General features: G+C 43.2%; 1 protein-coding gene and 1 long non-coding RNA gene across 3 annotated transcripts; one reads left to right on the top strand and one right to left on the bottom strand.

Annotated features, from left to right (window-relative positions):
- The first annotated feature begins 45,492 nt into the window (after positions 1 to 45,492).
- Positions 45,493 to 228,469, top strand: EBF2 (EBF transcription factor 2). Of its 2 annotated transcripts, none has more exons than XM_074940036.1 (17): positions 45,493 to 45,523; positions 50,234 to 50,395; positions 52,899 to 53,055; positions 54,085 to 54,148; positions 54,494 to 54,549; positions 54,888 to 54,961; positions 61,477 to 61,545; positions 175,800 to 175,881; positions 191,607 to 191,724; positions 193,468 to 193,598; positions 194,234 to 194,360; positions 203,511 to 203,599; positions 204,823 to 204,888; positions 204,989 to 205,166; positions 207,293 to 207,478; positions 210,712 to 210,879; positions 224,068 to 228,469. In XM_074940036.1, exons 2-17 carry the CDS (start codon positions 50,265 to 50,267, stop codon positions 224,097 to 224,099), a joined length of 1,728 nt encoding a protein of 575 aa, XP_074796137.1. In that variant the 5' UTR covers positions 45,493 to 45,523; positions 50,234 to 50,264; the 3' UTR covers positions 224,100 to 228,469. The 2 variants fall into 2 exon arrangements, with proteins under 2 accessions (XP_074796137.1, XP_074796136.1); XM_074940035.1 differs by lacking the exon at positions 45,493 to 45,523 and adding an exon at positions 49,785 to 49,956.
- On the bottom strand, positions 210,672 to 217,266 carry LOC141978157 (uncharacterized). The gene is made up of 4 exons (XR_012636343.1): positions 217,195 to 217,266; positions 214,569 to 214,686; positions 212,123 to 212,201; positions 210,672 to 210,786 (listed from the first exon to the last, which is right to left on the bottom strand). It is a non-coding gene; the product is annotated as an uncharacterized LOC141978157 (long non-coding RNA).
- Positions 228,470 to 235,618: the final 7,149 nt, after the last annotated feature.

Genomic DNA, 235,618 nt, shown 5'->3' with positions numbered 1-235,618 from the left:
CCTGCTGTGTTCACACCTCTGGCTAGCACATGCCATCTGTGCCACTGCACCCATAACACAACCTGCTGGATAAATGGTTCTGGTTTGGGCCCCCACAGATTCATGTCACAAATTGACATGGCACTTTGAAGAATTAGCCACGTTCCAATCCCCCAAAGGACCTGGTTACAAATCATCTTGGGGAGGCTGTGTGTTTTATTTCTGAAGTTAGATTTATCACATTGAAAAGGTACGTCTGCGTCAGATCAAGCTGCCTTCTCGGGGCACCTATTATTTCTGACCTGTGCTATTTTTCAGCCCCATTCCTTATTTCAACCATGCATTGAGTCTTCCCTGTTCCTTTTCACACTCTTGCTGTCCTCCGATGACATTCCTCATTAGACGTATGCAGCATTTCCTCTGTTCTGGCCACAGACCCTGTTTGAGTGCACATTTCCCCCCCTTGGATGGTTTCCACAATGTCCTTTGCCTTTTAGTTCATATTTTACTTGATAATCCTTCTCCATTCTCATTGCTATTACCTGCATATACCCAGCCATGCTCCTGAGCCATTTTTAGCCTACATCTACCTTCATCCTGACAGCCTGTAAGATCTACAAAGAAAGACTTCCAGCCGAGACCAGCCTGGCACAGCTCCTGCTGGCTTGAAAAGGACGAAGGCTCCCTTTTAGCTCGCTAGGTGCCAGCTCAAGTCTTCAGCTGCAATTAACATGTAGCACTCAGATAAATGACTCCATCCAATCCAGTTAGGACCTTGCAGAATTCATCAGGTTTGCTTTAGAGAGATTTGTGTAAATGTTTCCTTTGCTTTCAGTCAGTGTGGAGTTCACGTACCTCAACTTTCACTTTGAAATTCCCATTTGAACAGGTCTAAAAATTCAATGATTTTACAAGGATTTAAATGGGAAACCACAAATCAGCCCCAGATAAGAAAGTGGGCTGGAATTCAGGAGCTCTTATTGTATTCCCAGCTCTACCAGAGACTCGCTGTGTGAGTTGCAAGTTGCTTAAGGGTTAGGGTTGCTTAAGACAAAATTTTCATTGATTTGGTGTTTCTGGCTTGAAATATCTAGGGCCTGATTTTGTTCATGGAGATCCCACACAATTCTCACATATAACCAGAAGGTTGTGTCCTTCATAGCTTCTGTAGGCCAAGCTCACCGCACTCACCAAGGGCTCCTTGCATTCCTCCATTCCACCTGTGGGCAATCCTCCAATCTTCTATTTCAGGGACTCTTTGCAACTCCCCAAATCCTCTCCCTCATGCCTGGGACTGTGCGCCCCTTATACCAGGGCCTCTGTGTGTGGGCCCCCCCCCCATTCCAGGGTCCCATAGTCTCCTCCCCTCGTGCCAGCAGCTCTGTATACACCCTTATTCCCTCTTCCCCCATAAGCCTCTCCATTCTTCCTTCTCCCCCACTCTTAATTCCCCTTATGCCCTCCAGTCTCTGAAAAATCAGGCCTCAAGATGTCTCATATTAGTCACCCAGAAACTGAGCTGCCAAAAATCACAGGCCATTTCTGAAAATTTAAGCCTTGGTCGCTGAGCCTCCATGAGATTATAAAATACTTGTCTACCTCACAGGGTTCCTAAAAGGATAGATTCATATTCTGATTGCATGGTACTGGGGGCTGCATTCAACCCTATAAATAAATCAAATAACTAAAATTTTTCACTCACGGCTGGTTCCAGATTCACTTGAAAGTGGAGATAGCACAAAGTTTAGCTCCCTAGCCACACTTCTGCTACATTTGGGAGTGTTTGGATACAGATCTTTTGTTTGGTCCCTTACAGAATTTAGAGCAAGTCACAAAGCCCAGAGCCAAACTTGCCCAAAGTCTGAGGATGGTCATTACCCAGTGGTGTTTGTTTGACTCACTATAGCGTTCAGGGCCAGCCGGAAAAACAAGGTCCAAAAACTTTCCCAAACCTCAGGGGCGTTCTGACCATCTCTACTCACTAGGTCTATAAACCTTTGGGCAAACCTGGACTGAGTATCAAAATTTGCCATGAAACCTGGTCAGTTGTTTCAGGATTCCTTGATAGCAATGCTGCATAAGCTCTGAGCAAAAATATCTGGCCACCCCTTAGCAAGCAAGTCTGCCTTGCATTATGGGCTTCAGGTCATTCATTGATTCCGATGGAGTTACTCCAGAAATGGATTTAGCCCATAGTTTACAGCACACATTAGTTCAAAAACTTCTTCAGAGACATTGTTTCAGAAACACCCGTTAGCTCTGTAATGTAATAGAGATTCCTTAATTCACTCTATAATTAGCGCAAACTCAAGTCAGTCTCCTTCCTACCCTTTAGCAAACATTGAATATCATGATGCCAAAGTATTATAATACCACATAATACAAAGACCACTGGTTTTTTTTTCTTTCATACAAACTCAACTACAGACTATAATAGTGAAGTGTTAGAATAATATAAACAAATAATAGCTCGCCTTTCCTGATCGCTGTTGTTACAGTCTGTATGCTAACACCCATTGTTTCATGTTCTCTGTGTATATAAAATCTCCCCACTTTATTTTCCACTGCATGCAGCCGATGAACTGAGCTATAGCTCACGAAAGCTTACGCTCAAATAAATTGGTTAGTCTCTAAGGTGCCACAAGTACTCCTTTTCTTTTCGCGGATACAGACTAACACGGCTGCTACTCTGAAACTTATAAATAACATTACAGTTGTGATCACAAGTGAAACATCTTGGGATGCATGAGGTTTGCTTGTGTGTATGTTCACTCACTTATTAATTCATGGCATCCGGTCATTTACACCGGTTTAGTGATTAGTGCAAATGAGCAATGTTTACCTTATGGCCCTGGTTCAGCTAAATTCTTAAGCGAATGCTTATTTCCCATTGACTTTAATGGGATTTAAACATGTGCATAATAGCTTTGCTGAATCAGGGCCTTTAACAGCAATATGCTACATTTATACAATACTCTTCACAAGAAGTCCCCGTGTGATTTACATAGCACAAAATATTCTTCAACACACGCCCTGTTCAATTGTGGTTTAAAAATTGATTCATGTTTGCACATATGAAAAGGTAATACAAACTCCACATGCACATTGCATAAGTTAGACTCAGGTAAAGTCCAGAGTGACAACTAACTTAAAATTATATTTAGTACAATCAACAGATATTAATCTTAAGAAAACCAAGAAACATACGATAAGAAGTCTGTCATGGACACCTATAGGACTTCACTGTTTTCATTTTTGTTTTTGTTTATTATTTGTATTGTGGTAAAAATGCCTATCATGGCCCAGGACCACATTGTGCGAGGTGCTGTACAAACACTAACTGAAAGGTCGTCCTTGCCCTAAAAAGCTTACAATCAAAGGTCATTAGGCAGCACATAATGGCCATGCAGAATTTCACAGCAGCTGCAAGTTTAGAACCCATAACCTTGTGTTTCAAAACCATATCCTTGCCACTTAACTAAAGGAGAATCGACATTAGCTGAGAACAATATAGGGACTGAGACACATAGCAAAGCAGTTCTGATCCAGCTTATTAGAGGGCAGTGGTAAAAACACATACACAAATCAGTTAACGCAAATCAAGTGAAATCTGACGGGTAACTAATGAAAATACATCAACACTAAGGCAATGATCAAACAGTCTAGACACAGAAAGAACTCTAACAGCCGCATACTCAGCGTCTGCCGCAGTTTCTTAATAATATGATCAGTTAGACAAGAGGATAATGAATTATAACAACCAATTCCAGAAATAACAAAGGCATTAATTATAATGGAACACAGAAGTTAGTGATAGAACCGACCTATTAGGTCACATCTAGTCTATCCGGCATCAGTGCAGAATGGTTTCCTACAGCATATTCTCCTGCATTTCATCCAGTCTAGTTTTAATACATTTCAAACACAGAGGCTTCCATCACTGTCTTCGGGAAATCACTGCAGAGGCTAAAAGATTGTTAATATTTGGCAAAGTTTCCCAGTTAGGGTGACCAGACAGCAAGTGTGAAAAATCGGGATGGGGGGAAGGGAGGGAAATAGGAGCCTATATAAGAAAAAGACCCAAAAATCGGGACTGTCCCTATAAAATCGGGACATCTGGTCACCCTATTCCCAATAGCTTAAATTCTCCAATTCTTAATTTCATATCAATGTTCCTAGCTATACAGCCATTTAATTAATACCTTCCAACAAATTGACAACTCATTGTTTTAGTATTTTTGTACTATTGTCAGCTGGAAACTCCTGCTTAACAAAACTGTCAAATAGCCCTGACCTTTGTGAGCTTTGTGCAGGCGTACTCACATGTTACGTTACTAGTGTAAGCCCCAGTTTACATCATTGCAGCACGTCTGCCTTGGGAGTTTACACCGATACAAATATTCTCAGAATAGCCAGGGCCCTACCTGGAATGGCAATTGTCACATTCTGATGCATTAAGCATATGGGGATTTCATTCTCCTTGCTGTCAGTCGGTTCACTTGTCCCGAGTTCACTTGGGACAGGAGGCTCTATAAAGCCCTGAAAATCCCTGTTCTCAGGGAATCATCCCAGCTATAACTCTGTTTAAACAAAGCTAAGAACTAGCACATTTCCAGTCCTATCATCAGCCTGACCCTGAATACCATTTATGTAAATCCTTAACTTGATTCCCAGGCGTTCTCCCATTGAAGTCAATGGTTCTATTCACCTGCTCAACATGCTTGTAAGTGTTTGTAAGATTGGGGCCATTGGCAGAGCCTATTAGAGCTTCTAGACGCTGAAGGCATTATAATAGCTTGGTTATTAAAACTGATTTTCTTTTATTTAATGCTCCCTCTTTGGAAAGGTATAAAATTAAAATTGCTAGCAGCTTTGCGCACGGTCCACTAAAAGCAGCACAACTTAATGAGCACTGGGAATTAATCTCTCCATTTGCAGACACTGAAGATCTTAGGTAAAATTGGACAGAGATGACACATACCTTGCAGATCACTTTGTAACAGTCATCTAAAGAGCTGTTTAAGCAAAATAACACGGCAATAAAGTCTAGTGGCTCTGTAACTGAGTGCCCTAAGCTGTTCCTCACTGAACAAAGCCCTGCAAAGAAAGCTGAGGAATTGGGGTATACAAGCAGCTTAACTGTCATTTAAAAAGTATAAAGCTCATTGGATTAAATAGCTGTACAGGAGGAAGCCTCAATGGAGTTTGGTATTGGAAATCCCTATAGGTATTCTCCTATACTAGGGCTGTTCCAGGCTCTTTAGCCCTGCCTTTGCTAGCACAAAAGCTAATTGATTTGGGAAAGATTTCACAACTGTGTTAAGGGAAATAGTTTACGAGACAAGTTTAAGTCCATTCTCACAGTCGGTTTGTTAAAGATGAGTAATTGCACGAAGCCACATGTGAGACCAGAGCCTGCAAAAAGTTACCAGTTTGATGCACTTTTTTTTTTTTTTTAAACTTTAGTTCAGTTGCATGGGGTTTATTTGAAAAGTAAATCTCAAATAAATGAAAAAAAAAATCACAGGAAAGCTCAGGCAAAACTGCTGAGCCTCTAAAACAGGTGAAGCAAACAGGCTGGAATACAAGTATTTTTTGGAATTCAAAAGGAGAATAGAGAAATGGATTGGGAAGTTCACATGAGCCTATTAAACCTAGGGCTATAGCTAGAGCACAACACTAGCAATTATGAGACCTGGGTTTTATTCCTGTCACTTACTCGCTGTATGACGTGGCACAAAACACTTAGTTCAATGTTTTCTGGAGTGATCTCTGATTTGGGGTGCTTCCGTTTTGTCATACTCCATTCAAGAAATCTCTGGGCTGATTTTCAGAGGTGCTCAGATCCTACAGCCTTATTTTCAGTTCAGTATCTCTAAAAATCAGGGTCACGTAGTCGCATTATGAACCCCCCCAGAATTGACATACCTCTGTAAATATTGGCTTAACTTCTCCAGGCTTAAATGTTCCCATCTGTAAAACGAGGAGGATTAGGCTTGCACACTCTCACGCAGTGTTTTGAGACCTATGGATTAAGAGCTCTAGGTAACTGTATTTTGGCAGGGGGGAAACAACATAGTTTAAAATAAACTTACTTGAGATACTGTGATGCATCTCTGAGGAGCAGGAAGTGACTTATAGATGAAGGCGGCCCTAATCACCATGACTTTTATGAGGGACAACTGCCAGGCCAGCCTAGCAGGAAGAGGAGGAGCTAGGATATACAGCTGAAAGAACATTAAGTTTGCTTCAAAAAAAAAACATTCCTGGGCTATTCACAGGGCCTATTTCTGGGATAGGGTGGAATAGTTACTGAAATCTGTAAAATGGGAATCTGGTCGCACCAATCAGCTGTCCACAAAAGTGAAAACTGGGACTAAGGAAGCTATATACAAGTAGCTTACTTGCTAAGAGCAGGAAGCTATAAGTGAATTTGCAGTTAATCATTAAGCCCCATCTTTTATAAGTATAATTTATCTAATGTTGCTTGGGGGCTATGGTTCCTTTCATCTGAGGATCTCCAAGTGCTTTATAAGCATTAGTTAATTAATGAGCTACCACCCTGTCCTGTGAGGTAGGTAAATTATATCTGTACAGAGGGTTTTTTTTTCTTCTTCAAAGGGTAAACTCAAGTATAGAAGGCACAACGCGGGGGACTTACCCCCAAGTGATATAGTCATTCTCTGTGCAATACTGAAGCTAGTGTTAATAAAGAAGTAATTCCAGCTACTTCAGTTGTAGCCCAGTTAAAGGGGAGTATAAACTCCTGATTCTGCAATGAGCTGCAAAGGAGGAGGCCTTCTATGGCTGTAAGGAGGCCTATTTACTTAATTGGGTGGGTTAAGCAGGGAGAGTAATCTGCTTGTACAGAGCTCATTGCAGATTTGTGATCTATTTGTTAATATTATGTAGCATGAACCTATCCGTCCTGGTGGTCAAACTTTTTTCTGAAGAAACACTTCTTTTTAAGTTAGTTGTACAGCGTAGGTTGGAGTATGGTGGAGATTGCTGGAGTCAGACATAGAACCCTGCATTGCTTAACATAGAGCAGCCCAGTGTTGCCAGCTCTCCCGATGTTAAATGTGGAGCCCCAACTCCTGGAATCAGGAATATGTGAGAATCTGTTCATTTTATTTTATTTTTCATGGACGTTTCTAGCTCTTGTGGTTGTTGGGAAAAGCTTGAAAAAGTGACCCTCTAAAGGCTCAAAATCCAACAAGCAAATAACCCCCCCCCCCCCACACACACAAATTATTCTTTTAAAATCTCATGATTTTTAAGCCAGTCTTGCGATTTTAGGGGACCTGTCTTTGAATGCATGGGGTTAGCAATACCGGTATCCGAACAACCTTTTTAGAGAACCTTAAAAAGGGGGGCAGGAGTTATTTTTAGTGTTAGGTAGTTAAGTGGTGTGATTATTATTGGTTTATCATTTGCTGTTTTATAATAATTGGATTTATGGTCTGTGTTTTTAGTTTCAATCCTCTATTGGTAATTAATAGTATTTAGTTCTTCTAGGACATCTTCACAGTGTTTTGCAAACATTAGTTAATGCAGCAATTAAAAAGTACTTGTGCATTGCAGCTCAAGCTGTTCTGAGACGGTCTTTGCGTACTTGCCTTTGTCTTGGAATAACAACTGACTCTTCTGGTTGTGCGACTGAGGGAGTCTGAAAGTAATGCCAGGAATGAACTGGGAAGGGAAGGAAGGAGGCCAGAATTTCAAAGTGGATTGTTCCATTTACATAGCTTTTCTGGTGGGGAATAAGTTAATGCTATAAACAGGAGAAAGGTGTGGTCTGTGTATTAGACAGGAAATCCTTCATTCCAATGCTTGCTCTGTTGCTGATTCTAAAACTCAGGCTCCCGTGTGGTTTAAGAAAGGTATCCCAAATTACAGGCCCGGTTTACATGCCAGTGGAGGTGTTGTTCTGAATTCAGCCGGGGACAATTGTCTGCTCTTAAACAGACGGTTTATATTTTCTTCTTCTTCTACCTGAGCCCTATTTTCCTCTCAGGTCAGAACAATTGATGTGCAAGAACATTATGAGTAAAAAAAAAAAATCCTCTCTTAATGAATCACTTCAGTGGCACTCTTGATGTCATAAATTTACTAGATTTCCAATTAACCATGGTTTGCAAGACCTGAATTTCTAATATTCCGCCATTTCTTCCCCCTCACCCCATTTAACCCTCCCAAGAGCTTGAAAGGCCTTTATCTAACATAGAAAAGCAAAAAAGTGCCTTACAAGCCCAATCATTTCCCTTCTGCTTTGTGATAGGATTGAAAAAACAAAGACCCCAATCCTGCCAGTTATTCTACCTGGAGAGTACGGGCTTGAAGAACCCCATTGACGCCTATGGAACTTTCAAGATCAGGACCCAGATCTCTGAATTACACCCTCTACGGAGTTATTCACAGCTTGCGTAATGAGAAGTCATTTACGAGAAAGCGATGAAAGAGAATGGACAGTTGGAGCTAAGCCTGTGAATAAGCCTGGGGACTATTGCTGCAGGCAGCTGCTTCCTTTCCAGGAGGAAAATGTGTCACTTCCTTCAGAGGTCCCAGAACTATGGTGCATTCAAGTTCAGCAGCAGGAGATGCAAAGCCTTAAAGGCAAGGCAGTTTTTGAAGTTCCTGTAGAGGGGGAACTCCTGAGACCTATTTAAAGGGTGATACAGGCTAGCGGTGGCACAGAAATGGCCCTCACTTGATGCGGTTTAAAAATGTTAAGCCATTCTCTATCCTAACCTGTTTTGATTCTTGACCTTCTGTTCCTCTCTGCCTGTAGACTGAGAGAGCACTCTGCAGCGTTCTCTAAGCAAAGAACTTTTTTTTTCCCAAGCAAAATTTTCTTAGTGGGAGCCCCCCGCCCCCCCAAGTGGGAGAGGGGTAGGGGAAGGAAAGAAATAAGAAACTCACTTATTGATACTTGTGTATCAACTCACTTAAACTACCCAAACACCCCCCCCCCCACACACACACACACACCCCACCCCCCGCAAACCCATTCTGTTCAATCTAGGCCCAGGATAGTTTGTCTTGGATCAGAGGAGGAAAGTATTAGAATTCCCTGTTTCTGAGGCATCAGATGGAGTTACCCTCTTTCGTTATTTAAATCCTGCATCTGCAACACTATTTTGGTTAGATCTGGCACAAATTTATTCTGAAAAGAATACGTTAGGCATAGTGTCAGCGTGTTAATTGTTCTGGTTAGTGGTTTATTCCCTCCTCGTAATACTCCAAACCGCATGATCCTGATGTCTATACCCTTGGCAGTAACTTGGAATCTAGTCTTTCCAGGTGTTAAAGCAACCAATCAGGTGAGCGGAAGGAAAAAGTGGAATTAACCATTTCGCTTCCATAAGCTGCTGACGCCTTCTTTAGCTGCACTGAAACCCTTCTGCTTGTTTGCGACATGCCCCACGTAATGCTCGTGGTACCCCAGCTGTACATATACTACACATACGTGCTGCACACCCTCTTTCAAGTCAACCCTCAGAGCCCTGTTGATGATAACCCCTTGGGGCATCTCTGTCTTTTGTGATCTATTCTTATCATGCCAGGGTCAAACATTGATTTCAAAGTCCAGGGGGAGAGCAAAGCTTACTTCCGCACAAGCACTGATTGGGTCAGATGAGACCAGAAGAAGACCCCCTTTGATGCATAGGGGCCTCTGTGATAGTATCCATTTACATAGGAATGCTCACTAGAGCTGCAAGCGGAGCTGCATAGATTGAATAGAAAATGTCACAGTTTAGGTACTGAACGCTGCAAACAATAATCAGAGTAATCCATATTGATGGTGTGCCTTTTGCCCACAGCACTAGAAACCCGATGCCATCTCACTGATGTCAGTAGAAAGACTGCCATTGATTTCACTGGCGCTTGGATTAGTCCCTGCATATAGACCTCCATAGTGAAGGCAGATCTCAGTTGGTAACCATCGCATTACACTGCAGTGTGAAAAGGAAAAGTCTTGGTCAAAGACATGGGGTGGAATCTCCTAGTCTTCTGATAAGAACCAGGGATCTTTCATATTCATATGGTATTTATATCTAAAGGTGAGAAGTACTTTAGATAGATAGACAGAGGATGTAGGGCCTCGGGCCTTAAGTTCTCATCTGAAAGATCCATGAACATAAATGGCATGGAACTTAGCTTATTTACGCTGGAAGGAAGAAAGGTTTACTCAGGCCAGTTGGGATATGAATCTGTGATTTCAGGGCCTGATCTGTTGAAGTCAATGGAAAGACTCTCATTTAACTTCAGTGGGTTTTGGATCATGTCTTCAGTGAGTTTGGGCCTTTCCAGTGCTCAAACTGGGGTGTGTGACAGTGTACATGACAATGCCATATCACAAATTCTCACGGTTTCTGGTTGAATAGAAGAGGACAAGTGTTTGAAGTGAAGACAGTTGACCCGATCATAATTTTTTGGGAGGTGTGAGAAGAAGCTGAAAAGGATATTTTTGTTCTGGGGAGTAAATTATCATTTTGGGAGACACATCATTGCTGCTACCAACCCCAGTTGGCTTTTTCACATCACTCAGCCAATCCACAGGGTGAAGTGGACTTTCTGAGATTTAGTTGCTTTCTTTGGTTATGTTTTTCAGGTCAGTGAAGAGCAAACCAACCTGCTCCACCCTCAGAACCCACCTCCCTGATCTGATTTTTAGCTTCTGCTCTGGGTGGCGTCCCGGTTGGCCCTCTGTTGGTGACATCAAATCCAATCACTGAAAAGCTTTGGAGTCTCGAACCATAAACTTAGGGTAAGTCCAGTGTGTATGCAATATTGCACATTTTAATGGTTCTTTTAAAAAAAAACATTATTTATTCATATCTTATAAGAAAAACATAATTTTAAGGCACGTACACACCGATTCTTCTGCTGGTTTAGAAGTAATTGGAGAAAACCAGAACCACAAAATTATGCATGTTCTAGAAGTTCGTACAATCAATACAATGAACACAATAGTTAAGTAAGTGAGTTTATTCAAGGACATTGTTGTTGAGCATATTGTTACTGGAAACAAATGTCATTACAATCTAATCAATCAAAGAACGGAAATGGCATCCATAACGTATGAAAATCTGATCCAAGAAAGAAAGCAGGATCAAGTATTTTCCTCTCCTGTTAAATCTTATCGGACTTCTCCTTAATAATATTAGAATATTTAGTTCTTACGTAGCACTTTTTGCCCACAGGTGACAAAGCATTTTACAAAGGAGGTCGGTAACATTACCCCCAGTTTACGGAAGGGGAAACTGAGCAGGGAAATGACTTGCTCAAGGTTATCCAGCAGATCATCAGTAGTAGAGTGAGGACTATAACCCAGGTCTCCTGAGTCCTAGTCTGGTGCTCTATCCACTAGATCAAGGGTGACAAACCTGAGCCTGAGTAGGAGCCAGTATTTACCAATGTACATTGACAAAGAGCCACAGTAATACATCAGCAGCCCCCCATCAGCTCCCCCCTGCTCCCAGGGCCTCCCACCCACCGATCAGCGCCTCCCCATCCCTCCCCGCACCTCCCGATCAACTGTTCCGTGGCATGCAGGAGGCTCTGGGGGGATGATGGGGGAGGAGCAGCGAGGGCACGGCAGGCTCGGGGAGGGGGCGGGAAGGGGTGGAGTTGGGGCAGGGCCTGTGACCGAGCCAGGGGTTGAGCAGTGAGCACCCCCCCGGCACATGGGAAAGTTGGCACCTGTAGCTCCAGCCCCGGAGTCGGTGCCTAGACGAGGCGCCGCATGTTAACTTCTGAAGAGCCGCATGGGGCTCTGGAGCCCCAGGTTGGCCACCCCTGCCCTCGATCATATAGAAACCGAAGCTCATAGGTCTGAAGATGAGCCTGGTTTTCAGAGGAACTGAGCACTCAGCCACTGCCACGGAAGTCAGTTAAGCTACTGGCTGCTCTTGAGCGTTGTGGAAAATCTCTCTCTTTTGTAGGTGCCTGGATGGGAGCTGAGCGCTTCTGAAAGTCTGGCCCTATGTGATCCACTCAAGGTCACCTCATGAGTTAGTGGCAGAGCCAGGAACAGATCATAGATGTCTTTCCTCCTCCAGTCCCTTTCTGTCCTTTCTACATCCCGGTGACTCTGCTTCCTTGCTCAGAGAGAGAGGATTTTACTTCTAAACGCCTTGATTTACCAGCTGTCATTTTCCTCTTTACTAATCTCCCAGCTGTGTTTTTGCTAAATGTTCCTTTTCCCCTTCATATTATACTGCCTGTAACACTTAGACAATCATTTTCTTGACCTGCAGTCTATATAGTCTTTTTATTGCACAATAATAAGCGCAGGCTGATTGGACTTTGAAAGTGCAGTTAGAAATCAGAGCTGTCATCATAATAATGCAGCACTTTGATGTTAACGTTCAGACGCATTTTCTGTAGCCGCTCGAAACAAATTGCCACTGCTCGTTGCTGCTTGATACTTTGCTCCTTCATTTCGTGCCAGGATCAGAGCAACCGGAGTTGAGGCAGGAGATCAACAGAACTGACTTACGCAGGGCCAGTTCAGCTTGTGCTGCCAAACCTGCAGCGGTGTGGAGCTTCCTGAGTCATGTGGGGCCACCGATGCTGGTTTTGTGTTTGCTGCCATCCTGATCATGAGTACTTTCCACCGACAGCTCTGTGGTGAAACAAGATGAGACCACTTGGGAGCATTGGGGCTGGAACTGGGGGTGATACTGCACCCCCTGGCTTGAAGTGGTTTCCATTCTATACAGGGTTTACAGCGTGGTCCAGTGGCTCTCAGCACCCCCACTATACAAACTGTTCCAGCGCCCCTGCTTGGGAGTCAGGACTTGTCCTTTACTGTGACCCTGGTGGGCATATTGTTCAACAGGAAAGCTCCCGCCACTGTCCCCTTAACTGTTTTCAAAACCATACCAGTTCTGAACATCACCAACGCCTTCCCATGCTCGTGTGGCACAGTGGTTTAGAGGGAGAGGGCTGGGAAAGGGTTTCACAGTGAATTGGGTCATTGCATCTGAAGAGCCCAGTTGGAGAGCCCTAACGTTGCTTGATCCAGCCTAATGTTTAACCAGTGCTACTCTCTCTGCATGTTGGAAAGTGGTTTTGGCCATGAGACACTCTGCCGTCAACTTCCAGCCCCTTTTGCACATCTGGTGAAAACAATAATAAACCCTCAGGGCTTTGCCTTCATGGCGTATGATGTTTCCAGGATCCCTGAAAGGGTTTAAATCCATATGCCCAGTTGAGTGTTGTTGTTCCTTACTTTGAGCTGACGCATGCCAACAAAACTAAAATAACCAGGATTAGCTGTAGCATATGCAGCTCATCAGAAACCACTGTTTGCAATTATGGCATCATAGCAGTGTGTAGTGGTCTGGAACCGAGCTTTATTTCCTAATTGTCCATCGCAGTAATAATATTTATATATTTTAAATTGAGTGCACATCAAGTTCTTTACGTGTTCCAGGCATATTCAGAAATTGCGTCACCTATCACTGAAATGTAGCCATTTCTGGGATGGAAGTTGGCAGCTGTTTAGCAGTACACAACAACTCCACACAATAGTTAGGTCTTTTGATTAAAGGCATTGAATGGGGACTTGGGAGATCTAGGGTCAATTCCCAGCTCTGCCACAGAGTCACTGTGTGACCTTGGGCAAGTTACCCAATCTCTCTCTTCCTCATTTGTAAAAATGGGGATAGTGATCCTACCTTTTTTCACCCTTTGACTTTCTTGTCTGCTTCCCTTACAAGCTCTTCAGAGCAGGGACTTTGTCGTATTATGTTCATATACCACACCTGGCACAATGGGCCCATTTTCAGTTGGTACCTCTTGAAACTACCGTAATGCTGCTACTGCTTAATAATGCAGAGTTGACAGAGAATTCAGATGAAGTTATGTATATAGACCGTCTGCTGGATCTGACTTACAGTGAAGGACCTTGTCCAGACAAAACTGCAGGGAAGATCAAAGGGGAGAACCTAATTATCCAAAGGGGAGTTGAGCCAAGACACTTAAACTAATGCTCTTAACAGTCTTTGCTTCGATATACAGGAGACGTAGGCACCTTAGGCAGAGAGGAAAAAAGTCAAGACATCTTTAAATGAATACAAGTGGTCAGGGCCTTGGTTTTATTTTATCTTCTGCATGGCGAGGGGATAGAATTTCCATGACTGTGCCAAACACTAGGACATGAAGCTGGCTGGCTCAAAACAGAATGGACAGTCCCTTGGCTATTTTTGGACACGTGAGTACTTGAGTCAATAACACAAGTGCTATAACTGTAACAAAGAGAGGCTGCCTGACCTGTCTTGTGGTGGGTACAGTACATCAATGAGAGGGGGCGAACCCAGAGCACATTTTATTAGCAACAGTGTTAATTCATAATATGAGAGTTAACTAAGCTCAGTCTGCAGAATATAAGGAACAATTAATTAAGGGCTCGTTGATTGTAAATTTGTTTTGAGAAAATACAAATCAATCCATCTTCATCATCTCTTGAATTTTCCCCGGCTCACAGAGCACTGAACAAATCGATGTGACACAAACGAGCTGTGTTTTTTATTAATGGGTTATGCTACAAACAATTCCTGCACTATAAGTGGAGACGGTGTAGGTGTGGACTGGGAAAGTGTGTTAAAATACAAACATAAATTCCTTTCAGGTCACTTTTAAAGGAGAGGGAGCCGTTGTGTCTGGAGGTTGGAGCAGGATGGGGGCTGAAGGTCAGGACTCCTGGGTTCTATTCCACACTTTGGGAGGAGGAGGAGAGCAGCTTCGTTTAGTGGCTGAACCAGTGGGAGTGGGGGACAGTGAGTCAGCTCTTCTGGATTTCGTTTCTGATTTTGTAGGGGGAATGTGGCCTAATGGGTAGAAGAGGGGGAAATGGGAATCAGACCTAGACCAGATCTAAGTTTTCATTCAAAACTTTTTTTAACAACAAATTGCTTTCTGCCCCCCCCCCCCCACACCCATCAAAATGGAAATTTCCATGGCAAGTGTCTGTCTGTGATTAAATTTTATCAATTTTGGGGGGGGAAACAAAATTTCTGCTATAAATCAGTTTTCAGCTGAGAGCTTTTGGTGGCTGAGAACTGTTCAATTATGGGAATTTTGTTTTTTTGACAAAATCCTCAAGACCTTTGAATAAAAATTTGGGTGAAAACAAAAAAGCGTTTGTTTTCATTTTGTTTGCAGTGTTGTAGCCGTGTTGGTCCTAGGATATTAGAGGGAAAAGGTGGGTGAGGTAATATCTTTTTGTTGGACTAACTTCTGTCAGTGAGAAAGACACGGTTTTGAGCTATGCAGAGCTCTTCTTGCCCAGACTTGAAGAAGAGCCCTGTGTAGCTCAAAAGAGTGTCTCTCTCACCAACAGAAGTTGATCCGATCAAATATATTACCTCACCCATCTTGTCTCTTTGTTTTCACTGATTTTTTTTTTTCCCATGGGCACAAAAAACATTTCCCAGCTCAAGTCAGCTCTCTTGGGCTCTTTCCATGTGTTTGTAAGGGTATGTGGCCTAGTGGTTAGAGCTGGACGTTCCTCCTCAGTTCTTCAGTGCAACTCAGTGTCTTTATCCTTGGTGTGTCTAGGGTTAGCATTTGATGTGAAGGTCCCAGATGGCGTGTTAGCCAACAGCTAGTCTGGCCACCAAATAGGGCAGCTTGGTGGCCAGGTTAATTTCTTCTCTGGGGATTAGCTGCTGATTGGTGGGGCCATTGCAGCTTTCTTTCTTGTGGGACGGAGTCTGGTTTCTCCTCGTATCTGCCAAGCGAACCCAGTGCATGTTCCCACATTTTTGCTTGGTTCTTTGGATGAAACAACACTGGGACAAGCAACAGCATCGTCGAATCAGAAAGAAAAGGAGGACTTGTGGCACCTTAGAGACTAACCAATTTATTTGAGCATAAGCTTTCGTGAGCTACAGCTCACTTCATCGGATGCATACTGTGGAAAATACAGAAGATGTATGTATTTATACACACAAACCATGAAAAAATGGGTGTTGATCACTACAAAAGGTTTTCTCTCCCCCCACCCCACTCTCCTGCTGCTAATAGTAATAATAATAATAATAATAATACCTCCATCCTGGCCACTATGGATGTAGAAGCCCTCTACACCAACATTCCACACAAAGATGGACTATAAGCCGTCAGGAACACTATCCCCGATAATGTCACGGCAAACCTGGTGGCTGAACTTTGTGACTTTGTCCTTACCCATAACTATTTTACACTTGGGGACAATGTATACCTTCAGATCAGCGGCACTGCCGGTATGCCAACATTTTTATGGCTGACTTAGAACAATGCTTCCTCAGCTCTCGTCCCCTAACGCCCCTACTCTACTTGCGCTACATTGATGACATCTTCATCCTCTGGACCCATGGAAAAGAAGCCCTTGAGGAATTCCACCATGATTTCAACAATTTCCATCCCACCATCAACCTCAGCCTGGTCCAGTCCACACAAGAGATCCACTTCCTGGACACTACGGTGCTAATAAACGATGGTCACATAAACACCACCCTATACCGGAAACCTACTGACCGCTATTCCTACCTACATGCCTCCAGCTTTCACCCTGACCACACCACACGATCCATCGTCTACAGCCAAGCTCTGCGATACAACCGCATTTGCTCCAACCCCTCAGACAGAGACAAACACCGTCAAGATCTCTATCAAGCGTTCTTACAACTACAATACCCACCTGCGGAAGTGAAGAAACAGATTGATAGAGCCAGAATAGTTCCCAGAAGTCACCTACTACAGGACAGGCCTAACAAAGAAAATAACAGAACACCACTAGCTGTCACCTTCAGCCCCCAACTAAAACCCCTCCAACGCATTATCAAGGATCTACAACCTATCCTGAAGGATGACCCAACACTCTCACAAATCTTGGGAGACAGGCCAGTCCTTGCCTACAGACAGCCCCCCAACCTGAAGCGAATACTCACCAGCAACCACATACCACACAACAGAACCACTAACCCAGGAACCTATCTTTGCAACAAAGCCCGTTGCCAACTGTGCCCACATATCTATTCAGGGGACACCATCACAGGGCCTAATAACATCAGCCACAAATCAGATGTCAAGAATTATAACATTCATAAACCAGTCGGAGAAGACTTCAATCTCTCTGGTCACGCAATTACAGACAGGAAAGTTGCGATGTTACAACAGAAAAACTTCAAAACCAGACTCCAGCGAGAGACTGCTGAATTGGAATTCATTTGCAAATTGGATACAGTTAACTTAGGCTTGCATAGAGACTGGGAGCGGCTAAGTCATTATGCAAGGTAACCTATTTCCCCTTGTTTTTTCCTCCCCTCCCCCCCCCCCCCCTCCTCAGACGTTCTTGTTAAACCCTGGATTTGTGCTGGAAATGGCCCACCTTGATTATCACACACATTGGAAGGAGAGTGATCACTTTAGATAAGCTATTACCAACAGGAGAGTGGGTTTGTTGGGGAGGGTGGGGAGAAAACCTGGATTTGTGCTGGAAATGGTCCACCTTGATTATCACACACATTGTAAGGAGAGTGATCACTTTAGATAAGCTATTACCAGCAGGAGAGTGGGGTGGGGGGAGAGAAAACCTTTTGTAGTGATAAACACCCATTTTTTCATGGTTTGTGTGTATAAAAACAAACATCTTCTGTATTTTCCACAGTATGCATCCGACGAAGTGAGCTGTAGCTCACGAAAGCTTATGCTCAGATAAATTGGTTAGTCTCTAAGGTGCCACAAGTACTCCTTTTCTTTTTGCGAATACAGAGTAACACGGCTGTTACTCTGAAATCAGAAAGAGGAAGCAGAGCAGGCGATGCAGAAGGAGATGTGCAGAAGGACAGATTATAGGAAGCTTGCCTGGGGAATTTTATTTTTTTTCTGACCAGTATGCTAAATATAAGATGTGCAAGGATAAGCAGGACTTCCAAGTCGCATGTATAAGTAGGCAGGACACTCATCCTGTTTTAAACAGGAAAGTCCCCCACCTCTGGTACTGAGACAAAACCGAATGTGGTTTTGTCCAGTATTGGATGGGAGGGGGATGCCATAAGGAAGAGTGCCCTGCTCTGCCCCTGCCAGCGTGACTGTGCGAGGTCACCCTGGCAGGCGTGGGGTGGCACACTCTTTAGTATGGTGTCCCCTTATTCAAGGTCATCCCAGTTGGGGCAGGGTCATGCAAGTGCAGGCAGGGTCCCACCATTCCCAGAAGTATCAAAATATTTGGTGTTCTGGGAATGCACTATTAGTCACTCCGTGTGGAAGGAGTAGCTTAAGCAGGGGGCTGCGTAGCTCAGGAATAATGTGTTATGGAGCCCTATTATTATTATTTGTCTTATGGTAAGGCCTAAACTATACCAGCATAGCTATAGCAGGAAACCCACACTCATGTATATGCAGTTATGCTGGTATAACTTATTCTCGTGTGACCCTGCAAAATAAGCAAGATTGATATAATGTGCTTTGTACCAATATAACTACACCTGTACTAGGACTTACTCTGGAATTGCTTCTCCCCGCTTTGGTCTTAACTACCTCCGATTTGGTGACCACCTGGGCAGGCTGCAAAAGGCACCTCCTTTGAGAGGGTTTTGGAGAAGACTAAGGCCTGGTCTTCACTTAAAACTTAGGTTGACATAGCTGAGCTCAGGGGTGTGAAAAATCCACACCCCAGAATCCCATCGCTATGGCAACCTAGCCCATAGTGTATACGCAGTTGGGTCAACAGAAGAAAGCTTCCGTTGCACGAGCTACTGTGTCTTCGGAAGGTGGAGTTCCTACAGTGATGGAAAATGCCCTTCCATCACTGTAATCTATGACTATACTGCAGGGTTACGAAGACGTAGCTGTGGTGTCATATCTATGCCATTAAAACGCCTGTAGTGTAGACATGGCCCGAGAGGATGCTTTCTAAATGATGAAGGGGAGGAAAGGAGTTTTTTGTCAGTGTATGGCTGACTGGCTGAGTTCTTGTTTGAAATTGTTGCACAATAAAATCCCAGCACCATTAGAATGAGGGCACCGAGAGCCCTGGATAGTCGTATTTTATTCTCGGGAAATAAAAATAAATAAAATACACACCAGGGCATAGAAGATGGAGAGATGAGAGAGGTGATGGGCTGGGAGGATGAGGTAATAAGCTGAACAAAGTTGACTAGAAAGAAGTTGTTGCGGATCGTTGCTTGCCTAACCAAACTTGCTTTCATCTAATTTATATGCTGAGGTCCCTAGTGTGTATCAAGCCCAGTTTGAAGTGACTGGGGCCTATGTGAAATGTGGTTTCGCTCCATTTCCTACTGGATGCTGGCCTCCTTGTTCACAGTCTCAGCGAGTGGGCCTGGAGACTGATTTATCCTCTTGGCCCTCATATTTAAAGCTGAAGGCTGACACCACATTGGTGAGATGGGGGAAATGTGGGCCTTGTCTACATTACGGTTGCATCTAGACCAGGAAACCGGTTCCAGCACAGTGTCCAGTAACCCAGTTACAGCTGTGTTGCCCAATTTATGGTATAGGCTGGAAGATAATCGGGTCAAACCCTTAGTCTTGGTCTGATCTGGTTGATCTTGGTTACAGAGCGAAGTTACGTCTATGACATAAACGTGAATGATGTTTGTCACCAGGATAGGGGATGCCCTGTTCATAGCCGGTTTTCCAGACATAGAATCGTAGAACTGGAAGGGACCTTGACAGGTCATCGAGTCCAGTCCCGTGCACTTGTGCCAAAACCCTAATAAAAATGGTTCTTGTTTCCACTGCGGCTTGTGCCAGGGATAACTGTTCCATGATGCTGTGGAAAAGGTCCAGGTCAGAGGTTCTGACCTGTCTGGGAAATTCCTACATGGGCCGATCGTATTGGCTTTCTTTAGGTAGCAGGAAAATGTCTTGGGAAGGTGAGCTACAGAGAGGCCACAGAAAATGTGTCTGGTGATCTTTTTACTCTTAACAGGCGTTTGTAGTAGGAGTTCTATTTTAATAACTAAAATGAGCAAGATTCATGGCTCAGCTGTCATTTTATTGCTGCTGCCTTGGCTCTTGGGAGGGAATCATCCGTGGGAAGCTGTATTATGTCAGTTCAGTATAGGTTTGCAGCTGGGAAAAGGCATATATCCTGCTTTGCTCCCCCACATCCCTCATGGTCTTCCAACCCATAAAAATGATAATGTCATCTGTACGTTCCCATTAGAAATATTATCCGCTGTGTGATTTCGTTCCGGCAGCTAAAATATTATGGCGTAAATGACATACCTCCCCCTCCCACAGAGAGCCTCGTCTTAAAAGTGACAGTCAGTGGTACTGTGGGGATTAGTAATGGACTATCTAACCTTTCACCTCTAGGTTGCTGGTTCAAATCCAACCCAGGTTGGATGTGACTAAGTTGTTGCCATCCGATGGCTGATCAGTGGCCTTGTGTGTAATGAGTTTGGTTGGTCTCAGGCCTGGGGTACCCTTAAAATTTAGGTCGACGTGGCGATGTCGTGGAGGAGTGAGAGAAATCCACACCTAACCCCCAGAGTAGATGCAGATAGGTTGACTGCTTCCACCGCCCTAGCTAGCATCACTCGAGGAAGCGGTGTTCCTACTCTGATGGAAAAACCTCTTCTCTTGGTGCCATAGCTATGCCGATATAGTTCCTGTAGTGTAGACGGGGCCTTAATCCGCTTCCCAAAGGCTAGGTTTCCATGTGACTAAAAACCATCACACGAGCTGGTGCTAATTGTCTCCCTGCTGGCAGTGGGCAAGGCATGAATGAGCCTCAGAGACTGAGCTTGCTTCTCCTCCTGAGAGACCGTTCTGTGCGGCAGAGTTTGAGGCACCTTGGCAGTGCATTGCGGGGAAGCTTACCCTGCAGTTGAATGTGCTGTGGATACAAGCAGAGAAGTTTGGCCACCTGAGCTGATGATCCAACATTTCGCATGGGCACATTTGCTGATGGCTCTTAATTATTTCTTGACAGGTTTGTGCAAAATTACTTAGTCTATAGAATGCAATAGAGAATCACAAAATAGGGACACAGAAATTGCCAGACTGGAACAGACCCAAAGTCCATATAGTCCAATCTCCTGTCTCTGTCATTAGCTAGAAACAGATGCTTCGGAGGAAGGTGTAAGAAACCCCCAAGTAGGCAGATGTGGGGTAATCTGTCTCCCATGAATCCTTAATAGTTAGAGATTGTCGTAAACCCAGAACTATAAAGTCGTATCTCATTCTCAGTTCTCTTTTGTTAACTATTATAACTCTTAAGGTTCTTGCTATCTGTACAAATATCCAGTTCCTCTTTGAATCTGGCTAAGGGTTTATTTTCACGGGGCAGTTATTGCACAATAGGATAGGGTGCGGATGTAAGCGCAGTAACTATTCTGCACGAGCTTCCTGTGTTGATGCTCTTATTCCACACCAAGTGCCTTTTTGTGGTGTAGTTTAATCCACTTCCAAAGTGGACTACATGATACTTGACCAAGGCACTTTCAGTGCAGAATAAAAGTGCCCACGTGGGAAGTCGGTGTGGAATAGCTATTCTGCACTATTTCCCCGTGTAGAGACACGATAAGATTCAATTGTAACCTTTTTGGTAGGGTGGGTTTCTTTTCTTTTGTCCCATCCTATAGAACTGTATCGCTCTGTATATTTGTATAGGATGGTTTAAAATCCTGTAAGAAAGCTATTCATTTCTGTAACGCTTTCTCAAAAAAAGGTGGTTTCCATTGTTCAGGCAACCGTACTGCTTTCGTGTAGCCCCTTCACCTCAAAACTGCACCGATGCTGCCACCTATGGAAAGTTGGAGGGAGATGCTGTATAGGCTGCTACTCGATGTCTCTTCAGCTGTGAAAAGAGGGGTTTTTGAACGCATCCTACTGATACGCAGATGTGCCTTCACGGTTTTTGGCAGTACCCTGGCCCTGACCATTTGATTTACCAGGTGTTAACTTATAGGTGAGGTGGCTGAAACTTGCTTATTTTCATCATCATCTTTACAAATCCAGAAAATCACTAGTGAAGATATTGTAATAGCACCTACAAGCCCCAGTGTGCAAGGAGCTGTACTAATGTGTTTTCCCTGCCCTGAAGAGTTTACAGTCTGAATAGACAAGGCAGACGGAGAGGTGGGAGAAAGGAAGTTTCATGGTCACCATTTTACGAACAGGGAACTGGGGCATGGAGCAGATTGCGCACCCCTCGCTGCTACAGGAGGGCAGTTACTTGCTTAAATACACATGTGAATAACGGCTCATCAGAGAGAGCCGGGTGTTCACAGCCTGGTTCTAAGGGGCCTGCATTTACCTGTGTGGAGTGATTAAAAGTACAGTGATTGTGGGGTGATGATAGGTCTGCTGCCTGCAGTGTTAAGCATGGTCTGCACCTAAAAGTTAGGTCAACCCTGGGAGTGAAAAATTCGCACCCCCGAGACACATAGTTAAATCAATCTAATGCCCGGTTTAGACACCCCTAGGTCGACAGAAGAATTCTTCTGTCAAACTAGCTACTGCTTCTCAAGGGGTGGATTTACAACAGCAATGGAAAAACCTCTTGAGTCACCGTAGCACAGACACTTGCTTTACCAGCGTAGCTGCAGCACCACGGTAGCCAGAGGGGCCGACTTCCCCAGTCCCCGGGGGGTGCTTGAGCCTGCTCTGCCCCAAGCCTTCACCCCCACCCCGCCTCTTCCCACCTCTGCCAGGCTTTTGCCACCCCTGCTCTGCCCCCTCCCTGCTCCTCCCCTGCCTCTTCCTGCCCCTGCTCTTCTCCTTCCCCCACAGTGCCTCCTGCATGCAATGGGTGGGAGGCTCTGGGATGGAGGGGAAAGAGCTGTAAGACCCATGGCTGAGCACCCACTATATTTTACCATGGGTGCTCCAGCTCCAGAGCACCCATGGAGTCAGCACCTATGATTGTAGCACTCGTAATAGAGACATGAGACCCCCAGTAAAAGCCCTGTAGCTTTAAGAGCTGGGAGCAGGGGCTGGTTCATGTGATCTTAGCTCCTGATGAAGAAAGGGCAGCTTTTCCTCAGCTGTCTTCACTTCAGTGCTCGTTGCAGAGTGGAGAGAGCCCAGGGGGGGAATAGTGTGGGCAGAACCTTGCAGGATTTGTGAAAGGCAGAACAGAGAAGCCTAGTTGTGTGTGCAGGATTCATCTCCTGCGCTGCCCCTGGGGCCCAGAGCCAGCCACGTTTCCTGTTTGTCCCGGTAGGCTGAATTGTTTGTTTTAGTTTATTATGAGTTTTTGTAGAGCAGTTTCATAGGAGGGAGGACACTGTGTGGTTTTAAAAACTCACTCAGCTCCCCTGATCTATTCCAGGAAGGTGCTACTGGAAAACTCACAAGCCCCCTGGCTGTATTTTCCTCATACAGCCATTTTTGTTCAGCTCCAGGAAGCTGAACAGTGTCTTCTGCGTTGTCTACTACCGTACTTTGTGGCTGGGGCCCTGCTGTGGTCGGCGCTGGACAATCGTGGTTGGTCTCTAGGCACTATCATACGAAACAGGATTAATAGTAAAAGGGGACTCCAGATTTAGGCCATAGGTGTAACAGAATTGCTGGAAAAAAAAATCTTAGGGTAGATAGCAACTGCATTAGTGGAAGTCCTTTTTTACACCGTACCTATGCATTCGCACAGCTATCTCTGTGTAATTATATCAATGACTGAAAACCTCAGGGTAGGTTTTATTGAGGCACAGAGGCAAGTCAGAATAAAAACACAATGTAACCTCTTTAGTCTCTTCCCTTCTAGCCAATGAGAGAGTATGGTTGGGCAAATTGTTTTCAGCAAATGTATTTTTCAGGGCATTGAAATGATTTGCAAATTTGGGTCTAATTCAGCTAAGGAATTTTGGCTTAATTTTTTTTTAATAGTCAAAATAGTTTGACCGTTTTGATTTTTCATTTCAAAGCAATGTTTTGAAATTTAGCTATATTTCTTTTGTTAAATAAACCCGAAAGGGTAAAACAAACCCCCAGATAGAACTAAGAACAAAACAATCATGTTCGGTCAAATTACATGTTGTGTTTGATCTGGATCCATTTTTTGGTTTTTGGTTTTGCCAAGAGAAAACGAAAGATTTCTGGTTTAGATTTGAACAGAACCAAATTTTTAGCCCAGATTTTTCAGTTCACCCCTGGAACTGAAAAAACAATGATTCACTCAGCTCTTCCGGAGTGTGGCAAGCTAATGAAATTTCATTGTAGTTGTCTGAGGAATCCTCTTGTAACTGCTGGATCCCCACACATACATATTTCGCTTGACATTTCAAGCTTTGCCAATGCTGGGGCAGAATGTTGTTAGCTTAGACTATGCTCAGCGTGGTGGTTGCTAACAGATTTCTGGTGAAGGAAACCATACTAGTGCGGACCGGGGTTTACATGCTCTGGACAGTTGTGGTAGCCAAATGATGCTCCTTATAATGCAGTTCTCATTCTGAAAAACAGAACAAACCTGCCCACGTTGGCCAGGGACGTCTTTCTGGAGTCCTGGTAAACAACAACCATGCTTAAGCACGTAGAAGACGGTAGAATTTTGTGTGTTGGTGACAGGGAGAGGTACGAAAACAAGGTGTTCCAGCTACGGTGCATGTGCAGTGAGAAGTATTCAAAGCCCCTGCGAGAGGATGTTTATTATGGCTTCAGTCCTGCAAAGGGCTTACTGCTCCCAGGAGCTGTGGGCATGCCATAGCTTGAGCTTTTTAATGCTTAAAAAGGAGAGTACTTGGTAGGTTTCTGCAGATAGGTTCCCACTGGATTCTGAACCATACCTACTTGCATTTAGGGCTTGATCCTGCTCATTGCTAGTGTGGAGAGTTATACCTCTCAACACCAGGTGCAATGTGAGAAGCAGGAGGAGGAGCACAGGGGAACCCAATTCTGCACTAACGAGAACACTGCTGTGTGGTTGTCTGGTAGCAGGCCTGAAGCCCAGGAGGGAAGAAAGGAGCTGAGTGCTTTGTAATGACGATGCATGACCCTGTCCCTCTCTGCGTGTGCAAGCATAGCAAAGCGGTTAGGCTGACGGTCCTAGCATGTGTGGACAGAAAAATGAAACTGACCGGACTATCTGAGATGCTTTAGGATGTTCGATAGCCCCTATGATCATGGTATGTAAGCTCCGGAAAGGAAGTTCCGATCTGCAAAGCAATGTCCAAAGCAGATTTCATAGTGGAGCTAGTCGGTTGCATTTTGCTGCTCCATTGAGAGCAGAGGACTCCCATGTACCAGGCCAGAGGACTTTACAAGACGGTGTCTGGCATAAATGCTGGGCACTGCTGATTCCCGATTGAGGATCTGAAGTTCAGCTTCCAAGGGGGCCTTGTGGAGAGCATGTTGGACTGGGATTTAGGACACCTGGCTATTCCTGGCTCTGCCACTGGCCTACTGGGTGACGTCGGGCAAGTCTCTTTGCCGCTCTGTGCCTCAGTTTCCCCCTCCCCGAAATGGCGATAATGATTCTTTGTAAAGTGCGTTGAGATATACTGATGAAAGACTAGGTGGTATGATTACCATTTTAAAAACCGTTCATTTGACTAAATATCCATGTATTCAAATGTGATAATAGCCATCACAAGTCATTACTGGGGATTGAGGACCATCCCTCCAGAGCTCGTGAGCCTGAGCTTCTTTCGCAGCTAGCTGTAGTAGGCTCATATGAAAGACCCACTAGAAAGGGAGACTGTGTAGCACACACTGAACAGTGCATTACACACAGAGAACAGGGATATTGTCTTTCAAATCAATATTTCACCATTTATCATACAACATTTCAAGGGTATATGTTTATTTCAAAACAAGGATGTTTTCCCTCTAAAGATTTCTATTTTAACACAAGAAGTCATGCAGTAAATACGTCCAGGAGTTCAAGGCACGACAAGGAGATGAACAAGTAACATTTACATGCCCCTCCCCACTTTAAATAGCCAGGGTTCTCTCTTTTTCTCTACTGCTCTACCAAAAGCAATGTATTCTGTAAAGCACACATTCTGTATATGATATCCTGTAGAATTGGGTATGTTTTGTCCATAGAAGAGAAGGCTGAGAGGGGACATAACAGTCATCAAACATGTAAAATGTTATAACGAGGATGGTGAGCAATTGTTTTCCGTGTTCACTAAGAGTAGGACAAGAAGTAATTGGCTCGGTTTGCAGCAAAGGAGGGTTAGGTTAGATATTAGGAGATCCTTTCTAACTAAAAGGATAGTTAAGCACTGGAATAGGTGGGCTAGGGAGGTTGTAGAATCCCTGTCTGTGGGGGTTTTCTAAAAACGGGTTGGACAGGCACCTGTTGGGGATGGTCTAGGTATATTTTATCCTGCCTCTGTGCTGGGGGTGGACTAGATGACCTCTTGAGGTCCCTTCCAACCCAACACTTCTACAATTCTGTCTCTGCCTTGTACATGACCACGTGGGAACAATCCTCCTTGTCCAGTACACTGTCATTGAGGGCTGGGCTACACTGAAGATTTACATCAATGCTGCTAAATCTCTCAGCGGTGTCAAAAATCTACACCCCCTCAGAGATGTAGCTATGCCGACCTAACTCCTGGCGTAGACAGTAATAAGCTGACAGAAGAATTCTTCCGTTGACCTAGGTACCAGCTCTTGGGGAGGTGGATTAATTACTGCGACGGGAGAAACCCTCCCGTCGCAGTAGTGAGTGTCTACCCTGAAGGCCTATAGTAGACAGCTACAGCGTTTTAAGTGTAGACAAAGCCTGAGTGTAGCCACCCCCAGATGCTTCAGAGAAAAGCAAAATAAACCCTACGCTCGCTGTAAGCCCTGGAAAGGAAGTGCAGGGTTATAACTATTGGGGCTGAGCTGTCCTTAACTGCTGCCGGACGAGCTCATTATGTCTGAATCACAAACGTAATTCAAAGAAGGCAGTTTCCCGGTAATGTTTCACTGATACATATCAAGATATTTGAAGGAACTTATTATAGCTAGACAAGTATTCCGAAGGCTACTGCATTATTCAGAAATGTTGTGAAGGCTGATGTATGTCTCTGTTTTATTTTAAAATATAAGGGGCTCGACTCAATAAGTAGTTGCACACGCTCTTGGGGAGTTGCCGTCCAAAGCAAGGAAATCTTAATAAATGGTATTCGGCTCACCTAAAGGCTTTCTACCTCATGTTAATGATACTATGGTAGCACCGAGGAACCCCAGTCGAGAAACAGGGACTGTCGTGGGTCATAGTCACCCTGTAGCGCCCCTTGCTGTTGGAGCGTGGTGCAACCGGTGCCTCAGTTTCCCTCCCCAAGGTGGGTCTCCCTACGGTGGTGTGTGCAGGAGATGGAGCTTAGCCCTTCAGCCACATGACAAATTTAACCCCTTCTGGGGTAGCAAAAGTCCAACTAAAAAGGCCCAACAAACAAGAAGTTTCCTGTGCCCTTCAGAGCCTTTCTTTAGCACACCTTCTGGGCCCTATTCCCAGCCCCTTTCTGGGCTACCTTTGAGAGTCTCTCTCGCTGTGGGATAGAGCACTTGCCCCCTCCCCGGTCAGGCTGATTCTCCTGGAATACCATTTTCAGCCCCTTTCTGGGCTCTTTGCCATGTGTCCTTCCCTGGTCTGGTAGAGCACTGGGTCCCTGGGCTTGCTTCCCTGGAGACTCTGGCTCATGGATTTCCTCACAGAAACCTGCCCATTCCCTGTGGTTTCCCTCCAGACCGATATCACTCACTCAGCCCTGTCACCTGACCCTCCTCAGTCCCACTCCCTTAGGCTGGGAGCATTAATTAATGATGGCGCAGGCGGGGCTGGCCACATCCTCCCTTAAAGGAGCCCATCACAGGGCCCCATTTGGCTAAGTGCTGTACAGTCAAGTAACAAACGAGCCAAGCCATGCCCCAGAGAGCTTTCAACATAGTGTCAGACTGGATGCAAGAGGTGGACGAAACAATGGGGTGGAGCCAAACCATGATGACTTTAGATCTTTTGGGCAGGGACTTTTGTTGTTGTTGTTTGTACAGCATCCAGCACAGTGGGGTCCTGGTCCCTGCATGTGGCTCCTGGACATTACCGCAACACACGTGATAATCATCGATTTTTAAGGTTCGAAGAGACCATTTTGCTCACTTGGTCTGACCTCTGGCGTAGCACAAGATTTCTCCAGGGGATTCCTGCATCGGTCTGTAAATTCTGGTTGAGCTGGATCATATTTAGAGATGAGCTCAGGTGTCAGGTATTTATTAAGGGTGTGGAAAAGATGAAGCCCTTTAAACAGGGAGGCAGCATACAGAGGTGTTTCCCGGCCTTTGCTAGCCAGCCCCGGCTGCTGAGTAAGGGACATGTTTCTTCAGCTTTGCTGCTGGGAATGCCCGGGACTTTGGTGTGATGCATCCAGTTCTATCAGGTGATCTGACCTGACTCACCGGGGTGCGTGTGCTGTGTAGTACTGATTTAAAAAAAAAAAAAGAAAGAAAGAAAGAAAGAAACAAAGGGCTGGAGGCTAATTAGCGCTTTCATGGCTCTGAATCACAGACACATCTGTTTCTTTACTGAGTCAAGTGAGGCATCTTTCCAAAGGAAAGGTTTGTGTCTCCGACTCTAGCGTGGCTGACAGTGGGTTTGAACGCAGCACCCTGAGCACTAAAAGAACAAGCTTCTATTGCATGAGTGAAAGAAATAAATGCGCTAGCCAGAAGCGGTAGCTGTCTCCTAAACTTCTGTGGATAAGCCCCTGATGGGGGGACGTGAGACACAAACTGAATACAGGCATCATCAGCTGTACTTTATAAAGAAGTGCATGGTTCTTCTTAGGCCTAGAAGTAATTCCGTTGTATGTAAATCTTGCGTTCCTGCTGTTTGTCACTGAATTGGGCATTTTTTCCTAGGGTCCCCGTCTTCATATATGGTATGTGGGCTGTTGCTGTGTAGGGTTTAAACAAAACTGAAATCAATTTGAGTCCATTGCATGAAGGGGGAAAACACTGTTACCTTCAGAAGCAGAACAGGTCAAGGGATAATCCAAAAAAGGAAGAGACGATGGAAAAGCCAGGAGGCTGAAATAGCCAAAGATGCATTGCTCTGACTAGAAAGGCACTGAAGACAGGTGAAGAGGGAGCTCATCCAGACATCCCTGGGGGAAGTGAATTCCACAGATGGGGCTGGGGGAGACTGAATTGAGTAGGCTCTGTCCTTAGCCCAAGTCACTTGGAACCACGGCAGGTGAGCAAGTTTACATGGCTGACTTTAACTCACTAGGATGGATGCAGGGAAAGATGGTTGCTTGAAATGCCTTTGGCATAGATCGCTCAATATCCTATTGGTTAAAAAAAATATATATTTGGCTTATTAGCAACCAGCGTAGGTCACGATGAAGTGGCTGTTTGTGCTGTCCCAGGGAGTCACGCTCTGCAAGTGCCGCAGCCTCTGGAGCAGCTTCAAGGCAATTGAAGGACATAGGGAATGATGATCCCTAACCAGACAGGTGTGGCAAGGTGAGCAACCCACCAGTGCCGGCTGGCAAGAGACAGGCTGGTTATGATGAGCAGATATGTGCAGCACGTGCTATTCTTCTCCTCTCCGGGCTGGCTCTGCTCTTACCCTAGGCTGAATGGAGTCATTTAGCGCGGGACTTGAAAGCAGCTCCTGGTTTCTCCTGTTGAGCTTGGTAGTAAAGCCTCTCATCAAGTAGCTTGGGTTACTCTCTGATTCCATTAGGAGCTCACTGTGGTGACTTTGTGAAACCCTCTGATTCCAAAGAGAACTAGTCATTGGGTCCCACAGCCTCTGTCTGTCCAAATCCTTCGTCCAGGGCACTTCATAGTCCTGGCTCTTCTGTTTAGCTGAGCAGACAAGCAGAGGCCTAATAGGGGTGATTCAAAATAAATGATGTGCACCTGCACCTTTTGCTCACTGGCTTCTTTCATGAGGTCTCTGAAAGCTGCTCTTTGCTCAGAATGCCCTTTGAGAGGTAGACAAAGCAGTCTCCTATCCATACATTCTGGATGCTTTCAAGTAGGCTGGTACAGGGCATGGTGTTTGGAGCTGCAGAGGAGACAGACGCAAGCTGGTACAAAAGATCTGAATAGGCACCTCTGTGTTTTCTTCTTCACTAAGAGAATGTCTCGGTACTTTGTACCTATCCAGTTTATTCATGGCCTTTCCCTACAGAGGTAGCATGTCATAACCTAGCGGACTGAGTATAGTATGGAACTGGGAGTTGGAACTCCTGGGTTCGAATCATAACTCTGCCACTGACTCACTGTGTGGCTATGGGCAAGTCACTTAATCTCCCAGTGCCTCCCTTTTATCTATCTTCCCAAATAGGGAGAGGAATACCTGCTTCACTGAAGTGCTGAGGCTGAAAGCTCTGAGATCGTCCACTGAAAATCAGTACACAGTTGTGTAACTATTCAGGAAAGCAGGGCTTCATTCCTAACATGCCATTAGATTCCTTAATGAGGGTCATGTTTGCAATCTTAACTCACTCATCTTCAGCTCCTAGATACTACCATGATTGACGCGATATAAATTCCTAACATGTGCGGTAGCAAGTCACTGTCCTGTTTTTGACCTCAGGAGTCTACAGTGTTCGTCTGGCTACAGCGAGTTATGGAACAGAATAGCTTTGTATAAGGATTCTAATCTTATCATGGTCTACTGTTTTGGGACCTAATAAGGCCTGAAACTGGTATTTATGCTCCCCTTAGTTTTGTGTGAGGACAATACCTTCAGTTTTGAGACCTCTTCAGTAGGTGCCCAGGCTATTACATGCGGGTATTTCAGTGTTTGTATCGTTCATAGCTCCTTCATGTGTCTTTACAGGCATGTAAGTGGATCTAGTCTTCTGGAGATTTTTTAAGTGATCTGTAGCAACATTAGTCTTTAGAAATGTATACAACTAGCAAGAGCTCAACACACACACACAACTACTGGTGTTGAATTAGCTAAACTAATATCCCCTAAGGCTTCTATTTCTGACAGTCATTTACACCATTCATAAATGAGATTTGATCAATGTATTTTAATGACAGGTTTCAGAGTAGTAGCCGTGTTAGTCTGTATTCGCAAAAAGAAAAGGAGTGCTTGTGGCACCTTAGAGACTAACCAATTTATTTGAGCATAAGCTTTCGCGAGCTACAGCATCCGACGAAGTGAGCTGTAGCTCACGAAAGCTTATGCTCAAATAAATTTGTTCGTCTCTAAGGTGCCACAAGTCCTCCTTTTCTTTTTGTATTTTAATGGTGTCTTTTTTTCCCAAACATTAATATTATTTTTAATACAGTAGAGCCTACCAGGGGTCAGAACCCTTTTGTGCTAGGTGCTGCATAAACATTGGAAGAAATTGTGCTAGGTTAATTGACACGTTCACTTGTTGCAACTGGTCAAACACATTGGTGCATGTTGGGGAAGGGCAGGACAACAAGCTGAGATTTTCAAAGGGGCCAAAAGGAGCTGGATGCTCAAATCCCATGGTAATTCAGCCGTGGGGATTGTCTGCACAGGAAAATTGACCAGAATTGCTATTTCAGAATAAATTATTCTGGAATAGCTCCTGAGGCAGACACTGAGGCAGACTCTGGAATAAGAGTGCCTTTTTTCCTGATTTTAGCTTAATCTGCTTCAGAAAAAGGCACTCTCATTCCAGAATAAGAGTTTGCACAGCGAGTGGGGATACTGCAGAACAGCTATGGTGGAATAGCTTGTTCTGCCACAGCTGTTCTGGTCAATTTCCCCATGTAGACAGGCCCTTAATGCTAGCAGAATGGACAATGTTCCTCACCATCTCCGCTTAGTTGTTATCAACCCCTCAGGGGTCTGTAGTCATCACAGGTGAGTCTTAAGAAGGGAGACTTGAAGAAGGATAAGGGAGTGGCTTTATAAAATGTTGGGGTCAGATTGTGCTGGCAGCAAGAGGGAAAGCACTGAGAGATTAATCTCTCCACGCTCCCAGATCATTAGCAGACTATGGGTCAAATTCAGTAGTGTTGGTGTAAGCTCATTGAGAAAACAGGTGTAAAAGTGGCAAAGTAGCTTACCTGGCACCAATTTCCGAGTCAGTGGCTGTGCAAACAGAGTGCAATTGTGACTACTTTGAGGTGCACGCTGAACGAGGGTATTCTCGTTAGGCCACATGTCCACTTCTTGGAAGGTTTATTATTCGCCGTAATGTTCCTCGAACAGAGTTCTGCATCAGTCGTTGCAGGATAAATTACTGCACAGAGCTTGCCTTTGCTAATATCCTGGAAAGCAGCCCAGGTTTATATCCTGCAGGATGTCTTATAACAAATACAGTTTCCGCCCCCCCCCCCCACACACACATCTGTTCTCTGCAACCTTTTCTACTTGGAGTAATGCTGAGCATAGCAATTGCCACTCAGTGTCCTCCAACAGCACCAAATGCAAGGAGTTATCTCAAAGTAATATTGCTGCTATTTTGGACTCGTATTTCACCTTTCATCTGGGGATGTTAAATCACATTTCTGGGGTGCATTAGCCCCATTTCACAGATGGGGAAAACTGAGGCCCAGAATGACTGACATGGCCCAGGTCACACAGCAGTTGAATGGCAAAGCCAGCAATAGAACCCAGGTGTCCTGATCCTCTGTCCCCCATTCTAACCACCGATAGCATTTCTTAGTGCCCGTATAGGAGCAATCCAGCCATCCCATTAATGCTGTAACCTATTCATTTTCCCTTTGAAAACTACTTTACAGTATGTGATGCAAAGGCACATTACTCCCGGTGCTGAGGCATGTTCCGAGTAGAAACTGATGCAAATAATCTTAGCTTTAAAGCATTCACCGTGGCAATAACTGTCGCACCAAAGGATGTCTTCTAAAACCAACAAGGCTAGGCTGACGTTAGAAACCTAACTATTGCTTGAGAATGTCAACATGTGGCGATGACTGTGACTTGCTATTAATTTTAAAGTCAGGACGCAGCTCAAAATGCTTTCAGTGTGCAGTTGCTGACCGACTGACAGTTGGTGGTGCTAATACTCTGCATGGCTTGCAATGCCTGCTGGAAGCCGTGCGGCTTTCAGTTTGCCGCAGGTTCATTATTACAGTGCAGGTCATAAGTGATAGGGGGATCAGGGGAAATAACTCTGCGTAGGGCACAAACAGAAACCCTTCCCTGTAACTGCCAGTTCTGTGAAGCAGAACGCAGTTGTTCTCATTCATTAAAGATTAAATATTGCTAAGAATTATTTATATTACACTAGGGCCTAGGAATGCTCAGCTAAAACAAGTCCCCGTTGTTCTTTCTGCTGTGACATAGTAAGAGACAGTCCCTGCCCTGAGAGCTTACAAGCTCAAGGGAAGGGTTATTATCCCCATTTTACTAGTGAGGAGTGGAGGCACATAGAGATCAGGTGATTTGCCCAAGGTCTTGCAGGGAGTCTTTCGCAGAGCTAGGAATGGAATCCCGATCCCCTGAGTCCCAATCTAGTGCCTTAACAACTTCTCTATTTCCTTATATGGTGTGTAGTTTCTCCTACGCATCTGAACAGAGAACAAAGAGTTCACACAGGAGTCTGGCCACTTGGTAATATTCACTACACTAAGTGCAATAGCCAAGGGCAAGTCAAGCCCTGTATCCATCTCGGGGATGCCAGACAAAGTAACGTTGAAGGCAAAACAGTCTTGTGCTTGGATTTGCAGTCCTGCACTGTGAACCCAAAGGCTAAGCAAACAAACCTTCCTCCCACAAGGTGTCTCCATTACTTCAGGGGCATAAAAGGTTTTGGATGACTTTATCATTCAGGCATCGACTCACATTTCCCTGAAGTGTACCAGTCCAGCAAATAAAACCCTGTAGGGGAGAGAGCCTATGGAAACATGATACAGCTCACAGGATATACAAGCGTCCTTCCTTGTCAGGGGACTGATACTGCTGGAGTCCACGTTTTGAGGGATGGGTGAGTGGGAGAGATCAAAATTTAGTCATGGCTTTTATCTGACTTGTCCTTGGAGTAAACCCGATGAAGCTGTGAGCACAGGTCTCAACTTCATGTTAATAACACAAACGGTTAAAAGTAACACATCTTTGAACTCCATCACTGTCCTTTCCAATATACACCAGGCAAGTAAGAAGCTATTCAGTTTACTCATGAATGAAATCCCTGCTAAGCTATTCCCTTTATATGAAATCGCGAAATAGCAAGTAGCCTATTTTATTACTAAAGAAGTCATTTCTTAAATTTGATGTGGTACTGTGATTACAGTGGCCACAAGGTGGTACCATTGCACAGGCAAATGGTGCGTGCAGTGCCTTGGTGGTGGTGGTTACACAAGATGTAAATTTCAGATTGAAGTATGCTAGCCAGCTCCTCTTCGGGGAGGGGAGGAGGGACGGGACGTCAAAAGTTGAATAGTTTATAGCACGACTGGCCGAGGGTGTTCAATCATATTGTATCGCCTTCTTTACATAAGTACTCTTTAAAAATTTGAGTTTCCATTGTCTTTATTTAATTACAAGTATATCCCCCCTACTGAACATAAACAGCCTCGCAAGGCTCTTGCAATTCATTAGAGGTGACTCGTGGATCAGGCGCAGGACTGGGAATCAGGAGATGTGGGTTCAGTTCGTGGCTCCGCTACAGACTCTCAGCGTGACTTTGGGCAAATCACCTAATCTCCACAGACTCAATCCCAATATGCAAAATGGGGTTATAATTCTATTCTCTTCTCCAATCCCATGTCTTGTCTACTTCGATTGTGAGCTTGTGTGTATGACACCTGGCACAGTGGGATGCCTGTCTCAGTTGTGCTGTTTGTGCATTGCCGTAATCACTTTGAAATCCTTGTCGGGAAGATGGTATAATGTTTCAAAGCTTTATTGATTGTTATTAAATAAAACGAGCCTATACAAATTAAGAGGTCAGTGGGAAGTCACTGGGGTTCCGTGCAAGCACAGGGGTTTGTCAGCAGGGATCCCATAACACAATTGGAGTCATCTCTGACTTGGCCCTCTCCCTTCACCAGGCTGGTTCCAACTCTTAATGCCTTTTTTTCCATAATGTTTCAAAGAGTTGGCCTTTTTCTGTCATCTAGACTGTTGAGGCTCTTAATCGGGCCTTCATCTCCTATCTCGACTGCTGCCATCTCCTTCTGTGGCCTTGTTGCCTGCTTCAGTGATCTCCCTTATGTCCACCTGCAGCACTGCTGCCAGGATCCTCTCCCTGGTTCCTCGCTCCCACCCCCCTCTTTACGCCTCTCCATAGCTCTGCCCCACCTCCATCGCATCAAACATAAGCTCCTTGTCTTTGCCTTTCAGGCCTTTCATGATTAGCCCTGCCCTGTCTGTCAGGTCTACTATCTTTCTGAGCCAGTGATGGCAGCCTCGATTCCACCTCTCCCTCAAGCCCCCACACTCTTTCTTCCGTGCCATCCGTATGTCTGAGGTAAACCTCGCCATCAGCGTTCATAACACTGCCTACAAATTCCTCCTTAAAACTCACCTCTGCTTTGAAGTCACTTGACGTCTTTAAATCGAGATGGGGCGTCTTTACCTAAAAGAAATGCTCTTGCCCAACCTGAAATGAGGTGCTGAGTGAGATTCTATGGCCTGTGTTATACCGGAGGTCAGGCGAGATGATCATAATGGTCCCTTCTTGTATGGCCTTCGTAATGACCTTAAGATGTATAAATATGCAAATAATGCTTCCAAATCCCTCCCATCTACCATTGGTCAGTCCAATGATGAGCAGCGACTTCTGCTTTTCTACTAAACCATATTGCATTTATTGTTACCTTGTTACCTTCCAACCTAGGCCCCATCCCATTCATCTGCTTTGTCTACCTGTCGCATCCAGTCTGACAAACAGTTTGTGAACTTCTTGGATCAGGGACAGTTTTCTTTGTCTGCACAGCACCTAGCACAACCGATTCTTGACTGAGGTTCATAGGCCCTATTGTAGGATTAATTATAAGGATGACCAGCCGTAAGGACTTGGCTAGAGACTGATCAGGGTGGTGCTCAACCTGCAAGGTGCCTCGGTCTGGATGTGCCTGGATGATGAAATACATTGTAAAGTCAGGGAGTGGAAGCCTAAGTCCTTAGCTCTCATTGAAGTCAGAGCCCAAACTTCCATAGCAGTTCTAAGACCGTAGCTCTCTATCCGCTGTACTTACACGGACAATTATACTTAAGGCCTTGTCTACACTTAAATGCTTTGCAAGTATAGCTATACAGTCTAGCTACGTCAGTAAACCTTCCTGGCAAAAGTGCTTTTTCCAGTGACGCTTCTACCAGTTCCCTGGGTTAAATAAGCTATACAAGGCAGAAGGACTCTGCTGTTGGTATAACTGCATTGACGCTAGGGCTTTTGCGGTCAGCAAAAAAACAAAAAAAACAAAACACCGTCACTAACGTTATTATGTCAGGAAAACTTTTAAGTGTAGACTTGGCCTAAGGAACTGACGGGAAAATACAAGTCTGTGCAGGCACAGAAACGCAACAAATAATAAAGTGCAGAAATGGAAATGTTTGCCTTTGAAATAGCATTGTAAAATTATATAAAATGACCCTTCTCAATATTATAAAGCTTTATCTCGAGCGGCAAATCAAATGTACATCAACATATGCACCTGTATTATCTTACGTGTACTGTACACATGATAAAACAATTGCGCATGTGTGTCAAGATTCAAAGACCAGGAACAAGATTAGAACTCGGGAGTCCTGGCTTCCACTCCTGTGCTCTGTTCACTACACAGTGCTGCCTCAAATACAGACAAGCGTGCCAGTGGGGTGCCTGCTAGATCATGAACTTTGCAAAAGGATAGCTGTTTTAAGATGTAACCGTCAACATTTGATGAGTTCCCAGTGTGACATTGTGGCCAAAAGAGCTAATGTGATCATGAGATGCATAAAAAGGGGAATCTCTGCAGGATTCTGTAATCAAGGAGGAGTAGGGAGGTTATTTTACCTCTGTATTTGGCAGTGGTGCGACCGCTGTTGGAGTCCTGTGTCGAGTTCTGGGGCCAACAATTCAAGAAGGATGTTGATAAATTGGAGCCTGGTCAGAGAAGAGCCACGAGAATCACTGAAGGATTATAAAACATACCTTAGAGTGTTTGATTCAAGGAGCTCAACCTATTTACTGTAGGTTAATAAAGAGAAGGTTAAGGGGTGACCTTGATTACAGTCTATAAGTTCCTACAAGAGGAACAAATATTTAATCATGCGCTCTTCAATCTAGCAGCGATAGATTAACACAATCCAGTGGCTGGAAGTAAAAACTAGAATAATTCAGACTGGAAATATTGTGTAAATTTTTAATGGTGAGAGTAATTAACTACTGGAACAGTTTACCAAGGGTTGTGGTGGATTCTCCATCGCTAGCAATTTTTTAAAGAAGACTCTGTTCTTCTAAACGATCTGCTGTATGAATTCTTTTGAGGAAGTTCTATGGCCTGTGTTTTACGGGAGGTCATACTGGATGATCACAATGTCCCCATCTAGCCTTGGAATACATGAACAAGGGAGGTGCAAATGGGATCCATTTAGAGCAAGACAACCTTTACCTTGCCACTATTTCCACTCAAATATTGGTTAAATATGCTCGTTTTGATTTACAGCTGTATCCAAATAGCGCCATTAAATAACAATGGAACGAAGCGAGTCCCTGATCTCACCGGGGCCGCTAAAGCTGCTGTAACCAAACAATGCAGGTAGCGAGTTAATGCCAATGTGTGACTTCCCAACCTAGACCCCGTTGTTCTGTTGTTTTATGGGACTTGTGCTTTGGTGGCTGGGAGCTAGGATTTTCTTACCTGGTTACTCTTAGGATTATATATTAAAACCCAGTGGCAGATGTACTTGAAATACAGATCTCCTTCTCTCCAGTCTTCATGTGATTCATTGAGACACAATAAGTTTTCTCTCCGCTTCTCACTGCAAACCAGTTGGGCCATGTGATTACTTAATGGACAATGATCCCGGCCACCCGTAGGAACTGCTGGGCTGGCTTTTGTAGTTGGCCAAGAGCGAAAGCAAAGCCTGAAGCTGTCTGATGCCTGCAAAGGCTTTTTATTGCCTGTAGACCCTGTCACCATTAACGTAGTAATTCGTATTCTAGAAGGGGGAGAATGAGCTGCCATAAACCATCTTGTAAAACGTGCCTCCCCTCCTCAGGCTGTGAAGTGCTCAGCTGCCAAACAGCACTGGCTTGTGGTTATTCAGGGCCCTGCCCAGTTCCAAGCCAAGGCCACTCAACACAGCAGACTGCATGTGGGCCGCTTAAAAAAGCCCTCAAATCAAGGCAAGGCCTGTCCTCTTAATTGGTGATGCCAAAAATGTATTTACCTTGACACCACTAGGAGAAAACCTAGCCTAGCAGCAGAACCCCACAGGGGTGATCCCTCGCTCATGGGCATGAATGGCAGGGGGTCACCATTGACTTCAACGGGAGCAGGACGCAGTCCTGGCTGACCAGCTATCTTTACCTGCCGTGGATTCGGGAGTGTCGAGGACTGACCGCCACTAGGCTGCAATGCCACAGGCAGTGATGCTCTCTCATATGTGTCTTGCCAGTCCAGGCCTCAGTTCACCAACTGGGGGGCGACGGGGGTGAAGCAACGGTGGGTTTAGCGCACGGGGGCCTTATGTGAGACTCTAGACCTACAGCTGTCACAGCAGCTCCAGTGAATTCTTACTCCCCACTCCCATCGACGCATGAGGGTGCAGGGGAATGGGCTCTGACCCGACCATGGGGCTGGCCCAGAGATTTGTGGAATCACAGGATTGATCCAGATCTGGGGACTTGGCTACACCATGCCTGATGCGATGCCACCGACTATGGTCACTCTCGCTGGTGCAACAGTTCTCGGTTCACTAGGCATGTTGGATGGTGACCGGCTCCCACCCTGTATCTTGGGTATTCAGAGAGTGCCATGCACCAAGTGGAGATGACGATAAATGGGGGCAAGTTTTAAAAAGAGAATTATCAAGCGCTGGCCTTTAAAAGCTAGAAAATGGTGTTTAGCGCACTGGGTCTCAACCAGGGTTCTAGTCGGTCCTAAGCAGGTTTCGGGGGGTCCACCAAGGACCGGGCTTCAGCCCCGGGCGGCGAGGCTCGGGTTTGAAGCCCAAGCCTGAGCCCCGCCACCTCCACTCCCAAGACTCACCTCAGTGAGCCACCCAGCCTTTCTGGGTTGGGGGAGCGCAACCAAAAATTGCAGCGTCGCTGCAGAAGCGAGATCTCCCCCTGCCATCAGAAGGGGGTGCCTCGCAGACTTTGACTCCACAAGCAGGCAGCAGCTAGCCAAGAAGACACACCACTGCTCTGCCCTGCTACATCAGCACTTCAGGGAGCAGGACCAAAAGGAAAGCAGACATCTGGAAGGGGGGGTGGGAAACACATGACTCCATGTGCCCCCCACGCCTGCATGTATCACCTCTGGTTGGGGTTCCACAGGTTTGTCTATTTCAGTTTAGGGGTTCTTGGGTGGAAAAAAAAAAAAAAAGGTTGAACCACTGGGCGGCTAGGACATGGGACTTGGAGTCAGGAGATCTACATTCTAACGTGCTGCTTGACCTTGGCCAAATCACTTCACCTCTCTGTGGTCCTGTTTCTCCTCCCACCCTTTGTCTGTTTTGTCCATTTCAACTGTAAGCAATTCAGGGCAACTCTTGTGTCAGGTGAGTACAGTTCCCACCACAATGGGGCTCTGATCTCAGCTGGAGCCCTGAGGTGCTGCTGTCAGACTAATGAATATTAATAAAATGATGAGTTGGATTATTGTCATTGGTGGGCTAAAGATTGGGCACACAATGATTTGAGAGCAAAGACATTGTGTTCCTTTTATGTGCCTGTCCTCCCATCTGCTTGCTTGTTTCATCCATCGAGGCCTTGCTTTCTGGAGCATAAGTTTGTGGGGCAGGTGCCGTCATTTACTGTGTGTTTGTGCAGCACCTAATACAGTGGAGGCCTCATCTGTCTGAGGTGTCTAGATGTTAATAATTATTTGTGTTGTGATTAGTGCCAAAATGGGCAAGTTGTTTCCAAACATGGCTGAAGAAACAGTCTCTGAGGTGAAGGGCTTGCATTCTAATGCATGTAAACTCTGTCCTGGTTATCCAGGTGCCATGGTGTTGGGCCTGCTAGAAAGGCAGATATAGACGGATAAATTCAGGTGAAACCAGATGTGAATATTGCCGCCTTAGCATGCTCTCCAGCCATATCTCCAGGACTGACCACGCTGGCTGGCTGCAGCCTGTGGATTATCTGTAGGGGCAGGGAAGGAAATGTATCCTACACATGATGCCATGTGCTTTGACGTATTCCGCTGTTCAGATGCTCTGATTTGAACGCAGGCTCTTTTGAAAACGGTGTAGGGGTCCAACTTCCCTGAAGCAAAGGGATACACATGGACCACAGGATCGCTCCTCTGCTCAGTGTCCTCCTTTTAAGCTCCCTGGGTCTGATTCTGCTAACCTTTTCTTGCTCCCACTGAAGTGGATGGGGGCAACCCTGGGGAGGAAGGGTTTGATGTTTGTATGTAGCTAAATTTCTTCTTCTTTAAAAAAAAAAAAAGAGAGAGAGAAAATCTTTTTCATCTCAGGCCTGCTTTGAATGGGCCAAATTCTTCTCTGTCACATGGCTGCTTTGCTCCATTCCACTGGTGCAAGGTGGGTCTAGAGCTCGCCCAGCTTGCCATGGAAGGACCACCTCAGTAGAGGGATTCGGTGAGGGCACACAGCCAATGTAGTCGCTCCTATGCCAGCCTTTTGCTTACCCCAGCACAGGGGACATGGCCAGGGAAAATGATTCTTGACTACTGTAATTGCTCATTGGGGCTGTTGGCCGCTAGCATAGTTTAGAGCAGCCTTAAGGCTGCTCTGACTTACACTGGGGGACTAGCTCATTGCATTGCCAGGCTATGATTGGGCGAACACAAAGACAGCTAAAAGCCACCTTTGCTGTGTTTTGCTCTGCAATCCTTTGCCACAGCCAAGATTCTAGCTCATTTTTTGCAGTTCTTCAGCTTTAAAGTGATGCCGTTAACTTGTGTGGGTTTTTTTTTGTTTGTTTCAACTGTCCTATAAAAACAGTTTTTGGAGAGCACCCCTTTTCTCCATAGTGTGACCTGATTTTTTAAAATTATTATTATTATTTCCTTTTTTTTTTTTTTTTAAATGGCTCCTTTACTGATGTCTTAGGAATAAGCCCAGGAACACACCACCAAGCATTCTCAGGCCCACCTCTTTCTACCCTCTCTGCGCCCCTCCCAGACATTCAGCTTTCTTGGTGCATCTGCCTCAGGAGTTTCAACTTTGCTGCCGCTGGTATTGGTCATGCAAATGCCTGGGAAGCATGCACATGTGGACTTACCCCCAGTGTTATGCACAGACAAAAATGCAAGTGACCACCAGTAAAACAGAGTGACCCTCGGTGCACAAAACGTTGCCAAATGCACAAAGCTGACAAACAGAAACATTTTTGCTTTAATCTTTCTCTTGCATAACACAAGAGTGAATGCAGCATTTTCTGTGTCCTTGACTGTGCCCATTAAAATAACAGAACTGTTGAAGTGTGTGTAAAATTTAAAGTGGCTGAGTTTTTTGCATTAAAGATCAACACTTAAGCAGAGCAATATAAAAACTGGGCAAGTGTTAAGCCCTAACTGAATATCACAAGAAGTATAAAAACCTGCCAGGTCCACCCCCCTTCCCCCCCCCCCCCCCGCCAAATAATCTGTCGGCAAAATTAGACTCTACTGAACGTAAATAGTCAATAAATAATTGAAAATACCCTCTTACAAACCAAATAGTGACTGTGCTGGGGAGCTGTAAGGGAATTCGGTACCGAAATGCCATTGCAATTCACTGGGAATCCTGAGTTTGCAAAGACTTACACACGTGCATCATGGTATGCACCGGGAATAGTCCCACTGCAGTCAATGGAGCATGAGGCAGGGACTGTCTTTTGGTTCTGTTTGTACAGCACCTAGCACAACGGGGTCCTGGTCCATGGTTAGGACTTCTAGGTGCTAGGGTAGTGCAAATAATAACCCAATGCGTAAAGTTAAGCACAGGCATAAGCTTTTTCAGGATCGGGGCCTGGGTGTCTAGTTCTCTCGAGCGCCTTTGAAAACCCCAGCCTACATAAAGCAGAACTCCACTTCGCTTCCCTTAAATTAGGCATTTTAATGGCCCTGTATAAATTTAAAACTAAAAATTGTTTTCTACAGCTTTCCTGATTGATATTATTTTCACATACTGTAGGGAGGAACTGAGAAGTGTCTTTTCCATTCTGGAAAAGCTTTTGTTACACTACATGCGGACTTTCGGCCTCCTCCTGATTACGTGGGAGTTGTGACTTAGGAACTGCCAGATTGGATCAGACCTGTGGTTCGTCTAGTCCTGTATTCTGTCTCTGACAGTGGCCAGCACCAGAGGAAGGCATTAGAATAGGCAGATATAGGATAATCTCCCCCAGCCCCCCCGCCCACCCCCCACATATTAGGTATCCTCCAAAGCGCTATTATTTATATGTATTGTGGTAGCATCTAGGAGCCTGGTCATGGACCCTGGACCGCATGGTGTTAGGTGCTGTACAAACTCAGAGCAAAAAGCAATGGTCCTTAAAAAAGCTTACTGTCTAAATCCCTAATAGTTAGAAATTGGCTTAAGCCGCGAAGCATGCGGTTTAATATCTCTTTCCCAAATGGGTTCGCCTTAACGGTTATAACTCTGAGTATTCTTGTTATCCATAGGAATGTCCAGTATAGTTGGATGTTGTACATGTGTTGGAAAAATCAGTTACATACACAGTGGGCCAGGTCCTCAGCGAGTGGAAACTGGTCTCACTCCAATGACTTCATACAACATAGGCCAGCTGAGGATTTTGCTAGTGAATGTGTTTGTGTTGCTCAGGAAGGTTTTTAGGTTGGCACAAGGCTGATGTGTATTGCACAAAGAAGAACGGTCCAGTGAGTAGAGGAAAGAGGTTTCTACGGTTAATGCGCATATTAGGTCTGAATCCTGTTCCTGGCTCGGCCACAGACTTGCTGTATGACCTTTCTATGCCTCAGTTTCCCCCCCTGTCAAATTGGGATAATAATACTTCCTGACCTAATAGGTGTGTGGTTAGAATAAGTTGAATATTTGAAGTACTCAGATACTCAAAATACCACAGAGAAGCCAATATATGAATACATAAAAATAAGCAAGGGAACGCTATCATTAAGTTTATATTGAGCCCTCCATAACTCAACATGGGTGTGATCCAAATCTCACTGAAGTCAATGGGAGTCTCTCTAGTGACTTCATGGGCTTTGAACCAAGCGGCATAACTATCTGTAAATCTCTTTTTGTACTGAACTTTTGGATTCAACCTAAGGATGGAAGTTATTGGAAAGTTTTGAGCCAGGTCCACTCATCCAGGTGACACACGAGTGAAAGTAAATACATATACATTTTTCTGCCTTGAAAAGCACAGGCATACCTGAAATGGGACTACAGACTTTTCCAGGTGGCTAGTCCTCAGTGAAAGCTGAGCTCCAGATCAATTACAAATAAAATAGTGGTGATAAATGCAACACAATTAGCATTTTTGCACAGGCATAGTGTGCAGCTACCAACAGCTTTGGACTTATAGGACTGTGAAATAACCAATGTTGTTTTATTTTACAATATTCATATTAAACTTCAATATTAATTAGTTTACACAGGTGTGTGTTTTGTGCTCCGTTTGCCTGTGGAATTTCCCGACTTAAGTTCTCAGGCTATGCTATGTAGAATTCCACAGCTACCCAAGAAACTGAGCGAGAGAGAGGTGTTTTTTTCTTGAAGAAAAGTATGTGCACTGAAAAACAAAAACTAAGGTTCCTGTTTAGTACTTAAGCATGAGCTTTAAGTGGGTGAGTTGTCTCATCTCTTCAATGATATTCTCAAGTTCTTAAAGATAGGCATTGCTGAATCAGGACCTAAATCGGCAAATAGAAATAATTCAGTTGGGAAGGTCAATATAGGCCCTGATCCAATATACACTTAAACACATGCTGACAGATGTTCTATTAACTTTAGCAGATCTATTTACCTCAAGCATGTGCATAAATGTGTTTGCAGGATCAAGGCCATAGGAAGCCTTTTGGGTGGTTGTTGGGGTTATGAATTGTATATGTTAATGCAGGATGAGTCCAATTCTGCCCTTGGGTATTTCTGCACAAATCCAGTTGGTGCAAGTTTTGTGTCTGCCAGCAAAAACTGGATCCGGTATGTGTTCAGTGTGGGTGAATGAAAGGGCTATGACAAATTTGGATTTTCTGATTTGGGGTGTTTTTAAAATGTCTTCATACAAAGATATATTGAAAAATGATCTCAACAGCCTTCTGTAAATGGGAAAATAAGAAGACCCCAGCACAAATCTACACCCACCTAAAATATTTTTCCTGAATGTGCTTGTTGCTTCAACGTTCCATGTGGTTAGAAAAAACAAACTCCAGCAACAAGACTCTTCAAATCTGCATTATAAAATAAAATAGAACATACACTCCCCATGGTAAAATATTATTCGCTAACGTGTTCCAAAAACCACGCTAGGCAAAAGGCAGTAAAAGTATCTTTAAAAAAAAAAAAAAAGGGTTGAATATAAAACCTAACAGATGTGTTTTTCTGTTTTAGTGAAAAAGCACCTACTTATTGGAATATATGGGAAACTCGAAAGAGTTTATGATGGATACAGTATTTTCTCTCTTTGGGGAAGAATGAGGTGGAGCAGAAGTTTTTACATGTTGATTTAATAGTTTGTAAGTTTCCAAACTTCTGTTGATCAGTGCTTATAAAGGTGTAAGTTGCAGTGATCGGTGGATTCTTTTAAACTTACAGGTTTTATAAATCGTGATCAGTGTGGATCTGCCTATAGTAAATAGTGCCTTTTATGATACAAGAGGGAAGGGGGAGGGAGAGAGACCAGGTATAGCTCAAGATTTTGTAGCTACAGACCCACGTTTCTGGTGATTTCGTGATGGGGGTGGGGGTGGGGGGAAGTCGAGTCAATCATTTTATACTTAGTGATGTTTTTCTCCAACAATCACATGAGTGAGCATCCTTTTAAAATAACCTTTATGGTAAATATATAAAATTATTGGTTTATAACAAGTATAATCGGAAAGGGCTTAATTTAGCTGGGTCTTGCTTTATACTTTGAATCACAGCTGCGGGCTGTATTCCTTTCCTATCTGTTAGTTGCATACAAGTGAACTGCATTAAACCCTCTGTTCTGAAATATTTTGTGTTGTTTTCTCTCCTTCCCCCCCGCCCCCATCGACCTCGTCCTTACGATTTTATTTCCGTTAAATCGAGGGTCTTTATATATCAGGAATATCGTGGCTGCATCAGCCGGAATAAATTTCTTACCCAGATCTGTGCTGAGGACTTTCAGATTGCTTTCCATACAGTTCTCATTTGAGAAGTTAAGCACAGCGCCTAGCCTGTCGGAGCTTTTCCTAGCCATCTTTCCGTCACAAACTGCAACGTGAAAGTAAACCATTTGTTTACCCTTATCTTATCTGGCTCTTGAAAGGCTTTCTTCGATTATACGCTTGAGAACCAAATGCATGGGAGTGCCGTTCTGAGCGGTGGGAACCTGCATGCATGTATAAGGTAATCATCTAGTTTCCAGGTGTTTGAAAACTTGTCTCTTTAAGCAGGTCGTAACAGCGGGTCTATTTTTATGTATTTTATTTTATTTTATTAATGAGAGACGGAAGGTGTAAGTCCAGGACGCCGCCGTTCATTTGAGCTGGAGTGACTCCGGCTTCAGACCAATGTAAACCTGGTTGAATTTGGATTTGTGCCTTTCAATGCATCAGATTGCTGAGGCGAGTCAATTTCACCCAAGGACAATGCCATCAAATAACATGTGAAAACTAAAAAGAAGGCACCATTTTAAAAACACGGCTCAGCCACAAACCATTATGATGTGACCTACAGAAAACAAAGCTGCGACTTTAATCCGCTCCGGCATTGATGATTTCAAAATCTGTAGGTCGTAAGCATTGGCTCATCTGCCCCATTGTCTTTACCTCTTCCTTAGGAACCCCTTACAAAAAGGGTTAATAGGTGGGGCAGTGTCTCTTTCCTGGTGGGTGGGCATTTGCTTTTGGTGTAGCTTAAGACAAGTTGGTCCTCATTCATTTTCCAAACTCTTGGGGAGGGGGGAAAAGGGGTAGGATAGTCTGTTTAAAGAGATCTAAAAAATCTGGGCGAATATTTAATACCGTGGACCGGAAACCTTTAACGTATCAGGTCTTTAGTCAGGAACCTATTAGTAGTCAGCGGTTAGAAGCAATGTCCTGTGTCCGTTTATAATAAAGAAGAGCACATGACAGTGACCAAGGCAAGATGTCCTCACCTGTTGTTTCGATACCGAAATGTGGGTGGAGGCGAGGTTGAGATTGCGCTTGGGGCAGAAGGAAAGAACCACAAATAGTGAGTTACGCTTTAAAAAAAAGAAAAAAAAGCGTTATCAGGAGTCAGAGCGGTTTAAAGAAGAACTCGGACTGACACCTCTTGAAAGGGCAGTTTGGACCACAGAGTAACGAAGCAACACAGAACTGGGTGCCTACAAAATCTTGGATTCTACCTCTGTCTGCTTTGGAAGGCTGAATCGGGGTAGAGTCGCTCCGGATCCTTCCTGTTGCTAAACGACACAGCTCGTTGTCTATCCTTGTATCCCTGGGGCTGCTGTTTCAAACGACTAGTTATCTGCTGTTAAGCCTCCAATTGCCAATCGTAAACGGCCCTCACCAAACTGTTTAGTTTTAAATGCTCTTTTATTTTCTTGCAGGAAGACAATAAAGAGGTTTCCTTCCACTTTCAAGGCATCCTTTAGCTAGGGTGACTAGATAGAAAGTGTGAAAAATCAGGACGGGGATGGGGAGTAATAGGTGCCTCTGTAAGAAAAAGCCCCAAATATCGGGACTGTCCTTATAAAATCGGGCCATCTGGTCACCCTACCTTTAGCAAGTCGTGTTTTTAAATGGTGCGTTCTCTTTAGTTTTGACACGTTATTTGATGGCACCGTCCTTTCACTAGTGTGTGAAATTGGCTCGCCTAAGCAAACTGATGCATTAAAAGGCACGAATCCAAATTAAACCCGGTTTACATTGGTCTGAATCCGGAGTGACTCCATCTGAAATGAACGGCGGTGTCGTGGATTTACGCCAGGGGATTTTGGCTCAAACGGTATTAAACCCAGACACTTGCTATTGGAATGGGAGCTGGAATTAACTCTTCCACAAAGTATTAAAAACCCATCGTCCTGTCCTTTTGGAAGGGGAAAAAAAAACCCCTCGGTGTAAGTAAATGATCTACGCTGTGGGGGAAGGGAGACCCTAAAATAAATGGTCCCTCTTCTAAAGCGGGGTGGAATCGGTTTGAGTCCATTTTCGCCAGTTGGCTTGGATTATCTCTCGGCGCCACCGCAAACCTGTCATGCCTCCCTGAAGAGAGCACAAAGATCTTGCATTTGAAAGTCCCTTTCCCTTCCCTCCTGCCGCCCCAAGTTGTACCCGCAGACCGACTGTTAACTTGGCATTGGAAGGGATGGGGGAAGCGTACCCTGGGTGGGCAGTTCTGGGGGAATATGGGGAGTGGAGGGGATCCTTTCATGTGTTCCTGAAGTGCCAAATTTTGGTGGCAGCTGTTGGGGGCAAAGAGGGTGCCCCTCCCCTGACCTGAGTCGGTGCCCTCTGACCCTGCTCTGAATCCTTAAAAGCCAGACTCCCCTCGGGGACTGTGGCACACGATCCCCTATTGTCCGGAAACCTGGCACGTTTACCCCTGGGTCAGCGCTCGCTCTCCCTCACACACGCAGCGAGACAAGTGAAGTTTCCACCAAGATTTTGTAACCGATTAGACTTTATTGGATAAGCATCTGAAAGGAGCCTGGTCGGACTCATTTTTAACACAGCAATCGGCGCTATCACTTGGAGCAGGGAGCTCCATAATTTGAAAGCCTTTTCTCCCGGTTAATAAGCCATCCAGGGTTAGAACAAATAGGATTTTTTCCATCCCAGCTGTGGGACTGCATTCAGGGGCAAGTTAAATTCTGTTTACAGTGCCAATGATACAAATAAAATGCAAAGAAATAGTTCTTAGCGCAGGAAATACATTTAGGATTCAATGGGCGAAGGTAATTTTCCTGTTGTGTATAGCTCACACGCTATCGCCTGTAAATCTAGTTTGAATACTCTCGATCTCTTTCTTTGATGGTTTAAGTGATCTCGCCTAATTTCAGAAACAAACGATGCTTTTCACAGCTGAGAAATTGTATCGAAAGATTCTATTATTGCACATCACAGGAATGTTTGTTGGTACAATATATTGTTGTTAACCCCAGAACATAAGCATGACCATAGTGGGTCAGACCAAAGGTCCATATAGCTCAGTCTCCTGTCAATACCAGGTGCTTCAGAGGCAATGAACAGAACTGATTGTTGCTTTTTTTTTTTTTTTTTTTTTTTTAAAGTCAGGCTTTCCTTTTGCTAAACTGACAAATCACTCGATGCATATTTATCAATGCAGGGGGAAAGAAAGGTTAGTGTGGTAAATATCTTTGAACAGAGATCGCGTGGAGATTTATAGTTCATCTAATACCATGTATGTCATGCATGTAGACAGAATAATTTAGAGTCCCCTCTTCGCGCCCCCCCCCCATCGTGTGTGTGAATTAAATATACATTTTTCGGATGAAAAGATTTAAATGCATTTTTTTTAAAAAAAATCAACTTTTATAATCATCTAACACTTCGTAGAAAGGCAAACATTTAAAATGCAACTAAAGATGGTCCCTTTTTTGACTGTAATAAACTAGGTTTGAGATTGACAAGAAATGTTTATTTCTCCTCCTAAACATAAAGCAGGTTAAAGAGGGGAGCTCTAAATAATGAGGCAAGGAAATCCATGCACTGTCCCTTTAACTATGGAACATCTGATTCCTTCATCTGGCAGATGGTCTTTGAGCACAGATTTGCATTCATTGTCTTGAAATCTGTTTTCGCGTTGGTGTTATATAGATTTCAGGGAAGATCTATGCACAGATCAGAATACAAAAGAGCCAGGAAGAAAATAACGCCAAGCCAAAAAGATTTTTTTTTGTTTTGTTTGTTTGTTTTTAAAAAAAGGAACCACTCTCTGGTTCATGGATGAATATAGCTGTGTCCTGTCAGCGGCTACATTTTTTGCCTAGATGCAACGCAATAAAAAGTTTGAAGGGACGATTTCAGAGCTCGGGTGTCGTGTGAAATTGTGGGTGCATTTTATGGATTGGATAGGTGTGGAGCTCTCTCTTTCTCCCTCGCTGACGCGCACAATCTGTCCCCAACCCCGCAAGCTTATAGAGAGCACCTTCCAGTGCCCCCAGAGCCAGATATTTGGATTAGATCCTGTTAAGTTTTCACTGATAATCTCGCTAACAGTGCTCCTAAAACAGTAGGAGTAATAAGACTTCCCAGATTTTCAAAAAAGGACGTTTGCTTTATTGTTTGTTTGTTACAAAACTCATCATCTGATGGCAGGGACACATACGACAAGGCTCCTAGAAATTTTCTCTCTCTCTTTTTTTTTTTTTTTTTTTAAGAATAAGAGGATAATACCCTAGCCTGAGTGGGTTCCATCTGAGGTTAACAAATTGAAAGCGAAGTAATTTTGGGAAGGAACTTACTCAACAATCAGAAAAGTCTGAGGACTTTTTTGCTTCTCTGCCCACTTTCCCATTGGCAATTGTTGGTAGCCCGGAGCTGGAGTTATGAGTGTGTATCCGCTTGATAATTGTCTGCACTCCTCCAATCGGGTGAGCCTATGCAAATCGAGTCCCCTAATATGGAAATCCGCCCCGCCCCCTCGCCCGTCGGTTTTCTCCCGGTGCTGTAACCCATTGATGGGGACTGGCTTGGGGAAGCATCCTGGCTCCCGCAGTTCGCTGTGTAATCAGACTCCCTCGCTCCATTTCTCCCTTTCTTTCACGATTTATCGCGATTCTTTTTTTGGATTAGGCAGCAATCCGTCCTCTTCCCCGTGTCCTTGAGAAACAGGTGATCCAGCGGCCAGTGTTTGGATGCTGTTGCCTCTCCGGCGTTTGCAGGATGATAGGACCGGGCGAGCCTGAATGAGAGCATAACTTTGCTTTGCAAGAGGGAAAACTTTTTTTTGTTTTTGTTTTTTGGGAAGGCCTTTTCAGCAGCTCACGTAGCCTTTAGAAGCAGAAGAAGTTGGTTTTTAAGCTGAACTTCAGTGGTTTTGGGATCGCTGTGGGTGTGGGTGTCAATTTCAAAGGCTTTTTTTGTTTGGTTTTTTTTTTTTTTTTTAAAGAAACTGTTGCCGGTTGGAATAGACTTCTTAAATGTTTGGGATTCAAGATACTTTAGGAAGAGGACCGATTCTGAAAGAGAAATCTCTCGCGTCTGAAATGGATCCCGTCAGGTCCTGGGTCAGAAATGTTGGGGTTGTGGATGCAAACGTAGCTGCACAAAGGTAATCGAGCCTTGTGTTTCCCCTTTTGAAACCTCCCTTTCCTCCCGCTGTTGTTCAGACTCGCGACTGAATTTACTCCCCCGCCCCAGTCAGTGAAAATCCAAGAGGGCAAAACTGTAGCGAGAGACAAACGCGCACAGCAGAGGAAGTCAGAGAGCAGAGATTGGAGGGGAGAGCGTTTTTCTTCTTTTTTGGGGGGGTAGGGGACACCCATCCATAGCAATACCACGAACAGTAACTCTTTAGACCCTTGTATGCCCGAACGTCTGAGTCGGATGTTCTTCTGGCTAAACTTAATTGCTATGCCTCTTTTGATTCAAAATCACCTTGTTATCCTTGATCTCATGCTTTATATAGCGAACGCCACCCTCCTCCCCACTCGAGCCACAGGGTTCGGCAGAAAGCGAGCCCAGCGTGGGTTTGAGTAACGAGGGAAAGGGGAAGATACCTTTACCAGGGCTTTGCAAAACTGCAGGTATCAGCGGTGCAGGAGAGAGCTGTCGTGTGAATGAGCTGAGTCGAGTCCTTGACCCCACTTACTAACTCCTTGCGTTAGTCTTGTCAACACTATGTAGATCTCAGTGCTGGCTGGAATATAAAACCCGTCCAACTGCAAACGAGGATGCCTTCTTGCTTCTGGTTGGGGGATAATCCCTCTATTCCGTAATAAATACGCCCCAGTAGTGCCGGGTTCTCTTTGGGTTATTGACCTCATCTCCCCCTTCTTTTCTCTTCTGTTGATCTTTTTATGGAGGAGAGAGGGGAACGAAACCCTCCCTAAACAAAACATGTCCCCACGTTCTGCAGGTATATCTTTAGCCAGCCTTCGGGCACACGTGTGGGAAGGGGCTGAATCGCCCCGAGAAGAAAGTTGAGGATAGAGACAACTTGACTTGAGGGACATACATCCGCGTTGCATGTACGTTGGTCTAGGAACCAATATACAAATAGAGCCCTATATGCCCTCACCACCTCCATCTGATCTCTATGGAAGATCTTTCAGGCAGCACGAGAGGAGATATCAGAAGTTGTTGGGTTTTTTTAAAATGAATATTGATGGTTTAATTTATATGCGGAGGAAAAATACCTTGATGGGGAAAGCGAAAGTAAAACAAATGTTAGATGCACGGTGAGAAATCGCCAATTGACAGCGGCTAATTGATCGGTGTTCGCATTGGGACGTCACTAATTATTCTAGATGTCTAGTAAAAATACAGTGATCAAAGTTCTTATATTCAAGATGATAAAAATCAAGCTATTAAACTGGCCCGGAAGGGGGTGGGGGAAGAAGGCAGGGGGATTGTGTGTTGCCCAGTCTCATTGTACCTGTCTAGTTGGGTTAGAAATAAAGGGGGGGGGGGGATATTTGTAGCTTTCCAAAGAGTCAAATACTTTTCTCAAGTACGTGAAGCAACAATCTTAGGTGAGTCCATTTCAGGAGTTAAATCTGGAGAAAGGCGGAAAACTTCATAGAAATGCTGTAAGTGAGAAATCCTCTCCACGTATCTGTCTTCTGTGCATTCTGTAAAAATCGACATAAAGGAAAGAGTGGAACCAATTCTGCTAAAAAACGAAATCTAAGGTTTAGAATTTCCATTGTATGAAAAGATCCCGAATCATTCAAACTCGGTAAATGCGCGGAAGAAATCACCGCATCTTCTGCAGAATGTGTGACAAACGTCAGGCAACCTGTGTTTAAATTACACGTAGTTAACCCACAAAACGGCACTGGGAAGACCCGCACGTTGATTCAAATGGATCAGTGACTAAACAATGTGAAATTAATAGAAACTTCGCTCCCGAGGAAGGTAGGCACATTGCTTGAAACCAGTTGCCTTCCAACCTCAGTACAGACTCCTAGTTGGGAAAAGATTTTAAGAGCGTTGACCTGGGCTAAAGGAAAAGTGAACTCAGTTGGAATTTTATCATTTTTCAGATCCTTTAGCATTTATATTCTACTTTTGTTGTATTCTAGACACACCCCTTATATTGTACCCAACAAATGAGTACGAAAGGGAAGAAGATGATGGATCAGAGGAGATGATAAAATATTTCTCCGGTTTTGGAATAACTTACCTTGCAATCTTTCCTTAATACTCAAGTTCTGTTAATTATTCTTCTCTACAGAGTGAGAATCAAGGCATAAGAGGGAAAATATTAATCAAGTTTCTAGACTCTGTAACATTTGGGAGAAGAAAAAGTTCTTAATTTGGCTGCCACCGAAATTCAAGCAGGCTTCACTTTTATTTCACTTAATGTTTTTAATCGGAAGTGATGTGAGTGCGCCAGGGTGGAGTGGAAAGCAGCGAGATCAAAGTCATTAGTAACAATTGACTGTTAATAACCCAGTGTGCTATAGACCAGGAGAATCCTACCCCCCTCTAGAATCCTTCTCTGTGTGTTTTTTTGATTACTTTTAATCCAAGTGCAACCTTTGAGTGCAACCTTTTAATTCATCTGTTTCTCTCCCCTCCCTCCCCGATTCCATCTGTTTCCTCCACAGCGGCGTAGCTTTGTCCAGAGCCCACTTTGAAAAGCAGCCACCTTCCAACTTGAGGAAATCCAATTTCTTTCATTTTGTCCTGGCTCTCTACGATAGGCAGGGGCAGCCGGTGGAAATAGAGAGGACCGCCTTTGTGGACTTCGTAGAAAATGATAAAGTAAGGCCTGTCTATTTTCTTGCTTGCTTGCTTGCTTTCCTCCCCAAATTTACCGTCGGCGCCCCCACCCGTTCTAGTACCTGCCCTTGTAAAGTACTGTCGTTCTCAGCCATCCTTTCCTGCTACCTAACCCCTGGTTTTGTGGTCAGGGGTTAGGTAGCGGGACGACTGCTTCCTCCCCTGTTCTCAACACTCTCTCCTTCGCTGTAATTAACAAGGCTAGTTAATTTCTGCCACCCCGGGAGATAAAATGGGAGTTTCCTACATCCACTTACAATAAAATAGAATAAAACCACACCGGGGTCCAATACCTTGTTGTATCTTTTATTAATATTATTAGTATTTTTGCATATGCCGGATCTGCCAAGTTTTATATGTACCCTGAGCGAGCTGTGATTTGTCATATTATCTGCTAAGCCTGTTCTTTTCAGACTCCAAAGTCAACGGCTGGGTGTCGGAAACGTTTGCTCTTGAGTTTTAGATCCAGGCGTTAAGCATTTAGAAACCTTCCAAATCATCTTTGGCTTTAGTTTAGTTACGGGCAAGGACTTTTAATTATGAAGGACGCCATGAATAATTGTCTTCTGATAAATTACAGTCCCAGTTCACCTGAGAAATGTCCCGGTAACATAAACCTTCAGGAAATAAATACCGATAGGACTTACTGTAAAACTATTTCATTATTTTGCACGTACAGTTTTGTTTAAAAAAAAACAAAACCCTGCCAGCGTCGATCTGCTGTATATTAGCTTGCTTAAAATTTGTGAATTCACCCGATAGGGGAAGAGCGTTTATGTTATAAAGTTGGGAGCTTTATAGCAAGTGGAAAAGTTTCTGCAAATGCCACAGGAAGGGGATGTCTGTCCTGGGTCACTCGGAAGGTTAATTTATCCCAATCAGTGGATCCACCTCACAAAGATCTTAATGAACTTTCTTGTCACATCCATTAGTGATTTGCAAGCGGGTTGCTTTTGTCCGCGAACGGCACCAAACAAATTCTGGGACGATAGTTTTAAATCTCTCTTTCAGGAACAAGGCAATGAAAAGACCAATAACGGCACACACTACAAACTTCAACTCCTTTACAGCAATGGTAAGTCACCTACAAAAGGCTGGGGGTGGGAAAGAAGGGGTTGGGAACGAAGAACCCGTGATAAAGTTTTAAGACCTTGCAGAGATCGCTTCTATAAAATACATTGAAGTCCCTTTGTCTCTCTTCTGGAAGCAAAAATCCTCACTGTGGAGAGCTGCTTCTCGGGTCTGGCCAATATGACACCCTTTGGTAAACCCATGCTTTGAAAAACAGCAGCCTTAGACTTTCAGATGATGCTTGATAGGAAGTAAAACGAAGTAGAAAAGTTACAGGATGGTTTAGATGGTTTCCCCGACCTATCTCTGTAACTGTTGGATTTCCTGTTTCTTCCCCTTCTCTCTCTAGGTGTCAGAACTGAACAGGACCTGTTTGTTAGGCTCATCGATTCAGTCACGAAACAGGTGAGCTGAGGCCGGCTTTTGTGTTGTACAATCCCCACTCTTTCATTTCCCTCTCACTCTGTGCTTTATTTTCTCCACCCCAGCGTCTGTGTTGCATACCTTAATTTCCAGTGCATTTGAAAAACAATATCTTAGCCTCTTCCTTCCCCCAGTGATCCTAAGATCTTAACAATTGTAAGTGACACTTGGTTATATGCACACTGACTACCTTGTGCAAAAAAGACTTTGAGGGTGGGAATTGCAAGCCACGGGGCTCTGCAGTTTTAAAAAACTGAATATTACAAGAAGCAAACAAACCAAAAACCTCCTCCATATACTAATTTCCCTAATTTTCATAGCCCATCACTTATGAAGGCCAGAACAAGAATCCAGAGATGTGCAGAGTTCTGCTTACTCATGAAGTCATGTGCAGGTAAGACAATTTTATTGGTGGCGTAGGATTTATTCAGTTAATAAGAGTAAGTTTGCTTCCAAAGATGCTAAAAGGGGTTTTCCATAGAAGTTTGAGATATGAGGAGTTTCGTTTTTGCGCCGGGGATGCTCTTCCAAAAGAATAATTTCTCTTTGCCCGGATACAACGTTTGGTTTGTGTTACATGCCAATTTATTCAGTACTACAGATCTGGAAATCCTGCCTAAGATCTGAACTGCACTATTTTTGTTCTGTTTTGCACTGGGTTTGGACAACAAAATAAAAGGGCCCAGAATTCCCAACTGTCTATTTCTTTAAGCTTTTCCAGTTTGCCCTTCTAAAATGATTACTGTCAATTTCCAGAACCTGCCTGAAAATTAGAAGGCACTCCTGATTTATTTTTCCCAGGTGACATATTTTAACATTATCAATTAAATGAACGTAATTAATGTTCTTTAGTTCTGTCCCCAAAATACATCTTTGCAATAATTTTTTGCTACAAGCCATGGTTACGGAACTTCTGCTTTTACATAAAATAGACAAAAAATTTAGGATGTTGAAATGATACATTAAAGGATAAAATACTGGTCAGGATGTTCTGAATCACATTTGTGGATGTCTTTAGGTACATGTATCTTATGTATGTACATCTTGCTTCCATGGTAGCTTATTCTTTTTCCTGCTCACACAATTACTGTTTTTCGATACATTTAATTATGCAAACAGGCCATGTCCTTATATTAAAATGTGCTAAGTTGTGCACAGAATGGTCTTTCACAAAATGAAAGGCAAACCCAACCTTGACCTTTATTAAACATATTTGTGATTTAGTGTAATAGGTTTTTTGAAAAGCTCTTGGATTGAATGTTGCTTGTTTTAAAAAGCACATTGTGCTAATAATTTTAAGTATTGCCTTCTCAGGGGACGATACAGTAGAAGCAATTTAATAGGATAGAATTTGTTGCTGAGGGGGAAGTATTTTTCACATTTTTCAAAAGGTAATGGAATAATTGGTGTACCTGGGAAACTGCAATGACGGTGAAGTATGCAAAAGTGTGTGTGTGTTCATGTTCATACATACACACATGCATGCAAAACTTACCTCTTATATGTCGCCCTCATTAACAGAGTAACTGTACACCATTACTTCTGAACATTGCAAATATTACTTTCATAGATGTGTGTGTTTAGATGCGTGATACACAATTTGCTTTTTGTCTTTACATAACCTACAATTTGCTCTGTATTTATGCATATATCAAAGAAGAGTGAGGCGGGGCATATTACTTTTTGGTTTCTCTAAAACTTACGTATTTATTTTAATATATATGCTATCCCTGTTTGTGAAAGGCTTGGCTTAGATAATCATTGGAGAAGCAAAATCTTTGGATTTCTATACACTAGGGTCTCGATTTTAATAACAAAATGACAGCTAGTGTAATCCATTTTTTTTCACTCCTGCTGGATGGAGCGAGAATCTATATTAAGAGTGAAAAAACCCAAAACAACCTCCTTTCTTCAAAACAAAATGATCTTTCCTTTGACAATGACCAACATTTTAAAAGTACTAAATAAACTCTCTGATAAGCTTTTGTATATTGGGCTTCCTTCGATGCCTATAAATATATTCCATGCTTGATTTAAGGTAATGTTCTACAAATGTAAACCATTATTCAGTTTGTACTAAACTCCTGCTTGATAGATTAGCCAAGGAAGAATTACAATTCAGGGCTGTCCTTTCCATGTAAGACACAGATTAGTGAACCAAATCAAAAGCTCTGTGTAACCTAATCAAGACATTTGATTTTTAAATGTCTTGTTCAGAGATATTTTTAAAACAGGATGCTGCCTATTTGGAAGAGGCATTATATTTGAATAATACCAGGGGGAATGAATGAATCCAACTCAAACTTGACATTTTTTTTTAAGCACACTAATCAAATCCTCCTTGCTCTATGCTGCTTATGTGGTAGCATCAATTTTTAAAGCCCCTACTTTGGTTTGCATTAGTAACAGTATATAAAACATTAATGTAATGTGCCCACTCTGAGGTCCAAATTGATGCTGCTTGTTATTGTTTTTTAAATTATAGGGTTTGTTTTCTTTTTCTTGTTAGTTGCAGGTAAATACCCTTTTGATCTTTTGATTTGATTTGTCATAGAAAATCACTCAGATATTCATGCTGTATACAGACAAGTGCATCCAACCCCCCCCCCCACATCTTCTAGTCAGACAGTGACAGATGTATCCTTAGCAGGAAAGTTGTCTAAATATTGATGCGGATGCAACAATCTGTCATATCAATTGAAAGTTTAAAATCTCAACTCCTTCCTCCCGCCCCTTCCCCCAATAGTGAGTGCGTTCAGTTAGAGCTTTTAATTTATTTATTTACTACAGTTCTGAAAGTTTTAGCAATAGGCTTTATGTGTTTGGGCTATTCCAGTGTAATGGGAACCGTCCATCTAGGGTGGAGGTCTCTCTTAAATATACAGTATCTTTTTCTCTCAATGGTAGGAAATCAAGGTAAACAGTCTCTTCTCATGGAGTAACTGTTGGTCGTCGTCTTGTTCTACCAATTATCAACTAAGAGGAAACTAGTTGTTATGCTTTTGCCAGGAGCCCGCGATGCCCTCAACGCTCAGAGGGTTAAAAGGTATTATAATTTGAACAGAAGTAGTCTCAGGGCCTACAGCTGGCTAATAACAGAGTCGTATTGAGTGCAAGCAAGCCCCACAGCTGTGACTTTCGCCACAAGGCTCAGACTAGACAGGAGCTCTAATCAGCTGGGCCAGGCGGCCACTGGGGCCTGTGTCTTTATCGTCCAGATGGTGTGAATTTAGACACTTTTGTTATGCAATTGCAGGGAGGAGTTGGGGAGAAGAAAACAAAACAAAGGCCACCATGCTGTGAGCTTATTTGAGTTTGAAATTAGAGACAGATTTAAAAAAAAAAAAAAAAAAGTTGAGGGCTGAATTTTAAAACCATTTTAGTCGGGCTGCTGGGGGCGGGGGGGGGGGGAGGGGATGCAATGCATAAGGCCTTTCTTTGATATGGGGCCTTATGGGGCATCTAGTTTCTAGGGCTGGCTTTGTTGTTCTTGTTGGTTGTTGCTTTTTCACCAGTACGCTTCATGTTGCAAGACTTACAGTATCCTGTGTGGATCTGATTATATGAGAAAATAACATAGCTCAAAGCGTGGTAAGGATTTATTTTTGTGACGATAATAAGTCTTAGGCCCTGATCCTACAACTTTATGCAAGTGAGTAATTCCACTGGGACCAAAGGAATGACACGTACGTTTGTGTGTGTGTGTGTGTATAAAGTTACTCAGGTGCTTAAATATTAGCAGGATCAGGGTCTTAATTTCCACTTAAACCAACGTTATGGACCCAGTACTGGAGTCACTGAGATTTTTACCACTGATTTACCTGGGAGCAGGGTCAGCCCAGTAAGGAACAACTATTATATAACAACCCAATTGGAAGATTGTCAGTATTTAAATGCCACAGTGATAGGTCATTTGAAGTACCTTGGATAGTGGGGACCTGAAGATTTGAGATGGACTTCAGCTGAAACACCTGACTGGAATATCCTCAAATTTTAGAAATAATCTGATCCACAACTAAACTTGTCATTTTGTGGAAAGGGGTGGTGCTTTCAGAATAAAATATTTCTTGTGTTCTGGGGCTCAGAAAGTACTAAGGTGAGAGGAAATTGTTTAGTTGTTTACCAAAAATATACTACACTAGAGGCAAACAGTGAGAAAATTAATATTTGCGAAGTGCTTGGACGCCTTCGGGTCAAAGGCATATTTTTAATAATACATAATGCTTCAAAGCTCATAAATGTGATAACCAAGTATGCAAACTAAATCTAACAATGAGATGGGTTTTTGCCAGGAAGCAGGTATGTTGCATCTCAAATCCGTGTAATTTAATCTAAACAACTCTACAGTGTGCTGACAAAGAGATTTGATGTGGGTACGATCGCTTTACTCCATTTTGTGTCTTGTTGTGACGTTATAATCTGATGTGTCTGTCATGAGATCGACTGTATGAGTTATATGATCTTTTGAGTATTATTGCAAAGAAAGGAACTGTGGTGTTTTGTTTTTTGTTTTTTTTGGTTAGCATTAAAAAAAAGCACACCAGTGTAAAACTCTTTCTTTAAAAAACTGAGCTAAGTTTTTTTTGTTCGACAGTGGCAAACAGTATGCTGCATTAAACCGAACAAGAGATTTGCTCCTGGTTTCATTTCCAACTGGTCATAATATTTGCTGCTTTAAAATAGAAGTCAAACCTCTACTCCTTCTAAATGACAGGTTTCAGAGTAGCAGCCGCGTTAGTCTGTATTCGCAGAAAGAAAAGGAGGACTTGTGGCACCTTAGAGACTAACCAATTTATTTGAGCATAAGCTTTCGTGAGCTACAGCTCACTTCATCGGATGCATCAAATAAATTGGTTAGTCTCTAAGGTGCCACAAGTCCTCCTTTTCTTCGAAATGAGGGGGTTCTGTTTATTTTTTCTTTAGAATAGAAAATCTGAAATCTCCGATTTTTGTTACCAAAGTATGAAACTTTGTCTAAATGGCCAACGGGTGGTGAAATTTATCCAAGGTGCACTCAAAAAGAAGTTAGACATGGGAGTGACGGGGGGAAGAGAGAGTCTCAGTGGTTGTCAATCCTTGTAGCTTCACTGAAGTCAATGGAGCTCTGACACTTTACACCAAATAAGTACCTACCTCAGGGATTCTCAAATATCTTGTGAATCCCTTATTTTTAAAGGCATGGACTCAATGGATAACTGTGGGATTGAGGCAAAGGAATACAAAAAGTGTCAAAATAGCTCACGTTAGAACTGCTAATGAAAGAGATCTGCTTGTTGCATCCCATCTTGCTGGGCCGTGTAAACTCACAAAGGGAAAGGCAAGCAGTTCCTGTCATGCTACAGCTTGCTGATTGAATGCATGTACTTAAAATGCTTAATAGCTCTGAGGTGGGAAGTTTTATGTCCATGTTTATATTTTAAGCATTGTATATCTGAGTATTATTGACTTCAAAAGAGTTAATCCTTCATATTGTATAGCCTTGGACTCATTCATGCATTTTTATCTGTTTTTCCTCTGGTCAGAGCAATTCCCTGTGGAAAGCAGCTGAATTTAGGCTAACTAGGAATTTTGAAAATGCATTCAGCCCCCTCAAAACCACTGCACATAAAACGACACAGTCTGGGCCAAATTCAGCTCTCGGTTACGTTGGTGTAAATCCAAATAACTTCACAAAAAGGCGATGGGACCAACTGCTTGGATTGATGCGGGCGTAACTGCAGCTGACCCACTGGCGGTGGGGGCAGAAGGGAATTTTGATACAGTGTGCTTAAATGTTCAGCCGTTTTGCTGATAAATATTGTTTCCCTCCGCTAACATCCTGGTTGTGTCAAATGGAGCTGTTTGATTTACCACAGCATCAGGATTCTCTTAACACGTCTGATGGGCTTGCACACCGTTGCTATGAGATGTTTTTATAATGTAGCGATAGCAAGCCCTTCCCGCCTCCTCCACCCAATGCATGTGTCAAGCGACCACCTCTTTAGTTGGCATAAATGGGTCTAGCTCCTTTGGTTTTCAAACAGAATGGGCACGTACAAAGGTCCTGAACTGGTGCCGAGGGCCCCGTCTGCACGGACAGCAATGAGAGTTGAGTGCTCCGTTACCTCCCAGACGCGGGCAGCCGCGCTCTCGCAGGATATATATGCGTGCCTGTATGTACGTACGCAAGCTTACGTGCACACACATAGTGTGCGTGTGTGTGTGTGTAAATTTTAAATAAAGTCCCTATGCCGTACTTTAATTATTGTATCCCTTTGGGGCAGGGACCTTGTTATCTTGCTTATGCTTGTAAAGCCCTAGACATACCCATGGGAGAGAGAACTTGTCTGTTGGTAAACGGGGTGCAAATTACATTGCATGCTCATCAGAGAGAGGCTGATGTGTACAATTTCTATGCCATCATATTGCTGACCACACTGTATAAACTTTATATTACATTCCCATTTATAAATAGGGTTAACAGATGTGGAGTAAATGGTCAATCAATTATTACGGCGTCCAACAAGTTAGTAGGTTGCTTATAAACATGGCTTGTCGTCGGCTATGACACCTTTTACTGGTGGGCTTATAACCGTCTAGAACACATGCTGCTCATGTCTGTTACATGCTTACAACATCTGTTAAACATTTATAAATGGAGCCTTAATATAAAATGTGACCATATTGCTTTTCCTTTGGGCTGAGATTTTTCAAAGGAGACTAAGGGGAGCCGAGTGTCTAAATCTCGTTGACGTTAAAGGGGAGTTGGGCACCTCCTTGAGACCCCCTTTGGAAATCCCAGTTAGAATTTTCTGGATACCACTTAAATGTCCACAGTGCCTTTAGTTCAGCTGAGCAAGGCTTAGAGTTCGTTGCTTTGCCGTTAATACTCACAGAAATCCTCTCATTTTGGTTTCTTCCCCGCTCCAGCCGGTGCTGTGAAAAGAAAAGTTGCGGCAACAGAAACGAGACTCCCTCGGATCCTGTGATCATCGACAGGTAGGAAATAAAGCGCTCTCTTCCACATCACCCAACAAACCAAACCAAACAGCTGGGTTTGCTTGGAGACAGCCACGGGTCTGTCTCTCTCCTGTGCTGTCTTTGCTGTACGATCCTAAAGTGCTAGCCTTAGAGCTAGTTATTTTCAGAAAAGCTGGGCTTCCCTTGGTGGAATTTTTTTATTTTAATGCTGTCCTACATCTACCAATTTAAATTTGACCAAGTATTCTGTGCATGGTAAGTCTCTGAATACTGTCTATTCACCTGGGATGGGAGCCAGCTGGATTGCTGGAATAGATACAGTTTCAAGTAACCTGGCAGTTTCATTAAAATTCCTTAACAAAATAATGATGTTGTATTTGCGGCTTTTTTGGGAAACACATGATCCAGGTTTTAAATGCATGGTTTTGGGATTACCATACGTCTTATGCAGAACATCCATTTCACATATTTCTTGGCCTTCAGTTTCTGAGGGGGGAAGTGTGTGTGTATTCAGTGAAAATGTAAGGAGGCAAATTCGAAACTGATAAAAAAGGAAATTTTTTTTGCACTGCCTGCAATTAGCCTGTGGAATTCATTGATACAAGACACCGAGGCCAAGAGCTTAGCAGGATATAAAAGGGGATAACAAGAAGTATGCAGCATTCTTTTAGTAAATGCTAAAAAATACACAACTTGAGTGCTTTATGTAGAGAGATCTTAAGACCTCATGCTTCAAGGCAAATGCTTCTGTCTCGATATCAGGGGTCAGGAAGAAACCTTTCCTTGGGACAGGTTTTTCTATAGCTATCTATTGCAGGGGTTTTTCTTCTGTGGTATTGGCCATAACTGGAGTAGATGGACCATGAGTCCAATTTCTTTGTTCCTTTGTTACGCCTATATTCAGTGTATCTATTATACATTATTAGGTTATCTACATATCATCTACATTTATACTTGGATTTAAGAATGGTCAAATTAGTTTGAATAAGGATCTATAATTCCCTTCCCTCAAATTGTTACTAGTCAATTTGATCCTAATCCTTTTTGGAGGCTCTGAATTTTTTTAGCTGTTTTTTTTTTTTCTTTGTCTTTATCTTCGCACTTTCAGCTTGTGGCTGAGACCAAAGATGGAAATGCCAAAGAACCACAGTATTCTGGCTAGAAAAAGAAGAGCTGGACATGTCATATTGAGCTTGTCTGCACAATTTCTAGCCCATATTTGGCTGACTTGAGGTCTGGTTTGAGTCTGTATCTGAGAACTATCCAACCTCAAGTCTGAACATCTTGAGGTTTGCCCATTGCAGCTGGGGAGACAACATGGTGCACTGGGTGAGGAGTCAGAAAATCTAGGTCCTATTCCTGATTCTGCCTCAGACTCTCTGTTTGATCTTGGGCAAGGTACTTTCCCTCTGTGTGCATCAGTTTCCCCATCTGTAAAACAGGAATTATGCTGCTTAAAGTGATTTGAGATCTGTGAACGTACAATGCTATGGAAGGGAAACTATTATTTTATAGACAGCCCAGGGCTTTTCTTCTGAACCCAGCCTTGGCAAGACTTAATTTCTGAGGGATCTTTGAAAATATTAAGTGTCATAAAGTCCTTTCACCACAGTCACCTTCATTGGTGAGAATTCTGCCACATGTTAATGACAACACAGGGCCCTAGCTGTAACAAAGATGATTCCCACCAGCTCCACGGGAGTATGTTCCAGATCTCTGTCGACTGTTTCATATGAAGCTCGTTCCTCTCTCTGGCAACCATGAGGGGGACCTTTTGCCAAATAGACACAAATCAGGTAGAGGGGGATTAGATGCACTACTTAGCTGAAACAGTTTGTTCTTGTCTTTTTAAAGGCCGTCCTCCAGATCAGGGCTGGAGCAGTGTTGGTGGAGGATGCCCTGCCATTAGGGGAGCAGTGTGGGCTCATGAGCAGGGCACTGGACTGAGAATCTGGGAACCTGAGTTCTTTTCCCAGCTCTGCCCCTGACCTGCAGTGTGACCTTGGGCAAATCGCTCACCTCTCTGGCATCTGTTTTCCCTCCCACCCTTTGTCTGTTTTGTCCATATGGATTACGAGCTTGCCAGGGCCAGGACAGGCTTAACCTAAGTGATACTATAATGTAAATAGAATAATACTACCTACGATACACCTATTCTGTGGACAAACAGAATTTAATTTCCAGAGTCTGGGAATCCGGCACCTTTCATAAGCACTGAAAGCCCTTTTAGGATTTTCAAACTAATCAAACAACCTGCAGCCAATGAATGATCCCCTTTGACCTCCCCACAAATGCTTGTATGTTAGAGAGTAGTATGTGTTTCTGGAATCATCTGAGAAGCTGGATTCTAAATATTTTTGGGGATTTTACATTGCTTGTTGGTAGAAAGCAAACTGCTACAACTAGCCACTCTGCACCAGGTGAAATATCGCTTCTGAAAGGCAGATCACATTCCTCCACGGTCCAACATGCTGATGGGTATTTGTGTGGGTGTGTATTTGAACAGAGGGTTTTTAATTGTTTGTCTAAATAATGATGTGTGTGTTTAATGTTGGCTTCCTGTATTGATTTATTGTTTTAACTTAAAAATATTAACTTTAAAACTCTTCTCAGAGAGAGCTCTGCCACGGGTTGAAGCAATATTGAAATATGGAGATCGAGACGTTACAATGTAACAACCATGGTGAAAAGTAACATTTATTTGTTGAGTGAATAGGATGACCAGATAGCAAGTGTGAAAAATCGGGACAGGAACTGGGGGGTAATAGGTACCTATATAAGAAAAAGCCCCCAAAATCGGGACTGTCCCTATATAATCGGGACATCTGGTCACCCTAGGAGTGAATATCACGTACTTGAAGGCAACTGTAGCTCTGGATTGAAAGCAGCTGAAGTTCCATGTACACTTAAAAAGATAAATAAATTGCAGGCATGATGACAGAGATCTTTGCTGTCAGCGGGGCGCTGACTCGTAGGGGGAACGCACTTACCACATGACATCATTCTCTTCTGCAGGGCAGGTAGGACTGATCAGTGCTTTAATATGGCCCAGAAATGTGCTGAAGTCTCTTATTTTAGCTCAATTCAGGGTCACTGGGTGAAACACAGTTTCGTTCAGTGTGCAATGCAAGATCGAACCAGGCCTGGAGCTCATCCTCTTGTCTGGGGTTTTCCAAGGAGCCTGAGGAAGTGAAGTGGGAGCTGGATGCCAACCTCTGTTAGGCTGTTCAGAAAACCCAAGCTGCGGTAACTGAATCCTCTGACACTGATGCCACGTAGATAGGCCTGGATTCTGCAGCCTTGAATATGGGCAGGGGTGCGGGGGGGAGATTGCTTTCTTTTCATAGCAGTTAATGTTAGTCTTGTCCTTGAGCCAGGACAGCAGGATCAGGCCTAGAGAGAGGATGAAACGTGGAGGAAGGAAGAGGGGACACTGAAGAAAGCTTGATGTTCAGCTGACCCATGTCCAGAATGAATCTGTGAGAGAAGTGAGAGACAGCTAGAGTCTTCCATTTAGAAGGGAAGGAAAACAGAGATCACCAAGGGACTGGCTGGATTGAATACGATGCGCTGGCATTCCCTTTCTGCCTCATTCAATCATATGCATTACTGTTGCTGCAAGGGTTTGTGAGAAAATGGTGATTGGCACTTGGGAAGGCCCATGTCCATTGTAATCCCTACCGTGGTAGGGGGCCTGATTGTAACATGGCTAAAACCGGATTCCATCTTGCAGCGTAGAAGGGACCAAAACATGCTGCTCACAGCAAAAGACTGGGAAGAAACCAAACACTTCTTAGTCCCATCTATTTATTGTTTGTATTCACAGTGCATCCACAATTAAAGACATGTTGGGGTGCCCTTTTGTCTCAAGCAGCTTCCCCAGTCATTGTGGTGGTTAGTGTAGCTAAGACTTAGACCCCAACGAAACGTAGAGGATGCTAATTGAAGAGTGCTTGGAGCAACTAGCCCAAAGTCTCTTCCCATGCCCAAGCAGGTTACGCTCTCCTATCTGACAACATATTAATCTGACCATGCACTCAGATTCAGCCAAGAGGCTGAATTCTTGGCCCCGATCTTCAGCTGGCACGAATCAGTGCAACTCTATTGGAATGACGCCAGTTTATGCCAGCTCAGGATCTGGACCCTTTGTGTTTGCTGTGAGTATTTTAGGATGTTACATCCCATCCTTTGAGCTGAAGAACGCACCTTTCACCCCTTTAATTATTTTTTGCCTTTTGCCTGCACTCGTAGCCTGGCACGTTGTAAATTCCCCCCGAGGGGTGCTGTGCAGTGACAACTGGATGACTTTTGTGGCTGAATCGTGGGCATCTTGGGTTTATATTGAAAAAGAGGGAAACAGTTCAGTGGGGGAAATAACATCGGGCAGCCCTGAACAAAGTCCAAAAATCCTTATGCTGAAAAAACCCATTTCTGCTGTAACCTTTGCTCTGGGGACTCGATTTAGATCCGAAGGACCTAGTAGTTATTTTCTTCTCAATCTTGGAAACTGATGTTTTGCTATTGGAATTGGAGCATGAATGTTGCCTTGCTTGCATTCGCCGTCCAGCCATCTCCCTGGGTAACTATCTGTAAGTTGCCTAATATGGTCCACACCCCTCCAAGCGAATGCTGATGCAGAATCCCCCTAAAGACTCATTCCAGCCTTACCAGCGGAAATCACTTAGTCAGCAAAACACTGAAGAGTTGTTGCGGTTTTGGGAGCAGGCAGGTGTGCAGAGCTGTTATTGACAGGAAGACTCTTCCCCCCCCCCTCCGCCCCCCCCAGTGCTTCCCCTAACTCATAGCTTTATGTGTTTGCTCTTTAGCACACGGATAATGTTGTCAGCAGGATGTTGGTTGGGTGAGTCTCACTTGGGCTGTGCTCTCCCAGCGGTGAAAAGTCTTCTCGCTCTCGGTTGTTGCTGTGTCATTCAGGATTTGATCCAACTGTACAGTGTCCATTTCCCGGTGTCTGGAATATTGTGTACAGGGGGAGTTTTTGGAATAAAGTCAGTACATTTCCTCTCTGAGTTTTTTTTCCCCCTCTCTCGGTGGGCCAGATTCTGATCTCACTCACCCTGGTTCCAATCTGAAGACGCTTCCTTGACTTGAATGGAAACACAACAGATTTACACCGGTGTAACTGTGATCACAATCTGACCCATAGCTATCCTTAATGCAAAATTTATACTGTACTTGTAATGAGGAATCTTGCTATCCTAAATCCTGCTATTGCAGCTTGATGTATGCAGAGTGGGTCAGATCTCCAACTAGTGTAAACAGACATAGCTCCCCTGGTTTCAGTATGTTCATGCTTTAATTCTACATCCCGACACGGTCCAGAACAGTCCCTGAATGGTTGTAGCCTCCATTGGATCCTCCCTCTTGGTTTATTTTTTAAGTTATCATCTAGGATCTTGGTAGTGTTAAGGACGCTGCAAAATTATCATGTTCTGCCAAAGCCAAGTTGGAGTCTTTCCCGTGGCTGAAATGACACTTAGTGCTGTTGCAATGTTTGGCAGCCTCTGGAATGTGGAGTGTTGCCTCCGAGACAAAGATTTTCTCATATGCTGAAGGAAATGCGGGATGACAGTAAAACGGTGCAGGAATTCTTGAGGCAGATCTCTGGAAAATTATAAAGCCTTCCTCTTGCAATTGAAACTTCGCGAGTGGCAGCGGTGGCTTGTGTGGTCTGTATCCTAGATGTCACCGAGTCTGGTTATTTTTCAGAGCCTGAAGGGTAACTGAAAAGGAAAACCGGTCTTGTAGGTCAAGCATTGGGCTGGGACTCGAGAGATCTGGGTTCTAGCCATTGCTCTACCACAGACTCCCTGTGTGACCTGGGGCAAGTCGCTCAGATCCCCCACTACAGAATAGAGATGATGATGCATTCTTTCTCCTCTCCTTGCTCTGCCTTGTCTATTAGATGTTGGGACTGTCCCTTACTACATGTACTGTTTAGTGCAGCGCCTAGCGCAATGAGGCCCTGATCTCACTTGTGTCTTCTGGGTGTACTGAACTATAAATGTTACCTGTCCTTACAGAGGGCTCTCTGTGGACCATAGAGCAGTTTGAGTCCACTACTGTCTTTGAGCTACTAAAACTAGCTCAGGCAGAGAGGGATCCTGGGTTCAATTCCCACGGTGGAAGTGGGGATTGTTCTGGAAAGCCTAATGCACAGTTTGGGCTCAATAGGGAAGCACTGATAATCCCGGGGATACAAGAGAGGAACAGGATTTGAGTGAGCGGTGAGGTGCGGAATATTAACTTGGTTTAGAGATGCACTGAACTGCTGCAAAAGAAGGAGAGCGAGATGATCCTTAACTGAGGCCAGTGGAGCTATGCTGGTTTATAGCAGTGGAGTATCTGGCACTGTAATCGCAGTCGGTGGTGCACCACAGAATTGGTCCACTGACATACACTCCAGATCTGCAGCCATTTGCCAGGCAAGTAAAAAAAAAAAAAACCCCCCAAACCATCAGCACTTGTTAGCATCTCTGCAGAGAAGCCAAAGAGACTGAATTACATTCTTTCACCCTGGAAGTGCGGGGGGTGTGTGGTTCGTCCCTTCTCAGCAGAGATGGGGGCAGTGGGGATGCAGTTTGCCTTGCTGCTACCCATGCCATCGCTGCTGCCTGGCTGCACGGAGGGCTGAAGTCTCTAGGGCTGTCTGGCACATTTCACAACCACTGCAAGTCACTTCAGGCAAGACAGTCGCTGCCAGATACAGCTATTATGAATGTGCCACTGCAGTGTCGGTGTAGCGTGTTGACGTGCTGGGTTTGATATGCCAGCGTAGGAGAGGGGTTGCGATACGCCATGTCTTGCTGCAACCCAAGTGACAGCTGTGATTCATACATGTGTTTTTTAGATTGCACGCTCTTCCGGCGGAAGAATACTCACTGGCTCGAAATATCTGGAGGCTTCCCTTTGAATTTTTCTGCTTTTAATGATGTTGATTGTTTTTCCTGCCATGTGAAGCAGAAATGGATGAGGACGCAATATGTTTTAGTAGTTAGTGGGGGATGGAAGACCTGAATGTTCCCAGTTACGCTACGCGCTTGCTGTGTAACCTTAGTCAAGTCACTTAACTATCCATGCCTCAGTTTCACTTTTGTGTAAAATGGGGTGGTAATTACCCATCTTGTGAAGTGCTTTGAGATCTTGGCATATAAATTCTATTATTTTTTTTCATACGTCTCTTCGAGCAGCAATTCTCAATACTTGGTCGATCTGGAGTTGTTCTATTTGGGCCTCTTTTAATTCTGTTCATTTCCCCCCTCCTTGTGAAGCTGCCGGGGTGACGTAAATGACTCTCTGAAGCTGCTGTTGCTGTGGAGAGAAGTTATGAGAGTAAAGCGGGGACAGCTCTCTGCTGCTCCCTGCAGTCCCCCTCCAGCTATCCCCTTCGCCCCTCCGAAGCCTGCAGTGATCTCTGCACTTGTCCTAGGCAGTCAAAGTTCTTTGTTTGCCGCTAAACGCGGCACTCCTGCAAAGAGCTGCTGTTGTGCCATCTGTCTCCTTATGAATTTTTTAGTAGACTGGATGTTTGCGAGAAATCAGTAAGTTGGAATGCACTAGCCCAGCCATTTGACAAGTGGTTTCTTTAGTCCCTTAAAAAAGCCCAACAACCCCACAAAAAAACTCCAAAAACAAGCCCAAGTTTTTTGGAACGCTTCAGCTTCTGGTTTCAGCATTTCACTTAATGAGTTTGTATGTGGCTAGACAACAGATTTGCCAGGGAGCTGAGTCAAAAGGAGCATAAGAATCTCCTTGAATGCATGTGCCAGAAAAAAAGGGAAGGATGGTCCAGTGGTTAGGGTGCAAGCCTGAGACTTGGGAGACCCAGATTCAATTCCCTGCTCCACCACCGATTTCCTGTGAGCCCCTCTGTGCCTCACTTCCCCATCTGTACAATGGGGATAATAGCACTGTCCTGCCTCACAGGGGCGGTTGTGACGATGATAAATACAGTAAAGAGTCCGAGGTCCTTGGACGCGATAGAGTTAGGAGTCAGGACTGCTGGAAACTCCCTTGAAGTGGGGGGGGCGACAGGTGCTTGAACCATGGCCTCCCTCACCCCGGCTCTGCCCCTCCCCGAGACTCCGCCCCCTCCCTCCATTGCTCACCTTTAAGGCAGGTAAAAAGTAGAAGGGCATAGCCCTCCCACTTTTAAAAGTGACAGTGTGATGCTCCTTGGTCCCCCGCCTTGTGCCGGTGCCCCTGATAGAAGGCATGTAAGTACCGAGAGAGAAGAAGAAAGGGAAGGTAGATGCACTCTCAATGTGATGTTGTCCTGCGGTAATGATTTTTGGGTCGGATGGGGTAAGAGGTAGGAAGCAGGAGTAGGAGGGGGAGATGGGTCCAGGATTATTTCTGGAGATGGTGTCAGCAAAATACAATGGGTCAGAGCCTCAACTGGTGTAAATTCACATAACTCCATTTGAGGTCAGCCAGGGGAGGTTAAAGCCCCAGAATTTCAGGCAGTCCAAGGCTGTATGCCTGTGCTAAACTTTATTTCTTCTTAAAAGTTTCCCATCAGTGCTGACAACTGCTACCACTTAAGAAAATAAATCTAATGAGAACAAGTCCCAAAGGACTTGAGCAACTGTGCGATCCGATAAGATCCAATGATGCTGCAGTACAATTTGGACAGCCAGCGTGGATGGAGTCCAACCTGGTTAGACTCTCTCTGCTCTAACCCAGATAAAGAGCATTGCTGCCTGGTTAACCCCATGTTAGATTCCTGATTGGCCCGCTCAGAGCTCTGACCGTGCGTAAGCACAGTGAGTGAGATCCTGGCCTCACTGAAGTCGATGGGAGTTTTACCATTGACTTAAATGGGCAGGAGAGGATTTCACCTAGTCTAAGCCCCAAGGCCAGTGTAAACGTCAAGGAAAGGGGTTGAATGGCCTGGGAGCAGCTAATAATAAAGGATCTCAACGGGACAAAAGGGAAGGGCTTAAGGAGACAACAGTATGACGAGCCTTTAGAACCAGTGAGTTTAGTGGGGGGCGGGGGGAATGGAAGAAGCATATGCGGGAGCCAGTTATGTGGCACAGCTGGCTTCCCACCAGGCTGCATGCATTTGGGTGTGTAATGCACTTGGGAAGTGCGGCGTGCATTCCCCTCTGTGGCTGATCCTCCCAGGGCCAGTAGTGTACTATGTCTCCCAGCATGTGGCGAGTCAAACCGTAGAGATCTGTGCTTTGGTGCTGATGGGTCCCGGTTTCAAATTCTGCTAGCTGACCCTGTGGGCATGTTTTACATGAGCACATTTGACCTGAATGCAGTTCTCCGAGGGAAACCGTTCATTACACTCTCTTGGGGTCTGTTGGTTTCATGACTCTCACTGAAACCCAGAGGGGTTGAATCTCTCCTCCCGCCATGGACACACAAACTGAAATTGGAATGGAGTTTCCCATGAGCCAAAATTCTGTGTGCGCGGGAGAGGAGGGTGGCTGTTATTTTTTGCCTAGTGGGTTTAATAATTCAGAGAGACAGTTCTGGGTATGGAGAGAACAGATGGGCCAGTAATCAAACCTACCTGGTTTCCGGCTGTGCTTTGCCAAAACGCGTATCCAACTCATTGGCCCCACCCACGCTGGAGGGGTGGGAGTTCAGCAGTGGAGGGTGGAGAGCCATGTTAGACACTCGTCCATGGTCTGACATGGCTACCCTAGAGTACGCTTCCTCTGCATATACCTGACCCTAAATGCTTCCCGGATCCTTAAAAAGAAAAGGAGTACTTGTGGCACGTTAGAGACTAACCAATTTATTTGAGCATAGGCTTTGGCGCCTTTCCATCCTCCTACCTTATCCTCTTCTAGACCCTGTTTTATGGACTTGTCCCCTCTTGTCCCACAATCTTGCTCTTCATGGCAGTCTCCTGATTCCCGTTGACACCTTTTTGTTTCTCTATAATCCCTCCCTTGGTCGTAGCATGCTTTCAACACCCGTTATTCCTGGTGGGCTCCCTTGTAATCCCCATCCCCTATACGCCCCCAATTCCTGCCCCTGTAGGCTAAGTTGGCTTCATTCCCCTTGTATGTCATTCCTGAAGGCCTCCCTTTTAACAAGTGGGGTCTGTTTCCTCCCTTTCTCTTATTCAGTGCCTGATCCAAAGTCCACTGGTTTCTAGAAGACTCTTATTGATAGACTTAGAATCAGTCTCTCATTCCCTATGTGATACTTGTACTGGCACTGAGTAGTGCAGTATCTGACTGCCTCAGAATCTGTAAAGTATTTATCCTCTGTATCCCTGTGAGGCAGGGAAGTGCTATTCTCTCAAATCTAATCTACAGATGGGAAACTGAGGAACAAAGAGACTAAGGCCCAGATCCTCAAAAGTATTTAGGCTGCTAACTTCCATTAGTTTCAGGATCTGGGCCTAAGTGACTTGCCCAAGGTCACACAGGACACCTGTGGCAGAGCATGGAATTAAACTCAGGTCACACAAAGTAATATTTTGTTGCCGGACCAATCTCCGGTGGTGAAAGAGACAAGGTTTCACACTTACGCAAATCTCTAGCTGTGTAATCTTGGAAGTTTCTCTCTTTCACCAACAGAAGCTGGTCCAATAAAAAAAAAATACCGCACCTACCTCATCTCTCTAATTTCCATTATGTCTTTCTCGTATTTCCTTTGTAACTCTAATGCGTTTCTCTCTTCCAAACCCCACTTCTTTTCCCACCCCCATCCTCTCCCTCGGTTAATTTCCTTCCCAGTTAAAGAACCCGGTGCTTATTTCTCTGTGGGCGTTCCATTTATAACTCCATGTTTGGTGGTTTTTACATCAAGTGGAGTCCATTGAGCTTGTAAATTGTATTGGATCAGTGAGCCTATAATGAGGCTTCTAAGTCCAAACAGTGCAAGTCTGCTGGGATTTTATTGTTCATAAAGCTTCTTCCCTGGGGAGTGATAGTCATTAGGTGTGTGCTGTGTTTAATATTTGGTCATGACAGGAAGCAATAATTTTCATTCTTTACTGTGGCTCTTGAGTAGTTTTTAAGTAGTTGGCTTATTTGAGTCACAGGAACCGTGAACCAATTAGGCAAAGAAGGGCTGCTGTTCTCCGTATGAATTTGTATTTCTCCTACAAATGCTATTAAATGTGGCGACTTATCGCCACGTTGTGGCTTTTAATCACAGCTTTGCCCCTCTCGTGAACTCCTTAGGTCTGTAGCACCCGCCAGGAGGTGGCAGAAAGCTGTTATCACCAGACAATGGGACTACTTTTACTGGAGGGATTGGATATTTATGCCTTCAGAACAGCGACAATCCACGCTGCTGGCTGTGCGTTGTTAACCTCGTCACTTACAAGCCGGATCCTGCCCTTGTTGAAATTGACTTCAGTAGGAGCAGGCTTATGTTCACCTATTTTTCCACCTAGAAGTTGGTGGGCAAATAATTCAGGCCAAGGTTTTTCAAAAGTGATTAAGGATTTTGCGAGCCAAAAATTAGGGAACCCACTTGAGACATCTTCAATGGGCCTAATTTTCAGAGAGCAGATACTTAGCACTAGAACTGATTGAAAATTTTTTGTTGAAATGTGGGGGGAATTTTTTTGAATTGTGGCGGGGGGGGGGGGGGGTTGTAAGAAAAGCTGTCATCTGGGGTAAAGTTTTCTGGTTTTCACATGAAAAACCAGAGGCCAAGAACCATAATATATTCGGGGGGGGGGGCGGGGTTCATTTTTGGTCAAAACAACATTTTCATGGGAATTTGGGGGAAGCATTTTTATTTCTTTTTTTCAAAATTTCCTGTGATTTTTCAAACAGTTCTCCGCAGCATTTTCTGAAAACCAGACCCTCTTTAAGGTGTCTCAAACTGGGACTCCAAAATCACTGGATCTTGACCAGTAGTTATTTTTCAAACATCCATGCCCTCTCCTGGCTCCTGAATGCCAGTGGTAGCTACAGAAAGAAGCAAACTATTAATTATAAAAAAAGAAATCTTCTGAGCTCCAGGTGGTTTTTTTTTTTTTTAAATGTGTGTTTCAGCTGGTGTGTGTGGGGTGAAACTCTCTCTCTCTCTCTTTTTCCCTCTCCCTCTCCCTCTCCCTCTCTTTCAATTTTCTTCCCAGTAGCAGCCTGACACAACCAGCATGAAGAGGACAAATTTCACTTTAGCTTCTTCTGCTTTCTGGTAGAAAGTTTTCTTTTGACTCTGGGAAGTGGTAACTTAAGTCATTCATAAACACTCCCTCCACTCTTGCATTGCACACAGAGAGGCAAAACTGGGGCAGCAGAGAACTGTACAGGGTGGCAGAGGGTAGGGGTGACAATGCAAACCGAGGCCTGCCACAGTCAATGCGGTTCATTGCTGCTGTGCATAAGAAATTATTCACAGGAAAGCAAATCCAGCCTAGAGAGAGGTTACATCAGGTGCAGCTTCCTAGCCGTCAGTTGGCAGAACTCCAAGGTGTGTGGAGTTTTTTGTTTTGAGAGAGATCCTTCTCCGTTGGGGAAGGTGCCGGGGGGGGCGGGGTTTGACTGTGGTGGGGAGCATGGCGCGAGACTTCCTTCAACTGATCAAGGGCACCCTCCCTTCGATTGCTGCTTTTCAACTGTTTCTCTAAGTTTCTCACTGTTCTCTCGATTCAGGTTTCTGTAGCTGCCTGAAGATGCATGATGCCAATATTCTTACGCCACGCGTACCCCAGGGTCTGATTCAAAGCTTTTGAAGTTGGTGGAAAGACACAATGAAAAAGACTTGAATGGGCTTTTGGATCAAGCTCCTAGTAGGGAGCAGGAATCAATAAGCATGTGCAGCAGCATCCCAAGAAACCACTTTTCTTATGTGGGCACGGAAGGAGTTGTGAACAGAAAATATAAGGAATCTGGGGCAAGGGAGGGTAGAAAGCCAGGGCCACAGGTTTAAGCTATTGGGATCACAAATCATTTTTGGTCTTCCATTAGCCTTGTCTTCAAAAGGGAATTTAATTAAGTTTAAACACAATTTTTAATGACCAGGAGGACAGTGTAGTCTAATGGATACGCCACACTGGGAGTCAGGAGACCTGGGTTCTATTCTTGGCTCTGTCTGGCTCTGCTGTGTGACCTAGAGCAAGTCCCCTCCCCTCTCTGTGTCCCCACATCCCCACCCACCCTTTGTCTGCCTTGTTCATTTAAACTAGAAGCTCTTTGAGGTCGGGGCTGTCTGCCAAGCACGATGGGACCCCGGTCTCAGTTGGCACCGCTAGGCACGGCTGTCATACAAATGACGATGGTAATGGACGATGCTGACCATGACCGGTTGGAATAGACCAGGGCAAGTTGTGGTCAGCATCCTGTCCGCTAGTGAAAGGGGCAACCCAGCTCGTCTCGGGGTTTAGCTACACCTAGCTGAGCTGTTGCTGACTGTGACTCGTGCTTGCTTACACTGGTCAGACAGCATCTTGATGGCTAACCTGAGCGTTACTGTGCAAGCCTGAGTGCCGTCAGATTTCCTCATGTGGGCTGAGCCAGAGCAGGTGACCTCTGCAGGTCCAGCCATGGAGTTCATCAGAACTTCGTACCCTTAGGGTCTGGAGAGCTTAGTGGCTGAAATGACTCCAACTCAGCAGCCTGTGGAAGGATGAGCCCTGTTCCCTGCAGCTCAGGTTTTGGCATGAAGGCAGTGAACTCTGTGCTGTGATAAATAAGATGTTTCTTCTCTTTAAAAAAAACAAAACAAAACCCATTGGAAATGTGGATCCCCAGCAAAATAAAACAATCTTGTCAATTACCATAAATCCTTTCAGATTCCAGGCTCTGCTGCCTGGTGGGAGGTTTCTCCTTTGACACCTTTTTTTCCCTTTTGTTACTGATGCTCCCCTCAAAGAACTAGCCCACTTAATCCACAGGTCGCGCCAACAGTACTGTCTGCCTTTTTCACATTCCACTGCTATTGCTGACTACAACCATGGAGTTGTATTTTCAGACTGGTTGTAGGTGTTTGCTTGCTCCCTATTAGTCTGTTCGCTTTCTCCAGGGGAAAGTTTTCCACCAGCGTATTTTCCCTCTGGATCCTTGTCTTGACCTTTGGTGCTCTATGCAAAAGGCCACAGAAGAAAGGAAAGACACAGTTGTCTTGCTCTTATGGTTCCATACCCCAGAGCTGCATCGCAAAAACACAACTGTGCAAAGTGTATTTGCATTAACCACCCACCCACACATGCGTGCATGCATTTTCAAAATGCCAACCTTGGAGGAACATCCATTAAGTTTTTTTTAAAGAGGGGGCATAATGAGGGTAATTATAATGGAGTTGGAAGCCAATACAAAGTGAGTACGCCACCAGCCAATCTTGTATAAAGAAATCGGACTTGCTGCAGTGCGTGTCGGTGCCAGATACAAACTGGATTTAATTATTTTTAAAGGGCCACAGTTGTGCCCTCGGATACTATGTTGATAAAAGCCATTTATCTAGGCTCTGATTCAGCAAAGCACTTAGGCACCTGCTTAATTTCCACTGACTTCAATGGAACTTAAGCATGTGCTTAAATGCTTTGCTGAAGCTGTGTCCTAGAGAGGAAGGTACGGTCTCCTGGCTAAGGCAGTTAGATTGGGATTCATGAGAGCTAGGCTCAACTCCTGACTTTAGCACAAACTTTGTGTGACTTCAGGCAGGTCACTTAATCACTTTGTTCCTTAGTTTCACCATCTCTAAAATAGGGATAACAACATTTCCTTTCTCCCACTGACTGTCTGTCTTCTCTATTTAGAATGTAAACTCTTCAGGGCAGGAACTTTTTCTTGAAAAGTGCAGGTACAACACCTAATACGCTGGGGTCCCAATTATAGCAGAGGGCCTCCTCCAGATCCTAGTGTAATATAAATAAATCCCAGATAGATGGTTTAGACTAAAAGAAAAAAGCTGGCACTATTTTTTAACTAATAAACTTTAAGATTAAGAAAAATGTTTTGATTTTTTTTTATTGAGTTGCTACAGGGTATTTTGTTTGGGTTTAGCAGACATTTCCCCCGCAGACAATGTGCACCATGATCAAAAGATGAAAGACCAGAGAGGCAGATGAATAGACAGGCAGGTTTATTTTCACTAGTCACATAGAAGTGCAAAAAGTAAACAGACAGCACATTGGAGACAGAAATTATTTTGGTTTGGTAAAAGATCCTTGTTGTAGGCTTCAGTGGGACCCCATCTAAATATATCAAGATATAGAATCTGCAGTATTGACAAACCCAAGTGATCAATTATCATGAGTCCGGACCCAGAGAATTATGAGATTTTTATAAATTTGGGGTTCTTTTTTGTTGCCTTTTTGTTGAGGGCTCATGTTTTTCAAGCTTGTCTCCATAACTAAGACTCCTAGAAATGTTGTTTTTTGTTTTTTTTTAAACATGAAAGCTAAAATTCTCATGTATTCACATGACAGCAGGAGGTGAGGCTTTGAGAAAAACACCAAACATCATGGGAGTTGGCAATGCTGAATGTGTGTTGATTTTTAGAGTGTGAAATAATACTACAAGTTAGCTTTTACAAAAGTATACATAAATATAAATCTAGAAATACTACATCGCATCTTCAAGCAAGCTGTACAACGTTGGCCCCTTATTTGCTATTGACCAAGTGCATTACAAAAATCCGACAGTTTTGTTTCTAAATTATGTCATCAGGTTAATTCTCTTAATATTTTTTCATACAAACATTTTCCCTCAAAAACGTTGGCAATGGGCCCCACCCTGCAAACTACTCCATAAAAGCAGACACTGTTGACTTCAGCGTGTTCTGTGAGAGTCCAAGGGTCTATCTGGGTTTGGGTTGAAGGACCTGATTCTGCAGGGTCACGGCATGCCTCCTCCAAGGATCCTGAGTGCCTTCTGCAACTTGCTTAGGCCCTGATTGAGGAAAGCCCTCCACATGTTCTTTAAATCCATTCAGATTCAGGAAAGCATGGAACTCAATGGTACTTAAGCTCAAGCTATCTTGAATAGGGCCAGTTTCCTGAATTATGGCCTTTCACAGAACCTCGTGTGTGTGTGTGTGTGTGTGTTTCGCACCTTTTGGATTGTATTCTCAAATTATAGGGCTGCATCTACTCCAGTGTAGAACAACATTCCATTTGATGTTGACCAAATATCTGACCAGGGTAATGCCTAAGAAAGCTGCTGAAAAATGTGATGTGTTTGGTCATTCAAAATCCTTCAATTAAAAAGAAGGGTGGAAAAATATATAATGTTGTGTCAGTGTCATTTATTGACAGTGAGCTTCATAAGATCCTTTGGGACGTTCTTGTTGGGGGGGGGGGAGCCCTTTATCTTAAGCATTTCCCAGCATTCCTTCAAGACATCTGGTTCTCTCATTTTCTATCTTGACTTCTGTGCCTTCAAAAATATCACTGTCAGTTTTTTACTATTTAGCCAAGCAACACAAGCAGACTGGTGGTCCTGCATGATAACTTGTCTAAAACATGGTTGTCTTTCAGAAGCAGTGACCTTAACCGTTTCAGTGGCGGGGGGTTTTGACATTGTTTCTCTGCGTTCCTGTCGCTATCCACCCGCTTTGGTTTTGTAAGCAAAAATTGAAACCATCTTCAGATAATGTGTTGCACTTAACACTGCCAGCATTTCTACACTCACACGTTGGATGGTATTTCAGTTGAGTGGGGTATCTCCACTTGACAAAAACAAAGCCAAGCAAGAGCCAACTGCCCTGAGAATAGCTCTGATGGGTGCAAAAGAGGGGATTCTGAGACTGTGCCGGGTGATGTTTAAGGGGCATATCCTAAGCTGGTTTAAACTGTCATACCTCTATTGGCTTTATGACAATTTGTATCAGCTGGGGATCTGCGCCTTAGACTTGAACACGAAGTGGGCATCTGGGATGTTCAGTTTGGGGGTGTACAAAACAGCAAGGTATTGATTTGTTAACAGAATTTTTTACTATTTACTTTTCAAAATCTACCTACTCTGAAAAATTTGTTCCAAAAATGTCATAAGTGGAGCTGGTAGCACCACCTCTTCTCAAGCACCCAATACTTCCCATAGTAGGACTTTATTTTCAGTTTCTTTTAACTTTGCCAGACTTTAACCATTTGAACATTTCCATGCTGGGTATCTGCCTCAGGCTGAATTCTTTTTGGAAAATACCGATCAAAACCATTTCCACCAATTCCGAGAAAGAGGCGAGGGAAAAAGATGTTGTTTTGCCCGTGTTTTTTTTTTTTTAAAAAAAAATACCTGGAGACCTTTCCTTTGTAAAGCTCCAGAGCCCCTATGCTTTGGAACAAGGACTTCAAATTTGGCAGGGGAGTGGCCTTAGGTCAAGGATGTGCCTTTTGCTGTTCCTGTGAAAATCTATCCTAACTTGGCAAGGTGTGGGAGCGAGGCAGATCAGATGAGGAACAGGAGGGAAAGAACTGGGTTTGGCTGGGCAAGGAGACCGAGAGCAACAGGCACTGAATGAGGCAGGGGTTCTGTGAAGAAAAAATGTATGATCGTGTCGTTAAAGACTGTATCATAATGCATCTCCACAAGGGGACTGAATTGAGGTTGTACGGGCAAAGATATAGTGTGTGTATAGCTATCTATATAGGGGTGGGTGTGTGTATACACAGACACACACAGACACACACACACCCACCCACCCCTATATAGATAGCTATACACACACTATATCTTTGCCTGAGCAACGTGAATATGAATATATATACACACACACACACGTGTGTGTGTGTGTGTGTGTGTGTGTGTGTATATATATTCCATTCATCCACTATATATGTAGCATTTTAAAAGAATATTTATATTTCACCGAGTTTAATGCTACATCAATTTTTTCAGGACACTGCAGATGCACCCCGCCTGTTAGCACTGGTGCTGAACAGAGAGGTTAAACCGAAAGTCATTGGAGAGACTAGCTGGTTAAGCGCTGACCTTTCCCCTCTGAAAGACAGAGATCTGAACTTGAGAAATTAACTTTGCCTGCGTGTGCCCCTGCTCCTTCTAACCCATATTGCAAACATTAAATATAAGCTTGCAGAATGGAGTATGACTGGCAGTCACCTCCCCCAGTAGAGGAGGCCCCAAGGTGGAAGGAGTACAGATAATGAATTGCCGTCTTTATCCCGGTAGAGGGATAGTTGCATTACACTTCCCACTCTGTTCTGCCGTCACCCACGCTGCACCAGACCCCCTGGATATAAAAGGAGCCTCAGTTTTCGGTGTCATAAATCTAAGTTCTCAGACTTTTTTTTTTTTTTTTTTTTTTGCCAAGAACTATCTAAAATACTTTATCTTTCCCTGAAATAGAATCTGCTCCCTCCTGAGTTATTTGTAGTGTAATTCCCAATGTGGGCATGTAGACTGACCCTGGAGCCATGTGCTTAAGGCATCTTCCCGTTCTCAGGTGTGCTGGACCCGATGGGTATCTTTCTCATGACTTGACATTTATTTTTGTGCCACAGCAAACGTCTTCGTTTCAAGACGAAATATCTTCTAATGGTTAGAGCAGGGGAATGGGAGCTGGGCCTCTCAGATTCAGGTTCTGGCTCTGGCACTGATCTGCTACATCCTCTTGGGCAGATTGTTTAGCCTCTCTGAGTGGGATTTTCAAGAGTGCTGAAGTGACATGGGAGCCCAAGTCCCATTGAAAGTCATGGACTCTCTATGCCTTAGTTTGATCATCTGTAAAATGGGCATAATACTCAACAGCTTCATTGGTGGGGGTTGAAAAGTACTATGAGATCCTCTTCTGGAAAGTGCTATCGAAGCGGTAAAATATAGCTTTGCAGTGTTCATGTGCCACAAATAATTAGAACCCAATTCCCATTTAAACCAAGACTGTACTGCTCTGATGGCATAAAAGGGCCACAAAGTAGGAGTATATTTGCCATTTTAAGACCCCTTTACGCTCCAGTGGTGTAAATGAGAAGCAGCCCCTTAATCTTTACTTACATTCTTTCTCCTTATTCTTTATCTATCTTATCTATTTAGATTGTCAGCTGTTTGAGGCATGGACTGTCTCTTATTATGTGTCTGCTCAGTGCCAATCATAATGGGGCCACGGTCTATGTTGCAGTCTCTACATGCTACCGTGATGCAAATAATAATTTTAAACGGCAACTATTAATTGCTACCACATGTAGAGAATTACATGTTCATTAGCTGAACTGGATGGAAGAACTTGTCCTTATTCTCTTCTTTTGTGTTCGCATCAAAGCTTAGCTGTGGTTTATAAACCTATTCCCAGAACTGGCTGAATAACCTGTGAAATAGTCCGTGAAAATTTTTGAATTTTTTTTACCAGTTTCTCAAAACGTTGATGAAATTTTTCAGTTGTCCAAAAAAAATTAGACCAGTTCAATCACTTCTTGAAACTGCTGTTTAAAAAAAAAAAAATCCAACAATCTTTCACTGAAAATTTTTTTTGGGGGGTGTGGGAGGGGAAAATTCTAATCTGAAACTCAAGATTAGGAAAATTTTAACCAGCTTTAGCGGTTCCTACAGATGAATCTAGTCACATAGCTAAGGATATTGTACCATTATCACAAATAATACTTGCTGCTAATGAGATACAGAACCTTGTGCCTTTTAGTCACTAGTTCTAATCCAGTGGTTATCGGTGGGAACTGAAATATATGCCGACTTTTTGGGGGTGTGTCTATACTGTGTCTGGGAGCGAGCCTCCTAGCCCAGGTGCACAGCCTTGTGCTAGCGGGGCTTGCCCTAACGTGCCAAAAATAGTTAGATGTTGTTTTGACATTGCAGCTTCAGCCGGCTCGCTCCCAGAGGCTGTGTAGACATACCCATAGTGGTCTATGTGAAAGATCTGACGTTTTTTAAAAAAAATTATGCTTTGTCTTTTACTAGTGCCAGGGAGATTCGGTCATGGACCAGAATCACTTTACGAGGCGCTGTATGAATACAGAACTAGGAGACGGTGCCTACCTCAGGTTTTAGTCCAAAACAATAATGGACTGATGTCCACATCACAAAATGACCACCACAAAGGGCACTCACTGGGCACCTTTGCTTGCCAGCTGACAAAAACTGAACCGGCAGCTATGGAGAGTGAGCTCTCTTTCCCAGCCATCTCAGGATTCCTCTAGAACAGGGTTGAGAGACACTGGTGAGGCTGCTGCTATCTTTCCTGAAACTGTTCATTGGATAAATGGACAACTTCGGCCAGCAGGCTGGTCCATGTGCAACCTTCTGCCAGCGTTCCATTAATCTCCCCTTATCCCAGTGCTGCACATCTAGTAGGTTTCAAAGTTCTCTCTCTCTCATTAAAGCTGTGTTTTCTCCTAGAGTTCACTATTGTTTTCTCAGCCGACCCATCACAAAGCAGAGGTCACATCAACATGACCTTTCGCTGGTACACGGAGGCTGCTAAATAATTCACGTGGCCAACTTGATTTCGGGGTCCACATTTGTTTTTTCCACTCTCCTAATCAGGATGCTCATTTAATTCTATTGCAGCACCTGTTCAGCAATTAACACCCTACAATTTGCATCTTACCCTGACATTTGCTATCTTTCCAATTAGTTTTTATATCAGTATAATTAGGGAGGGTTATTACAGTGCATCAAGCAGGGTCGAGGATATTCCCAAGCCTTTAAGCTCTTTCCCAGATTTGTTTAGGGAAGCCACTAAGGGTAAATGGTTGATTAGGATCACTGTTTTTCTTCTTCATTCAGATCAGGCGAAAACTGTTTCCCCATGTGGCTCATGAAAGACCAGGGAAATATGTCAGTCTATAAGAACTGATATTATGTAGTTCATGACTTTTTGGTGAATTTACAGAGGATTATAAATAAGGGCTATGCTATATACTACTCCTTCTGTCTTTAATGGGGAACCATGTGTGTGAGCTTTATACTAAGATGGGCAAATTTTTTACTGGTGCCGTCAGTTTTAAAGATAAATCTCAGAGGGAACTTATGTACAACGGCACCAAAATGGAACCATTCGGACAGGGGTCTCGAGGGACAATTCTTGTTTATATAAATAGAAATGATCTGCCTAGTAATGTCTTTCAATTTAAATTTCATTGAGTGAACGTCTCCTGTCTGAGCAGACTGGATGGATTTCGGTTATTAGTTTGAGTCAGGGACTGCATTGTACACTCAGCGCCTCGCACAATGGAGCCCCGGTCCTGACATGGCCTCTCGATGATACTGCAGTAAAAATAATAAAGGATAATGCATTGAGCTTTCTGTCTATGCACCGATCTCCTCCTGACATCAGTGGGTCTTCTGGGCATGCAGGGGAAGTGGGACAATGGGAGGTGAGATTTCTGTAGTATGGATCAGAGAGCGGACGGTCACTCTGATCTTACACCCTCCCACTCTGAATGGTGCCTTTTTCTTTCTTCTGTTTGAAATGTGACCATGCAGGCGGTTGACTCTTCCGCTTAGCTTGAAATTACATCCCCCTCCCACTTCCTCCGTCATCTATCTTAATATTTTAGGTGCAATAGATGGGGGTATGCTATTGGAAGGGGATATTGCTTATGACAAGATTGTGGTGTAGGAAATGGTATGACGCACATCTTTCTGGGTGGGAAGGAGAGGTGTATAAAACCAAATTAATCTGCCCTGTGTGTGTGTTCCGATCTGAAGCTGGTTGTTACAAGAAGTACGTCTGCGGCATTCCTTAATGCTTTCCTACAACACAGTCCACAGACTGGAGGAGCTGGAGAGAAGCACTCACAGAGCCAATATAAATACCCATATCATATAGTTGGTGTGGTCTGAATTAAGAGGAGTCAGTAGGACTAATTCAATTCTTTGTCCAAGCCAATCCCTCCTCTCATGTCCCTCTAGTGGTTTGGCGTGTATAATACATTTACTCCTGCTCTATTGCTTAGCATTAGCTACTGTCATGAATGGACTTCACCTCTCTCCGCTTTGTCTTTTGATCTCCTGTGAGCAGTGTGGATGGGTGAACAGGTTTAGAAAACTAAGGCGACCCAGCTGAATCTCTGACAAAGTCTTCCTGGATGCTCCCCATGCCCCATCAGAGGTTCATTTGCTGCACCTGTTATCCTGAAAAAATCCACAGTGGATTTTCAGCCATGTCTGACGATGAGGACCCGTGCTGCCCTCTTCAAACTCAAGCAGTCACTGGGGCTTCTTCGGGATCAGAGGCGCGCTGTGTGTTCTGGGGCCCTAATGATCTGAGACTTGAAGACAGCAGCTGTCATGGACTCAGCAACAGTCAAATCTGCTGAGGGCCCTCCTATGATGGAATATAAAGAAAGTTAAGGGGCATGGCTGGGGTGGAGATGTTTTGGCAAGTGGGCTGAGAAGCAGGAATTGGGCTGAGTGGCTAATGGGAGTTATGAGGACTAGAGTAAGGGAAGGGGACTAATTATCTGGTTGGATTAGGAGAAAGGGTGATCAGGGAAGGAAAATATGTTACCCTCCAAGCTTGATAAGCTTCGGGGAAGCATCCACGCTCTCCTTTCCAGGGTGGGCCTGAACCAACTCTCTGAGCATTTTCCTGTCATTGTTTGCTCTTAAGGCTATACGCTCTAGTGGTGTAAATCAGCATAGGTCCTGATCCTTCATGATTTCAGTATTCTTTTGTATAGATCTCCCTCTTGGGTCTATTCCGGTCTTTGGTTTGTTATCCATGGGAGGGTTTTTATAGGGCTGGTCAAAAATTTTCCATAGAACTTTTTTCAACAGAAAATTGGGTTTTTGACACGAAAATGCTTACCTTGGAACGCTGCTTTTGTTTTTTTTTGTTTTTTTTTTTAAGAGGGGTGGGGAACAAAAATCTGCACAATAAAACGTTAATTCAAAAGGTAAAACGTTTTGTTTTTCAGCTGAAAACATTTCATTTTTTCAATATAAAGATGATATTCTGAATATTACATTCGAAACAGACAAGACGGACAGGGTGAGAGGGGAAATTAAGGCACAGAGAAGGGAAGTGACTTGCCCCAGGTCCCACAGCAGGACAGTGGCAGGACTGGGACTATATAACCCAGGTTGTCTCTGATTCCTGCCCCATCCCATTAGATCATACTGGCTCCCAGTAGGGGGTGACCGGCACAGCCCATCTGTTTGCCAGAGGTGGAGAGTATTGGGTTCCTTAGTGGACTGGCATGTTTTCAGGGTGGGATTTTTTTTTTTTTTAATTTCTGTTACGAACTTGGATTTGGGGCTGTGCTTGCTTAGCGACATTCACTTTTTAAAATTTAAGTGTGTCATTTAAATACTCAGACAAATGTGTTAGGAACTTTTTTTTATACATCTATTTAAAGGGGGAGACAGATAATCTATACCAATGAAATTTCCAGTCCAGTTTTTCACTCGATGAGCTCAGATAAGCATCTAACACTGAGCCCATGTGAGGTTGATTCCTGACTTTCACCTCTGTATCTAGTATTTAAAATCTAGGGCCTCATACACTCTGTAGGTGGGTAGACGGGAGAGTAAACAAATAGCTTAGATTAAAATGGTAACCGTACCCACTATTGTGTAGGATAACGTCATTATGCGATCATCTTGTCTGCCCTGAAATCTCACACTTCATCCTTTCCCCGTTAATAGATTTCACCTTGGAATGCAAACACATTTCTGCCGCTATTAAGCAGCCTAGTTAATACACTGCCCAGTTCCGCTGGGCCAGGGGGAGAGAGAGAGAGAGAGAGAGTTCCTTAACGTACATCAGAAACGACTTAGGGTGTTAAAAGGCTAGCCCCTTCTAACTGAACGGCAACAGGATCATCTCAGACTGCTGATATTGATTTAGGGGACTGTTTGCGAGGGTGCGGGGGAAGAAGGAGGTGTAACCTCCTGAACGGATTAGAACTCACTGTTGCTCTTTGCCGGCTGTGCTCAAATCCCTGCGCTCACTGGAAATCCAAGCTTTCTCTGAAAATGGCCAGGCTTATGAGCTGAGATTTTCAAAAATAAGAGCCTGGACTCTTTAAATCCCTGTTTCGACTGAGGTATTCAGAGCTGCCCCCGAGAGGGAAAAGAATGGGCATTAAGATTCCAAGTCCACTGGGTGGCTTTCAAAATCTCACCCAAAGATCCTCCCCTCCCGCAGATAAGTGCCCTGCAAGATGCTCAGCACTTCTGAACATCAAGCCATTTATAGCCTAAATCTCGACTTCGGAGCCTAATTTTGAGGCAGACCTTCAGTTGGTGTGAATTGTTACTGCTCCATTGAAGTCAACGGCCTCTGCGGCTTTATACCTGTTGAGGATGATCTGGTGCCTGTTGTTGAAAATCTTGGCCAAGGCTTTGAAGCAGTTAACCATTGGAAAAGTGTACCAAGGGTCATGGTGAGTTCTCTGTCCCTGGCAATTTTAAAATCATGATCGGATGTGTTTTTAAAAGGACAGTCAAAAGAAATTATGTTGTGGGAAATCCTATGGCCTGTGTTATAGAATCGTAGAAGTATAGGACCAGAAGGGACCTCGAGAGATCTTCTAGTCCGGTCCCCTGCACTCATGGCAGGACTAAGTATTATCTATTCCATTCCTGACCAGTGCTTGTCTAACCTGCTTTTAAAAATCTCCAGTGATGGAGATTGCACCCTTATGTGGGAGGTCAAACTAGATTATTACAATGATCTTTCCTGGCCTTGGACTCTATGAATTTATGAATCCAGAAAATCACAGGATAAAATTTTCAAAAGTGTTTTAAGTGACTTAAGAATCTAGGCCCTATTTTCAAAAGTGACTTAGGGACTGAGACCTCTTTTCCTGAATCACTTGTTGTCCAATGATATATAATGATAGCTATCTCTTTGGTAGGAGAGAGAATTAAAGTTAATATGAAGCCTTTTACACCAGTAACTGAGCAGAGAATTAGGCTTCTACTATTAATACAGTGCTTACAAAACAGTCTCTTTGAATCCTTAGCTCTTGGGCTGGTCTGTCAATGGAATTATAGATTTATAAAAAGTTAGGTCTTTTCCATCTCTGTTAGGTCTTCTAGTGCATTTCCAGACCCAGCTAAGGAATCTCTTATTGTACTTATTAATATTTTTTTTCTGGTGTAACTTGTTTCCCTCAAGGCAGGTGGCCAGCATGGATGGGAGTTACGTTGACAAGCAGAGGGAAGAATTGGAACTTCAGTGGTGGTGTCTATGGGAAGGTTAAAGCAAAAGACACAAATCAAGCAGATGAATAATAATACTAATGATTCTTGCTAAATTTCAGGTACAGCGTGCTGGCTGGTGTAATTGCTCCAGTGCTTTGCGTGAAAGCCAGCATGCTCAACGAGAATGAATATTCCTCTTACATACATTCACACACGCTGCCATTGATGAGGGGTTTTTATTTCCTAAATGCCTAAAAATAGGAGCACAGAGTGTGTGCAAGCGAGATTTGTAAATCTAATCACTAATAACTGTGCTGCCAACTAAATTTTTATTTGGTTTTTTTTGGTTATTTGGTATTAAATTTCCTTTGGTTTCTGGTTTCCAAGCTCCGATGGAGTTTTGTCAGTTGCATTAATAGGAATAAAAGTTCCTCCTTTTTTTTGGTATTAATCCAAAGTAACCAGCCTGACCATTTCTTAAAACGTTGGCTTCTCAACACATTATTAAACCCAACTGGTGTAAATCTCTGCAAATTCCTCTTTAATCTTTTAAAGCAAATTTTCGGAGAAATGGTTTAAAAAAACCCCCTACTTTTAAGTTAAAACCAGAGCGAAAAAAAAAATTCCCTTGGGCGATGTAATATCAGCAGGCTGTGTAATATGCTCTTAGAGTTCCCCCCTCCCCACCAGCCCTTTAAATCATCGCCAAGGAACTAAGCGATTCCAAGATACAAATGGCATTCGCTGTTGTTTGGAAATCAATTAATTTGTAAGATGAAAGGTTGTGCAAAATATTTGGAAATTTTGGTGGTGCTGCAGTTGAACTTGGTCGGCACCAGAAGCAACTATCACGCTTGTCTAATCTCTCCCACTGGTTCTCCATTGCAATATATGCATACAGTTTTTGGGGGGCTAGTGGGGTGTGGGGGGGTTCTGCTTGGAACAGGTGACCACTTGATTAATATGCTACTGTGTTTTGTTCAGAGAGGTGGGGAGAAGAGAGAGGGAGCTCTGTGTGGTTGCATTTTAACACCTTCTCTGCTAAGCAGGAGGCCAGCTCAGGGTGCTAAATTCCTGTCTGTGGCTGTCTGTGAAATAAATCTGTGTGTTGTGTAGTCCCAAGCTGTCAGCAACGGTTTGCGCTGATGGACTCTGAAAGAGGTTTCCTCTTCGTCTGTGGAACAGTCAGCAGCCGCTAGGGAGCTGTCTTTAGCTCAGATTTCAGAGTTAGCTCATTAGACCAATAACAGCAGACACCTTCTTATTTCTTTTAAAATAAAAAAAGAAGGGGGAAAAAAGGGGAGAAAAGAAGTATTTGCAAAGTCAGATTCTATGTAGATAAAGTTATGGCCAGACAGTAATATTCTATTTCCCCTTGCCTCCTGTAATGGCCTAGTGAATTGGACAGGCACGGCTCTTTCACTGAGGCAAGCTTTCCCATTTCATTTTTATTCCTTTCTTTTTTCTTTTCTTCCCGCTGCTCTGCCTATCTGACGGCGAGTTTGTTTAGAATCGCCAAGTTCTGTGCTCCTTTGCAGAGTAGGGGTTTGGTCCCTTCCATCTTGATCCCTCACTAATAGGGGAGGCCTGGCTGATTTGAGGCTGGATATGCTAGAAGACTTAGAACATTCTCATTTCCCTTTCCCATTCTCTCTAACCGCCTCGCCCCTGCTCCTCATTTCCCAGCTGTGTAATGCCAATAATATACTGTGTTAGTTCTCAGCAGCCTTCTTGTGATTCGTGAAACGGTGCCAATAAGAACTGCTGAGCTGAGCTTTTTTATTTTCCTCCTTAAAGCTGCTGTTTGACCTCTTTTGCACAAGTTCACTTGACCAGTTATTCTATTTAAAAAAATCTTCCTCGGGTCAGCTCTTGCCCTCTGCTGTTGGCACTGGGGAGGTTGCAAGGATATAAATATCGTTTATGGAAACCAGTCTGGGGAAATGTTGCATTATCACTCAAGATCCAATCATGATAAAAATCCATTTTGTGGGATGGGGTACCGGCCCGTGTTTCTGCGTGGGTAAGGCAATTATGGCAGCTGTTGTGGTGGTGGTGGTGGTGGGGGGAAACATGGTATGAACAGAGAACTGCGAGCCAGGAATTTGAGTTCTAACCCTCGCACTGACAGTGATACCAAGTCAATTAACATCTCTGCATCAGTTTCCCCATCTGTAAAATGGGAGAAAACCGTTACTTCCCAGGGTGAAGGCCCTCATTTAATAGTGTTTGTACCATAAGAGAACTTAGTTTGTCAACGACTCTCTTCATATGTAGAATCAAAAGAGGTTTTCTAAATAAGTCGAGCACCTTGAGTTTTTCATCTTCAACATACGTCAGTGCTGTGACATGGGTAGATACTATCCCCATTCTCCAGGAGGGTGAGAAAGGTGGGTGACTTGCCCAAGGGTGCAGAAGACACTGGTGGTATGGCTGCGGTTAGAACTCCTTTTCTCCTGGCTCCCAGTTTTGTGCTTTGACAGAGCCGGTCTCAACAGGCTAGAGAAGGAACACTTGTGAATTAGGAGCAGTGTATCCGACTGACAGAAATAGGGAAGAAATGTGGAGACTGTCTGAAGCAGAAGGCCAAAATTCCCCTTGACACTTGCAGGCAGAAAGGGACTCCCAATGTTCTACGGTTGGTGTGCATGTGGATTTTCCCTAGAAGCTGACGAAGAGATTTGCCAACGGAGGGAGAACATTGTGAGGGTCTGGGAGGAGAATTTTGCCAGAAGGGCAATAATAATGCTACTTGCACCATAGGTTCATCTGTACAAAGGGTACGCTTTTTGTTCAGGTCAGAAGATAACTATCTTCCCCACTCCTGATCATACTCCTTGTGTGAAAACATCCTGGCGTTATCAGCATACTAGCTCTGTCGATATGCTTTTATGGCCCTTACCACTGTAATATCTATGCATAATAGGTTTTTATCCTCGTAACACCCCGGTGAAGGAGAGACGTATTTGTCCTATTTTACAGATGGGGAACTGAGGCACAGTGTACTGACTTGCCCACAAGGTCTTTGGCTGAATTGGGAATTCACGCTTTCGAGCTTACATGAAGATTGTTTGACATTTTTGACTGTTTTTTTAAATTTCAACTTTTTTTTGAATTTTGAAAAAAATTCTGCTAGCTGCCCTCGCGCCTCCCCCCCTCCCCCCCCCCCCAAAAAAAAAAAGTCAAATCAAATGTTCAACACAAACTTTTGGGAGGTTTTGGTTTTGAAAATCACAATTTTCAATTTTTGCTGGAAAGCTGAGGTTTGAAACATTTTGACCCGCTCTTGTAGCCAGTCGGGCGTTCCTAGAGAGAGACAGAGATTTGTTCGGATGTGGTCCATCCGACTTTGGAGCGAGGGCCAGGAAGAGACGAATACACACAAAGATCAGTGCTCAAAGTTTGAATGAACAGCAAAGAATGTTCCATGGAACCCTGCTACCAGATCTTATTGTGATGCAATAATATGAGCAACGTTTTTTGTGATTGGGCAGAAATCGTACAGGCCATCTGTTCTGACAGGGGAGGAAGGATATGGATGTCTTGTGACCTCCCACTGTAAAGTTTCATCATCACCCAGAACCATGTTGTAACCTGGAAACTGGGAGGTGAATCAGTGCTCGTCTAGTGCATGTACTTCATCTGCACCTGCTCTGAACTCTTTAAACCTCAATATTCTGTACCCATGCAAGAAAGGATAAATGACCCATTGTTCCCAGACTGTGACACTTGATCCATTTAAAAAGGACCCGGGAGAAAGCTGAAAAAGAACAATGTCGTATACTGGAAGGATGTACTAGCCTGGGACCTAGGTTCAAGTCTCTGTTCTGCCACCCACTTCCTGGGTGACCTTGGGCAAGTCACTTAGTCTCTCTACATCTCAGTTCCCCATCTGTGCAATAAGAGCCCTTCCCTTCATCACCAGGGGTGTTGTGAGAGTGAATATTTTAAAGGTTGTGAGGTGCTCAGATACTGTGGTGATGAGGCCAGACAAATACCGACAACAAAAGATCTATCTGGCTTTAAGATTAAACTCGATAAGTTTATGGAGGAGATGGTTTGATGGGCTAACATGATTTTGGTAATTAATTGATCTTTAAATGTTCATGGTAAATAGGCCTCATGGCCTGTGATGGGATGTTAGATGGGGTGGGATCTGAGTTATGACAGAAAATTCATTCCTGGGTATCTGGCTGGTGGATCTTGCCCATATGCTCAGGGTTCAGCTGATCGCCATATTTGGGGTCCGGAAGGAATTTTCCTCCAGGGCAGATTGGAAGAGGCCCTGAGGTTTTTCGCCTTCCTCAGTAGCATGGGGCACGGGTCACTAGCTGGAGGATTCTCTGCTCCTTGAAGTCTTTAAACCACGATTTGAGGACTTCAATAGCTCAGACATAGGTGAGAGGTTTTTCGCAGGAGTGGGTGGGTGAGACTCTGTGGCCTGCGTTGTGCAGGATGTCGGACTAGATGATCATAATGGTCCCGTCTGACCTTAGTATCTATGAATCTATGAAAAAAAAACAAACAGGTGGATCCTAGGGTGCAAATTCAATAATGCTTCTCAATATTTAGGCCATGGGGTGACCACACACAGTGATCGAAAGCAGGGAAGCCTCTAGTGGCCAAACCTTGATCCAATTCAGGGGGACTGGGAGTCTTGACGTTGACTTAGATGTGGAGCGTGATTTGGCCCGTAAAGTGTTTGTGTGGAGGTCACAGTAAAAGTGGACGTTTCTTTTCAACCCCCCTCCACCCTTGTGATTCTGTGTATAATGCCTCGGTTCATTCAGCTTTCCGGGTGCCTTGCGTTCTCATGCAGCACTCGTTACCAGTGATAGCAATAGTGATAGAAAACTCCAAGTGTGACTATAACATACAGTGTTCTCCCTTTGGAGATGGTACATAAGCCTATTGCATCAAACAGTGCATCGGCACCCATAGGCGCCGATTTCCTCAGTCCCCGGGGGGGTGTTTGTAAAGTGGCTTGAGATCTGTGGATGAAAAGCACTGTATTAGGGTATTATGGCTATGTTTTTATTATCATGCTTTTCTCTCCATCTTCTTGCTATTGTAGCTTCTTAGCAATGGCCGATCAGAAAAGCTAGTAGAGACAATGTGGTCTTGTAGGTAGGCACAGGATTGAGTGTCAGGTGATCTTGGGTCTAAGCTCTGCTCTGCTCTGACTTGCTATGCGGCCTTGGGCAAGTCACTTCCCCATTTGGTGCCTCAGATTCCCATCTTATCCTTTGTCTGTCTTGCCTGTTTAGACTGTAAGCTTTCCAGGGAAGCACCTAGCACAACAAGGCTGCAATAATGTAAATAATAACAGGTGGGAACTGTTAGAAACATTTTCCCAAAGGTTATGTTTCACCTTGTGTGTCCTCTTCCTGGAGGGGAATCATCACTGATTGGCATAGGTGTGGGTAAATGGATACTTTAATTGTGGGCACCAGTGGTTAGTTGGTATTTTGATCCCTTTAGTAAGAGACAAACAAGAGATTCCCACTTGGCGATGTCTGGCCGGAAGCACTGGCAACCTATGTATTAATGAAACAGTTGATAAACTTTCATTTGGTTCATTTTCCCTGCAATAAAGCCCTAATTATACCAAAGTGAGAACATTTCTGAGCACTGCGGCACTGTGGAATTGAAATGACCACAATCGCATTGAGCTCTAAATTAAGAGCATTATTTTTTAAAAATTCTCACGTTTAGAAACTTGGAATGGAAGATGAGATGACGACTTTTGTATTAACAACTTAAAAACTGATTCTAACTTCGCATTTTAATAAATGATTAAGTTTTTCAGTAGGCCCAGCATGTGCTTAACTTTAGGCATATGCTTAATTGTATGTGAAATCAGTAAGGCATTTAACTGTTTTTGGGTCTTAATGTGCATCTTCACTTTGTGTAATGAATATCCTAGGTTACTGCGATAGGGTAGATAATCTGACCTTTGAAAACCTTTTACACAGTATACGTGTAACATCGACAGATCCCGGTTGTCGGTGGGTGGGATTGAACCTCTGGAGCGAAATGCATGAGCCTCTACCGCATGAGCAAAAGCCATATGCCCGTTAGCTAAGGCTGTAGAGCAGACTCATTAAGCTCTCTCTCTCTAAGTGGTCTCGGTGCCACTACATGGATGGAACAGAACACCACACCCAGGAGGCGTCTGGGTTACATACACATAGTTAACTGCTTGAGAAACTGGGTCCGGATGGAGTTGTTGTGGCCGACTGAATAGTTAATTGTCTTAATAAGCTGCCCAAATATGTATTTACATAATAGACACCTACTGGGTCTCTTGGGTAAATATAGAATTTTAAAAACGGCATTAATGTGTATTGAATTGAGAGACTGGAAAAATTCCGAAGAAAACAATGTGTTAAAAGAGACCCTACTCAAATACAGATTTACCCGAGAGAGAGTTTTGCAAGCTCATCAGTGTATTTCTCCTTGAATTACGACTGCTTCCTCTTTCTTTTTAAAGGACCCCACCCCTCGCAAATCAAGATCCCAATTCTGGCCAGGTTTGGATGTGGTTTAAGCCCATCTCTAGTCAGCTGAGATGGCTTAATGGCAGCGTGACCAGCTCTTGGGATTTTATTGCCAGTCTTGAGATAATTGATGTTTTTTTTCTTAAAGTCCCAGCTCCTGGGGTCATGTGATTATCTGAGAGTTGCAGAGTTCATGTTGTTGTCTGTTTTTTAATAAGTACATTTACGGCCCTCATGTTTGCTCAGAAAACTTTGAAAATGGGAACCATAGAATCATAGAATCTCTGGGCTGGAAGGGACCTCAGGAGCTCATCTAGTCCAACCCGCTGCTCAAAGCAGGACCAATCCCCAATTTTTGCCCCAGATTCCTAAATGGCCCCCTCATCGAGGCTCACAAACCGGAAGGCAGATGAAAAGAACCCACATTTTATTATTTTTAAAAATCTCATTATTTTTACCCAGCCTTGTTACGTTTTTGGGAGTGGGATCCTCATTCACAACATTTGGTTAGCAGTACTGCAGTGGTTTCTCTTTTTTGCAAGCAGCATTTATGGATTTGGTCACTGCATCCAAAAGCTGTCGTTGAGGTTTACAAGAGCAGTGGTCATGGTTTGAGGTCTGGGCATTCATCCTATATGACAAGGTTGCAAAGGTTAGAATTATTTAGTCTTGGAAGGAGGAGAATGAGAGGGGATTCCCTTTAAGCTATCCCATAGTCAGTTGAAGTTAATGCAAGAGGGGAATAAATTGAAGGCGTAAAGTATTCTTTTGAAAATTGAGGCATTAATGAAGATCTTCAGTACATGTGTGATTCATATTCTGGGTGTGTGAGACAGTATAAATAATCTGACCTCTGAAAACATAGTTTTTGGTGAAACATTAAGGAAGTGCAGCATATAGCCAGCCTGTGGAATTCTCACAGGAACTCATGGATTGATGCTGCAGCTGGACTTAGATAACGACAAATATTAGTGACCCTTAAACTGCGTGTGAAGGAGAGGACTAAACCACTGTAGTATAGTCCAGCAATCCCTTTCACGATTGCTGAGTCCCGGCGAGGATTTAGAGGACACCCTGTTTGATTACCCTAGGCAGCACAACTATTCAGAGAGCTTGACAGCCAGAGAGAACCACCAGGGTTGTCTGCGTCCAGTAAAGAATTCTCTTTATATTCCTTACCCTCAGTCCTGTCTCTTCTCTAGCACAATGGAAATGTACTACTCATCACCTCAGAGGTCAGGAAGGATTTATTTCCTTCATGAAGAGTCTGGCACAAATGCATTATGGGGTGGCTCTCACGGTGTCATAAATATAAAGGGAAGGGTAAACCCCTTTAAAATCCCTCCTGGCCAGAGGAAATCTCCTCTCACCTGTAAAGGGTTAAGAAGCTAAAGGTAACCTCGCTGGCACCTGACCAAAATGACCAATGAGGAGACAAGATATTTTCAAAAGCTGGGAGGAGGGAGAGAAACAAAGGGGGTATGTGGGTCTGTCTACATTCTGTCTTTGCTGGAGATAGACCAGGAATGAAGCCTTAGAACTTTTAGTAAGTAATCTAGCTAGGTATGTGTTAGATTATGATTTCTTTAAATGGCTGAGAAAAGAATTGTGCTGAATAGAATAACTATTTCTGTCTGTGTATCTTTTTTGTAACTTAAGGTTTTTGCCTAGAGGGGTTCTCTATGTTTTGAATCTAATTATCCTGTAAGGTATCTACCATCCTGACTTTACAGGGGGGATTTTTTTTTAAATTTCTATTTACTTCTATTTCTATTAAAAGTCTTTTTGTAAGAAAACTGAATGCTTTTTCATTGTTCTCAGATCCAAGGGTTTGGGTCTGTGGTCACCTATGCAAATTGGTGAGGCTTTTTATCCAACATTTCCCTGGAAAGGGGGGGTGTAAGTGTTGGGAGGATTGTTCATTGTTCTTAAGATCCAAGGGTCTGGGTCTGTAGTCACCTAGGCAAATTGGTGAGGCTTTTTACCAAACCTTGTCCAGGAAGTGGGGTGCAAGGTTTTTGGGAAGTATTTTGGGGGGAAAGACGTGTCCAAACAGCTCTTCCCCAGTAACCAGTATTTGTTTGGTGGTGGTAGCGGCCAATCCAAGGACAAAAGGGTGGAATATTTTGTACCTTGGGGAAGTTTTGACCTAAGCTGGTAAAGATAAGTTTAGGAGGTTTTTCATGCAGGTCCCCACATCTGTACCCTAGAGTTCAGAGTGGGGGAGGAACCTTGACACACGGTTTCCCTGAAATTGTGGACATTTCTCTGCTCTTTAGGTTCTTACACTCTGCCCATCACCATGGTATCCGGGCACCTTCCAGCATCACATTAAGGGATGCAACTAGCATCTGTTATGGGTCGTTGGCCACTTCCAATGCCAGGATGCTAGCCCAGCTGTCTGATCCAGTACGGCAAATCCAGTGACCCTAGCTGTATTAGTTTGACAATAGGCTCTGTGTTAGGCACCGGTTGTACAAATGATTCTGGCAGTGATTGGAAGAGCTATGAAAGACACTAGGCCAAGCCTGTGTAACATGCTGTATTTGCCTTGGCTGGATGTTTGCCCTCTGTCGCCTCCTGCCTTTGTCCTTCATGGTGTTCCCACTAGTATCCAACTCCCTCAGCCTGCTAAGCAGAGAAGATTCACAGTGGAGGCACTGTGGATGTTAAGCATCAGCATAACATACCAATCTCCTGTGGGCTCATATGTTTATTCCTAAATCAGCCTGCATCTATTTTAGGTAGTTAGGACCCTCATTGCTGTAGTATCGGAGCCCCTTACAATTGTTGTTGGGTTTATCCTCACAACACCTTTGTGAGATAGGGAAATGTTGTTATCCCCATTTTCCAGATGGGGAACTGAGGCCCGGAGTAGCAAAGTGGCTCGCCCAGGGTTACACAGGAAGTCTGTGGCAGAGCAGGGGACTTGAACCCAGTCTCAGAAGTCCTTAGCTAGTGCCTGAACCACTGGACAATCCTTTCTCTCTTCCCAAGAGAGAAAACGTTCCACACATAAGATGCTGGTGACACTTTTCCAGGCTTTGGTTGCTGGGTGCAAGATGTAGATGAGTTAATTAATTTCACACTCGTTTGTCTCTTTTGCGAGGATGTTTCTTCCCCCTTTCCCTCACACATCCCTCCCGTCCCTTTTCCATTCAGTTTTCCCCTGAAGTTTCAAGGGGTTACTGCCTTCTTCTTCACTTCCTGCCCTAAACGGTCATTGCAACCAGGGACGCCCGCAGGCGGTTTCCACTCAGTCCGCACAACTGAGCCACTCTCACTGTAGCTTAGCAGGGTGTTTACACGGACACTTGATCTGACGGTGTCAAAACAGGCAACTGTAATGACACACCTTGTAATTTAACGGTAACAGTCACGAAAAATGTATTCTCCGTTTTAGATCGGGATAAAATTAAAATACAAATTAAACTTTCAGTGGGCACTTACCGTGCTCGACCCTGGAAGAGCAAAGGCAGCTCCTGTTCTGGGTCTGGCTTCTTGCTCCGGGTGTTCCGACCTTACATGTTGGGGTCTCAACACCACTCACGTTTGGCCCAGCGGCCCCTCTGTCAAGTGGCGCTGCGACCCCATGCACCAAGTCACAACCTGGGGGGCCCTCTCAAATGGGGGCTCAGAGCAAAATGCACCTTTTGTCCCCCCACATCTGGGCGACCCTGCCTGCTCCCTGGGACCCTGCCAGTGGTCCTGATTACAGCATTTTTATGATGGCAGCTCCAGCAGCATGGCACAGCACCCCCTCCTGCCATGCTAGGCTCAGAACTGACTTGGAAGGAACCAGTCACTGAATCGTGAGCACCAGGCTCTGTAGGATTCAGGTGTTTTCAGCCCTGAACTCTGCAAAGCACTTACACAGTCTTTAAGAGCCACCCCTATTCATCAAAACACTCAAGCATGTGCTTAAATCCCATTGAAGTCAGTTGATACTAAGCATATGTGTTAGGCGGTGCTTTACTGAACAGGCACGGACTTGACCTTGTGCTTACGTGCTTTCCTGAATCAGGGCCTTAATTTTTCCAGCGCTGCTGCTTGCCGATTACTGCCATGTTACCCCCAATAGTTCAGTTCTGGAAAGAACATTTGCATGTAATAGACAACACATGCGCCCCAGCAGCAGAGCCAGGTCAATGACAGGAACTGCTAATGCTGGTGAGTTTCTGAAGTGGCATCCCTTCCCTTTTTTATACACACGTGTTTATATATAAAAGCATTTTATGAATCACCCTGAACCTTTGTCTTAATTCATGGTGAGTGTGAACTTCTAGGCTCTTTTATGGAAGAAGAAAGACGCTGCTGGCATGCATTTAGTTTTATGCTGGTGTTAGTGCTTTTGTATTTAAAGGGACAACAATTTTACAGAGGCGTTGTCAGGTGTGATTTAGTCCCACGTTTTGGGAAAAAAAAAAAAAATCTAACCCCAACACCCTCCTCCCCCAATTATGTATTTATTTATTTTCATTCCAAATGAGAGTTGTTCAAAACACAACCAGCAGACCCACCATCTCTCCTTCCCTTGGAGAGCTTCCTTGTCTGACACTGCAGTGTTGAGCTAGTGCAGGAGATCCCGAAAGGACTGTTGCGGAGAAGCAAAAGTGCAACTGACTCGTCTGTTTTTTTGTAAGGTGCACCCTTCTCAGGGATCACCAGGCAGAGCTCTCCTGGCCCCTCCGCTGCCACTGGGCTATCGTGGAATGGACGGAGAGTCGTGGGAGCCTAAGGCACATGTGGGATGTGCCACTATTTATTGGTGATAGCGAACTGGTCATTCGGCCTGGTCCCTTAGAGCTATGGTGCAAGCAGATACTTCTCAAAGCTGCCGACGTTGTCACTGTAACAGTAAATGCAGGCAGGCCAGTGGCTGGGCCAGATCAGCACAACTAAAGCTTGTCGGCTCTGTAACTTTGTGCTTCCGTCACACCACCTTTCTGACCCTTTATTCCAAACGTGTAGTGCCCTGAACTGCATAGAGTAAATAGCCTAGAGAGTGAAGTGTTGCAGGTGTGGTGTCCCCCTTTCTTTCACAGAGCTGGCTGCAAGTCTGCCTTTCTTCCTAAACCCTAGCTTGCCTCTCCACTTTCCTTGCCTCGCACAGGCTGGCCCACCTCTCCTCTGCTGCACATTGCCAACGTGCGACTGTCGCTCCACCTTACACCTACTGCGGGCGTCTTACCGCTGCCTATCTGCCCAGCTGCTTTAGCTGCTGCTTCGGCGGCTCCGACTCCACACCCGCCGCCTGCCTCTCCAAATGCTCGTTGCCCTGTAAGCTTGAGCGTGCTGCGCCTAGCACGACCCCCATTTGGGACCTTGAGGAGCTAGTGCAATACAGAGATTTAACAATAATAATAATGCACCTATTAATTGGTATTGCTTTGCTATTGGAAGGGAGGCATTCATGAAAACCAGGCCTTGCTTCCAGCCCGCATTCCTATGTGGCCGCGGCAGTCTGTGTTGCGTGACTCCATGCGTCTGAAGAAGTGGGGTTTTTTTACCCACAAAAGCTTATGCCCAAATAAATCTGTTTAGTCTCTGAGGTGCCACCGGACTCCTTATTTTTGTGTTGCATGTGAGCTCTCCCCACATACGCATCAGGTTGTAAGTTTCATGCCCATGTTTTTCCAGTACCGTTTTGTTGGGCTGTCCCTGAGGTTAGTGAGACTAAAACAATACCAGGAAGGGAGACTGCGGTTTCTTTTAGCATTTCAATTCTGTTTCTGTCAAATGACATTTCAAGAGCTGACGCCTGTTAATGTTCTCTCCAAGGAGCTGAGTTTCTTCCGAGGGGAGAACAATAGGGAAATGCAGCAGCAGCAACAAAAGTGGAACCAGAATCCTTCAGACCTGGGCATTCTCTAAAGAGCGGTGGCTGTCATAATTTACACACCTTGCCTAATTCAGAGCACATGTCTCAGCTACAACAGGCATTCAGTAGACACGCCGCTGTCTTTCTCTCAGTGGGCCTGCTGTGAGTTTGTCAGCAGTGCTGTTAACAATGACAAAGTAGTTCATCAATATATGTATTTTTTTTTAACACCAATATCCTGGAAGCAGCAATGATTTTGTGTGTGCAGTTTCTTTGCCGGTGGAGGAGAAGGCGAGGGGGGCTCAACAGCGAAAGGGAGAAACGCAGGCGGTGGATCTCGTCCTTTGGGCAGCTGCTCCTGCTTTGCACTGTAACCACGGCCCCATTTAATCAAGAAATATGAAAAATTGCCACTTCCGATAAGGTATCTGCTGTAGCCGTGTCACCTCAAGCTGGGATCTTGTCTGCTCTCAGAAGCTAAGCAGAGGCAGGGCAGTTCAGTGCACCAATGGGAGACCTCCAAGTCAAAAGCCGTGGTATGGAAGAAAGTGGTCACTGGTATTAAAATAAGCAGCACCTTCTCTCTAAATTGGTACGGAGCCCTTGCATGGTACTAGACTTGCTGTGTGCAGCTCTCTGAGACATAAACCCAAACCGCTTGCCCCTAAAGCTCCCCATTGTCTTTTTTGTAGGTTGGAAGGTTATCTAGTCTTGACTAAATTCTGATGTGGGTCACGCAATCTGCCAGTGTGAGTCACCGTGCAGTTAAAATGAATGTTGTGTCCTGTTGCTGTCCACTGTGAAACTGTTTCACCCCAGGAGTGGATGCAAACGCATGGGGAGGAGGGGGAAGTGATTTACATCCAGGTGCCTGCAACTGCCATTGAACTTGCAGATGAACATTTGTAAGGATTTGCTCCACACGTGCAATTACCACGTAACGAAGGGTGGGATTCTCAGAAGGACTTAAGTGACTTAAGAGCCCAGGTCCCCTTGGCTTTCATGGGGAGTTGTGCTTCTCACTTGGGCCCTTTGAAAATCCCACTCAAAACCCGTAAATGTCTTTTGGGCTCCATCTGGGCAGTTTTATTCTACATATGTTCTTATACCAAGCTCCTCACCGTGGTATCTGAGTGCCACCTGTAATTCTAAAATCATTTTTGTCTGCAGTTTTCCATGCAGCTGTGTAATTCCCATTCATGTCAGTGGGAGTCTAGTCCATGCACTGGACTAGAAACTGCCTCTATGCAGAAGGTGGGAATAGAAGCGGGCTCAGAAACGAGAGGAGAAAATTATTAGAGGCAGGAAGAAGTTTTCCCACGAGGAGAAAGAAACTGAAAAGATTGAGGGTGAAATTCTGGGCCCATTGAAATCAATGGCAAAACTCCCATTTGACTTCCATGGGGCCAGGATTTTACCCTGTGTGTTCGACTGAGAGAGGAGATGGCACGATAGTGGTATATATAATAATGTAAGGTATAAAAATGGGAAATAATTTCTTGTAATTGAAGAACAAAAGGACATTCAAGGAATTTGAAACATGCCAAAAACTGATAAAAGGAAATACTTTTCCACATGATGCACGATTAACGGATGGAACTCATTGCCACAAGATACTGCTGAAGCCAGGAGGCTTGCAGGATTAAAAAAAGATTAAAAATGTATGTGGATAACAAGAAGATCCACCGGTACATTAGATGGTTAAATTGTTTTTAGAAGGGATATAAACAGTCATGCTTCAGGTCCAAACAGGAGTGAGGCAGAAGCTTCCCCTAGTGGCAGGTTATTTCAGAGTAGTCCATACAAGGTTTTCTGTGTTAGCACCATCTGAAACATCTAGAACTTTCCACTGTCATGTAGGTTACTGGATTAGAGGGACCACAGTACTGATCCGATATGGCAATACCCATGATCAAGGCCCCTGTAAGTTTGCAGAGCTGCTGAATAAGTATCCCCTTAGCAACAGGATAGTTGAACAAATGCACTATGAGAAGCAAAAATGAATGGAAAACCAACTTGGAGCTGTGAACCTTACAGATTCCACCTTGCTTCAATATTAAAGTGTGACACGGTTCACAAGGCTTATTCCGTCCTCTGTCTCCATTTGCGGCATTGATCTGAGAGCATGCCGAGGCATGTACCAAGCCCCTCAGCTGATTGTCATTTAGGAGATGTTGACCCACTAGAAATTTACTGGGCAATAAAATAGTGAATTCCACAGTTTTCATATGGCTTTTATGAGTTTCTTGTTGGTCTTCAGTTTTCTGCCTCTTGGCAGGGCTGCTGTTTATGGATGCAGCTGTGCAGCTGCCAGCCCCTGGGGCTGATGGGGTATAGCAGTAGACCGTCGAACAGGCATTTTGGGAAATTGCGCCTCTCACAGCTGATCCAGGATCCCCAATCCAAAGTCTGTGCAATTCTGGCTCTACCATCTCATTCACATCGTGTCCTACTGGGACAATTGCCACGACAGATCCTATAGAGAGAGGTTACCCAATTTATTTGAGCATAAGCTTTCGTGAGCTACAGCTCACTTCATCGGATGCATACTGTGGAAAGTGTAGAAGATCTTTTATACACACACAGCATGAAAAAATACCTCCCCCCACCCCACTCTCCTGGTTAGTCTCTAAGGTGCCACAAGTACTCCTTTTCTTTTTGCGAATACAGACTAACACGGCTGTTACTCTGAAACCTATAGAGAGAGGTTGTGTACTTCCCCTGAATGTCTGAAGGACATGTTTGCCTGTTTGCATGTTACTTCTTTCCCTCCCCGGGAACTCATTTCTTGATGGGAGGACACAACTGTCTTTTCCGGAAGCATCTGCCTGTCTTTCCTCCATGAATTCTGCATATCTTCTCTGGCTTTCCACCAGCAGTGGGCCTGTATTTAATGACTTATCTCCAACTCCTTCTTCAATTTCCTTCACTTACCCAGCAGGCTGGATGAGAAAGGGGCTGATCTATATTAAACACCTTGTACCAGTGTAACAAAATCAATTAAAAAAATAAATCAGGTAATTTACCGATGTAAGTGAAATCTACCCAAGCGAAGCTTAAACCAACTTAAATGCCTCTATGCCTGGGTTGCGCTGGTATAACTAGATCAATTTTAAATTCACTCGTTCTTGTGCAACTTTCCTAACGAGAGCAAGCTCAAAGGCATTTTGTTTGCCCAAAGGAAGATAGGGACTCAAGTGCTACACTTGCGCTTAATGTGTTGTGAAGTACAAAGCTATCCAGGCTCCTCTCCCAACAAGAGATCAATCTTTTGTGCAGTGCCAGGTATAGCTCTTAATTGCCCTATTGTAATGTGTTATCCCTGCGCTAATAGTTTGAGTTATTTCTTTGTTAACCTTTACACAGCCAATAACAAATTAAACATCATTATCTGAGTTTAAAATCGGCTGTAAATCTCCAGGCCCTGGTAATACTCGGGCACTTCCAATGAGGGAGCGATAAAATCACATTTAATGATGCTCTGAAACACAACGCAGGAAGCGCTATAAGCATCAGAGAAGAAAACAGGGCAGTTATGAATTATCCATTGCAAAGATGAGTTTATAGAGTCATTTTAAAACAATAATCATTTACAACTTGGTAAAAGAGCAGGGGGAACAAGCGTGAAAGCCTTAGTTTTTGAGTTCAGGGCAAGTAACATGGCCTGGACTGTCTTTTTGTTCTGTTTGTACAGCGCCTAGCACAATGGAGGTGCTGGTCTATGACTATGGCCCCTAGGTGCTCCAGTAAGACAAACAATTAACAATAATTATGTAGCACTAGTGGGGGAAAGAAACCACAAAGTTTTCATGAAAATCATCCCCATTTTGTTTCAGGTGCGCTCTCTCTCCTCGTGAAATTTAGCTTTCCTATTAAATCCAAGAACAAGGTTCTGTTTCCATGCATGAATTAGCAGGCCGGGTCCTCAGCTGGTGTAAATTGACATAGCTTCATTGATTTCAATGGAGTCTTGCCAACTTACATTTGCTGAGGATGTGGTCCCGCATTTCTGGCCCCTAGGCCCATGCCTTTCTCAAGTGGACCTCCTTTCAAGGGATTTTGGTTCCAAAATTTACCTACATTGCACACACATTTGCTATCCCCTTCCTTTTATCACTAAAAATTATTTGCACCAGAAATTAAGAATCCTGGCACAGGGGTTATAGAAAGCATTATGTATGCTGAAGGAAGGGGGACCCCACATCATTTTAAGTTTCCAGGATTATTCTTTTTTTTTTTTTTTTATGTCCCTCATTTTGGGCCTTTGTCATTTATTATGTCTCACATTTGGGTCTTGGCATGGTACGAGTTACACCTACAGCTCTTATGGATTTGAGAAGAACCTGTTTATACAAAAGGAGGAATGACCTAAATCTTTGGACAATGCTTTCCAACACAATCTGGGCCTGAGGTTTGGAAAAGTTGGCTTAGTTTCAAATTTCTTGTGCTTTCCTCCTCCGTGCTGGGACCGGGAGCAGATATTAAAAAAAACAACTAGAAGTTTGGTAGACCTAAATGATCTGAATCGGGGTCAGATAAGAACCCGAACCTTTTGAAGTATGTCCATTATTTCATGCATCCGTATGTATCCTTCATGGTATTACTCACTGCTCCTTCCCAACTTGTGTTCCTCTTCTCTAGCCACCCCTTCCTCCAAATTTATGAAGACAAAAGACTTGACAAGTAGTGTCAAGTGTCTAGAGCATCAGGGCTTCTGGGTTCTACCACTGGCCAGGAGGTAGTATAGTCTAGTGATCAGAACAGTGGAAGAGGAATCAGGACTTTTGAGCTCTATCACTGGGTCTACAAGGTGATCTGTTGATTCGGATTAGACTAGGAGTTAGGATTCGACCATTCTAGAACCCCAGATCTGCCACTGACTAACTTAATGTCTAGATTTCCGTGCCTCAGTTTCCCTCTGTTTAAAGTGGGGCCCATATATCATGCAAATCATACCTACTGTACCGGGGGTTATTGTGGATCTTAGTGAACTGTCTGTAAAGTCCTTTGAAGGTGGACAGTGGAGGGTAAGTACGAACTATTAATCAGATGGCTAGTGAAATATCCTCACCTTGTATCCATTTTTTTTTTTTTATCCAAGCTTGAAAAATCTAGGACTTTAACTGCAAATGTGGGCCCAAGCCATCGAGTTCTGATCTGATTACAACATCTCTGAATTTGCGGGCTTTTGGAGCCAGGAGTCTGGTTCAGGCTTATGTTCTTCTATTTATTTAATTTTGGTGCAGCTTTATTTACCCTGTTTCTGCTATTGTATGTTTGGCAGGCATTCCATATGTGTAGTGCTAATTTTAAGTTCCTTTATGCATGGGAAGAGATCACAGAGAAGCTGAGAGAAGTATGCTTATAAGGTACAGAGTTGGCACCAACCCGATCTTGTAGCATAGAGAAGCTTATGGGAACAACTCAGGGAAAGTTTTATGCTGGAGCCCGATACTGGTTAGCTCAATTTTGTAACCCAAGATTTGCTAATTTTTTAATCAAATACAGCTGACTAGATTTAGTATCTCTTGTATGTTTGGTGTATAACTCTCAACTGCTTGTGTCCTGTCAACCGCATTTTCCTTTATTTAGGAGAATTTATGATGTTTTGTTTCCGGAGACTACAGACTGTGTATTTTTGTTTACTCTAGCACACTATGAGAGAGAGAGAAACACTTGCTATCATATGATCAGCCACAGCTCTGAATATTTTGCTTTTATTATTATTTTCATGTTGCACCATTATCAATACTTTAGCAGGGTCTTATGCACATCTAGTATAGTAGTAATAATTTAAATATTATTCCTAATTCCCTTACTACTTATTATTAATTATTCAGAATAATTAATCATAATTCAAATTATAGTAGTAAAAATTCAGAGTTTCTCAGTGATCTAAGTATCATTCACTGTGTGTGTGTGTGTGTGTGTGTATGCAAAAATTTGGAGAGGCAAGCGTGGATGCACATATCTAGCAGATTGTAACTTCAGTTTACTCATGTTATTGATGGTATTAAAAAACTTCTTGTCTCATCACTGGATATGTGCCTTCCAAATGTAAACAAACAAACCTGTGTTTGTGCATATGTTATATAGTATGTGTTTTATAATCTATGGAGGTTAAAGCACAGGCATGAGACGTTAGAGACCTGTTTTCTCACCACACCTCTGATTCACTTTGTGACCTGTGGCAAGACACTTTGCCTCTCTCTGTGTCGCTTTTCCTATTTGTGAAAAAGGGATTATGCCCAACAGGGGGACTGGGAGACTTGATTCATTATGATTTGTCAAGCACTGTGAGGTTTTTGGATGGAAGGGGTTGTGTAAGAAGAAAGTATTATATGCCAGGCCAGATGAACACGTAGGCAAAGTAGGCATGTGGTGGGACCCAAAACGTGTGTGTTTGTGTTTACCAATGTGGATTTGCACGTGAACTGAAAGAACTTTAATTCACTTGAGCGAGTGGCGTTGCAGTCCAGCGCATGGGTCTCGCAATGCCACTTAAGTTTGACCCAGCCAGCCCTCCATTATGACGAGGGTCGGCCAGGCCAAATTTGAAGGGGGTGGCGGCCCTGTGGGCCAGGTCGCAATGCCACCCATTCTAGAGAGTTAAATTCTTTCAGTTCACATGCGAATATGCACCAGCGGACAGATGGGTGAAGATAGTCTTACCCACCACTCAGACTCACTTGGCCATTCCCAAGAAAGCCAAGGAAAGAGGAGGGCGCTGGGTAAAGAAACGACTTCTTTCTCCAGCAAGGCAGGGCTCCAAAAGTGTATGTTGGCCTCTGGCCCAGTGATGGGCTAATCTGGCCTGATTACATGGGCCCATGTTGTAAATGTTGATCTAGATTAGAAATCGCAATGCACTGGGGCATTCAGACTGGATGATAGCACAATTTGGTGGGGGAGAGGGACAGTATTCACCTCTGTGTGTGCAGATATTTCACCAGCAGTGCTTACACACACACCGTAAAATAGGTTTTTTTCCTGGTGAACGTCACCGAAGACCCCAGAAACTGGACATAAAATAGAGATGCCAATGTAGATAACAGAAAGCAGGAGCAGATACATTAAAACTGCAACAGCATCTTGGGGACAGTCTGGAGTCGACATGGGCTCAGCTATCTTCTCTTAGCCCTAGAGATGGTGGAAAAGTTGGAGGATGTTTGCTCTGCCCCCTGTTGGAGATAAATGGGTGATTTACTTAAGCACCAAATTCATTTAAGCAGGGTTGGGGGTTAAGGGGTAACTTAAATTTGATTCTATCTCTGGGGTTGTATTGTGTGTATATACATTATAGAGGTGGGTGTAATATAGTTTTGGGGTTTTAGTATAGCTGTGTGTGTGTGTATACACACATGTATGCCCACTAGATCTGACCAGTCAGCAAAGTCTTTTGGTCATCTTTTCATTGTGTCTCCGAGATGGAGACCTAGGAAGTGACCTCTTCTATGCTGGGATGACAGCCCCCATTATCCATAACCCGCTTATCCAAAGGAACCTGGTTTCCTCTGAGATGGTGGATAAACGGGGTTTATACTTTTTATGAGAGTCTGAATGGCAGAGGGTTTTCAGTGAAATATAATGAGTCTGTCCAAGGGGAAGAAAATGTCCATAGTTCAACACATTTCTTGGATTTTAAAATGATTTTTACCCCGAAGATGGTGGCGTGCGGTTTGCTCACCAAAAGCCACGTCTGTTCTCTGGTGGTCCAACAAGAAGAAGAAAGGCGAGTTCCCCTCTTTCAGCAGAGAAAGACATCCATTGGGGGCTGAGATGAACACTGTTGGCCCAAGAGACAGACGGATACACGGGAGGGAGGAGCAGGCATCGTTGAGAATGCCTAGGAGAGGCAGCCCCAGGAATTACTACCCATGCAAAAATGGAATTTACTGTTTATTAATTATATTATGGTCACATCAAGAGACCCTAACTGAGATTGTGCTAGGCACTGTACATACGCCTAGTAAGCCCTTGCCCCAAAGAGCTTTTCATATCAATAGTCAGGACACACAAAGGAAGGATTATTATCCCCATTTAACAAATGAGGATTCTGAGGCACTGAGATGAAGTGACTTGCTCAAGGTCACACTGGAAGTCTGTTGCAGAGCTGGGAACTGACCGCAGATCTCGTGAATTCTAGTATGGTGTCCTGACCACAGCACACCTTGCCATTCTTTCTCTTATAATTCACCACCAGCGGTATCAAAAGTAGAAGTGTAGTTTAGACGAGGCTTAGGTGCTTGTTACAACCATATCATGTAGGCCTGCGGAGACCTATGTATGCTACAGCTTCTCTCCTTACTGCCCGTGATAGAGCCGCGCTGGAGGTGAATCACAACACAGTTTTTTAGCAGTGTGAGCACATAGCCAGAGAGACTGAATTCTGCATCCCTCCCTCAGTATGTTCCAAGATCAGGGACCAGAAACAGCTATGCCTGGGGCACTTCCAGGATGAGTGTGTCTGCACCAGTCACTTGCTAAATTTTATCAATGAAGAGGAGGGAAGTCCCAACAGGATTGTGTGTTTTTGTTTTTTGTTTTGTATATCACAAGGGAACTACAACGGTTAAATCCTTTTCATTTTACCTTTTTTGTAAAGGGGGAATGCTGCAAAATATATCGAATATCATTAAGGTTCCCATGGTGCTTTTTTGTAAGAGGGTTGTTAGCACTGGGGCCCCAGCCAGATCCCAATTTAGGAACTGGGTCATTCCATTTTGCCTATCTAAAATTCCGGATGGGTTTGTTGGATACAGCTGTCCCTCATGCCCTGTACTAAGCAGTTGTTTAGGGTTGCTGATGAAAGGCGTTCTTCCCCAGAGGTGGCTGCATTTCAGAGGTAAGTAAAGAGCTAGTCGTTTGTACTGTTTTCCCCATCTGCCCTCTCTTTCCCGGGAGTCCTCTAGGATGAAATATGCTATAGCAATGGGAATTACAATAAGTCTTCATGTCCCTGTGGCATTAAAAAGATCTTCAGTACCACGTGCATTGAGAATCGGCTTGTGGTTGGGAGTAAATCAGGCTATTTTGCCAGGTGCAATGAGATGCAAGGATAGCAGTTGCAAAGCCACAATGGTTCTGGTCGAACCGCCAGAGAAGAATCTTTAGGGGCCTGATCCTGGAGGCACTTACTACTGAGCTGTAATGCTATGAAATCACTGTGCTTGGTAGTAAGTGTTTGCTGGATTGGGCCTATGGACCAAATTTTATTACTTAAAAAATAAGCTTGGTTAGCTTTTCAACCTCTTTTTTTTTTTTTTTTTTTTTTTGCAACTTAAAGTGGAAACAACTAAAAAATAATTGCAGCAGATGTTTGTTTCTGGGTTGAGAACCTGTCTCTCTCATTTGATTCTAGAGCGCTTTGTATTGTAGCTGGGAGCAGCTAAATCCTGGATCGAGGTGCTCATCATGAAAATGCTGGAGTCCTAAAATACTGTTGTGTAATGATCACACAGAGGTATTGGGAACGTGGGCATGATCCCAGGACCTCTCGTTCATGGCCCAGAGTTGGTTCCCAACCAGCATTTACGGCGTCATCGGGATGGTGTTTGGTTTGGTTATTTTCTTTGTTTATGTTGACTTAGAGACCTTTGGAAAGTTTGTGATGCGCGAACATCTCCGAGGCGGACTCTGGGCGTCATTACAGGTGTCAAAGGTCGGCGGTCTAGAAATTGACACACTTGACCCATTTCCTTGCCATGTTGGACCTTGAGTCTGACGTGAGGTCCCCCGGGGGGATCGTGCAGTGGGTTTGAAGCTGAGTCTTCAGCCCTTTCTTCCCATGAGGTATATAATTCGATATTTATAGCCTTTCTCTCCAACAAGGTCTATGGCACCTCAGGGACCCATTCGGTAAAGAATGCTCATTCCCTTTATGAATTTTTGATGGGCGAGGAGGAGCATTGGAGGCTGCATGGGGAACTTGTGAAGCGTTAATATTTTTTTCTTTTTTGTAATGTTGTGAGAAGCCCCCCTGATTGCCTTTTCCGGGATAAAGTTGTCTGAGCCTTCCCTCTCCTCCCCTGCCCCTGTTCTCCCATGCAGAGCAAAAAAAAAACCCACAAAGCTTTATGCTGCTGTCCTCTACCAAAAATTGAAATGCTCATAAAACAAGATGTTCTCCTTGAGCAAGGGGTAAATGAATCCTCTTTGTTTTGCCTTATTTTGGTGGTCTGTGGGGGTGGCACTCCTGGGACTGGGAGAGTCTGGCTTTATCTCAATGCAGAGGAGGAAACAAGGATCCTGCTTTTAGTTAGTATTTGTGAGTCCTGCGTGGTGCTGTGTATTTCTCTCCCTCCACCCACCTCTGTTCCTTCAGAGGTGAAATTTTCACCAAACGACGAGAGGGTCTAACCACAGCTTCCTTTCTGAAGATTCTTTTATTTTCAGTTACGTTTGAGCACGGTCTTGTGGAAGGCCAACTCTTTTGTGCCCTTTCGCTGCTTTGCCATTTGAATCTGGCTTTTTTCTTTCTTTGTTTTTTCTTTTGTTTGTAATTTTGGATGGCGTATGGGCCATCCTGTCATAAAGTGAGATGAACCATTCAGGTTAAATCTACGCAACCGAGAACATCAGCCAGCAATTGAAAAGGACAAAAGTACTTGAGCTTTCATCTGTAAGAAAGGCAGGGGTAGGTGATGCAGTGGGACGTGCCCATGTAGCCTGAGAAAACAGGTTTCTGTCAGATTTTCACTTGAAGAAGAGGGGACATGATAGCGAGAGATGTGTGAGGGAGGCTATTAAGAGGCACTATTGTCTAGTGGATAGAGAACTGGACTGGGAATTGGGAGTTTGGGAATTTGTTCCTGGCTCTGCCACTGGCCTGCTGAGATACTTTGGCCAAGTCACCTCTCCTCTTTGTGCCTCTGTTTCCCCTCCCATTGTTTGTCTGACTTATCCATTTAGATTTTCAGTGAAAAGAGTGTGTCTCACTATATGCCTAGCACAATGAGTTCTTCAGTCTTGGTTAGGTCCACTCAGTGCTAGCGCAATACTAGTCGTAATAATAATACCGAATACCTGATTCAGCACTCATTGGTGTCAGTGGAAAGACCCCTCTTGACTTCAGTGTGCTTCAGATCAGGTCCATAAGGCTGAATTATGATACATTTCCCCATACTGTACTACTGCGAATAATAATAATAATGATGATACAGGTGTATAAATAATGAATGGTATGGAGAAGTGACAAGCACTGAACTTAAAAGGCAACAAATTTAAAAGTGGCAATTTAAAAAAAAATGGAACTGCATAATTAACCCGTGGAACTCACTGCAACATGATTGTGTTGAGGATAAGAGCTTAGTGGGATTCAAAAAAGTTTGATATTTAAGAAAATTCACCATTCTATTACACCGGATAAAAATATAATAAGGGATATAAACTATTATGTTTCAGGGCATAAATCAACTGTTGACTTTCTAGAGTTAGGAAGAAACTTTCCCAGTGGGAAGGTGGTTCTATAATTGTCCAATACAGGTTATCTTGCATCTTCCTCTGAAACATTGGGCCTCCCTGTCTCAGTGTCTGGATGGTCAGCTGGTCTGATTTAGGATAGCAACTCCTGCGTGTCTATTTGAACATTGCTAGTGCCTATTTTAAACTTACTTAAACTTTTAATTTAGTATTAATTAAATCCAGTCCCAGCAGGAGGCCAGTTTTAAGTGTGAGCCATAGACTTGGTCTACAGTCCCTTTTTGGGGATTACATTTGGGTCCAGCCACAAAAAATCTGATCACCTTCTTCCCCCTCAGGGGCAAAAAGGGCTTTTTCAGTTGGAACCATGCTGCATCTAAGATGATGTGAAATGACACAGTCTCCTGCAACAGGACAAAGCCCCATGCAGCATGATGAGCCGGGCCGTCCTTTCAGTATTGGGTGATGTGCACAGTGCTGAGCTGGCAAACCAGCTGTAGCGTCCACAGAGGACGGAGTAGTCCATTTCCTGACTACAGGAATTACTTCTGTCTCAGCCCAATTCCAGCTCAAACCATTAGGTCCACCCCCCTCTAAAGTCGAGAGGCAATATTTCTCCTACTCAGAAACCAGGAGACTGAGAAAATGACTTCCCCTCCTCCCTGAAAACCTGTCATAGCGTTGATATTAGGGGACATTTACATGGAATTTCCAAAAAACATTTGGCATATTGTCAGAAATTTCACTGTTCAAAGCCCTTCAGCAATCTCTCTCTATCTATTTCATACAAATATGCTGGACAAATGGAATCAAAGACTGTAGGAAACTTTTTTCTTTCTAGCATGGAATAGTTATTACTTAGACTAAGGGTAGGATTTTCAAAAGTGCCTCAGGGAATTAGGCAACAAATCTTCATGGAAAGTCAATGGGAGTTAGGTGCCTAATTATCTTAGGGTGAGATTTTCAAAAGTCACCGACATGACTTGTAACTAAGGGCTGGTCTGCCCAGCTATGTCACTCAGAGGGGTGAAAAATCCACTCCCCTGAGCGACGGCGTTAAAGTGACCCAGCCCCTGGTGTAGACAGCGCTAGGTCGACGGAAGAATTCCTCTGTCGACCTACCTCAGGGAGGTGGAGTAACTACAGCGACAGGAGAACCCCTCCTGTCGCTGGAGTGAGTGTCTACACTGAAGCAGGACAGTGGTGCAGCTGTAGCTCTGCCGCTGTAGTGTTTCAAGTGTAGACGTAGCCTGAGTCAGTGCTCGGATACTATGGCGATAATTGCGGTGGTAACACCTAAGAGATGTATTTCGTGATTAATCATGTGTGCGGCAGTCTATGTGAAGTAGAGCTCAGCAAAATGTTTCCATTGAATTCTTTTTTATTGAAAAATGGCCTTTTTCCCTAAATTAAACATTTTTGTGGTGTCCAAAAATTCCCTTTTTAAGCAAAACCTGAAGAAAAAACAGAGTTTTAAAGAGAGAGAAAAAAATAATTTAAAAAAAATGGCTGAAAGTACTTAAAATTTCCCAACAAACTCTCACGTAAAGCACTTAGAAAATACTCACTTTGAGCACCATTCCTACCTCCCCCAGTTAGTGTGGACACCACGCTCTTCCTTGTTACTCAAGCCCAGAAATTTGAAGTCCTCTTTAATTCCTCTCTTTCTCTCTCCCTCTCCCCTGCCTTTCTCCTCCCATTGTCTGCACCATCCCCAAATCTTCCCCTGTCATTGCTCTAAAATTTGTTCCATCCCCTCAGCTCTGCCTTCCAAGATGCGAGTCCGTGCCCTAGTTATCTCACACTTGGACTACTCTAGCCTCCTTTCCTCTGACCTCCCTTCTATCCCTATTCCAATGAATCCGAAAACATTTCTCCAAAATAATTCTTTTCTGCTGCCCCTCCCAGCCCAGAGACATGTTGCTGGCTTCTCATCGTCTTCCTCACAGCATTTAAACTACTCTTTTCCAGGTTGCACAGTGTGGCGTCTAGCTACCATGTTTCTTCCTCCATCTCATCATCCCTGTTTGCTCCATTCAGAACTATTTCTGACCTCTCCCCTTTTAGTCTCCTTTCTCCTTCCCGTCTTCATGAGTCTCCCCACCACTGTGCTAACACAAGGAAAGCTCTGTCACTCTCCCCTCCCACAAAATTTCCATAAAGCTCACCTGTTCCATGATGTGTGGCCCATGGTGATCTTTCCCCTCATGTATATATTATATTAGTCAGTTTTGTTTTTCCAGTGTTCTAGCTCATGCCTTTGGATAGTAAACCCGTCAAGCAACTTGATTGGTGTGACACATTGCCGTGCACACTTACAACCCTACCTAAACAATGCTTTGTAAACATTTGGAGAGGGCTTCAAGATCCTGAGATGGAAGGTGCTTTAGAAGTGCAAAGTTTCGGAACGCATTTATGACAATAATAATGAAAATCTCTCCATTGTAATAAAAGCAGGCAAATATGGAACACTTCTATAAATGCCCCTGCAGTAATAAAAGTAAAGCACACTATACAAATGCTTACATAGATCACCCCCCAGTAAAAGGAGTTGGCTATTGAATGGTTGTATAAATCTCCCCATTGTATTGAAAGTAGGCTATCACGTACAATTAAATAAAGCACCCACCACAATGAAAGTAAAGTAGTCTATTAAAAATGTAAATTCCCCACCTTGTAAAAGTCAGCTAGGATATTACAGAACATTGTCGGACCACCCCGCCAAAATAAAAGTAGAGTAGACTCTACAGACACTTCCATAAACTGCGCCACCATAATAAAAGCAAAGTAGACGTTCCACAGAAACCTTATTCCCCATAATAAAAGCAAATTAGCCAGGCAAATACCACAGGCATCTGCCAGCGGAGTCCCTGATCTATTTTGAGTAACTGGGAGCATCTCCGTTCCCACCAGCCATCTTGACGTGCGGCTGCACTGTAAATTGCTCAGGGAGAGAGCCAGCACTCTGGCAGTCGTAAAAAGAAACCCTGCTTGAAACGATGGCTGCTTTTCCGTGGACGTTTTCTAAATTTTATTGTCACGCTTCTGCAAGAGGCCCAGAGTCCTGACTCTAGTTGCAGGCACCGGGGGCTTTCTCTGGCTTGTCTGTCTGTCTCTTTATCAGAGAGAGGGGGAAAGATCCGTGCATGCATAACGTTCACTCTACTTTTCACAACGTGTCAAGAGTTCAGTGACAGACACCTCTGATGGGCTCTGGGGCTGAGGCCAACCTGCCCACCGGCCTGTGACGACTGACTTCCTTCTGGACAGGGTTCATGGTGCTTTACCTACCGCTTCAAAGTGACAAGGGGTCACTTTTAGTTTTGTGAAGTGTCAGTAAAAGGGACGGATAAATGTGTGTGTGGAGAGGGGTGAGATTAACTCTTAGTTATGTCCTTTGAGTGGTGTTAAGAGTGTCACCTTGTCTCCCTCACCTCTCTGGCCCCCCAAGATGTATTGTGTGGAGAGATGCTCGCAGAAGTTGGGGGTTTGAAAGCTGCCTAAGGGATTTGGGTGCCCAATTGTCATTAGAAATTGATGTGAACTGAGCTTCCAAATCCCCTTTGGGCAACTGTGAAAACCACATCTCAAGGGCTTACTATTTACTGAAGATGGTGGCCAACCTCCCATCAACTTCAACACGAACAGGATGGGACCCCACACTCTTGGAGTCGAACTCTGGGACCCATATACAATTTCCATTGGCTTCAGTGGGAAAAACATGGGAATGGCAACTATTCCTCCAGTGCAAGGAGCTACACTAGGTTCCGTGCACCGCTTAAGCCATGAGCATGGGACCTAGTGGCACACAGAGCTGTCTGCATTGGGGTGAATTCACTGATGTGTCTGAGGGCAAGTTTAGCCCGTGGGACTCTGCTCCCCAGTGATAACACTGGTAGACGTGGCAGCTAAGTTGAGGGTAATCGACTCCCATCCTTCAGGACATAAAATTATTGGAACAGAGGTCAGGAAGAAATTTTAAAGTACAGCATTGCACAGCTGGCCATGTTGATTCTGAATTTCTTGCCTTCTCTGAAGCATCGTGTATTGGCCACTGCTAGAAGCTAGATACCATTCTTGTGGGGCCAGTAGTCTGATCCAGTTTGGGAGAGAAATGGACGGATGGTTGTGTAGTTAAAGCAAAGGATTAGGACTCAGGGGACCTGGTTTCAATTCTCAGCTCTGCCACAGACTTCCTGTGTGACCTTGGGTTAGTCACTTTGCTGCTCTGTTTCCCCATTTGTAAAACAGGGATTGTCATGAAGCTAAATTAATCAGTCATAAGTGCTCCGATTCTATAGTGATAGTGGCGGGGGGAAGGTTTATAAGTAAGTAGGTAAAAAAGCTGTGTTGCAATATTTTACTGAGGGTTTTTTTTTGAATGAACCAGAAAAAAAAAATATGCTAGTGAATGGAATTCTGAACGGACTGAAAGATGGATCTGTAGTTTATACAACATTTTGAATACTTTGCTTTAAAGCTGATAATACAGCTAAAAGGCTCAGATTTGTCTTTCCCTGCTTGGGTGATATTTTATGAGGGCTCAAGTGTTTTTTGTGGCTTTTTTTTTTTTTTTTTTTTTTAAATCGTAATCCATTTCCAGCCTGCCTCAACTCCCAGTAAACTACAATCTCAACAAATACTGTAAGTGGTTATCAGTCAGTTCCAGGCTCTGGGTTATTTCGGTTTGACCCTAACTTTGGAAATGCTTCTCTTTCTGTATTCCCTCCTCAGATCTCGGCCAGATAACGGCCCAGACCTGGGAACACGAGATTTTAATGTGAAATGAATAAGTATCCTGAGACTGAAGCCTGTCACTAGGGTTCATCTGGAATCACTTAGCACAGGGAAAATTCACTAGAAGCTGCAACTTGAGTTAACACTGGAGTTTAAAGGTGGCACACAATGAAATCCTCTTAATGTCTCAACAGTCTGATGTTGACAAGTTCATCTCATTAACCCCAGTTGTGGCAAAGTCCAAACCCTTTATCTGATACCACCAGGCAAATAATTTTAGGGAATTTATGTCTTTTAGTTTGCTCTAAGATGTCCCTTCATAAAAATATTTACTCGCAACTGCTGCAAAGAATTTAAAGGCCTGATTTCCGCCCCTCTCCCACCAGTGATTGTCATTGAATTTGATTAGAGTTGTGGGTGCTGAAAACTGAGCCCCCAGTTTTAAAGAAGGACTCTTCCCAGCTGAGGTCAGTACATTTTCATGTAAACCTCTGGGCTCTTTTTTGCAGTAGTATAGGGAATGGAAATTCTAAACATTGGGACATGGATCAGTTTGACAAATAAATAGGAGAGAAATACAGGAAATCATATCCAAATATTACCAGTCTTTGGTTGAAATATACTGTATTTTTGGCAGCTAGCTCTTACTTTGTCATTTTCCTAAGGCTTTTGCCCAGAATATTATGAGTGATTCTAAAGACGTCGAATAGCCATTCAGCTTCTACGGGGGCCTACAAATGGTTCTGGAAGTTAGAAAGCTTGAACAGTGTTTAATAGCTGTCTGTGGTGGAGATTGCCAAATTGGCTAAATTATAAGGATTTCAATTCTAAAGTGGGGGAAGAACATGGAAAAAATTGCATGCAGTCTTTTAGAACTATAGTCGATGATGATTTAACAATTTTTAACCACATCCTATTTAACAAAAAAAAAAGTTGTCATTTATTTTCATAAAATATGTGATGCAGTGCAGTTTGTTGTATGAGAAGTATTTTTTTTAGATAAGAAATGAACATGGGAAAACATCTACAGAATAGAAGTATTTATTTCATTGGCAAAACTGGATGTTGGTTTGAATCCTATCTAAGAAGCTCAGAAAGATTAACATAGCCGTGTAAATCTAACCACATCTGTTCATCTTCTGGGTTGTAATTTTTAACTTTTCATTGGCAGCTGTGTAAGCTCTGAACTAATACAACCAGAAACCCGTGTTGCTTAAACAGAATTCTCTTGTACTCCGATGTTTTTTTAAAAAAATTCTTCCTAATCACCCTTTGTGTGATGCCAATTTTTAATTTTGAAGAATAACTTTGATATAGAGAGCTGGAGAAACGTTTTCCTTAAGTTCCATGGGAACTACGTTTACCCTAACCACAAAGCTTCAGCTTACTATTTACGTAAACATAAGGACATCCACATGCTCTCAACTCCAGTTCTCAGCCAAATATTTTATTTTTATTAAAAGTTTACAATTCACACAACTTAACGAACAAAACCAGATAGAGATGAGTTGCATAGAGAATTTACAAATAACAGGGTAGAATTTGAAGGTGTCTGAGTGCTATGAATCCATAAGTACACATGTAGGAATATGGATGCAGTAATTCTACTGTGGATTCTTAGTTAAGGTACTGTAGTAACCGATGTAAAATGATCAGAAGACTGTTCTTATGTATATTTGTCTAAATTGGCCTTGTTTTCTGTAGCAAATATTTTTCAAGCTTAATGACCATCTTAGCTACATTTTAGCTAGATATAAATAACTAAACATATGTGGTGTCATAATTATTATTGATATTATTAGTATTTGTTGGCTTTAGTTAGGGATATTGATCGCAGATAAAAACCCCCATTCTGCTAGACATTATATAGACATGGCATAAAAAGCCAGTCCCTGCCCCAAAGAGTTTTCAAGGTTGCCAATTTTGCATGACATCAGACTGCAGTAAATGTTGAAACTATAGCCATAATTAGTTTATGGGAGCTAACGAACAGCTTAGGCTGCAGTTAGGTTTAATTGGAAATTGATGCAAACTTTTATCTTTTGATGAGCGGAGGGGGACCCAGTTTAAAAGATCTAAAACACTGAATTATTGGAGCAACTTAATATCCCTAATTAATCTTTTGCCTCTGGTTTTCTATTTTAAAGGGGAACTGGCTAGTTCTCCACCCGTGTCAGCTTAGTAACAAGGGGGGAGGAGCAGCCAGTAGCTTGATTGTTCTGGATGAACTATCAGCGATCCATTGGGAATACTGGTACTTTGACCTCTCTGACCCTCAAAGTGCTGAGTGTGGAAAATGTGAAGTCTCCATGGACTTCAATATGCGCAAGATGTCAGAAAAATGCAGTTCTTGGAAAATTGTACCTTTAAAAAAAGGGGGGGGGGCAGTGAGGGGTTGTGCTGCTCACATTACAAATTTTCATTCTTTTTTGTCCCCAAATGTATGTTTCCCTGTTTTCCCCTTGGAGAATGTTTGTTTCTGTTGCATTTAGGGTGTTTTCACTTGGTCTGAGAGTACAAAAGGTGTAATCAATGATATTAAGAAACACAGTCACACTGCAAGTTGCATTGTCTCTCTCAAATTTCCATCCTGATGCTAGGATCTCCTTTATAAACACCCTTCTCACATTTAGCCAGAATCTCTGCTGAACTTTAGTAAACTCCCTGCAGCTCTTTTTGGAATTAAGGGTCAAACTATATTTCAGTTTTGATATTAGGGTGTTTCCTTGGCAACATTTTCCATGTGGAGACAAACAAGGCTATGGATCATGCACTTGCTTGTCTCATTTCCCAAGTATCGTTTAGTGTAGTGGGCAGAGCTCAGTACAGGGATGTACAATAACAACTCTGATTACAGGCTGACTATTTGTGACTGATGTTGCAATTAAGGATTTATACGCATTTCCAGTTTACATGCCAGCATCCAGAGATGTGTACAGTGAACATAAAACTAGAATTGTGGATTAAACTTCCTATCAGGTTTGTTGGGTGGGCCAGCTTATTTTGTCTATGAGGGTAGAAGGACGTATTAAATTTAAAGCTCATCTGGTGTGTCTGGTTTTACACACACACACACACACACACACACACACACACACGTAATTTATAATACTGCATGTGAACGAATAGTCAAGAATCCAAGGCTCTCTTCTGCTGACTTGCTGTGGTTCCTCAAGCAAGTTGTTTCATTTCCCCATGCCTCAGTCACCTCATCTGTAAAAGGGGGATAATGTCGCTCAAAGGGACATGGAGAGCTGATATAATAATTGTAAAACATTCGGAGAACGTCACATACGAGCGCAAAATAATAGAATTATGTGTGTGTACAGTGCCTAGCACAATAGGGCACTGATCTCAGCTGGGGTCTTTAGATGCTACTACAGACTATTGTAATACAAATCATAATTACTGAGGAACTAGTTTTCACTTGTATAACTCAAACATGAATGATTTTTAAAGCATTCGAAGCTGATGTTCCATAAATTAGGAACAGTCTTTTAGGTGTATCAAAATAAACTAACTATACAAATTTGTAAAAATGGCCAAGATAATTAGAGTGTGTGGGAGAAAAAAGCCTTTTTCCATTTACAGTCATTTCTCGTTGAATTAAGCACAATTTTCATTATACAATGTCTGCATCTTGAACATGTAAATATCAGAATGGCTCCAAAGAGCCATGTTTCCATTGAATGCATTTTTAAAAAAAAAGAAGAAGAAATGAGGCCTGGTTCTCATTTACCCCACTTTGCTAGTATATATTAGAATTATTCCCACATTTGAATTGCCAAGAGTCGTGCAAAGTCGTCTTATTCATGTAAATAAGAATCAAGCCCATTATGTTTAATTGGAAGAATGATCACACTGTGTATATATATTTTTTCACAAAAGTCCTTAAAAGAAGATTCAAATGTTTGGGGTTTCTGCCCCCCCCCCCCCCAAAAAAAAAAACACCCCAACAAACAAACAAAACCCGCCTTACTTCATATTTACCTGAGAGACCAAACATCACTATTGGTGGTTTTCCGGGCTGGCAGGTAAATAATGAACACTTTACAAAACCACCTAATTATGTCATTACACTAGATATAGTGTTTGTCCCTTGAGTAAATTATGTGTTTTATGAACCTGGTAAAAAATTTAATACACACAACAACATTTAAATGACATAAGAGGGGAAGGGGCTGTTTTATGTATTTACTTTTTCCCCTCCTGTAAATGGACTTTATCCTAGAAGTGTAAAGTTCTGGCAGGCGTTTTTCTTAATTCATACCATTCTGCTTTTGCCTTTATTTTCACGAGAACCGGAGTTTGTCAGTATCAGCCTTAACTTTGAATTTCCTGGGGGTTTTTTTGTCAGCTTAAGCCAGACACTTAACCTTATTTGAAAGTATTTTTCTTTATTTAATTTTTTTTTTCGGCCATGGCAGAACTGTTATGAAGAATTGAAAGAAGACTCCGTGCCGACATTTGGTTCAATTTTGAAAGCCCCAAGTTATGTTTTGAAGTTTCTTAAAACAAAATGGAGTTGAAAAATGCTGGGGGGGTTTCTCCCCAGAGGGTGGGGAGGGGAAAGAGGTTTGTCCCTGATCTTGACTTAGCAAATATACTTTTAAAAATCCAGATGCATGATTAAAGTCAATGACTCAGAAAACGGTAAATAATATACCAGACTTCGTTAGAGAAAAGTGTATTTATCACTGGGCTTAAAGAGCCAGTAACAAGTAGAAGACGTAGGGATTTTTTTCTTCTGTTCATGAACCTTAAGCAAGTGTGACATACATTAACCTATCCATATTAGTGAGTGATTTAAAATACCAACCAACATTTGCCTGCAATAATTTCAGTTGTAAACTACTCCTTCTGGGCCCTCATACCATATCATTCAGGGCTCATAAATCAGAAGCCGGAGTGTGTTGTTTGTATCTTGCCCCAGGATGGTTTGTGTATGGAAACGGGTGTTCGTGTGTGTGCTCTCTTCCAGATCGACCGAGACTCTAACTGGATCAGGCCCATAAGTCTCTGCTTCCAAGCCAGTATATGTTGTTACCTTCTGATGGCAGCTCATTGGCTTTGGTGAAGTGTGCTTTTTGGGCCTCCATGCCAGTGACTACATCCATTAAAAATGCAAAGTTGTCAGTTTCAACACAGATTCCAAGAACAGCATGGACCCTGGGGGTGGAACGGCCCTTCCACCACCAGAACTTGTCCTTGCAGATCAGGGTTGAGGGACATGTGACGGGTGAAAAGCTTGCCTTGATCCTTCCCTTGCTGTAGACATTTTGTGAATACAGAGAGCAGTCCAGTGGTTAGATTGGGAGTTGGAAACCTGGGTTCAGTTCCCTGCTCTGCCACTAAACTTCCTCTGTGACATTAGTCACCTAACCCCTTTGAGGCTCAAAGATGCAGATCGGTGCCTTCTGGGACTTTCAAAAGCACCTACGCAGGTGAAGTGCTTAAATACCTGTGGAAATTTTAAAATTTAGCCCTTACTCTCTCTGTGCCTCAGTTCCCCAACTGCCCAATGGGAATGGCAGCGCTGCCCTATGTCAGAGGGGTGTTGTGAAGATAAAGACATTAAAAGATTGTGAGGTGCTTGTGTGGGCAACCTGAGAGAGGGAGAAAGAGAGAGGACCTGATTGAAATGGTCAATGGGATTCTTGGGCAGTGGCTGGACATCAGTTTCAATTCTATTTTGTAGTAACAACCTGCAAAGGTGATGTTCTTCAGAGCAAGGGCCACAGTTTTGTTCTGCGTTCGTCCAGCACCTAGCACAGTGGGTTGCTAGTTCTTCACTGGGGGGTCCTGGCGTACCGTAGTACAAATGATACATAATAGTCTCTCCACACTTGCTGACTGTAAGACTGTCAAGAATAAACACACTTAAGAGAACTCTGTGACATTCGTGGCATTGGGTCTCTTCCATCAGGTTTGCAAGACCTTGGACAAACTCACGCAAGAGCAGCTCTGCTTGTTGTGGGTTATTTTGTTAGGGGAAGGGAAAGCAAACCCCTAGGTTTGCAAGTCTGCGGAGAGCTTAATTAAACTGATTTGCTGTTGCCTAAAATACACCCACACCTGCTTCTCTGGTGCTTTGAGAGGCTCCAGTCCCATGAGGCCAGGGAAGGTGGGGGAGGGGATGGGACGGGAGACTAACATTGCTGTTTGTTTTGTTTCAACCACGTCTACGCGTTTTGAGCTTGTTCCTCTGAATTTGAACCTTTGCAAGGTGGCTAAAAAAAAAATCAGTACAACTTAATTTACAAAAGAACTGGATGAAAATTTGAAAACTTCTGAGTAATTTTTCATTCTCAAGGTTTGGGAGAGGAATTATTTTTGTTTTGTTCCAAAATTCTGTAGGAAATTTTAATAGAAAATGTTTGCGGTTTTGGTTTCTCTTGATTTTTGGGCTGTTTTCTTTCTCTTTCTCTTGGTTTTTCTTTTTACCCCCTTTTTCTATTTTGCTACTGAAAAAGGAGGCGGGAAAGGGGGAGAATGGGGAACAAAAATGAAAACTGATAAATTTTCATTTTCGGATTTGAAAAATGGAAAACTTTGGGGTGTGGAAAACTATTTCTTTGACCAAAAAAAGGAAATTGGTTGATTTAAAAAAAAAAAAAAAAGAATCATTTTTGCAGAACGGCAATTTAGAAATATTTCAGTTGGGAAACATCAAAATGACCTTACAGAAATGTTGCAACATTATAATATTTCATACTTAATACAAAATATTAAAAATGTTATGTAAAAGACAAAACAAAATGAAATGAGAACATCAGAACAAATCATTTCATAGACTTTTTTTCCATCAGATGTTGGAAAGTGCTCAACACTTTCCTGCAAAACGTTTCGATGTAGACAAAATACATTTTCTGACTGGAAAAAAATTCCAACAGGAATTTTCTGACCTGTGCTCGGTGTCAGCCCGGTGCAAGAGGTAGAGGATGTGATTCACCACTGCCTTGTACCTTCTGCCATTTATGAGCATTCAAGCTGGGTGTAAAATGCTACCAGTCTGGTGTGATTAGCATCTTTACACCTGCTTTACACACATGTAAACAACGGAACAAGGTGCAAGGCAATGGAGAATCCTGTCCAGTGAGTGAGCAGGCATGTTAATGAAGCCACCTAGTGGTGCAGGGTCATGTCTCTCCTGCACTGCAGTAATAACTGAAAAGCCTTGTGTAGATGGCTCTGCGCTAATTCGCACCCCAGTATGTTATTTGACTGTACCCAGATGAACGTGTGCCAGGTCAGAGTTTCTAGATTTAAATATTTCTTCAATCATATAAGGGCCTGGACACTAATCCCCCCCCCCCCCCCAGGGCTTCCCCGTGAGCTCCATTGTGAATTGCCTACAGCACCTGTCCAGTGGGGTAAAGGGGCATAAGCCACTTTGACTCTGACCAGCTCTCCGCATTGTGGGCCACAATGTCAGGGAGAGAGGAGCTGCAGTGGGTCTGCTACTTCCCTTCTCTCTTGCATGGGTAGGTGGGTTGGATAGAGAACAAGCATAGCCTTGGTTTCACTTTCCCGTGAGCTGGCTGGCACTGAGAGGGAAGTATGCTGCACCAGGAAAAGGGCTCGCACAGATTACCTCCCTTGTGGAACAAGGGGGAAGCAGGGACTAGATTGTTAGGCACAGTTCGGTCCCTGCACCACTCCTTGGACAATGCAACGATGCGTTGCGCCTTACTGAGGGCAGATAACAGGCCGCCAGTCTAACCTTGTGTGAGTAGTCCCATTGACTTCAATGGAACTGCTAGCCATAGCGAACCCCTTAGTGTTAGTAGCAAGTGTGTGCAAGATGGTGCCGGTAGATAATCAAACACTACGCAGCTGAAGGCTTTACTCTGGCAAGCGGTCCCATTAAAATCAATGGGACTATTCACATGTGGATTGTTAGAAAGAGTTTTCAGGATTAGGCCCTGGAGTAATACTGTAGAGCTAACCACTGCGCTTCCCCTTTAAGGCAAACATTGCTATTTCTTAGGGGAGGGCAAGATTCTGAAAGGGAAAAAAAAACATTCTTTTTTCCATAAAGAATACATTGTGTTCTCCCTTTGCCCTCCCGCCTCCGAGTCTCAGCTGCAGATTACCAGGCTCCTCTTTTCCTCTCTGTCCTCAGCAATGATTTAATAAATATGTTTAAAAATCACTTTTTCCTCTGCTGTTCTCCACCCAGCTGCAGGCTCCCACTCCTCGTGTGTGCGTGTGTGTGTGCGCGTGCTGCATTCACATACACAGTCGAGGGTAGGTCTGATTTCACCAGTGCTTTAGCACGTTATGATTTTTTTCATTAGCTCCCTTTTCATTATTTCCTCCCCAGTTTCCATTGGGCTGCTGATCCTTGGCTAACTGTTGCCTATGTGGTAGGCATGGGACCGTAAAAGAGCTGTAAGGACAATGCATATTTGGGGGAATTGAAGGGTCACAGCATCTAAGTGTGGTGCTGTTCTACCTCCACCAGGTAATCTATGCTGAATACTTTCTAAAATGGCAATGACCTGTCCCCACCAAAAATTCTCCCTAGCCAGGGTTGCTCAAAGCCATACAAAGAGTACTGAATTCCTTGCTGATGCTTTACGTCCAAGAGTATGAGGTTTCAATGCAATTTCTGTAATGGTACTAGCCTACTGTATATGTGTATCACAGCCCTTTAGTGCCTGGGTGTCTATAGGACATAATAGCCTTTCTGCTACCGAGAGCGAACACCAAAGGACCTGATTTTCAGAGGTGCTGAGCTACTGTGGTTCCGATTGGCTTCACTGACAGCTGCAGGTGCTTCGTATCTCTGAACATCAGGCCAAACTCGTCTCTAATGGGAGTAGCGGAGCCGGTGTTTTTGGAAAACACCATGGTTCTAGGTTTTCTTCTGTCTTAGGCCATGTCTGTGTGGCATAGCAGGGAACAATGTTGTCTGTAATATGCAGCCTCAGAATCACTGTACGTTGTTGTTGTTGTTTGTTGTTTGTAGCATTAGCATCAACAGGATCCTACTGAAATTGGGAACACACTGTGCTAGGCACTGCACAAAACACATCGGGAGAGACAGATCCCATTGAATCTGACTAGACAAGACACAGGCGGATGGGGAAACTGAGGCACAGAGGGGCGTCGTGACTTGCCCAGAGTGTCACAGCAGATCAGTGGTAGTGTGAGAGGAATAAAACCCATGTGTCCTGAGTTCCGGTCCAGCATCCTAGCCATTGGATTCCATTGTCTTTTGTTGCCTTCGCTTTAGTTTAAATTTACTGAAGCTCCTCAAGCCATAGATTAAAATAAACGCATAAAAAGGAATTAAATAAAGAACCCTATTCTGCCCCTCTACTCAGACCTTATTTTGTGAGTAGTCCCATTGACTGCTTCACATGAGTAAGCTCGGGACAGAATCCGGCCCTAACCATCTTGCAGCTCTTGTAACGTTGCAACATGTGTATCAGAGCTGCTCCAGTTTCCTTATTGGTGCAACGACGTATAGCGAAGGCATTAAAGGATATGAATTTAAGTGAAGTAATGTAAGACAAGATCTGTCAGCAAGGGCTTTAATGTTGCTTAACAAAATATGTTACAGTAAATCTTTATAGACTGTATAAGTATGCTGAGTTCCAACAAAGTAAACCAAAGTAAACATTTCTCTTATGGGAAATTAAATTCCATGTGGTTAGGGTAGAGCTATGATTAATTCAGCGGCAAGGAAAATATAGTAAAGTTATTGACTGTATCTGAGAAACAATTTAATGTCAGCAAAAAGGGGAAAAAAACCAACCCCCAAACCCCACCCAATATTAAGAGGGTGAAGAAATAAAACTGGAGTTTCTGATCTTTAATTATAAATTAGATCATTGCTGCTGTAGGTGGCATTCACATCAGTTACTGACACTGAGCCTACTCTCGCATAAGTTAGAACCCATAATATACACTGAAGCAGTGTAGCCATGAATGGTTGTGTGTGTCGTTTAGTTCTCAACCATTATCAACAGGAACAGTGAGCGCACTAAGGGCTTTGGACTGAAGCCTCGACCGGCGTGCATGGTTTCATAATGTTCATTTTAACTTTAAATGATTTTTAATATTCTACATATGGTTTCATGGTTTTAAGCCTCCTCACTGGGAATGAACAAGGCTGCGGTATTATGATGAATAGTGGATCAAGTCCAGGAACACCCACTTGCTTCCCTACATATCAAACATGTGGAGCTTGCATTAAATATGGGAATCTCTCTGGGGATTTGAGTTGTCCTATCTAATCCAGTCCTATTTTGTTCCCTCGACCCGGATTGAGTAGGATGCATTGTTCCCATACATTCTTCTTGTAATTAAAGGCAGTAGATATGTCATATCAATGAAATATTCCAGGTCTGTTTTTACATCTGTGGCCATTTTCTCCTCCTTTACTTCCATTTGGCTTCTTGGAAAGAAAGTCCGCATTAAATATAGCCTTGGATTAGTTGATTGGCTATATGCGTGCTGCCAAAGCAGTTCAAATAAAAATCTTGTTGTTTTTTAAATTTTTTGTCTATGTAAAACTAGACTGTAGTGTTACAGGAACACTATTCCTCTGAGAAGTTTAAGACCCACCAGCAAAGTCAGCATCCAAATAACCTTCCTGAATTTTTTTTTTATTTTTTCATGGATAATTTTTGAAGCAATCGCATTGAATATTTTCCTCCTGGTTCTTATATCTGTAGTCCCCAAAGGTATCAGCACCATGGCCACTAAAGTAGGTTGTTTTTTAATTTGCTGGAATTATTTGGTAATTGATCCAATTGATATAAATGCCATAATAAAAACTCTCTCTGAATATATGCCAGGAGATTACCCGGGTCTGAAAACTGATCTCCTATTAAAAACACTCTGTTCAATTAATATTTTTAAAATTCTGGATTACAGCTAGCAATCCACAAGAGGTTAAACTGGAGCCTTATTATAAGGGGAACTACAAGTAAACATTATTAATTATAAAAAATTGCTTAAATTAGGGTTTTTTCCACACCTGCTTCTTTCTTAATTAGCTAGTAGTCCACACACTTCAGTCAGTTGAACTCTTTAGTATTTATTCAAGCATACTTGACATTAACATACTGTTTGATGTTTGATATCCCGAGTTTTTAATTTAACCACATGACAACAAATGATATTTATGAAATATCAGTGAGCTGGAAAAATATCCTGTGTTGCATTTGCGTGCTGTAGTGAGCCGAAAACTGTTTCCTCTCTGAGGTTTAGGAAGAGCTGAAATGCCCTAAGGGAACATGTCTTTCTCAAGGTAAAAACTGGGGAACCAGTCCAAAAATTCGCAAGTCACCGCTGGCACAAAGCTACCAAGAGACACTCAAAACAGACTTGCTGTGTGATCGGCGACAGGAGAAAACTCAGCGTCACTTAAAAATGATGTCCCAAGTTAGGATGTTCTTGCAAAATGGAATGCACACAGATGAATAGGTCATTGGCAAAATACTTGACATCTATTTTCTGATTCTTTTTACTACACTTAGGGCTTGTCTGCAGTTCAGACGATAGGGGTGTGAATAGCAGCGCACACCACAGTGCTGCGCTGAAACTCCCCCGTGTGGACGCTGCAGGCGCAAACGAAAAGGCTCGTGGTTCACGTTAACATAGGCCTCATCAAACAGGATTACATTCATACAAAGTAGGAACCTTTTAGTTCACGCCTGCAGTGTCCACACGGGGGAGTTACAGCACAGCACTGTGGTGCGCGCTGCTATTCACACCCCCGGAGTCTGAACTGTGGGGCAGTGTAGACGTAGCCATGATATTTCTGTGTACCTTCTATCAGATGATCCCTAGCAATTTGCAAACATGCAGCCAAAACTCACGCTTCCATTATTTATTATTTATACAACAGTAGCACCTGCAGGCCCTCTCTGAGATTAGGGCCCCATTATGCTCAGCCCTGTACATACACATAACAAGACGGTCCATGCCCAAAAGAACTTGCATTCTAAATAGACTAGGCAAGCAAAGGGTGGACGGGGTGAGAAGTGCTACAGAGAAGTGACTTGCAAACAGTCACGGAGGAGGTTGGTAGCCATGGTGCGAACAGAGCTGGGTTCTCCTGAGCCCCTCTTGAGTGTCCTATCCACTAGACCACACTGCCTCACGTGAGTTAATTAGCATTATTATGCCCATTTTAAAGATGTGGAAGCTGAGGCATAAATGAAGCAGTCAAGTGACCTTCCCAAGGCCCCGTTTTGAGTCAGTGGCAAAGCAAGGAAATCAGTCTCTCAGCCTCTACCTGAGGAAAATTGATAAACCAAATGGTTTTCTGTCTCTGGGTTAATTATCTTTAGGTTTATCATTTCAGTGCCACTTGTCAGTGATGTTTTTAAGAATCTGGGTTCTAGTAACCTGCTAGTGTATCTGTCAGAATCTTTATGCCTGTTGTTTTGGCCCTTATATCACATCTTGTACCTGGCTCCGGGGAAGAGGATTGGTCTTGTGGTAAAGGCTCACAAGGCTGGGAGTCAGAAGATCAGAGTAAATTCTTGGCTCTGCTACAGAATCTTTGTGTGGCCTTGGTCAAGCTACTTCCCCTTTCTGTGCCTCAGTTGACCCACTTGTAAGAATAATAATAATAAAAAACGGGACAGCTTCCTTCCCAATTGGGGGCATTATGAGGCTTTTGTTAATCAGCAGTTTTAAAGTGTGTTGAGCAACTCATATGAAAGGTGCTGTATTTATTTTTATTATTAATAATCAATGAAGAGTTATTGCATTTTTTATTTCTTTCTGTTCCACTGGACTATAATTCTTATTGCAGCTCCTTAAGATGCATCGACTCCATCATGGCACTTATTTGACCATGTACAGAGAAGTGTCTTGGTAATGTACAGAGTCTGGCTAATGATATAACTCATTGCAAGGGATTTATGTTGAAGGATTCTGGCTAGCCTCCAGAAAGACACCAGTTTACATATGATCCCGATCAGTGTCTGTAATTCATTTTAACTTGGGTCATGTAGATATATATTTGTTCACACCACCAAACTATTGTTCTGGTTTGACATCCGTCATTAGCCCTGTTGGCCTGCCTGGGCCACTTAAATGTTGGCAGGCAATGAAGAGCGAAGGCAAAAAAAAAAAAAAAAAAAAAAAGTGTGTATTCGTACCAAATGCGGCTGCTTCGATGGTGGGGTGCTTGCTGTCAGATTCAGGGCAAGCTGCAGAACAGTATGGGGGGGAGCGGGAGGGGAGGAAGGGAAATTTTCAGTTTGGCTACAGGGACATACCCCTGCCATTAGGGGAGAGCATTTGATGGGATCTTTAATCTCCACTGAGAGAAGGATGTTTCCAAAGGGACACAGCGGGGATAGGTTCACTACTTCCCGTGACTTTCAGCAGACACAAGGTAAAATCCCAGGCCAGCAAGGCTGCTTGTGGTGTTCGCATGGGTTAGCAGCCTGAGATAAACACAAAGGGGAGACCAGGATTTACCTGTCGAGCTGGGCAACTTATTTCGAGTGTAACTTTTCTTTTTTATGGGCAAAAAATGCAGATTTGGTGACGCTGAAATATTTTGTGAATTTGTGTTGATTTAGCCAAATTGTTTGTCCCCCTCCCCCTCCCAAAAATCCCATTTTTAAAAAAGTTTCAATTTTTTATTCGAAAGAATTTTTGCTTAAAAATGTCCTTTCATTTAATTTTTTTTTAAAAAAATTCTAAAATGTTGCAAGAATGCTTGAAATCAAAAAGAAACCATTTTAATTTCAGGCTTTGTTCAACCTGAAATGATTTTTTTGGGGGGCGGGGGGGTGACTCTGATTCACTGAAATGAAAAAATAAAAGTCGGTTTGACTCAAAATTAAGCTTTTGTTTTGATTGTTTTTAAATTGTCAGTAAACCAAAAAATCCATTATTTGTCTAACTGTTTACCACAACCTGCTCCGTGTTAATACTGCAATTACCTTCTTTACATTACGATTTTACCTTCTTTTTGTTAACACATATTGATTAACACAAGGCAAGAACACACCTTTTTTCCTAGTGTCCTTTGTGCCAGAGAAAATCTCACCCCATTCCCAAGAAATAAAACTGAACTCAGTTCACTGACCTCGCAAGGACAAAGGGCTGATGCTCAGAATGCCAGCCTCAGAGCCTCGTCAATTCCAACATGAAGTGTCGACGAGTAGGTGAAGATTGGTGATTCTCACAAGGTTTGGCTCAGACTGGGCTGTGCCGTTAAGGCTGGAAACATGATGAGGGAGAAGCGCTGAGGTGACAGCAGCAGATGGCAGAGAGCACAAACTGGAGTAGTAATGCACAGTGACTTGCTGCTAGACCCAACTCACTTAGGAAGAGCAATAAAGCTGGTCAGAAAATGGGGGGAAAAAAATTGCAAACATTTGAAAACGCTTTTCTTTTGACATTTGCAAAGAGCTGATTTAACTTTCAAGAAATGTATTCTGAAAGTTTTCATTTCCCCCTTCAGTCTTTTCTTCCCCTCCTCCCCCCTTTTTTCTGTTTTGCCAGTGAAAAGAAGGGAAACAAAGGGGGGGGCGGGCAGATTGGAGTAAACTAAAGAGGGAAAAAATCATTTTTTGATTTTATTTCCATTAAGGGGGCAAAGTTGAAAACTATGAAAAATGTTGGTGACATTTCTGTTTGTGTAAAGAGGCCATTTTTCCACAAAACCCCCCGAGCACTTTCATTTGAACATTTTCACTCCCCTCTAAAGATCAAGGATTTGCAAGTGGAAGAAAGGGTAGGTCTTCCCATGCATTAGGAGGAAGAATCTACTCCAGGAAGTGGAGGTTGGACTGGAAGGACGTGTCTGTCCACAGATCCACAGGTTTGTTTTAGTGACAAAGGAATTTTGATAGATTCTGATTTCATGTACAGCAGCTTTAATTCACTCCGTTCTGACTGTCATGGCCAAAATCAGGAACTGCAGCTGCTCCCAGCAGGCAGCATTATTGGCAACAAAATAAATTATGCTAACTTGTTCTTATCTCAGAGTCTGAGTTTAGGTTTTGGGTGCAGACAAATGTTTTATCCTGTTTTATCTGGACTGGTTTTGCACATAGCACGCTCCCAGGAACAATATGACTAGGGATAGATCCAGGCACACACTTCATATAAAAATACAATTTCAAACACTTCTATTTAACATACTGCAGAACTGTGGAACTCCTTGCCACGTGATACCATACAGATTAAGAGTTTACCTGGATTCACAAAAGGATTAGGCATTTATATGACTGACAAGAATATCCAGAGTTGTTCTAGTAAACATTTTCTTAAAAAAGCTTTGGCAAACACTTGTTTTTCAGGGTTTAAGCCAATAAATATCTAACAGGAGTTAAAATTAAACTTCGCCTAGGGGCATGCTAGCTCACAGGTGCCTTACAGAGACAGGATACTGGATTAGATGGACCAGTGGTTTGTTCCAGTGTGGCTATTCTTCTGTTCTTGGTGCGCTTGAATCAGGGGTTTTTGCGTGGCAAATCATAGAGAGAGGGGTAGGAGGTAAATGTGGACCTGGACCAATTCAGAACCTCCTGATGTTTGGATCTGGGATTTTGGGATGGGCCTGTCTCTAAATCTGATGTGACACTCAAAGAAAAAGCGGAAGGGTTGGCTCCTCAGCTAGAGCCTCATAGGCACAATGACTTAATTGGAGCTACAGCTGTTTACGTCTGCTGGGGATTGGGCCTATGGTTCTTCCAAACGTCGGTGGTTCCAAGCAGTTCTGCTGTTTTCCAGTGTTTTGTCTCCTTCTCCCACTCTTTGTTTTGGGTCATCTTGTCTCCTACACCTGGAAGTAGGAGCCTCTTGCTTCTCAGGTTCTACCTACTCTCCCTTTCTGTTCTCAGATCCCTATCTAAAGCCGCCACCTCCTCCTGCAGTCTGGTCTCTTCGCTGTCCCATTGCATGCAAATGATTACCCACATCTCTGGAGTTATTTTCTGTTTTGCAGTTTGGCACCGGGTGGTGGCTGTTTCTGGAGAGGCACTGCCACCGTGGAACAGGCTGCCTCTCCTATTCAGCAGTGGAGTGCTGAAAATAGCAGATTCCTCCACAAGGACGTTATTAAGAGGGGAGATGGAGGAAGGAAATAGCTTGAGGGGAGGAAAACTGGGTGAAAATAATACCAACCCATTTAGAATAGTTAATATCCCAAATCCTTGTCTCAGCAGGTGTCAGACACCTCTTGGAATACACCGAGTCGGAGCGGGGGTCAGTGGAGCAAGGGAATTGATGCTTAGATTCTTGGCTTCCATCCAGTACAAAAGCAAATGTCCTGAATGCAGTAATTGGACAGCGGGGGAGGAATTTCCCCCTACTGTATGGTGCATTCCAGTAGGTCAGCGCTGAAGAGCAGAGGGAAGGATGTTGGTCTCCAGACCTGTTTCTAAATCCTCATTGTTAAAGGCTAGGTTCTCATCCCCTTACACTAAGTAATAGTTCGCTCCAAGGTACTACTTGGCCTGGGTAAAAGAGGTCCTGTGTATGTGATCCAACGCCCATTGAAGTCAATGACGGTCTTTCCTCTGAGTTCAGTGAGCTTTGACTCCAGTTTTAGGTTGCGTTACAGTGCCTAGGAGGACCCATTGTGTTCGGCATTGAACAGACAATAGTACAAGACAGCACGTGTCCCAATGAGTTTACAACCTAAATAGGCAAGACCAGCAAATGTTAAGAGGGGAAACACACACACGCTGGGGGAAGTAACTTGCCAAGGTCACACAGCACTGCAAATAGAGCTCAGGTCAGTCTAATGCCCTCTCCACCAGAGTAGACTATGCTGCCTTGAAGTATCCTATCTAAAATATCTCTCTGGATCCTGGATCTAAATTCTGAGTTATGACGAGAACCCAGGTCTCCTCAACCACAGTCTAAAGTCCTAGCCGCCATGGCTTTCCCCAAAATCTAGAATTTGCCTCGTTTTCCTCACCAGCCCAACACCCATCCTCTGAGTGTGGCAGGTGGAATTGGTCGTAAGGTTTAGTAGCAGATTGTTTGTTGTCTTTGGGTTGGTGTGTGAAGGAGATATGCACGAACAGTATGTTAGCCAACAGGGCATGCAGCCAGGCTGCCAGCAAATGTGGAAACAGAGAGCAAAACTGTGACGAACTTTGTTGCTGCTGCTGCTATTTCCAGTTGCATAAATAAATAACGGGAGAATGTGGTTCTGCAGCGTGTGCAAGACACGTCTGTCATAAAACCTTACAAGGAGGCACGTTTCTTTTGACACTCTGAGATGTGACATCATCGGTACCCAAGTCAGGAACGGGAGAATGTGTTGGTGCACATTACAAACCCACTCAAACTTTGTGGGACTGAAATTTCCTCTTGGACTTGGGCTTTTTTTTTTTTTTTTTTTTTTAAATGCAGCTTCAAGGAGAGAACATAGCAGGGTCTGAGCAATGGCTCAAGAAGAAGCTTTATGATTTGGGGACCAATCTTGCATAGGGCTAAGCACCTTCATCTCCCCCAGAAATCTAATGGGAGGTGCTAACTCTGCATACTAGGACCTCAGAGAACCATCTGAAGTAAGGAGAAGCTTGTGAAAGTAACCTACACAGATGATATCAGCAGGGTAGGAATCCTGGACCCTAGACCCAAAACACAGACGTCCACTACTTGAGCTAAAGGAGTGACTTGTTTAGCTGGCAGGAGTAGTAGGCTCTTATCTTCTATGTTGCCCAGCCAGTCAAGGAGGATAGAACACATATTACAATCCCTTTAAGCTTGGAGCCATAAAATGGAGGTCCTGCGTTGTGAGAGGGAAAAGAGGGATAGATGATGTAAGAGGAGAGAGCAAGATGGTCTTGTGGTTAAGGCACTGGACTGAGACTCAGGAGATCTGGATTCAAGTCTCAGCTTTGTCACAGCCCTTGGACAAGTCACTTAGTCTCTCTGTGCCTTGATTCCCCATCTGTAAAATGGCGATGGTACTGACCTACTGCATAGGGCTGTGAGGAGGATAAATCTGTTAATGTTTGTGAGGAGCCCAAGTACTACAGGGGCTTAGAAGTAGCTGGATTTGTGAAGTAGGAGGATTTGTGAGCCTTCAGAACAGAGGAAAGGGTCCACAGAAGGAGAACCTGGAAGCAGCAGTCCAGGAGAACCAAAGGAGGGCATTGGTATGAAGTAGAGGGAAATGAGCAGAAGTAGAGGAATGGAGCCAAGGAGAGAGATCATCCTGGAAGAAGAGCTAATGAGCACTGAAGAGAGCGCTAACGCCAATGCATATGGGTGAGGGATGCAATCCCATGAATCTGTGACTTAACAGAAAATGTTCTTTATCTTTTTATGCCACGGTTCACTTAGCCCCAGATCTTGACTGACCTTGAGTTAGTAGTTTGCTCCTTGAACAGGCCCACTGATACCTTCTTGATCCCGGCACCGACTCAGCAGAAGTAAGGGCATCGGCGTCTGGTCCGTGTTTATTTAATTGAATTGATTTTATTTATGAGTTCTGAGTATTTTTCCCATGTAAAAAAATTGGAGAGAAGTTTGCAAGCCATTAGAACAGACTTGAGAGAGAGAGATTTAAAAAAGTGCCTTAGAACTTAGAAACTCAGAAAGTTTTCTCACTCCTGGCATTTACAGCCGTGATTTAAGTTTGAAGGCGCCTTGGTGTGGGGGGTTTTACCTTTATGAAGCATATCTTTTTATTGGGCCACTAAAAAAGATGTTTTGAACGCCTCTATCCGTCTATCAGTTTATTCCAAAAGTAGGCACAGAGCCAGATCAACAGACCGGTGTAAACAAGACACCCCAGACGTTCTTTTCTATATTTTCTTTATTTTATTTTTTTATAAAGAGGCTACTTCAGATTCTGCAGAAGTAATAATAAAACCAGACCTAATGGGTCACCATATGTGGAGAGGGGCTCTCTTGGGTCTTAAGATATACACTTAGAGAGTGAAACAAAGAAAAGGAAAAAAGCAGTAATATTGGCAACTGTTGTTAGGTAGTATAAACAATAGCCAGCCATTGGCTTGGAGCGGAGGATCAAGTTCCAATAGCACTCAATAGGGAGCCTTCCTTAAAAAATTAGAAGAAGCTGGGTTGGAGCTGGTCCATGCTGAGAATGGCAGAAGAAGCAAAAACAAGAGTAAATGAATGGAAATTAAGCAGCAGGAAATGGGGATTTGGCACAAGGTCGGAATTTGAAACTGCAGAGAGGTGTCAGTGATAAGGGTTGGATAGAGTTTCTGGCCAAAAACAGAAAGAAAGAATGCAGATGTGTTCATTGAATAAAGTACAGATGTAGAAAGTGAAAGGGGGGGGGGAGATTTAAAAAAGAAGAAGAAGAAGAAGAAGAAAAAAACCCCAGAGAAAATCCATGGGAAATAATGCTGAGTGTAGGTGCATTTATGTTTTAGCATTTTTTTTAAATGATTCTCTTTGTGGGTCTGGATAAAATTACAGAGCTGAGTCTCTTTCAGGTTTTTGCAATTTTCAGGGAGTGTGTATTTGCCTTTACCTTGGACCTTCCCCTCCTAGCATGTTTCTACTCTGCGTATTTTGGATTGTGTGGTATTCTGCATCCAGGCGCAAGGTGAGGTTTAGGGATTTGCCTATTTTATCACCTGCCTGTATCTCTTTAAGGAGTAGGGGTGATGTTATTTTGCGGAATTTGGGCTTTTGAAGTTGTTATAAAAGGACTTGGATACTAAGGCCTTGTCTGCACACTAATTGCACCGTATTAATTATACCCAGCCTAATGTGGGTGTAGTCATAGTGGAGTAATCTATCTAAGATGGGGTGACCAGACAGCAAGTGTGAAAAATCGGGACGGGGGTGGGGGGTAATAGGAGCCTTTTCAAGAAAAAGAACCAAAAATCGGGACCGTCCCGATACAATCAGGACATCTGGTCACCCTAATCTAAGGTGTGTATATATGGCCCTCATCCATCACCATTTTATCTGTGCAGCTCACAATCTTTAATGTATTATCTTTACAACATCCCCTGTGAGGTAGGAAAGTGCTGTTATATCCTATTTTACAGAGAGATGAAGGGTATGTCAATACAACAATTAAACACCCCCCCCTCCCGGCTGGTACTGGGCCCTGATCCTGCATTTTGGTCTGTGCAGTGCCTCATTGTCTTTCATAAGACTCCACATAGGTGCAAGAGTCAACCCAGGAGGATCATATTGCTGCACTGAGGCCTTAATTGATGCTAGGTGCAAAGAGCCATGGTCGCTGATATTTTTAAGGATGTATGCGTATACACACGCGCACACAGGCTACTTGTTTTCTTACAAAAGGACCTGTCCCACGAGGATTGCAAGGCAAGTTGTATGCATGATATAAGCCCCACAGACAACCCTGTGAGTTATTTAAGTATCATCGTTACACCTATTACATGGGGAAATCAAGGCACAGAGAGGTGAAGTAACTTGACCAAAGTGACAGTGACTCAGTGGCAAGTCTAAAATAGGAGAACTTAGCAAGATTCAAATATGGAGTAAATGCTTATGTGGGTAACAAGGGTATGTAGAGTTGTTACAGTAAATACTGGGGAAAAAATGTTTTAGAAGGGATAGTAAACCTCGTATTTCAAGGCTTAAGCCTATTTTGCTTAGGGGTTAGGACAAGATATCCATGCGGGACGTGTTATAACTATGGGTTTTAGTACCTTGCTCTGAAGCATCTGTTTCTGGTCACTGTCAGAGACAGCATAGTGGACAGGAAGCACCTCGGGTCTGATACAGTTTGGAAATTCCAGTCTTAGAACACAGGACATTTTATGTGCATAATGAGACTATTCACAGGGTAATTTTTTTTTAAAGAGATACAAACCCTCATGGTTCCGGGCATAAACCAATCACTAAGAGCCTAGGAGTAAGTGGAAATTTCCCCTCTGCCCAGGTTATGTCATAATTGTCCACTAAGGGGTTTCTTATACCTTCTTCCAAAGGTTTGGAACTGGCCATTGTTGGAGACAGGATACTGGCTGGATCTGGGCTTGCAATTCCTGTCTTCCTGATAACCAGTGTCCTCCTTTAGCCGCTAGACAGCATCCCCTTGTTTGGAAGAATTGTTTTACTGTATTTTACTAGCACTTGGCAAGATCGGTCCAAGTTTTCTAGTTTATATTACGGTTTAAATGGCTGGGGTGGGATATTGCAAATGCCATTTCTCATTAGAATAACAAGGGGATGGAACAGTTTGGGAACCATAAAAACCATACAATAAATGCTATCAGCATCCAAGGTCTGGAGCGGGTTTGCTGAAGTCAGAACAAGGAACGCTTTGTTGTTGTTGTTTGGGAACATAGATGTCTATCTCTGATCACCGCAAGGAATGTTTAAACTTTCTAACGGAGTTTGTCAGTAGGATATTCCAATGAATCTGCAGCCGGGTTTTCAACAGAGCTCACCTCTTGTTTAGGCACCTAAATGAAGCAGCTAGATTTTTAAAATGCTCAACATCCAGCACTTTGAGCTAGAGACATATTTTGAAAGGTGAGGCGCATGTGGCAGCTCCCAGAGTTCCCCTGGAGTTGTGAGCGCTCAGTACTTGTGGAAGTTAGGTTCCTCAGGGCTGATTCTCCTCTCACACCCGTTTGAGGCCCTAAGGATTCAGAAAAGCACTTCACTTCGGTGTTGAAGTTAAGCACACACTTTTGTGCTTTCCTGAATTGGGCATCCAATCAGCAGTACAGAAGCATTGCTTAGATCTTTTGACAATCTGGCCATTGAGGTTTTGTCATGAAAGATAAAGCAGTAAAGAAACGCACCTTTTATTATGACTCATGCGGAGAAACAAAACAATTGCCATTAGCTAGGTCATTGTTTTTTGTATGACTCACGGGATATGTTTTGTCTTTTAAAGACAGGAAATAGACAAAATATTAAGTGACGTCCAGCTATCAAGACATCCCGGGTTTAAAATACACACCTCAAATATAGAAAATCTTCATTGTCCTTTGAACCCTATTAAGAACTTGTGATGCTTTGTCACAGCTGGTGTGTTTGTTCTAAACTGTGAACGGTTGTTGCAGATCACTTCTTTATGTTTCAGTGTTGGTTGTTTGAAATTAAATCTATATTGATTTCTTGTATGATTATCTATTTTAACATTTGCCCCTGTTTGTTTCCTGTATGATTATCTATTTTAACATTTGCCTCTGTTTGTTACCCCGGAACTCCCCTTCCCCCCTCCCCCCGAATTTTTTTTAGCAATGGTTGCATCTGACTCTGAATGAAAGAATACTACATAATTAATTTGGAGATGCTGAGCATCTGCTGCATTTTGCTGCGCTGAAGTCCAAGTGAGTTCAAGGGCATTCAGCACCTTGCAGGATCTGGCCCTGTCGTCGTCCATTCTTACTGAATTCTCTGGGACTTCTGCCTGTTCTCAGATTGCAGGATCAGACCCTTGATAACCTAAAATGAGTTTTTTCATGCCAGTACATTCATAAGAACTGAAACAAGCAATATTTGCGGCACGCTATCATACGCGGCGATCTGATCTATAATGGCCCCATTCTGTGAGAGCCCAAACTCTCTAGAATCCCTCTTGCTTTAAATTCATTTAAATTTCAGAGAGCTCAATCCTGCAAAGTGCTGAGCGCACTCAACTTGGAGGCTGGGATTTTTAAAGGGACCTAAGGGAATTAGGTAGCTACATCACACTTAATTTCAATGGGCGCTGAGTGCCTATTTATTTATTTATTTATTTATTTATTTATTTTACCATTTGTATTGTGGTAGTGTCTAGCAGCTCCAAGTTATGGACCAGGACTCACTGCACTAGGGTTGTACAAACGCTGAACAAAAGTGTCTGTGCCCCTCGCTGCTCAAAATCGAACTTCTTCAGTCTCCTTTGAAAATCCCAGTTTCAGAGACTGAAGTGTAAAGTGGAGGTCCCTCAGTCTCTCACCAGATAAGCTCCTGGATGGTGGTTAATAAATAAGCTGCTAAAACAGCAAAACCAAATGCAGTTTGGTGAGACACTGAGACTGGTCAGTAAAAGGATCACAATGCCCGCTTTTAAAATAGCGTCTGTCCACCTTGGTTTTTTTCCCCATCTCTCCATTCCTGCTTTATCTTTTCCACCTTTTACGTGGTCTTTTAAGTATAGACGCTACTTACATGTCTAAACCGCTGTAAAACTACCAGTGCAAACCCTCTGTAAATGTGTAACAGATGCAGGATGGTGAGACAGGCCTACAGACAGCACTGTCATCACATTGGAGGCCTGGCTAGGTTGTGATTGTTATGGGCTCTTCACCCCCTCCACAGCCTTTACTTCCAGGACCATCTAAAGCAGGGCTCAGCACTCTTGTTCTCCTGCCACAAATACAAAACAGGGGTCTGTCTACGTTGGAGAAATTCACACCCAAATCCCTGGCATAGGTGAGTTGCACTGATCCAAAGCAAGGCGTACGCTGGTGCTCCTAAACCAGTTGAATAATCAGAGTCAGCCGCAATGATGTAAACCCTGCATTACACTCCAGTCCTGAAGATTTTGAAGATTATGCATAACTTTAAGTATGCCCTTGAATCCAGGGGCCTTAAGTCCATACTGAGCATTTCCTGAACCAGGGCTGATATTGGCACAGCGTGTCTAGATGAAGGGTCATATAGTAAAACGATGGAGTGTAGACACTGTAACTATTCTCTAATGCACACATGTTTTGGAGTCCTTGACGTGCCGGAGAAACTGTTTCTAGCTGCCATTTTAAAAAGTCAAATAGGTAAATGCATGTATTCTCCTTTTTTTGTCCCCCCACCCCATTCATCTTCACTGCTTTTCCTTTCTTTTCTTCCTTGTTTGTTCTTGCTTTTTCCACCCCCAACCCACTTTTATTTTCAGGTTGCCATCTCCTTTCTTCCCCATTGTTCCCCCAGCTCTTCCTGTTTGCTTCAATTCTCCCTCCCCCCCAAGCCTTTCCTGAGGGTAGCTGAGCACCATCATGAAACGAACAAGATCTGTTTTCACTTTTCTGCTCCCTGCCAGGAACAGAGCAACAAAGTGAAACTGACAGGTGTTAACAGCTGATTTACAGTGCCATTAGAGGAAGCCATTTGCGGCACACAGATTTTTACCAGTCTTACAAAACCCAGGAACTGTGCTACATATTATTCAGTGCCACGTACTGGCACCTTATCTGTTAACTATTTACATATATACAGATCTAGAACACTTGTCTAACAGAGATCTTAGGAAACTTTGCTGCTCCATCAATGCATGAAGCAGAGTGGGCTGCAGCTGGAGGGGATTCCCCTGGTCTAACAACATGCATCTTCATACACATAGGACGCGCAGGTGGCTAACCATAACCTCTGTGAACTTTAGCTCCCTACCTTTATATATGTTTTTTACAATACTCTCACTGGCATGATTTGGCTTTTTACTTCAACCTTCAGGAAACATACGGCGAAGGGACAGAATTCCTTATCTGAACACCCCCAAAGTTTGGAGGTGTTTGGATCAAAGACATCTGTTCTGGGCTGTTCCTACATAGTAGGTAAGAGGCAGCATGATCTAGAGGTTAGAGCATAGAACTGGGAGCCAGGAGACTGGGTTCTTGTTCCAGTTCTGCCATGGATGTGACCTTTGGCTATAGTCACTTCACTATTCTGTGCCTCAAATTCCTGATCTGTAAAATAGGGATTATGATCCCCTTCCACCTTTGAAACTGATTTAGAGATCTATGGATGATCTGTGGCCTTATGTAAGTACGAAGTAGAGGAGTCAGCAAATGTTGATTTATTTGGAGGGTGGGGTGGGGTGAGGGGGAAGGGAATCCAACATTTAAATCTTTTCCAGCCTAAATATTTTGGTTTTCAGCAGTTTTTAGTGCAAAAGAAAAAAGTTTTGAGGTTTTTGGATGAAAAAAATTCAACTTTCTGTTTAGTCAAAACCCCAATTTTCCATCAAAGTTTTGATGGAAATGTTTTGATCAGCCCGAGAGCAAAGTAGTATTATTACATTCAAATATGGGCCCTGATCCTCCAAACATTTACGCACTTGCTTAACTTTACGCATTTGAGTAGTCAAAGTTAGGCATGCGCCTAAGTGTTTGCAAGATCAAAGCCCAAAGACGCCAAGCAATATACATAAGAACAGCTATACTGGGTCAGACCAAAGGTCCGTCTAGCCCAGTATCCTGTCCTCTGACATTGGCCAGTGCCAGATGTCCCAGAGGGAATGAATAGAACAGGTAACCATCAAGTGATCCATCCCCTGTCACCCATTCCCAGCTTCTGGCAAAACACCTAAATTGAGAGAGACAATTGAACCTTTACAGGTGTGCTTGAAGGACACCCTACTTCACTGAGGCTTTCAGTCCCTAGAGCTGTCAATTTAGTTCTGAATTCACACGTGTGTGTGTGTGTGTGTGTGTGTGTGTGTGTGTGTGTGTGTGTGTAAATATATGAAATGGTATTTTGTGTGTGTATACACAGATTTATTTGTGGTGTTTGAGCAGATGTTCTATAGAATGAAATAAGCTCTCAATCATGTACAGACTTATGCACGTGGTGAGTTTTAAGCACAGGAAGAGTCCTATCTGATCGATGAGAATTAGTCACATACTTGCAGTTAAGCATATGTGCAAATCTTGGCAGTATTGGGTGCCTATTTTAATAACGTCAGGTTCTGGGCTAATCACTTGAAAAAGTTTTAAAATTAACTATAAATGATGTCACTGGTGAGAATAATCCTTTTTAAAAATCACGGAGAACCGAAAGTAGATTTTTAATTTGAAGAACTTGTTTAATTTTTTTTTTTTTTTTAAAAGCCAGACAGCTAGTGAAAAATTGGTACATCAGAGTTGCTGCGGGTGTTAGTTTATGCGAGATTTCACTGTAAAGCGGGGTTTGCTGGACAAAGCTAAGCCTCTGCTGGAAACACTGACTGACCTCATGTTGCCAGCTACAGTGGCATAAACGTCACCGTTGTAATAACACATTTTCATTTAGGTTTTGGGGCTGATGCATTAAAATATCGCCTCAGGGCTACAAAAGTTAGCAAGATTGTGTTACAGCGCCCGAAGCCAAAGAGCTGAGCACATTATTGCACAATTGAGATGACTTTTATGACCCAAGGTCAGTCACTTTCCTCTCTCCTCTTCCCCTGCCCTCCTCCTGGAATGAAAAATCGGTTTTTATTACACTCTGGTTGGTAATTTGGCCATGGGAAATCACCATGTGTCAGCCTGCTTCAACATGTGTTCCGTAGATTCCAGGCCTGCACCACACTGAGTATGCAGCCCCCGTATCTGAGCTTTACAAGGCCACGGCTTAGATGAACGATGCCATTTTAGGGAGCCATTCTTCACAGTGTGGAATACCCTTGACTTTACTAGGAGTCTAGGACGTATAGCAGCTTGCAGCATGAAGGTCTTCTTCACTATTAGGCATACACTAGTCAGCGCGTGAGTGCGGGCACTGGATGGAGTGGGAGTCAGGAGACCTGGGTTCTACTCTCAGCTGTGCCACTGACCTAATGTCGAACCTATGGCAAGTCACCTACCGCGCTCTGCCTCAGTGTCCCCATCTGTGAAATGGGGAGAATACTTGCATACCTCCAAGGGGCGTTGTGAGTGTTTCTAACGCGGTTTGATGGGCGCCGTCCATGTGTGCAGTCCTGTTACTCGTAATACACAACCACATCCGGTACTCTTTTGTGATCGCTGTATTGGGCTCATTTCATCCTGGAAGCTCCCTACAAGTGTCATACGCATGCAAACCTGCCGAAATGTAGCCTGCTCGGGGTGGAGGTCAGCTATTGGGCAGACAGCAGCTGTCTCATGGCATTCAGAAGAGGGCAAGGATGTGTCCCGAAAGAACAGCAGACCCTTGCACTTGCAGCCCTCCACCCCCAAAAAGGTGCCCACTGAATATTTGATGTCCATGCAGACCAGACAGAAATCTGTTTTTAAAAATCTTTCTTGTAAAGCCCCCACATAATAAACAGTGTGGCATGTACTTTATTTGCCTTGAAAGGATGAATGGCTGGACTTGAATTTGTTGTCCCAGGAACTGGACACGTAGTTTAAATGGGACAGCTTAACTGGGACATAATGATATGCGCAACTGCTTAATTGAAGGTCCTCCGGTTGTTATTTGGGGGTGTCTCTGTGAGTCTCAGTTGTCACTTGTGCTTCATATCCTCCCGGAACCTGCTGAAGCTGGTCCAAGAAATGATTATAGGTTTTAGAACGTGGGTCTGTCTGAGAGCGTATATAGACCCTTGCTTTCCATTAAATCTATTTTTATGCCCACCACCATTTAAAAAAAAAAAAGTGCAGACTCAAAGCAGAGTTTGTCCATCTATTTTGTTTAACAGGCTCCAATCCTTAGCCTCCCCAGGAACATTACAATATCCAAAACACATTTGCTGGGTGGAGAAGTTCTCCAACCTCCCTTTGTGCAAACGAAACCAAATATGGGTCAAACTGAAATAGGAATGGGAATAAAGAAAGATGCGAGCCGTTTAAAAATGAAAGCGAGAACGGGATTTAAAATCTACCCACTGATTTGTGTTGGTACGTGGAAGATTTTCAGCAATATGCGGGTAAGAGAAGGGTTGCGCTGTGTTGCCTGGATTCATTTTGAGATCTGGTAGCGTTAAGGCCGCCGTCTGGAACAATGGAGAGTAGACAAGCTCAATTTTGTACATTGGAGAAAGAGAGGAGAGGTGTGAATGTGATAACCACCATCTGAGTTGTGGCCAGGGATTGTTCTGTGGACCTCTAAAGCATGCAGCTCTACAGCTTGAAGAAGTGAAAGATGAAGTCCTGTAGCTAGAAGATGTAACAGACTCAGTGAACTGGGCACGTAGTGGGATGTATACATGCTAGAAGTGTGTTTATGTGACCACAAGGCTGAATTCCTATTATTTATCTACCCATCCTCCTATATTCCATCTGTCTGCGGCTATCCATCCATCCATCCATCCATCCATCCAGGTTTTCTTGTTGGTACCCATCAGTGCAGTATCTGGGCTTTAACTCTAGGCCTGATATTGATCCTATTAAGGTCAAAAGGAGGCTCTGTCATTCAGCTTCTCTGGGAGCCAGATCTGGTCAATTGTTTCCTTTGGCGAGTCACTCAGCATCTCTCTGCTTCATTTTTTCCACATGGGAAAAAATACTTTCTCTGTCCAGTGGGGTGGTGTGAGATTTACTTCATCAAAGTTTGTAAAGTGAGGTCGATGAAAAGGGCAGAGCAATATAATATTAAAAAGCATAATTAGCATTTCACATAGCGCCTTTAATCCCAAATCCTATACCGACGGCAGTACTGAAATGCAGTCACTTCTGGGGTGGAATGCAACAAGTCGTGGGATGTACATCATCCTGCACACCACTGGAAATTTTGGCACAAACATGCCCAGGCAAACCTCATCCCTTAAAACAAAAAATGCCAGAGGGATGTCCATGCAAAGCACAGGAGGTCTTAAAGATCTCATCAAAAGTCCCCACAATGCAGAGCGTTCCACTTATTTGTCTTTACTGAACACAGAGTTGACACTTTTCAGACTAGCAGCCGTGTTAGTCTGTATTCACAAAAAGAACAGGAGTACTTGTGGCACCTTAGAGACTAACCAATTTATTTGAGCAGAAGCTTTCGTGAGCTACAGCTCACTTCATCGGATGCGTTCAGTGGACACTGTGGTCCGAAGATGGAGGGTCTAGGTATTATTAGTTAGATGCTAAGTCCCAGCTATATTTCAATTAACTTTAGGTGGTTCAACCTTAAATCTGAACCAAGTTCAGTAATTTGTGGTACTGGCCCAATCCCTAATTTGGCAAATGATCAGATATTCTATTTAGGGACAGATTCGGTGCTGTGCCTCCTGGGAATCCCCCATAGCACTCAGTGGTATGCTTCTTCCCCTCTGCCCCCAATCCCTTTTGTATGCCTGCTACTCTGGGGGCTGCAAGAAGGAAGGGCTGGCTATATTGGTCCTACGCTACTCCTGCATCAGAGGAATCCTCCCCGTCCCATTATGGCTCCTTCACTGGCTCTGTATGCTACCGGAGCAGCATGTAGGGGGCAGATTTGTCCCCTTAATTTCTCAAGGGCAGCATTACCAGTTTTTAGAAGCATCCAACTGAGGCCCCCCGCCCCCCGAAAAAAAAAAAAGGGACCACTGGCAAATGAGGAGACCTTTGTGGACAAGCAAAGTGCCCTGATCTTGGATGATACATTAATGCTGAGCTCTGTCTATACCAGTGACTGCCAGATTATAGCATTGATCAGGATCAGAAATGTTTCCACAGCTGAAATCCAAGCTCTGCTTTCAAAGGCACGCACAGTTCCAGCTGAGCTGCATTTGTACGCCTAGAGAGCCGAATTTGGCCTGTGAGAAGTAAATCCTTCTATCTGGGTATTTTATATGGCCCTCGTCACCACTGAATTTGAGTACTTGTCATGATCTCCATGCAACTTCTCCTTTCCAATCATTGCTTTAGTGGGTGCTTTATTTCCAGAGTTGTTCTAGCCCAGTTCTGTACGTGAGATTGCCCCGAAAAGTGCTCTTTCCAGTTAGTTTGTATAACACAGTGGAGCTTCTCTCTAGTTGAAGCTGACGACTGTAGCACCCCCACTAACAATGGGGCCGAATCAGAGTCCTGTGCTGTGAAAGTTAGAGCTGTGCAAAAACTGTGTGACTCCCCCCTCCACCCCCCCCCCCCAAACTGAGAGAGACTCTTTTGGTTTTGGGGGGTTTCCTTGCAGATTCAAAACTAGGACCAGGTTCATCAAGAGGGTTGAGTGGACTTCGTGACCTATGCAGGCTAATGTTGTTGTTTCATCGTAAAATTATGTGAAAGTCACAGCGTTGACTAAAGATGGGCTGAGCCACAAACTGCCAATTGAGTTCCAGACCCAAAGTTCGTGGATCCAAGGTTTTGTTTGAGCTCATCACCAGTTTGGAAGCAGAATGAGGTGATAGCTAGTTGTCTGGGACAATTTTTGTACTTGCGTGGTTTCTGTGAACCCAAAATTCAAAGCAAAACTCAGCGAGGGTGCAAAGCATGTGGATTAAAATGCTTGTGTGGTGTGTGTGCACAAACCACAATGAAGTGAAACTGCTGATACGCACAACTCTACTTACGACGAATCTCATTTCAGCAAAAAATACAAGGATCAGGCATGCATTGTGAAATGGTCATACATAAAATGTGCACTAATGGCCTTAACTAGGCATTGTCCTTACATCAAACTTTGGATAATTATTCTTTGCAACATCTGTGCATAATCCTTGCACTTCCCCTGGTGTTTTAATGCAACGTGCAAATTGCAATTCCGGTTACAGGGAACCTCTCCTTAAACTGAAGTTCTATGCAGACAATTACTTCTACCTTGGAGTGTTTCAAACAGCACTCTGGATGTGTGTGCCTGTAGCAAGGAAATGCTATTTCGGTTTATCACAAAACTGCTAATCCATTGTGTCTTTCTGCTTTTGGCAGTTTAGCCTAACATTTTAATGACTGTAATTGCTGAAGGTTGTCTGACTGCATATCAGTTGTCTTTGATTACAAATATTTACACGTAACCAAGATTGAGGAAAAAAATAAATTCCAAAAATGTGCATATATTCTAATTTAAATGTGAAATAATAATCTGCAAACCAGCTAATATGCAGCAAGAATAGAGCAATGCTGTGTTACTGGAGAATAGATTTGAACATGCTAACGTGGAATAAGAACCCAGAATGGAGCAGCTCAAGAAAATCTTACTAGCACAGGAAACTTATAAGATCCTGATGGAAAAGTCGCATAGAATTTAAAGGAGAATGAGATCCTTTCTTTGGGACTTTTGACACATTCTGCTGCCTAGATATAATTTACTATTGAATTCTGTTTCCCTGCTGTAAAATTCAATAAGATAGTTCAAAAAAGCCTGTAAAAAATCTCATTCCCCATTAAATTCTATAAGTTTTTAGAGTACATTTCTATAGAATCTCACATATTAAATTAATATAGAGCCAGACTGACTTTCTCCCTATTAAATTCTATAGGACTTTTCCACAAGAGAATTGTAGTATTAATTTTTTCAGCTATAACGATCATTGCCTGTTACATCAGTTTCACATGTCGGCATTAGCCATGTGAACCGGTTGACAATAGATTTAAAGAAAAAGTGAGAGTCCGTTGTGTGAGATGTTGAAGTAAATTTAGGTCTAAAAGGAGGAATGTTTTCGTCAGAGAGATGTGCTGGAGTTCAAGTAGATCAGTAAATATAGGGGAAATAGCAGAGGTTCATGACTTTCATAGTGGCTCGTTTTTGACTCTCTCAAATGCCAATTAAAAAAAAAACAAAAGGAACTCTCTCTCTAAGTGACTATCTAAGATTCTTCCTTGGAATCAAGCCTACTGTCATCTTTATGTTTCTGTGAAGATAAGGATGTTTCTCCCTATAAAAAAAAAATAGCAGATGTCTTGCTTTTCCTTCCGTATCCATTCATTTCAGCGAGGTGCTTTCTGTAAGCTAAAACTTGCTAGCTGTAACGGATTCATATGTATCTTTAAAAAAAATCTCATACTAGGTTAAGATATTACTCATCTATATGTATTTTAAGCCAGTCAGAATTTTTGACAGCTGTGTAGCTTCATTGATTTTTCTTTTTAAATGTATTTTATTTTTCTGATTTCTTTTTATTTCAAAAGGAGAAGGAGAAAAAAAAATTGCATTAACACAAAGGAGCACTTCTTACAAGGAGTAGGTGGGGAAAAAGGCATTGGAAAAATAATACCTCAAGATGCATTGCAACATTTTAGGGAATTAGGGAATTCTGCTCTCCTGAAGAGAAGAAGAAAAAAAAAAAGGGAAAGAAAATTAATATTAAAGACAAGCTGTGAGTTTCCATCTGGCCTTGCCGCTTTCGACGAACGCTTCCATGACGGAATTCATCTGTCCATCAACTGTCAAAAATTCTCCTGTCAGTAAGTCCCAGGGCACTCCTTCCAGCCCACCCCACTCAAAAATATTCTGAGCCACAAAGTATTCCGAATTCGGAATCTCTTTTATTTCTTTTCCTTTCAGATCTCTGCATGCGTGATACAAAAGTTGTTGTTGTGGGGATGTCTTCCCCCCACCCCCTTGTAATATTGGGGTGCTCTGGGAAAGAATGTAGTAAGGAGAGATTGGGGAGCTCTCAATCAACTGGAGATTAAATTCCACCAAGATCCTCCTAAGTCTTTCTATTACAGCCTGACAACAGACAGCCCACATCTGTTTTAAAACACTGAGTGGTTGTGAAGTGTGAACTCCCCACTGTTTAATGTAACTACATGACTATTTAATGTACACAGTGGTAGAGCAACTCAGAATGCCAAACTGTTGTGACATGCCTGAAGGACATATATAAACATAATATACAGTGGTTTATTGTGACAAAGTGCATTTATACCACTAATCGAGGAGATCAGTGCTCTTGGTGAGTGGAGTCAAATGGAAGTGTAATAATATTTACCCTTTTATTTTCATTGTAGGCATAAGACAAATGTACAGGACGCTTATGTTCCTTAAAATTGCAGAGCGCCTATTTAAATTCCCAGTGTAAGACTGAGAAACTGGGAGCCTCTTTAATGTACAGATCCTACATATGTCACTGATGATATAGATATAGAGGAGGAGAAGGAGAAAGGTAGAAAATTTAGAATGTATCTACTTAAACGTGAAAGATCAGATCGGCAGAGGGTATAAATCTGCATAGCTTTACTCTGCAATGCCAATCTCTGCTATCTGAGGATTTGGCCCAGAGAAATTTCTAACTTCCCATGTTCTCCGAGATTGAAGGGGTTACATACCGCAAAACAGTTTTTGTTATCTCTCTTCCCATGGTTTTTCCTGACCAGGTTGAAAACTAAACTGTATTCAAAACAGCTGCCTTTAGGATGGTGGAGGGTGTGGGGAAGAACATTAAATCTTTAAAAATACATTTGATTTCTGTTGCTTTTTCTCCAAAAAGGGTTGGTTACTTGTGGCTTCTGACACCTCATTAATCAAATGATCAGAATTCAGTATTTAACAGCAGCAAGACCAATTAACCTTTGCTAGCTACATAGCAGCCAAAAATAATTTCTAATTGTCAAACTGAAAGGGGGGGAAAAAAAACCCTCTGATGTATGTAAGAAAAGCAGAGGTTTTTTGTGCTTTTGTTTTACAAGCATTTAATCAGAAAGGAATTTTAAAACATGCACTCTTGTATTTTTTTTTTCTGGGCTTGAAAAGTGAAGGTGAAATCTGGATGGATGAAGAAAGTTCAGAGGTTTTAACTTTCTGCACAACTGTATAGTGCAAGCCTGCGTGTACTTCTAAATCCTTTTGGCTGAAAGATAAGGTTCCTGCCCCCTCTCCTGTAACTGAGTATTCCTGTTTTATAGAAAATTGCCGCTTTCACAGTAAGGATACTAAGAGGGGGAAAATCAGTTTAAGAAATTAAGAACAAACCATATTGAATATTTTTAAAGGAAAAACTTGAATATCTTTCACTTATCTGTTGTTGTTCAACTTACTGCAACTAGTTTCATGGACTCTAATACTCAGCTTCAGACCGTAGGTTCATAGTCATGCTCCTAGGAGATAACATTGTAATTTACACCAGCTGGGAATCTGGCCCTGAATACTTAATATTGACATTGGACTCACTTATTTAGTGCAACGTACATGGAATAGTCGCTGTTTTTTTAACTTCCAATATTTAGGCTTCGTTTGCCGGTTCTAATTTAGGAGTTCAAAAACAAAAACTAACTATAAACCCTTGGGAGTCACTTTTCAGCAGATATTTGTTGCCCTTTTAGAATAATACGTTTTTATTTGGGAGTTGTTTTGTTATTGACAAAAAAAATTGCAGCTTAAATTATATACTCGGAATGAGACCTAGGCAGTAAGGGTCACTTTTGGGCAGAGTATTACTTTTTTTAAAAAAATACATTTTAAATAAAAAAAAACCCAAACAAACCCAACCTAATTTAAGATCTAAAATCAAGGGGAACAGCAAGGATTGGAGAATAACAAAGAAAAGCTCCTCATGCGAGGGGATCCTTTACCAGGTTGTCAGCTGTTTAGCCTCCATATTATTTCTGTTCCAGAGGGCGAGAAGCTATATTTAATCCATCGTCTTGAAAATTACATTGATGACCTTGAACAAGTTATTGGGGCTAGGACCTGTTCATTATATGTGTATAGTACTTTTCACAATAGGGTCCTGATCCGTGACTGAAGACAATAAGAGCTACCACAATATATGTATTTTGTTTGCTTTTTACATTGCTATTTAAACCCATACCCTGGAGCTTTTTCACCACATTAGATTTTAAGCACACTTCGGCAACGTGAATAAAGTCACCGTAAGATGCAGATGGTGCACAATCTTAGGAAATTTCTATTCCTTTTGGGATGAACTTCAAAAAATGTACATTATTGCAGCTCTGCAGTTGATATTGTGTTGAGATTTGCAGTTAAAGCAGGACAAAACTCCGTCAGTGACAGCTCAAATACTGCTGTTTCTTTACAAACGCTCTTCAGCGGCTAATTGAATTTGTATATATTATGATGATTATTATTATTACAAACCTAAACTTCACAAACCAACAGGGGCCAGTTCCTCTTTAGGTAGTATTTTAAATCCCGGGTCCTCCTGTCAGTAAAGTCTCATCAATCATGCTTTTAATTAAAAAGCAGGTCATCTACATCCTCATGTTGGACACAAAGTGCATAATGAAATTGTATATCGGGGAGGACCCGTGAGGTCCCCCCCCCCCCCGTGTTGTTCAATATATTCCGAGCAGAGGAGGTCAAAAACACTAGTGCATATGCAAGAGCCAAACAAATAGTCTTTCTGATAGGATTGGGTGACATGTGTCAACCCCTGTCATCCAGGAACAAGAGAGGCAATGTGCCCAGACAAAGAAGAGGGTGGAATCTCAACACACTGGCAAAACCTGACCCACACGCAAAGGCTTTATGCAGCAGATGCCTCCTCTTATTGTTCCCTGACTCACTCCCCACCACCCCTGACAACAGCCACTGCCGCTGGCATTCCACCCTGACATCTGTTCAGCTTTATTGATGCGCTCCTGGAGGAATTCCCAGTGTAAACAGGGAATTCTCTACGGGAACTCCATGCTGTAAAAGGGATGAGCTGCATAATGCAAAGATTTAACCACTATTTAAAGGTGTGACACTTGATTGAAAGTGACTTGGTTTCCCCCCCTCCCTTTCCTTTCCCCCACACCCCTTAACTGTATTTGGCTCAAACTGTCTGTGTTGGTTTGGTGGTTGGACACCCCCCGCCCTCCACCCCCCATTTTGTTTTTGTGAAGCAGAACTGTCAGGGAGAATGAGGGGTAGGAAATGGACTACACAACAAAACAAAACGAAAAAAAAGCCATCACCGAAAAAGGGGAGGTAAGAAAAAAAGAAAGAATCAGGATTAGAGTTAATTGAGTTTGGTTGCCCCTTTTAAGGCCTGCCTGTGGCCACCCGCTCTCGTGATCGGTGAAACCAGCTGGAGCTCCCTGTTGGGATTTTGAAACCAATCAGGACAGTGCAATCTGATTGTACAGGAACTGGGGTGAGGAAGCAGGAAATATTATTATCCTGGAAAACTGACCTATCTCTGCATTGGTGGGCTTTTTGTTTTTAATGATTTGGTCCCTATACGCTAAGTTACTCCACATCCTGATCAGTTCCAGCTGGACTCCACACAGGCATGGATCATCCTGGGTGCACTGGTTAGCAGGATCTGGCATCTTTAGGGCCTGATCCAAAACCCACTGAAGTAAATGGAAATCTTTCCATTGATATTTTTAATGGCATTTGGACCAAGACTTTAGGCAGTGAAATGGTCAAAATAGTGTAAGGGCTAGCCATTGCTGAGTATTCCTGCCACCTAGGAGCTATCATGCGAAGACCAGATCTTGCATTATTTTGACTCCCTGAGCCACTGAAATAACCCTGAGGAAACACCAATACAGAAAATGAAAACACTAGACTTGAACTCAAACGTCTCCAACAGAAAATCCCCTTATGCAAAATTCCTATAGAATTTAATACGAGTGAAACCAACATACTTCTATAGAAATTATTCTACAAACCAGAGGGCCTGATCAGCGCACACATGCTGATTTACATTAGCTGAGGTTCTGGCCCATCAGCTCTCATTCTCTACTAAATTCCTTCTGTGGCTTTTATTTTTTAAACCAGCCTAAAGAATTTTATAGTCAGGATGAAAATTCCCATTAAATTCTATTGGATTTCTCCATTTAAAAAAAAAAAAAAAGTACAACCAAAGAGATACCAGATCTAGGCTTTTACATGTGGGGGCGGGGGGGGGGGGAGTTACAAAAGTACATGTAAGAGGAAGAAGAGTTACAATATACTAAACTCTTTTAGATCCTAAAACGTTACCCACGAAAACGTGGTCTATATGTTGATATGGAGAACGCGATGTGTGAATTTTTGTTTTAAGAGCAGTATATAATCACCAGGCTAGAGTTTTATTAAGTTTATTGAATGTAGGATGGCTAAAGTAATCTTGGTTCTATACTGAACATTCAGAGTCTGCATTGTTTAGATGCAATACAAATTGCTGTGGGAGCTGTTAGGGAAAAGTCTTGTTGAAATAACTTGAGTTTTTATCAGACCCTCTATAGAATTTCACAGGCAGTCGTATCTCTGCTCTAGATTTCTGTTGGATGGTTTGAAAAAAAAAGGAAAGGATCTCATTCTCTTTAAATTCCCCGATAGGGTTTGAGAATAATTTCTGTTAGAATCCCTTGGCTTAATTCCCATTAAATTCTATAGGACTTTTCCATGAGGGAGGGGTAAAGTAATAGCTAATCACAGGTTCTATCCCCTGAGGTGCCAGTGAAGCTGATGGGAGTTGAGGATCTTGGCAGCTAGGGAGATGGTTGTGTGAAAACCAGTTGTTAGCATCCTACAGATTAGGGCTTGATCCAGCTCCCAGGAAAGTCAATGGGAGTAGGATCAGGTCCTTAGAGATTATTTCGTGGGGTTCCTAGGAAAAAGAAATGAGACTCCGAATGAAGTTACAGTGATCACAGGGAGGTAGATTTGCTGGTATATGCAATAGTGACTCTAATTAAAATGTCTTGTTTTTTCCTCTCATGTTTGCTTTTCCCCTTGCCCCTAGTAGCTGAAAAATACCAAGCACAAATACCTAAGTGTTGGTGGATGGCCGGAATCTTGGCCACATTCCACTTTGCTTCCTGTACATTTTAAAATAAAATATGAGGTAAAGTTGCTCCTAGAATTCTCCTCAATGGCATATCAAGAGTAAATTTACCACAGAAATCCAGCTTCTCCGAGGAAAGAATCACTTCAATATTTAAATAGGTAAACAAATATCTAGCAAGATTTGTTTCAAGGATTAAAGGGTTTCAAATGAATATAGTTTTGCCAGAATGTGCTTATTGACAGTATCATCCTTAAATACGGATTTATTTCACAGAATCTTTTGGCACTGGAAAAGAATTTTTCGAAAGCTGAGAGGCAGACATACCCTTTTTTTTATGCCTTGTTGGTCTGGGAACAGCCATAGATTAGTACACAGATAGCATGGGTGTGCATAATTACATCTATAACATTGTGTGTGTCTAGAATTATTTCTATATCTCTGTGTCTGTATAATGTGTATTATACACACACGTGCATATACATTTGTATCCAGGTCAAATAACAGCTGTTGTAGTTAAGGTCACCTTTTATTATCAATTTGCTGGTAGATTCAGGTAGTTTAAAAAAAAAAAAGAAGTCCACATCTGAGCTTTTTCCTAATCAGTTCTCTCATTTTGCTAATATTCTAACGACTGTCAATTTACTTCACTGGTGCCATTTGCAGAATTTTCCAATTAGCAGGAAACCTGTTCCACTTTCTCCCATAATTACAGGGGACTCGCTTCAGATCAGCTGTGGCCAGACAGCATATGATGTGCTTGCCAAAACCTGCGCAGTGGGTTTTTTTTTTTTTTTAACCTTTGCTTGAGCTGGCACAGTTTTAACATCTCTGTTTGTAGGCAGGGAGCTCCCTTGCTAGTGGCATGTGTCAAAATATCCAAATAATTTCTAATAAACACACCATAATGAAAACACAAATATGTGCAGGCTGTTCTTTGATCGATATTGTGTGTATGTGCGCGCGCGCGCGCACACCCACACACACACGGCGATGAAGATCAGCTAAATATCCAGCAGCAACTTGTTTCCTATTTGTAAAATATGTTTTTCTTTAGGAAACATTCATTGGCCCCTTTTTACCACCACTTTCCCGAGTACCAAACAGCGTCAAGCAGCACAGCAAGGACAGTGTTGTTCTGATGTCCTTTGATATTATACAGCCCCATCAAAAGTAATCAATCCCTTTTTAAACGCTGCTTAAAACACCTGATATTGCAGCCATAACAATAGAGCAGCAATATCTGTTATTGTTACATGAAAAGAAAATATATTTAATAATAAGCTCATTGATTTTTAACAGCATCTCTATGTTGCCTAATTGATGGGAAGTTGTATGTTTGTGTAGCCAACGGGGGTTATGAATTAAATATGGTCGTCCTTCCTTGAGGGATGCATGTCAATGCAAGAAAGATGGAGGATCTACATCATCTCCCCCAAGCTAAACAATCCCCATGTAACAGACATAGGGAAGTCTGAAACACAGGGAGCAAGGGGGAATAAAAAACATCCATCACTGTTTATTAAGTGCTGCTACTTGAACGTAAGAGGGGTATTGAACTGTTTTTAAATTGGAAGGAATGTAGCTAGACAAAACCTTGATGGTAATATTAGGTTGGTGACAAATTTTATTCTTTTGTCCACATTCATCAAAGTAACAATTTGGAGTGATTTATTCCCCTTGCGCGCCCCCCCCCCCCCCCAGCGTTTTTTTTTAAAAAGTACATGTTTATTCAGGGTCCTTTAGTAATAAAAGAAACGCTTCTGGCAGCAGCTTCACAAACCATGGGGCACTGGATAAGATCAAAGGATTTTTTTTTAAAAAAAGCTGATGGTGAAGATTTTCAAAAGTGGCTAGTGATTTTGGGTGCTTGGCTTGAGATTCTTGAAAGGGACCTAGTTTTTTAGAGGCTGGTGCTCAGCACTTTGTGAAAAGTGGGTCCACTAAAGTTGGGCTTCCAAAATCATTAGGTTGATGTGGGCTTCTGAAAAAATCTTAACTGACATGTTTGTGGCACAGGTGATGGGTAAGGAATTGATTGGTGACTTGTTAGGGTTAGCCTAAAGTGGGCCAGATTTTCAAAAGCACTCAGCACCCACCCTTGAGGGCAATAGGTGTTGGTCAGTGCTGAGTGCATCTGAAATGCAGCTTGCCGGGATTTAGGTGTCTAAATGTGAGCTTGAGCTCTTTTGAAAATCAGGCCATGCAAGTACTTGTGTGAGTGGGAGGTGTTGGGTGCTGAGCTTGCTTAGAAATCTGGCTCTTTCCCTTCAGTTTTGGCCAGGTTTTCCCAGTGCAAGCTCAGAAGTGGTGAATTTGAAACTCTAATTATCTTGTAATTAAGGGGAGTTTATGAACCTCTTACACAGATGATGATGAGCAGTTACAAGAGGAATCTCATTTCCTTGGATGGGACTGCGTGTATGAGCAATTGTGAACCTCTTTCTTGCACAGATAAACAATCCGACTCTAAGCAACCCCAGAACATTCTCAACTCAGGTCATTTGCCCTCTAGATGCCTAGATCAGCAGTGGATGAGGTTTTTGCTGTGCGGTGGATTTTCAGTTGCCTTTTCTTTAGTTTCGCATCCATACCTCAAACTGCCTACCTCATGACTGAGACAGGTAGGTGAGGTAATATCTTTTATTGGGGCAACTTCTGTGGGTGGAAGAGACAGCTTTTGAGCTTCACAGAGCTCTTCTTCAAGTCAGGTCAAGACCTGAAGAAGAGCTCTGTGAAGCTTGAAAACTTGTCTCTTCCATATCTCTTCCACCCACAGAAATTGGTCCATTAAAAGATATTACCTCACTCACCTTGTCTTTCTTATATCCTGGGAACAACAGAGCAACAACACTGCAAATGTCCATCATCATTGTCAACTGTAACTTCAGTTGGTAGCTCAGGTAGGTCAGAGATTGAGGGCCTGATCCAAAGCCCACTGAAATCAATGGAAAGAATTTCACTGACTTCATTGGGCTTTTGATATGACCGTAAATGAACATGGAAACTCAAGTAACCCATCACTCCCAGAGACAATCTGGGTAAGGGCCGAGCAGTCTGGGAAATTTGCACTGCCACAATTTGTATGCTGGTTGTTCAGTGGATGCACAGAGAGACCTTGTTGATCTCCAGCGTTATTAACCAAACTCCTTTCACAAAGATTCTGAATCCCAGATTTCCACTTCATTCCTCTTTCTAAGCTCTTGTGCGACCCTTTCGGGGCCAGGTCTGTTATTTTCATGTGACCATATAGGAGTGCCAGGGTACAGATTATCGTTTATAGGACCATGATGTTTGGGTTTATGTTGCTGAGATAACTCAGCTCATAGGGAGAAGCCAAAATTCACCCACTACAATACAATATTAAGCCTTACTTTAACCATGTAAGAAATCCCATTGACTCAACTTTAAGCAAGTGTGGTCCCATTTCAGCATGTGCAGCAGTGTTTGTAGGGTTGGACGTGCTCTTGTAAATGCTTACTACAAGCAAGCATAACACTTGCTACCATGAGTAATCTTAAGTCAACCACTTTAAGTCAAGTCCTGTGCCTGCTAGTATTTGCAGCATATGGACCCAAGTTTATACCAGACATGCCGATAGTTCAGGGATGGATGGGTGAAAAGATCAAAGATGCAAGGATTATTGGAAAGGGGTGAGTTTTAAGGGGGAAATTGGGAGAGAACTTGGAAAACAGGAAGTGGGTGATTTTTGTTTTTAATAACCAATTTCTAGTCAGTTTCACTTTCTGCTTCTGCTTCAGCTCAGTGCTGCAATGCGTGGGTGGCAAATGTTTCAAGGGGGATGTTTGGAAAACAAAAACCCATCTTTGGAATAGGGGATCGGGGAAAGACATAAACCATTTCAACCGATCTTTAGGTTTTTAAACTTTTGGGACATAGACCATGCCTTCCTCTGTGTTTTTACAGCTCCTAACATAACAAGGCCCTGATCCTGATTAAGGTTTCTGGGTGATACCACAGTATAAATGATCCCTCCAGTAGGCTGGAAAGCTCTCTAAGTCCCCAAATCTTAGCAATCCTAGCGTGCTTTTCCAAACCTTCAGTAGGCCTGAGGCTATAGCGATTACATTCATGGTTGTGGGGCATCCTTCTTGCCACTTAATGGGAGACAGAAATGCCCTTAAAAATTACTTAACAAATGAAAGTTGTGTTTTTAATTTTCTTTGTGGAGATTAAATAAAATGCCAAAAGCAGCTTCTATAAAGCACACACACACACACACACAAACAACTGCTATGCAGTGGGCACACACATACACGTAAGTACGTTTAGGTCAGTAGTACGAGTATTTAGAATGAAGATGTGCGTTACGATAGATTTGTCCGTTGTCGTCTTTCCCCAAAATTCTTATTGGATGATGACATGTCCAAAGTAATTATTTAGACCAAATTAAATGGTTCCTAATAGTTGATCCCTGGAATTCTATTTAAGTATTTTCCTAAGCTGTACCACAAACCAGTAGTTTGTTTAAACCACAAAGGACTGTTCAAATACCCTGAAATGTCTCACAAACATGGAGTTAGGACTGAAACTCTCAGCCTGTTGAATCTAGGTTTTTCAGGATATAAAGGTACATAAAACTGAGCGTCTTCCAGAGACCCCTAAAATGGCCTGGTACAGAGGACAGAGTTTCTGCCTTCATGTGTCAAGTTGCAGAGACTCCCAGCATGGGTCATCAGCAGTGTTTGAACCTGAGAGCTTCAGATCCACAGCATGGATCTCCACCAATTAAGTGAACTCATCTAGGAGGTTGCCCTAGTAGGCGATTATCTTCAAAGTGACCCAGCTACTGGAAGGGGATGTGTGCGTATCTTTGGTTGAGTTTTTCAAAACTGTCTAAGGAAATTAGGTGTTCAGGACCTATTGACTCTCAACCCCAGCACTGAGCTTAGTTTTCTGGCCAGAGCAAGACTCCCGTGATGTATATGAATGCACATAGAAGGGGGAGGCCTGTTGTGATGGCTACAATGGAACAATGATGATGGTTTTCATATTCAGACCACTTTCAAAGTTCACGCAGTCAATGAGAGTTAAAAACAAAACCCAGCCAAACAATTGATCAGGCACTGTTCCCATTTGTCATGTGTAGCACAGATATTTAGACATTTAAAAAAACAACCTTGTAATGGTTATTATCTTGACAGGCTGTACTGGTTTTGTTGGAGCTATTCTGGTCTGCTATAGAAATCTATATTTTAGCACCTTTTCCCCCCATCCTGTCCCCCCTTCCTTTTAAAAAGTGGATTTTGGACCCAACGGACCATAACGGCTCTGAAGCAGCTGTTACACAGTGCTTTGAGTTAATACTTCATAACAGCTCCAAAGGAACCATTACGGGGGATTGCATCAATTCATGGTCTGGAGCCATTAGGATTTTCAGACATTTTTGCATATTGGGAGGGGGAATAAAAAGCTTATGGGAAGGGAGAAAAAAGACACAGTAGCTGATTTCCAAGGACCTGATCCTCAGCGGGTATAAATCATCATAGCTTGATTGACATCCGTGTGAGTTTACACCAACTGAGGATTTGGCTGCAATTGTGTTTCAAGAAAAAATAATACCCAAAGATCCCAGAGAGTTCGTGGATCTAAGGGCTTATTCTACATGCAGAATTGTGCCAGTTTAAGTTAAGGTGTGATTTTTACAGTCAATTTTAGTTAAACCCATGCAAATGGCCGTGTGGAAGCTATTTTATTTCCATTAAACCAGGCTTACTTCACTTAAGCTTAAATTGATTGGGAAAACCTTTATTAAATTGAAATAAGATGCTGTTAAGCTACAATAAGAGCATCCACACAGCAGGTTGCACCGGTTTAACGAAACTGATTTAACGACACTAATGCAAATTAGTGTATTGGTGAGGCCTGATGATCACATCTTTAATCCTGTAGTCCTTCCATTAAAACTAATGGAAATTTTGCGTGAGAGAGAGAGACTGCAGGATCAGGACCAGGCTTTGAAGTACATAGGCTGCTTAGTACTACCGGTTCCCAGCATCTTTTTTGGTAGATAACTTGAACACTTTACAGTTTATTACACAGAGTATCTTTCAAGCTAGACCTTAACAATCGAGATCCTATCTGCTCCTAGTGTATGTTAAATGTGTGGGTGAGATCCTTGGCTAGTGTGAACTGGCTTCGCTACGATCTCTTCTCCCCCCCACCCCCACATAGCTCTTCTCATAAGCCATATGGGTTTGCGCCGATGCCCTTAGCTAAAATAGCCTCCTCTGACCCCACCCACCTTGTCTGGAGGGTGCCACTGGATAGCTGCCCTGGACCCCTGACTTGGTTGCATTTTAGTGGTGAATTATTTCTCGCTTTTGAGATCTTCTGGGATCAAATATGCTGTACGATACAAATGACAGGTTAAAATATGTGTTGAAAAGAATTTCTTTACGGAAACATACCAAGAAGCGCAACAACTAGTGTTCCTGCTTTTGAATCATCGTAGCTAGTGAGAGGTGTGTATGCTCTAAGGTGAGAGCCCAAGGATATAAAGTGTTCTCTCATCGGATTTGACTCCAGTTGTACAAATTCCTTCAACTTTCAGCCTATTCACGCCGCACGGTGGAGGGGATGATGTGGAGTCATGTTGTTGCTGCTGTTTGTATCATGGTAGGCCCCAACCAAGATCTGGGCGCCATTGTGCCAGGTGCTGTACATATCCACAGTACGATAGGGTCCCTTACCTGAAGAGCTTGCAATCTAAATAGACAAGACAGACAAAGGGTGGGAAGGGAAGCCCAAAGAGGTGAAATGTCTTGCCCCAGGTCATGGGGTAGGTCAGAGTTGGAAATAGAAGACTGGTCTCCTGAATCTGTGTCCATGCTACCAGCTGTCCTGACTTCCCAAATTGCAGCACAACCCAACGCAAAATAAGCTTGTACGGCAACTTGGATCTTTCATTTGGGAGCTTCAGAAAATCTTGTCAAAGCTACATCGGCGTAATAAACGTGTTTAAAAACTAGAAAATCAGCAAGCTGTAACTTTGAGATCGCTCTTCTTCTTAATTGTTTCATACTTGGGTGAAAGAACCGTAAATGTTTGTGATAAAAACGTGCACAATGCAACCTCTTTTCTCATGAGGAGTTCGATCCAATTCCAGTTCAAACCCTGGTCCCCAATCTATCTGTCTGATACGTTGTGCATTCCAACAGCCTGCATGCATTCATTTCCTTAACCCACCGTGACACTGAAGGCACTGGCTCCTTAGTAGAATCTCTCATCATACAAGTTCTTCCTAATGCCAATGCTACTCCCATTAGCTTCCCTTGATGTCTATTTACTGTAACAGCTTCCAAATTATTTAAAATGCAAACATCTGGCTTAAATAAATGAAGAAAACATCCTGCAAATGTTGCAAGCACTCCAAAACCTTGCTCCAAAACTTTACCTTGAGATTTATGATTGGGGTAGAAATTTGAAGAGGAAAACCTGCCAAATTCATTGTATGCATTGACTACTCAATGCACGAGGCATGTAGGACCTAAGTCAGGAACAGCCAAGAGAGAACAAATGGTGATAATGCACATGGAGCAAAAGCATATTATTTAAAGCTTTGGAACATGGATATTTTTTAATCAGTAAGCCGAAGGAAGGCTTAGAAAGCTGTGCATGTAGATGCAAGTATCTACATTTTAGATATATAATATACAATGTCCTGTACATCTCCAAGAGCTAACACGGATTGGACTAAGCTGCTGCAAAGCCTTTCAAGGCTAACAAAGCAAAGATTTTTGCTCCAGAAATATATCCAACTGCCACATTGCCAAACCCTTGAAAAGTCTAATATCTTGGCTTCTGCAACACAGGGCTTATGCATTGCGTTGTATCTGGCTCTATGATCTCCAATTGGGGAAGTCTATTCGGGGAGTTTGAGGTGAGTGAGGAATGTAGACCATAGTTGCAGCACTCGGAAACATCTGGAGCCCGCACACAGTCTCATTAGGCCAACCATAAAACTCAGCATTGCTAAAGCCTCACCTTAATGAGGTTTAAAAAAAACCCAAAACCCGGAACGACCACTTTAGGTTCTGACTGGGACATAGGAGGCTATTAGCCGTGTAATGCTCCTTGCATGATAAAAAGAGCATTAACCACAGGGCTGCCTTGTGTGGTCAATGGAAAGAAAGTTTGGCCAAGAAGGATCTGGTCCCAGATTGTTTGCATTCTTCAGCCTTCTGGAGTTCTCATCAAACAGTATGTTCCAGGATCGGGCCCTTATCCTCCAGACGGGGAGACCCAGGAATCAGATGCTTGGTTTGGGATTTGGTGTGTTTCACGAGGCTAGTCCGATTCCCACAATAGGTGAGTCAATTGCTGAAATTAATAAGTGGTCAACTTAGAACCAGCACAAAGAAATGCTTCCTCCCACAGTGCAGAATTCCCTGGTGGAAGCTGTCATGGACTCCAGTACGGCGGTTCGGTCTAAACAAAGACTGAGTAATGGTGCAACTGACAATAAAATTATGTGCAATGAACTCATGGTCACTTATGTACGGACATTGTGATGGTCACAAGTGGATCAAACCTGTGGCCTTCCCTACCAAAAGCACAAGCCCCCACCACTCTGTTAAAGGAGTAGCTCTGCTTGCTGTCTGTAAGTAGCAGGCTCCTAATTTCACTGGAGGCAGCCACTAAAACAAAATGTGATCTCACGCACTACAAGCCCAATCCTGTACCCATTAAACTCAATGGCAGAGCTTCTGTTGTCTGAAGTGGTGTAGGATCAGACCCGAGGCCAGAGTATTACATATACCTGCTAAAATGAGATTAATCTCATGCCTTAGGGTATAAATCGATCACTTTAAGGGTCAGAAAGCAGGTTTCTTTCCTCATTAACAGCGTAGCACAATCAGCTCGGTACATTGTGTGTGTAGTGAGGAGAACAATTACTTCTGTAGCACCAGATATTATCCAGAGGAAGAATACCTGACGTAGTGGGCCATGGTTTTATGGCAAACCTTAAGGCCAAGATGTCAACATTGACTGGTGATTTTTGAATGCTTCAATTTTGGAGTGCCCAGTTTGAAACACCTTACAGGGGCCTGGGTTTTCAGGCAGTGCTGAGCACCTGCCCTCTGAAAATGAGCTCTCTTGAAGTTCATGAAGCTAAATGATTTCAAAATCATTCGCCATTTCTGAAAATGTTGGCCTACGTCCTGGGCATCTTTATAACATTTCAGGGCAGGACGTAAATCACTGACAGGCCAGAAACAAGCAAAGTAAAATGTTCTTGAGCACCATCAGCCTGTTAACTGAGCCAAACAAAGATGCAAAATTGAAGTAAGAGAAGAGAATCTTTTTCACTCAAACTGGAAAAGTATCTGAGCTGCATTTTTTGACACCCACCCATTGCCAGTAGACACTGTTCACGTTTGTAGTTTCTCATTTGATGTGCGGTAGAGCCCTGCAGCAGGACCAGGATCCTGCACGACCCGCTGCCATCATAGTGGGAACGGGTGGGAGCGGGATTAAGAATATTCCCACGCGGGGCTCTAATGTGTGGTTATTTTCCCGCCTGAAATACTGCATCTTTCCAAGCCTCTGGCATGCATACACTATCGCAAAGGGTACTGAAAAGGTTAATTACATTTGCAAGCTAGCAAGAAGAGATGGATGAGATGTTTGGAGGGAAAGTTGGAATCACTTTAAATTGGTGATTTAAAAAAAATATCCATACGTAGTGTGCAAAATTATTTTGTATTGCCCCCAAATATGAAACTTTTATGAATTTCTGCTGTTTTGCTAGTGAAAATTAACTGATTTCGGTGCAAAATGTTAAAGCGCAGCTAAAGATGGCGTCAGAATATTTTTTGAGGCGAACAGGAAAAGTTAAGGTTGGTCATTTTCTCTGCCTCCACAGAAGAGCAGATTTTGGAGGGGGCTCTGAAATGAAAAAGCTGAAAACTTTCCTGGAGCCCATGTTAGTTCAACACCACTGATGACCATTTCCACAGTCAGGGAATTGTGAGAGGGTACGAAACCCTGAAAATCAATAACCCCCGAGAGGTGTGGATGTTGAAATTTGTTGGTGGCCGCATGTTAGAACTGGAAAATGCACCAGGAAATTCTCATTACTTTGCTGCAAGAATTGACTCAAAAGAATAACAGAATATCAGTTGGCTTGACCATGTACACTGGACTGAATTGGTACACCAGAGATCTGAGTTCTCGTCCTGTCTCTGCCTCGGACTCCCTGTGTGACCGAGGGCTAATATCTCTGGTCCAACTCAGCTCTAGTGTCATGCCACTGGTGTGAAAAACCAGGATTGGGTGCGTGTTCCATTGGTTTGTTTTGGTTTGAAGTCCTTACTCAGTATCTCTCTCACCTATTGAGATAGATATGTTAAAGATAGATAAAGAGAGAGATCTCATATAAAAGAAATAAAAAAGCAGCTTTCTATTTATTTTCCTCTTCTTGGACTTCTGATTGCATCCAGTGGGCACATTAAGTGGCTATGGAAAAGCTCTGTGTTTTCGGCGGCCACCTACAGCTAATACAGCAGAGAATCGTTACAGAAGCTGGTCCTCTAGGGGTATCGTCTAGCTCCAAGATGACACGGAACAACCTGTTTGATGCCATCACCCTGTCAGTCAGGTGGTTAGGGTTCAGTGTGGGTGGTCGGTGCAGTTTAGAAGGTCTGGATAACTTTTCTTCTCCTTAACTGACTTGGCCTTGAGTCTGAGGCTAAATATAATTTAAGCATCTAAGGTTCGTACACATCAGTCTTCTATGAGGAGACCTAAAATGGGTGAGGAGGCCGGATTGACAGAAAATGCTGAGCACCTGCCCTCTGAAAATCAGGCCCCTTTACGGCATCCTCAATTGGCTAGCCAAAATCGCTGGTCGTTTTTCAACGTCTTGGTGCATCATGCCCCTTTCCAAACAAACGTATCTCTTGGCGTGAGAGTGGTTGATCTCAGTTATTTGGGGTGGAACTAAGTGAAATCCATCCCCCTTCCCAAGCCATCTCTTTGCTGATTCTAAATGGTTCAATAACTTCTCAGAAAGGGAACGCGTTTCCCCGGATCCCATCCGTGTGGGTCAAACCCTGAATCCCTGGCTCAGTGGGGATGCTAATTGAGTTAAGGACTAAGTGAAAACTAAATGAGAACCTTACAAGCTGAACCTGTGTTATTTCTAGCTTGCACGATCGCTTGCTAAATATACCACAAAACTCTACCTGTGCTCAGTCCACAGATTTCTTTTTTGCGTGTGTGGCTGCCCCTTTTCTGCACAATTAAATCACTTGTTGAGATCTCCATACTTGGTCTCCTTTATGCATTAGGGTAGCCTTGCAAGTCGGGAATAGACACCGAGTCATGTTGCTGCGCTATACAATGGCACTTTTTTTTTTTTTTTTTTTTTGGAACACTTTGTCACACATGTTTGTTTGAGACGAAGCTCTTCAGCATTAAAGCGAGACCCTTCATTTTAATCATTACTGAATGGATCCAGTACTAATGACACTTAATCGTTTCACTAGAATGATCTCCGTTGGTTTTGGCAGCTGAAATGAAAACAATTCCAAATACCATCAAAGGAGCTTATCCTCACACAGCATGTACAGGGAGAGTGTTTTGATATACAAGGGCGTGTTAATATCATATCATCTCCTAATGCTACATACGGTTCTGTAATCCTTTCCCGTCTCAGTCTATGATCTCAGAAGGTAAAAGCCCAAGGAAGAAAACATGGAGACAAAGAGCACATTAGTCTCTGCCTCTGAAAATAATGGTCTGAACGTTTGCTTCATCCATATACCTATATTAATCTTGACTTTCTTGTATCTTGTCCGCTAGTTTGAATTTGTATGCGACATCAAACATACCTTTTCACATATGTTCTTTCCAGATTTTTTTTAACAGTTACTTAGCAGTTTATAGAAGGAAGTGAATGATCTCATCAAGCTGCTTAGAAATTAAAAAAAAATCTGTGCTTATTAATTATGCAGGATTAGTCTAATTATAATTCAGCAAATTAATTAGCGACAGAAGGTGTTCTGAAACATTGGAGTACATTTGCATGTTAAATGGAGAGGCTAGTCTGTAATATATGTAAATTTATGCATGGCTTCATAGTTTAATTTAAAAATTTGCAGCTGCATATGGTATGGGAGCAGGTGAAAAGTCAGTTTTAGTTGAATGATGCTAACAAACATTGGATGCTGTCCTGTCTTCGGGAAGGAATGCACCCTTATCTGCCAATCTATAAATCTGTCAGAGGAATATCACGTTACATCAGTGCTCAGATTCAAGGTCATCAGTGAGTAGACCCATAAGTACAATAGGTGTAAAACTACAAACTGAATAGACCTTGGAGGAGGAAGGGGAAAGATGTATTTGGATCCAAGGTGCTTGGATGTCATTCTGCTTCCTCGGCAAATGAATGCATATTTATTCCATACAACAACAGTTTAGGGACACGCAATGCTCTTGACTTCATAGATGAGTGAGAGCATTCGTCTGAGTGAGATCCACTCTGGCAGGTGTAAAATAGGTGCCTAACCTTGATTCTGTCTCCGAACATTCACGTCTGCCCAACGTTCCGATCTCCTGGAGTCACGGGAAAGTTATTACCAAGTGCTGAATTAATGGCAGGGTAGAGAGTTTTTATGCTCTGGCCTCCACCATCTGGCAGCAATAGTAAAAATCAGTGGACCAATCAGCAGCAAAAAGACTTGGTGTTCACAGTTCAGTAATTGGTGTTCACAGTTCAGCCTAGCATGGATTGTTTTTGTGAAGGGGGTGGTGGAAGAATCCGAAGATAAATTCACTTGGTTAGATGGGCGCCAAATAACTTAATTTTGTACTTTCCAAGCAATAGTCACTGCACTGGAGAAAATGAATAGAGGTCAAATTCTCCTCCCGCTTGCACCGCATGCAAATCTCTTTGTAGCCAATGGGGTTTGCAAAATATAACTCGGAGACAATAGAACTACAAACATCCGTACGGTGTAGCTACAAGGGTAAAGCACCGCAGAAGAAGGTATAGGTGTAACCAAAAATACAGAGCACTACAGAAGTTGGCATGGGTGTAACTGAGATTGCGTAGTGCAAAGTGTGGATGTAATGGAGGAGAATTTCGTCTGAAATCCTGTTCAGAGTTAGTTTTTTCAGACACAGAAATGTCACCATTGTTTTCTATTGAGAGGACGTGGTAAAGGCACAGATTGGGATGCGAAAGACCTTCATTTTAATTCACAGCTTGATTGCAGAGTTGCTCTATGATCTCAGGCAAGTCACTTTAATCTTTCTGTGCCTCAATTCCCCATCTGTAAAATGGGGATAATAATCCCTCCCTCCCTCCCTTTGTCTGCTTTGTCTCTTTAGACTCTAAATTCTCTTATGATGTGACTACCTAGCACCTGTAAGTACTACTGCACAAATCAGAATAATATTTGACCCTTACGTTCCAACAAGCAGCCAGCCCAATCCCCTGTTTTTATTGACTTCCTGTGTACTGACTTCTGATTATGCTAACGCATTTGGTTATGGGCCAAATGGTGTGAATAATCTGGATTTTACTGTATAAATAAGCTCTCAGCCATTGTCTTGTAAGTTACTGGAAAGTTTTGGAGTAGAAGGAAAACCCGAAGGAAAAAGGGAAACTGCTAATATTGCAAAAAGCCCTCAAAAGGCTTTTTTGGAGAACAATTGCAATTACAAACACGCTGTTAGTGTTGTGTTTCATTTTCAATTCGAGCCCATAGAGTTCAATTATTATTTTCATTAATGGTGTCAGATTTTCATCAGAGTGCAAAAAAACAAGGAGGTTTTCCTTGGAGATTCTCTTTCCTAGCGAGTGTTGCCATGCAGCACTGAGAAGTGCCTGTGTATGTCACAGGCAATGCACGCTCGTGCAATCCCAGTTCCTTGAAGAAGGGATCATTTTGCTAGACCTCATAAGTGAATTGTTTACCAAATGGGCGAGAATCGGAGCCTTGGATTTATAGGTCTGTTGTTGTCCGCTGACAGCGGACCATAATCTATTTCAGAGAAGAAATTAGTGTATAAAGCAAAGAATGTGCAAAATGTGTGCCGATAAACATTGCATTTACTGATCTGTATGTGGCTGGGCTTGGGTGGTGTGTTGTAGCTTTACATTTGATTATTCTTAGTTTAGAACTTAAATGAGCTCTTAAAAACACCCCAGCCACAGGACAGCAAGGAATGTTGTGTTTTATTCTACAGCAGGAGTGGCCAAATTTACTGAGCCACATACAATAATCTTCAGAAGTTCGAGAGCGGCAAGACACACGCAGCCTGCCCCATGGGGCAGTACCTGCGAGGGCATGGGGTTTCTGCCCCCATGACTCTCCATGGGGCTAAATCCCTTAGACTCGCCCCCACCCCCGACCCTGCAGTGCAGAAGCCCCTAGTCATAGAATCACAGAATATCAGGGTTGGAAGGAACCTCAGGAGGTCATCTAGTCCAACCCCCTGCTCAAAGCAGGACCAATCCCCAACTAAATCATCCCAGCCAGGGCTTTGTCAAGCCTGACCTTAAAAATATCTAAGGAAGGAGATTGCACCACCTCCCTAGGTAACCCATTCCAGTGTTTCACCACCCTCCTAGTGAAAAAGTTTTTCCTAATATCCAACCTAAACCTCCCCCACTGCAACTTGAGACCATTACTCCTTGTTCTTTCATTAGCTACCACTGAGAACAGTCTAGATCCATCCTCTTTGGAACCCCCTTTAGGTAGCTGAAAGCAGCTATCAAATCCCCCCTCCTTCTTCTCTTCTGCAGACTAAACAATCCCAGTTCCCTCAGCCTCTCCTCATAAGTCATGTGTTCCAGTCCCGTAATCATTTTTGTTACCCTCCGCTGGACTCTTTCCAATTTTTCCACATCCTTCTTGTAGTGTGGGGCCCAAAACTGGACACAGTACTCCAGATGAGGCCTCACCAATGTCGAATAGAGGGGAACGATCACGTCCCTCGATCTGCTGGCAATTGCCCCTACGTATACATTCCAAAATGTCATTGGCCTTCTTGGCAACAAGGGCACACTGTTGACTCATATCCAGCTTCTCGTCCACTGTAACCCTTCGGTCCTTTTCTGCAGAACTGCTGCCGAGCCATTCGGTCCCTAGTCTGTAGCGGTGCATGGGGTTCTTCCGTCCTAAGTGCAGGACTCTGCACTTGTCCTTGTTGAACCTCACCAGATTTCTTTTGGCCCAATCCTCCAATTTGTCTAGGTCCCTCTGTATCCTATCCCTACCCTCCAGCGTATCTACCTCTCCTCCCAGTTTAGTGTCATCTGCAAACTTGCTGAGGGTGCAATCCACGCCATCCTCCAGATCATTTATGAAGATATTGAACAAACCGGCCCAAGGACCGACCCTTGATACCGGCTGCCAACTAGACATGGAGCCATTGATCGCTACCCGTTGAGCCTGACAATCTAGCCAACTTTCTGTCCACCTTATAGACCATTCATCCAGCCCATACTTCTTTAACTTGCTGGCAAGAATACTGTGGGAGAAAAGTATTTTCAAAAGCTTTGCTAAAGTCAAGGAACAACACATCCACTGCTTTCCCCTCATCCACAGAGCCAGTTATCTCGTCATAGAAGGCAATTAGATTAGTCAGGCATGACTTGCCCTTGGTGAATCCATGCTGACTGTTCCTGATCACTTTCCTCTTCTCTAAGTGGTTCAGAATTGATTCCTTGAGGATCTGCTCCATGATTTTTCTGGGGACTGAGGTGAGGCTGACTGGCCTGTAGTTCCCAGGATCCTCCTTCTTCCCTTTTTTAAAGATGGGCACTACATTAGCCTTTTTCCAGTCGTCCGGGACTTCCCCATCACCCCACCACGGGGCAGAAGCCCTGAGCTCCCCCAGCCCAGTCTGGTAGGCGGAGAATGAGGGGTGGGAACGTGGGAGCATACTCATGCTGCATTTACCTCTAAAAGAGCTACGTGTGGCTCACAAGCCCCAGTTTGGCCACACGTGTTCTAGAGAGAGAGAGGATGTGCGAGGAGGGATAGTTTTGTCAGTAAGGCACTGGACTGGGACTCAGCAGAACTGTGTTCAGTTCCCAGTGCTCCGCAGAACACTTGGGGAAATCACGTAACCCCTCTGTAAAATGGGGGTAACAGCGGAGATCAGTGCTGGAAAGCTAAGGGACAAGGAAGGATTTGGAGGAGAGAGAGGTAACTTGGTAGAGATGTAGGTGACTGTGTCAGTCATAATTGGCAAGGATGGAGTCATGAAACTAATAGGGGAATGAAAGCTGAGGTTTAGGAAGAGGAAGAGCCTGAGAGCTGGGCAGAAGGAGTCTGAGGCCTGAACTGAGACCTAGCTATGTCACTCAGGGATGTGAAACGTAGTAAAGCTGACCTAAACCCTGGGATAGACATTGCGAGGAGGTGGACAGAAAAACCACTTCTGTCACTGTAGCAAGTATCTGCACCCTGGCGCTGTAACCCTTGCAGTGGCCCATACCCTTTGTCTAAAGCAGGGAAAATACAGGCAGGCAGAGCAGGGATTCAAGAATGTGGAGGACAGTTCCTGTACGTATTACAATTGAATGAGGACACTGGATCAGACTCTCTGAAACCCCCGCTGCATCTCTGCGCTCCTCCCTCATGCAGGTCTGGCTCCCACTGACGTCAGCCGGAGCCCTGAGCTCAGCACTTGCTCCGACTCTACACTGGCGACGTAGGGCTGGTTGGAGAGAAGAAGTGGGGCTGCCGTTTGGTGCTCCTGTAGCTCAATCCCTGTGGATTGGAGCAGGCGATTTTATCTGATGGGAGTGAAGTGCTCCCTGATTTTCCAAAGCAATGTCGGGGGAACCCTAGAATGGAGCCACAATGTGCCTGCTTAAAAAGCCTCTGTTGTGCAAATGGAATCTCTGCATGGTCTAGTGCCCTGAGCACAGATCCGGGACCAAGTCATTTGGCTTCTATTCCCTCGGCCAACAGTGGCTCCCGCTACAAACCTGGGCAAGTTACTTGACCTACATGGGTTGGTTTCCACATCCGTAACCTGGTGCGGGGGGGAGAGGGGAGATTAGCAGCTAGCACAGAGGAGTGTGGTGAAGATAAATTAACTATTGTGTGTGTAGTATTGTATAACTGCGAAGGGGCATTATTGTAACATCCGTCACTATTTACACCAGTACAGTGCACGTATGACGTAGATTACTGTTGTGAAGTGTCCCATGCCTGTAACTGCTGAAAAAGTGGGTGGTCCTCTGATTGACTCCCTAATAATCTGTGCTGACATAGAGCAGAATGACTCCAGCGAATAATGCGCAGATTATACAGAAGATATTGAGATATTCATCAAGATGATGATATCGGATAAATGCAATTAACCAATTTTAAACCCCTACTTAAAATGTGCAAGACCTGAGTCCACACCAAAGCAGGGAATTCAGAATAAACCCTTCCCATTTGTCCTGTTGTTCCTTTTGTGTTGTAGCATCGGGTTAGGTTACGTGTCACACTGACCTCAGAGCCTGCCGTTCCAAGACACACATGGGTGACTTAAGAGACTACTGAGACCCTGAGTTCAGAATTTCCTTGCTTTGGTGAAGCTGGCGTCAAACCCTTCATGTTATGATCCTTCTGATGTGGTTCTTGGGCTGTTTAATATGAATATAGTTACATTAAAACAAGGCTATTCAAAATAGCAGCACAGCGCTTTTCTTTTACATTCATTCTCTGACTTTTTGGTAACACTTCAGTTTCTGGAGGCAGGAGGTCGTCATCTCACGATCTCCAGGTACACGATAGCATCATAGGATTTGCGGGAAAACGTGAAGTAGGTACATTCTCGTGCGAGAAAGTTACTAGGGCTGTGAGTCCGAGTTCCACAGCAAGCCAAATAAACCCAATTTGTCTCTGGATTTGCTTTTCAAGTGCGTTTTTTTGTTTGTTTGTTTTTTTTAATGCCCAGGAGAGCCACTTACAAGGATGAAATCACATCTCTGGAATTCTCCTGATAGTTCACCTCTGAAACAGCGGCACTATTGTGAGCAGGCAATCAAATGGTGAGAGGAAGGGTGGTTAAGGCAGAGGACTGAGAGAGCTGAGTTCTTGACTCAGCTCTACAGCGGACTTGCCATGGGGTGGGGAGCAATTCCTCCTCCCTTTCTGACCCGCACTTGCCTCATCTGTAAAATGGTGACAGTCACCCACATCTGCTGGACCTCAAAAGGCCTTAGGGTGGCTAAATGAACTGAAGTTTATAAAACACTTTAGACGGGGCTATCAAAACGTCAAGTCTTTCTGTGGCTCCAAATGGGAAGACTGACAAGTCCCAAATCTTGTGGGTTGGTTTGTTTGTTTTTTAATTGATTGAAAAAATGAACTTCCTTCTGCTGCATGTTGGATTGCTCTTTGGTGCCCCAATCCAAACGTCTCTGGAGTCATGGAATGACTGCCACTGATGTCAGTGGGCTTTGAACCAGACTCTTCTTAATCCCTGGAGAATGGAGATTAAGGAAGGATAGGCATCGCCACAGCCTTCCACAGACACAGCCTTCCACAGACACACCCCACCACCGCCGCCATGTTGCATGGAGGCATTCCCATTGAAATGTTAGGTCGTGCTCCTACGGGATTAGGAGAGTGAGTGTTGGAAAAGACCTGTTAGACTGAGTCCCACCCTGGCAAATGCCAGACAGGAGGCCCTGTTTGGTTTGCAGGGAGTGGCAGAGGCAAGAACTCTCCCTGCATGATGTGTCTGCTGGACAGGGGCCCGAATAAAAGGTAATTGCAGGATATTTGGGCCCTGCAACTTAAAAGGGAGTGGGGCAGGCATAGTCTTTTTAAATGCCAGGGAAACCAAGAAAGTGGCCTCTCTCCGCCTGATCAGAATCATGTTGGCATCTTTGTGAGTCTTTGGCAATGAGCTTGGGATCAGGTCCTGACACCAGCATTACCCTCTGCACTTGCGTCTGCATTCAGGTCCGGTTTCTGGTCCCCTCCAGATCTCTCCACAATTCTGCCCAATCTCCTTCTCTGAGGTGAGAAGGTCATTTCTCTGCCTCCACTTCTTGCTCTGTCTTCTGTCCCTTCATCTCGTTCTCCCTCTCCCAATGGCGTCCTTTCCTCCGTGCCTTTCCTTACGTGTCTGAATGGCCTCCCAATTAATCATTGCTAAGTGCCCTCCCTCTGCTTCCTCTGGCTGCTAAAATCCTGCCTGGTCCTCAGTGCCACAAGCTGTAATGTCTGTACGTTGCACTTCATTATTTCCTGTGCTGTATGTACTTGTGCCATTAAACCATAGCGCTGTGAGGTGCTGACTGCCCTCGGCTCTGAGATTAATGGAAGCTGAGGGATATCACCACCTCAAAGGATCAGGTCTTTAGAATATAAGCATTTGGTAGAGGAGAGCTGATTTCACTGGGGTTTTTTTAATAGTTATATTGTTAGCACTATTATATTAGTGCTTAGATATGCCAGCTGAGATCTGTGCTTAGCTCTATGTACACCCACTAAGAGGCAGTCTCTGGCCCCAGTTTACAGCTAGGAAATGGAGGTATGGGTAGATTAATAGATTCTAAAGCCAGAAGGGACCTCTGTGATCACCTAGTCCGACCACCCCCTATATAGCCCAGGGCATTAAGTGACTTGCCCAAAGTCACACAAGAAGTCGGTGGCCAAGCTGAGAACCAAATCCAGGTCTCCTGGGTGCTAGTCCAGTGCCCTATCTACTAGACCATTCTCCGTTTCTGTATACAGAGCCTCGTAGTGGTACAGTACTTTACCAATAATTGGTGACAGCAGGATACTAAAACAGATTTTTGGTAGTATGTGCAGGGTCTTCCAACATGACCCCTCCAAGGCCCTCTCTGGTTGTGGACAGAGGAACTTAATCTGAGGAGGAACAAAAAACAATTTTAAAAAATGGTGGCCGAAAACATCTCTGAATTATTTTTGATGCACATGCATTAAAATACCCAAGTCTTCTATAGCCCTGCCAGATATTTAGTGGTAGTCATTCAAAGTTAGCTTGCTTGTCCCTCAGTACCTCGAACACTGATATACAGTATGAATGAGCCATATCTCTCACTTTTTGGCTGGAAACTCAGCAGTCTGCTAAACCCATAGCGAGCATGGTTCTTATGGAGGAACAAAGGCCAGCTAAGAAACAGGGTCAATTTTTTCTTTTCTTGATGCATGTGTGGGTTAAGTCCAAAAAGTTGCTAAAGGTTCTAATTTAAAAAAATTAATAAAGCCCCTCTGTAATTCTCCGGTTACTCCTAAATCAACTTCATTCAATGTTAAGCCTTGCCTCCTCTGTTTCCTCCACCAAAAAATTTCATTTTTATGGTAATGCCTCAATAAATATTAATGCCTTTCCCAGATGCAACCATTTAAGATATATATGGATATATATAATGACAGGCCGAATACTTTATACGGGTGCCCAGTTGCAGTTAAAATTGACTGGAAAATACCTGAAAGGAGAGAGTGAGCGACCTGATTCAACTGGAGGAAAGATGAAAATTCCTCTGTGCATGTGTTTAAGTCTAAAACCAGGGGGGAAACATTAAGCACATTAGTATATCCACTGGGCTCTGAAGAAAATATAAATGTCATAAGCCACAATGTAGGCAATGGCAGAAGGATACTAGAACGCTAAAATATTAAATACCCTGGCTAAGATTTTCAGCGGTGACTCTAATGATGTTGGGGGGCCAGCTTAAGACACTTTAAAGTTTGATTTTCAGCAGGCAGGGGCTCAGCATTTCCTGAAAGTCAGGCCCCTTTAAAATGTCTTGGATGGGGCACTGCAAATCACTAGTTGTTGAGTATCTTGGGGCAGATCCCCGAAGCCTCAATGTGCTGGGGTGCTGAGCGGTCTTCATTCCAATGAGAGATGAGAGCTCTTGGCATCTCATAGGGGGTGATCAGGCCTACAAGGAGCAATGAATGGTTTTCTTTAATTAAAAAAAGAAAATTATGGTCTAGATCTTCAGTTAGTGGCTCAGACTTCAATGGAGTTTTGCTCATTAACACCATCTGAGGATCTGGCTCCAAATATTTTGGGTTTGGTTCCCTTCCTGGGTTCTAAGAGGCTCTACTTGGGTTGAATTTCTGTCTATGTGGACCTACGTGAAGAGAAAGAGGAAAAAAAATTGAAGTTGGAAATAATTTTTCTGATTAATTTAGCCCTTATTTCCATTTGCCTGTTACCCACAAACAGGTCATGATTCTTAAGACTTTGTTTGCAATTACTCTATGAATAGTTAGCTTATGGTTTGTTGGCAAATGGTCTCCAATATTTGTTCGGGATAGTTGCTTGCTTCGGTCACATGGCATTATTTGTTTTCCCAGCTTGGATGACCTAAACTTCCTAAACAGGAGAGGTCCTGTTGTCTTTTTGCAGATTATCTGCCAGCATTTGTAATGGTTTGAAAGCAGCAAAAAGAGTGTTTGCAAGCGAGAGCATTTCTGGCTTGAACTTGCAAATATTCCCGTGTGCTAGTATGCACAAGGGTTTTTTCTTTCTGGAAACATACTTGCAAACAAAATTTTTCTCGCCAAAAAATTCAAATAAAAGGGATCGTGAATTCCACACCAAATGGAATCAACAGGACTTATTTGCAAGAATATTAGTGAATATGTTTTTGCTGCATTCACTCAGCTCTGCTCGTAAAACATGAAGTTTTGTATGATTTTTGGTTCTCTGTACAGCCAAGTGACTAGGGCTCTGTTCATAGAAGTTTCCCTCTGACAACGGAGCATTGATCCATCTTCCACTGCTGAACTTGAATACCAAAGTGAAAAGAGACTGCAGTACGGACACTGTGCTTTTACCTTTATCTGCAGCGTACACAGAACCAAGAATTAATACAATTGTGAGCAAAGGGAAAGCGAGCAGCAAATGATTGGGCTAAAATGATAGTTTTCCTTTGTGAAACATATGAGAGAAAGGGTCAGAAAAGGTTCAGACTGGTTTAAAAATAATGGAACCCTTTAGTGCAGCAGAACCCCATAGGAGGGTATTTTTGTTGTGGGCCCATGTTTCTAATCTCTTCGGGGGGGCTTGTGGGGAGGATTGCCATTGTTATTTTTTGAGACAGATAGAAAGGAATCAGATTCTTAAGTATTTATTTTGTGTGCTGGGGGGAGAGGATGTTTGAGAGGCGTAAATAAAAAGTGCGGTGAGGAAGCCAAGTTGATTTCTGGTTTATTATTATTATTTTGTTGTTGGTAAACCCTGGAAAATATACATCTTTCTCCTTTAAAGTTCTAATTCAAGGCATGAATGTGTGAGTTCTGAAGGGACTTTGGGACTGCGGTAAAAAATCGTTGTCATAGTAACAGAAAGGGAAATAGGCCTAGCTCACCTGGGACTTTAACTTACTGCAAAAGCTGATTTCTTTTTCTTTTTTTTAAGAACAGCACTCAGCAAGCGAAATAAATAAATAAATTGTTCACTGTATTCCATGCCAATTCTTCAACTATTTAAAATCTCTCTCCTATACTCATGCGTCCTCCCTCCCTCTCGTAGCCTACACAGATTTTCTTGTCCCAGTTCAACCTGTTTTGTTCTCACGATGGAGGACACTTTAAATATTTCTCATTTGTCACCCTGGGATCGTGATAGCATGGTTGGGGGGTATTTTGTATCTGAAAAGTGAAAATGTTTGCAAATGGTTGTGTTAACCCCTTGCACTCCTGAAATTCATGAGTCTTATCGGTGCAGCCATCATTAGAAAGATGGATTTGCTTATTCACATGGAAGGGCCTGTTGAGAACGGCTCTCGAGTGATAGCATGTCAAGGCTGCGCACAGTCCAAGCACTGTGGTTCATAACGTTCGGCAGTTTCTGCCTAGAGTACTGGAAATGCAACTTACATAAATGACAAACTACGACCATGCAGAACTGTAAAGTATGAAGGATCGGTGTATTTGATAGAAAAAAAAATCATTGATAACTTTGACAGCACCAGTATGTATATCTACTCTAAATCATCACCTATAGTCTGCATTGGGTCTGCTATATTCCCTTAATTTCTGTTTTTGTCACCCTTTCTCTTACTATTATGTAAGATTGTAATTTGGACGGTCAACAGGTCTGTTTATCTTTAATAAAAATTTAGTAACTAACTGTCAACATGAAATCTGGTCAGCTTTTTTTTTTTAATGAGCTTAAAGTAGTTTCAGGTCTTTCACCTGCCCCAGAGTTACCCTGCCAATTGTTGTGGTTTTTACAATAGCATTATCCTCCGATGTTGTTGCACAAAAGACCTACGCAGACAACAGAAGAAATAAGGGAAACTGGCTAAACAGAAAGGGCAGTCAAATACACAAGTAAGGACACTTCAAAAAATAGAATGCCAGATTCTTAGCAGGTATGAGCCAGTGTAGCTATGTGGAGCTAGACTGACTTACACCAACTAAGGATCTAGCCAAAAGAGGACATTTAATTTCCGATTTCATTTAGAATCACATTAGATGTTTCTTATAAGTAACAAATTTCAGCAAGAAATATGATTTATTTTTAAGTTTTTCGGACAGTCTGGTTTATATACCCTCACGTACATTGCGATGATGCACACTTGCATCAATGCAAAGCAGGTAAAATAATAGTAGATGTTAGTTTCTTGTTAATAGAAGTGACACAGTCTTTTCTCTTTGCAGATTCTTCTTGAAATTTTTCCTCAAGTGCAATCAGAATTGTTTGAAAACAGCAGGGAACCCCAGAGACATGAGACGTTTCCAGGTAAGCGTTAGGAGACTTGACATTAAGTAAGTTGTCTGCTTTCCTTTCTTTCCCCCCCCTTTTTTTTCACCTATATTGTTCATAATAAACAAGGTGACAGTAAATGATAAACCGCTTCAGATATTGTTAAAGATTTTCTTCATTTGCTGCATTTAAACCTTTTTTTCTTCTCCACCCGCCCCCTCTGAATCCCCAAGAGGGGGCAATGTACTGTACCAACCAGCGGTGGATATTTGATTTGACACCCTCGGGCAAAGCACTCACACCCACAGCAGGGATCATGTTTGTGATACTTAGATGCCTCAGAATTTTTCAAAGTAGCTCTGTACATGGTACACAAGCACCCCTCCCTTCTACTCCCCACTCTCCCCTGCTTTTTAACTCTCTTGCATACCCTCCCTTTCAGCCTCTTTAAAAACAGCAGCCAAAATTGTCATGGTCACTTTAAGATCTCACACGGCAAAGCAACAAGACCCATGGGACAATGGCCCAGCTGCTTTGCAGAGAAATCTGCCACTGGTTTCATCATCGCTGTCGCTGATGTATTGAGAATACCAGCTAATAAAAACACAGAGGGAGGTGAAGTGTGTCAGGTTGCAAACACTGGTGAGGAGAAAGGCAGACACCGTCTCTCCTCTCTCACCCCAAATATTTTAAGCAACTAGATTTAATAAATAAATATTGCACCTGTAATTCATCCCTCGCGCAAATGATAACCATTTCTGATGCTGCCTGGAAGCACTGCAGAGCACGCTCTGTGGTTAGAAAAGTGACATTCTAGAGGTCACCGTAGAAATGTGACCTTAAAAATGGCTCCTCCGTATCCCATGTACAGAGAGACAATGTGGTCTAGTGACTAGGTTACCGAATTGCAACTCAGGAGATCTAGGTTCTGTCCCTGACTCTGCCACTGACACACTGTGCAACTCTGAGCAAGTCATTCCATGTCTCTGTGCCTCAGAGTTCCTACCTGTTATATGTGGATAATGCAGCTCACTGACCTCTCTAAATCTCTGTGGACCTGATCCAGGAAAGTACTTAAGCGCATGCTCAGGTGCTTTGCTGAATCAGGCCCTTTGAGCTCTGCAGATGCAAAGGACTGTCTAAGTGAGTGGTGCTATTATTTATTATTGATATCCCTGTTATGTCTGCTCCTTTCATCATCTGTTCTATCGTCAGTGACGGAGGATCAGCTGGGCAGGGGAAGGTTCATTGTCTGGCTGATATGCAGGACTTGAACTTATGAGAACTGAATTTTGTTTCTGACTGCCACAGACTTCCTGTGTAGCCCTTTGAGCAAATCATGCCGCTGCTCTGTGCCTCAGTTTCCCCATTTGTAAAATGGGGATCACATTTCATGGGAGCTTTGTGAGGCCTAGTTCATTAACTTGGGTATCTAGATATTGCAGTGATGGGCATAAGAGAAATGCATAGAAACCCAATACAGCTCGGGGAGAATAAGCAGGAGTCTACTCTGACTCATGTATCAGCAGCAAAATTCTCAGCCAAGCTGCTGTCCTGCAGAGGCAGCATGGTCTAGTTGGGAAAGGCAACAATGTCTGGAAGAATAAGGATGGGACTGCAAGACCTGCACTCCTGCATTAGACTCCTAGCTCTGCATTTGAGTTGCTGTGTGGCCTCGGTCAGGTCCCAATAATGGTTCTGTGCCTCAGTTTCCCCATCTATAAAATAAAAATTAAACATGCCTACTTACAAGATACATTGTAAGGATTGGTTACTGGGTTCAATCCTACAGTTCTTACTCACATGAAAAATTCTACTGATGTTGAGGGGGGCTACTTGTGTGAGTAAGGGCTGTAGGACTGGACACTCAGTGTTTGTAAAGCACTTTAAAGATGAAGGGGCAGGTTGAAAAGAATGGGAACTGCTAGTTGCCCAAAATGAGAGCCACATGAGCACTAAATATTTCCGTATACAACGGCCATCATCATTAAAGATTCTTCATGCACTGAATGTTATTGCTGGGGCTGGTTGAAAATTTTTCATCAGAATGTTCTTTGGACAGAAAATGTTCAGAAATAGAAATGTTCCCCAAAAGGATCGTTCTCAAAATGTTTCAGATTTCCATTGAAAACGTGAAAACTGAACATTCTGATTGCTGAAAACAAACACAACAAAAGTTTTTCAATTTGCAAAGCTCAAAAATGTCAGAGAAAAATGTAAAGACCAAAACAAAAAAAACCTGTTCATTTTTGTTGAATTTTTAGTGGGGAAAAATAGTTATTTATAAATAGTAACTAGACCAATTCTAATTACTATTCAAGGGGTTCAGATACTCCATAGTTATCGCCTCGTCTAAGTTTAGGGAATGCTGATGATATCTTGGATACGACACTCTGTTAGCTGTCAGCGAATGAACCTTGCCTTTTTAATGGCAACCCTCCTCAGCAAAGGAGCATAGATTGTTATTTTGATCCCAGATGTTGCCTGCCAAGATGCGAGGAAAAAATCTGAAACAGGAACAAAAATCATCTTATGGCTCGTAAATGGGAGCCAGCAAGTACAGTACGGAGACTGATGGAGAGAGAATGATTTTGGAATGTAGTGAAACGAAACTGTTCGGGACTGTCTTTTTGTTCTGCGTTTGTACAGTGCTTAGAACAATGGGGCGGCCCTGGTCAGTGACCGGGGCTGCTCGACGCTACTGCAATAAAAATAAATAAATAAAAATAATATTGCTTAGAGGCTGCCCCAAAGCCAAACTCTGGATCCAAGAACACCTGAACTTTAGATCTAGTTTCAGTGTTTTGCCACGTACCCCGTCTCTACAGTAGGTGAAACCGAACCCCTGGGTTCGGACCATGCCCTAAACTGTGGAAGAGTTTGGATCTGGATCCAGATTTTCTGGCTGAGGTCAATCTTTAGCCATCAGTCTTGCTCCCAGTTTGACTCTGATCCCAAGGTGGTGATGATATGGAGCCTGAATGAATTTAAATTTCTAGTTGAACATGGAACAAGGAGACTGAAATCAGCCTTAGTCATTCACGTGGCTACCAATGGAATGCCTTGAGCCCATCCGCCTGGCATGCCTCTCACACATGCCTCTCCATTGCTTTTGAACTGTGTACTAAAATCAGCAGCTTATTGGAGAAGAAAATGAGTTGGGATAGACTCCTTCTCCTTCTGGGTTTTCTACCTTGCTCTACGCCAAGCCTGAAAATTGGAGCCAAATAAAATTCTCCGGTTTTGTTTCATAGAGCTTATTTGAACTCCCTCTGGTCTCTTGCCCACATGGGTTTATATCCTCAGAGTTTCACTTCGACCTTGAGGGTCAAACCTAAAACCTCATCAAGAGACTCGGTCACGGCCCCTAGGTTTCTCTAGTTCTGTGTCAAAATCATGATGCTAGCCTGACTCTGATCCAAAGTAATAAAGGTGCTCCCACTGCAATGGCAAAATCTTATTTATTTCAGTGAGAGCAGGATCTTAGTCCAGGTTTGCTCAGAACTGTGTATCTAGGAAACTATCTTCATTCCCAGTTTCTAATAGAGCCTGAAATTTAGGTGAGTTCAAGGACAAGGGAATAAGTACCTAACCAAAATCTGCATGGAAAAGATAGAAAATGAATGTGGGCAATGATTTTCTTAAGAGCGGTGCAGTGGGTAGGGTGCAAAGAGCAGTTGGATGGGAAGTCTCATCTTCTAGCTCCACCTAGTTCTTTTTCTTTTAATTTGTGCGAACACCTGTTTTATCTGCCTTGGTGTCAAAAGTTTAAACATGCGAGTCATCCCAAAATATTGGTTGTGCTCTCACGCTCCAAACACGCTCATTTTAATTCCACTTGGTAAGCTTTACATCAACAAAGGTAATGAATGTGACAGGGTTTTTTTTTATGAGGTTAGAGAAGACAGCTGTCAATCCTAGGAATGCAAGACCATCATAGCTGTGTAAAGCAGAGTCTGACTTCTAGGCAAAAATAGGAAACAAACAGCTATTTTATTGATTTTTCTGATTTAATTAATTTGGTTTTATTTGTGGACCAGATCTAAAGAATTTCAGTGGGCTTCCTTAATACATACTTAGTAGAGCTTTTGAGTATTATTAAAGCGCTAGTCCTGTGAAAACTTACACAGGTGCTTAACTTTACTTACATAAGTAGATTGACTTCAGTGGTGTCACTCATATAATACACCGTGCATGAATATTTGCTGGATGGGGACATTATTTGTTTACTTCTATTGTGGTAGCATCTACCGGCCCCGCCCCCCACAGGAATTGGAGACCCATTTTACTAAACGTAACACAAACAGTCCCCTGCCCCACACTGACATAGTTATGATTTGACCTGATTTCATCACTTGAAATTGAGTTGGTTTCACCCAAAGAGACTTATGAATTTTGGGTGCATTAAAAGCCTGAAGCACACTCAGGATTTGCTGTTAACACACAAACATACATGATGTAGATTGAAGTTGCACTGTATGATATATTTTATGGAATTCTTCAAGCCCAAGAGGCTGGGTTACTCATAACTTGGAAGAGTCTCAAGGTAATGGTTATGATTTGAGATGAGCGTGAACCACAGAGTTTGGGCTTTAATTGGATCACAACCAAAGTTTACGGGTGCTGGGATCCAAAGCATCGGCTCCGGCTTATTTATAGGAATGGTACAAGTCTTAGCTATTATACTGCACTGGTACGATTTACTTTATTATTTTTTTTTTTAAAGTCTAAGTTCATTTCATTTATATCGCACCTGTTTAAAAAAATAGAAAAACAAACCGGTTAAATTAACACTGAATTGTAAATTTAATGCATCTCCAGATGCTTACAGAGTGTAGGGTTTTTTGGGGCGGGGGAGGGTTGCTTTTTTGTTTCTTGTTTTTTAAGAATAGTTCTTCAGTTTTGAGAGCAACACCAGATGGTTTGTGATCTCATCAACTGTTTGAAATGTGCTTTGCTACTGAGCAGGAGCTTCAAAGACACAATGAAAATCACTTAACTTATGGCTTTTTGACCAATTCTGGAGTCAATTTTCTACTGTGGGAAGAAACCATCTATTTCCAAAGTGAAATGGTTTGCGATTATTTTACTTTAAATTATTTCCAACACACGCACATCTTTCGTACAGGCAACCTAATAGCTAGAGCAGGAGATGGAAACAGGACTTCTGGGTTCCGTTTCTGACTCTGCCCTTGACTCGTGTTTTGACCTTGAGCAAGTCAGAACATCTAGTGTGCTCTGTATTCATATGCAAATTGAGTGTAATTATCTTTCATGGGGATGTTGTGAGGTTTAATTAATGTTTGTAAAGTGCTTGGAAATACTTGGCTGAGGCTTTAGAAGTGACATGCACTATTTACAAAACCAGAATTCTGGACGTCGGGAATCTGATTGTGAGAAATGCTTAGATTGTGCGTTTGTGAGAGAGAGAGAGAGAGACCTCTTGGCTGACGTACCAGGGATTAGACTGGGGACTTGGAGAACTTAAAGGATAAATTGTTACATCTCACACAAAAGAGCCAAGGCTCTGTAAGTGGGATTGTAACAGATTCACATCCTCTGTGGATTGGGCACAGATGTGGGGACCTGTAACCACACGCTCACCAGTGGGTTGCGGCAAGAAAGGTTGAAACTCAGTGAATTGTCATAAAATACAACCCAAACTATTTTAAAAATAACAATGATGCACTCTATGATGCTCACTTACATCAGTTACCCTCCTCAGATGTTTGAAGTCACTTGCTATACGTGCAACTTTTGGGATTGGTGAATATTTTCCCAAGTATCCAGTGGCTGTCCATATATTGGCCCCACAAATTCTAGCCAACTCAACTCATTAGTACTTCTATTAATGAAAATATTTGTCATTCGAGGTGAGACCCTCAATGGAGCTAGGCCAGTTTATACTTGCTGAGGATCTGGCCCCATTTTTTAATATTGGCAATTGGAGTTCACCTGAACTGGAAATCTAAGCCTTCATAATACCACCATATCCATCATCGCTATATTCTCAGAGGGCAATTCCCCCAAGAACAGCATAAAAAAACCATGATACGCTCCACTCCACTTAATGAGGACTTCTCCCAGGGAACTTGATTGAAGTCCAATGATACTTAATGGTAATGACCACTGCGTAATGGCGAGGATGGTAATTCTGTTGACTTGTGATGAGGCACTTCAGCTAAAATGCTTAGCTAAGATTCAGTGCTAAAACATTAGCCTCCTGTTGACTGGGAATTCTCCTTGCGCCAGGATCATCCTGATTGAGCAGATCCTAGAGCACCATTGTGGTTCAGAAAGTGGACAAGCAGGAAAATATTAGCTCTAACCACAGACCTGTCTACTCACTGCATTTAAAAGAAACAACGACATGGGATATACCCTTTTGGGTTTTCTCCTTCTCAGTGCTCCAGAGAGAGGTAGAAAGGGGTGGGGGAAAACAAGGTATATCCCTAGAGATCCCTGACCGCAGATTGGTTGGCTCAGTTCATCCCTGAGCATGTGAGAAAAAGCTCACCTTGGCTAAGAATTAATCCACAAGTTCTAACATACTAGAATCCATGGGCACTCCGGGGCCCCTGAAATAAGGTCAATGCAGATAGTCCTCTGTGCCTTCATTGTAGGATCGGGGTCTAAATGTGGAACTCCAACTGAAATCAATGGAAGTTTGGTGCAGAGAGAGGTTGCTGGCATTTTTCTGTTAAGCCCATCCCTAGTTCCACTAGACAGCAAACACGGTATGCTAAGCATTAATCCTGGAGTCCTCATTTAAACAAAACTCCCATTGACATCAGTGGGAATCTTACCTGAGTGAAGACGGCAGGATGAGCCGGTGTATGTGTGTAGCGTCCACCCAGGTGGAAAATAATAATGAAAATATCCACATAGTAGCTATTCTTTTGGAAAAATTAAAATAACATGGTACTGTGACTGCACAATTAAAAGGGAAAGTACATCAGGAATTTAATATTGTTTCCAGATGTCAAGTGTCATAAAGAATTTTTTCCTCACTTGGAAGGGTATCAGGAATTGGTTGGTTTTTTTTAGAGCTCATTTCCACAGCGATGAGACGTGTTGCATGTATGTAAATGCATGTATGCCTGATGTGTATGCATGCATATGTAAATGTGTGTGTTTAGGCATACAAAAGCAATATGTATTGTCCATGTACAACACTGTGTGTATTTAGATGCACACATATAATTTGGGGAGGGGGGGGTGCATATTTGTGTGTGTGTGTGCGCGCACACGCAGAGACAGATATAGTGTGTATATGATGGAGAGCTTGCTTAGCTCCTACCTTACATTTCATCTGAGGGTCTTGAAGCGTTTTACAATATTAGCTAGTTTTCCTAACAAAACATCTTCAGGCTACGTAAGGAATCCTCCTTCCTCGCCACCCCCGTGGACATGGAAATATGCACCTTGCTGAAAAGGGGACTCAATTAGCAAGGATCCTCCATTGCGAATGTCCAGCTGTTAGTGTCCGAGGGTTTAAATCTTGAGACTGTTAATCACAGCCATCTAGACAGATCTTCGCTGTCAGAAGGGGTGTGGAGGAGAGGTGGCCTCTCACTCAGTTAGCCAGGTAAGGATTTGTAAATTAAAACTAGCACTTTGAATTGTGTTTGGAAGCAAAAGGGAGGCCAGTGCAGCCTACAGAGCCCAGGTTTAATGCGTCAAACATGGATAGCACTTCTGTTCTCTGCAGTAGTTGAAGCCTTAGCTTGGTCTTCAAGCAGAGTGCATTACAGTAATCCAGCTGGGAAATGAGAATAGCACAGGGATGTAGTGAAAAAATGGTTACTCACCTTCTTGTAACTGTTGTTCTTCGAGATGTGTCGTTCATGTTCCTTCCAATCAGGTGTGTGCATGCACACGAGCACAGTAGCTGGAAGATTTCCCCCCTAGCAGCATTCAAGGGCTCTGCCGTCCCGCCACCCCCTCAGTTCCTTCTTGCCGGCTATTCCGACAGAAGGGTAGAAGGGTGGGTATTGGAATGGACAAGAACAACTCATCTTGAAGAACAACAGTTACGAGAAGGTGAGTAACCGTTTTTTCTTCTTCGAGGGCTTGTTCATGTCCATTCCAATCAGGTGACTCACAGGCCCAAATTCAGGAGGCGGGGTCGGAGTTATGCACCGATTGGAGCAGTGCTCGTCCGAAGGCCACATCGTTTCTAGCCTGCTGAGTAATTGCGTAGTGAAAGTGTGCATGGAGGACCACGTCGCCTCTCTGCAGATTTCCTGAGTAGGAACCTGAGCCAGGAACACTGTAGATGAAGCCTGAGCCCTGGTGGAGTGTGTAGTGATTGGAGGTGCAGGAACAGCTGCCAGGTTATAGCACTCATGAATACAGGACGCTATCCATGACGAGATGTGTTGTGACGACACAGGCTGACCTTTCATTCTGTCGGTCACTGACATGAATGACCGGACCGATTTTCTGAACGGCTTCGTTCTCTCGATGTAAAAGGCCAGTGCCCTGCGGACACCCAGAGAGTGGAGTCTCTGCTCCCTGCTGCTGGAATGTGGCTTAGGGTGGAATACCGGGAGAAAGATGTCCTGGTTAATGTGAAATTGAGAGACAACCTTTGGTAGGAAAGCAGGGTGAGCTCTGAGCTGAACCTTGTCCTTATAGAACACGGTGTAGGGAGGCTCTTAGGTTAGGGCCTTAAGTTCAGACATCCTCCTGGATGAGGTTATCACCACCAGGAATGCCACCTTGTAAGAGAGGTAGAGCAGGGAGCACGACGCCAAGGGTTCAAAGGGCAGTCCCATGAGTCTAGAAATGACCAGGTTGAGGTCCCAAGCCAGGACAGGCTGCTGCACGTGAGGCCTTTTAGACCTTTTAGAAACCGGCTGACCATCGGGTTACCAAAGACAGAGCGGCCCTCCGCACTCGGGTGGAAGGCCGAGATGGTGGCCAAGTGAACCCTTATTGACGACAATGAAAGCTCCTGCTGCTTCAGATGGAGGAGGTAGTCCAGAATAAGTGGCACTGGAGCCAGCGTCGGGGACGGAAGGTGCTGCGCCGACCAGACTGAAAATCTCTCCCACTTGACAAGATAGGTAGCTCTCTTAGAGGGTTTCTTGCTGCCAAGGAGGACCTGTCTAACCTGGTCTGGTTCGGATGTTGGAGGCGACCATGATCTTTTGTCAGAAGGTCCGGGAAGAGCAGCAGGGTGACCTGGAGCTTCCACGGACATGTCTAGGAGAGATGTGTATCAGTGCTGATGGGGCCAGGCTGGTGCTATCAATATGACCTGAGCTCGTTCCCTCTGGATCTTGAGGAGTACCTTGTGAATGAGCAGTATGGGTGGAAAGGCGTACAGGAGACAACCTCCCCAGTGGAGGAGGAATGCGTCCGCTCTCGAGCCCAGGCTGTGGTTCTGGAATTGCTGGCACTTCCTGTTGCGTTGCGTGGAGAACAGGTCTATCTGGGGAAAGCCCCACCTCTGGAAGATTGAATTTGCGACATGGCCATGAAAGGACCTGCTGAGGTGGTCCGCCATCTTGTTCTGTGTCCCGAGGAGGTACGACGTTTGTAGGTGTATTGAATGTTCTACACAGAAGTCCCATGGCATGAGGACTTCCTGGAACAGGAGAGAGGAGAGGGCTGCCCCGTTTGTTGATATAGAACGTTGCCGTAGTGCTGTCCGTCATAACTGATGTACACTGTCCCTTTAAGTATGCCCAGAAGGTCTGGCATGCCAGGTGCACAGCTCTCTGACGTTGATGTGGAGAGCCAGATCTGCCTGAGACCGGAGACCTTGAGTCCTGCGGTCTCCTAGATGTGCTCTCCAGCCCACGTCTGATGCGTCCATCACTAGCGACAGAGACGGCTGTGGACTGGTGAAGGAGACCCCTGAGCACGCCTCCTGAGGGTTGAGCCACCAGAGGAAGGAGTCGAGGACTGGGCAAGGCAGGGTCATGATCCTGTCCAAGCTGTCCCGGGCTGGTCGATACATCGATGCTAACCACGACTGGAGCGGTTGGAGCGACGACTGCCACGCACTAGGTGAAGACTCGAGGTGCTGCTAACAGGCTGAACGGACGGACTGTAAATTGGTAGTGGGTATTGTTCACCACAAACCTGAGGTGCTTCCTGTGGAGAGTCTGAGGGGAGCAACTCCATGAATGTAGCCATCGCCGAGCAGGTATTGTAGGAGTACCCGCTGACAATGGCCTGCTGGTTAGATATTTGGAGTTGTAGTCCCCCTGTTGAGTACACCTTTTGCCCGAATAGGTCTAGTTTTTTAGTGTCCCTATTCTTGGGGGTAGGGCCCTGAAAGTCTTGCCTCTCCCACTGGTTAGCAGCGTCCACCACCAGAGAGTCAGGCTGGGGGTGGAAATATAGGTGTTCGTAACCCTTGGAGGGCACAAAGTACCGGCGTTAGTTATACTTGGCAGTGGGGCCGGGGTCTGCCACAGGGTCTCAGTCATGTCCATAATTGTCTTTATAAATGATAAAGCGATACAGGAAAGGCCAGAGGGGGCCAGGATGTCAACCACAGGGTCTGCATCATCGACCACTTCCTCCGCCTTAATGCCCAGACCCGGCGCATCAACTGCTGCAACACCCTGGAGTCTTCCAAAGCTGGGGCTACGGAGGTGCCCGCCAGCGCCTCGTGTTGTGAAGAGGAGGAGGAGGCCACCAGAGGGGGTGGTTGCTCTCTACCATCCCCACCCAAGGTATCTCGTGACCCCGGGGGGACTGTGGTTGGTTGGCCCAGTTCCAGCGCCGCAAAGGGCATGGGTATTGGTGCCGATGTCTGGTCCCACGCCAGTGCCAGTGTAGATGCCTCAGGTCGCATCTGCGCCAGGGTCTTCATCGACGCCGTCGCAGCCAGCTGAAGGCTGACTACGTCGGTGCTGAAGGCGCAGCCAGCACCGTAGCAGCAGTCTGAGCCTCTGATGCCCCCGGCGGCGCCGTGGTCGGTGTCGATGTCCGTGACTGTGCCGCGGCCGATGGCGTTGACGCCAGAGGTACTGGCTCAGTCGCTGGTCGTGGCGGAACAAATGTTGCAGACACCACCGATGCAGCTCCCAAGCGGGATCCATGGCTCTGACCCTGGCCCTGATGGAAAGCCCATGGAGTCCAAAAGGGCCACTGAGCCGGGTTCTGCTATTGTGAGGGCCACTGCTTTGGACGGGACCCCCTATGGTGCCGTGAGCTGGACCTTCTGGTCCTGCTATCGTCCGAGCGATACGAGTCCGACTCTGACATTTCAGAATAGGAGGACCAGGGCAGCGCTGCACCTCTCGACGTAGAGTGTCGGGAGCCTGGGGACTGACTCCGCTCCCTGGATGGAAGCACTGACGTCGGTGGGCACCAAGGTGAAGGGGATCGGCGTGACATCCTTGCTGGCTTTCCCTTTGACTGAACGGGGTGCTGGGATGGAGCCTGCAGTGCTCACACATCCTCCTGCCTTGGGGCGAGACTGACGGCATGAGTCTCAGCAGGTCCTGTGCTGCCTCAAGGGCTCCGGGGTGGACGGGAGCAGCAGGTGCTCTGAGGGGGTTCGGCAAGTGTGACGGGCTCGGACTTGACTGCCTCAGTTGGGCAGGAGTTGACATAGCCCCACTCTGAGCCTCAGAGCCGTGGCCCAACTGACTTGTCACTGATGGCTGATCCCTGGATCTTGCTGAGGGGGATCGGCCTCTTTCTGTCCTCTTCTTCTTCTTCTACGCCGGCTATTGGGACTGGTGCCGAAGGCTGGAGTGCCCCTGAGAGCCTCCATGATGGTGCCGAGCCTTCTTGGCAATGTCTGTCTTCTACGTCGGATCTCTCAAAGATGGCGCCGGAGTGCTCCGTGCCGAAGAAGACATACTGGAAGCAGGATCCCCAGTGCCTGGGTCCGACTGAGGTCAGAGAGCTGCCTCCATGAGGAGGATTTTAAGCCCTCTGCTCCCTCTCTTTAAGAGTTCTCAGTTGGAATTCCCGACAGATCTTGTAGTGGTCTTTTTGGTGACCCTTGCCCAGACACTGTAAACAGGAGGTGTGGGGGTCACTTTTAGCCATGCGCTTCACGCAGTCCTGGCAAGTCTTGAAGCCTGGGGATCGTGGCATGCCCCCGTGAAAAATAATGGGGGGAAGGAAACCGGGGGGGGGGAAGAACCTCCCCCCCCCCTGTAAATGAAACTTATAAGTGAATTAACTACGCTATACTAACCACCTAGAACTAACTATCTACAGCGAAAACTGAAAGTACTGCCAAGCCACTTGCCGAAGCAAGAGCAAGGGGAAGTCCCAGCTGCCGTCACTGGCGGTAAGAAGGAACTGAGGGGGTGGTGGGTCGGCAGGGCCCTTTACTGGGTGCCATGAAGGTGCGACTCCAGAGGGCACCTAGGCCTACCCCATGGATGCTGCTAGGAGAAAAATCTTCTGGCTACTGTGCGCATGCACGCTCACACACCTGATTGGAATGAACAGGAACGAGCACTCGAAGAAACATGCAGGTTTCTAATGTTGCCGGGGAATAATTAACTAATATCTGAGGCCAGTAAAGAGGAACCATCCAGACTAGCAAAGCAAATCTTAAGAGCTGCTGAAAACCCCACTTACAAGATCACAAATCTCTCTCCATTATGCTTGCTGGAACCCAGATTCAGATCTGTGAATGTGATGCCTTGTCCTTTTTATTCTAACTGTTCAGGTCACTATAGTCTTCATTTTCTTCTAAAACTACAGTTTGGAGAACTAACTGGTTCAAGGAATTGGGATGCAGAATCGTTTGTTTCTACGTAATCGCTTAAACTTGAGCCCAGGTCAGCCGTGACCCAAAAGGGCGTTTGATGCCCTATGTAAATAATTTGGTGTTCTCAGTCTCTTTCCCAAGAAGAGTTTACCAAAGCCACACCAACGTGTGCCACCCATTGCTGACCTCAGTGGAGCAGCCGTAAACTGAATGGGCATAGTGGCCAAATCTCACCCGGAGAGGTGGTCTCATCAGATGAGGAATCAGACGTGTTGGCATAGTGGTACCAGAGGTAACTTGCCTGTGCTGTGGATAAATTTGAGGACTTAAATCTCCAGGGAAGTCGTGCCAGCACCTTTCACCAGCACTCAATGCACATAAAGAAAACAAAGCTTGCCATGTTTTACGATCTTGGGAGAACAAGTGGTATTGATGGATACACATTCAGAAGGGCATTGGCAAAAACGCCTATAAATGGTTAACAAGGTAATGGTAAGAAATGTTGACCTTGATTTGTTTAGCTAAGATGTAAAGATTTTTGAAGGTCAAAGGTGTCCTTGTGTAGTGTTTTGGAGTCTAACTGTGTCTGACCCTCTAACATTAAGCTGCTGTGGCCTGTAGTTTTGAAGAGTGAAGCAAACCAGGGGGAAAGAGAGAAGGGGGAGAGAACAGGAAATGGAGTGAGGTGTTTCAGGAAGTTGTCAGGAGTTGACTGATTGATTCCAGATGGAAAGGGTCACCCTCCGTGACCCAGGAAATACTCACTGGGGGAAAGCAGTTGTTGGCTTGTGAAAGGGGAGGGCCTGGGAGTTAGAGACTATGGTGGAATGCACATTCTGCTTCCTTTTATTCTTAAAACGTTGAGTCTTAATCTTCAGTATTCAACAATTTGATTGTCCTCGCCTGGCAAGGGGGAGTGAGTGGAGCTAAGTCTGGAGCGCCAGTAACTTTACCTCCATCATCTAAAACATTCTTACTCTGTAGCATAGATACAAAAGTGAACCAGAAGAATCATAGTCAAGAAGACACAATCCCTCTCTTGCTGAATTGCAGTAATGCCAAGAGATGGGCCCAAACCAAAACCCTAGCTCCGACAACCTCCAAAAAACACGGAGCGAGTTCAGATCCAGACCCAACCTCTGTGAGTTGGGTCCACCTCGGAGGATGGTTTTATTTATTTATTCTGGCTTCATCCTGTGAGGTGGTGTCTTCGCCCCCCCAGTGGTGAACCTGAGAGGTGACAAAATGAAACCACCCAGGAGAGGGGTATTACGGGGGTCTCAGCAATCCCTGCTCACCATGGGATTTGCGGGTGCTCAGCACTTGGCAGGAAAGTGACTTCTGTCTGGAAGTTATCGTTGTGTTTCAGGAACCAGTAGAACCTTTTTAAATGAAATGTTGATCATCTATATTCTCTCACTTTTTGTGTATAATACAGATACCTATATAGTCACACACCTGTAATGTGTACGATTATATTTGTGTGTATTAATATATATTTTGTGTGTGTGGATATATAAAATTGTCTCTGTGTGGCTGAGTATTTGTATATTTTATATATATATATATATGTGTGTGTGTGTGTATATATATATATATATATATATATATGTATATATATATGGGGTATATTTTTGATTTACATTTGGTTACAATTTAAAATCTTGTCGTAAATATTTCAGACACTGGAATGATTCAGGTCTATTCCCCCGTTGCCATAGCGTGGTCTGTGCTGGCCAGTGAAAGATTAAAATTTATTTCCATTGTTTAACGGAAAATAATGAGGTGCATCTGACTGGGTTCAGCTATGTCATGCGGGAAACGTTCACTTTGGAACAGAGTCTCACTCCACCCAAATGTGCAATGATGAAATCAGTTGGCACACACAAAAGCAGCACATTTTGTGACAGGAATGCATGAGAAGTATTAATGTACAGTATGACAAGAGCCTTTTGGAATGAATTAACCTTGTCGTAAAAAAAAAAGAGAGAGAGACCGAGGGAGAGCATTCTTTAAACCAGCAAAATCCTACAGGAGGGCAGGGTTTTCCTGCTATGTGCTGAATACAGTTTATCAACAATTAAAGCCTGAAAGTCTCTTACTTAAAGCATGACAATGGCATCTTTGAAAATTCATGCACACGCTCGGGGTCAGATCCTTAACAGCTAGCAGCAAATGAGGGAGGCTCTGTTGAAGCCAAGGGAGGTACACCAATGTGGACCCGCTGAGGGTCTGGACTTCAAAGTTCTAACGAGATGCACGTTCTTCATACTTGTTCAAATGAAGGATTTTTTTTTTTTTAATATATGTGGTTTAAAGACGCACGTATCTCTGGGTTTAATAGATTTATAGCTTAGGACATTTTGTTTTAAAGAGAGATCTCAATGAGTCTCAGTAACAAATATGATTATTTCCTGTAGGAGTTGACTTGTGTCCTGTTGGGACCCAGCGAGATTGGACAAAAAGGGCAAGATTTTCAAAATCCATGATTTTGAGAGCCACAATTTGTGGGTGCCCAACCTAAGACACCCTTAAAGCGGCCTGATTTGCACAAAGTACTGAGTGCCCACCTTCTGGAAACCAGGCCCTTCTACCCCTTGCAGCTAATGGAAGTTTCTGTTTATCTCAGTGGATAGAAACCTATGTTTTAGGAGCAGATGGTTGTAAGTTTGATTTCCTATGATGTACGTGTGTGTAGGATAGCAGATGGCTGTGCTTCTATATATACATAGCAGCGGGCACATTATTCTGGTGCTCTGCAGTCTGCGCTCATTGTCTGTACATACAGACCTCTATGCTACAATGCATCACAGAAAACTAAACTTAAGATAGTCTCTAGTCACTGGTTCATTATGTCATGTACATTGAGGCTAGCATATGGCCCTTTGGATGCCATGTTGAATGGAATGAAGGCACAGGATAGAAAGTGAAAATACTTTTTCCCCCAGTGGGAAATAAACGATTATATTTTACAAATAGAACAAGATTTTAATTCAATATAATAATAAATACATCAAAAGCTGAATACTAAAACAAGTCATTTACCTGCCTTTTTTCCTAGGTTGTGTTATCAACAACAGTGAATGTTGATGGACATGTATTGGCAGTGTCTGACAACATGTTTGTTCATAACAACTCTAAACATGGACGGAGAGCGAGGAGACTTGACCCCTCAGAAGGTATGGAACTTTGTCTGGAATATGGTACACCAGTGAAAACAAACACGCGCACTCTGCACTTGAATTTTTGTTTGTTTTGGTGGGAGTGGAGAGAGCTGCAGAACTTCAGGGGCTTTAGAGAAGGAAGATGAACCCAAGAAAGGCTCTACCGCATGCAGAATATGATCCTCCTTCACCTAAGAGAGAGACTCCCCCCGTCTATTCATTAGTTAATTTGTACAGGGCTGTGAAGATGAAAAACTCTGTAAAAGCATTCACAATTAGCTAAGAATGTCAGACTTACTGCTCAGCTGGCCTAGACTTGATTTCAGGCAAATTATGCAACATGACATCTTACTTAAACAGAAACATTACAGTGCAAGATGTGTATGAAAAAGTGTCTGGTTCTCTTAAACAAACTGTGTGCAAAGCATAACAATGCGCAGAAGGAAACTGACACTAATTGATTTTAGTTTGTTTGGCTAAGCAGGAATTGCCGTCGTCCATGGGACGGTTCTTGGGGTATATTAAAGCAATTACCAATACCTGTATCTGTTAAGCTTCAAAGTGGGTAACCCCCCCCCCTCCCCGACCCTGCCCCTCTCTCAAACTCCACTTCTTCAAAACAGGCACCACTTAAAAATCGTATCTATGTCTCTTCCCCCCCTTCTCCAATCTCCCTGAAGCCTGTGAAAGTGAGAGGAGTTTGTGATGTTAGTAGAAGAGACAAGCAAGGCTATTATTTCATTACACTGTTTTGTTGCCCCCCTTCTTAAATGTGCCCTGTATCAACCTAAGAAGAATTAATGAACTGGAAGAAAATGATTGAATCAGTAAAGAATTCGGAGCAGTGTTAATTCCCCCCCAGCGGGTAGTGAAATGGTAGAAGGAAAATCCCAGGATTCCAAGCCTAGGAAGCCATCCAGTTTTTCCTTGACTGATTGGATGTGATTGACTGGCTGTTCAAAGGAGTCTCATGTTTTTGGAGCCCTGCCAAAGTTCCCCTCCACCTCTGACCCTGTCAACATTGGGAATGGAGTGATGGATTGACTTTGGTTATGGCCTGGAAACCGTATTGGGTTCCTGATGGGATGTATAGTCCAGAGGCCTTGAACATATGGAAAAGAGCAGGAAAAAAAAACCTATTCCATAAAGTCACAAAAATTATTAGAAATTGTCTCTTGATAGGAACTGGAGGAAACGCAAGCTATTTCCATATCTCTTTATCCCACTGATAAACACAGTAAATTGTAACACATCCCTCCTACAGCCTGCTTTTTTTGTTCTTGTGTGATCATATGCTAATGAGTGTTTTTAAAACAGCCTCTGCCCAATCACTTAAGGGTTTCACTTTTACACCCAGTACTACAGTTGGCCTATTAGACCTTAATGACACAATGTTAAGTGCCGGTAATGAACAGGCGAGTAATTAACACGAGCAAGGCAGAGAACAACATTATTTTATTTTACTTTCGGTTCCTTGGACTGGTAAGCAGTCTTCGTGGGTGAACGAATTAAGGGTACGCGTCCTAGCTGTGGTGGCACTGGGTATACAAGCCAGCAATACAGCTGCAGCAGTGCAAACCCCCAAGAGTGGACTGGCAAAACTATACGTCACGATTTGCACCAGTGCAATTCGTGCAAATAACAGCTTTGCCTATCCACTCATGGGGTATAACTGGCCCCGACCTACCCAAAAACCGAGGCTCCAAAACCAGTTGCAAGAAAACTAACTGACCGCTCTGTTATCCCTTTTTTGTTTAGCCACACCATGCATCAAAGCTATTAGCCCAAGTGAAGGCTGGACTACAGGGGGCGCAATGGTGATCATTATAGGAGACAATTTCTTCGATGGGCTACAAGTTGTATTTGGGACCATGCTTGTGTGGAGTGAGGTAGGCAAAAGTAACTTGCTATTGCATAGCCGAAGATAGATATCGCTGATATAGAGAAGGTCGATGGGGAACTACTATTCGCTCATTCTCATCATAACACGAGAACAAGGGGATGGTCCGTGACACTGAAAGATGGTTACTTTAAAACTGAGGAAAGGAAATGCTTTTTTGCCCATGCTTGGTTAGTCTGTGGAATACTTTGCCACATTGTATCCATGAACTTTTAGTGGGATTCTAAAAAGGACTGCATGTTTATATGGATAAGAAGAATATCCAGAGTTACGGGGAGGATTAAAAGAAAAGGCCAGGAGTTTGGGAAAGGAAACAAACCTTCAAGTTTCAGGGCATAAATCAACAATTAATTAATGGGGGCCAGGAAGAAACTTTCCCTGTAGGCAATTTATCCTGTAAGTTGCCTTATGCACGATTTCTTGTACCTTCTTCTGAAGCAGCTGGTGCTTCACATGATTGGATACAAGATGTTGGAGTAGATGGACCACTGGTCTGATCCAATCTGGCAATTCCTAGGAAGTAGTAAACAGTTTCATTTGCTTGAGAAACACAACCAGGGGCCAGTGGGGAAAAACTCAAACATCCCATACGTGACATGCTTCTCTCTTGTTTTTATTTCCCAGCTTATCACACCTCACGCTATTCGAGTCCAGACCCCCCCTCGTCACATTCCTGGTGTAGTCGAAGTCACACTGTCGTATAAATCCAAACAGTTCTGCAAAGGAGCTCCGGGCAGGTTTATTTACACCGGTAGGTGAACGTGATTTACTGTGGAGGACTGGAACATGAATGTCTTTTCCTCTCAGTAATATCGATTACTCTCTTTTAAATACTTGCCACATGCCATTTGAAAACTGTTCTGCTATTTGGAGTATTTGGAAGTGTAAGGAGATAAAACCTCTACACAATAAGGAAGCTAAGGGAATATTACTCCACATGTTAAAATATTTTGCAGATTAAAGCTCATGCTGATACAGTATGGCTCTCTCTCTAGATATATTAAGTGTACAGTAACTTGATAGCATTGCTCTGCATACTGGAAGATGTTTTATTTATAACAGTATTTATTTTACATTTCTCTCTCACTGGGGGTAACCTCTTGTTTTCAGGATGGCCCCCAGGGATAGGCAGAATGTCTTATGTCTAAAGAAGCCAATGAGCTGAGTGCAAAATAAATCTTGATGGCTTTTTCATTTTTTAAAAGGATATTGTCAACTTGTTTAGTGCCCCACATTTACCTCTGCCATCAGAAGAATATTTATATTTATATATCAAGAGAGAGAGATCTATAGCTCTAGAAAAAGACATCAGTGCAACTAAAGAAGAATCTTCATTTGTTGTCAGTATACACAGTAAAGTTTTACCTCCTAATATATGTGGCTGGAGAATGGTAGCATGTTTTAGAGGATTATGTATATATGTAACTAATAGATTTTTAGTAGTAATATTTTATTTAGGTGGCTGAGAATTTAAGCAATGATTTTTGGTTTAAAAAACCTATTATTACTATTAGATCTGGAAAACATTTCTAGAATATCAAATTTTGGACAAATTTCACAGCAAAAAAATTCAATTCTCACCCTGAAAACCCCCAGAAATTTTTCATGAATAATGCTGCAGTTTTTTGACTACCTGGTGAGCCAGTCAAAATGTTTCAAAAAAGGGAATTTTTTCAATGAAATATTGATATTTTTATAAATTTATTAAATGTATAATTTTTAAAAAAGCAATAATTCTCATTTTAATTTTTAATGTGTTTTTACAAGCTTTCATGATTATTATTACTTAAGAATGTATTTATTCATATGTATTCTAGTAGCAGGCAGGAAATCCAATCTAGGATCAGGGCCCTGTTACGCTGGGTTCTGTGCAGACAAATCAGAAAACAATCCTTGACCCAGTGAGTTTACACTGTAGGGTCCTGATCCAAAGCCCATTGAAGTCAATGGAAAACCTTCCAGTGACGTCAGTGGACTTTGGACTGGGCCCCAGATGATTAGGGCCTGAAACGGATCTTGCCCCAGAATAACCTCACTAAAGCGCAAGGAGCTGCTCTGGATTTATACCTGTGTTTGTGAGGTGAGACTCTTGCCATAATTTTTTGTAAGCAAATTCCCTTTAAAGAGACAGCTTTGATTTGTGGAAGGATAAATCTGAGCCCTCAATACATTGAGCACAGCTTCTTTAACTAGCAGATAAACTAACTGAAACGTAAGTGACTGTGATCTCAAATCTGCATGAAATGTAATTGTATTGTACAGAAACAAGATTGAAAAAACCCATCAGGGACCCAGTCCTATGCAAATGAGCTTTCTCATTGATTTCACTTACTAACAGGCTGCAGGACCAGGGTTGGGTCTGGTATGAAACTTACAAGGGGAGAGTCTGTTAATTCTTGAGCATATCGTGAGTCAGAGACTGAAAATTTCAGTGCTTCTGTGGCACTTCTTACTTATTTAGGCCCTGATCCTGCAAAGATATAAGTGCATACGCAACTGAAAATCCAATGGATTGGACTGCTTGCATGCTCGTGTGCAGGATCAGGGTCTTAATGATGGAGAAATGCATAAAACAGAGCAGTGTATTTTTATTATGGGGAAATTATTCCTCTTTTTGTAGGTCTGTGTTTTATGTGCAGGGCTGATCTGTGCCATCTCTAGAGAGTTGAAGTCAAACTGTAGTGCTGCTCTCTGACATGTTAATTAGCGTATTTCCACCAAAGAGGACATGAAGATGTACATGACAAATAGCAGAAGAGAGAAAGGATAATATAATCTGCCTATTTTGCTCTTGTTATCAGCGTGGAGATATCTGTTTAGATTCACTGAGGAGCGAGTGGGTGCTTACTGCCATATGTTACAAAATAGCATGTTAGCAGAAGATGCAGAAGTACATAAGCTGGTGTGAAATTAGACAACTTTTCAATCGATCTACCCAAGGACTTGTAGTTCTCCCATCATGTTAGGCAAAATGATAAACACAGCTATTAAGTATAGCGTAATCAATTCCCCGAGGTCATTGCTGCTGATAATAGCAGCAAAAACAACTTCCAAGCTATGAAAATAACATGTTTATTTTTCTCTCTCCATGGCTGTGATATCATGAGTCTGTTTTGACCGTGCTATGAAGAACCGCAAAGGTTTTTTAAAAAAAATTCTGTAGCTCTTTTTGTGTCCATAGTGCTTTACAAACTTTACCTACTGCACCAGGAAAATGCAGCCACTTCTTGGGTGGAGGATGGCAGCCAGTGGGCACATACAACAGTAGTGAGGGAAGGGAAAGATAGGCAAGCACAGGAAAGCCTCTCTCGTGGAGAGTAAAACAGCTAAAAATGTCTTAAATATTTCCTGGAAGTTCTTTATAAGGATTGGCTGTAGTTGCTCACATTTATGTCGGGGGAGGTGGTCTGTGTGGTGGCAGATGGGAGGAAAGGTTGGTTCTCTCTATTAAATTATGTCCACACTATGAAAAAGTGGAGAACCCTTTCTTTAAAGAAATACTCTTTACATTCAACCTCCATCAGGCAATATTCCTAAGAAACACATAGGCCATAACACCATCCCCACAAGATCAAAGAGTGAGGGACATCTCCTCTTAGTAGTATTTGTATTATGGTAGAAATTAGAAGCCCCAAATAGAATCAGAATCCCATCGTGCTAGGCCCTTAGGCCCAGATTTTAAAAGATATGTTGGTACCTGACCCCTTGATTTCAATAGGAGCTGGGTGTCTAAATGCTTTGAAAAATCTGGGCCTTAATGTTTATAAAGTGCTGTGAGATCTTCAGGTGAAAAGAGCTAACTAAGGGTCATGTAGTGTTAGAAGCACTGAATAATTGGCTAAAGGCAGACCATGAGCATAATTAGATAGTATTTAGTCCTGCCATGAGTGCAGGGAATTGGACTAGATGACCTTTTGAGGTCCCTTCCAGTCCTAAGATTCTATGACTATTATTATTATTTATACTTTCATACTACCCGCAAACCTAGAGACCACAACTAAGCTCAGGGTTTCAATGTGCCGGGCACTGTACATAGACATAGTAAGTGACAGGCCATACCCTGAAGAGTTCGCAATCTAAACAGATGAAAGGAAGTGTTTTTACTCCGATTTTACAGCTGGGGAATTGGGACAGAGAGAGATTAAACAATTTGTCCGGGGTCACACAGGGAGTCTGTGGCAAGTCTGGGAATTGAACACAGGTGTCTTGAGTCCTGGCCCAGAGTTTTACTCACAAGACAATCCAGATCTATTGTAGAAAGGTGGAGATGGAACAGAAATGATTTTGGTAGTTTGAAGTACATGATTCCCCATGATTAGAGTAAGTATATAATCAAATAGTAATGTTCAATCTGATGAAGCTTTAGTTTTTTATAAAAGAGCAGCATTGACAAGCTGAAGAAGAGAGTGATATAAATGGTTAGTATAAGAATCAGAGAGAAATTTCCAGGGTAAGTCTAAATGCCACAGTGGTGCTGTTGCCGGAGTGCATATGCTCCCTGTGATGTGTATTCAGAATAGGCTATGAGGGAAGTGTGCTGTGCGAGCAATGCTGCCATTGAGGTTCTGTCAGCATTCCCACTCTTCAGTGCTATCGCTCGGGGTTCTGCAATTCAGCCATCACATTCCTCTCATCACCAAAATTTGATGTGTGGCCTTTTCCATAAGGATCCCATTATGGAAAACTCGGACAGAATTTAGAGGTCTATGGAAAAGTCTTGAAAAATCGACTGACATTGCTAGCTTCTTTTTGGAGTTTGTTGAACAGCCTTGCTGAATTTGATAATGTGGATATAATTATATAAAATTTTATGTAATTCTATAGAGAGAGAGAAACAAAAATCGTGTCTCTCTTTTTTAATCAATGACTATGTAAAATGTCATCCTTAGGACAAAACGTTGACCTCTAATATCTTGCAGTATAAAAAGGTGAAAGCTGTGAATAAAGGTGACACACCCATTTCCGGGTTCTGAGTGACCCCGCCCCCTTTTCCGTAGCCGTTCTTGGTACAGGAAGGCATTTGTTCTCCACGACTAATGTAGCAGTTGCCTTATATTCTGCCTCTAATAATATATAAGCCCAAGTTCTTGACTTTGATGGAGCTCAGGTGAGAATCTGGCTCATTATGAGCTCTTGGATCTTATACTTGACCCCAGCTCTGCACGTAGTTTGTTGTAGGGAAACTCATCTCAAACATAATGTGGCAGGAAGATTTTGAACATAGCTTTTCATCCATGTACAGAAAGGCTTGATGGGTAAACTAATCTCATCTATGCAGTATAAGAACAGGTTGGACAAACACCTGTCAGGAATAGTCTGGGGTTTATTTGGTCTTGTCTCAGCGCAGGGGGCTGGACTTTGATGACTTCTCGAGGTCCCTACCAGCCCTACATTTCTATGATCTGTGGGATTTACTGCACTCCCAATGGGCTGCCTTGGGTTGGGAAATATGCTAGCAGCACACTGTAAGACGTGCTGGTTTTTTAAGGTTTGTAAACTGGAATTGAGAAGGCCTTGTTATCCTTCTCTCGGAAGAAGTACTTACAAGGATGGAGCTAGTGTTGGAAACGAACCTTGGGAACAGCATGTGATTTTTCTTGCGGGCAGCTGCTGTCCTGCCCAGCCTATGAAGGGCCATGCCAGAAAGGGGCATTGAAATAGCCATAGGACCTTAGGGAGTTGCTTGTAAAGGCCCAGCAAATACAGCAGAGTACTCGGTGACATTGTCATAAATTAAAGGGTGCTTCGAGAGTCGGAGACAGGGATCAGATTGGGAAAAAAGAAAGATAGTTGGTACTTTTTGAAGCTCCGCCCACAAAATAAGCCCCACGCACATGATTCACCACAAACAGTAGACTGTGCAGATGCTTGACATATGCTTTATGGGCTCCAGTCACTCAGCTTTCCTGCGGTGGGGTCAGAAGACACCCATGGATTCCGCTGGGCTGGGCTCCTTCCACTTGGTGTCCCTTCACTGAGACCTGGTCCAGTGGGCTTCTTGCGCTTGGTTCCCCTCTGCGGAAGTTTCTCAGCTGCCCTGCTGGGCTCTCCTAAATTCCTTGGATTGGTCTCTTCTTGATAGGAGGGGAGGGAAAGAAGTGGTATCTCCTAAGACCATTTGCTGGTGGCGTCAGAATGAGCTGTCACTCATAGTAGATTGTGCATGTCATCCTCCCTCTCATGTGTACATGACTTGATTGGGCAGTGAAATAACAATGCTGACATTTAAAGCGTCAGTGATCATTGGGTATTTGAGTTAGCTTTCATTGAGAAGAGTGGGGCAGAGCTATTGTTCAGGTTCTGCAAATGCAGGGAGATGGCACTGCATCAGTTCCACGAGAGTGAGTTTCTGCTTTTGAGGCGATCTCAACAACCGTTCCGGCTAGAGACTTAGGGTCTGACTGAACATGAAGTTGTTCCTGATTATCTACAAATGTGGACACTCTTATTCCAGAATGAGATTTATCCAAAATGGATTAAGCGAAACTGGGGGAAAGTCGCTCGTATTCTGGAATACAGGTGTGCCCATGGGGGGCAACGGCAGAATGACTATTCTGATAAATGTCCAAGTGTAGACAAGCCCCTATTTGTATCGTAAATGAAAGCTTAGATTCTGGAGCATGAGAGGCAGCATAAAAGAGGTACTGGGTAGGGCATACCAGCTGAATTCATGCCTGTGCAAAAGAGAAACTAAGGAGGGCTACAGTGCATTTAGACCTAGCTCTATTATTGACTGTAAATGTTCTGTTATCCAACCAGTTATGTCAGAGTGAGGTGAATAGCTTAGGTGACCATCTGATTTGCTGACTAGCTTTTAACTCTTTTTACCCCGTTACCTGATGTCCACATACAATTTTTTTGTCTGTCCTTGAAAATTCAACAGATGTTTAGTGTGTGAAACTTGCTTGCCAAAGCGGCTTGTCACAACCATGGTGAGCTGAAACAGGAAGATTTCCTGAGACTTACAGCCAAAATTTTCAAAAGTGACTAGTGATTCTGGATGTCATACTATTTAGATACCCAATTTCAGACACCAAAAGTGCTCAGCATCCATCCTCTGAAAATCAGACCCCTTAAGGAGGCTCCAGCTATGCACCCCAAAATACTAGTCACTTTTCAAAATCTTGGCCTATAAGCCTTTGGAGTGAGTGCGTATATATATATATATACCTGAACATCCCATAGCATTTTTTTAATGGGTTGGGGTGGTAACGATGTTGTGGCCACAGTTCAACTTGGGAACTGAACCTAAACCCTCCCCCCTCCCAACCCCCACCACCACCCTTCAGCTTCAGTTGGGAGTGTTTCCCTCAGAGGTGGTTGCCTTTCATTGGTGAACAAAGTGAGCAACTTGGATATTTGGGGCATGTCCTTTGTGATCAAAGCCGCTGTATATATAATGTGTGCAAAATGGTTGAATTGTTCTCAGAACAGTTTTATATGATCTAGGAACCTTCTCCTGCTCTAAGATGTCAGAGCACAATACAAATATATACATGCCAATTCCTTGGGAAAGAAACATGTTGGGTAGTAGCCAGTTCCTTTCCATGAGTAATAGATTTGGATATTCCTCATTAGATATTTTTAGCTAAATATATACACATTATATATATATATATATATTTGCTTAGTCCAAGATATATAACTTAAACTAGTAGTCTCGCAAGCAAGAAGAGAAATGGCACATAATGATGTATAGGCCCTCCAGAGAATTGTCATGAATTCTCAAGATTGGCACACACAAAAAATTCCCCCTTTCTCAAATGGGATTTAGATTCTGTGGCAGTTGAAATGTGTATTATTAAACTCCTTAAGCAAACCTGAATGGTTCCCAGTGGAGAGCGAAGACATTCTAAGTATAGCCAAGACTAAATTCTCTGGTCTGGGTTTTCTCTACTCAATTCCCTCTTTATTAGCTCCTGTAATATTTAAACTTCATGCCATGCCATAATTATTTAATAAAAAGTAAATATAAAATGTATCTCAGTGGGGAATATGACCTTTTACCTTCATGGTGTTATATCAAAGACAGACACAGATAAACAGAAAATCTGGATCAGAGTAGTATTCTGTGTCACTTGATGGTTTCATTCTTCTAGTGCCTGATGCTCTGATGCTGAAAGGTGCTGAGTACTGTTAGGAAAGGAACTAAGTGTTGGATAGGATGGGACACTTTCAGCTGTTGGCACTACTTCTTTCAAGTGATCATTTTTATAGGGCCAAGTGGCACAAGGAGATGGAAGATGCGGCCATTGAATGGGGACTCTGCCAAATGAGTTAAGGACATGTTAAGCATTGAACAGTACAAGGAATTTTTAGCAAGATTCTCAGCACTTGGTTGAGTTAATTTCTCATTTAAATCTCATCACCACTTACAAGTAGGGTTTTCACAAGCCAGATCCTTAATTTTATTAGTAAACGTTGTGTCTGAGGACAGCCAAAGACTTTGGGTACTCAGAGATTTAGAGAAGTCAATGTTGGTTTCTAATATGAATTTTGAATTTGGGGGACATAGTTGAATTTTGGATCATCACTTGGGCCAACTGGCGTTTGGATAATCAGGGTTTCATAGTAGGCATATTCCCCACACAAAGTGTCTGAACGTAAGTACTACCACCTGGTAGGCTTAAATGTTCAAAAAGAGCTAATGATTTTGAGGGGCTCATTTTTTGGATTCCTGACTTGAGATACCTCAAAGGGGTTGGTTTTTTTTTTCCAGAAAGTGCTGAGCACCCACCCTCTGAAAGTCACCTGTTAGAGGTCTGGCATTAGGCACCCGAAATCACCACTAGCTTTTGAAAATTTGGGCTGCAATACTTTGTCTTCCAATGGACAACTACAAAGCATTTCACAAGTATTGGGTCAAGTCTTAAGATACTGACTAATGCTAACGGATTAGGCAACTTCAGGAGTAGACATGGAGGGTGTTGAGGTGAGGAATGAGGTACCAGATCAGCAATCTTAAGTAGATCCTGTCTAAAATTTACCTGCCTCTGTTCCAGGTATTATATGTTACCTTCCCTGTTCTTCTGCCCTCCCACTGGTCATGAGCTGGGGCTTGGTGCCAGCAACAATACATTAAGTAGGGGTTGTGGATGAGGCTGGCATAGAATCTGGAGCAGTGGGCTACCAGGCAGTTTCAAGCTGTAGGTTCAGCGGGGATGGATGACTCTTCTGGCAGCCACAGGAAGCCTAGACAGGTGGGATGAGTTGCATTCATCAGATGGGAGGGAATGGGAAGAAAGAGAGAGTCTGAGATGGCGAGAGGGAGCCAGGTAAAAATGGAGAAGAGAGACAAGGAGCTCAGTTACCTTGAACTCCAAGGATGATTAAAGGATTCTGTAAGCAAAAGCCTCACAAGAGTCCTGAGAGCTTGGTGGAAAGAGTGACAGAGAAAGTGACAACCAAGCTGACAGAGCAAATTGGTGGCCCAGCAATAGTAGAACCAAAGGGCCAGATCCTTAGTTGGTGTAAATTAGCATAACTCCATTGATTTCAGTGGAGCTATGCCGATCTACCCTCGCTGAGGATATGTCTCCAAGGGCAAGTATATACTGCAAAGAAAAACCTACAACACCGAGTCTGAGCCTGTTGTCAATTGACTCGGGTGTTTGGACTCAGGCTTTGTCTACATAGCAGCGTAGACATTCAGGCTCGGGCTGGAGGCTGGGCTCTGAGACTCTCCCTTAATTGGGGCCAATTTTTCGTTAAGGTTATGATGTTAAGGACACTGCAGGGTTTGGTGTTCCATTCAACAAGAGTTTTTCCTGTGACATCAGTGGACTTTGGATCAGGCTTCCACGGAATATACCTCAAGGCTTCATGTTTTGTTTTGTGGGTTTTTTTTAAACCAGCAATTGCCTAAGGCTCACACTCATGTCTGGCTACTCTTCTTTTCCAGCTTTAAATGAACCCACCATCGATTATGGTTTCCAGAGACTGCAAAAGGTCATCCCGAGGCATCCCGGTGACCCAGAGAGACTAGCCAAGGTAAAAGATTTACGAGCATTTCACTAAGCCTTTTAAATTTCAACTTTCTTTTCTGCTGATATGTAATAAAGCACAGAGTGGTAAGTCAGATCTTACCATTACAGCCCATGTGTTGCATGTGGAATTTCTTTTATTGCCAGTGTGAGAATCAGTTCCATAGCTGGGAACCCACCATTGCAGACACCCTCCCAGTCCATATCTATAGTTTACTGCCCTTATCCACAGCAGCAGACCTTTGCACTCAACTGGCACCCCATTGAATTCTATAAGGATCCATAGAGCTGCAGGGATCTGCCTACACAGATCCAGTTTTAGGGGGTCCATCAGCAGACTCACAGCAGGAAAGAGGTGAGCTTTAAGGTTGCCTGCTTTGAAACCACATGGAACAGGTACATTTATAATGTATAAAGACCCATGTTTATATAGCACCTAGCACATGGGGTTCTGGTCCATGACTGGGGCTCCTAGGCACTATTGCAATACCAATGATAATAGCCATGCTTGACCCTTCCATTGTAGAATCTGAGCCTAATCTCTGATTACATTTAAAAGTCATAATAATTTTGTATAATTTGCCTGATGAAAGAAGATAATGGTAATTAAAAAACAAACAAACCCTAAAACTAGAGATAATTAACAGCAGATGACAGAAACACTGAAGATGGCTTTGAGGAATCTTAATTGTTTGTTACAATTACTGAGAAAAAAGCATGTGTGTAATTGAAAGAATAAGGGTAGGACTTTCAAAAGTGGCTGAGTAAGGAACAAAAGTCCCCTTGGAAGTCAATGGGGACTCATGCTCTTAATTCATCTCGGTGTTTTTGAAAACCCCACCTTAAATTTTCTTATAATCAATGTTCTGAAGAGCAATTTCAGGACTATGGAGAGCTCCTAGACAGAAGGATGGCACACTTATCAGTTAAAGTATAAAACTGTGATTTATTGATGCTCTTACGTGTAGGTAAAAACTTCCCAAAGTGACTGGCGATGTTGGGTGCCCAACCTGAAAGGGGCTTGATTTTCAGTGGGTGCGTGGCAGCACTTTTTGAAAACAAGACTCCTTGGAAGTGTACCGGGTTGGGCCTCCCACAACACCAGTCACACTAGAAAATCTTGGCCCTGGTTTTTATTTCAAACAACAGATCAGGGCAGAAAACTGTCTTTTTTGGCGGGTGAGGGGGTCTCTGAAGGTTTGCCATTTCTTACATCTCTTCCTCCTCCAGGAGATGCTGTTGAAAAGAGCTGCTGACCTAGTTGAAGCACTGTATGGAACACCACATAATAACCAGGTTAGAATGACTGCTTTTGTGGGGGTGGGGGAAACCTTTTTCAAGGTTTTGTAAAAACTTCCTGAAGTTAAATTGACCGTAGGCTGTCGCTGTCTTGTAGGATATTATTCTGAAGCGAGCTGCAGACATAGCAGAAGCATTGTATAGTGTCCCAAGGAATCCCGGCCAGATCCCTGCTTTGTCTAGTTCTCCAGCTCATAGCAGCATGATGGGAATCAACTCCTATGGGAGCCAGTTAGGAGTCAGCATCTCCGAGTCGACACAGGGGAACAACCAAGGTAATGTCTGTTATAATGTTTGCACATATCCTAAAACGTGATTGTAAAAATAGCGTCAGGGGATCTCTGTTTTCATGTTGGTGTCTCAATTTCCATATCTACTCAGTTGAAAAGTAGACACCCGGCCGCCTTAATGGCTAATGTGTTGCTGGCAAACTGGAGGAGCTAGTTTCTTTCTAGCTCATGTGTCCTCAACAATAAAGGTCCTGCAACTGGAATTTAGGTAACAACTTCTTTGGTGACACAGGAGCCAGAATAGTGGCTCTGTGGGGCTGGAGTAAATCATACAAACCCCTTATTTTTGTCACCAAAACTAGAGCTGGGCAGGGACCTGGTTTCCTGTTTTGCAGGAAATGCCATGATTTTAAATTTTTTCCATTCTGTCCTGGACCAAAAACAAAACTTTGAAATTTCCAAATTTCATTTTGGCTGATTTTTATTCTGATTTTGACCTCTTCAGACTTTTAAAACTGCTTTTTATAGCTAAACAATTTTGTTGAAATCTACATGTTGCATTGAAAAACTGCTTTGACAAATTTCTGGCCTGCTATCCAAGTACAAGGAGCAGATCTGATGAGTAAATGCTTGATCCAAAGTCCTTAGACTTCAGTGGGTTTTGGAGCAGATCCTAAGAAGGGAACATTTTCAAAGCACCTCCATGAGTTAGGTTCAAGGGCTTTAAGTCACTTTTGAAAATGGGACTTCAGCTTCTAACTTTCACTGAAGTCATTAGGACTTAGGTGCATTTGAAATTTTTACCCATAGTCTCTTTTCTGGCAAACGTAAGGCTGAATTCCAACTTTCATTCTAATTCACATTTTTCAGTCATATCCATGCCCTCAGAAAACACCAAGACAGTAAATGCATCTACCACCATTGCGGAGAGAGGCTGAGAATTTTTAAAAGTTAATTGTTTCTTCTACAATGTTAACTTTGCCAAATTGCATGTATTTACTAGTGCTGTTTTCCTTGTTGAATGTGAACCTTAATGTACCATTGTTAGTAATGCGTGCCATAAAATACATGCAGCACAGCAGAGCTAACATCAGGGGAGCAATTTAAACTTTTGGAATGTTCTGACTGGAGTGCTTGATTTCTCAGTTTAACACTAGATTCCTGTAATATACAATCTGGGTAGTCTGAATGCACAGTTAGTTGGACACAATGTCCTCCCAGGAGGTGAAAGTCATGTCATATGAACTTATGTCCAGGTATATCCTGCCAAATGTAACTAGAAAGGTAATGTTACACAGATCAGCAGTAAGGTCTCAGTACTGGATATCATGAAGTCTTAACAAGCTCTGGAATGTAATATATAGAAAAACGTAATTGTTCATGTTGATTTGCATTTCCTTTATTAATTTACTTGGATTAACTCAACTAGCAGAATCCAGTGATTTCCTAAATGGTAACTAACTTACATTAAATTAGTGGTGATGAAATTTTTCTAATGAAGTTTCTTCACTGAAAAATAACTGAGCCTAAAATGAAAATACAGAATTTTTTTTTAGCTTCATTCCTCTTTTTTTCCAGTCATTTTTGAAAACTGAAATTGTGTTTGATGGGGGAAAAAAATGGACCAAAACCTGCTCCTGCAGTATTTACAACCATTGTCCCTACTGGTCAAGTTGAGCCAATTTTTTCTGACTTATGTGGCCAATCTTTTCTCGCACCGAGACAGACAAGAAGAGGAGGGTATATCCCAAAGTTGACTGCAGTTTCCCATTACTAATACATTTTGGTACTTTATTTTTAAGTGGTAATCCATTAATTATTTGGAAAGTATAACCTCAACCCACACAAATTACAAAACCCTTAAAAGATGAGCTTACTGTTTTTTTTCAGATCTTAGACTCCAATTTCAAGTTTTAAACTATCAAATCTGATTAGGAAAATACACACACAGCCTCAAAAAACACAAATTTCTGAGATTAGGCCCTGTTTTAGCAAAGCATTTAAAGACAAGCTTCAGTCCCATTAAATCAATGAAACTTGCTGAAGTGTTTTGTTGAATCTGGGTCTAAAAGAGCAATCTCAAAAGATTTCTTTGAGACTGGGAAAACAGAGAAAAGAAAAGTTTCAGGCCATATTCATTGACTCACTGTGAAATGTTTAATTTATTTCAGGTTACATTCGTAATACAAGCAGCATCTCCCCTCGAGGTTACTCTTCCAGTTCAACACCTCAGCAGTCTAATTATAGCACCTCCAGTAATAGCATGAACGGCTACAGCAATGTCCCGATGTCTAACTTGGGAGTTCCCAGTTCACCTGGATTCATTAATGGCTCTCCAACAGGATCTCCCTATGGAAGTAAGTGCCTGCCTCTTCGATAGCAGATTTTTTTTTTTTTTTTACTTAAGCCATACGTGGATCAAACTTTGCACTTACAGTGTCTTTCAAAGGAGGATCTCAAAGCCTTTACGTCAGAGGCATCCATCAGGCCTGTCAAGACTTAATAATTTGTTATATCCTTCCCCTCCCAAAGTTACCATCAGAACTGTCCCCCATGCTGGTAGTCTCAGCAGAGGCCAAATGCTCACTTATAAATACATCTTATATAATGTAATAGAAAAGGATCACATTTCAATGGTTTTATCCCTGCTCCATAACAAGATGGTTGTAAAACACCTGTTACAATTTTCATTAGAAAAGGGGTAGGCTTTTGGAGTCATTTCTAGACCCTCTAGGTGTTTCACCTGGCACTCTGAAAGGAGCCTACAGGGCATTATTCACCCAAATCATACTAAGGGTATGTCTTCACTGTGGGGTGTGATTGCAGTTCATGTAGACATATCCAAGCTAGCTGTAACAGGAATGGCCCTAGCTTTTTTACCCTCCAGGGTAGAAAACATTTTGGTGTCCCCCAGGTCAATCAACAGAGTAAAAAACAAACCAAAAGCAAGTGCCACAGCAGCATGGTGCCTCCTGGAAGTTGGTGCCCAGGGCGACAGCCCCTAGCACAAGCCCTGAGCTTTAATCTGCCTACCTCAGATACCCGAGCACTTTAGCCAGCATCCCAGGTGGACTTGTATAGTCCTGAAGTGCACAGTTCTGCAGCTTCACTGCTCCAATATCCAAGTGAGCTTGGATATGTTTCCTTGAGCTACAATCACACCCCGTGATTGCAGTGTAGACATAGATTGGAGTTAAACGTCTAACTCCCTTGGGCAACTTTAACAATCCAAGCCTTCCTCCCTCTTAGAGTAGAATGGGCTGTGAAAGCTAAACTACCCCTCTTGCCCTTAGAGGATATTGTGGCAGGTGGCAGAGTGGCTTCTACTACCATTGCCATAGTCTCTGTAATAAACATCCCTGTATAAAAGGAGGACTTCAGGGCTGTTCAGCCAGTGCTACATTTGATTTTTCTGGGGGGAAAAATATCTAGTGCACAGGATGGCCGCAACCTGAGACTATAAATGTATCATTCCAGACAGTCATCACAGAACTATGGCTTTATCTCCTATGTGTAAGGGGCTGCACAACTGGGAATTAATAATTGACCTGGTATTAAAAAAAAAAGCAGGAGTCTGCATTCGCTAATGGTTTGCAATATCAAAGGGAAGGGTTCTTGGTTTAATTACACCAGTGAACCTCTCCTCCATACACACACACACAAAAATACTTCTGAAACTTGCCTCTTCTATTGTTTTTATGCTGGTAGAGTTTCAAAATGGCCAAACAGATGTTTTTCAAATTTTTACATACAGCCTTCACTTCCTGGCTGCGCTCTCTGTGCCAAGTTTCAGCTCAGGGAGAGAGAGAGAATTTTACGGCTGAATTATAAACCCCTGACAATAGGCGTTTATAATGAAATGCTGACAGACCCCTTAACTAAAGCAAATGTTCTCTTCTCTAAGAAGAATAGATGCAGAGTAAATTCCAGCTGTGAATTTGTGAGCAGGGCCTTGTGTGAAGGGAAGAGGGCCTTTGCTTCATTTTGGTCTCTGCCAAGCTGCAGCTCTACTGATATCATCACATAATCCATGCTGAATTACTTGTAAAAGATACATTTAAAGTCACTTAATCCCCATGAAAACAATAAACGAATAGAATTAGCAGTAACTGAAACCTAAAGTGAGACCGAGTTTCATTTGAATCTTGAGCTATGAATGAGTGACACAGGGTTAGAGAGGAGAGGTCTGGGAGGCAGACCCCACTTCTGGCTCTGCTCCTGACTTTCCCTGTCACTTCCCATCGCTGGGCTTCAATTTCCCCATCTGTAAAAATGAAGACAATGTGTCCTACCCCGAAGTGAGGCTTAACAGGACCCTGAAAAGCGCTGCAAGCATCCTGGCTGAAAGCTGCTCTAAGTGCAAAGCATTTTTTCTTTTGTTAAAATATAGCCCAACGGGTGAAATTCTATGGCCTGTGTCATGCAGGTCAGACGAGATGATCATCATGATCCATTCAGGCCCTGAAATCTTTGAATCCATCACAGTTTTTGGGCACTTGAAAACAATGTCATTGTTGTTAGAACAGTGACTTAAGTTTAAAAGTAATATGCATAATGTTCAGGTGGAGACAGAGCCTGCTCCCTGTTTAGTAGTGAGAACAGGATTGGCCACCACAGCGTTTTGCTGCAATGACTTTAGACTTCAAGTCTGAGTTCTTTGGGTTCATACAAACCTCAGTCCACGCAGACTGAGTTTATCCCTTGCCTCATACTTTGAAATGCAGTTTGGATTAACAGGTTGCTTTATTGTGCATGTTTCGCACTTCCAGAGTTAACATAATGTTGCAGGGCTTTTTTAGAGGGGAAGAGGCCAAATCAGCTATTTTTGTCCTCCTCTTCCATTGGGGAAAACTAAAAACCTAAATAGGTTTCATTTCATTTTGGTTGCTAAAAATTGCATTTAGATTTAATGGTTTCAGAGTAGCAGCCGTGTTAGTCTGTATCCGCAAAAAGAAAAGCAGGACCTGTGGCACCTTAGAGACTAACCGATGTATTTGAGCATAAGCTTTCGTGAGCTACAGCTCACTTCATCATTGCATCTGATGAAGTGAGCTGTAGCTCACGAAAGCTTATGCTCAAATAAATCGGTTAGTCTCTAAGGTGCCACAGGTCCTGCTTTTAGATTTAAAACTTTCCTTTTGGGGGAGGGGATATGGTTACCATTATTTGACCGGCCCTAACCCATCAACTTCTCTAGCACCAGATCCTCTTTTGTTTCATTCAACCAATGAGTAAAAGAGCATTATCCTCTCTAGCTCCTTCATATTAACAGTTCTGGGCTATCACTCTGCCATTTTTTCAGCTCTCCCCTGAAAATATTATTCCCCATGCTTATATTTAATTTTACCTTAGAAAAACATTTTGGGATACGATTTGTATGAAAGCAGTAATATTACATAAAACTGCATCTGCTTGAGACATATGTATCAGCGGAGCATGGTTAGCAATTTGGGATAGGAACAGTTTCTTCTTATTATTATTTTTATACTCTCACAACTGAATCAAGGTGGGAAAACAATGTATTGCAATGCAATTTTACCTCGTCTCTTATCAATTCCATTGCTGAAGAAGATCACCTCTTATTTTGCAGTAATGTCTTCAAGTCCAACAGTTGGCTCTTCCAGCGCTTCTTCCATCCTTCCATTCTCCTCCTCCGTCTTTCCTGCTGTCAAACAGAAGAGTGCCTTTGCCCCTGTCATCAGGCCCCAAGGGTCTCCCTCCCCTGCCTGCTCGAGTGGCAATGGAAATGGGTTTAGAGGTAAGAAATTTAAAATTGATTTTCAGCCTGCACAGATGTAGCAGACCCTGTACTGTAGGTAGGCGTAGCTATTTCATACAGGGCCGGAATGATCTTGTGAGTGGTGAGTCCTAGGGAGCTATGCGGATTTACAGCAGCGGAGGTTCTGACTTGTGTTTATGTACAAAAAAGATTCTCAACATCTCAAAAGAAAGCGCTACAGATAAACTCAGCATGTGGCACCCAAGGCCTTCTGTGTTGTGAGAAATTCACTAGCCTTTTTTCCCCCCATCACAGAGGTTTTGTAATGCAGTATCTTAAATTGCTGCATTTTGAATTTATTTTTAAACTAGGCGAAGGACACCTAGAGCTTATGGATGGGATTTCTCTTCTCGCCCCACCCTTTAACCTTTTTTTCTAAATCTAAACAACAACATGTAGATAGCACTGTAGACTTCAAGAAAGTGACCTTGATTTCAATGGAGCTATGCTTGACTCACTTAAGTAGTAGCGTAGACAGAGCCTATGCCGGTCTAACTTATGTCACTCAAGAGGGTGAATATTCCACCCCCTTGAGTGACATAAGTTAGGCCGACATAAGCGCTCTCGTGTGCACAGGAGAGATCTCTCCCGTCCGCATAGAGCATCTGCGCTGCAAATGTAGATATGCCCTAATTGCATTTAAATACCAGCTCTTTTGAAAACGAGGGCTTCTCCCTGACCTTTAAGGACATTTAAATGTGCCCACAGTGCTAATCCACAGCTCTATAGGAAGCAGCCAGTTTCTTAAAACTTGCTGTAGGATTTAGGCTCATAGAGGGAATTGAGCCCTACAGTGCATTTACAGCCTCTTTAAAGGTGATCTGCAAAACAAATGTGAACATTGAGATAAGAATGGAAAGCTGTCCTACATTCCTTTCTCAACAGGCTGTTGGGGAGACATAAGGCACGCACATACACTCCAACTCGTCATTAAAAAAAAAAATTATACGTCCTGTGAAGCGATCTGGCTCCTTCAGGATTCATTAGCGATACCCGAGAAAACACGGCTCTGGGACTTCAGCCATGCCAAGACTCAGTGGTAATTCCAAACCGAGCCATACAAAACATACCTGTTTGGGTGCATTATTAATCCCTACCTAGGCCACAGGGAGTGCACATAAATTTCCTTATTTTATAAAAGAATCACACCCCCATATGTGCATCAGACAAAAATAATTATATTTTTAAAAGCATGCTGTAGCTGTTAAAAAAGGCCACTTACTTGAGAGACTTCATGCCTTTAATACAGGTCCATATGAAGCAAGTTAGTTTCAGTGAGATTTCCTGAAGGTTGGCTGTGTCTTCCGGTAAACAGAAAGAGATAAGTTACTTCTCTCCCAATCAGTTTAAAAGAGGGTAAAAGGATTTGAAGTAAATACTTGAACTGTAGGTAAATAAGGCTTTGTCTACACAGAAGTTATACCCATTTAAAATCAGCCTGCCGATGCCTTAAACCAGTTTGAGTGCCTCTTTAATCACTCTTAAACTGATTTAGCGATATCAGATTACACAGCTCTAGAACAGATATAGGGCTTCTCTACACAAGAAAGTTGCACTGGTTTAATTTAGGATGTGAATTTAAATTAGTGCAAACCCTTATGTAGACATTTTTATTTTAGTTTACTTTGAACCTGTTCCCCAAAGACTAGCGCTTTATTGAAATAACACGTTTGCACCAGTTTTAGCAAAATCTGTTTTTAAAAAGCCTTAGGGCTTGTCTACACCATAGTGCAGACTACAGGGATGTGAATTATAGATCGTGTTACCTTTTAATTCTACATGGAGCTGTTAGGATGTACCAGGTTCACGTTGACGTAGTCCTGTTTGAAATGGGACTACACAAGCCCTTTGGTAAACTGCTCCAACTTGTGTAGAGATAAGGCCTCATTTTAGGAAGTCCCCTCACATGTCGTAAGCTACTCAAAACAGTGCTTGTCCCACTCACCCTTTGTAGCTATGTCAGCCAAAGGAAAGTATATAAAACAAACCAACCACCTCAAGATAGCCAACACCACTTTGCATCTGCACTAGGTTCTGACCTCTTACAGCTGTATTAAGCTAGTAGGGGTCCCCCCCAGGCTGCCTCAAAGTAGCTAACTCAATTTTTACAACACATTTTTTCCTAGTCTACACATACCGTGTTTGTCTTGTCTATTTAGACTGGACGCTCGGTTACACTTCATATTAAAGTTCCATTTTTAAAGAGTTAAATCAATTGTTCATTCAACAGGTTGCTTATATCCGTCCATAACTCATGTTGCTCAATGTCTATTCCATCTATTAGCCCTTCATCTGTGAAACCTTACTGGAACGTGTGACCAGAAGTATTTGGGGTTGGAACTCTCTCTCTCTCTCTCGTGGGGGTCTCCATGCGCTTTTTGTACAAGTCCCAGTGTGGATGCAGCTGTAGCAATAAAGGGCACCTTTAAAGTGGCATAGCTTATTCCCTTTCCATGCGGTAATAACTCTAAGGGGAAAAAACATCTTTATACCAGTACAACTGGATCTACACCATGGGAGTGTAGCTACAGTTACAGCAGGACACCTTTTACACTATGTGTATGTACACTGCCTGGCACAAGAGGTCCCTGTAGGCAATACTGTAAACACTAACCTCAAGAAGCATTTTAATTTTCAAAGAAGGGTAGAAAAGCTACCTCTCTCCTTCATCCAGCAATGAGATGTTAGTGCTCGCAGCCAGGATCCTTAGACTGGCTGCAGTTTTATAAAGGTGCCTGTCTACCACTATATAACTTTAGTATACTTAAATTTATACTATACGGGTTTCACATCAGTACAGTGAAACTAGTACTAAAAATTGCATATAGACCAGCCCTCTGGCTATGCTGCAATGCAGATTTCTCATCCCTTGCACAGTAATGCCATTTAAGGAGCCTCATTGGGACCCTCCTGTTGACTTTTGGGGACTGTCAACACTGTGGGAATGTTCATTTGGAAATTAGGCCATGGGTCTGGATCCTTTCCAAAACACAAGTTCCCCGGAGGCAGGGCTCCTTTGTCAACATTATTTTAGGGCTGGCCTACACTAGGATAAAAGGTATCTTTTTAAAAACACATTCGCAAAAATGTTTAATGCACTCTAAAACCCTAGTGTAGACTGGGCAAGTTGAACTCTAAGATGTTGGGTTCACATCCACCAGTTAACACATGTTCTAAAAATGTATATTGTATTGTAGCATAGCAATCCTCTTAGTAAAGCCTGATCTAACTCGCTTTGTAATCAATGGCATTCTTTCCATGAGCAACTTCAGTGGATTTTGGATCAGGCTCATGGAGATAAAGTATATAGCCTAGCAATGAAAGCACAGGCCAAAGAGTCAGATGTCGGTTCTATTCCCAGCTCTGATACTGGGCAAATTATTTGACCTTGTATCCATCTCAGTTTCCCCATCTGTAAAATGGGGATAATACTTACATCCCTCACAAGGCTTTTTGTGAGAGTTAATGTAGGGCTTGCCTATACCGGAGCTATTCCTGATTAACTCTCTGCATGCATGTTCTTATTCCAGAATTAGAGTGTCCACATCAGAAGTTAGTCCGGAATAGCTACTGCGCTTTAAATTCACACCCTACCTTAATCGCAATTAACTTCTCTGTGTAGACAAAGCCTTAGTGTTTGTAATGCACCCACTAGTGCAACTCCTTACCTGTCAGCTAAGTGCCTTTCAGAGTCCGGACGTCCTGTCACTGGTGGAGTTTACAGCAGCGTTCGCAATGGCGGGGAATTTTTGCCAGAATCCCCTTGCGGTCTTCAAATGGAAGCTGCTAGAGAGGACAAAGTATTGTTTTAGAAAGTATGCCCCTACCTTAAGGAGTAAGGTTAGATAGCAATCCCACGTGCCTCTTGTACAACACAAAGCTGAGAGCCAACGCACCCAAGCCATGCGGGGATACCCTCAGATAACCCCATCCTGTGCCATGTGTTCCTGCTTACATCTTTCCATCTGCTATACATTCCCATTATACAACAGGACACGATGGGGTGGAACAAGCAGCAGTCCATCCTGAACACCATCCAATTCTAGACATACTCCAGATTGATAGCAGGCGAGCCCGCGCTGAAAAATTGCATGCTGATTTCATGTCATACGTCAAGCCAGTTTAAAAACGGCATAGGGAAGATATAACGTGACGTGACATCAGATGGCATGATGAGTACACTATGCTTAATCATCTCATCGCAGATGTAAGGCAGCTGATAAGAAAGCAAGTAAATTGGAAACTGCTGGAGCACTGACTGCCTTGATTTCTATTGGCCAGCTCAGGACATTTCAATAGAAAAAAAATGCAAGGAACAGGAGGCAACCCTCGTAAGGTCTGTGGTTCAGTTAACCCGCAGGACCCTAGCCAATCTAAAGGGCATTCAAGTCTTGTCTACACTGTGGAATATCCCCAACTCAGTCATCAGCATAGCTGCAGAGAGTCCCAAAGGCCACCCATTGGGGTTGACCCCAGTTTGAAGAAGAAGTGACTTGTTCAGGGTTGCAGAGCTGGGAACAGAACTCAAGTCCCTTGATTCCCCATCCTTTTCCAGGTTTGCCCTGGGGGCTCAGCAGTGATGCAGCTACACAGATTGTAAGCTCTTTGTTTGCACAGTGTCTAACACATGGGTGACCTGACAGAGGCTTCTAGACACCACCACAACATACACATCAATAATACACCTCTGGCTGATTTAATCCTGAGCGTAGACAATGCCTTCAGCATGTTACAGGTTACCAGCAATGGGGTTTGTTCTCAATTCAGGCTGTCCAACCATCATAAGGAAAGATTTTTTTCTTTTTTTTTTTTTGGTCAAAAATGCAGTTTTTCTGCATGTTATTTACATTTGAAATATAGAGGGCTGCCAGTATTTTTCCCCAGCTTCTTGGTTATAGAGAGAAGTATTGGGAAATCATACTTCAGAACACAGGGGATCTTAACTAAGGGGTCTTTTCTCCCAAGGGCTGTTTAGCCATTGAAACGATTAAATGGGCATGAGCTAACACTTAAAAGTTTTAAAACAGTCTTCATAAAAAGATTCCTCCTCCCTTTACTGTTGCTCAGTTTCACTCTCTGAGATGGTCAATTTCACTAGTTCTCCAGGTGTCTTACAATCATCCAGGAGAGAGACCAGACCTCCATTTCTAGTGTAAAATACAAACAGGTTTATTTATCTCTTTTTAATTGGAAAACATCTTTCAGGCCCTATTCATCACACACCATAAAGAGGGGGAGGGTAGGAAGGGCTCACCTGTAAAGGTGTGTCTACACGACAAGCGGGAGGGGTGATACCAGCACTTAAGCCAGAGCCGTACTGGCTAGCTTGGTGAGGTGTGCCTACATGTGCTGCAGTCACACCTTCCAACTGTAGTGTAGACATACAAGACCACTCAATTTCTTAGGGCTGGATGGTGTACTTTGCAGGAAGGATGAGGGGGCTACTTGGGGTTCACGAGCAAAAGCTAGTCTTTAGCAACCCTAAATTCGCCCCTCATCGCCTGACCTGGTCAAGAGAATGACAGGTCCCAAAAAGATAAGTTCTAGTGTCGAGTCCTCAGTGGCTGCAGAAGAGGAAAGATCGGGAACAGAGACCTAATCTACACCCACCTTTGCACCGGTTTTGTTAAACTGATGCAAATCCTGGTGTGGACACTCTTAAGCGTGGTTTAGTAGAAGGTCATTCCGAACTGATTTAGGCTTATTACAGTTCAGCTTCTCTCCAACTGCAATAAGAGTGTCCAGTCAGCTTTTTGCACTAGTTTAACAAACTTGATTTATAAAACAAGCCCACACCTTTATTAATCTGGTGCAGATTTCCATGTAGACAAGCCAAGTTAATTTATTTCTCCTTCTTCCCATAGAACTCCAGGGGCTTGTCTAATCTGGGAAAACGGGTGGTGATTTGAAACACCACTTAGTAGCTAGTGCAGACACAGACAGAGCTGTTTACAAATGTGTTAGCTGGTCAGGGTGAGATCCTCACCCACCTAACTAGAGTGGGTCAAAACTTTGCCATCAAAACCGGCTTCGTGGAAAATTGGGGTTTTGACATTTTTCCAAAACAGCATCTGCTTTCCATGGAAAATTTCAGCTTCATTTTGAAAAACCACGACACCCCCACAATGTAAATGCTTTGGCCATTTTCCATTTGGAAATGCCACCACAGTGCCTCATGCCCCCCATCGGCTCGATGGGCCAGACTCCCCAGCTGAACTACATCTCCCATGCTGCACCACCCTGCCTCAGCTGGCAGGGAGACTGTGCACATTGTAATTCATAACGCTTTCCTACCTTAACCTCTGCATTCTAATGCCTATTACAGAGCGGCAGCTGGTGTAACTCATTGGTGTTCCGTGTGGTCCCCTTCTTCTAGCCCCATCACTTGATTAGTTACACAAGGCAGCCTGCAGCAATTAAAGGAGGGAGAGAATTAAATGGCACAATTGTTTTTATAAAAAAGCAAAAACAAATAAACCCACATTTCAATTTAATACAAACATCTTCATGGTTTTAACACAGAGACTTAAACTTAGCATTCGCCATCCATCATCCCATCTGTATTCCTGGCAGCCATAGCAAGCTCTCTGTTTTTAGACTGAAACCCATTAGTGAGGCCACAGCTGATCAAGTGCAGGCTTTCTGGGCTACATTCAACCATGGAGGCCCTGTCGAATAGAGTCTGGACTCTGCCAATATACAGACAAATGTTATTTCCACCCCCCACCCGCCCAACCCTTGTCCATGTGAAACTGCCATAAACTCACTCACATGTGCAGGAGTTCATGCTGTGTTTTGCTAGAAGGTAGTGCCACATATCTCTGACACACGCTGGACAAACAGAAGCCAACAGGGCCACATCTTGCATTACCCTCATTCTAGTCAACATCCTGCCCTCAGATCATAGCACGTTCTCCACTTAGCCCCCAGCGCTGCCATCAAGGGCTTAATCCCCACACAACTTTTACCCTATGCAAGTGAGAGGCTACGCGCGTCCTTTTGTTACAGCAGAGGATTAGGAGCTGCATTCGAATGCCAGTTACAGGGCAACAGCATTTCAGTTTCTTTGGCAAAGTTGAAGGTGTTTTGAACAAGTAAAACCCTAGACAGCTTTCATTCTATGACACAAAAAGGAAAAACAAAAAAAACCCTCAAAATATTTGGTTGAGATGAAAAACTGGAAAAATCTTACACACAAAAACCCTGAAAATTGCCTTAAAAAAAAGTTTTGAATGAAAAATTTCAGCCAGGTCTATTAAGAGCCAATGGGCGTGATTTTCAGAGATGCTGCAGCTCCCATTGACATCAGCTGGAACTGTGGTCTGCCCACAAAAATAAGGCCCAATAGTTTTAGGGTTAAACCCTCTTATCAGCATGTAAGCCGACAACTTACTTGAATTCTTAGTCTTCCTTGGGGAAGTGCTGTAGCTTGCCACTCTGAATAGCCATCCGCTGTTGAAATGGAAGCTACCTTCCTCTCGCTCCCACAAAGCAACATGATGGAAAAGGCAACTGACGATGCATGTCTACTTGTTCCAGGCGAATCTAAGCATAATTGCAAAAATCAGTTCCATTTTTCTTTCAATAATTAAGCCAGACACATTTTAATTTGACAAACATGTTGGACTTCTTTCCCCAAACCAGCAACTTCATTGTCACCACATTTGTTTAATTCTAATTCAAGAGATCTTTGAAAAATATCAACCCTAATCCTATTTAAATTACAGCTTTTGTGGTTTCATAGTTAGGATTCACAAGAAAATATAATATAACCCTCAGGTTTGGGGATAAGTGAGAGACCAGGCCTTTGCTAGAGGGAAACAAAGAGGTAGTGGTGTAGGGTGTTAGTAAAGAGAAAGGGGAGATATCTAAGAACTTGTTAGACTTTGGACTGCTTAGGTCAGGCTTTGGTCAATCTTCTTACATCGGCCAGACAGCCTTGTCAAAACGTTACCATGGTAACTGCAAAAAAGCTGGGGCAGGGGTGTAAAAAGAAGTGTTTCATATTTAAATAAGAGTAAATGTGCATATTACATCCAAGAAACTATGTTGAAAGAATGTTAAAGTTGCACAACCAAGCACCCAAAAATTAAGACATGCCAGAATTAAAGTTGCCTGGGCAACCTGTCAAGGTCCCCAGCCGCTCTTTGTCCTCCACCCACCTGCCCCTACCCAACAGCATCCCACACACGCCCCTTGCCTCTGATTTTTATAGGTGATGAGTACTGATAACTCTCATTGAGTTAACTGAGTGCTTAGCACTTCTGAAATACCATGCCCATAAAATGGGGTCTATGTACGCATGGCTACACACACACTTACTTTCAGACGTCTAGACATTGTGGGTGCCTAACTTGATATACCTTACAGGGGGTCAGTTTTTCAGAAAGGGCTGAGCACCTGCCCCTGTAAAGGGGTTTCAAGTTGGCCATCTAAAAATCACGAGTTGTTTTTGAAAATCTGGTTCGCTCCGTGTGAGGTTACATTACTATAAACACCCTACCTCTTTAAAATCCTTCCTAGCCTGCTAGGTGAATTCCATGAGTAACAGTGAGTTCTTTTCCCTACAAGGCAGGGAGAAATGTAAAGCGTCCATTGCTGTGTAGTGTCTATTGTTATTATTAAATTACACACACTGAAGAAGCCTATCACCATAGCACCTGGGTATTCTTGGTGCTTGATATATATATAAATAAATAAAATTCTCCAACTTTGTGACAATTTTAATCAAGTGTTTCAGTTGATAATTGCAAGCTGTGAAGGCTAATACAATAAGGCTCATCTCTAATTCTTTTTCCATTTCCCTCCAAGAAAAAAAAAACCCTCTGGGATAATGACTCTGCTTTCTATATTCCCAACCCATCAGGGAGTGTCCTGCATTGAACCACCTTTATTGAAAAGTTACATCGATTCAATATATAGTAATACAGGCAAAAATAATTACAGCTTTGCTAGCAGTGTAAGACCTTAATCCAAACCTCGCAAACATTCAATAAAAAGTGGTACAGGCTGGGAAATAGGCTTTTGACAACACAGCCCCAAAGGGAAGTGGGGGGAAGAGGGTGGGGCAGAGGAGAAAGCAGCAGATCCAAGCCGTTTACTTGAGCTGTGGAAAGAAGTGTGTGCACATGGGGTGTGTGGAGAGAAAATATTCTTAAAATCTACTTACTCATTGCCACAGGAACAGCTGGAGGTGCAATATTCAGATGGAAGTGTCAGGGGCGATTAGAGCTCTGCCCAGCACTAGGAGAAATGAGTTTAATTGGTATCGCTGCCCTTTGTATCAGTAAAAATATTAGCCCAATGCTCTGGACTGTACGGCCTCTTTTTTTTAAATTAAAGCAATAATGAATTTTGTCACTATAATTATTCTGACAACTCTCCCACCTTAAAAAGAATCCAGGGCCTGGTTCACACCCAAAGTTGCATCAGTTTAAATGTTAAACTGATTTAATTAAACCAGCAAACCTTTGTCTAGAGCCACTCTTACATTAGTTTAGCCAGTGCCACTTGTGTATGCAGACATACCCCAACTGTGTTTCTTTTCTATACGGAAGGAGGAGGAGAAGAAGAGACTTGTTAATGCACAGGGAAGCGCACTGTCTGGAGTCTGTTTCAAGCTGTGGCACTAACCATCCTTTGGCAGCCCATAGAACAAGGATCACGCCACCTTTTTTGGGGATGGGAAGCGCCTTAACACATCATGGGCATTAACAGAAATGGTCACTTCACCTCTTAATGGCTTGGTCTCCCTCACTGTAATGTAGGAATAAGAAGACCTACCTACATGACTTGTGTTTTTGTAAATGCTTTTAAGATCCTTGCATGAAAAATGCTAAGGAATTCTTAGAGACACAAGGTGGGGGAGATCATGTCTTTTATTGGACCAACTTGTGGATCCATAGGTCCTACAGATGCCTATAGGGTGACCAGACAGCAGATGTGAAAAATCGGAACAGGGGGTGGGGGGTATTAGGAGCCGAAATAAGAAAAAAAATGAAAAATCGGGACCGTCCATATAAAAATCGGGACATCTGGTCATCCTACATGCGTATCACAATATGTGGAGGACCACATCTGTTGCACTAAATGCCCCAGTCACAGCTACGTGGGTGAAACCAGACAATCACGACGCTCTCATGTGAACTCTCAGAGAAAAATGATGGAAAGGCAAAAACACCCTATCGCCCATGAGTGAACACTTTTCACAAAATGATCGCTCCACATGTGACCTCTCAGTCCTCGTCCTCAAAGGAAACCTGCACAACACCTTCCAAAAAAAAAAAAAAAAAAAAGAGAGCCTGGGACCTTAAATTCATAACTTTATTCAGACTATTTTTAGCGTCTTGTAAAGACGCTGCATTTATGGCTTATTACAACAATCTATAACCCACTATCCCCCTGGTTTTGTGGTCCTATGACCACAGCGGTGTTAACAGGCCATTTCACCTTGAATGGTCTCTTAGAATGTTTGTTAATTGCTTATGCTAACCAAACTGTTCCACCTTGTATTTAGCTGTGACACACTGAGGGCTGGTCGACACTAGGAATTTACAGCAAGCATAGCTACCTTGCTCAAGGGTGTGAAAAATTCACATGCCTGACCAATGTAGTAAAATCGACCGAACTCCCAGCGTAGACGGCGCTAGGTCAGGGAGGTGGATTACCTGCACTGACAGGAGATCCCCTCCCATTGGCGTAAGTAGGATCTACACTGAAGCTCTACGGCTGCGGTGGTGGAGATGAGCTGCGTAGACAAGCCCTTAAGCGCTACAGCGGTGCAGCTGTAGCATCCCTGTCGTGGTTGAAGTGTAGACATACCCAGACCACCTCTCCCAGACCAGAAGCATTCCGTGTAGCTAGAAAGCTTGTCTCTCTTACCGACAGAAGTTGGTCCAGTAAAAGATATCACCTCACCCACCTTGTCTCATTAATATCCTGGGACCAAGATGGCTACAACAGCACTGCAAACAGCGAATTCTTAGCCAATTTTTTTTTTTTTTTTTTTTTTTTTTTTTTTAAAGAAAGATTTCACTCAGCAGCAACAATTCATCTAGACTGGTCAGTTTCACTCTCTCTTTCTGTCTCTGTGCCCTAAAATTGCAGGGTAGCTTTATTCCTCATCATCATTTCTGAACACAAAAACATTTATTTACATATAATGCTAAATGATCCCAATTGTGGGCCGGATCTCCAGTTGCTTAAAATCAATGTCGTTCCACTAAAGTAAATGGAGTTATGCCATCTGAAGTTCTTACCCTATTCCTGCAATTTATTTTAACACAAACATAAGGGTGAAATTCAAGGCTCTGCAAAGACAGGACTTTAAGTACATGAATAATCTGATTGATTTCAATGGGCATACATCTTTGTAGAATTAGGGCTTTACACTGAAACAAGGCCCCTTTGAAAACATGACCCACTAGCTTTTGTTTTAAATATATATAAACAAAACAAAACAAAACAAAAACTTACCCAACGAAGCCTTTGGGAACAGTACCAGTTCCTGGCAGCTTAAAATGCTCCGGTTGTCTGTTAGGAAAGACACAGCTTCAATTAAAGCCAGTGAGAGTGACTAGTAAATAGTTTACCTGTGTCCAGTGTTCTGCGACGTGCCCGGTAAACTACAGCGATTCAGACAAAGGGGATAAACCAAGAGAAAGAGAGGCTGGTGGATAATTTCTGCTGAAGCTAAATGGACAAAATCCAGTTCTGGTCACTCTCAGATGAAAGGGGAAAGGCAGCCCTGGGCCCAGATCCTGTAGGTGCTTCAGGTGCACAGCTCCCATTTGATTCCATGTTACCACTGCCCAGTCACAGCTTAACCAGTTCTGCAAGTGAGAAATGTGAAGGTGGGGCGTGGGGGAAGGAGAATGGAAGACCCAAGCCGAGTTTTGACCCCCAAAAAGAGAGAAGGGTCAGACGTTACATGAACTCTGCTAAGGACATTGCTACTGGTTTTACAGATACTGTGGTGATGGGCAGCAGTATAAAACTCTAACAACGATGGATGACCTCCCTCTCAATAAACCAGTATTCATTGCTAAGCATCATCATCTGACTAGGCACGCTTAAAAGGAAATCTTGGGGTTTTTTTAAAAAAAAAAGTAAGCAGTTTATACAGCGCTAATTCAAAATAAGAATTCAAGTCAAGGGATGGGAACTCATTCTCTGCCTCACTAGGGTTTAGGGGGAGATGGGGAAGTTATATGGAATGTAGTGGAGAGGAAAGGAGCTGGATTAACAGCTCTGGAGACAAAACCTTGTAACTTGTGCACAGAAGGAAAACAGGATGGGAAGTGGCAGTGCGAGCTTCTCCCAAGTTGCCCTACTACGATGTGTGACCCCCGTTCTGGAGGGGGCACCTCTAGGGGGCTGGAAGCGGGGTTGTTTTCACACGTCGTCCATCTTCGGCCACTCTGCTGTGACCGCTCACCCAGGGATCTGGTGGTCGTGGTATGTTTTGACACCTGAGCCTACATTTTGAGAAGTGATTCGTGATTTCAGGGGCCCAACCTCAGACCCCCGAAAGGGGGCCGATTTTCAGGGAGGGCCGAGCTCCCACCCTATGAACATCAGGCCATTTGAAGGTGTCTCAAGCTGGGCACCGTGCTGAAGCCACCAACTCACTTCATTTAGCCAACAAACAGCATCAGAAGGCAAGAACTTTTGGAGGAGTTTATTCTCCAGGAGTGGTTCATTCACTGCTTGTGACAAGCGGGTTGGGTCACATGATGCTCGCGCCTCTTTTCAGGCTGCTAACTGGCACTAAAAGAAGCTGAAGGGTCAATGCGGGCCCTGGGCACTGGTGCACCTCAGTCCCTCCTATTCTCTGCCTATAACACAATAGTTTAGTCGCCTGTGGGCTGTAATACTTTGGTCTAATTTCAGTTGTTGGGTTTACTGGGCGGGTGCTGGGTGGGGTTGGCAGCCTGTGATACACAGGAGGTCAGACGAGATGATCTGGTGGTCCCGCCTGGCCTTAAACTCTATGACTAATAAACTTGCCTAGTATTACTTTTCCACAGATAGTTGCCATGGGGATATTTGATCACAGGTGGGAGAGGAAGTGGCTCACCTGTCAATTTCTCTATTAAGGCGTGGCTCACAATTCTGCATTCATAAAAGAGCCGCCAAAGTTTCAACCTTGTCAATCTTCATTTTCAGCCATGACTGGACTTGTCGTTCCCCCGATGTAAAAGAAGAGGACATTTTGCTTTTTTTTTGTTTTTGTTTTTCATTTTTCTTTTACAGCACAAAACTACTTATTGTGATGGACCACTTAAAAAAAAAAAAAAGCACTACAAGCTCTTTTTTGGGGGAAAGCCACACCCGGAAAAAATAAAAGGAACAACTGCTACAAATCGGACAAGACAGGAGTCTGGATCTTTTACGCATTCCACGTTTCCTATGTAGCCACGTCAACTCCTAAAACATTGCAAACTAAGGATCAGCCAAGAGCCAGGATGGACAGCGGTTGGCACGATGGGGTCAGAAACGCAAGGTCTTTTTTGACGGACATGAAACCTTCCTAACGTTTGTAAAATACGAAAAGGGGAAAAAAAAGTTGGCAAAGGATTCAAGCTTGATATTTTGGATACTATTTGTTTTACTTTGTAGGGGAAAAAAGTTGAAGTTTCTATTTTCTATGGAGCCTTTCAGATACCAATTTAGTTTATGCAGAAAACAAACAAACAAACAAACAACAAAACAGGGTACCAGCATGGAAGAATTTCTAGGACAAACTGACATGAATGATGGAACTTTTGGTGTATGTGTGTGTTTACTTATAGTTTAACCTCTTTAAAAAAAATGTAAGATGTTTTACAATTATTTAAATAAACTTGTAACTTATTGTATGTAGAGGTAGCAATTAAGACCTTTTTTGGACTTTTTCCTCCTGTTGTACAATGAAGAAAAAAAAAAAAAAGATGCAAAAACGTAGTGACAAGTTTAAGAGACGTACTCTTATTGCTGCCGTTGCTCTTCTCTTCTCTCCCTCGCCCCCTGTTGAGCCATGTGCAAGGATGTGTAGGGTTCTTTCTGATTAACGCATCACAAACTTTTATACGCATTGCAGTATATATATATAAGCCAGTAGTTAATGTAAGAATTTTATCCACATCTTTTCCCTCCTTCTTTTGCTTCACTTAAGATTTTCAGGTACTGGGGTAAGGTGGTTAGTTTCAAAGACCCGACTGGTAAATGAATGGTTTCTAAGTGTTTGAACAAATCAGGTTTTCATGTGATGATGAGTTTATTTTTCAAATTTTCACATGAACAGGAGGGGGATCGGAAAGGTTCTCTAAATGATTGTTTTCCACGAAGTTATGGCAGACTTACAAAATAGGATTACATTTTATATTAAGGGTGCAGTCATAAAGGGTTACGTAATAACAACAATGAATAATACCACCTAACTCTGTTATAGCACTTTTCATCAGTAAATTGGAAAATGCTTCTTCATCTTTAATGTATTTAATGAGTAATACATTTCAGTAAAGGGTCATTCAATTGTTGTGCAAGCCAATAGGTTATTTATGCCATCTTCCACTCATCTTCTTATAACTAGAGCTAGTTGTAGTCAAACAATGCTAAGTATTTTTAATGGGAAAAAACCCACCAGATTGGTTTGGTTCAAAATTTTCAGCATTTCAACGAAGAAACAAAAAAGAAAAATTTTACTTGTTTCGTTTTCCATTTTCTGTTTCCAAATGGAAAAAAGAAGGAAACACAAGGGGAGGGGAAAAAGCCACACCAATGAGAATTTTTTGGTTTCCTGATGAAAAATGAAAAAACAATCAAGAAAATTGCCATTTAGTTGAAGAGCCATTTTTCATCGAAAAGTTTTCAACCAGCTCTTCTTGGGAGTGTCTTTAACATACACTAGGTATGGTTGGAACATTCTTATTACATCGATTAAGAATGTATTTAACTATTTACAAATGCACCCTTAAGATAAAGCAACACCCAAAATTCGATTTGCCCATTCGCCAAGGAGAGTCATTGTGTTTGATGGGTGAGTAAATTATTAGTTTATTCTGTGATCATTTAATATGGTAGAAGGGGAGTGAGTCACCATTCATGACACTTTGCCAGTGCTGAGCTAATGTGCATTTCTATGTTGGGAGTGGATTAGTAATAGGCTATAAAGCCTCAAATCTAGCCCAGGTTATTTGTGACTGAAAGCTGCTGTGTCCCCTGACTTCATAGATCTTCGTCTAGTCTCTAGGGGACAGGTGTTTCCATCTCAAGAACCAGCATCATAGGACCATAGCCTTACAAGCAGACACCTGGGTAACTTTACTCATGTAAACAATCCCAATGGAGGCAATGGGATGGATTAGTTACAGTTCTGATCCTGCATTGCACTGCACCAGAGTTGATCCCGCTCGAGGCTCCGTCTTCATGGCGTGTAGTGCAGGATCAGGGCTTATGTGAGAAATTTTACTCAATGTGCCTAACTGTTTGCAGGATCTGGCTCTTAATTAGCTCCCAGCTCAGCAGAGAAGCCAAGGAAACTCAAATGATCCCTGTGGGATAGAACTGGGAGGCAGGCAAGGGAGACGCTTGTGTTGCTGCTGACCATGCTGTGGCTGTTTGATAGATGATCAATTAGGTGCTTTTTTCACTGGCATGAAATCCACTTTGAAAAGGGGTTTATTTGCTTTTAAAATCAACACCCCAATTTAAAGAGCAGCATAAGTGGCAATTAAGTGTACCCCGCAGAGGAGAATTGGTTGGGGATATTTGGTGTTCCAGGAGCAGAATCATGAATATGGAGTGAACCAAAGTCTTGTAGTTAGACTAGATAAAATGTCTGAATTCCAGAGAAGGTAAAATAAGATAAAACTTACCATTAACTGTGGTTGTGAGAATTAATGCCTCTGCAGATCCTTTGTGCGCCCTTAGCACCATCTGGGAGTGAACGGGTGACTCTTCTTGAAACCAAATGATCTGCAGAAGAAGGTGAAAGGACCTTACGTGGTAAGGAGTCTTGAGTGAAAGTCTGTACTATTATAAATTCACCGAGATTCACCCTCAATCTGACTAGCCTGGTGACTGTTATATAGCACAAATAATCTAATAATTTTTATATACTCAGAGATCTCAGTATCATAATGAGACTAGAAGGCCACAAATTGATGTTTGAGGCTCCCTTGTCTATACAGAAAATTTGCATTGAGAGCTATAGGAACTGGAATGAGGACTCCCACTGACTTCAGTGAATCAGGCCCTACGTTGCCAAGAGATGGACGAAACTCACTGGGGTATTTTTCACCCCTCACAGTCCACCTGTCATTCTGGGCCTCTCCCATAAATGCTCAAGTGTCTCATGTTTTCCATTCTTGGCCACTGAAGCAGTCCATTTGCTCCATGAAGTGCATAAAGATGTGTGTCCCTGTTTTCGCCTCTCCAACGATTCCCATTGGTTACCTTCAAATACTGGTATCTCTGCTGTCAAAAGGACATGGAGCCAGTCTTAGAACTTCTGTGCACAAAGAAAATCCTGGATATGGATTTTTAGACCATATGCTGGGAAGCAGCTGCTTGCTAGTTAGAGCTATTGAAATTTTTTAATTAAATAATTTCATCTATTGCTCAAAACTTTTCATTGGAAATATTTCATGAAAATACTAGCCTGCTAATTGTTCAAAATGTGCTTTTTTGATTGGTCATCTTAGATATATTGAAAAAAATCCTGCCAATTTTGAAAAGAGAAAAAGAAAATCAGACCATTGAAACAAACGCTTCTAAAATTTTCAAAATTCCTGTGGCATTTAAAAAAAAAAAAAAAGTTACTTGGATTAACTCTATTTGCTAGTCACCCTCTACTTGGAAAGTCAGGAGTACAATTTAGACCTAAAGAAAACCCCCCTAGAAGACTCTCTCAAGTACCTAGAGAAAGAGAAATATGAATGTAGCTGCCCACAGAGTGAACAAAAAGGACGTCTTAGCTTGATTTGAGCTGACCAAAAGTAATGACATTAACATAGCCATGATTTAGAATATGAATTTTGCTCATGCGTAGAAAGCATCTTGTTCAACTTGTTGGCAGCTTTACGTGGAAAAACATGTGTAAATAAAAACAACCAGAAATCCTTGATCACGAAACAAGGACTTTGGCAGTGGCAAAAAGTAAAAAAAAGTAATGTGTAAATTTGTGTGTAAGGATTTTTTTTAAAAAAAGGAATAAACTAATCAGTCCTTTTTTTAGTCATTGCTGTTTAAGAATTCTCTACCAAGTTTCCTTTTTGACACTAGAAAGACAAGTGTTGCGATAGGTAGTTACAAATTTTATCCTAACTTTGAAAGAGTATGTTTTATTTCATTATTTATCTTGTTATAGCATCTTTATTCTCCCTATTTCTTTGCACATTTTCAATATGCATGGTTTTAAAAGACCGTTCTCTCCCTTTTGTAAAATAATTTCTCCCAATTGTATAGTTCATTTATTTTGTTTTTGTTTTGTTTTTTTTTTTTGCTTTGTCAGTTATTATATACGGTATGAAGTTGCTATGCACAGAGCTTTTTGTAAAGATAGCTTTTTTTTGTTTACTGTTTTTAATGGTCCTACTTATTGAAGAATATCTTGTTTGTAAAATGAATATGTCTACTTCAGTTTTAAACTTTAAATTATCCTAACAAAAAAAAATAAAATTTTTGTACTGTAAAAAGAATGGTCTGAAAGTTTCTGAACGTCAAATAGCCTTTATTATGAATTTCTTCTTCTATTTGTGGATCTATCTAAGTATTTCTGTGGTAGTAAGATGCTCATTTTTAAACAGCACATGTAATTGACGATTACAACAGGTTACCAAGGGAGGTGGGAAATTTGCCATCATGTGAAGTCTTTCAATCAACACTAGATGTTTTTCTAAAAGAAAGGTTCAACCCCAAGTTTTGGGCTACATGCAGAAATCTTTGGCAGACTACATGACCGTAATGATCATTTCTAGCCTTCACATTTATTGGCGCTGCCTTAAAAATGGGGTTATATTTCCCTTTACTGGGGGAGAGGGGTCAAACTTCAACACATTCAAATATTTGACGAACCCTAGAAAGCTACAGACGAAAACTCATTTCCCAGAAGCTGGATAGGGTTTTAATGATTATCTATTAAAGGACAGATTTCAGTTAGAGGCATAGAGGGTTTTTGTTTGTTTTCTCTTGTCCTTTTGAGCTGGCAAGCAGCAGGTCATTGACTAGAGCTGATCAAATAGGAAAAAAAATATGAACATTTTTCCATTAAAAATCAAAGTGCCTGGTTTGATGAGACTTATGGGTCATATTATTTGCTATGACCCATGGTCATGTGGGCTACCCTGTGTCTTTAGGTAGAACCCTGAGGAAGGGTTCTACCCTCAGCTGCAGTAGCCCAGGAGACATGATGACTCAGACTTTGAGTCGCTCTTCCCTCTTGTTTCATTATGTGCATATTAATTTGCTGCTGCTGGCCTAAATCAATAATAAATGACCAGACTCTCTGCACCAGCTCAGCTGTGATGACCAGCAAGTGGGTTGAAAGGAAGAACCTTGGCCCTAACCATTCCCACTCACCTGCTCCTGGGAGGGAGTATGGAGGCATGCAACACGTTCTTACCCTTATGCCTCTAGATCCAAGGTCTTGGGTAACCCATGTAGGTAGCTCGTAAAAAAAAAAAAAAAAAAAAAAAGCTAGTTGTTTCTTATGAGAAATTTTGAAAAAAGAAAGGTGAAGGGAGGAGGGTCTTTTGAAACCTCCTGTTCAATTCCTCCTCCCCCCACCCTATCAAAAAACCCAAAATCTGAAGATGGCACATCTGGTTTGGGGGGGGGGGGGTGCGAAGGGCTTGGTTTACAAAAACTGAACATTTTTCAGTGTTTTTGTCAAAACAGAATCAGAAAGTTTTGAATGAATTTTTTTTTTTTTTGGCAAACATTTTCACTTAGGGGAGGAAAAAGCCATTTCCCCTCACACAGAGTTTTGGCAGAAGTTTGTTGACAAGCTCTAGTTCAAGACAGAATCTGGCACTGGTGAGTGTTCAGACATTATATTTATACACACAGACACACATATGAAACCTCTGGAAGTGTCATCCAAAAACTGACAGGGGGAAATGCATTTTTCAATCATTCGTTCGAGGAACAGAAACAATAGCCATGCGTCCTTGTTAACAAACCACGCAACCCCAACTGTCAAAGCGAAGAACCCATCAACTTGTCATGAGTCGAGCTACACCAATTTACACCAGCTGAGGATCTGGCCCAGAATCTTTAAGATTAGGCTTGACACTTTTTTTTTTTTTTTTTTTTTTAAATATAGGCTGCTGGAATGTGACGGTAAGCAAAGACTTCTAGGGATATAATTACACATTTAGTTTGAAAGGGATTCCTAGTCTATGGCAGTGACCTAGTTTTTAGATGCAAGGGGGGAGAGCTCATTGTGATGGTGCAGAAAGCCCGGAAATTCGCTACGCTGTGCTACCAATTTGTAATCTCTTTTGAGAAATTTTTGATGCACAAGCACACTGTGCGCTTGTGATATGTTATCAGACTGACCTTTAGAAACCCCCCACCTGAGTCACAGCAAATTCCAAACAAAATGCTGCGGGGAGGGGAGAAATGCATGGAAATCTCACGGCTAGTCGGTTTTAGAAAAATGATTAACTCCTGACTTTAATGTTACACGCACACACAAAATGTATGTTGAGTCAACCACACACTACCATAGCCACGCAGTACAGGGTATGTGTGTGCGCTCTGTGTTATAAAGCCCAGTCTACACTGGAAAATAATCTGTTAGCTGATCTTGGTTTGGTTTTTATTGTTTCTTAAGTGGGTTCAGAACAACACAGTTATAACAAACTTGCCTCATCTCAAAAGCAGGATTGACAAGCATTTTCTTGACCCATACTACAGAAGGCTAAACTGCCTTCAAAAACAAGACCAGCTCAGACAGATCCCTCTGCCTGCCACACTGCAGCTAACACAACTTTCCCTGACCACATGCCCTTCTGGAGTCCACCACAAGGTGCACCCAAGTGAGCCGACTTGCACCAAGTCAAACGACTCATTCTCACCTTGGATTTGGGTCCTCCCCATCAGGGTCTAAATCTACGTTATGCCAAGTCAATGTGTCTTCCAATGCCCTTTACCTCTGCCCCTCTCCCCCAACTCAGTGCTAGATTTAGCAATCATTCCCCATGCCTACAAATGGCTCCCTGATCAAGCTCTTCCAAATCTGTCCTCTAAATGCACTTCCTCCGTTATGCATTCTTGCTGGGATTTTCAAAAGTGCCTAATGGAGTTAGGTGCCCAACACCCAGACTCCTAACTCCCTTAACCTCTTGAGAATTCAAGCCTCTCTCCTCCCCCAATTCTATCATGCCTTGCCTCATCACCCTTAAAATTTAGCTCACATTCAATGTTAAATCAAAAGCCTTGGAACACACAGGCAGCCTGGTCAGTCATGTTGCTTTCCCAATGCAATCTTTCTCCCCCATCCTTCATCCGTGTTTTGTATTAAGCTGTTTGCACTGGGGACCTGGACTTCTTGTATGACTGCAGCACCATGCATAGGGCTGGTCCTAGGTCTGTAACATTTTCCCTCTCAAACAGGGGACAAGATTTATCATCCTTTGGCTAAACAAACATAATTCCCTTCTGCCTCTCACTGGTGGACATACCAGTGAATGTCAAGAGTCCTTAGCATTTTTGAAAATAGTAACCCATCACCACAGTAGGGACTTTAAGTGGCCGTGAGCCAATTTTTTCAAATCACGTAAGATCCTGCGGTTCTCTACAGAGCATCATTAAAGGGATCTTAAAGCACTTTACAAACTCATTAATCAATCCTGAAGACACCCCAAGGAAATATGATTTAATGGGTAGGCCTCCTGAATCCCAGTCCAGTGCCTCTGAGTTCTATACCCCGCTCGGCTGCTGGCTTGCTGTACGACCTTAGGCAAGTCACTTCCCCACTACAGGCTTCTCTCTGCCCTTCCACCCTTTGTCTGTCTTATCTATTTAGACTGTAACATCTTCAGGGCAGGGTCTGTCTCTCGGTACGCACCTGTACAGCATCTAACACAGCAGGGCCCTGTTCTCAGTTGTTGTCTCTGAGGGAAACTGAGGCATACACAGAGATTAAGTGACTGGTCCACATTGGTTAAGGGGGACAGTGGCAGGAAGACAACCAGGAGTCCTGATGAGAGTCTCCTGGTCCAGTCACTGGCCAGCTCTCCCAGCTGACTAATATTTTCTCTGTGAAAAATAAGATGGGATCCTATTTCACACGTGAGCTCAAGACCAGGGTCATTTTTGCATTTTGTACAGCACCAAGCACGCTGACACTTCACCGATGATTGTAACTGTAAAGCCAAGGGCTGTGCACGCGATATTGTTGAGAACCCCATCATCTGCTACTTGGCCTGTATCCGGGCAACCAGGACATTGTAAATGTCTGAAATACCTCCCACAGGAAAGGCCCTATGGAAAACTAAATTCCATCAACCACTGACCAGCCGCAACAATCCCACCCCTCCCCCCTCCTCTTAGGTTGTTTTTAGGCTTTTGTTTTGTCAGAACTTGAATTCCACTTTAATACATAGTGAAACAGTAGCCTCTCTTTCAGCCACTTACGCGGGGACTAGGGAATTGACAGAGCAGTTAAAATATTTATCTCAATGACAACGCGCAGCTGCTGAGGTGCAAAGATCTGAGGCTCTAATCACACCAGGTTACATAAGTAGGAATGTCTCATTAACTCTGCTTGCGGGACTGGATTAAACAGACAGCTGGTGGCCATACAAGAGGGTGCAGACAGAGCAGCCATGAAACATACACAGTGTCTAGCAAACATCAACATAGACAAGGGGAAGTGAGTAACCCTACACTTCCTCCTCCGAAACAGACTGCACCAAAATACTGTCCCAGGGAGGCAATCCAAGGATGGTGTCTGTCTTATCAGGTTTCTTAGTCCTCTCTGTGCTTCTGCTAAACTATCTATCCTTCACAAGAAAATGCAGCCACATGCGTAACACAAAAATCACCCTACTTTATTGCCAGTATTAATCATGATCCATTGTCAGTTCCTTTCCTGGTGTCAATACTTGAGTTGGCGACTTCATTTATTATTTCCATTTGATGTACTTAGTAATCGGTTGTCATTTTTTATAGCACAGTAAGTAGGTGCACTCATCACATACTCTTATTTTTATGAATATTATCAATGATTACTGCAACCCCGCCTGGGCACGAACAGCGGGATTATTTTTGGACGCTGTTCCAACCTAACCAATAAATTGTGCGTGATCCATAGTTGTGGGATAGAAACATGCAGCTATGTACATTATGTGGCCGGGAGGAAAATATACAGCAACAAGATTAGCTAGAGTAGGCAGAGTTCCAAAAGTTGATTGCTGGCAAAAGGCAAAAACCCACAATAGAGTGGGATGAGGTCAGTGCCATTCTGAAGACCGCAGGGAGTTGGGAATTTCAGAGAGAATCAAACATCCAATCACCTCAAAGTTAAAACTCTAAAAGCAAAACAAACTCTTTTCCTTAATAATTGGGCTACACAATGGCAAAAGGTGACACTAATTAGGCTGGAATAAAATTAACACACATGCAACTGGTATTGTTCCTGATCCTGCCCCATTAAAGTAAATAAGAGCTTTGCCATGGACTTCAATGAATATATGATCAAACCTTAGTGCATGTAGTCATGTGGAAAGCTGGGAACTGGAATTTCTGTTCTCTGGGAAAGACTAGCATTTAAAAAAGATTCATTCAAATCAGAATGAAAAGCAGGAATGTTCAAATTTCCCACAAAATGAAAGTTCCAAACATTTTCAGTTGGGCGCCGTTGACTCGTTTTATTTTGATCATGGTGAACTGTTGTTGTTTTGATAAGGTAACACATTTCATTTCAGCTTTATGATTTTCATTCTGTCCGTTTTGACTTTTAATGGTGTTATATTTATGTAGATAGTATTTTAATAGAAGAGAGTCAAAATTAAATTTAATCCAAATGATAAAATTCAAACAAAACATTTTTACCTTCTAGAAACAAAACAAAATCGACACATTCCCATGGAACGGGTCTGTTTCTACGAAACTCCTTTTTTCGATGGAAACCTGCCCAATTTTTCATCCAGCTCTAGTCACGTGTTTTTTCTAGTGGCTTCCAGCACCTGCTCTTTCATACATTTTTAAGTCCAAAAGGGACTCCTGTAAATTAATCTGGTTTGACCTCCTGTACAACACAGGACATAGAATTTCACCCATTCATTTCTACAGTGAAGTGAAGTATCCTTCCTCATTCACTCCCAGCTGAAGATGTGCTACTTCCTTTAACTCAAGTGGTAGGGACTAGGGCTTTCCGTGGTGAAGAGTCCACTTTTGATCCCTGCTAAACAACCTTTATTGCTGTATGCAAAGTTCACTACACATCCTTATTTACCTTAAAATCTCTACCAACTGTATTTGCGAGGTGGTGGAACAAAGGGGATGGGGATGAGTAAATAAAAGAGAGAGAGATTGCCTCTGGCTAATAATAGTTTCCCTGTTTTTGTTTACAAGCTGAAGCTTCTACAAGACATGGGCCAGATCCTTGGTAGGTGTCAAACTAAGTGGATGGAGCGACACTGATTTACACCAGCTGAAGATCTGACCACAGAATTACTTTCCCCTCTGGCCTGCAAGCTAAAAGTACAGCTAGGAAACAGGGAAAAAGAGAGCGCTTTTGAGATTATTTTAGCTATTTCTTTTACGTCCTGTTCAAGCCAGCGCATTGCCCAGGAGCGCAGAGCTCACCCTCATTAGTACTTACAATACAATGGTGCCCAGCAACCTCAACCAGGGATCAAGAACCCATTCTGCTTGGCAATGTACAAACAAGTATTAGAGATGGTACCTGCCCCAAAGAGCTTACAGTCACTGTGACTGACAAGATGCAACAGGGGGATTAACAAACAAGTGGGTATGGAGGACAGGAAGGGGAAGGCAGCAGTAATAGAAGCATGTTTTCACACAGACTAGTTGTGTACGCAATGGTCCTGTTTCTTATTTAAAGGAAGGCCCCTTTACAAAGCTCTGGCAGCATGAAGCATCCTTTATGTTCCAGGGCAACGCAATGTATGCATTTGCAGTGTTGCCAACTCTCACAGTCCTAAAGCAAGTTTCACCATGATTGATGGATTTTATAAAGCCCCAGATCCCGGAGGCACGTGACTCTCAGCTTTCATTTACAAATAAATACACAAGTAAGTTGCTTTCTAGCTCACGTGGTTGCTGAGAAAAGCTTGAAAATATGAGTCAAGTGCATTCTAAAGTTTCAAAACCCAGAAGGCAAATAAGTTTTTTTTTTTTAAAAAAAGATCTCATGATTTTCTGAGGCCTTACTCATTCATGATTTTTTAACTTAATATAAAGAAATATTTCCAATAAGCTGCCAAGACTGCACCAAGTTAATAAGGGAGAGTGCAGCTCATCTTAATTAGAGGTTCTAGATACACCTTGTATTTCCCAATGCTTTCCAGGGAACGGGGGCAGGGGAGCTAAGTGCAGAATATAGCCAGACAACCTATCGCAATCCAGCCGTTCTGCATGATTCAGCTGCAGAGGGATCCTGTCTCGACACTTTATGAAAATATTAGGAACTTGATTGAAATTTACCAGCAGGGTCCCTATGACACTGCAATTGCAGCAGTCATTTCTTTGTCTTTAAAATACC

The sequence above is a fragment of the Natator depressus genome, chromosome 26 (assembly GCF_965152275.1).
Source record: "Natator depressus isolate rNatDep1 chromosome 26, rNatDep2.hap1, whole genome shotgun sequence".
In the NCBI taxonomy this organism is placed as follows: Eukaryota; Metazoa; Chordata; order Testudines; family Cheloniidae; genus Natator; species Natator depressus.
This window is presented reverse-complemented; position numbering and strand designations above follow the sequence as displayed.

What these genes read in the sequence shown, in the direction of transcription:
- EBF2 (XM_074940036.1), top strand. Translation starts at nt 50,265, where the DNA reads ATGTTTGGGATTCAAGATACTTTAGGAAGAGGACCGATTCTGAAAGAG. An exon ending in GCAAACGTAGCTGCACAAAG is followed by an intron (nt 50,396 to 52,898) that starts GTAATCGAGCCT and finishes TTTCCTCCACAG; the next exon opens with CGGCGTAGCTTTGTCCAGAG. An exon ending in TCGATTCAGTCACGAAACAG is followed by an intron (nt 54,550 to 54,887) that starts GTGAGCTGAGGC and finishes TAATTTTCATAG; the next exon opens with CCCATCACTTATGAAGGCCA.